At 52.6% G+C, this 288,358-nt stretch overlaps 1 protein-coding gene across 4 annotated transcripts; it reads right to left on the reverse strand.

Annotated features, from left to right (window-relative positions):
- Positions 1-1,550: 1,550 nt before the first annotated feature.
- Positions 1,551-218,345, reverse strand: MYO1B (myosin IB). Of its 4 annotated transcripts, XM_066577257.1 has the most exons (31): positions 218,189-218,345; positions 189,707-189,847; positions 169,283-169,398; positions 139,213-139,307; positions 117,482-117,586; positions 116,151-116,197; positions 113,855-113,918; positions 108,213-108,311; positions 100,482-100,585; positions 99,500-99,647; positions 94,122-94,240; positions 84,829-84,915; positions 79,001-79,066; positions 67,536-67,640; positions 59,498-59,560; positions 58,859-59,059; positions 54,352-54,578; positions 54,071-54,271; positions 48,709-48,802; positions 46,726-46,875; positions 42,492-42,560; positions 39,227-39,313; positions 38,919-39,005; positions 31,840-31,926; positions 28,439-28,513; positions 26,771-26,905; positions 23,070-23,176; positions 22,544-22,676; positions 20,964-21,116; positions 16,048-16,175; positions 1,551-3,895 (listed from the first exon to the last, which is right to left on the reverse strand). In XM_066577257.1, the coding sequence occupies exons 2-31, from the start codon at positions 189,839-189,841 to the stop codon at positions 3,772-3,774; spliced, it is 3,411 nt and encodes a 1,136-aa protein (XP_066433354.1). In that variant the 5' UTR covers positions 189,842-189,847; positions 218,189-218,345; the 3' UTR covers positions 1,551-3,771. The 4 variants fall into 4 exon arrangements, with proteins under 4 accessions (XP_066433354.1, XP_066433355.1, XP_066433356.1 ...); XM_066577258.1 differs by lacking the exon at positions 38,919-39,005; XM_066577259.1 differs by lacking the exons at positions 31,840-31,926; positions 38,919-39,005.
- Between the last annotated feature and the right edge of the window lie 70,013 nt (positions 218,346-288,358).

Here is a 288,358-nt window from a genome sequence, read left to right on the forward strand (position 1 = left end):
GTTCATTCCGGTGTGTAGGAACGGTGGCGTCACCCGTGACAACTCCAACCCCCATTTTCCTGTGTATTGGCATTCTCCATCTTAGGGGTACTTTTGGTAACCTGCAGACATACTCTGGCCTTGGCTAGGTGTGTCCTTCTGGGAAGGAGCCTGATAAGTGCAGCCGTGACAAGCCATCACTATACCCTCCCAGCTCCGCACGTACGTCAGGGGTCTATGGGACGCTGCACTATTAATGGGCGAGAGTCCTGCTAGTGCAATGAACCCACCGAACTGCATGGCTTTGTTTGGTCCCGTTATGCGGCTGTGATTATCCCACCCTAACATGTAGGAGTCGGAGGACAGAGGGGCGCCGACCACCAATCACACTTCACAATACTGTTTGCCGTGCAGGATAAAAAGTGCCTTCAATTTACTGGATACGGTGAAACCAAATATGTACTTTTATTAGCTATTTTGAGGAAAAAAAATTCTAAAGGGAATGTCCACAAAAAGTTTTTTTCTTTTTTTCCACAGATTCTTTTTTATTTCACCTTTTTATGTCTTAAACCTGCAATCTCATGACCGCTCAGACATATGACTATGCCTATGACATGCTCTGGTAAACCCCGAGGCCAATGACATCACAGAAGGAGCTCCTTCTGATAACCCCTTCCCTGCTGTGAGTAGGGAGCCATGGAGGGACTCGGCTCCTAATAGCCTGCAGGAACCCCCCGCCCTCCCGGGATCTACAATACTACAAATAGAAATGCTTGGTATCATTTCAAGAAGTAAGCTGAAATACTACAGAAAAAAGCGGCAGACTGAAGCGTTTCATGTCATAACGCCAGTTAATAAAAGATTAAGGCGGCGCTATAATCTGGAGGAGGGGCATCACTATAGAAAGGACGCCTGTCAACTGATCGCCGTGATCGGGGCAGAAGACACGGCTCCATGTTTGCTGTCAGGATGGATCGATCAGTTTCCAGTGGGTTACCATTCCTGAGAGATCCCTCCTGCAGTGTCATGTGCCGTATGCCATTACCCTGAACCGTCCGATGGGCGCCCACCTCTGTCTGCAGTCCAGGCTCACTCCATCCGCCACTGGGTGTGTCACGCGTTCCACTGGCCAAGAAGCGGTCCCCACGCGTGCACCTGAGCGGCGTACACATTGCAGTGGAAAGCGTGACATGCCCAGTGGGCGGAGCTGGAGACATCACTAAGGACAGTAAGGGGCGGTATTTCAGGCGATGGGACAGGAGTGAGCCCGGACTGCAGACAGAGGTGGGCGCCCATCGCACGGTTCGGGGTAATGGCATACGGCACATGACACTATTCAGGGGGGGATTTCTCGGGAATGGTAATCCACTGGAAACTGGTGAAGGCATCTATGGACTCTCCAGAACTGCAGGCATGCCGCCGTCATCTGCTGGCAGCACTACGATTAGGTGACAGGCGGGATTTAGGAAAACATAGCGGCTGAAAAACAGGTGAAATGAGACACGATAATAATTATAAAAAGAACAGCAGATTTGGTCTCCTGCAGGACATCGATTACACAATCACACCAATTAGGCATCTGGCGTTGCGGTGTATTACAGGTATTTCATTACATCCTATTGTGAAACCTAAATACCGAAGTGAAGGGTTATTGCACATTGAATAGGATTCTTCACAATCCACAGAGATAATCCTCTGACTTCATACCCAAATAGCAGGAATACTGCAGGCAGACGTCACGTATGTGATGGTGCCGTGGGCTGACACGTGGATGACCCATCACTGAAGGAAGCACCAGAACTCAGTTGGAATCATTGAATATCCAAAACCTCAGCAGATTATTTTTAAGCTAATTGATCACCTTGCAGATGACATTGTGGCCGACCTCCCCAATCATCAGGTTCCAGGAACAGCTGCCTGTAGCTTTAGTCGTGGCTCGTCAGTGCAGTGCCTTGTGTAGCGACTCATCGCAGGGCACACAACCGCTACATGAGGTCATGGTTCTTGGGGGACCCTCTGACCACACAGTATGGCCTTAACTATGTGTGACCCATGCGGACCCACAGGGCACCGGCCACTAGGGGGCACCCAGCAGATGTAGGCTGCACTCGATCTCCACCTGGCCAGATGATGATATTCCTCGGTGTGAGCTACATGAATGACCCTCCTCTCCCAGGGCTTAGTTCTGAGGCATCGCTGTCAGCCCAGGGCTTAGTTCTGCAGCTGTACTCATATAGTGAGGCTGGTTCGGGCTGTCTTCATGCTATGAGCTTTGTTCTGGTGCTGCATTTATGTATGGAAGTGGATTCATACTGTGTCATGAGTTTGGTTCTGGTGCTGTATTTATGTTAGGATCTTGGTTCTGGGGCCATCTTGCTGTTTTGAACCTCGTTCTGGTGCTATCCTTACAGACTGGGCTTGTGTCTGTATTTCATGAGCTTTATTCTGGTGCTGTATTTCTATATAGTGAGGTTGGTTCCCATTAATCACGACACTTCCAGGTTCTCCATCCCCCTCGTACTCACCAGTATTTACAGGAATTACATTTTGTCACAAAGGAGGAGACTCTGAAAATGGCACTTACCAAAAGGGTTATCCAAGTTTGTAAAATCGGATAGGCCACTAATATTGATCAGTAGGTATCTAACTCTCGGGGCCCCCATGATCAGCTAATTGAAGGGGCTGCGGCCCTTGTGCGAACACTGCAGCCTGTTCATGGAGACCATGATGCAATACTCAGAACAGCCACTAGTAAAAGTACAGCAGTAAAAGCATCTACCAGACAGATGTAAACAGCCAAGAGGCTGCAGCGCTCATATGATCACCACGGCGCTTTCAATCAGCCGAAGGCCGAGGTTACCAAGAGTTGGACCTCCACCGATCCATTATTATTGCACTATTCTGAAGATAGGCCATCGATTTTAAAATCCCTGATTAGCCCTTTAAAGAAACCCACCGGCCAAATCTCGTAATCTAGTACAGCATACAGTCCGCCACGAGGCACAACGCTATCAGCTTGTCTTCATTCACACTTATTTTTGTTGGTTCCACTAAAAATAATTTTTGGCTTGGTGAAAACACGAAAAAAATAATCCTATCTAATCACGCGTATACTTTTTGGATACTTGCACTTTAAGATGAGGCCTCCGTGGAGTTTGATACAAGAAGTCTAGAATATTCATAAAACTGGCTAAATAATAATGAGCAAATATGTGGCACATGATGGCTGCTTGTAAATGTGTGTCCTCCATGACCATTACATCCTGCTGAGAACGGGAAGGAATGACAGAAACGGGGACTTACATTACGGAATGCCACATGTGGATGAAACCACGCCCACATGCTGTGGGTGGGGCATTCAAACAAAGGGTTAATTGGCTGCATGATTTTATGCAGCACTTGGTCTGCAGAAGAACATGTCCGACATGGTGACTAATATATGACCAGCAAACCGTGGGGGCAATATCTACAGTATGTGGGCACGGTGCGGCCGCTGCTGCAGCCTATAATCCTGGACTGCAGTAGAGCATAAAGGCTCAGCTAGAGAGATGGCGGGCGACGTCGGCCGCAGGTAGGAAACACTCCGGCTTCGATCAACTGGAGGAGATAAACCATCTGCAGACAAACAGTGAAGTACGTAAAGGCTTAAAGCGATTGGGTCTTCTAGACTGAAGGCACGTCGTCATCAAGCTCTCGGCACAATCCAAAATATAAAAACACCGCTCAACCCCTCCCCCTTCTAAAAATTGCACAGTTACAACTGAGAATGTCCACATAGTAACGATGGCGCCCTTATGGTACAGCCACTTCCAGAAGGCGATTGTTTTTCCGTTTGCAGGTGGGGATGTTGCCGTTCTTCTGGGTCCCTTGGATGAACTTCACACAGACTTTGTCCTGCTTGAACTGCACTAAGAACCTAGAAAGCAGACAAAGACTTGTATAAGTGACGACTCGGATGGGAGCTTCCAGTGAGTGTGCTGCACAGCTGCGGTGCTGGAGAGGTTAACAGTAGTAAAACCATTGCCTGCATGTAGATATACCACATTACATGACAGATACAAGTGAAGGTAGAAATAGGAGTGATTGAGGGCAGGAAAGGAGTCCATCTTCACTGGGAGTTCCATCTTGTTTGCTATCGGAGAGGGTGCCAACACAGAGCCACGTGGAAGCACCTTCAGCTTCCTTGCAGTGAAGATGGAGGAGAAAGAGAGATTTCCCGTAGCGGCTGTATTTTAAATGTGAGTGGAGCGAGCCCCAAGCCTAAGAAAGCCTGAAAAGATCCCAGTGCAGAGGTATTACTTCAAAGCCAGGGTCAGGGTTACCGTGTAGAGGTACTCTCCTAAGTCACACCCATGCATCTCCAGTGTGGGGTGCAAATCCTAAAAGTAAATAATACTACCAGTGTGTCTGTGGAGTGACCCCTACCCCTTCCTCCTGTTGTGTGCAACCAGTCCAGGAGTGGTGCCGTACAGATAACGTGGACTGTAGGACCGCTTTCATCCTGTGTATCCTCTCGGAACTTCCTTCCTGCACTGTGAAGTCTGTACCTGACTTGCTGTGGAATAATTGTTTTGTCAAAGTTATTTCAAGTCAAGTTCATACTGGGCCCTAACCGTTCCTGGGGACCCGAGGTACTATAAACCAGTGTCTGTGTTTATTCTGCGACGTCTGATATATTAGTGTGTGAGAACGGTGGCGTCACCTGTGACAACTACAACCCCCATCATCCTGTTTATTGGCATTCCCTATTCTAGGGGTGTCAACTGTGGCCTGCAATCCTGCCCTGGCCTTGGCTATGTGTCATCCCTCTGGGAAAAGAGCCGCCATGACAAGCCAACACTTACCCCTCCCAGCTCCCCACGTCTTTCCAGTGTCTGGGGTACCCCTCAGGGGTGTTGCAGTTATTGTAAAAACCCATCGTTGTTCCTTGTTCCACCAATTCACAGTGTCCCACCTCTTCTGACGCCCCTCTGATGCTCAGCCACCTCCCTTTGTAGTTAATGTCAGTGCCAGAAGCTGTGAAATCCTGCACAGTGTGGCCCTTCACCCCAGCCAGGAGTAGACACATGCAAGGTGGAGGCACTTTTCCATTTCCGGCTGGGGTGGAGGGTCGGACAGCAAAAAAAATGGATTTCACCCCTTCTTGTTCTGACATCAGCTGCAAGGGGAGGTAGCATGAAAGTAGGCTGAATGCTGAGACTTGGGGCTCAGGTAGCCCGCCTCCGTGACTCATGGTGGGCCAATTTGCATACAAGGCACAACAATATGTTACAATAATGATAAATCTTGTGTTCACTAAAGGCCAATTTACACGCAACAATTACCGCTTAAAATTCCTTAAACCGATGGCATATGAGCGATAATCGTGTGTAAATGCTGCCGTCGTGCACTTTTCATTTGAACAATGATTTTTAGATGAGCTTAAAAACCATTGTTCAGACCTCAGGCTGTTATCTCCACGGGAGCAGGACATTACATTGTATTCTCTCTGCAGCCCATGGCTAAACAATGGAGCCAATTGCAGAGCTCAGACCATCTACTGTGCTCTGCAAGCAGCTCCCAGAGGCTCATTTGCATGCAAATGAAGCTGATAAAGTTTTAAAGATCATTTTGCATAAAGTACTAATGGGCAATAATACCCACTAGTACTTTATGCAAAATGATCGCTAAAACTTTGAGTCTTTTGAAAGATTATCTTTGCGTGTAAATGGGCCTTAAGCTAAGTTTAGGTTCTGTAATGTGGCTAAGATCTCTATGGTGACTGCTTAGACTCAACCACGCTGATGACAGAATCCCTTTAAGATGGGTTGGTCATTTTAGATGTCCCCTGCTTAACTTAACCTTTTTATTATAGTAAGTGCTCAGTACAGGAAATACTATCAGTTTATTATATCAGGAACGGCACCTCTGGAAACATACAAAAATGTTTTTGACTCCTTAGTGACATCTGATGCACAAGTCTATTGGATGAGCACAGCGTTTGTATGGAGCAGGCTTGGGAGCCGAGCTCACTCCGTGCACAGCGAGCTTTGGCCACAAGAGCCGTGATCGGAGTGAAGGCAAATCGTGGCTGTTAACCATTTAGACGTCAATGTAAATTCTAGCAGTGGCACTATAATGTACCGGTGCTGATTTACATGTGCTTAGCACCCCACACGCAGTAAGCCTCCAGGCGGCCAAGTATTTCTACCTACCGTATATACCGCCGTATAAGACGACTTTTGAGCCCAGCAAAATCTTTGCAAAAGCCGGGGGTCGTCTTATACAGCGAGTACTAAAACTTCCTGCACTAAAAGCTGCAGTAGAATCAGCGGTCGGCGTACGGCAGAACTTACCATGCTGTACAGAGCCGGCTCGGGCACGAGAATGACAGTCAGCCCCCCCTGATGTTGCCGCGGAGGACTTCTGCTGACTCTTGTGCGCCGGCAGCCTCCTCATCCCCGCCCCTCGTCTGTAGTCTCAGCGCTTGACAGCTGGACTCTCCGCTCTGTGGGGCCCCGCTGAGAGCGAAAACATCGCGGCAAGGAAGCGCAGGCGATGCGGACTAATGGTAAGTCTCCCCGGGGTCTTTGTGGAACTTCCGATGGGCGGGACGGGCGGGACGCTATCGGAGGTTGCTGGGTGACCGGAGTGGAGGGACCGCATATTACCGGCAGCAGTTTCTGCTTAGGTTAAGCAGCGCTGCTGATTAGAGCCACCTGATTGGTGCACACTGTGCAGTCACGTGGTGCCGAAGAGCCAATCAGGTGGCTCTAATCAGCAGCGCTGCTTAACCTAAGCAGAAACTGCTACCGGTAATATGCGGAGGGACCCATGGTGCTCCTGGTGACCCGCGGCGCTATAAGGTACCGTATTTGGACCCATAATGTATTTAGATGCATAGCAATATGGCAATAGTCTTAGAGACAGGGAGGGCTGGGCAGGCAGGGAGCTGAGCAATCCAAGCAGGCTTTGTATACAACAACCAGCCAATCGCCGGTAAGGTAACGTACATCGCTTGCTGTGATTGGCTGGTTGTTGTATACCACATACAGCACCACTATCTCTACCTGTTTATTCAGCATAGCACCATTATCCAGTACATACATACAGTACAGTATACGGTACACATGTCCAACAGTCAAAACCCTGTCATGGCTCCAGCTCCACCAGCAAGAAGAAAGAAGTATGAAGCCAGTTTCAAACTTAAAGTTGTAAAGTTTGCCATGGAACATAATAACTGCGCTGCTGCCAGACAATATGGAGTAACAGAGAAGATGGTTCGGGACTGGAAAGCAAATGAAAAAGCATTAATGAGTATGCCAAGGGGTAAGTGTGCATTAAGAAGAGGCACCCCACATTGGCCAGAACTTGAAAACCATGTAGAAGACATGGTGAATGAGCATCGCCAAAGCGGTTTTGTAGTGACCCGAAATAAAATACGTTTGTTTGCACTTCAGTGGGCCAAATCTAACCCAGATCACAGCAACAGATTTAAGGCCACTGCATCCTGGTGTACTAGATTCATGGGAAGGCATAATCTGGTACTGAGGCAAAAGACAAAAATTGCGCAAAAATTACCGCCAGAGCTTGATAGCAAAGTAAATAGTTTCCATCAATACGTAATAAAGCAGCGCATTAAACATGACTATGCGTTAAGTAATATTGGAAATATGGATGAAACTCCAATGAATTTTGATATGGTTGGAAATACAACTGTCCATCAAAAAGGTGAAAAAACAATTTTAATTAAAACAACAGGCCATGAGAAGTCCAGTTTTACAGTGGTACTAGGATGCACAGCTGATGGCGCCAAACTGAGACCAATGATTATTTTTAAAAGAAAAACAATGCCAAAACTCAAGTTCCCTGTTGGTTGTTTTGTACATGTGCATGAAAAAGGCTGGATGGATGAAGAAGGGGTACAGCTATGGCTTGATAACGTATGGAGCAGGCGACCAGGTGGACTTATTCAAAAACGTAGTCTACTGGTGTGGGATATGTTCAGGGCTCATTTAACTCCCAGCACCAAGCAAAGGCTTGCAAGACTAAACACAGATATGGCAGTTATTCCTGCAGGATTGACATCATTGGTACAGCCACTGGATGTGTGCCTAAACAAGCCATTTAAAGATCGCATTCGAGAACAGTGGAATGAATGGATGGTTAGCGGCGAAAAATCATTCACAAAAGGAGGAAACATGCGTGCGCCACAGTTGGATGTTTTGTGCGAGTTTGTCATAAAAGCCTGGAATGATATTGATGCAGAATCAGTAATCATGTCTTTCAAGAAGTGTGGCATATCAAATTCATTAGATGGTATGGAGGACGACTACTTGTGGCAAGATGAAGAGGAAGCCGAAGCTGAGACCACACCATCTGATACGGAATTCGATCCATACGACGACTGCCTCACAAATGTATCACAAGATGTCATTGATGTACTTATGGTATCAGATGACGAACAGGAGGATTTTGAAAGGTTTTAAAGGGAAACTCACGGCAGCAAAACCTGCAAAAATACCATACCTTGCAGTTATGGTGGGCGTTGCCAGGCACTTTATATTTCTTTGTTATCATCAGTTCCAGTTTGGTTGACAGGTTAGAAAACAAACAGCATGGCGGCTCCCATGGGTTTACTGTCCTATCCTTCCTTTCAGCTTTAGAGTGATTTATGAAAAGTTTACGTTAATCCACTTGCACTGTTTTATGTTTACCGTACATGTTTGATGACAAACAGCCTTATGTTTATAAGTGACAGTTTTCCTGCTAAGTACCTGCATGTCATAAGCATTTGAATTAAAATTACCACATTGAAATCAAATTTGATGTTTTTTGGTGCGCCTGGAAAGAGGGGTAGTCTTATACGGCGAGTATATCTCAAACTCTAGATTTTAACTGCAAAAGTTGGGGGTCGTCTTATACGCCGGTATATACGGTATTAAGATGTGCTTGTGATACAGCTTAATAGGATATCTGCAGAAATACAATATGCTGCAATATTGAAGTATTGCAGTCTATGGTGTAAGCGATCAGATGATCACAAGTACAAGAAAATTAGTAGAAAATGAAAAAGTTTTTTTCGAATAATTACAAAATATAAAACATTTTAAGTTTAAAAACCCTTTTTCTTGTATTTCTAATAAAAAATAAACAAAACGACAAAAAACAAAACATATTTGGCATTGCATGTAACAGTCTGATCTATTCAAATATTGCATTACTAATCGGGCGTGGTGAATGCGGTTACACAAAACATACACAATGCCAGAACAACAAAGAAACAATCAAAAAGTGTGATGGAACCAAAAGAGGTACCAACAGAAACCCCAGGCTGGCCTACAAACTACGAACCCTCACACAGCAGCAATGAAGGCACGGAGGGCCGAAGATGGAGAGAAGCTAAATACATGAACTAGAACAAGAAATATATAGAAATCTGGGATCAGTGTAACCGTAGAACTTATACACAAAGGGAGAACCTCAGACACGTCAGGGGGAAATATAGGAGATTGGAGAGAAAGTGAGGGGGGCAAACAAAAATGACAACAAATGGCTGCGTCCTCAAGGGCTTATTCAGACGGCCGTATATCGGCCGGGCGTGAAAACCTGGCTGATATACGGACATCTGAATAAGAGGGAAAGGGGGGCATGGCTTGATGGGAAAAGGGGGGCGTGGCTTGATGGGAAAAGGGGGCGTGGCTTCATTGGAAAAGGAGGGCGTGACTTCATTGTAAAAGGGGGGCATGGCTTCATGGGAAAAGGAGGGCATGGCTTCATGGGAAAAGGGGGGCGTGGCTTTATGGGAAAAGGAGGGCATGGCTTCACGGGAAAAGGGGGGCATGGCTTCACGGGAAAAGGGGGGCATGGCTTTATGGGAAAAGGGGGGCATGGCTTCATGGGAAAAGGGGGGCATGGCTTCATGGGAAAAGGGGGGCATGGCTTCATGGGAAAAGGGGGGCATGGCTTCATGGGAAAAGGAGGGCATGGCTTCATGGGAAATGGAGGGCAAAGCTTCACGGGAAAAGGGGGGCATGGCTTCACGGGAAAAGGGGGGCATGGCTTCACGGGAAAAGAGGGGCATGGCTTCACGGGAAAAGGGGGGCATGGCTTCATGGGAAAAGGAGGGCATGGCTTCATGGGAAATGGAGGGCAAAGCTTCACGGGAAAAGGGGGGCATGGCTTCACGGGAAAAGAGGGGCATGGCTTCACGGGAAAAGAGGGGCATGGCTTCATGGGAAAAGAGGGGCATGGCTTCATGGGAAAAGAGGGGCATGGCTTCATGGGAAAAGGGGGGCATGGCTTCATTGGAAAGGGGGGCATGGCTTCATTGGAAAGGGGGGCATGGCTTCATTGGAAAGGGGGGCATGGCTTCATGGGGAAAAGGGGGCATGGCTTCATGGGGAAAAGGGGCATGGCTTCATTGGAAAAGGGGGGCATGGCTTCATGGGAAAAGGAGGGCATGGCTTTATGGGAAAAGGGGGGCATGGCTTTATGGGGAAAGGGGGGCATGGCTTCATGGGAAAAGGGGGGCATGGCATCATGGGAAAAGGGGGGCATGGCATCATGGGAAAAGGGGGGCATGGCATCATGGGAAAAGGGGGGCATGGCATCATGGGGAAAGGGGGGCATGGCTTCATGGGAAAAGGGCGGCATGGCTTCATGGGGAAAAGGGGGCGTGGCTTCATGGGGAAAAGGAGGGCATGGCTTTATAGGAAAAGGGGGGCATGGCTTCATGGGGAAAGAGGGACAAGGCTTCATAGGGAAAGAGGGGCGTGGCTTCATGAGGAAAAGCTTCATGGGAAAAAGTGCATGAGTTCATGGGGAATGGTAGGCGTCGGTTCATGGAAACACATGGGCATGGCTTCATGGGAAAAAGGGGGGCATAGCTTTATGGGAAAAGAGGGGCGTGGCTTTATGTGGAAACAGGGGCATAGCTTCATTAGGGAAAGAGGGGCATGGCTTCATGAGGGAAAGAGGGGCATGGCTTCATGAGGAAAAGCGCATGGGTTCATGGGGAATGGGAGGTGTCGGTTCATGAAACACAGGGGCATGGCTTCATGGGAAAAAGGGGGGCATAGCTTTGTGGGAAAAGTGGGGCATTGCTTCATGGGGAAAGGGGAGCATGGCTTCATGGGGAAAGGGGAGCATGGCTTCATGGGGAAAAAGGGCATGGCTTCATGGGGAAAAAGGGCATGGCTTCATTGGAAAAGGGGGGCATAGCTTTATGGTAAAAAGGGGGGCATGGCTTCATGGGGAAAAGGGGCATAGCTTCATTGGAAAAGGGGGCATAGCTTCATTGGAAATGAGGGTTATGGCTTCATGGGGAAAAGGGGCATTGCTTCATTGGAAAAAGGGGGGTATGGCTGCATGGGAAAAGAAAAGAGGGACATGGCTTCACGGGAAAAAGGGGCATGGCTTCACGGGAAAAAGGGGCATGGCTACATGGGGAAAGGGGGCATGGCTTTATGGGAAAAGGGGGGCATGGCTTCATGGGATAAAAGGGCATTGCGTCATGGGGAAATGGGGCGTGGCTGCATATGCATATGCATATATATATATATAACTAATTGTCAGTCATTAGACAGTATTAGTAAATCTGCCCCAGTTTGTTGCCCCCTGAACCCTATTGAAATGATCCTTAGGTCGATCATTAGATTTCATTGGATCACAGAAAATAAGAACAATCTGCTGCCTGAGAACAAGAATTCTCTAATTGTCTACAGAGGCTCGCTGTAATATTTGTCAGCCGACGTGAAAAGCCAAAGTTACTGAACTGCATCAGTTGTTCTTCTTTCTAGACCGCAGCCCGTCACGGAGCAGATACAAGACTGCATCACTACCATTATTACTGATTGAAGCAATTCATGACTTTCCTTCTCCGCCACCCCGGATGCCTGATGACCATTTCTGTGGTCGTACTGCGGCCCACTACTTTTTTCGGTGTTTTTGAACACATTCTATATCGCTCAACAGCATTTTTAACGCATCCCATCATGACAATGGGTGATGACGTCATAAAGTGCTAAAGCGCAATAAAATGGAGCAGACAGTTTTTGGAAATTGCGGTGTTCGGGCGTTTAGGGCAGCGTTTAAAACGGGGCGCTGAGCGCTGCACAAGGCGGTTCATTCCATTCTTGAGGGTGTCACACATGGCCATACATTTGGACTCCCAAATCCTTCTGTGACGCTGCGACTTGAAGTTGCCTTTCAGTATAATAAGTCATCTGCTCTGTGTCCCTGATCACAACAATGTAGTTCAGTCTTTCCCTCTACTTGAATGGCGATGAGGCCTCATCCTGGCTCTCACATGTTGTCCTGTTTCCCCAATATGAAGCCCCCCAACAGGACATGTGCTGCACTGGATCAGGTACTCAACACTAGATGTGGAGCATGTTTCATGCGTGTAATACGTGGTCCTTCATCTCTATTGGGACACTCATACCTGCGCTTTTTTTCATGCATGTAATACACAGGTGAAAAATACCGCAACATGTCCTACTTTGGTTTATATTACACACATAATACGCACAGTGCAGGCTATGGGGATGTAACATGTAAGTGCAGGTTTGCTGTGTCCTGTATATTTTATGCCCTTACCATGTGCTGTTGGGGGCGGCCTCACCGGCCGGACAGACAGCTTACTGAGCTGATCCTCCAGGATACAGGATGCTGGGCAAAATGTAAATAAGGCCAGATTCACATGGGCGTAGCGAACAATGCTTTTTGGCGCATGCATCGGCGTATTTTACTGTACGCTTTGACTACATGTTCACTTGCGTGTGGCAAACCAATACACACCGACAGAAACGGCCAATGAGGTCCAGATGTCTTCTTTTTCCTGCACAATTGCGCATTCACCTCCTTGCCTATTGTGCGCACAGTTGCGCACGCTCCATTGACTTCTATTAGGACCTTTGGTGAGCAAATACACAGAAAATAACCTGTTCTATTGTTGTTTAAATTCACGTGTATGAATTCAGATATGTGAATGAACCCATTGAAATCAGAGCGTGCGCGAATACACGCAAGTGAAGCCAGCCTAAATGTAAAGAGAAAAAACGTATTGTTGTATCTTGTCCGGGGTTCCATGCAGGAACGCCCCTGTCACAGCCCTAGCTCTGGATTGGCTGCATTCTGCAAGGTCCTGGAAGGTGCGTGTCAAGATACAATAATAGCCATACAAGCAGCCAGCGCTGCCAATACTGTCCGGAGCGATGCAGTGGCTCTGTGCGGTCTGCGCAGCCCACCAACAGTGCTGACATGTGTCTCCAGTGGCTTCTGCCACACAGCTTGAGGAGCCACACGGTATGTAGCAGCGCACAGATCTGGCGACCGCCTGCTGTGTGTGCTGCCTTGCATGAAGATGCACAACGCCGACAGTGCCCCACTTACAAGGACAGCAAGTCAGACGTTACTGCCAGCGGGGAAGAAGAAGCTGCAGCGGGGAGCCTGTGGAGGGCGGGAAAGAGGCCAGGAGCCAGTACAGTACATGTACAGTGCCCTAGGGAAGAATCAGCAACAGCGGAGAGCCGGTAGTGCATACCTATAGTGGCATGGCAGCGGGGATGTAGGTGACATACCCTGTTGTCAGCTCTACAGCTGGTAACATCCCCCCCCCCCCCCCGAGACCTCGTTCTCAGCTCTACACCTGGTGACATCCCACCACCAGACCCTGTTGTCAGCTCTACACCTGGTAACATCCCCCCCAAGAGACCTCGTTGTCAGCTCTACACCTAGTGACATCCTATTACCAGACCCCATTGTCAGCTCTACACCTGGTGACATCCCACCACCAGACCCAGTTGTCAGCTCTACACCTGGTAACATCCCCCACACGAGACCTCGTTGTCAGCTCTACACCTAGTGACATCCTACAACAGGACCCTATTGTCAGCTCTACACCTGGTGACATTCTCCCACCAGACCCCATTGTCAGCTCTACACCTGGTGACATTCTCCCACCAGAACCCATTATCAGCTCTACACCTAGTGACATCCTATTACCAAACCCCATTGTCAGCTCTACACCTGGTGACATTCTCCCACCAGACCCCATTGTCAGCCCTACACCTGGTGACATCCCACCACCAGACCCCATTGTCAGCTCTACACCTGGTGACATCCCCCCACCAGACCCAGTTGTCAGCTCTACACCTGGTAACATCCCCCACACGAGACCTCGTTGTCAGCTCTACACCTAGTGACATCCTACAACTGAACCCCATTGTCAGCTCTACACCTGGTGACATCCCACCACCAGACCCTGTTGTCAGCTCTACACCTGGTAACATCCCCCCCAAGAGACCTCGTTGTCAGCTCTACACCTAGTGACATCCTATTACCAGACCCCATTGTCAGCTCTACACCTGGTGACATCCCACCACCAGACCCAGTTATCAGCTCTACACCTGGTAACATCCCCCACACGAGACCTCGTTGTCAGCTCTACACCTAGTGACATCCTACAACTGGACCCCATTGTCAGCTCTACACCTGGTGACATTCTCCCACCAGAACCCATTGTCAGCTCTATACCTGGTGAACCATTTCCACCACCAGACCCCGTTGTCAGCTCTACACCTGGTGACATCCCCCACCAGACCCTGTTGTCAGCTCTACACCTGGTGACATCAAGGCACCAGACCATGTTGTCAGCTCTACACCTGGTGACATCCCCCCACCAGACCCAGTCGTCAGCTCTACACCTGGTGATATCCCACCACCAAACCCCATCAGCAGTTCTATACCTGGTGACATCCCTCTCACCAGACTTCGTTGTCAGCTCTACACCTGGTGACATCCCTCCCAACTGGACCCCGTTGTCAGCTATAAACCTAGTGACATCCCTTCACCAAACCCTGTTGTCCACTCTATACCTGGTGAGCCCCTTCCCCCGCCAAACCCCATTGTCAGCTCTACACCTGATGACATCCCCCCACCAGATCCTGTTGTCAGTTTTACACCTGGTGACATCCTATCACCGGACCCCATTGTCAGCTCTACACCAGGTGACATCCTCCCACCAGACCCCATTGTCAGCCCTACACCTGTTGACCCACTCCCCGCCAGACCCCATTGTCAGGACTACACCTCGTGATATCCTATCACCGGACCCCATTGTCAACTCTACACCTCGTGACATCCTATCACCGGACCCCATTGTCAACTCTACACATCGTGACTCCCTTCCCCCGCCAAACCCCATTGTCAGCTCTACACCTAGTGACATCCCTCCCACCAGAGTTCGTTGTCAGCTCTACACCTGGTGAAATCCCCTAACTGGACACAGTTGTCAGCTCTACACCTGGTGACATCCCCCAACCAAACCCTGCTGTCAGCTCTACACCGGACCCCGTTGTCAGCTCCACACCTGGTGACATTCCCCCCACCAGACTCCATTGTCAGCTCTACACCTGGTGATATCCCCTCACCAGACCCACATTAGGTGCCCTGTGTGCTTTTACACCACAAAGATGGCTTTTGAGCAATTGTTTTGCATAAACTACTACTTGGCACATATGCCTATTAGTACCAATTAGTAGCGTGTGAGCTGCTGGGAGCTGTTTTCAGGGGACAGACAAGCCGCTGTTCACTGATCACATTCCCTTTGATCTGTTGTGGGACTGACAGCTGAGACAATGTAATCATCTGTTCTCAGCACTTCATAGGGTCTTGCTTATCAGCTGTTATCAGAGGTCCCCGGGCAGAGCACAGCGTACGGTCCTGCTTATCAGCTGTTCTGCCTTGACGGTTTTCAAGCAGAACTGAAACTCATCGTTCGGCAGAAAACTGACAGATGGGCAGATTTACACTCAGTGATTATTCGCTTTTGGGCGATACTCGTTGCGTCTAAAGGGGCCTTTATACTATAGACAGAGGTGTAATTGATCTGACATGACTTTCCTCTAATCTTCCAGGGATTGCTCAATCAGACTTACAGGCGCCCTTATGCCAAGATTTCAATGAAGATCAGATGAACCAATGAAGCTTTACACCCCTGAATGTGATGGTTCTCTGAGTTTACGGTCGTTTCCTGCAGACGCGTCCCGTCAGTCTCTGATAAACTAAAGCCATGCATACACTTACTCATCGGCAATCTCTATGATGATCTTTTGCTTCGTCTGCATCAGCGTGGTCCGATACAGTTTGGTAGCCATCTCTATGAGATGATCGTTGCTGAAGAGGAAATCCCCCTTGGAAGCTGCTGCAGAACCCTTGGCATAGAAAGATGGAAAACAGTTAGCGCTTCAGAGATGTTGCTCTCAGGACAATATTACATAAGCTTTCTGAATGTTGGAAGCCTGAGGAGAGCTTCTGCCGCGCCGGCACACAACGGCCTCAGGAATCCCCCCGCCTGCCTGTAACTTCAGAAAGCCACGTTTGGTGTTACATAATGTGACCCACTAACCCGGTTTAGACCAGAAGTAACAGTCTCAGCTCTTTCCATATTAGAGTGCCTTGCATTCACTAATGGAAGAAATGTTCTGGACTATCTGCCCCCGACCACCTAATTGCAGTAAGTTCATATACATACACTACCGTTCAAAAGTTTGGGGTCACATTGAAATGTCCTTATTTTTGAAGGAAAAGCACTGTACTTTTCAATGAAATAACTTTAAACTAGTCCTAACTTTAAACAAATGCACTCTATACATTGCTAATGTGGTAAATGACTATTCTAGCTGCAAATGCCTGTTTTTTTGTGCAATATCTACAAAGGTGAATAGAGGCCCATTTCCAGCAACTATCACTGCAGTGTTCTAATGGTACAATGTGTTTGCTCATTGGCTCAGAAGGCTAATTGATGATTAGAAAACCCTTGTGCAATCATGTTCACACATCTGAAAACAGTCTAGCTCGTTACAGAAGCTACAAAACTGACCTTCCTGTGAGCAGATTGAGTTTCTGGAGCATCACATTTGTGGGGTCAATTAAACGCTCAAAATGGCCAGAAAAAGAGAACTTTCATCTGAAACGCGACAGTCTATTCTTGTTCTTAGAAATGAAGGCTATTCCATGCGAGAAATTGCTAAGAAATTGAAGATTTCCTACAACGGTGTGTACTACTCCCTTCAGAGGACAGCACAAACAGGCTCTAACCAGAGTAGAAAAAGAAGTGGGAGGCCGCGTTGCACAACTAAGCAAGAAGATAAGCACATTAGAGTCTCTAGTTTGAGAAACAGACGCCTCACAGGTACCCAACTGGCATCTTCATTAAATAGTACCCGCAAAACACCAGTGTCAACATCTACAGTGAAGAGGCGGCTGCGGGATTTTGGGCTTCAGGGCAGAGTGGCAAAGAAAAAGCCATATCTGAGACTGGCCAATAAAAGAAAAAGATTAAGATGGGCAAAAGAACACAGACATTGGACAGAGGAAGACTGGAAAAAAGTGTTGTGGACGGATGAATCCAAGTTTGAGGTGTTTGGATCACAAAGAAGAACGTTTGTGAGACGCAGAACAAATGAAAAGATGCTGGAAGAATGCCTGACGCCATCTGTTAAGCATGGTGGAGGTAATGTGATGGTCTGGGGTTGCTTTGGTGCTGGTAAGGTGGGAGATTTGTACAGGGTAAAAGGGATTCTGAATAAGGAAGGCTATCACTCCATTTTGCAACGCCATGCCATACCCAGTGGACAGCGCTTGATTGGAACCAATTTCATCCTACAACAGGACAATGACCCTAAACACACCTCCAAATTGTGCAAGAACTATTTACAGCAGAAGCAGGCAGCTGGTATTCTATGGGTAATGGAGTGGCCAGCGCAGTCACCAGATCTGAACCCCATTGAGCTGTTGTGGGAGCAGCTTGACCGTATGGTACGCCAGAAGTGCCCATCCAACCAATCCAACTTGTGGGAGATGCTTCTAGAAGCGTAGGGTGCAATTTCACAAGCTTACCTCAACAAATTAACAGCTAGAATGTCAAAGGTGTGCAATGCTGGAATTGCTGCAAAAGGAGGATTCTTTGACGAAAGCAAAGTTTGATGTAAAAACAATGTTATTTCAGATACAAATCATTATTTCTAACCTTGTCAATGTCTTGGCTCTATTGTCTATTCATTTCACAACGCATGGTGGTGAATAAGTGGGACTTTTCATGGAAAACACAAAATTGTTTGGGTGACCCCAAACTTTTGAACGGTAGTGTATGTATGTCAACATACAACATCCATAGCAGCCGTCCCAAAGATCACATTTTAGGACTTCATTTCCAAATTATTGAGGAACTAATGCCATGTTGGACCCCCTCAGCAACCTGACATCTATCTATATATATATATGAAAGCCCTCACTGACTCACTCACTGACTGACTCGCCAAAAGTTCTCCAACTTCCTGATGTCGTAGAAACATGAAATTTGGCACAAGCATAGATTATCTCCAACATAGGAAAAGTAATTGGGTCCCAACTCGATTATTCCATTCTAGCGCAAAAGAATTAGCGTCGAAATTTTACGTACATAATCTAAATCTGTCACTTCCCAATGTCATAGAAACTTAAAACTTGGCAGGAGCATTGATTATGTCATAAATAGGAAAAGCTAATGGGTCCCAACTCGATTATTCAATAATATGCGCAAAAGAATTAGCGTGCAAATTTTACGTACGGAATCTAATTTTCTCACTTTCCGGTGTCATAGAAAAGTGAAATTTGGCACGAGCATTGATTATGTCATAAATAGGAAAAGCTAATGGGTCCCAACTCGATTATTCAATTCTAGCGCAAAAGAATTGGCGTCAAAATTTTACGTGCGGAATGTTATTTTTTCACTTTTCGGTGCCATAGAAACGGGAAATTTGGCACGAGCATTGATTATGTCAAAAATAGGAAAAGTTAATGGGTCCCACCTCGATTATTCCACTCTATGCGCAAAAGCATTAGCGTCCAAATTTTACGTGCGGAATGTAATTTCTTCACTTTCCGGTGTCATAGAAATGGGAAATTTGACACAAGCATTAATTATGTCATAAATAGGAAAAACTAACGGGTCCCAACTCGATTATTCAATTCTATGCGCAAAAGAATTAGCGTCCAAATTTTACGTACGGAATGTATTTTTCTCACTTTCCGGTGTCATAGAAACAGGAAATTTGGCACGAGCATTGATTATGTCATAAATAGGAAAAGTTAATGGGTCCCAACTCGATTATTCAATTCTATGTGCAAAAGAATTAGCGTCCAAATTTTACGTACGGAATGTATTTTCTCACTTTCCGGTGTCACAAACGTGAAATTTGGCACGAGCATTGATTATGTCATAAATAGGAAAAGCTAATGGGTCCCAATTAGATTATTCAATTTTATGCGCAAAAGAATTAGCGTCCAAATTTTACGTACGGAATCTAATTCTCTCACTTCTTGGTGTCATAGAAACATGAAATTTGGCACGGGCATTGATTATGTCATAAATAGGAAAAATTAATGGGTCCCACCTCGATTGTTCAATTCTAAGCGTAAAAGAATTAGCGTCCAAATTTTACATACGGAATCTAATTTTCTCACTTTCCGGTGTCATAGAAATGTGAAATTTGGAACGAGCATTGATTATGTCATAAATAGGAAAAGATAATGGGTCCCAACTCGATTATTCAATTCTAAGTGCAAAAGAATTGGCGTCCAAATTTTACGTATGAAATCTAATTCTCTCACTTCCTGATGTCATTTTATATAAAGGAAACGTCACATGGTTACCTCCACGTGGTGTTTCCTGGGTAACGCAGAGAACTATGCAAAATGGTGAACATATGTTTTTCCGGTATCTCTAAAGTAACCACGGCTTCATAAGATTTTCCGTGTGAACACCAGATAAACACCAGTACGAAATTAACTCGGGCGAAGCTGGGTATATCAGCTAGTGGTTACATATAGTAAGAACACCTGTGGCAATGTCTGAGGACTGACAATAATTACATCACCTGTGCAATGCTGAGGAAATCCTAAAAACATGATCTGTTGGCGGTCCCTGAGGACTGGAGTTGGGGAACACTGCTCTAGATAGCTCCTATGCTAAACCTTGCCCTAGATCTGTGCTCCTGTGTTTCCCTGACTGGTTCCCCCTTTTGCATTCCCTAATTAATCTCTCTATAAATGCCCGGCCCCGCCACTCCTGAGAGGGGATGAGAAGGTAAATCACATGCATGGAGGGAGTGTTTGCAGTCATGCATGTTCTGCTTTGGTGTTGCTGCATGCATGAGGTTCTGGGTGGGATTCCCTCGTCCGTTGGTGTCTTGTTCAGCTTGTATGCCGTTTACCATCTATGGCGAGCCGGGCCCCTAAGTTCCAGCGTGTGTCCTATTTGGACGATTGCCCCGCTAGTAGGCAGGACTATTAGGGTTGGAGTTGTCTTGTTAGAGTAGGGACTCACGAGACAACGAGGACCCTTGTCACGGGCTTGTGAGCTTAAGTGTTGTGGCCACAGTATGAACTAAAACCTTGTATTTACTAGTTATTCCTGAGGTAAGTGTTTTGGCATTTGTCAGTCATTGTTGGGTGTCCCATTAACTGTTCAGTCTGTTTCAGTGTCCGTTTGTGTACCTCCCCTTCTAGTCGCGTTCGTCCTGGGCGAGGTGTGAATTATGCTCAGGTTGGATGTGAAACCTACACAGTGGCTTGTTAACAACTGGGGTCCATGGCTTCATGGGGTCTGTGCCAAACACAAACCCCACTGTCCGCACCACATGTACCGCTCCACACAGTTCAGAGAGACATTTAACCCCTTCCAGCCCCAGGAACTAACGTTTACTTCATGGCTGGGAAGGGGTTCTGGTTAATGGACGTAAACTTGCAGGGATACAAGTATATGTATAGTTTTTGTATTGTCACAATCATACGAACCTACAGAAAAAAATGTATCACGCCATTTATGCTGTACGACTAACGCTGTAAAGAAAAAAAGGCCAATAAGGGCAGAAGGTGTATTTTTCTCCCTTTCCTCCATAAAAACAAAAAGAAAGTTCTACAATCCCTTCTACACATTGTATGATGCGAGACGAATCTACCTCTTTGAGATGGAGCGCAAAGAAGCCGTCACTTTGGGAACTCATGCTGACTTTGGTGACGTCTCCCAGAGGGACTTCCAGCTTGATCTGGCCCGACTTGTGGTCCGCAATGATGACATTACCCTTCGTTAACAAGAAGACCCTGGCTGCTCCCTGCGGGGCGAGAGGAATGCTCAGCTGATCAACGTTACGTGACGGACACCGAGAAGATGCCCAACTTGTTGCATGAGATCCAGATGTGGCCACACAAGGCAGGAGCGTTACACCGAGGTTAGACTACCACTTGTAAAGCCTCTGCCCAGCCATAGTGACAGTCAGTCTGATCAGTGGGGGTCCGGGTGTGGAGACTCCTACTGATCACTGAAGCAACGGGGCAGAAGCGCTCACCAAGCAGGGTGCATTACTCCTCAGCCATGGCAGGGGGATACATAGAAGTCAGCGGAGGAGGAGCGAACACAACAGCACTTTTGCCCCTTCATTTCAGCAAGCAGTGGGGTCTCCGCATCCAGATTGTCGCTGCTCAAAACGACTGAACGTTACTAGAACACGCCAAAAGCTTTACAGAAGGGCGGTATTCCCAAAACTGACTGATCACCTGTCCATGTATAAAGGTCTAATCAGTGGAAACCCCCCAACCCCAAGAATGGGATCCCATGCCCCCCTATAGACTGGCGCAATGCACGCCCTGCCACCCGCAGTCATGTGGAGATGGATTGGAGTAGTGGTTGCATATGGGCAGTGCCAGTCCATTCATCTTCAATGGCACTGCCAGACATAGCAGGGGCGCTTGTACTCAGCCATTCCCCTCAGCCCCATGTGCGACCTCCACTCCATTCAATCTCCATATCACTGTGAGGAGAGGGGGCTTCGGTGAGGCGTATGGGCATGGCACCCCCACTCTCAGGATTGATGGGGGTCTCAACAGTGAAACTCCCACCGAGCAGACGTTATCCTATGGGCGAGTGATACAACTCAATCTTGGCACGACCCCTTTCAGGATGGAGACATCTCTGTATCTGATCTCTCCAGAGTCCGGGGTAGTCCAATGTGGACACAGCCACGTCATCTTCTTCATAAGTAGGAAGATGGAACAATGCCTCTACAGCGCCGCCTATTGGAAGGCAGTGTTCCAGCAGGTCAATGTCTGACCTTTTAACAAGCCTGGTCACTGGGAATTGTCATTGCTACAAGGCTTGTTGGAAGATCGGGTATTGACTTGCAGGAACACTGCCCTCCACTAGGTGTGAAAACCATGCTGGTGCGCTGGCGCAACTCTGCATACAAGCCGTGAGGCAACAGGATGACATATCCGACCTCTATGGTGTTCAGTACATTAAAGGTCGGCAGAAGATACACATCTGGGGGTGACCCCTTCATCAGCCATGCTGGGGGGGGGTCCGAAATACAATAAGTACAGTGTCAAAGGAGAACGTAAGGAACAAGCCAAGACACAAAACATAGCCCCTCGGCCTCGTGTAGCGAAGCAGCCGCCCTGCTGGTCATGTGTTATATCTCTATCATCAAGCATGTGACGCCGCGATCCCAGGTGGAATGTTCTAGAATCTAACCCCATGTCTTACCTTTCCATTGGCTCGGTTGATTTTACTCACAATGTCCGCAATTATTATTTTATCTTCAATGGCGTCACTCAGCTTCTTATATTTGGGGGTTTTGCTGATTTCCAAATAATCCCCTTGGAACGGCTGTCCAACACTAAAACAAGACGGTGGGGATTAGTTGGGTGGTTGTATGCAGCAGAGCCGGGAGCCGGCAACAAACCCCCAGCAGATGTAGTCCATTGTCAGATGTGAACACAGACCCCCGCCCTCCCAGACAACGGTGCCAGCTGCAGAACCAGCAAGCTTCTTCCTTCTCTGAGGGGTGAGACAGAGAAGACGGTGGGGAGTAGTTGGGTGGTTGTACGTAGCAGAGCCGGCAGCAAACCCACGGCAGATGTAGTCTATTCTCCGAAGCTGTTGCAGAATATTGCATCCCGCGTGATAAGTCCCCAACATAACTACCTGAGCCTGAACCATCCTGAAGCACTGCAGGTCGGGATTTTGGAAACAATCCGGGAACCCTTGCGTTTGTAACGCGCCGACTTACCTGGCCGGGTACAGGGACTTCCTCTCCTTGAAGAGCTCACTGGCTTCCAGCTTTTCTTCATAAATGAACTTCCTTTGTTCTGTGAACTGGTCCCTGTACTTCTTGCACTAGAAACAGAATGAAATGTGTGATGATGGGCGGAGCCTGCTGAGCCGCCTCCAGCCCCCAGACCCCCATTGTCCCGGGTTCTTCATGCAGTCACCGCAGACCTTCTATGAATGTGAATGTGCTTCCTAAAAAACTGCATGAAGAGGAAACACAGCAGCGAGTCCGAACAACAAGTGGCGGTAAGTCAGCAGTCCGGGACCCGGAACTAGTTGAACGTGGCGAAGACCCTCTACAGTAGGTGCGGGGGTGGCCACTTCTACAGAGACAAAGGCTTAGCCAAAGATGCTGGTAAACCGCGCTGCCGTCCCGGACGGACCGGCTGCTCACTCATACACTGAGCTGATTTTGTTAGGAAGTAGACAGCTCCATTCTTACTGCAGTGGCCAGGCTTGGTATAGCAGGCAAAGTTCTCATTCATGCACAAGCACACCAGTCCAGTGGACAGCTGATTGGCGGAGGTCTTGGGCAACAGACCCCAAAAGATCTACTGTTGACAACCTATCCTGTGGATAGGCCATAAATAGTTTACCTGGACATCCCCTTGAAGCCACATTCTACAGGCTATGATGTATAGGATAGGCACCATCTCCCTTTCCCCAATGTGGCAGTGCCGTTGCTTAGAATATGGGTTGTCCGGCACTTTTCCACAGCGGCCACCAGCTCCACAGCCGGCTACGCTTCCCAGTGGATGGGCTGCCCACATGTTCATCTACATTAGATCATTTTACATCGCCGCTGCCTGGGCGCTGTGCAGCAGTCATGTCATTTAGGCTGGGGACTCCTCCGGGTATGGCAGCAGGTAAAACACCTGTTACTAACAGCTTCATTGGGACCCGATTTGTTCAGGTCCCGATGACGTCATCAGTGACAGCCATTCACAGTGCTCACCACGAAACTTGGCATACTACAAAGGTTCCCTGCACGGGCGTCTGTTCGCTTCCCTCTCCTGTCAGTGTGAGGTGAGTCTAGTATGTAACACACATTAACCCCTTCTCTTACAATCACTTACACCCTTTCCTTACTATAGGTGACTGTACAGTATAGGGGGGGGGGGGGGATCTTTAGTATTTGGCCCTGTAGATTTTGCTGCACATTTTGACACGGAGGAACAGCTGGTTACATCCTTCCAAACGCTATATTTTCTCCTTAGGGAGAGCAACTATACTATAAACTAAGTGAGGAGACTCAAATGGCCACACACGCTCCTCTGGGTAATATGCAAATAAGGGAGATGGAATTAATCCTCCACAGCGCCACCTATTGTAAGGCAGCTTTCCTTCAAGCCAAAAGTCAAACTCTTTATACAAGCATTGTAACAATGACTGGGAATTAAAAGCAAAGCCAGACTCCATGTACAGACAGCTGTTTCAGGGGTTTTGCCCTTCATCAGTGTACAGTAGGAATCTGGCTTTGCTAGCGAGAGGCCTGGGACGGGGGGCAGAAACAAGCGGCAGCCACGGGGCAGTGAAAGGTCTCTTCTAGGACATGCGGCAGCCATGGGGCGGTGAAGGGTTTTCTCTAGGACATGCGGCAGCCATGGGGCGGTGAGGGGTCTCCTCTAGGACATGCGGCATCCATGGGGCGGTGAGGGGTCTCCTCCAGAAGGATAAGCGGCAGACACGGGGCGGTGAAGGGTCTCCTCTAGGACAAGCGGCAGCCATGGGGCAGTGAAGGGTCTCCTCTAGGGCAAATGGCAGCCACGGGGTGGTGAAGGATATCCTCTAGGAGAAGCGACAGCCATAGGGCGGTGAGGAGGTCTCCTCTAGGACAAGCAGCAGCAATGGGGTGGTGAGGGGTCCCCTCTAGGACAAGCAGCAGCCACGGGGTGGTGAAGGCTCTCCTCTAGGACAAGCCGCAGGCACGGGGCAGTGAAGGGTCTCCTCTAGGACAAGCGGCAGCCACGGGGCAGTGAAGGGTCTCTTCCAGGACATGCGGCAGCCATGGGGCGGTGAAGGGTCTCCTCTAGGACATGCGGCAGCCATGGGGCGGTGAAGGGTCTCCTCTACGACAAGCGGCAGCCACGGGGTGGTGAAGGGTCTCCTCTAGGACAAGCGGCAGCCACGGGGTGGTGAAGGGTCTCCTCTACGACAAGCAGCAGCCACAGGGCGGTGAAGGCTCTCCTCTACGACAAGCGGCAGCCACGGGGCGGTGAAGGATCTCCTCTAGGACAAGCGGCAGCCACGGGGCGGTGAAGGGTCTCCAGGCCTTCTCCCAAGGACTCCTTCAGTTACTTCTCTGGGTATCGTTAGAGAAGCTCTGAGTGTCTCTGGGGTTCATAAACGGCATCTTTACTTTTGTAACATTTCCCCTGCGCAACAGAGTCCAGTGACCCATCCGAGAGGTAAGCAGGTATGGCCAATCCCCCTGTGCCTATACCCGATCGCCCTCTTCCTGCACCGAGGGGGCTACAACATTTTCATGGGTGAAGCCTCGCTGCCTCATTCTCTCCAAAGCTTCTACCTGAATTATTATCTGTGAGCACCATGGCTGAACCCCCATACACACAACAAGGCGGTTGGCCGACTGCCCGTCTCGCCTACAGCATTCTACACTCATATGGACTAGAAGCTCCCCCCATCCAACCCCTGGTGTCTCCCACCATCTGCCTCATTGTCGGTGGAGTCCATTGTGTGGGCAGCGTTAGGCCTGTTAGGAGGCTAAAGCCTCATGCACACGGGCGGGTTTGATGCGCGGGAAATTCGCAAATCACGCCGCTCAGAGGGAAGCATGGGCGTCCGCAAATTAATTAAAGCATGCAGATTTGTTTTGCGGACCTTTTGCTCCAGAAAACAAATCGCAGCATGCTCCATTTTTTTGTGCGAATCCCGCACTGATGGCTCCCATTGAAGTCAATGGAAGCCGTCTGACCCGCAGCTCGCCCGCAGCTGACAGTGCAGACGGACCGCGGATCACGCGGGAAAGCAGGAGATTTAAATTAAAAAAACTGGACTGCACACGTCCAACGGCGAGCCGTGAGGACCATGCACAGTACAGCAAACCCGGAAGTGGGGGTGTCCGTGCGGAAACGGAGAACGCAGGAAAGCAAGGGTCACTGGATTCCCTGCACAGAGTCCGACCCACCCGTAGACAGGAGGCCTAATTGTGCCGGTCACCGAGACTCCGAGATATCATGTGATTAAGAGATGAAAGGAGTCACTCTTGTAAATGACTGCAAACCCCTAAAAACACCCAAAAACCTATCATGGTACTTGTGGTTTTCTATCAACTGCTTGCAATGTGCGTACAAACCCGGGATGTGACTTCAGTAGTAACTTCTATGTCGGTCTAACAGTCACTGGGCAACAAGGTAGGTGGCCGCACCGTGACGGGCGCAGCCAGGCCTCATTAAACCTCGGATAGGACTATGGAGGCATTCGCTCTGCATATAAAGAGTGAAGCCCGCCCCCCCGCATGGCCGTCAGCCACATCCTCTTGTGCATCATCATTGGCCTCAGCCAGCCGAAGACCTTTGGCAATCTCTCTATGGCTCGCACACATCTTTCGAGGTCCAATACTGCAAAACCAGCCCTCCCCAAAACCTCCTAAACAAGAGCAGATGGAAAGATTCGAAGCAGATGCTCCCCGCTGCGTACCCGCCACAGATGGAACAGCCTCCGCAGCTCCTTGTGTGTTGCATCCAAGAAGAGGAAGGGCCTTGTTGGCCAGTTGTTGTCTATGGGCGAAGCCGAGGGGACCTTATTCTTCATCTCCAAGAAGTACTTCTGCATCTGTGTAATAAGAGAAGAGGTAGGAAGAATCTGAGAACATTAGACAATTACTACTGCTATCCACAGGATGGGTGAGAAGGGTCTGGTCGGGGGGTCTTCAGTGTCATTCATTGCCCATGGGACTGGCAGAGTTAGTTTGGCTGCCCCACTGACATGAATGGAGTGGCGGCCGGGCATGCTCGGCCATCAATGTGACATGACTGGGAGGAGAATCCCTGCAATGACAGCAAGGGGGGAACACAAGACCCCCCAATCAGACTGATAGGTGATAGGTGATACAAGTGTATCAGCCGGTTCCCCGGGGACTTCCTGATCAGTGGGGTCCGGCAGTCTGACACCAACATATCAGCTCGTTACCCTGCATCCTCCGTAAAATATTTCTGTCCAGATTAATGTGATCACAATTAATGTTTTTGCAGAATTCTGGCTCAATTTGCACAAACGGAGGTCCGTTCCTTGAACCACATTTACTGGCATTTCAGCCCGTTTCTGCACCTCGCTCCGTACGTCAATGTGGCACAGTTGACCATCAGTTGTCACATTCCCTCCACTGGAGCTGACTACCCACCGGGGTGCAAGGCTCGCCCCGTCCTGCAATAATGACCACAGCCTTGCAGTTCTGAATGTGGAGAACACCTTGAAAAGACCCTTTTTCATGGCACGGTGTTCACGGGGTTAACGGGTGACTTCAGGGTGAAGTTAAAAGGCAGCGCCGGCTGTCAGTGCTGGGATACAGCGGGGTCGGAGTGGAAGCCGCTGCTCCGACCTGTGTAGTGGCCGGCGCTTGTAACTGCAGGCTGGGGTCCCATTGGTTTCAATGAGAGCTGCGCCTACAATTACGAGCGCCGGCCACTACACAGGTGGGAGCAGCGGCTTCAACCCCGACCCCGGTCTATCCCAGAACTGAAAACAGCTGCCAACCCCTTTACCCATATTTGCAGTTACATTTGCACTTCGTATTTTCAGCAGGTTCCCCAAGCCCCGCGGTCTGACCACGCCCCCTCTGATCGCATGGGGAGGGGCTGGGTGGGGCCTGGCGGCTGCTGCGGGCACATGGACGACGCTGCGGGGTAAAAACAAATCGCTGCAGGTCCCATTTTTTCGAGTCTCTCTGAACGCATCGCCCGTTGTTTTCAATGGGGCCGTGAAACACATGGCAAACCGCGTGATGTGCGCACGAGTGCGCTGCGATACCGGCGCAACGGGCCCACTGAAATCAATGGACAACGCTTGTCAGCCAATCCCATGAAAAAGCCGGAGGAGCGCAATTTCAGAGAAGTGATGAGACGTTTTGCACATCTGAAGGTAAAACGCACGCCGACCGGCGCGACATCAGGCTGCGTTTCTTGGCCCGATATCACGCTCGCCCGTGTGAATGTAGCCATATGGATTAAATGCAACAAATGGCTGGTAGTTAAAGGGTTAAACAATGCAGACTCCGGTTCTAGAAGCCTGAAGCACAGTAAGATTGCGTATAAACCAGCTGGTGGTCCCGCCCGCGCGCCCACTTGCCCGCCCGCGCTCGCCACTCACTATTCTCTGCACCGTGAACTCATAAATCTTCTTTCCAGCATTGGCGCGGAAAAACTTCCTGTATTCTCTGCGCACCTAAATAGATGGAGATAAGCAGAGTTAATGAGGGTCCCCACCCAATTCAAAAAGACCCCAACAAGACTGCAGCCACCAAAGAGGCTTCTGGGAAAAACCACAAACGGATTAGTTATACCTTCACTGCTCTAGTACAGAAGACACAAAACAAGGACGTCACAAGTCAGGGATGACGAGGGTTATAAGGAGGGGGGGGGGGGAGGAAACATGGACGTTAGACACACAGTAAGTCAGGTAACAGCGGGCGGCGTTCCGTGCGCCGCGGAGCCGGTCAGTTTACTCCCCAATGACAAGTAAAGTTCTAGGAAACTAGAAGTTATGCTGTGGGGAAATAGTGAGATGCTCTCCGGGACAAGGAGCCCCCCCTAGTAATCACAGGGAGGGAATTGGGGGGATTCCTGCGCTTAAGTTCTGGAATCCAGTGACGGGCACCAAAATACGTCGTATTTTATCGTATCGTGCTTCAGAGTATGCCCTACGGCCTCTTAACCCCTTGAGGACACGGACACTTGGGACACAGCATTAAGGCAGCAGAATGCAGCACTAAGCTCTCCCAGAAGGTTGTGTGTTCAATCCCCGTGTGGTTCAGGTAGCTCAAGGTCAACTCAGCCTTCATCCTTCCAAGGTCGGGAAAATGAGCCCCTAGCTTGGAGGGGGTTAATAAATTACCTGCAGAATAAGTTGGCGCCTTACAAATAACAGGGCTTTTGGCTCCGTTTTGCCTGTCTGTAGCTGTCGGCTGCCGCGGCGATTCTACTATTCATGTAACATATAACATTGCAGCGGTCTGTTGGGCGGTGCGGTTCTTCCCGTTATTCCGTGTTTGTTCTCCCAAGAATCGTACAGAGTCCGGTTGGTTTCTCTTGCCCTACAAATATCTGCGCACCTTCTGTTGCCGTCAGCTGAAGACATTTGTTGTATTGCTCCTCCCTCCTTCACCTCCCCTTCGCCGTCGCGGTCCGCGCCTTGGTGTTTGCGGGACGAGTTCTGTTTCTCCATGATACTATTTAATGTTCCATATGAAGAACTCCTAAACAGTTCCACCCTTTTTGGTTGTGTCCGGTTTCTACGGCGCCCTCACCGCTACCAAAATGACCGGGTGACGTTCTTCTGCGGCTCGCTGCGATTACCACACCAGACTTCAGTCACTTTTGGTTGGCTTTATTTTCATGTCCTATGTTATTTTTTTTCAAAGGTATTTCATTATTTTTCTCGTTATTTTCTTCGGGCAGCCGTAACGTTTTTATTTTACCGTAGCCATAGTTGTGCGCAGCTTGTGTTGTGCGCGGCTCGTGATGTGCGCCGTTCACGTTGTGCGCCGCTTGTGATGTGCGCCGCTCACGTTGTGCGCCGCTCACGTTGCGCGCCGCGTCCAGTAGTTTCTATTAGTACTGTTCGGTAGTACATACAACTTTTGATCACTTTTTATTATATTTTTTCTTTGACACAAGGAGATCAAAAACGCACATTCTTGGCTTTACTGTTTTTTCTGACGCCGTTCACTGTACGGGGTAAATAATACTTTGATAGATCAGACTTCTACGGACGCGCCGATGCCAAATATGTGTTTTGTTTTATTATTTCGATTCTTTTATTATAGATATGGCAAAAGTTTTTTTTTTTACTTTTATTACTTTTTTTTTTTATAAGTAGTAAAACTTTTTAAAACTTATTTTTACTTTTTTTTCCCCCAGAGTGGACAACGACTTGTGCTGCTTCGATTGCTCCGGCAGTATGATGTAATGCCACAGCATTACATCATACCGCATTCTATCAGGCCACACCCCAAGCATGGCTTGATAGGCACTCTGCAGCCCTGGAGCCTTTCAGAAGCCCCCGGCTGCCATGGTAACCACACAGCAACCCACGATCTCCCTCCATACACACCCAGAATATGCAGGATGGAACTGTATGTCCTGTGGCGTTAAGGGGTTAAAGTAGTGGAATGTGGTAGAAAAACCAATGTAGAGACTTTCAATAAAAAATAAAAGCATTTGCAAAAACAGGAGAGTGGCCGACTGACGGATGTGCCGAACTCAGAAGTGGAAGATACACCATGCTTATACAGGGGAGCCTCCAAGATGGTAACGGTTTGCTCAGGAGTCTTAAGACCGCCTATAAAAATATATATTAGTGAAGTAACGCCCCGGGTGCGGGCCTTTATTTTAAACCAGCATGAAAAGACGTGTTTCGTGGCAGCGCCCCTTCCTCAGTCATGCCGGGGGTACACCTTGTGTTGGCTGTTGGTGTACCCGGCAGAGAGGCCAGGTACCCTTCCACTATCTGGAAGCTAAGAGATGGGCAGAGCGGCAGCTCCTTACATCATCGTGGCATTTGGTCATTCCCCTTTGACCAGAGTACTCCCTACATACTGCTAGTGTAATTGGCCTCCCATCAATCTGCACTATTGTGTGCCGAGGATAGAGAATTTGGGCGGTGAGCCCTACTAGGGACAAGAACCGATGTGTCCGATGACGGCGCTGATTGGTTCCTGAAGAACACGTAAATACACGGTCCCTGCTGGTCTTCGTAAGACCCCTCGATGCTACGGGCTTTGGCTCGCTGCTGTAGTCTCTCGCTGGTCTTGTCTACAACGGGACGCTCAATGCTTCAGCCTCTGATAGCAGTGAATGTTCACTCGAAAACCACTCCGACGTATTTATGTGCATCCAGTAGACTCGACAACCCATGAGCATTGGGGTGGGGTCGGAATGTAAAATCCACGGCCACCAGAGGAGCGCGCGTCTCCTAGCTAACTGGTGATACCTTGTCCCGACAAATGGTTCTAAGATTGTGGAGCTGAACACTCATGGCCCCAGGTGACGCTCCCAGGCAGCCCTTCATCTGCTTCGTGAAGATTTTGAGCGACTTGTCAGACGATAGTTGTCCCATGCGGAGCCGCCTCAAGGTCTTGTGTAACATGGCAGTCATGGATTTGCCTTTGGTGATTTGACATCACCCGCCTGCAGCATATAACATATTAGTACATGCAGTATGTATCCGTTAATAGCGCTCAACAGGTCAACACGTCAGGGCAGATATGTGACACGGTCTAACAGAGAAGCTGCCTTCGTTACCCGTTTTGCCCAATAGTTTCTGGCCTTCCTTACCTTAAACTAGTGAAACAATTCTTTGTGTCCTCTGAACACTCAACACAACATAAAGGGTCAACATTTTCTTCTAGGGGACATGAAGTTTGTAGAAGGTCTAACAACATCAGCGCACAAGTTTACAAGAACCACAGCAAGCAGCTAGACACGGACAGGAAGCAATCGGTCACAGATTGGGGTTAGTGAAACTTGGTATTACATCAGTAGAGGAAGTACCTTGAGTCCAAGCCAGTAAGCCCAAATGACTGCCACTGCATGCTTACGCCTAGCCTCCTCCTTCAAGCGTTTCAATTCCCTCCGAGCCTAAAATGTTTAGATATTGAGTGGAAACAGAGCTGGAGCAGAAAGTAAAGTCACCAGAAGAGAACGGCCCAAATGAGACAAAGAAAAGTCTGGAGGTCGTAGGAGAAATAACATGGCAGATCGGAGAGGCACCAAGCGGGATGCTATACATGGGAGGAGGTCCTGGGGCAGCACGTCTATACTATGGGACCAACATGGCAGATCGGAGAGGTGCCAAGCTGAACACTATACATGGGAGGAGGTCCTGGGGCAGCACCTCTATACTATGGGACCAACATGGCAGATCGGAGAGGTGCCAAGCTGAACACTATACATGGGAGGAAGTCCTGGGGCAGCACGTCTACTATGGGACCAACATGGCAGATTGGAGAGGTGCCAAGCTGAACACTATACATGGGAGGAAGTCCTGGGGCAGCACGTCTACTATGGGACCAACATGGCAGATTGGAGAGGTGCCAAGCTGAACACTATACATGGGAGGATGTCCTGGGGCAGCACCTCTATACTATGGGACCAACATGGCAGATCGGAGAGGCACCAAGCAGGATGCTATACATGGGAGGAAGTCCTGGGGCAGCAGGTCTATACTATGGGACCAACATGGCAGATTGGAGAGGCACCAAGCGGGATGCTATACATGGGAGGAAGTCCTGGGGCAGAACGTCTATTCTATGGGACCAACATGGCAGATTGGAGAGGCACCAAGTGGGATGCTATACATGGGAGGAGGTCCTGGGGCAGCACATCTATACTATGGGACCAACATGGCAGATCGGAGAGGCACCAAGCGGGATGCTATACATGGGAGGAGGTCCTGGGGCAGCACATCTATACTATGGGACCAACATGGCAGATCGGAGAGGCACCACGCGGGATGCTATACATGGGAGGAAGTCCTGGGGCAGAACGTAAATTCTATGGGACCAACATGGCAGATTGGAGAGGCACCAAGTGGGATGCTATACATGGGAGGAGGTCCTGGGGCAGCACATCTATACTATGGGACCAACATGGCAGATCGGAGAGGTGCCAAGCTGAACACTATACATGGGAGGAAGTCCTGGGGCAGCACATCTACTATGGGACCAACATGGCAGATTGGAGAGGTGCCAAGCTGAACACTATACATGGGGGGAGGTCCTGGGGCAGCACGTGTATACTATGGGACCAACATGGCAGATCGGAGAGGCACCAAGCGGGATGCTATACATGGGAGGAAGTCCTGGGGCAGAACGTCTATTCTATGGGACCAACATGGCAGCTTGGAGAGGCACCAAGCAGGATGATATACATGGGAGGAGGTCCTGGGGCAGCACATCTATACTATGGGACCAACATGGCAGATCGGAGAGGCACCAAGCGGGATGCTATACATGGGAGGAAGTCCTGGGGCAGCACGTCTATACTATGGGACCAACATGGCAGATCGGAGAGGTGCCAAGCTGAACACCATACATGGGAGGAGGTCCTGGGGCAGCACATCTATACTATGGGACCAACATGGCAGATCGGAGAGGTGCCAAGCTGAACACTATACATGGGAGGAGATCCTGGGGCAGCACGCTTATACTATGGGACCAACATGGCAGATCGGGAGAGGTGCCAAGCTGAACACTATACATGGGAGGAGGTCCTGGGGCAGCACGTCTATACTATGGGACCAACATGGCAGATCGGAGAGGTGCCAAGCTGAACACTATACATGGGAGGAGGTCCTGGGGCAGCACCTCTATACTATGGGACCAACATGGCAGATCGGAGAGGTGCCAAGCTGAACACTATACATGGGAGGAAGTCCTGGGGCAGCACGTCTACTATGGGACCAACATGGCAGATTGGAGAGGTGCCAAGCTGAACACTATACATGGGAGGAAGTCCTGGGGCAGCACGTCTACTATGGGACCAACATGGCAGATCGGAGAGGCACCAAGCAGGATGCTATACATGGGAGGAAGTCCTGGGGCAGCAGGTCTATACTATGGGACCAACATGGCAGATTGGAGAGGCACCAAGCGGGATGCTATACATGGGAGGAAGTCCTGGGGCAGAACGTAAATTCTATGGGACCAACATGGCAGATTGGAGAGGCACCAAGTGGGATGCTATACATGGGAGGAGGTCCTGGGGCAGCACATCTATACTATGGGACCAACATGGCAGAACGGAGAGGTGCCAAGCTGAACACTATACATGGGAGGAAGTCCTGGGGCAGCACATCTACTATGGGACCAACATGGCAGATTGGAGAGGTGCCAAGCTGAACACTATACATGGGGGGAGGTCCTGGGGCAGCACGTGTATACTATGGGACCAACATGGCAGATCGGAGAGGCACCAAGCGGGATGCTATACATGGGAGGAAGTCCTGGGGCAGAACGTCTATTCTATGGGACCAACATGGCAGCTTGGAGAGGCACCAAGCAGGATGATATACATGGGAGGAGGTCCTGGGGCAGCACATCTATACTATGGGACCAACATGGCAGATCGGAGAGGCACCAAGCGGGATGCTATACATGGGAGGAAGTCCTGGGGCAGCACGTCTATACTATGGGACCAACATGGCAGATCGGAGAGGTGCCAAGCTGAACACCATACATGGGAGGAGGTCCTGGGGCAGCACATCTATACTATGGGACCAACATGGCAGATCGGAGAGGTGCCAAGCTGAACACTATACATGGGAGGAGATCCTGGGGCAGCACGCTTATACTATGGGACCAACATGGCAGATTGGAGAGGTGCCAAGCTGAACACTATACATGGGAGGAGATCCTGGGGCAGCACGCTTATACTATGGGACCAACATGGCAGATCGGAGAGGCACCAAGCGGGATGCTATACATGGGAGGAGGTCCTGGGGCAGCACATCTATACTATGGGACCAACATGGCAGATCGGAGAGGTGCCAAGCTGAACACTATACATGGGAGGAGGTGCTGGGGCAGCACGCTTATACTATGGAACCAACATGGCAGATCGGAGAGGCACCAAGCGGGATGCTATACATGGGAGGAGGTCCTGGGGCAGCACATCTATACTATGGGACCAACATGGCAGATCGGAGAGGTGCCAAGCTGAACACAATACATGGGAGGAGGTCCTGGGGCAGCACGCCTATACTATGGGACCAACATGGCAGATTGGAGAGGCACCAAGCGGGATGCTATACATGGGAGGAGGTCCTGGGGCAGCACGTCTATACTATGGGACCAACATGGCAGATCGGAGAGGCACGAAGCGGGATGCTATACGTGGGAGGAAGTCCTGGGGCAGCACGTCTATACTATGGGACCAACATGGCAGATCGGAGAGGCACCAAGCGGGATGCTATACATGGGAGGAGGTCCTGGGGCAGCACATCTATACTATGGGACCAACATGGCAGATCGGAGAGGCACCAAGCGGGATGCTATACATGGGAGGAGGTCCTGGGGCAGCACGTCTATACTATGGGACCAACATGGCAGATCGGAGAGGTGCCAAGCTGAACACTATACATGGGAGGAGGTCCTGGGGCAGCACGCTTATACTATGGGACCAACATGGCAGATCGGAGAGGCACCAAGCGGGATGCTATACATGGGAGGAGGTCCTGGGGCAGCACATCTATACTATGGGACCAACATGGCAGATCGGAGAGGTGCCAAGCTGAACACTATACATGGGAGGAGGTCCTGGGGCAGCACGCCTATACTATGGGACCAACATGGCAGATTGGAGAGGCACCAAGCGGGATGCTATACATGGGAGGAGGTCCTGGGGCAGCACATCTATACTATGGGACCAACATGGCAGATCGGAGAGGCACCAAGCGGGATGCTATACATGGGAGGAAGTCCTGGGGCAGCACGTCTACTATGGGACCAACATGGCAGATCGGAGAGGTACCAAGCGGGATGCTATACATGGGAGGAGGTCCTGGGGCAGCACGTCTATACTATGGGACCAACATGGCAGATCGGGGAGGTCAGGAGCTGGATAGATGAGCCACATATTTACCGCTTCAGGCTCCTTAACACACACTACAACTGGAAGTCATCAGAAAAGGTAAAAGAAGGTTTGTGCCGTCTTACTCTACAAGTACTGTAAGACCACAGATATGTTACTCATAGCTGCATTACAAGGAGTCATCCTTCCCAATTAAGCCTTTTCTTTACTGAAAGCTTAGAACGCTATAAAATAACACATAGAGTAATATCCACCTTATCGCCTGCAGCAGGGTTTGGTAGCCTCTGATTCAACACGTAAATCAGGATAATCTCTGTTTTCTGGCTAAACACTTGCGTTAAGCGAACTTTTGAAAAGTTCGGTTTGGCCAGTAAGCTGAACTTCATCAAAAAGTTTGAGTCGGTCCTCATTAGCTTGAAACAGAACTTCACCAATACCACTAAAACTGGGGTATAACACTAAGGGTCACTAAAGGGCCCCTAGGTTCAAAAGGACAACATCAGCACAGAGCTTGATTGGGTTTCTTCTTCATAGTAATAATCCCCACCTTATAGAACACAGAAGAAGAAACACAAATACGGGGATAACATACAAACTCCATACAGATGGTGTCCTTGGTCAGATTTGAACCTAGGAACCCAGTGCTACTAGGCAACTGTCACATCTATCTGCCGAGACCTGTGGTTCTACTGATGCTCTGGGGTTCTCCTGTTCAGGTGTGGGGATAGTGCTGGCTGGGTGTGTGTGTCTCCAGTCAGCCAATCACTCTAGGTCAGTACACATAAGAGCTGTCTCCCCAGGTGTGGGTGTGGCCAGCTGTCTCCCCAGGTGTGGGTGTGGCCAGCTGTCTTCCCAGGTGTGGGTGTGGCCAGCTGTCTTCCCAGGTGTGGGTGTGGCCAGCTGTCTTCCCAGGTGTGGTCAGCTTTCTTTGTTCTCATTCCCTCTCTGTGTGTGTTGGCTGCCAGAAAGGTTTGTGTTTTGTCTGGACTCCTGGTTAGTGTAGGGACTAGCGGTATAGCCCGGAGCCGTAACGTGGCCCGCTAGCTTCCATATTTTGGCCAAGATGTCAACAAATACCTGGCATTTATAGCATTTACATCTGCTACACGTGTTTGTGTATTGGCTGCTGTATGGTGTGATTATGGCTGTGTGTGTCTTACTATCCTGCCCAGTTGTCCCTGTTGGGGGTGGCATATGTATATGTCTGGGTGCGTGGGTTCCTAGGGGCAGCAAGGGCCCAGTTCCATAGACCTATTGGGGGTGATGTCTCCAGCAGCCTGATCACTGGAGCATGAAGGTCAGACACCGGCAGCGGACCGCAGCAGCAGGGGGTTGGTAAGGTGATTATTACTCTCTGTTATTTTATACCAGGGAAGCAGCTTTCACAGGGAAGTCCTTCAGGGTACTTTTACACCGGCCAGCAGTCGCTCCAACAAGCAATTATGGGCAAATCCACTGAGCAAGCAATGGTCCAACCGCTGGGGCGGCTGCCAATCGCCAAAACCCCCAATGGCTGTCTCATGTAAAAGTATCCTTAATGAAGTACAGTAACGGAGTTACAAAACAATTACACTTCATTCCATCTGATTGGAAGAGCTGGAGAGTCAACAATTAGATACAAACGGATTCTTCATTTTTAATTAGTGATCCTTCTATGTTACAGGTTACGAGCACATGCTTCTAGACTCGTCACGCATGCAGAGTTATTCAACATGGGAACTAACACGGACCACTTAAGGGGATGTTCACACACAAAGCCGCCCCAAAATCCACTTACAATCCGCTGCTTTTTCAACAAAACAGATTTTTTTTCTGCTGCAGATTAAAGGGCCGCTCCAGCAAAAATACATCCCCGCCTAGTGGATTGCCGATCACACTCTGGGGGTCTCCCCCCTAGCGGATTGCCGATCACACTCTGGGGGTCTCCCCCCTAGCGGATTGCCGATCACACTCTGGGGGTCTCCCCCCTAGCGGATTGCCGATCACACTCTGGGGGTCTCCCCCCTAGCGGATTGCCGATCACACTCTGGGGGTCTCCCCCCCCTAGCGGATTGCCGGTCACACTCTGGGGGTCTCCCCCCTAGCGGATTGCCGATCACACTCTGGGGGTCTCCCCCCTAGCGGATTGCCGATCACACTCTGGGGGTCTCCCCCCTAGCGGATTGCCGATCACACTCTGGGGGTTTCCCCCTAGCGGATTGCCGATCACACTCTGGGGGTCTCCCCCCTAGCGGATTGCCGATCACACTCTGGGGGTCTCCCCCCTAGCGGATTGCCGATCACACTATGGGGGTCTCCCTCCTAGCGGATTGCCAATCACACTCTGGGGGTCTCCCCCCTAGCGGATTGCGGATCACACTCTGAAGGGTCTGCGCCCCCTATGGGCAGTGGTAGGGATCATACAACAGCCTCACACAAACTGAGAGTCTGACTAGAAAATGAATACATAAACCCAAGTAGATCAGAGCCGGTCAGAAGTGAGATCACATGACCATCCGAGGAGAAAGAGCGTAAACCTCAGAGAGAACTAACCAACCAAGATAACACGAGCTGGCATATACAGGGGGATAATGAATGAATACAAAAAAATCACAGGAGCGCCCCTTTAAAAAAAGTCATGTCACTCCTTAGGGGAGCTTTCACGCAGGATGGAATATTCTACTTTATAGAAAACTCTGCGCCAAATTCCGCGTGTCTAAAGTGCAGATTTCATGCAGAATTAAAAGCTGGAGTTTTCTGCAGTAATTCCTTGGAAAAATCCGCATTCGGATTTCTGCAGCGGAGTGTTCGGCGGTGTCCGGCGGCGCACGCTGCAGACTGTGCCGGAAGAGAATCTCAGCTGCTGTATTAGAGGCCAGAACCGCGTGGACAAAGCAGACACGGCCCGCTGTGTGAACATACCCTTCAGGTACCGGCATGCATCCACAGGCGGTCGGCATTGGGTGAGATGGCTAGAGGAGCGGTCATGGGGTTAATGGGTTTGTTAGTGATGAATCAGATTGGAGGACTGATGGGTGATGGTGGATGTATGCGTGAAATACCTGAAGTCCAAGCCAGTAAGCCCATATTACAGCAATAGCATGTTTATTCCTAGCCTCGGCCTTCAGTTGTCTCAGTTCCCTTCGCGCCTGTAGTGTATTTGAAAATGAGGTTAAAGAGAAGCTTAGAAAGTGGGAAAGGCTGTGGCGGGAGTCCATGAGCCAAGCGAGCTGGAAGTGAAGACCCCCGGGGTGTGGAGAACACTCGCTGCAGAAGGGTTAATGGAGGAGTCCTTCTCTTCGTAGGCTGCTAGGACACCTATCTGTGTTTGGGGTTACAAGCACCATAAGAACCATAGGATGTGCATTACCTGGGTTCCATGCCAATAGGCTGCAATGGTGGTGGCCGCTTCATTGCAGAGCTTCTGGTATTTCAGTTCCCGAAGGATCTTCCGTGCCTACATGAGAACACAGTACAAAGTTGCGCAGATTTCTTTAATAGATTGAAGCTGAACAGACAAGTTTCTTCTGCTACTTTGAGGGCAGCATAGGAGGGAGTGGGGGGGGGGGGCTGCAGGTTATACAGTTTTTCTATGATTTCATTCAATAACGCAGTTTGCATGGTGCTTGGACTTATTTACTGTTATGCTCATCCCTCCCTGGTATTTATCTAAGTGCTACTAGTCCCTACATGTCTGTGCCCCCTTACCCTCTGTCTCTGGTACTTACCTAGTGCACATTAAGTTCCCCCTGTTGGTGCTCTCCATGCGTATGTATTAAATACGTCTTTAGATTTGCTCCATTGTGACTAAAGGCGGCCCCTAAGAGGCCCGGAAGCTGCTGTAACATCCTGTATTTTTGTTAGTCAGTAAAAGGTATCATATCTACAAGATGACTTGGGTTCTCTTACTGGTAGCAATCACACTGGACTCCCAGAAGAACACGGAGAGTCCGTCTTCTTCCACCGCGGCACAGCCTCATCAACAGCTCTCCTGTAACATAGCAAGCTCCATGCCCTGCGGTGCTGTCTTCACGCGGGTCTGTGAACCGTCCCGACGTCTCTTGTGTCATGCTACTCAGCAACACTGAAAATTAACATACTTGGAGGGCTAATTGTCTGCAGCCACTCCTCTGCAGGTTGCTGAAGTTTAAGGGGTATTCCAGAGATTGGTCACACTTTCCAAAATTCACCTTACATTTACAATTATCGTCATTATTCCAAAAATCAGTCTAGACGTCCCACCGATCTCCGGTAGCGTTTTTAGCCGACCTGCGCCACGGCTGCTCTCCAGCCAGCGTCAGATTATTTAAAATGGCGCATTGACAACCGTACAGATTACGTGAAGTCACTGAGCATGTCTGACGGGTAACACAGGGGAGCGTACAGGTCGTAGCCGCTGGATACCAACGGAGAACTAAGGAGGCGGCCGCAGGGAAGGAACCATCTCTGCAAGGTATAACATCACGTCATCGCCACGCTAAGAACGCTCAATAACTTGGAATCGCTGCAATACCCCCTTAAGGTAAAGGGCTTTCCTCACAACTTAAAACTACTTCTCTAGCACTCCTTCCTGCTGCTGACAGGGCATGTGACTGCTGCAGCCAATCACTGGCTATTGGAGGATCAGTGATTGGCTGCAGCAGTCACATGTCCTGTCAGCAGCCACCAGGAAGGAAGGGGTGACAGAGACGCCCTTTTATCCCTACTTCTTTTATGCCTGTGCCGCGGCCTCTACTTGTACTGGCTCATGACTAAGGAAAGGTGGCTTTGCTCAAGAATAGTGTCTCGATCGAGCCGATGTAAGCGATACTCCGTGTAAACACAAGCACCCGACGGGGGATAACCAGCTCACTAGGTCTTCGGGGTATTTGCCCCTCATCAGCGGGCAGCAGTCTCTGTAGACGGGTAGCTTATCTTCTGGGGAGACTCTGGCTTTGGCTTATATTCCCAGTCATTGTTACAAGGCCTGTTAAAAGGTCATACACTGACTTGTAGGAATGCCGCCTTCCAGTAGGTGGTGCTGTAGAGCTAGGGTTCTATCTTTTCATTTGCATATTTCCCAGAGGAGCATGCATGGCTTTAGAAGTCTCCTCACACCTATTAGATGCTCTCCCTAAGGATACCCTTCCTGAGAAGAGGGAGGATATGGGACCCCTCTTCAGATGGGTGGGGGTTCAGTCCCACAGATCACATTTGTATCACCTGTAGATAAGTCAGTTGTGGGACAAGCTCTTTAAAGTTATACTCATGACATCATCAGCATTCCATTATCTCCTTCTCTTTCTGGTACTGCTGCAGTGAATTATGGGACGAGTCCAGAAATCTGAATAGAATTACTGCAGAGAACATTCTTGTCTGTTCCAGGGCAATTCTTGTTAAGCCAACATGTTGCATGTGGTCAAGGCTCCTGACATACAGCAATGGCACATTTCTCCTGCAACCTCAGTTCTCCTTCTGAATGAATGTCACCCTTCTGAGCTCATGCCGACCATTACTGAGGGTGTGCAGACCATACTGGAGTGGGCACATGTGCTGGAATACTCTGAAAAGTGATAAGTTATCTGAAGCTGTCAGCTCCTGGGGACCTCCTGCACTCCAGTCAGTAGCTCTGACTACTGAGCCATCCAGCCCGTGGACAGTTCCTTCGCATGACTCTCAGCCATGTTTCTTGATCCCAGTTACCTACGTCCCGCCTCCATGTCCTGACCCCACCTTGATTGCACTTCCTATAGAAGTCTGGCCCTGCCACTTCCTCAGTGAGTGATTATTCTGCTCCATGGCACTGTTTGATCAGCTCCACTTGCCTGTTCCTCTGCTGTTTCTGCTAGACCTCCACTTACTGACTTCTAACTTCCCTTCTGTCTACGCTACTCACCTTATCCATCTGCACTGCAAACTGAGACCTCCTGTTGCTGACTCCTGGCTCTTCCTTGAATACTCTCCAGTCCTGCGGCTGCTACATCTGAGGCTCGACCCCAATGCCTGAACCGCTACAATAGTGGTGGACAGTGGTGATCTTGCAGTTACTCTGTTTTCTGAGGGAGGCTGGGCGGGATGTTGGGACAGGAAGAGGAAGGAGATACTGAGCAGGAAGTTAGTGATCCACGGCTAAGGACACCTTGCCTCAGTGCTCCTCAGCAGTCTGTGGTTTATGATCAGTAAAGACGTGACCTACACCGTACGGCCAAAGAATCCTCACGAGAGGGATTCCTGCCAGCCCCGCTTAATTGCTGGAGCTTTTCGCCTCCTCGGCCCCACGGCCTACTCAGAGTCACAGACCCAGCAACTGGTGGTCAGTGTGCCGCTTCCATCAGAGGGAGAGAAAAACCTAAAGGCTGACTTTGAAGTGACTCCTGTGTATGGCGGGGTAACACCCCGGCGAGGCCTGACCTGGGACGCGGACTAGAGACACTTTGTTGTCCTCAGTTTGGCAACGTCTAAGCATTTAACACCTCAACTTCTTAGAAGAAGGAGAACAAACCTTCAGCGTTCAATAAAGGTTTGTATAAATTGTATAGTTCCCGGAAGTAAAAGCAGGACAGCAGACCCTGAACAAGCAGGATCATCAGTAGTAATAATGCACACTCAGACCCTCAGGACAGAAGGCTGGTGATCATGGGGACACAGCGACTCACCTTCCACCCTCTGGCATACGACTGCACCACGATGGTAGAACTCTTAATCCGCTTGTACTTATTCTGTTGCTGTAGGAAAGAGTGAAAACAGGTCATGAGAAACAATCAGCAGCCGGAGCCGCAGCCGAAGCAGGGGTTGTGGAGACGCTTGTGGTTAGAAGGACAATGATATATAATACAATGTAAACATGCCCGAACACAACAGCACAATGTGGAGGTGGGGCATGCAGCAGTAGGTGCCAAGTATGTGCCAGCAAAACCCATTCTAAGAATGGAAGAAGCTACAGACGGACGTCATCCCACACTGTAGACATCCAGGAAACTCAACCAGTCCCACCTTAGTGCTGAGGATTCAAGAAAGACCCTTACATTGTCAATCCTAGACTATATGCTGACTGATCGCTGCCTTAGGAAGAGCAGGTACCTGACGTCTTGTGATCAGTGAGGCGGTGCCACGTGATGGCCACGTCATGATCTGCTCTTGGATAATGTGAGCTGGTGCGTGACATCCTGTGATCAGTGAGGCGGTACTACGTGATGGCCACGTCATGATCTGCTCTTGGATAATGTGAGCCGGCGCGTGACATCTTGTGATCAGTGAGGCGGTACCACATGATGGCCACGTCATGATCTGCTCTTGGATAATGTGAGCTGGTACCTGACGTCTTGTGATCAGTGAGGTGGTACCACGTGATGGCCACGTCATGATCTGCTCTCGGATAATGTGAGCTGGTACCTGACGTCTTGTGATCAGTGAGGCGGTACCACATGATGGCCACGTCATGATCTGCTCTTGGATAATGTGAGCTGGTGCGTGACATCTTGTGATCAGTGAGGCGGTACCACATGATGGCCACGTCATGATCTGCTCTCGGATAATGTGAGTTGGCACTGACGTCTTGTGATCAGTGAGGCGGTACTACGTGATGGCCACATCATGATCTGCTCTCAGATAATGTGAGTTGGCACTGACGTCCTGTGATCAGTGAGGCGGTACCACATGATGGCCACGTCATGATCTGCTCTCAGATAATGTGAGTTGGCACTGACGTCTTGTGATCAGTGAGGCGGTGCCACGTGATGGCCACGTCATGATCTGCTCTCGGATAATGTGAGCCGCCGGCACATGACGTCTTGTGATCAGTGAGGCGGTACCACGTGATGGCCACGTCATGATCTGCTCTCGGATAATGTGAGCTGGTACCTGACGTCTTGTGATCAGTGAGGCGGTGCCACGTGATGGCCACGTCATGATCTGCTCTCGGATAATGTGAGTTGGCACTGACGTCTTGTGATCAGTGAGGCGGTACCATGTGATGGCCACGTCATGATCTGCTCTCAGATAATGTGAGCTGGTACCTGACGTCTTGTGATCAGTGAGGCGGTACCATGTGATGGCCACGTCATGATCTGCTCTCAGATAATGTGAGTTGGCACTGATGTCTTGTGATCAGTGAGGCGGTGCCACGTGATGGCCACGTCATGATCTACTCTCGGATAATGTGAGCTGGTACCTGATGTCTTGTGATCAGTGAGGCGGTACTACGTGATGGCCACATCATGATCTGCTCTCAGATAATGTGAGTTGGCACTGACGTCTTGTGATCAGTGAGGCGGTGCCACGTGATGGCCACGTCATGATCTGCTCTCGGATAATGTGAGCCGCTGGCACATGACGTCTTGTGATCAGTGAGGCGTTACCACGTGATGGCCACGTCATGATCTGCTCTCGGATAATGTGAGCTGGTACCTGACGTCTTGTGATCAGTGAGGCGGTGCCACGTGATGGCCACGTCATGATCTGCTCTCGGATAATGTGAGCTGGTACCTGACGTCTTGTGATCAGTGAGGCGGTACCACGTGATGGCCACGTCATGATCTGCTCTCGGATAATGTGAGCTGGTACCTGACGTCTTGTGATCAGTGAGGCGGTGCCACGTGATGGCCACGTCATGATCTGCTCTCGGATAATGTGAGCTGGTACCTGACGTCTTGTGATCAGTGAGGCGGTACCACGTGATGGCCACGTCATGATCTGCTCTCAGATAATGTGAGCCGGTGCGTGACGTCTTGTGATCAGTGAGGCGGTACCATGTGATGGCCACGTCATTTACATGGAACCAACCCCTGTGAATCCAGACTTACAGTACGCATTATGTTCGGCTCTCAGGCCCGCTGCAGGGTCAGGGAGTGACACCATCAGGATCCGCTCACACAGCAGGTCCTGCGCCCACATCCCACGGCCCATCCGCTGTTACGTTCCACAGGAGTCGTGCCGCAGTCTACAGGCACGGATTCTTTTGGAATGTGGATTTCATATATTCGTGCGGAGATAAAAGTACATTTCACTTCTTGATACCAACGCCACGCCGTTTACTCATCGGGAATGCCACACATTATTGAAAGAGGCCTAATCTGCGTGCGTACCCGTGGGCGGTTATCTGCGTGCGTACCCGTGGGCGGTTATCTGCGTGCGTACCCGTGGGCGGTTATCTGCGTGCGTACCCGTGGGCGGTTATCTGCGTGCGTACCCGTGGCTGATTTGCGTGCGTACCCGTGGGCGGTTATATGTGTGCGTACCCGTGGATGATTATATGCGTGCGTACCCGGTTATCTGCCTGCGTACATGTGGCCGGTTATCTGCGTGCGTACCCGTGGGCGGTTATCTGCGTGCGTACCTGTGGCCGGTTATTTGTGTGCGTACCCGTGGCCGGTTATTTGCGTGCGTACTTGTGGGCGATTATATACGTGCGTACCCGTGGGCGATTGTATATGTGCGTACCCGTGGGTGATTATATGCGTGCGTACCTGTGGCCGGTTATATGCGTGCGTACCGGTGGACAGTTATTTGCGTGCGTACCCGTGGGCGGTTATCTGCGTGCGTACCTGTGGCCGGTTATTTGCGTGCGCACCCGTGGCCGGTTACTTGTGTGCGTACCCGTGGCCGGTTATTTGCGTGCGTACTTGTGGGCGATTATATACGTGCGCACCCGTGGGCGATTGTATATGTGCGTACCCGTGGGTGATTATATGCGTGCGTACCTGTGGCCGGTTATATGCGTGCGTACCCGTGGCCGATTATATGCGTGCGTACCGGTGGACGGTTATTTGCGTGCGTACCCGTGGCCGGTTATCTGCGTGCGTAGATAAAAGTACATTTCACTTCTTGACACCAACGCCACGCAGTTTACTCATGAGGAATGTCACACATTATTGAAAGAGGCCTAATCTGCGTGTGTACCCGTGGACGATTATTTGCTTGCGGACCCGTGGCCGGTTATGTGCATGTGTACCTGTGAATATGGAACACCACAAGTGGTAACCACGCCCTGAGGAGAAGGCAGAAGTGGTTTATAATGGCCCCCAGTGAGTGCTGGGGAGTGAATAGAGGAACGGGCAGCACAATTTCCTCAGTTGCAGCTGCCAATCACTTACAGCCCCTAGAATGGTAGATTCTGCCAGGGACTGTTAATGCTGTGCTCCGCACCAAAATATGCTGTGTGTGAATGTAGCCCAACGGTGCTCCCCTGTGCCCCAACGGTGCTCCCCTGTGCCCCAACGGTGCTCCCCTGTGCCCCAACGGTGCTCTCCTGTGCCCCAACGGTGCTCTCCTGTGCCCCAACGGTGCTCCCCTGTGCCCCAACGGTGCTCCCCTGTGCCCCAACGGTGCTCCCCTGTGCCCCTGGTCTCACCTTCTCCCCAAGCAATGATGGCCCATTTTTGGCCAAATATTTTTTTATTTAGCGGCTTCCTCGCTGGACTTCCTAGCTAAACTACTAGTGGAGCAGGGGGCGCCCACGGCTGCACTGACAGCACACCGTGCTGTACCTTCTAAGCACCGCTCCTGTGATCTGCACGCCGCTGCTGCGCCATGCTGGCCGGCAGTGTGTGCACCAGGACTCCTCTACTCCCGCACACATCCGAGTATCAGAGGAACCGAGGTCAGGGGAGATGGAATCGAGGTGCCGCCCAGGCATCCCATGGCCAGCTCATCACATAAGTGGCGCTTAGGTGTTCAACGTACCGGATGGTGAGCTGTCTGTGCGGTCGTGGGCCCCTTCCCCCCCCCCCCCGCTAGTTTTGCTAAGAAGTCTGGTGGGGAGGGGGTTAAATCAACATTTTCATTAGCAATAATAGATTGTAAAGCTGAGTTTGGGCGCCGCCGCATGCCAGATGGGAGCCGCTGCACTGAGGGGTTAAAAGGAACATGTGCAGCACGGTACAGAAAACTTACCAGATAGCGCCTGACCCAGGCCGCCACCACCACCTGACTCCTCTTCATCAGCAGGAACCGTGTGCGGCACTTCCAGCCCCTATAGATCTTCTGGATGAGGGTGGCCAGGTCTTCTAGTCGTTCCTTCCTCAGTTCTTCAAGTCTGAAGAGCTGCAGGGAGACAAGAGGCCTGAATACCGCAGGGACTACAAACGGCTGAGGAACCGGCGAGGAGCTTCTTATGACTAAAGCACTGAGTGGTCCGCTGCGAGTACAATGGGCTCCTGTGCCGGCCGTCCTCAGGTACAGCGATGGGTGCGACGCAGACCCCACTGTCCGTGCAGCGGCCACATGAGACACAGTCAGGCCCCTTCACTCCGGGACGCTTTCATTTGTACTTTTTGATACGCTCCTAACATTTGTGATTTGTCTGCGGCCGCCGTCTGAGGCGTATATTTTGAAGGAGAAGTATTTTTCTAAGCAGGCTGAAATAGAAAAAAAGTACAATTTGGCCATTTTTGGGGCAGGGGCTTCTATTTTCAGCGCACATGGTGAGTTTATTCTGTGGGTCAGAACAATTACGGCAATATCACATTAATTTGAAATAAATATATTTAAAGCCGCAGTGCCATACATTGGCGCTGCTTCGGACCCGAGCAGGGCGGTGCCAGGTTTTATTTTAAGTTGTGTATCTAGTGAGCACCTGTCATCGGCTCCAGACGTCAAAACATTGGATTGGGGACAAAGATACCGTGACACGCCGGCCAGGACGGAAGGTGGCGGTGGGATATCCCTATCCAGGGTTAACCCACCGAGTGCCGGGTGAGTTTATTTCCTCACTAAATTCATAAGGTGGATATCTCATTGTACATCCTGCTGAACACCACATGTATGTAGCTTTTCCTGTTGTACGAATGTAAAAAAAATGTATATTTTATTACTACTGGGGCCACAATGGGGTGCACTATTAATACGTGGGCCACTATGGGGGCACTATTACTATTAACGCCACTATGGGGTGCACTGTTACTACTGGGGCCATTATTACTACTGGGGCCACTATGGGGTGCACGATTACTACTGGGGCCACTATTAATACGTGGGCCACTATGGGGGCACTATTACTATTGGCGCCACTATGGGGTGCACTGTTACTACTGGGGCCATTATTACTACTGGGGCCACTATGGGGTGCACTATTACTACTGGGGCCACTATTAATACGTGGGCCACTATGGGGGCACTATTACTATTGTGCCATTATGGGGTGCACTGTTACTACTGGGGCCATTATTACTACTGGGGCCACTATGGGGTGCACTGTTACTACTGGGGCCACTATTAATACGTGGGCCACTATGGGGGCACTATTACCGGGGCCACTATGGGGGCACTATTATTGGGACCACTATGGAAGCCACTATTAATACTGGTCTCACGGTTACTACTGGGGCCATAAAGGCAGTTACTGTTACTGTGAGGGGTCCACCGAAGGGCACTCATATGATATATAGAGGGTGTGGATTTGTGTAAATTTGCCACTACAGTTGCCCCCCTTTTTGTTGCTGGGAGGTATGGGTTCCTGCGGGGTCCCCAGTGAAGACCTCCCATAGAGATGAATGAGCGAGCACACAGGGCTGTCTGAGAAGAGTCAAGCTGTGCGGGCTCCTCCGTATGCAGAACCATACCCCCCATACCCCCCGGACTCCCAGCTCTGAGCACTATAGTGCAGTATATGATGCTCCTCGGTGCGGTCAGGGGCCCTTTAAATGCTTCGGGATGGTTCAAATAAAGAGGGTTTGGGAAGCTTGCGGGAATGTTCTTCATTGCATAGTAGCAGCCCACAAAGAAGCGGCACAATGCGGCTCTAGTTCTGCTCTACGGGGAGGTTTGGCGTTACGGCACTGACATTTTATGACACTCCAATGCAGAATAACCAGGAAACAGAGGCAGAGCTCACCCGTGAAGGTTCACAGCACACTGTACGGAGATGCATCAACCTACCGTTCGCGGGTTGCGGATAAAGATCTTTGATCTCCCAAAAGAAAATTCTTCTTTAGGAATTTCCAGGTCATTGAGCAACACCTCTACGCCGGCTCTGAGGACAGACAGACACATTTCATGCTGAACATCAGTGGAGGGCAGGACATGTAGAAGCACTTTAAGAGGGCAGTAACTTCATCTAACAGCCCGAGTCCCACTAATCTTGTCATATATGACTAGCCGGCCACTAGGGGTCTCCCTTCCAGCAGCTCTACAATCCACTGCCTGTCATTAGGCACTTGGCTTCTCTAGTAACATGGACATGGGGACACTGCTAGTTACTACATGCAGCAGAGAGAGGGGCGGGTATTCAGATGCTACCTTGCAGCTGATTGAAGCAGGGCACACAGGAGAGCATTGGAAGTGTGGGGGAGGAGATCCTGGTCAGTACAGCAGGGGCAGAATGGCTGCTTAGGACATCCCCACGTGTAAGTAGATGCAGACAGCAATGAGACGTCAGCCGCAGAAGAGCCGAGCAGCGAAGTCCGGCCTGCGCCAGCGGGACAAGGCGAGTCCGTCTGTGAACATCGTTGTAGGTTGGCCTTCACCCAAATCCAGCCACTCATTTACATCAGACTTTCATGATAAGATGCCATTCTGATCCGATGAAGCAGGGAAATGTAAGCCATGCAAGAATGCCCAGCGGGCAGATATGGCGCCAGACTGCTCAGCACTTGATCAAACTAGACGACCGCTTGGAGTGGTCAGCGGTAAAAGATGATCCGGCAACCAAAGAACGTGCCAGCCGAACAGCGCTGAGCGTCTGAATGGAAGGGTCACATGACGTAACCGAACAGCGCTGAGCGTCTGAATGGGACGGTCACATGACGTAACCGAACAGCGCTGAGCGTCTGAATGGGAGGGTCACATGACGTAACCGAACAGCGCTGAGCGTCTGAATGGGAGGGTCACATGACGTAACCGAACAGCGCTGAGCGTCAGAATGGGACGGTCACATGACGTAACCAAACAGCGCTGAGTGTCTGAATGGGACGGTCACATGATGTAACCGAACAGCGCTGAGCGTCTGGATGGGACGGTCACATGATGTAACCGAACAGCGCTGAGCGTCTGAATGGAAGGGTCACATGACGTAACCGAACAGCGCTGAGCGTCTGAATGGGACGGTCACATGACGTAACCGAACAGCGCTGAGCGTCTGAATGGGAGAGTCACATGACGTAACCGAACAGCGCTGAGCGTCTGAATGGAAGGGTCACATGACGTAACCGAACAGCGCTGAGCGTCTGAATGGGACGGTCACATGACGTAACCAAACAGCGCTGAGTGTCTGAATGGGAGGGTCACATGACGCAACTCAACAGCGCTGAGCGTCTGAATGGGAGGGTCACATGACGTAACCGAACAGCGCTGAGCGTCTGAATGGGACGGTCACATGACGTAACCGAACAGCGCTGAGCGTCTGAATGGGACGGTCACATGACGTAACCGAACAGAGCTGAGCGTCTGAATGGAACGGTCACATGACGTAACCGAACAGCGCTGAGCGCCTGAATGGAACGGTCACATGACGTAACCGAACAGCGCTGAGCGTCTGAATGGGACGGTCACATGACGTAACCAAACAGCGCTGAGTGTCTGAATGGGAGGGTCACATGACGCAACTCAACAGCGCTGAGCGTCTGAATGGGAGGGTCACATGACGTAACCGAACAGCGCTGAGCGTCTGAATGGGACGGTCACATGACGTAACCGAACAGCGCTGAGCGTCTGAATGGGACGGTCACATGACGTAACCAAACAGCGCTGAGTGTCTGAATGGGAGGGTCACATGACGCAACTCAACAGCGCTGAGCGTCTGAATGGGAGGGTCACATGACGTAACCGAACAGCGCTGAGCGTCTGAATGGGACGGTCACATGACGTAACCGAACAGCGCTGAGCGTCTGAATGGGACGGTCACATGACGTAACCGAACAGCGCTGAGCGTCTGAATGGGACGGTCACATGACGTAACCGAACAGAGCTGAGCGTCTGAATGGAACGGTCACATGACGTAACCGAACAGCGCTGAGCGCCTGAATGGAACGGTCACATGACGTAACCGAACAGCGCTGAGCGTCTGAATGGGACGGTCACATGACGTAACCAAACAGCGCTGAGCGTCTGAATGGGAGGGTCACATGACGCAACTCAACAGCGCTGAGCGTCTGAATGGGAGGGTCACATGACGTAACCGAACAGCGGTGAGCGTCTGAATGGGACGGTCACATGACGTAACCGAACAGCGCTGAGCGTCTGAATGGGACGGTCACATGACGTAACCGAACAGCGCTGAGTGTCTGAATGGGAGGGTCACATGACGTAACCGAACAGCGCTGAGCGTCTGAATGGAAGGGTCACATGACGTAACCGAACAGCGCTGAGCGTCTGAATGGGAGGGTCACATGACGTAACCGAACAGCGCTGAGCGTCTGAATGGGACGGTCACATGACGTAACCGAACAGCGCTGAGCGTCTGAATGGGAGGGTCACATGACGTAACCGAACAGCGCTGAGCGTCTGAATGGGACGGTCACATGACGTAGCCGAACAGCGCTGAGCGTCTGAATGGGACGGTCACATGACGTAACCCAACAGCGCTGAGCGTCTGAATGGGAGGGTCACATGACGTAACCGAACAGCGCTGAGCGTCTGAATGGGAGGGTCACATGACGTAACCGAACAGCGCTGAGCGTCTGAATGGAAGGGTCACATGACGTAACCGAACAGCGCTGAGCGTCTGAATGGGAGGGTCACATGACGTAACCGAACAGCGCTGAGCGTCTGAATGGGAGGGTCACATGACGTAACACAACAGCGCTGAGAGTCTGAATGGGAGGGTCACATGACGTAACCCAACAGCGCTGAGCATCTGAATGGAACGGTCACATGACGTAACCGAACAGCGCTGAGCGTCTGAATGGGACGGTCACATGACGTAACCGAACAGCGCTGAGCGTCTGAATGGGACGGTCACATGACGTAACCGAACAGCGCTGAGCGTCTGAATGGGAGGGTCACATGACGTAACCGAACAGCGCTGAGCGTCTGAATGGAAGGGTCACATGACGTAACCGAACAGCGCTGAGCGTCTGAATGGGAGGGTCACATGACGTAACCGAACAGCGCTGAGCGTCTGAATGGGAGGGTCACATGACGTAACACAACAGCGCTGAGAGTCTGAATGGGAGGGTCACATGACGTAACCCAACAGCGCTGAGCATCTGAATGGAACGGTCACATGACGTAACCGAACAGCGCTGAGCGTCTGAATGGGACGGTCACATGACGTAACCGAACAGCGCTGAGCGTCTGAATGGGACGGTCACATGACGTAACCGAACAGCGCTGAGCGTCTGAATGGAACGGTCACATGACGTAACCGAACAGCGCCGAGCGTCTGAATGGAACGGTCACATGACGTAACCGAACAGCGCTGAGCGTCTGAATGGAACGGTCACATGACGTAACCAAACAGCGCTGAGCGTCTGAATGGGACGGTCACATGACGTAGCCGAACAGCGCTGAGCGTCTGAATGGGACGGTCACATGACGTAACTGAACAGCGCTGAGCGTCTGAATGGAACGGTCACATGACGTAACCGAACAGCGCTGAGCGGATGCTGCGCAATTTCATCCTGTTCTTTTTGTGGAATTCAAAGACCGAGGTTGCAGGCCGACCCTCCGACTCTGATGTGATCAACGCCTAAAGGGCCTTTTACATGCAGCAATCGTCGCACAAAATTCATTCATTCGAACGCACATGCGCGGTAATTGCTATGTCCAGACGCCGCGCCGCCGTGCGCTATTCGCTTACTTTCTGTTTGTCACTCAGTTTCAACCAGAATAAAATTCACGATCGATAAAATGCGAAGTGGGTCATTAAAGGAAAAACCAAACCCGGGGACCCCGCCTAACGGAGAGACAACAGTGTATGGCAGAGGGCTTCTTGGGTATGCCGATGTCCTTGTCACCCCCCTCCGGCCCACCGGCAGCATCCAGGCCATAGAAAGTGGCTTTACAAAGTTTAGAGAAAGTAAGATGTGAACCAAGTGTCAGTGAGGCGTGTCTACAGCGAAGAGCCACTGGATAGAGAGCTCCGTGTAAACATGGCCACCAACTGGGTGACGAGCAAAAACATGTAGACTACTTGTTTCAGCTCACCTAAGAATAGTCGCTGGTTATCATAAGCAGATTTGCACTTGTTCTGCATGCGCCTCTCACTAAATGCTGATTGGCTCTGCTATTTCTGAGCATTTCGCCCTTCTTAATTCTCATTGGTTCCTGAAAACACATACGTGACCCTCCCCTGAGCCGTCCCTGCTGGTCTGTTGAAGAACATTCACTGTGTTGGCAAGCGATGCCCACCAATTAAGCTCATGCCCCCTATTAGACAGGCGGTACTTCAGCCCGTGTAAAAGTCCCCAACAGTTTGTCCAACAATCACAAAACTGAGCAACGAATTAATAACAGCAGAGGAACAAACTGGGGCTCGTCCATTTAGCAAGTATGTCAAGCAAGTGTTCAGACTTGTCCTGTGTGAAGCCATCCGTGGGGTGCGTTCACATGCAGCGGGTTTTGGTGCAGATATTAAGGTGGATTAGTGATCCGGATTGGAGCCGGTCTCACTTACAGTTTGTCGCTGAAGAGTACAAGTGTCTCTGTTCCGGTATTCCATTAACCAGTTTCCAATGACACAAGCCGTAGCACATGGGCCTTGCAAAAGCAGCTCCAGCAATTGATCTCCCACTCTGCACATTGTGGCTCTGTTGTCTCCGTGGTGTCGCTCCTTCCAGATGCTGTGCTCCCCTCACACTCAGGGGTGGGTCTTACAACATCCTAAAGTCCTAGCAGCGACTTCTCTTCTTAGGCCTCCACCCTCAGACTGTCTCTAGCCCCCACACTCACTATAGCCCTTGCACCACTCCCTGCAGAGCTCCAGTGACTTAGGACATGTGGAGGTGGTGGGCTCAACGTTCCCTTTTCACTATCCCGTATGCTTAGGGTCGGACTCTGGCCTTGTGCCATCGTAGAAGCTGTGTTAACTAGCTCTGTCCCTAACAGAGCCATTGAAAATGTCTGGAGCAACACTGCGCATGTGCAACAGCTACTCTGCTGCTCACTGTGGGGGGAGCAGAGACCCCAGTTCTCGAGATCGGTGAGGCCCACCCATCATACTTCTCACCTATCCTAGGGTTAAGTGATAGAAGTTGATTCTGGTAGAGCCCCTATAGGTGACACTATGGCAGCTTTCTAGCTCTTGAGCATTACAGTAACTTGTAGAATACATAACATACAGTACATATCACAACACGCCTACCTTGCTGGCCCTTTCCAGTGTGGCCATGTCTGTTGGCACAACATCTTGTATCTTTCCAGACAAGGCTCATATGGTTGCCTGAAGGCATAACCAGCCCTTCTGACTCTGACATTTTCTAGCAGGCCAAGGTATCTCACTTGGTGGCGCACCAGGGCATCATTGAAGATATGGGCGGCCTTCTTATCATTAGGTTTGATGCAGCTGAAAGTATCCACAAAACCCACCAATTAGAAGAAGCAGTGTAAGAGAAAAAAGTAGATGCATAATAGTGCAGTCTTTACCGGATGTAATTCGGGTTCTTTGTAAGAAGGTTCTTCATCAGGGTCGACACCGAAGCTTTGAACTGGGAGCCCGCAGTCGGTGGCCTCTTGAGGTTAATCTTGGCTGGGTTGCCCTCTGGGAACATATCTTTGATAAGTCCATGGTTTGCTTTCCACATAGCTTGAGAAAGGTCTCGATAAAGCAAGTCATTGTTCTTATCGACGAACCCTTCCACTTCGTACATGACCTGAAAACACAGAGGTAATGTGATGAGAACTGGATTTGGGACTGAGAGTATTCGGAATTCCAGAGAAGACAATTCTGAATCCAGAATGGAAACTTCATTAGATTGTGATTAAGACATGTCTTGATAAAGTTCTTCGACAGACCACTGCTATGGGGTTAGTCACGATGTTCTTCATGACTAGGGTATGGTCAGCTTGTTACCTCTTATATACACCACTTACCCCAATCATGAAATAAAACATCTACGAGTGGATTACATCGGCCACAGCAGCCGTTTTACTAAACAGACAACATAACATTAAATGACAATCGATATAACCAGGCCTCCACCAATGACTGCGGCCCACCACCCCAAACCCACAGTGACAGCTGGGACAGAGCAATATAGAGTTTAAGTTGGGGCGTCCCTGGAGCCACAAATAGGTCTGCACATCAGCACCATGATTTTACCTCAGGCGGTCCAGGTCGGCCACAAGGTGCTCCCCATCTTCATCTGATGAGTCCTCGGGCATGTTGGGGACGTCTGGTGGTACCAAGCGCAGACGTAGAAGGCAGGAGCCTCAGACTTCCTCCAGGGCTCCCAGACTGACAACTACTAGATCTCTTCCACCGGGTTCATCCATGATTCAGGTCTCATGGACTACGATTCCTGTGTATGCTGAGGAGTTTCACTATACTGGGGCTTGGGAAGGGGCAGCAGGTCAGGATTTAGCTTCAGCGATGCAGACGTTATTGGAATCATTTTCCCCGACCCTGCAGGGAGCCTGTGGTTACCCACAAAGCCTGCCCGAGGACTGCTGGCGAGTATTTATAAGGACTCTATTTATTGTAGGGTCTGCCGGCTGGGTGCTCAGAACCATGCTAAATATTTGGGATAATGCTTACGTTGATATATGGTCACTTGAAGCAGTGAAGCAACACATGGTAGATCGGGAGCGCAGACTCAAGATGGATAGGCCTTTTGAACATAAGCCAAAAGTGGCCCGGATGAATAACTAGCTGCAGCCATTTTTGGTTTGGGGCTACAACATGGGTCAAAATCATCCAGAGAGTAGCTCCAAACGGTTAATCTATATGGACTTGATATACAATCCTTACAAGTTGTATGGTGATTCTGCCTGGCGGCAGTACGGTGAGGAGTTTTGGCAGCATTTAACTTCATGGACCAAGCTTGGTTCTGACTGATGGTTTCTCAGAAAATCCCACCCATGTAGCCCATGGCCGCTGCCCCAGACTCCCTGAAAATTTTTTGGCCTCTGCAAATTTAATCACGAGTGCTTTGCCTGTGGTGGTCCTCATGCAGCAGCCGGATGTCCCCAGTCGGTTGTTAAAGCAGGTCATAAGGCATCAGGATCACATGAGCCTAAGAACCCCAATGAGTGTAGCCATGATGGGGCCGTCTGTTGACCGCTATCCCAATAGAGAGGCGGTGGAGCAACGTCATTCAGGTTTTAGTTGTGGTTTCTTTATCCCATGTTTTGTTAGTTGTAGCCTGGAGACAGCATGGTACGGCTTGGGCAGAGCGGGTGGCCGACATATATGGATGAATAACGGTATTCGGGAAGACACTTAAGAATATATGTAACACTTGTGGGAACTTGCGGTATTAGATTCAGTGGCTCGGCGGTGTTCGCAGGGTTAGCCTTCTATTTTCAATTACTGGGTTGGGCTGATGTCACAAAAAGATTCCGTGTCACACAAAAGTTAATGGGGTGGAAGAAGGAACAAGGATTGAAGGAGGCCCGTCGCCCAGTATCATACCCTTTGTTATGCCACCTGGTTTTGGTCTTTTGGAGGTTTGCGTTTCCCCCTTTAAGGTGCCCCTATTTGCTGCCAGTTTTGGTCTTGCCCTTCTTGGTGCACTTTGCGTGAGCGAACTATTTCCCCCTTACGCCTCGCGTCCCGGTGGCTTGTGCTTCAATGACGTGCGGTGTGTTAATGAGGTGGTGCGGTTACACATCCAGCGGTCCAAGACTGATGTTTTTGGGAAGGGAAGATTGATACTGCTTTATGCGGTTTGTGGGCCAGTCTGTCCTGTGCGACTTACCTCTGTTCTCTTATCCCTGCAGCAATTGGGGTCTCATAGAATGGTAGAGTTGGAAGGGACCCCCAGGAACATCGGGCCCGACCCCCTGCTCAGTGCAGGATTCACTAAATCATCCCAGACAGATGTCTGTCCGCCTCTGAAGACTTCCATTGAAGGAGAACTCCCCACCTCCCGTGGTAACCTGTTCCACTCATTGATCCCCTCACTGTCTAATATCTAATCTGTGTCTCTCCTCCCTTTCAGTTTCATCCCATTGCTTCTGGTCTTTCCTTGCACAGATGAGAATAGGGCTGATCCCTCTGCACTGTGACAGCCCTTCAGATATTTGTAGACAGCTATTAAGTCTCCTCTCAGCCTTCTCTTCTGCTAAACATTCCCAGATCCTTTACCCGTTCCTCATAGGACATGATTTGCAGACCGCTCACCATCTTGGTGACTCTTCTCTGAACTTGCTCCAGTTTGTCGATGTCTCATTTCCTGGGACATGAAAACAGGTCTCTTCTGACAAACTTTCAGTTCTAAGCATTTTTTCAGCCGTGGCTTTGATGGGAGTGAATTTGTGACCCCCTCCTGTAGTATATGTGCAGCCATGGAGGCGGCTTGTGCAGGTCTTCCGGTGATGAAGATTGGTTTGTGGTGCTCTGAATGCTTGGCGGGTTATGTTCGCCCAGATCTGTTGCTTTGAGTTTGTTCTATTTCACCCCTTTTTTTCAGGTTCAGCCCGCCCATCAGTTTGGCTTTAGGACACCCTTATGGTTTTTGAGCCGCTCAAGAAGCTGAATGCTGTGGGGGAGGCAGAAGCCTTGGGGTCCGTGATGTTAATGTGTCCTGGAGAGGCATTCAGGGCCTCCGCTGGCCTCGAGCTCTGCCAGGAGTGGTATATATTAGCCGGGGAACACAAGGTCCAGCCATTTGGTAACTCACACGGGTGGTTATGACTTACAATTGGCCAAGTTTCTAACCCTTGTGCACTCCGATTTTGACGGCTTCCCTAGTTTCTTCCAGGAATTAATAGCTGTTTGGTTGAAGATTATTCCCTGTGTTCTATGGCAATGCGGCCAAGACTCGATGCCCGGAGAGAAGACCAGGCGCACTATGAACCCTCGCCTGTTCGGATCAATCTGTTCAAGAATGGTTGTAGCCACCCCAATACTCATCAGTTTACATCATCTTTGGTTTTGTTGTTAATTTTACAGGGTTTTTGGTGGGTTTCTAAGTTGGTGCATTCCATTGGTCCTGGAGAAACCTACCTTTTATCAGTAGCTGGCTAACCACACCCACCCCGTCCTCCAGCCAATGATTAGCAGCTCTCTCTATGCACAGTAATAGGCAGGCAGCTGTCAATCATTGGCCGGGGGGCGAGGTGGGTGGAGCTAGCCTGCAGATCATGAACATCCAGGACCACTTTAGGTAGTCGTCTCTGCGTATGCTGCTACTGATAAAGGGAAAGTTTCACCAAAACTACTGCCCAGATGCACACAGCAGGCATGTGACTGTCCCCCATGTGACAGGCGCTATATTATGCTGCCGGCAGTCTCTTTATTACCAAATATATTAACATGAGAAATAAATTTAAAATCTGCAATAAAAACAAACAAAAAAATAATCGGAGGCTTTTCCAATGTTAATGTGACTGTAAAGAGGTTAAAGGGGACCAGCGAGTGCCGCCTCCCACTGCGACAGTGGCAATGATCAAACGAATGCATTTTTAAAAAATTCGCAGGCCCCTTTTTCTATCCTGTAGTTCATAATAAATTGTGAAATAAAGAAGCGCCATCTCCTCCCCGCCCGCTGCCCAGACTCTGCCCCCCCTGGCCGCTGCCCGGACTCTAAGTCCCCCCTCCCCCCGCCCGCTGCCCAGACTCTGCCTCCCCCCGCCGCTGCCCGGACTCTAAGTCCCCCCTCCCCCCGCCCGCTGGCCGGACTCTAAATCCCCCCTCCCGCTGCCCGGACTCTGCCCTGAACCCCACCCCCCCGCACTCTGCCCTGAAACACCCCCCCCCCCCCGCCGCCCAGACTCTGCCCCCCCGCCCGCTGCCCGGACTCTGCCCTGAACCTCCCCCCCCCCCCCCGCTTGCTGTAGCGGACTCTGCCGAACCGTCAGTCGACCAGAGACATTCACTGCACCTTTATTTCTTGATTGGGTGACATTTTGGTTTAATGGTCAGCTGCCCTATATCACATGACCATAGCACTGTATACGGTAATAGGGATGTGACCGTGCGCCAATCTACCTTGCCGGCATAATGCTGGATCCTGAAGCAGCTGTGCGGGAGAGACGTGTCATTCAGGAAGCGCGACGACTTGCACATCCGGCTCTCAAAATGCTGATGGGTGGCACAAACTTGATTGAGCTTGTCCAGGAAGGTGTCGTCGGTGACGGTGCCCGGCCGCAGGCACTCCTCGTCCAGCATGGCCAGGATGCCATTTTGGTTCTGAAGTTTTATGAAGAAAGTAAGGAAAAACGTTTTGAGCAAATTACAGAGTTAAGCGTCAACCTCAAAACCAGTGCGGCCCCCGCATGAGTGCCACGAGCGGCGACGCTGCGGAATCCTCAGCATCTACGGTACAAGCTACGCGGATGAGAGTTACGAATAGAGCCGGTCACTCAGACTCGGTGGAGGAGTTGGAATAAGCTGGGAACCCTAAATCCCCAGCAGGCCAATTTATGCTGCGGGTTTGACCAGGGATTTAACCCTTGAAATCCAAATCCACAATAAAATCCACCGTGGAAAGTTGTGAGCGAACGCACCTTGTGTGAAGGCGGCCCTGCGCTCCTCCCCTGTGAGGGGGCAACTCTGTTATAGAGGGGGTCTAACTGGTAATAAGGCCCTTCCCAAATTACCAAGGCCCGATCCAAACCAAGTACTTACGTTCTCAATCAGATCACATATAATGGCGTTGTTGAAGTACTCGATGTGCGTCCACTCAATGCCCTAAAGAAGAAACAAAGCACATAAACCATCAGTTAGATGGCCGCCGCCGGCAGGAAGTACACTGCGTGTCAGATATCTGACCCCCGGCCCCGGGGCCACTCCGGAGACATTCACTACACTGCCACATAAATCTCCAGTCAGCCAGTTTCTCAGCCGGTTGTGGGGGTCCTCCGGCTCGCCGCACTCCCCTCGTACACAGGATGCGATCAGTAAGCCCGTCTCCCTCCATCACTCCACCAAACTGGGTGTCCTGGAACTCCTTCAGACTCGCTCTCCATCCCTGATCGGTGTCACATTCCCATGCACTCCCATGGAAGCCAGCCAGAAGGGAAGGCCTCCAGGTCAGCCCCGCTATGCGGACACTTCTGTTCCCCGGTCTGCAGTCACACGGAGCCTTAAAACATGAAAAGTCTCAAAAGTAACAAGGGAAAGTGGTTTCATCTGTAGAAAAGCTGAAGCGGGAAGCCATGCAAATGGAAATACACCCTCAGTCCTGCGCGTCAGCTGGGGGGCTCCACTGCCCACTCCATGCCAAGGCATTGTGCTGAGATGTAATACCAGATGCAGCCACTTGGGGTCGGCCACATTTGCACCCCAGTGTAAAATCTGCCTGCTGGCCCCGAAGCAATTGCCAAACATTATCAATTCCGATGTCATTTGGGACAATTAAATACTGTGAGGAATCTTATACCAGGGAGACCCTCATAACAACTGGCGTCTTTGGTTACAGGAGACATGGGTGGAGCATCCCACCAGTAAAGATGGTGTAGTGGCCCAGTATATGCTTTCCTGGCCCCCTCCATAATTCTCATACATGTATGTCTTATGTAGATGCTCTGTGCAAAACGGTCTTGTCATTCTGTTATGTGCGTTGCACAGCTCAGCAAATGATGGGTTAAATGTCTGCAAACCCTGGAGACTGGGTATTATTGTATATTGACACCACCAGGAAGTCTTGGTAGAGCCAAGACTGAAGGGAGGTGACGCCCCCTGTACGTGATTGGCTGCACAGGGTGTTAGGCAGCAGGTCCTGCAAGGCCACAAAAGAGGAACAGGCATGCAATGTAGTGTCCAGCGGCGCTGCAGCCGTGCACCCCTAGCAGCAAGTGCCTTCCCCAGTGGCGGCGTCGGTGGCAGCCGTCCACAAGACAGAACATTCCATCGCTATTCAACCGCTGCGTGACATCGGGAGCAGGGAGGCCAAACACTACTCACGGTCGTTACCTGGGAGCGGCCAGCACAGAGCAGTGATAAGGCCGGGCACGACGGAGAGGTGACCGGCCGGGCGGGAGCATAGCACGCATGGCTGAAATGCCGGGCGGGATGGAGCACTGAGGCTACAGCGTCTGCATAATTTTGTCCCAGCGCTGCAGCCTTAGGCTGATGGTTACTATACATATGCTTACATTATGACCTGTACATGGTGGCATCTTACACCAATGACATGGCAGCATTTACAGATAATTATGTAAGGCCAAGAACTATAGTAACCCTCCGCCTAAGGCTGCAGTGCTGGGACAATCTATCCACACTCCGATGCTAGGACCTTCGTGCCTTCACCCTATCGGGAGCTGGGGGTGAGAGAGGGGCGTTCCTCCTGTCACAGCCCTAGCTTCCGGTGGCGTCATGATACACCAATACCTGGAGACTGTCTGCAAATGTAACAATTCTGTCCTGTTACATGGGGTGCATGAGAGGGGGAAGCAGGTTCCATGTTTTCAGGAGTGGTAGTTGGGAGGTCCAGCTACATGGGGACAACTTCAGCCTTCATGTAGTGAAACATGGAAAAGGAGCAGAGGTTTCCCAAGCGCAAGGATCAGCATGCGAAGTGAGTGAGCCCAGAAAGAGAGAGAGCAAGTCCAGTCTGTCAAGGCCTAGTGCAGAGGTACTCAGTGGTTTGTCACGCGCGGCCTGAAGACTCGGTCTGCTGTGTGGAGGTAGTCTAGTTTTCTCTAATTCCTGCACTATTCAAACCTGTCGCTTGTGCCTTGTATCGCTAAAGTTAAAGTTTCAAGTAAAAGTTATTCCAGGCCCTGACCGTTCCCCGGGACCCGAGGTACTCTATCACTGTCTGTGGCTCAGTTATTTCCCCCGCCGATGTTCGTATTGGTGGGTGCCGGGATGGTGGCGTAACCCGTGTCAAACTCTGCACCTGTTGTAATGTTTATTGGGCATCCCCATGCCGGGGTTGTCCAGAAGAGGCCCAGTGCTGCCCTGTCCTTGGCTGCGTATGTTCCTCTTGGAGGGAGCGTATTAAGTGCCGCTGTGACAAGCCAGCATCTTGCCCTCCCCGCTCCTCAGCGTATGTCATGGATCAGGGCAGGGCTGGTCAGGAGGGGCTTGACTGCCCAGACCGACACGTTTATGTACAATGATGCCAGGGATGCCTCTTCATGTAGTATGCGGAAGTTATAATAAGATCCGCAGTGGTAAGGTGACCAGACGGCCGACATGTCCAGGCTAAGGGGAGGTGGCCACAATTATAAAATAACAGATCTTGCGGGGCTCCAATGTATGCATGCTTATTGCTCAAAGAAGGGAATGGGAGCTCTGAAAGCATCTGCGATGATACTTCCGTAGGTCCCATCGCCTTCTAAGGCATCTCCAGACACAACACCCTGCTGCTCCCGTAATTCACCTCTCCATTGAACCGCCGCCTACTGTGACGAAGAGCAGTGCCTCCGCATGGCGGATGGGGTTGGGGGACCTCAGTCTTGGGATAGGTGCAGATCCTAGAGGTCGGATGGGAGTACCCCTTTACTTGACCAATAATCCAGAAAATCTGATAATCTGACGATTATAAGTCCCACTGATGCTGGATAAAGGGAATTCTAGCGTATGACAAACAGAAGGAAACTGGTTACAAGTACCTGTTTATAGGTATACTGCCGCCCTCCTTTTACAGCCCTCTCTGGGGTTAATGATAGGCTGATTACAGTGATGTGCCTGCAGGATGTATGTGCAGTGCTTAAAGTAGTCCTGGATACTTCTGAGCTGCAGTGAGCCCCTTCCACTCCGTCCTCCCGCTAATGCTTGGCTGCTGTTTCTCTATGCACATTAATAGGGAGAAAGCTGTCAATCAGTGCTGGATCCAGGGGCGTAACTATAGGGGATGCAGTTGCACCCGGGCCCAGGAGCCTTAGGGGGCCCATAAGGCCTCTCTTCTCCATATAGGGAGCCCAGTGCTATGAATAAAGCATTAAAGTTTGGGGCCCTGTTACAGGTTTTGCATTTGGACCCCGAAGCTTCACGTTACGCCTCTGGGTGGAGGGCAAGCCTAACTGCAGCTCATGACCATTGAGGACTACTTCCTGTAGACCTCTGTGCCTGGCTGCTATTAACCCTTTGCGATCCAATTTTGGATCCAGGGTTTCCTAGGGGGTTTTGTCTTTCTGCCATTATACAATAGTGCCATCTGCTGGCTAGAGCCAGTACTGCGGTATTGGACATGCTGGAGAGGCCCCCCGACAACAGAGCGGCCAGTAATATACAGTAAGAATACCCTGCCGGACGTCTTCCAACATCGTAGCTGTACAGCCTTCAATCAGAATGTCTGAAGACGTCAGGCAGTGGATTGGAAAGGGTTAAGATTCCAAGTTTCTCCCAGACTCCTGCACAGATCCAGACAGCAGACATATCGCTGTAAGTGGTGTGCTTGTCACTACCTTGTAGTGCCTTCAGAGAGGGTGCAAACAAATAGTCACACACCGCCTCCAACCATCCACAACGGCCCGTTGGACTCCGGCCAGTCATCAGCACCCCGGGACGATTTCTGCACATTTCAAGAACAATTTAGCAGTATAAGTACTGCAGTGTATTGTATAGGCGGCAGCTGAAGGACCCTATGGGGATTCAGAGATGGTAACGATACATTGTTTAGAATTATTACAAATAAATAAAATACAAGTTAAGAAAATAGATCTTCCCATTGTTAACACAAATGATAATAAAAAGTAACCATATTTCATCTCGCCACATCCGTAGACATCGTATCTATTACAATGCTAAGCCACTACAACAACATATCATTCATCCTACGCCGTGAAGACCATCAGGGGAGGAGCAGCGCCAGAACCGCACCGCGGAGACCATCGGGGGAGCACAGCGCCAGAACCGCACCGTGGAGACCATCGGGGGAGGAGTAGCGCCAGAACCGCACCGTGGAGACCATCGGGGGAGGAGTAGCGCCAGAACCGCACCGTGGAGACCATCGGGGGAGGAGTAGCGCCAGAACCGCACCGTGGAGACCATCGGGGGAGGAGCAGCGCCAGAACCGCACTGTGGAGACCATTGGGGGAGGAGCAGCGCCAGAACCGCACCGTGGAGACCATTGGGGGAGGAGCAGCGCCAGAACCGCACCGCGGAGACCATCGGGGGAGCACAGCGCCAGAACCGCACCGTGGAGACCATCGGGGGAGGAGTAGCGCCAGAACCGCACCGTGGAGACCATCGGGGGAGGAGTAGCGCCAGAACCGCACCGTGGAGACCATCGGGGGAGGAGTAGCGCCAGAACCGCACCGTGGAGACCATCGGGGGAGGAGCAGCGCCAGAACCGCACTGTGGAGACCATTGGGGGAGGAGCAGCGCCAGAACCGCACCGTGGAGACCATTGGGGGAGGAGCAGCGCCAGAACCGCACCGTGAAGACCATCGGGGGAGGAGCAGCGCCAGAACCGCACCGTGGAGACCATCGGGGGAGGAGCAGCGCCAGAACCGCACCGTGGAGACCATCGGGGGAGGAGCAGCGCCAGAACTACACCATGAAGACCGTTAGGGGAGGAGCAGCACCAGTACCGCACTGTGAAGACCATCGGGAGAGGAGCAGTGCCAGAACCGCATCGTGAAGCCCATCAGGGGAGGAGCAGCGCCAAAACCGCACCATGAAGCCCATCAGGGGAGGAGCAGCGCCAAAACCGCACCATGAAGCCCATCAGGGGAGGAGCAGCGCCAAAACCACACCATGAAGCCCGTCGGGGGAGGAGCAGTGCCAGAACCGCACCATGAAGCCCATCAGGGGAGGAGCAGCGCCAAAACCGCACCGTGAAGCCCGTCGGGGGAGGAGCAGTGCCAGAAACGCACCGTGAAGCCCATCGGGGGAGGAGCAGTGCCAGAAACGCACCGTGAAGCCCATCGGGGGAGGAGCAGTGCCAGAACCACACAGTGGAGACCATCGGGGGAGGAGCAGCGCCAGAACTGCACCGTTTAGGTCACCTGGTCTCCAAAATGTTTTTATAAAAAGTGATCAACAAGTCGTATGTTACCAACAGAAACTACATGTCGCCGTGAAACAAGCAAGCCGCGCACACCCCCGCTGACAGACACATGGAAGTAGTACAACAAGAAAGCAGCTTGTCCCACACGAGTCCTGATGGAGCCAAGTCACCGCAGAAGCACAAATCAATGGCTCAGGAGTGGCGGCGTTGGGGCTCTGGCACCCAGAACAGAAGAATCTGGGGTCTTCCACTCCCTCTCCAGGACCCTTAAGACATTTCCCAACCCCCTCATTCATTTTGCAAGGCCCCCCAGATTTACTGCACCCCACAGCAGAAGACTAGTTGTGTAGATGTCATGTCTCCAAGGTCTAGGTGGCACAGTTGTATCTGGTCTTTGTATGGGTGCAGACCTGGTGAGGTGGCACTTGTTGGCACAGCAGCAGCCCAACACAGCCATGCAAATAGAATTTGATTAAGCAAAGTTATTCAAAAGCATGGCCGTCTTCCATCGCAGCGCGGACAATGGAGGGTTGGTGAGTCAGTAGAACGCACAGTAACCCATTTACTTCAATTCTAGAACATTCTGCAGACACTTTTTGCATATATTTATATCCTCGGCCTGACAATGATGTAAATGTGCCAGCGATCAGCTGATCAACGAGTAAAGGCTTCCTCATTGGCTGATACAAGCATAATAATGTTTCTGGTCAGTGGCACATCTCCCCTGAGGGCCCGCTATGAGGCGGCCCGAGACGGCAGCAGTCTGCAGGATTGCCACCTGGCAGCAACCCAACAAGCATGCACTCACCCAGCCTGCAGCTCCAGTCCACCGGCGGCCGCCCCTACTGTAACTCATGACCTCTGCGTGCAGAAACACAGATGTTGGCGGACTGGAACTGCAGGCTGGGTGAGAGCCTGACTTGTTGGGCTGCTGTCAGGCCAGAGGCCAATACTGGGACACTATTGTAGTGGCCCGCAGTTACGGGGCCCCTCCATAATGTATGCATGCATTTGTCCTGTGCCTAGGTGTTGTCAGTGTCTTCTACGTTGCATGGATATGATGTGTATTTCATAGCTGCAGCACTGAATGGGTTAACTGCCTGGTATGTGAGATGTTTGGAAAATGTATCGTGTTGTTTGTCACAGCATTTATATATAGGTTTCTGCAAGGAGTCTGAGTTCCACAGGACTACAGCGGATTACAAACCGAGCAGAAGTAGCACAGCACGTCGCCCATCGGCTGTGAGACGGACGACACTTGCAGTTCCTGGTTACTGCCGGGCCAAAGGCCAATTAGGGGGATGCTATTACTGCTGGGGCCACTATTACTACTGCATTGGTTGTCGGGTTGCTGCTGAGCCAGAGGCCAATTAGGGGGATGCTATTACTACTGGGGCCACTAAGGGGGGCATTATTACTACTGCATTGCTTGTCAGGTTGCTGTTGGGCCATAGGCCAATAAGGGGGACATTATTACTACTGGAGCCCTATGGTGTAACCATTACTACTGGGACCACTATGGGGATTACTATTACTACTGGGGCCACTAAGGGGGGCATTATTACTACTGGAGCCCTATGGTGTAACCATTACTACTGGGACCACTATGGGGATCACTATTACTACTGGGGCCACTAAGGGGGGCATTATTACTGGAGAACTATGGTGTAACCATTACTACTGGGACCACTATGGGGATTACTATTACTATTGGTGCCACTAAGGGTGGCACTTATTACTGGAGAACTATGGTGTAACCATTACTACTGGGACCACTATTACTGCTGAGCCACAATGGAGGTCCCTATTACTATTGGGGCCCCTAAGGGGGGCTCTTACTATAGGACATGTATGGGATATCTTGTGTATTGGTGCTTTCAATGCCTGTAAAATTGGTGAGGGTGCTATTTCGCACTTCGCATTGGGCAGCATTAAGGTTTGGGGCCCCCAGAATTTCACCATGGAAAAGGGAACCAAAAGCACTGGTACTAGATAATTGCCTAATAATTACTAGTCAAAATACTAAAGACCACTTGTCCATCCGTGAGTGAGTGACTTACATGCTCCACCCCTGATCACGACTGCTGTCTGGCTAGGTGTTCATTAGTAGTCCATAGCAGCTGAGGCCGCGGGGTTTGTAGGGGATGGGATACTAATGAACACCTACAGCAACCGTGTGCTTACATGACCTGTGATGAGGAGTCCAGGGTCACATGACCGGGGGGGGGGGGGGGGGTGATCAGTGTGCGCATACTTATGGTCTGTAGCTTATTTAGGTGAATGTATAAACTAATAATAAACTGCCCCCCCAACAGGCAGAAATGGAAAAGCCTCCGTTAATGCTATGCTGATGCATCATGGGATTGATGTGAAGCTGAAAGTAAGAAATCTCACCATCAAGATAGTGCCTGATGAGCATCAGACAGGGGGCTGCACTGCAGGCATGTGGCTGGACTATACAGACAGGAGATCAGGTGTGATTTTGTTGCAGTGGCCCTTTGATTATAATGTAACGTGTTCTTTTGTTAGTGCCTTGTTCCCCCTGAGGTTAAGTTACACAGCACTCTCCCACCCCCCTGCTGGCTGATGTGTGGGGTGACGGCTGTGGCACTGGGGTACAAGTTGTGACTGTTGTACAGTTTGTCGCACACATTGCAGCGACTCTATGCACTTCTTTGGGCTGCGGGCTGTGAACATGACAAGCTCTGATACGGCGATGAAGCGCTACATACATGAAAGGTAGGACTCCGTGGAGCCACTTACCTCGCGGATATACTCCTCCTGCTCCTCCTTTAGGGTCAGTTCAATGAAGATCTGTTGCAGTTTTTCGTTGCAGTAATTGATAATAAATTGCTCAAAACTGTTCTCCTGTAAGACAAGGACAGCGCGTTACACGGAGCCGGGCGCGGGACTAGCGGTCAAACACGTGCAAAGCAGCGGGAGAGAACGATGATCCTTCGGTCTGAACACAAGCCAAGGACTGGATGTAGAACGCTTCTCATTGGTGGTTCAGCTTCTGAAGGAATACAAGTCATCGGTTCCAACAGCGCCCGCCCGGCCGGCCCTTCGCTTACACGGGGGCCGAATGATTCTCGTTTGAGCGAACCAACAATGAGAGCCAATAGTAATAAAGGAGCCATGGATGAAGCATTTATGGGCCTCCCACACTATCAATGAGCCTACGTTGGAGGTGACAATGTTACTGAAGTAATCCTGTAAGTTATTTTGAATCTCCAGTTTGGTCACTGGATCTTGTATAGGAGACTCATTGGAATGCCAACGCCAGGACTTGTGGTACATTGTAGGAGAGCAGAGTGAAAGAATAATGAGAGCGTGATCGGAAAGTAGATGCTGACAATGGTCACTGCAGTGAAGCGAGGAGACTCGAATGTTGGAGCAGAAGGAAGTCTATCCTAGAGTAAAAACTGTGAGGAAGACGAGGTGTGATGTTTAGTGGAAGGACGGAGGATTCTCCAAGCGTCTATCAGAGGATGTTCACGTCTTACCAAACCTAAGGTATGTGGCTCAGTCGAGCTGCTGGTCCCATGAGAGGGGTCTATGGATCGGTTAAGGCCAACACTCAGATCGGCTCCATTCATTTTCAATGGGGAGATCGCCGAGCGCTTGTACTCTGCTATTTCCATCAGCCCCTCGGAATGAGGTGAGCAGCACCGTACATGTATGACCGCCACTGCATTTAATCTGATGTCACTGTGGGTGAGTGGGCTGATAGTAACGAGAAGAGGGGGTCATGGGACAGCCGCTCTCTGCGTCGGTCTCTCTTTTTAGAGTGGGCAGTTTGCAGCTGCTGCCCCTCCCCCGCCTTCCCTGCATATTACGCCCGGAGCACATGCCCCGCCTGCCCTACCTTAGCTTCACCCCTGCAGAAGCCATTAAACACAAATGCACTGAACACATGGGTGAGGGCGCTTCCCCTATCCTGCAAAAACACCTGTAAGCCATAGAGGGATTTTATAAAACATCTCAATTAATGTCAGAAAAAAGGGCAATCCCATGTCGAAGATGCTGGAAGGACCCCACAGCAAACGGCAGAAGACAGAAGACGGCAAGACATCAAACGCGGGTGAGCGGCGCCATACTGGCACACTAAAGGCGGCTTCACACGGGGAGAATATCTGTGGGACTTGTGGTCCTGCGGGGAGTTCGGCAGCAGAATCTACATGACTAATGTCACCATCTTTAATGCTAAGCTTGAAAATAGTGGAATTCTGCCAGTAATTTAGCGTCAGGGTCCGCATAGAGACCTTCGGACTGTGGTGCAGGTTTCCACAATAGCACATTGTGCTGCGTCCTGTGGAAATATTGGCATCCGTGTGAAACCACCATAAAGCCACGCGGTTCATCCGATCCCACTAGGCGGTTAGTGGACACTGAGCATGCAGCCAACAGCGCACTGCAAGATAGCGGGTACTTACCAAAGTCTGCAAGGAAAGAGTGAGAAATGACAGAAAGTGTTATCAGATGGAAGTGAAGCGGCTTCATCACACGCGGCGCCTTCTGCCATAAACGTATAAGAAGTGACAATCAAACCGCTTGAGGATACGTGGGATACTTTATAAGTGGAGCGATGCCCCCCGATCGCTCCTTCACACTCCAGAAATAGGGGGCTAGACTAAGGCAAGAGCAACTGGGGGGCGGGGGTCCGCACTGCGGGGTGAAGGGGGCTCAGCTGCCACATTCTTGGTGAAGCAACATAGTATAAAGCACATTGACTTCCATGCGTCTTATTAGGGAAGGCGATGCCTGAAGACGGCCGCCCACTAGAAGCAGAAGTCTCACTTAACCCTTTCCCACCGCTGAGGTTTGTTTTTTCATTTTTGCCATCCCACATTTTGACTCCCATAACTTTATTTTTCCATCACTGGTGCTTTGCGAGTTCCCATTTTTTTAATGGGGTGGGTTGTAGTTTTCCTTGCTGCCACGCTGGGGCGCTGGCAGCTCTTTCATCACTTTTATTCCAGTTTTTTCTTGGAGGTGAAGCGACCAAAAACAGCCCAGTTCTGTCTCTGCAGATGTTCTTCATGATGGCGCTCACTGTGCGGGATACAGGAGGTGTAATAAAATGGCTACAGAGGCAAATATCACATGGCTTCACGCTTTACATGTACTTGGGTGGAGGTTTTATGGTAATACTTCATTTACAAATGGAACAATACACAGTCCAACCTAACCGCAACCCATAATCCTGTTGTGGACGGGCCACTCGGGTGCCTGAGGGAGTCCGCTCCTCCTCTAGGGCTGAGAGAAGAAGAACATCCGGCTCATCCAATGGGAAATCAATGAAAAGCAATGAACTATAATTAAATACACTTCCTTAAGGTTATAATGTATGTGCCAAAAAATGACCACACTGCAACATAAGCAATACATTAAAGGGGTCTCCAGGGAGAATGTCCTCAGGATCAGTCAGCAATAGTTGATCGGCTGGGGTCCGTCGCTCAGGACCTCGCCAATCGGGGGATTGTGCACCCGCTGACAGCACATACACAGGGGCTGGCTCTCATTGAAACCAACACCAGCCGTGCCTGCAGTTACAAGAGAGTTCTGCTGCTTCCACTCAGACCCCTGCGTATTGGGGCGCTGTCAGCGGGCGCACAATCAGCTGATCGGTCAGGGTTCCGTAAAATCACCAATGCCTATATGGATAGTCGGCTGGAGAACAGCGCCCCAACGCAGCGCACATGCAACAGAGTAAGACCGTTGCGCTGAGCCTTGCAGCACTACTGTAACACTAAGGGTTCATTCACACCTCCACTCTGGATTCCACTTTCTTGCTCCATTTGGGGAGCGGCCAAATGGAAAGACAAAAAGTTCATGGGACACAAAAAACACAATTTTGCCTTACTGATCACAAGATGTCACGTGCCGGCTCACATTATCTGAGAGCAGATCATGACGTGGCCATCACGTAGTACCGCCTCACTGATCACAAGATCTCAGGTACCAGCTCACATTATCTGAGAGCAGATCATGATGTGGCCATCACATGGCACCGCCTCACTGATCACAAGATCTCAGGTACCAGCTCACATTATCTGAGAGCAGATCATGACGTGGCCATCACATGGTACCGCCTCACTGATCACAAGATCTCAGGTACCAGCTCACATTATCTGAGAGCAGATCATGACGTGGCCATCACATGGTACCGCCTCACTGATCACAAGATGTCACGCGCCGGCTCACATTATATGAGAGCAGATCATGACGTGGCCATTATGTGGCACCGCCTCACTGATCACAAGACGTCATGCACCGGCTCACATTATCCAAGAGCAGATCATGACGTGGCCATCACGTGGTACCACCTCACTGAACACAAGACGTCACGCACCGGCTCACATTATCTGAGAGCAGATCATGACGTGGCCATCATGTGGTACCGCTTCACTGATCACAAGACGTCAGGTACCAACTCACATTATCTGAGAGCAGATCATGACGTGACCATCATGTGGTACCGCCTCACTGATCACAAGATCTCAGGTACCAGCTCACATTATCTGAGAGCAGATCATGACGTGGCCATCACATGGTACCGCCTCACTGATCACAAGATGTCACGCGCCGGCTCACATTATATGAGAGCAGATCATGACGTGGCCATTATGTGGCACCGCCTCACTGATCACAAGACGTCATGCACCGGCTCACATTATCCAAGAGCAGATCATGACGTGGCCATCACGTGGTACCACCTCACTGAACACAAGACGTCACGCACCGGCTCACATTATCTGAGAGCAGATCATGACGTGGCCATCATGTGGTACCGCTTCACTGATCACAAGACGTCAGGTACCAACTCACATTATCTGAGAGCAGATCATGACGTGACCATCATGTGGTACCGCCTCACTGATCACAAGACGTCATGCACCGGCTCACATTATCCAAGAGCAGATCATGACGTGGCCATCACGTGGTACCGCCTCACTGATCACAAGATGTCAGGTACCAGCTCACATTATATGAGAGCAGATCATGACGTGGCCATCAGGTGGTACCACCTCACTGATCACAAGATGTCACGCACCGCCTCACATTATCCAAGAGCAGATCATGACGTGGCCATCATGTGGTACTGCCTCACTGAACACAAGACGTCAGGTACCAGCTCACATTATCTGAGATTAGATAATGATGTGGCCATCACGTGGTACCGCCTCACTGATCACAAGACGTCAGGTACCGGCTCACATTATCTGAGAGCAGATCATGACATGGCCATCATGTGGTACCACCTCACTGATCACAAGATGTCAGGTACCAGCTCACATTATCCAAGAGCAGATCATGACATGGCCATCATGTGGTACCGCCTCACTGATCACAAGACGTCAGGTACCAGCTCACATTATCTGAGAGCAGATCATGACGTGGCCATCATGTGGTACCGCCTCACTGATCACAAGACGTCAGGTACCAGCTCACATTATCTGAGAGCAGATCATGACGTGGCCATCACGTAGTACCGCCTCACTGATCACAAGATGTCACGCGCCGGCTCACATTATATGAGAGCAGATCATGACATGGCCATCACGTGGCACCGCCTCACTGATCACAAGACGTCACGCAACGGCTCACATTATGCAAGAGCAGATCATGACATGGCCATCACGTGGTACCGCCTCACTGATCACAAGACGTCACGCAACGGCTCACATTATGCAAGAGCAGATCATGACGTGGCCATCACGTGGTACCGCCTCACTGATCACAAGATGTCAGGTACCAGCTCACATTATATGAGAGCAGATCATGACGTGGCCATCATTTGGTACCGCTTCACTGATCACAAGACGTCAGGTACCAGCTCACATTATCTGAGAGCAGATCATGACGTGGCCATCATGTGGTACCGCCTCACTGATCACAAGACGTCACATTATCCAAAAGCAGATCATGACGTGGCCATCAAGTGGTACCACCGCATCACTGATTACAAGAAGTCACGCACCAGCTCACATTATCTGAGAGCAGATCATGACGTGGCCATCACGTGGCACCGCCTGACTGATCACAAGATGTCACTCACCGGCTCACATTATCCGAGAGCAGATCATGACGTGGCCATCACGTGGCACCGCCTCACTGATCACAAGACGTCAGGTACCAGCTCACATTATCTGAGAGCAGATCATGACGTGGCCATCACGTGGTACTGCCTCACTGATCACAAGACGTCAGGTACCAGCTCACATTATCCGAGAGCAGATCATGACGTGGCCATCATGTGGCACCGCCTCACTGATCACAAGACGTCACGCAGCGGCTCACATTATCCAAGAGCAGATCATGACGTGGCCATCACGTGGTACCGCCTCACTGATCACAAGACGTCACGCACCGGCTCACATTATAGGAGAGCAGATCATGACGTGGCCATCACGTGGTACCACCTCACTGATCACAAGACGTCACGCACCGGCTCACATTATCCAAGAGCAGATCATGACGTGGCCATCATGTGGTACCGCCTCACTGATCACAAGACGTCACGCACCGGCTCACATTATAGGAGAGCAGATCATGACGTGGCCATCACGTGGTACCACCTCACTGATCACAGTCAGGTACCAGCTCTTCCTAAGGCAGTGATTGGTCAGTGTAATAAATCTTTAGTAGAGGGACATAAATGATGACCAGAAAGCATTTTGTATCTTTGGGATGGGGTACATAAGGGTCTATGTGTATCCTATGGTATAGACTATATATTGTTCCATAAGCGAGTCCACAGTCCCAAGCAAATAACATCATAGGAATGTTTTAATTAAAAGTCAAACCAAGGAGGAGCCGGCAGGAAAGAAAAATGTTGACGTTCAAAAATAATCCTAGAAGCTCCACTTCCTAACCGAAGCGATTGTGGGAAAATTAGTAAAATATGTGAAGCATCCGAGAGCCGCCGACCCCGACCCTTGGAAACCCTTGTTTCCATGATGTGTCGCCGGCTCTAATGTTAGAGACATCTGTTCAGGAGGCACGGAGGGGAGCGAGCGTCGGGCCCGGACTGTAGCATGGCTCTAGGATGGAGCCATCACCCAGCCTCTGACCTAATCGTAACATCAGCACCGCGTTCTGGCAGATGAAGCTCCCAGCTGAGAGAAACGTTGGCAACACGTCGACCAGTAAAATATCGCTCCGCGGTCTGTGAAGAGGTGGAGGAAGACATGGCAGCACATATGGAACCGGAGCATACAGATACGATGACAGGGTGTGTGTCATCAAGAAATAGCCTACGGTGTAAACTACGTTCATAGGTTAAAAGGGGCGGTCCGAAATAAAACAGGAGATCACGGAGGACCAATGGGTTGTCATGGCAACATGACGCCATCAATGGGTGTGATCGCTATTATGAGGACTAAGGCACTGCAGTACAGAAGAGGCACTATCCTAGCAGTCATAGTTGTTATGGTTCCAGTGCCCTACAGGGACATAAAACATAAAAGAAACCCAATACAAATAAAAACACATCTGTATAAAAAAAAAAGAATGATTTCCCACAATCCCACATGTTTAGTATCATTGTATCTGTGACAGCCGCACAATACATCGGACACACTATTTATCCTGCAAGCCAAAAACTGTAAAAAACTACAACATGGAGGCAAAACGCTTATTTTGCTCATTGTGCCTCCCAAAAACACAATAAAGGTGATCAAATCGCTGTATGTAACCCAAGATGCTACCACTAAAAACTACACGCACAAACAGGCCCTCACAGAGCTCCGCCCACGGGAAGATAAAAGGGCCTGGGGCAGTCAAGAAAAAGGTAATCCAAAAAAAAAGGTTCCTATTGTGCAAAAGTCAAAAACACTTTTCGTGGCGTTCATACTGCATGACTGACGCTGGAAGAAAACTATGGCAGAATTGAGGTTTTTTTCTCACCTGGATGTGGCAGATGGGCCCACATCTTTTGATCAAAGTATGTGCGGAGCGCCTGTTTCTGCTATCAGCCTTCCAGCAACCAATGCCTACCATGTTTACAAAAAAAAAGGGGGGGGGGGGGGTGTTCTACCGGACTGTGCAGGAATGTTGTGAATTGGCACCATAACAGGTTATGCAACTAAAAAAAAAAGGTAACGTGACACTAACTGCTCATCTGACAGCCGCTGGGAATCATCAATCTGGTTACTTGCATTAAAAATGTTCTTGTTTTACCACTGGAAATCAAGTTGAAAGTGTCGGCCACTAGGGGTCTCCCTTACAGCACTTTTACAATCCGCTGCCTATCATTAGGCTTCTCTAGTAACAGGGGCATGGGGACACTGCTAGTTACTACATACAACAAAGGGGCGGGCATTCAGATGCTGCCTTGTAGCTGATTGGGGCAGGGCAACATGGCAAGTGTGGGAGAGGAGGTCCCAACCAGTACAGCACTGGCAAACTGTCTGCTTCAGACGTCCTGCATGGAAGCGGACGCAAACAGTAAAGCGGCAGAAAAATAGGAAAATCTACACGGAAAACCGAATTGTTAGAGCTCAAACTGGGTGCAAACAGCAGCGAAACAGCCGGGTCAGATTCCGCGTGCGGCCGAGGACTGTGCGTACCTGTCCAGGTGTTCTTTTTTTTTTACTGCGGGTGTGTGCGGAGGCGCCGTCTGGTGCGCAGTAGAGTGGTTTGTTTTTTAACTCCTGCTTTTCTGCGGACGGGTTGCGGATCAGACGGCTTCCATTGACTTCAATGAAGCCGCGCCTGCAGGAAATGCAGCAAAATGGAGCATGCTGCAATTTGATTTCCGCATCCAAATTAATTGAGCTGCGGACGTCCATGTTTGCCTATGGGTGTAATATACAGACTGTGCCCCAGCCTTATGGCAATGGGAGTGCTGCTTCTGTGCATATACTTGTCCTAATACACAGCCCAATGAGGTGCCATTTGTTTAAACTGTTGAGTGTATATGTGTTTGTGTGATTCTGGTCAGCAGCCCCTGCAATGGGAATGTGATGCTGGAGGGACTCACCCCTGTGAGGTCAGCCTGCCTGTCTGCAGACCCAGTATGAGAAGGAAGCAGGATGTGATGCTGGAGGGACACACCCCTATGGGGTCAGCCTGTCTGTCTGCAGACACAGTATGAGAAGGAAGCAGGATGTGATGCTGGAGGGACACACCCCTATGGGGTCAGCCTGCCAGTATGAGAAGGAAGCAGGATGTGACGACACACAGAGAGCAGCAGCCATCTTTGCAGAGAGAGAACCAAGTGTCTGTGCTGCATGGAGAGTGTGTGGAGATCTTAGAGGACTTTCTGTGCAGCTAACCTGTGTGTCAGTCTAGAGGCAGACAGAGTGTAAAGAGACAGAATGTTCAGTGGAGCCATGCTGAAAGGACTGTGCCCAGTGGCTAACCAGTAATACTGACATTGTGGCTGTGGACATTGCCACCAAAGTTATAGACTGGCAGTGCTGTTGAGTACCGGACGGTACCTGCACAACCCCTGGCTTATCTCCCACCGCGGTGTATGGATTCTGCAGGACTGTCAGGGTGCTGAGCTACTTGCTGTTGGATCCCATTTCATCCATTTGGTTTTCCTGCCTGCTGAGAAGAATCTTATTGCCTCGGATGTTGTGATAACCGTGAGGAGAGGACGCTTCGCTATACTAGAAAGGGACGACATCGGGCCCCAACGCGTGCTTCTACAAACTGTAAGCAGTCCACCCGGACCACTGGTAAGAGGGGTGCACACCCAAATGTGAAGTTAGGGTCAGTTAGGGATAGTTTTGGGACTATTGTTCTTTTAGTGTCCGTGCTGTGGAGGTGGACATAGTAACCGTGGAATATATTGTGAAATCTAACGTGAATTGTTCCAACTATACTGTGTATTGTGCTTGTCCTTATTCCTGCTCTGTTACCATTAACTTGCCTTTATTAACCTGTAGTAAATACATCTTTCTTAACTTGACCACCCCGTGTGCGTCCTTTCTGGTTGCGGAGACCAAACCACCTGCCTTGCTCTCGGTTCACATGGGTGGCTTGAACTGCGGATCGTCGGCGTGTTTGCTCTGTGCATATTCTGCAATTCAGATCGGCCCGTAGACATCGGGCCTGAAGGGGAGCACATCTGTAGCTAGTACTGTTTGGGATGAGAGGCGGCGGGGCCTTCCATCAGTCTGCCGTCATGTCCCTTGCTCAGCACAGCTAAAGAATGTGTTCTGCTGACATCAGCCTGCTGCCTCCACACATTCACGGCATGAAGTACTCTGGGCATACACAGCTAAAGCAGGACGCCTGCCAGACCACCAGCACAGCGCCCTCATGAGGGGAAACAGCTGCTAACGGAAGACATTGATAACCACAAAACAAGATGAAAGGAACCTCACCACAAAGTATATCCTGACAACTCTTAAAGAGTGGATGGAAGAAAAGGGAAGATAAAGCAATGCACTCTAGAATCTTAGAGTGGTAGAGTTGGAAGAGACTTCCGGGGTCATCGGGACCTCCAGAGTCTTGGAGATCTCTAGAGTCATCGGGTCCGACCCCCTGCTCAGTGCAGGATCACCAAATCATCCCAGACAGATGTCTGTCCAGCCTTTGTTTGAACACTTCCATTGAAGGAGAACTCCCCACCTCCCGTGGCAACCTGTTCCACTCATTGATCCCCCTCACTGTCTAATATCTAATTTGTGTCTCCTCCCTTTCAGTTTCATCCCATTGCTTCTAGTCTTTCCTTGTGCAGATGAGAATAGGGCTGATCCCTCTGCACTGTGACAGCCCTTCAGATACTTGTAGACAGCTATTAAGTCTCCTCTCAGCCTTCTCTTCTGCTAAACATTCCCAGATCCTTTAACCGTTCCTCATAGGACATGATTTGCAGACCGCTCACCATCTTGGTAACTCTTCTCTGAACTTGCTCCAGTTTGTCTATGTCTTTTTTAAAGTGGGGTGCCTAAAACTGGACCCAGTATTCCAGATGAGGTCTGACTAAGAGTAGAGGGGGATAATGACCTCCCGTGATCTAGACTCTATGCTTCTCTTAATACATCCCAGAATTGTGTTTGCCTTTTTGGCTGCTGCATCACATTGTTGACTCATGTTCAGTCTATGATCTATTAGTATACCCAAGTCTTTTTCACATGTGCTGCTCCTTAGCCCAATTCCTCCCATTCTGTATGTGCTTTTTTCATTTTTCTTGCCCAGATGTAGGACTTTGCATTTCTCCTTCTTAAATACCATTCTGTTAGTCGCCGCCCACTGTGCAAGCTTTTCTAGATCTCTTTGAATCTGCTCTCTCTCTTCCCTAGTGTTAGCTATCCCTCCTAGCTTTGTTTCGTTGGCAAATTTGATCAGTTTCCCACAATTCCCCCTTCTCCAGAAAATTTATAACAATGTTGACCAACACTGGGCCTAGGACAGAGCCTTGTGGTCCCCACTTGATACATTCTTCCACTTGGAAGTGCAGCCATTTATGACCACTCTTTGAGTACGAACACTCAGTTTGTGAATCCACCTAACAGTTGCCTTGTCAATCTTAGATTTGGTCATTTTTTCAATAAGGCTGGTATGAGATACTTTGTCAAATGCTTTAATAAAGTCAAGAAAAACTATATCCACCGCATTTCCCTGATCAACCCAATCGGTGATTCTGTCATAGAAGGAAATTATATTAGTCTGACATGACTTGTTTGTTACAAACCCATGCTGGCTCTGGTTAATTTCTCCATTCTCATCCAAGTACTTGCATATATGCAGTTTAATAAAGATCTTTCCCGGTATAGAAGTCAGGCTCACAGGCCTGTAGTTTACTGGATCCACCTTCTTCCCTTTTTGAAGATGGGGACAACATTTGCCCTTCTCTAATTTTCTGGGACTTCTCCTGTTCTCCAGGAATTTTCAAAGATTACAGCTGTTGAGGTCTATCAAACAAGTAGAATGGCCGCCTCTGACCATGAGCAGTAGGGACTGCCCACTTGATACATTCAGCGTTGGGAGCTGATACTGGGGTGAGTATGAATAAGATAAAACAATGTTGGAGTCAATAAAGCTGCTGCACAAAGCTATACAGTTGGCCCCACTGGCATGAGGATATCATAGGTCTGTGGGATTTGTTTTCTTTGGCTTTTCCAGTGAATCACCATCAAAGTCTCTGCAGTTACTTTTTGCAGAGACTGAATATTGCTGTGGAAAATCTGTTGACGTTACCATAAGATTTCATGAATCATCGCTAGCACTCAGCAGATTACCCTAGCCAAGCAGAAAAAATGCCTTACCTCAAAAATCTCAAAGCCGTAGATGTCCAGGACTCCCATGACCTTCTTCCGTACTTTACTTTGTGCCTGTAACAGAATGATAAAATATGAACGTTATAACATATTTCCTGCACGCAACAAACCTGCGGTGGATGAGCTGAAGCCGCGCAACATAGCCGCGCTACGACTAGAGGGTCAGACCGTCTGTTCCGCTGGGGGAAAACTACATTGCATGCAGACATTCTTAGTCTCTGCTCAGCTGAAGTTAAGAAGTTTGTCATAAAGAAGATATGATTGGGGATGGTCATGCATATGTATTGCGTTCACCCGATCCATATTCACCTGTTCTATCTATTGGAACAACCATACCTCCCAACTATTGCTGCACATAGACTTTTACACAAAGCTACACCCTCTGTATCCCATAATAGTGCCTTCAGTGACCCCCTCAGGGTGATAGTGTCCCTAAGCAACCCTGTCACGGTATTAGTAACCCCATTAGTGGCCCCAGTAGAAATAGTATCCCCCATAGTGGCCTCAATAGAAATAGTGATCCCCATAGTGGCCTAAATAGAAATAGTGATCCTCATAGTGGCCCCAGTAGAAATAGTGATCCACATAGTGGCCCCAGTAGAAATATTGATCCCCATTAGTGGCCCCAGTAGAAAAAGTCATCCCCATAGTGGTCCCAGTAGAAATCATGATCCCCATAGTGGCCCCAGTAGAAATAGTGATCCCCATAGGGGCCCCTAGTAGAAATAGTGATCCCCATAGGGGCCCCTAGTAGAAATAGTGATCCCCATAGGGGCCCCTAGTAGAAATAGTGACCCCCATTAGTGGCTCCAGTAGAAATAGTGATCCCCATAGTGGCCTCAGTAGAAATAGTGATCCCCATAGTGGTCTCAGTAGAAATAGTGATCCCCATAGTGGCCTCAGTAGAAATAGTGATCCCCATAGTGGCCTCAATAGAAATAGTGATCCCCATAGTGGCCTAAATAGAAACAGTTATGCCCATAGTGGCCTAAATAGAAATAGTGATCCCCATAGTGGCCTCAGTAGAAATAGTGACCCCCATTAGTGGCTCCAGTAGAAATAGTAATCCACATAGTGGCCCCAGTAGAAATATTGATCCCCATTAGTGGCACCAGTAGAAAACGTCATCCCCATTAGTGGCCCCATTAGAAATCGTGATCCCCATAGAGGCCCCAGTAGAAATAGTGATCCAGATAGTGGCCCCAGTAGAAATAGTGACCCCCATTAGTGGCCCCAGTAGAAATAGTGATCCACATAGTGGCCCCAGTAGAAATATTGATCCCCATTAGTGGCCCCAGTAGAAAAAGTCATCCCCATAGTGGTCCCAGTAGAAATCGTGATCCCCATAGTGGCCCCAGTAGAATTAGTGATCCCCATAGAGGCCCCTAGTAGAAATAGTGATCACCATAGTGGCCCCAGTAGAAATAGTGACCCCCATTAGTGGCCCCAGTAGAAATAGTGATCCCCATAGTGGCCTCAGTAGAAATAGTGATCCCCATAGTGGCCTCAGTAGAAATAGTGATCCCCATAGTGGCCCCAGTAGAAATAGTGATCCATATAGTGGCTCCAGTAGAAATAGTGTCCCCCATAGTGGCTCCAGCAGAAATAGTGTCCCCCATAGTGGCTCCAGTAGAAATAGTGATCCCCATAGTGGCCTCAGTAGAAATAGTGATCCCCATAGTGACCTCAGTAGAAATAGTGATCCCCATAGTGGCCTCAGTAGAAATAGTGATCCCCATAGTGGCCTCAGTAGAAATAGTGATCCCCATAGTGGCCTCAATAGAAATAGTGATCCCCATAGTGGCCTCAATAGAAATAGTGATCCCCATAGTGGCCTAAATAGAAATAGTTATCCCCATAGTGGCCTAAATAGAAATAGTGATCCCCATAGTGGCCTCAGTAGAAATAGTGACCTCCATTATTGGCCCCAGTAGAAATATTGATCCCCATTAGTGGCACCAGTAGAAAAAGTCATCCCCATAGTGGCCCCATTAGAAATCGTGAACCCTATAGAGGCCCCAGTAGAAATAGTGATCCAGATAGTGGCCCCAGTATAAATAGTGATCCCCATTAGTGGCACCAGTAGAAAAAGTTATCCCCATAGTGGCCCCAGTAAAAATTGTGATCCCCATAGAGGCCCCTAGTAGAAATAGTGATCCCGATAGTGGCCCCAGTAGAAATAGTGTTCCCCATAGTGGCCCCGGTAGAAAAAGTTATCCCCATAGTGGCCCCAGTGGAAATAGTGATCCCCCATAGTGGCCCCAGTGGAAATAGTGATCCATATAGTGGCTCCAGTAGAAATAGTGTCCCCCATAGTGGCTCCAGCAGAAATAGTGTCCCGCATAGTGGCCCCAGTAGAAACAGTGATCCCCATAGTGGCCTAAATAGAAACAGTGATCCACATGGTGGCCCCAGTAGTAATAGTGCCCCGCATAGTGAACCTCCAGCCACCCTCCGAGCATTTAACACATTTGTAGTCTTGGTCTGGTGGCAGTGGTGCTGCTGCTGTAATAAATGCAATCTGTCTGCCGGCATCTGTGGAGATGGGGTGACCAAAAAAATGTAATTCTGTGTGTATTTTTTCTTCTGACATGTTCACCACACGGCATATACACTGCATTATTTTGACAGATGGGACTGTTACCGATGCGGTGATATCAAGTATGCTTTTGGGTGTTTTTTTGTTTGATTTTTTTAAAATTATGAATATGATGGGGGGATTGGGGGGTGGGGGGTGGGGGGTAAACTTTAATACCTTTGAGCTGTTGTAAACTAGTTAGCAGCACCACTCAATCCACTGCAGCATTGGCTTCCACCGTTGACCATATTGATAATGTAACAGGGCTATACATGTTCAGGTCTCCCGAGGTCTCGGTGTGCGCAGCTTTCCTTTTGGTTTAGTGTTGATGACTTACCCTGTACTAATATTTGTGGTTTGCTCTCCCGCTACTAACACAGGCGTAGCTATGCTAAACTAGAGTCTAAGGATGAGTGGTGCTTAAAGGGGTTGTTCCAAAATCTAAAGTTATGTCCTGTCCACCAGACGGGGAGAACGTTATGCTTGTAGGCATCCGACCACTGAGACCGGCACCACTCTTGGGGGTCATTACGGCCCCCGAAGGACTGAAGCTCCATATGCAGCCACTCTATTCATTTCAATGACAGCGCTGCAGATTACCAGTGCTTGTACTCAGAGATGTCTAGCGCGGTCGTTGTAATGAGCCGAGCCGTGGCATGAGTGCGCATCCTTAACGCCAATCATGGGGGGATCTATCCGGTGATCAGGACATTAATTGATCTCTGCTACATTTGTATGTGCAATGCATAAGTATAATATGGATGTACACATCTATCATACACCATGTCGATAGAAGTATTGGGCACATGGACGATAAGGACATTGGATTTTCTTCCAATTTTTCCACCCAGCATCCCCCAAACAGACCCCGTTGTCAGTTCTACACCTGGTGACACCCCCCACCAGATCCCGTTATCAGCTCTACACCTGGTGACATCCCCCCACCAGACCCCAATATCAGGTCTACAACTGGTGACATCCCCACACCAGACCCCGTTGTCAGCTGTACACCTGGTGAAATCCCACCACCAGACCCCGTTGTCAGCTCTACACCTGGTGACATCCCCCCACCAGACCCCATTGTGAGCTCTACACCTGGTGACACCCCCCACTAGACCCCATTATCAGCTCTACACCTGGTGACATCCCCCCACCAGATCCCGTTATCAGCTCTACACCTGGTGACATCCCCCCACCAGACCCCATTGTCAGCTCTACACCTGGTGACATCCCCCCCACCAGACCCCATTGTCACCTCTACACCTGGTGACATCCCCCCCCACCAGACCCCATTGTCACCTCTACACCTGGTAACATTCCCCCCCCACCAGACCCCATTGTTACCTCTACACCTGGTGACATCCCCCCACCAGACCCCGTTGTCAGCTCTACACCTGGTGACATCCCCCCACCAGACCCCATTGTCAGCTCTACACCTGGTGACATCCCCCCACCAGACCCCATTGTCAGCTCTACACCTGGTGACATCCCCCCACCCGACCCCATTGTCAGCTCTACACCTGGTGACATCCCCCCACCAGACCCCATTGTCAGCTCTACACCTGGTGACATCCCCCCACCCGACCCCGTTGTCAGCTCTACACCTGGTGACATCCCCCCCCACCAGACCCCAATTGTCAGCTCTACACCTGGTGACATCCCCCCACCAGACCACGTTGTCAGCTCTACACCTGGTGACATACCCCCCACCAGACCCCAATTGTCAGCTCTACACCTGGTGACATCCCCCCCACCAAACCCCGCTGTAAGCTCTACACCTGGTGACATCCCCCCCCACCAGACCCCATTGTCAGCTCTACACCTGGTGACATCCCCTCCACCAGACCCCGTTGTCAGCTCTACACCTGGTGACATCCCCTCCACCAGACCCTGTTGTCAGCTCTACACCTGGTGACATCCCCCCACCAGACCCCGTTGTCAGCTCTACACCTGGCGACATCCCCACCACCAAACCCCGCTGTAAGCTCTACACCTGGTGACATCCCCCCACCAGACCCCCTTGTCAGCTCTACACCTGGTGACATCCCCTCCACCAGACCCCGTTGTCAGCTCTACACCTGGTGACATCCCCTCCACCAGACCCCGTTGTCAGCTCTACACCGGGTGACATCCCCCCCACCAGACCCCGTTGTCAGCTCTACACCTGGCGACATGCCCACCACCAGACCCCGCTGTCAGCTCTACACCTGGTGACATCCCCCCACCAGACCCCATTGTCAGTTCTACACCTGATGACATCCCACCCCCAGACCATGTTGTCAGCTCTACACCTGATGACAACCCCCCACCAGACCACGTTGTCAGCTCTACACCTGGTGACATCCCCCCAGCAGACCCCGTTGTCAGCTCTACACCTGGTGACATCCCCCCACCAGACCACGTTGTCAGCTCTACACCAGATGACATCCCCCCCACCAGACCCCATTGTCAGCTCTACACCTGGTGACATCCCCCCACCAGACCACGTTGTCAGCTCTACACCTGACATCCCCCCACCAGACCATGTTGTCGGCTCTACTCCTGGCGACATCCCCCCACCAGACCCCGTTGTCAGCTCTACACCTGGTGACATCCCCCCACCAGATCCCGTTGTCAACTCTACACCTGGTGACATCCCCCCACCGGACCCCGTTGTCAGCGCTACACCTGGTGACATCCCCCTACCAGATCCCGTTGTCAGCTCTACACCTGGTGGCATCCCCCCACCGGACCCAGTTGTCAGCTCTACACCTGGTGACATCCCCTTACCAGATCCCATTGTCAGCTCTACACCTGGTGACATCCCCCCACCAGATCCCATTGTCAGCTCTACACCTGGTGACATCCCCCCACCAGATCCCGTTGTCAGCTCTACACCTGGGGTCATCGGATGGTTTCTGCACTGGGATCTCCTCTGTGATCCTCTCCTTTATATCTAATGCTCACACTTCCAATTTGCAGATCCCCCTTCGCCTCACACACAGGATTGGTGGAGGGCCCAATACTTTTGCCCACATAGTGTTGTTGAAATGCGCATGTACACATTGGGGTATATTTACTTAGCCCGTCGCGCCATAACTCTGCTTCCACCGCGTGAGACATATGATGTGGGATGATCTGGATCATGAGCCCTTGCTCTCTGTCCAAGCTGGACATGAACTTTTTATCTCATGTGGAGAAGTCGTGATGGTGCAGTGGTAAAGGAAAATAGAAAGTCCATCTGTATAACACGCCGTACCTTGATGCTCTCGTTTATGCGGTTGACGAGCCAGGAGAACAGTCTGCTGTACAGGTTTTTAGCCAGTGCGTCCCGTGCGTAGTAGGCCTGGTGTGGGAGAGAAGGAGAAGTCAGAAACTGAAGACCGCGGCTCGAAATCACCGCAAATTAAGCGGTTGTTCGGTTACTGTAACATTTTTAGCGGCAGGTGTACAGATAGTAGTGGGGGGGCAGTATATTATATACACCCCCTGCCCTCCAGTCACATGGTGTATGTTGTCTGCAGTGCCCACATGTTTATGACTGTCAATAGGGGCTCTGTGACATCCTGTAGACCTGCCATGCCATGTTTATGGAGCGTCACATGACTGGAAGACCCGTCACGGATAGCATACTGTGGAGCTGAAGAGCCGAGGCAGCGTTCCGGCACAACACGGGGTACATGCAACGTCCTTTGGGGGAGGAGCTCACTAGTTAAAAATAGTCAGCAGCTTTAATAAAAGCAGTGGCCCTTACCCCAATGCTGCAGCCCCCTGTCCCGGCTGGTTTTGGGTCGGACACTATGTGACTACTGCAGCCAAGCAGATGCCCCAGCGGTGCCGTACTCTTGGCATCATGGCCCTCCGTATCTGATGCCAGGAGAATTGCAGGTAACCGCTGTGGCTTTTGATTGGCTGCAGCGGGCAGGGGTATCCGTTCCAAAACAAAGACTGGAGGACTGCGGGGCTGGATTACCGGGGCGAACGGGGTGTAAGCACCGCTGGTTTCATTACTATAAGCCTTCTGCAGATATTGTAAGTGGACACCCCTTTAGTTCGTAGAGTAGATCTGGAGGTCCACATATGCATATATGCCCACGGCGGGGATAGTAAACCCATGGGCACTTGTTAAAGGCACAGGCCCGTGACACAAGCCGTCTGACTGGTCCGGCCCAGAGCCTTTTCTTGCCTAAAGGCCCAGGAGATGTTCTGATTTTTAGGCCCCCTCCTTTGGTTCCATCCGGTCTCGATGACTTGGAGAATCTCCGAGCGACTGAATAAATAGTAGAGACACGACGATAGCGGTAAAGGATCTGCACACCGACACTGCGGGGGCGCACATACCCGGTGGGCGAGGGCACTCGATGCTTACATACAATAAGGCCGTATACCCACGGGTAATGCAAACCAAGATGTGTGTGTGCTTGCTGGGATATCAGGAGATAAGGACTATTTATTGCTTCAGCGTTAGTTAATAATGAACTCATTCATTTCATGGGATACATTTATCCTTAAGGACTACCATAGGTGTTCCCCATCGATCGATCCCTGGATCTAGTTTATATTCTCTACCCCTCTTATGAATACTCAATCGAGGGTTTTATTATTACGCATCAGTCGCCTTTATATGTCCCCATCGATAACAGCCCTTGTATCAGCTCTGTATACATCAATGGGACATGATGACGTCACCACGTTGGGGTGTTGGACGCACGTTAGCGTTCCACCAGCCACTGATCTAACATTACTAGATTCCAATAACGCTCTTATCCATTTCCCATACATTAGGCGATCTCTATCATAGAAGACTCAGCATTTTGTATATAATGTCCTCAATGTGCACCATTTATAAAGTTTATTCCATGTCATTCCATAGGTACCACATGATGAGGTCATCACGCTAAGCTGCGGCGTACGTCCACCATAATCACGTCATCAGCGGGCGCAGGAATGGCTGAGGGGGAGTTTCTGTAGGTGTTTGCTATTTCTACTCTCTGTATTAACGATTGTATTATGCATGAGGCGCTCCGTCTACTGAACCACTAACCATTGAAATACAAATCACTCCTTCCTTAGGAGCCCTACATCCTAGGATATAAAGGGAGCTGATATGCCCCATATTTGGGCATCCAGGGGACTCCCCCCTCCAGAGTAAGTGCTGGCAATTCTTCTCCCTTACACCTCTTTATTAGCACACACGCTATATTCTAATTGTTTTTACCCCGTTCCTCTTGAAGGGTCTCCTCCTTTCCACACGGCGGTGGATTATATGAGGGTCTGAGAAGTAGCTGGGATGGGGCACTCCTTTGGGGATCTGTACTGGATACCTTCCAAGGCGCGGCCCTATTACAGAAGTAATAAACTAAGAACACAACTCACTGATGCGGCCTCGCTGAAGTTTACACAGAGGATGGACAGTGTACCCTAAACATCATAGAACTAGAAACCTTCGGATCACGTCATCGGTCTAGGACATAAAAGAAGAAACCAGAGATATAGAAGGGCGATCAGCAGGACGCTGGCATGTCACAGAAGACTTCCCAAGTTTTCATGGATTTTCTTTTTCCGTTTTATGCACAGAAATGTATATATTCCAACCCGCCGTTATTGGCGGCCCTAAATATATCTGAAGGAATAGAGTTACCATTCCAAGATCAGGCGAAAGATATTCTGGTAGCTGTCAGAACATGGAAAAAAAGGGGTCCCGAACATTGTGGGGATGTGGATCAGAACCTAAGTTTAGGTTCTGATCAACATCAGGGCCATAGCTTGGGGGGTGGGGAGGAGTGGAGGGGCTAGCTGTATACCACAAAGAGTCCACAACCCTGAGATATACGGACAGCATCATCCACAGGTGTATCAAAGTAGGGCCATAGCCCCAAGGTCAGCTCCACCACAGGTGTATCATAGTAGGGCCATAGCCCTACAGACAGCTCCTCCGCAGGCGTATCAGAGTAGGGCCATAACCCTACAGACAGCTCCTCCACAGGTGTATCATAGTAGGGCCATAGCCCCATGGTACGCTCCACCACAGGTGTATCATAGTAGGGCCATAGCCCTACAGACAGCTCCTCCACAGGCGTATCAGAGTAGGGCCATAACCCTACAGACAGCTCCACCACAGGTGTATCATAGTAGGGCCATAGCCCTACAGACAGCTCCACCACAGGTGTATCATAGTAGGGCCATAACCCTACAGACAGCTCCACCACAGGTGTATCATAGTAGGGCCATAGCCCTACAGACAGCTCCACCACAGGTGTATCATAGTAGGGCCATAGGCCTACAGACAGCTCCACCACAGGTGTATCATAGTAGGGCCATAGCCCTACAGACAGCTGCTCCACAGCTGGATCATAGTAGGGCCATATGCCTATGGACAGCTCCACCACAGGTGTATCATAGTAGGGCCATAGCCCCACAGGTAGCTCCACCACAGGTGTATCATAGTAGGGCCATAGCCCCATGGACAGCTCCACCACAGGTGTATCATAGTAGGGCCATAGCCCTACGAACAGCTCCATCACAGGTGTATCATAGTAGGGCCATAGCCCTACAGACAGCTGCTCCACAGCTGTATCATAGTAGGGCCATATCCCTATGGACAGCTCCACCACAGGTGTATCATAGTAGGGCCATAGCCCCATGGACAGCTCCACCACAGGTGTATCATAGTAGGGCCATAGCCCCATGGACAGCTCCACCACAGGTGTATCATAGTAGGGTCATAGCCCCATGGACAGCTCCACCACAGGTGTATCATAGTAGGGCCATAGCCCCATGGACAGCTCCTCCACAGGTGTATCATAGTAGGGCCACAGCTTTACAGGCAGCTCCCCCACAGGTGTATCATAGTAGGGCCATAGCCCCACAGGCAGCTCCCCCACAGGTGTATCATAGTAGGGCCATAGCCCTACCGACAGCTCCTCCACAGGTGTATCATAGTAGGGCCATAACCCTATGGACAGCTCCTCCACAGGTGTATCATAGTGGGGCCATAGCCCCATGGACAGCTCCTCCATAGGTGTATCATAGTAGGGCCATAGCCCCATGGACAGCTCCACCACAGATGTATCATAGTAGGGCCATAGCCCTACAGACAGCTCCTCCACAGGTGTATCATAGTAGGGCCATAGCCCTACAGACAGCTCCTCCACAGGTGTATCATAGTAGGGCCACATCCCTATGGACAGCTCCTCCACAGGTGTATCATAGTAGGGCCATAGCCCTACAGACGCTCCTCCACAGGTGTATCATAGTAGGGCCATATCCCTACAGACAGCTCCTCCACAGGTGTATCATATTATGGCCATAACCCTATGGACAGCTCCTCCACAGGTGTATCATAGTAGGGCCATAACCCTACAGACAGCTCCACCACAGGTGTATCATAGTAGAGCCATAGCCCTACAGACGCTCCTCCACAGGTGTATCATTGTAGGGCCACAGCCCTTCAGACACTCCTCCACAGGTGTATCATAGTAGGGCCATAGCCCTATAGACGCTCCTCCACAGGTGTATCCTAGTAGGGCCATAGCCCTACAGACGCTCCTCCACAGGTGTATCATAGTAGCGCCATAGCCCTACAGACACTCCTCCACAGGTGTATCATAGTAGGGCCATAGCCCCACGAACAGCTCCACCACAGGTGTATCATAGTAGGGCCATAGCCCCATGGACAGCTCCTCCACAGGTGTATCATAGTAGGGCCATAACCCTACAGACAGCTACTACACAGGTGTATCATAGTAGGGCCATAGCCCTACAGACAGCTCCACCACAGGTGTATCATAGTAGGGCCATAGCCCCATGGACAGCTCCTCCACAGGTGTATCATAGTAGGGCCATAGCCCTACAGACAGCTCCACCACAGTTGTATCATAGTAGGGCCATAGCCCTACAGACGCTCCTCCACAGGTGTATCATAGTAGGGCCACAGCCCTACAGACGCTCCTCCACAGGTGTATCATAGTAGGGCCATAGCCCTATGGACAGCTCCACCACAGGTGTATCATAGTAGGGCCATAGCCCTACAGATAGCTCCTCCACAGGTGTATCATAGTAGGGCCATAGCCCCATGGACAGCTCCTCCACAGGTGTATCATAGTAGGGCCATAACCCTACAGACAGCTACTACACAGGTGTATCATAGTAGGGCCATAGCCCTACAGACAGCTCCTCCACAGGTGTATCATAGTAGGGCCATAGCCCCACGGGCAGCTCCACCACAGGTGTATCATAGTAGGGCCATAGCCCTACAGACGCTCCTCCACAGGTGTATCAGAGTAGGACCATAGCCCCACGGGCAGCTCCATCACAAGTGTATCATAGTAGGGCCATAGCCCTACAGACGCTCCTCCACAGGTGTATCATAGTAGGGCCATAGCCCCATGGGCAGCTCCACCAAAGGTGTATCATAGTAGGACCATAGCCCTACAGACAGCTCCACCACAGGTGTATCATAGTAGGGCCATAGCCCTACAGACAGCTCCACAACAGGTGTATCATAGTAGGGCCATATCCCTATGCACAGCTCCACCACAGGTGTATCATAGTAGGGCCATAGCCCCACAGGTAGCTCCACCACAGGTGTATCAGAGTAGGACCATAGCCCCACGGGCAGCTCCACCACAGGTGTATCATAGTAGGGCCATAGCCCTACAGACGCTCCACCACAGGTGTATCAGAGTAGGACCATAGCCCCACGGGCAGCTCCACCACAGGTGTATCATAGTAGGGCCATAGCCCTACAGACAGCTCCACCACAGTTGTATCATAGTAGGGCCATAGCCCTACAGACGCTCCTCCACAGGTGTATCATAGTAGGGCCACAGCCCTACAGACGCTCCTCCACAGGTGTATCATAGTAGGGCCATAGCCCTATGGACAGCTCCACCACAGGTGTATCATAGTAGGGCCATAGCCCTACAGATAGCTCCTCCACAGGTGTATCATAGTAGGGCCATAGCCCCATGGACAGCTCCTCCACAGGTGTATCATAGTAGGGCCATAACCCTACAGACAGCTACTACACAGGTGTATCATAGTAGGGCCATAGCCCTACAGACAGCTCCTCCACAGGTGTATCATAGTAGGGCCATAGCCCCACGGGCAGCTCCACCACAGGTGTATCATAGTAGGGCCATAGCCCTACAGACGCTCCTCCACAGGTGTATCATAGTAGGGCCATAGCCCCATGGGCAGCTCCACCAAAGGTGTATCATAGTAGGACCATAGCCCTACAGACAGCTCCACCACAGGTGTATCATAGTAGGGCCATAGCCCTACAGACAGCTCCACAACAGGTGTATCATAGTAGGGCCATATCCCTATGCACAGCTCCACCACAGGTGTATCATAGTAGGGCCATAGCCCCACAGGTAGCTCCACCACAGGTGTATCAGAGTAGGACCATAGCCCCACGGGCAGCTCCACCACAGGTGTATCATAGTAGGGCCATAGCCCTACAGACGCTCCACCACAGGTGTATCAGAGTAGGACCATAGCCCCACGGGCAGCTCCACCACAGGTGTATCATAGTAGGGCCATAGCCCTACAGACGCTCCACCACAGGTGTATCATAGTAGGGCCATAGCCCTACAGACGCTCCACCACAGGTGTATCAGAGTAGGACCATAGCCCCACGGGCAGCTCCACCACAGGTGTATCATAGTAGGGCCATAACCCTACAGACAGCTACTACACAGGTGTATCATAGTAGGGCCATAGCCCTACAGACAGCTCCACCACAGGTGTATCATAGTAGGGCCATAGCCCCATGGACAGCTCCTCCACAGGTGTATCATAGTAGGGCCATAGCCCTACAAACAGCTCCACCACAGTTGTATCATAGTAGGGCCATAGCCCTACAGACGCTCCTCCACAGGTGTATCATAGTAGGGCCACAGCCCTACAGACGCTCCTCCACAGGTGTATCATAGTAGGGCCATAGCCCTATGGACAGCTCCACCACAGGTGTATCATAGTAGGGCCATAGCCCTACAGATAGCTCCTCCACAGGTGTATCATAGTAGGGCCATAGCCCCATGGACAGCTCCTCCACAGGTGTATCATAGTAGGGCCATAACCCTACAGACAGCTACTACACAGGTGTATCATAGTAGGGCCATAGCCCTACAGACAGCTCCTCCACAGGTGTATCATAGTAGGGCTATGGCCCCACGGGCAGCTCCACCACAGGTGTATCATAGTAGGGCCATAGCCCTACAGACGCTCCTCCACAGGTGTATCAGAGTAGGACCATAGCCCCACGGGCAGCTCCATCACAAGTGTATCATAGTAGGGCCATAGCCCTACAGACGCTCCTCCACAGGTGTATCATAGTAGGGCCATAGCCCCATGGGCAGCTCCACCAAAGGTGTATCATAGTAGGACCATAGCCCTACAGACAGCTCCACCACAGGTGTATCATAGTAGGGCCATAGCCCTACAGACAGCTCCACAACAGGTGTATCATAGTAGGGCCATATCCCTATGCACAGCTCCACCACAGGTGTATCATAGTAGGGCCATAGCCCCACAGGTAGCTCCACCACAGGTGTATCAGAGTAGGACCATAGCCCCACGGGCAGCTCCACCACAGGTGTATCATAGTAGGGCCATAGCCCTACAGACGCTCCACCACAGGTGTATCATAGTAGGGCCATAGCCCTACAGACGCTCCACCACAGGTGTATCAGAGTAGGACCATAGCCCCACGGGCAGCTCCACCACAGGTGTATCATAGTAGGACCATAGCCCTACAGACGCTCCTCCACAGGTGTATCATAGTAGGGCCATAGCCCTACAGACAGCTCCACCACAGGTGTATCATAGTAGGGCCATAGCCCTACAGACGCTCCTCCACAGGTGTATCATAGTAGGAGGTGTATCATAGTAGGGCCATAGCCCCATGGGCAGCTCCACCACAGGTGTATCATAGTAGGACCATAGCCCTACAGACAGCTCCACCACAGGTGTATCATAGTAGGGCCATAGCCCTACAGACACTCCTCCACAGGTGTATCATAGTAGGGCCATAGCCCCATGGGCAGCTCCACCACAGGTGTATCATAGTAGGGCCATAGCCCCATGGGCAGCTCCACCACAGGTGTATCATAGTAGGACCATAGCCCTACAGACAGCTCCACCACAGGTGTATCATAGTAGGGCCATAGCCAAGTACTGAGCTGTCAAATCCATTTCATGCAGATATTGCACTGTATAACAAAAGAGCCGGTCAGAATAGGGAAGTAGCGTACAGTCATAGACGGCAGCGGCAGTCAAATCACTGTCCTAAGCTGTGGTTAACAACTCATCACAAACAAGGCCGTCGCCAAAGCTGCCCATTGTCCCAGTGCCATAAACAATAGAATCACATCATACGCATCAGTGGGAGTCCTCGCTCGATCACAAGTCTATGCGCCCACAACGGATGCAACAGATGGGGACATTGAAGAGTTCTATGCCGATCTCCACAAGCAATCAGGAGATCACTCCTACAAGGAGATCACTGTTATAACAGGGGATTTCAATGCAAAAGTCGGCTCTGGAGAAGACCCACCAGTTGTTGGTAAATTCAGATTGGGTAAGTGGAACTATGCAGGCGATTGGATGCTCCAATGTTGCACGGAAAACTGCCCATTGATCATGAACACATGGTTTGAGCAGCCGAAACGCTGTTTGTACACATGGATGGCCCTGAATGGTGTGCGCCGAAGCCAAATCGACCAATTCCTCTCAACTGCAGTGGAAAAGCTCAATTCTGGTGGTGAGAACACTCCCGGGTGCGGACGGCGGAGAGTGAAAGAGACCTGGAATACCTTATCCAACCAGTGCAGAAGGACAGCGAATGCATGGGACTGTACCTCAACAGCAAGAAAACGAAAGTGATGACCGCGGTTGGCAACGGTACAGGGAACATGAACATCAACAATAGAGAAGTTGAGACGGTCCGAGATTTCATCTTCCATGGATCCAAAATCAATTGCATCGGGCAATCTGGACCCGAGATCAAGAGGCAGATCACACTGGGTAGGACTGCAATGCAAGGAATGGGAAAGATCTGGAAAAGCAAGGATATTAGCACTGCAACAAACCCCAGACTGGTCGATGCATCGTCTTTACCATAACAACATTCAGTTGAGAAAGTCAGGCGCTCAGGAAATAGACAGAAGTAAAACTGATATGTTTGAGCTCTGGTGCTGGAGGAGAATGTTACGGATATCAGACCGCCACGACAACCAACAAGGTAGTGTTAGATCGCACCAAACCGAAAATATCACTAGAGGGCAAAATCATCAAACAGCGGAGCTCTTTATGGCCATGTGATGCACAGACTCACTGGAAACAGGACTGATGCTCGGCAAGGTCAGTGGGAAGAGAAGATCAGGAAGACAAAGAACAAGATGGCCAGATACAACCAAGGCCACCACCAACATGTCAATCACCGAACTGAAAGAAGCCGTGAAAGACAGGAATGCGGGCAGAACATTGATCCATGGAGTGACCGAAGGTCGGATGCCACTGAATGGATAATCATCATCATTTACTCACCTGAGCCACGTTGAGGGTTGTGGAGACCTTCTCTTGTTTGGCTTCCACGGTTCGGAAACTGAAGGCTCGCTCTAGCACACTCTGGTCGATGCCCGTCAGCTCACAGATCTCCTTCAACTCTGCAAGGTATTAAGACGAAAACATAAATACATAACAAGTGACTGGAAGAAAACTATTCCTAAAGCGCCCAAAGGGCTAAGGTATCTGACCCAAAACGAAGTGCCGGAGGCCGGTCAGTTGTCCCCCAGGGCCGGCACCAACAAGGGGAGTTACTACAACAGGGAGTTCTGCAACTAGAACGGGTGGGATTAATTTTGGACGCCACAAAATTCATATTATCCTATAAATATTGGATAAAAAAGAAAAAAAGGCCTCAGCGCTCGCACCATAGAAAGTGGAAAGTGTGCATATGGAAATGTAGGTCATGTCACTTACTTCGAGGAGGCGCCTTTGGCATAGGCGCCTCCTAATCCACGTTGGCGTGTCAAGGGATGGCACAAACCAGCAGTGATGAAAGGGTTCCACGGTTTAATGTATAAGATAAAATGCTATGCGATACACAGCGCGTTTCGGCCGCACGGCCTTTGTCAGGTGTATAGAATACAGACATGCAGTCAAACATTTATAGTAAAAATCATTAAAATACCTCATAATTGATAATCTGTAGCAGATGAAGTTGGTAGGACATGTGCAGGGGTCGCGTTTGCCTGGCGTCCGATGTGTCGGCACTGAATGACGTGGCTGCGTGCTGCGAGGAGGTCACTGATGACGTAGTTACAGTGCGTCACATGACGCGACTATGGGCGTATAGTGGTAGCTACGCGTCACATGACGCGACTATGGGCCTGTAAGTAACGTCTGACGTTGTGGCGCAAGGTCATGTGACTGGACGTCATAGAGAAATTACTAATAGTTGGAGTTGGGGGCGTCCCTAATAGCGTGATTACTATGAACACGCCGACAGCGTCAGACGTTGCGATGCAAGGTCATGTGACTAAGCATCATAAGGAAATCAATGATAGTTTGGACTGTGGGCGTATCAATAAACAGCCATATGATCGCACCATATAGTGATGCGGCGACCACGGGAGGACAGCGGGGGATATGGTTATACATAATACACAGATAAAGACATGTTCAACAATAATATAGGTCTAAAACATAATAAACATGATAGAGGTATTACATGGTCAGAAATAGGAGGAATATAAGAAGGGCATGGAAACCATTACTGACCATTATTGTAGGTAAATTCCTCACGATTTTTGTATATACCTACTATAGACCAAAAAAACCTTTTATTTGGTGGGGAATATGTAATATAATGATAGTTAATTGAAGTTAATGGAATCATTTAAAAAAAGAGTAGAATATATGGGCTAAATCCATATGTGAAATCTATAAATCAATTGGTTAGACTATATAAGATACCAATCCACTATTAGATCAATTAGAGCAAAAAGTTATATATATAATGGAAATAAGATAAGAAATATATTAATGTTAGGGCTTTATGAAAATAAAATATTTAAAAGTAGATTTTTTATTTTTGTTTGTACTATTTTTATTATTGTTTTTATTATAAAAATGTTAAAATTTCTCTAAGGTCTCATTTAAGCCGTACGGAACGAGGGTGTTGGAGTGGAAGATATGGAACATCTCCTTAGTTCTCAACTTTGAACAAATCCCTAGTGGTGAATTTTCAAAGTTGAGAACTAAGGAGAAATAAAAAATCTACTTTTAAATCTTTTATTTTCATAAAGTCCTAACATTAATATATTTCTTATCTTATTTCCATTATATATATATATATATATAACTTTTTGCTCTAATTGATCTAATAGTGGATTGGTATCTTATATAGTCTAACCAATTGATTTATAGATTTCACATATGGATTTAGCCCATATATTCTACTCTTTTTTTAAATGATTCCATTAACTTCAATTAACTATCATTATATTACATATTCCCCACCAAATATAAGGTTTTTTTGGTCTATAGTAGGTATATACAAAAATCGTGAGGAATCTACCTACAATAATGGTCAGTAATGGTTTCCATGCCCTTCTTATATTCCTCCTATTTCTGACCATGTAATACCTCTATCATGTTTATTATATTCGGTGTCAGACATATATTATTGTTGAACATGTATGTATCTTTGTATTATGTATAACCATATCCCCCGCTGTTGTCACGCGGTCGCCGCATCACTATATGGTGCGATCATGGCTGTTTATTGATACGCCCACAGTCTAAACTATCATTGATTTCCTTATGATGCTTAGTCACATGACCTTGCATCGCAACGTCAGACGCTGTCGGCGTGTTCAAAGTAATCACGCTATTAGGGACGCCCCCAACTCCAACTATTAGTCATTTCTCTATGACGTCCAGTCACATAACCTTGCGCCACAACGTCAGACGTTACTTACAGGCCCATAGTCGCGTCATGTGACGCGTAGCTACCACTATACGCCCATAGTCGCGTCATGTGACGCACTGTAACTACGTCATCAGTGACCTCCTCGCAGCACGCAGCCACGTCATTCAGTGCCGACACATCGGATGCCAGGCAAACGCGACCCCTGCACATGTCCTACCAACGTCATCTGCTACAGATTATCAATTAGGAGGTATTTTAATGATTTTTACTATAAATGTTTGACTGCATGTCTGTATTCTATACACCTGACAAAGGCCGTGCGGCCGAAACGCGCTGTGTATTGCACAGCATTTTATCTTATACATTAAACCGTGGAACCCTTTCATCACTGCTGGTTTGTACCATCCCTTGACACGCCAACTTGGATTAGGAGGCGCCTATGCCAAAGGCGCCTCCTCGAAGTAAGTGACATGACCTACATTTCCATATGCACACTTTCCATTTTCTATGGTGTGAGCGCTGAGGCCTTTTCTTCTTTTTTATCCATTTCTCCTCCTTCATGTTATGATCGGAGTGTTCCTCTAGCTGCTCTCATATTCATATGAGATTGCTTCCAGCACCTACGAACGTCCGTCTCCCTCCAGAAATTGGGATCATCTATCAACTATATTTCCCAGTATCCTTCGAGTGAGCGCTTTTCCTTCATCTTTCATCCTATAAATATTGTTATTATGGATCACAATTTTACCAAAAGAAGTCGGGGGCCAGCACGGGGGGCCGGCACGGGGGCCGGCACGGGGGGCCAGCACGGGGGGCCAGCACGGGGGGCCAGCACGGGGGCCGGCACGGGGGCAGCACGGGGGCCAGCACGGGGGGCCAGCACGGGGGCCAGCACGGGGGGCCAGCACGGGGGGTCAGCACGGGGGGCCAGCACGGGGGGCCAGCACGGGGGGCCAGCACGGGGGGCCAGCACGGGGGGCCAGCACGGGGGCCAGCACGGGCAGCAGGTTTCCCCCAGCTATGCAAATTTACTGTCCAGTGCGAGCAACTTGAAAGGAACCTGTCGCCAGGCTCATGCTGTCCAAACCAGGGGCTTAATTAGGAAATAGAAGTTTTTAGTTTTGTTTAGGGAAACTATTTGCTATTATGCAATGTTCCTCATCTTGGCGTATCGGGGCTGTTGAGTTACCAGCGCACCTACATATCCCAGGTATACCAGTGCCATCACTCTTATCTGAGTGCTTCCTTCCATGTTTTGACTTCAGAATTGAAGGATTTGGGGTTTTGCATTAACTGGTTCACGTTTTCAAGGTAACATGATAGTATATTGTAAAGAAGAAAAAAGGGGTCCGTTACATAGGCCTGCAGGCCATGCATGAAGGTCCACATGACAGGGTTAACAGGGGGATGGGAGGAGTTACAAAAGTGTGTTGGGCGGAGGCATTTGGAGACATCAGAGGAGCAGCAGGAGAACAAGGAAGTTTCACCCTTCTGCTCTATGAATGGTTTTATTAAATGGGGGGGGGGGGGGGGGGTAAGAATAATAGTAAATGTTGAAGAATGTGGGGTGGGGGAAGCGTTGTTGTTCGGAGGTTATTGACATTGTCATGGCAACGAAAGGCGGGTGTCCTTGGTGTCCATTATAAAATTGGTGGGGGGGAAAGCGAGGTGTGGATAGCTACCTCCCCCCTTTCATTGGATGGTTGGCATTGGGTCTGTCCCCTCTGGGTCTGACAGGGGGATTCCTTGCCGAGATGGCAGAGTGTCTAGCCTTGGAAAGGCTAGTGGGTCTCCGAGTCAGTTGGAGTGAGGCTGGAGGCAATTGGGATATTTGCCTTTAAATCGTGTGGTAATAGATTTGGGGGTCCAAGGACCTCCCCTCTTTTGGTGAAAGGTGACGTTAATGAGTTTTCCGGTTAAATTTGGTTAATTTATGTTAAACTGCTAGTAATATGGCTGTGGCCAAACGATCTAAAAGGAGTGTTTGCCATGAAGTGGGTTTGGTAATGGGGCTACAGCTGGTAACGACTCTGGTTACCCGGGTCATGTCCCAGTGGGCGAGAGACACTGAAGCAGCGGCCATCACCAGGTCTTCACTTTTGTTCTATTAGTATGCGGCATATCGGCCACCGGCTTCAGTGACTTGGTTTGTCATCTCAGGGGCTTCGTGTGCTGCAGAGTGTTAAGGCAGCAGTATGCAGTCCTTAGCTCACGACTTGAACGTTGCGAGTTTAATCCCCGCATGGTTCAGGTAGCCGGCTCAAGGTTGATTCAGGTTTCATCCTTCCGAATAGCAAGATAGATGGGAGAATTCTTCAAGTTTTTAATGCACTTTTCAGATGTTCCATGCAGGCGCCGTTGGTGACCAGGTAGGTGGTAGTCCGGCATATGCCGTATTATGTCTTCCACTGCAGCGGAGAAATGTTTTAGGCCATCCAGTGCCGCCGGCATGGAACGTCTGTAAGGTCATTAAAACCAGAAGAGTTCTTCTACCCTTCTATGCTGTTCACGTAGGACGGCATCGGCTTTCCTTCTGCTCCCTCCCTCGTATCGTACGGGGGGCCAGCTTGGTCCGGCGTGGTAATAGAAGTCCTCTCCGAGACCTAACGCCGCAGTAAGCGCCCGCAGGGACGGCTGTTCTAGTCTTTTTAAAATTAAAATGGCACAAATTGAGGCTTTAGAAGACCTTTCATGTGGCTCGTCCTCGTTTGTGGCCATGACGTCATTTAGTAAGGACCACTCCCGTACATTCTAAATCCCTGGAAAGCCACTAATTCCGGAGACAGAAGACATGAAGGTCCCAGCGCCAGACGTCTTGTTAGGAGGGATGATTAGCAGCGCCCCTCTTTAGCCTCCAGGAAGCCCCTCGGCCATCATTATCATCTACCGGATCACTTAGTAGCAACACAACCCCTTGGTTACCAGATCACATCTTTGGTTCCAGGCATTAAAGGGTGTAATTGCTCCCCCGCTCAGGCGGCCACCTTACCGTTTTTATCTTTAATTTTGCTTTCATCCTGGCCGTTAACACGAGATTCTGGTTTGAACTCGATGTTCCCCAGTTTGAGCACCGCGGCTACAACCTCCAGGACCGAGTGGGTCTCGTGCTCCATGAAGCCGACGATCTGCATCGCATTCTGCCAGGAGAAAACATCACAATCGTTCGGGGCAAACGGCAAGATTTCTGCAAAAACCAGCTGAGCTTGCGGATCATGTGGTGGTAGGAATAAGGCTCCGCAGCGCCACCCAGTGCATTTGTCATCACACGCATGTGGATCTGCCTGGTCACACACCAGTTTGACTTTGGGCTAGTTCTGGGAGTACCCCAACATTCACCCTGTCGCCTCCAACTGGGATCTGCTCTTCGCTGAGGGATCCCCGGCTGCTGCTTGCAGAAGAAGTCTCAGTTGTGTGGCAGCTGGTGCTACACCAGCCCAGGGCAACATGCCCGAGGGTGTGAACAGAGACCCAACGAGAAGACTTCGGTCAAGGCAGGCAGCATAAACGTCAGTATGGGAGTCTGGCAGGAGGTCAGGGCTGGCAGGTCAGGTGCAATACAATACATAGCCAGTTGGCGGAGAGGAGAGTCCAATGAATGTAGCCGAGGGATGGAGAAGTCAGAAAGCCAGAAGAGCAAACAAACCCCGGATTAGGCAGAAGCAAACTCCTTACACTTACTATAACCAGAGACAACAAGGACTAGCTTGGGGACAGCTTAGCATAACATAGCACTGGCCCTTTAAGGATATGTACGGGGGCGGTAGAAGGGAGTGTTCATCAGGAGGGGCATGGCATCTGCTGTGGGATGGTGAATACCGACCGACCACAGCAGCGGGTATGCCAAGATGGCAGCAGTCGTGTCTTCTCTTCAGATGTCTATGTCCATTATATATAACCTAAATCAGCCCTCCTAGCGGCCGCCCCTCTCCACCTCTAGGACTGTCTCTGCAGTCACACGCACCCCATCTTACCCGGACAGTCCTGAAGTTCGATGCATCATCCACACCATTGACTTTTGCAGAATCCAGGCTGAGATAGTTGTACTTGCTGAAGTCCTGATCCAGCTTTAGTTTATCTGAAAAGACATCACAGCATTACAAACCAGAACAAGCAGCGGAGGACGGCCGACGCAGAGCGCCAGGCGGGCTACCAGGAGGACGGCCGACGCAGAGCGCCAGGCGGGCTACCAGGAGGACGGCCGACGCAGAGCGCCAGGCGGGCTACCAGGAGGACGGCCGACGCAGAGCGCCAGGCGGGCTATCAGGAGGACGGCCGACGCAGAGCGCCAGGCGGGCTACCAGGAGGACGGCCGACGCAGAGCGCCAGGCGGGCTACCAGGAGAACGGCAGACGCAGAGCGCCAGGCGGGCTATCAGGAGGACGGCCGACGCAGAGCGCCAGGCGGGCTATCAGGACGGCCGGCCGACGCAGAGCGCCAGGCGGGCTACCAGGAGGACGGCCGACGCAGAGCGCCAGGCGGGCTATCAGGAGGACGGCCGACGCAGGGCGCCAGGCGGGCTATCAGGACGGCCGGCCGATGCAGAGCGCCAGGCGGGCTACCAGGAGAACGGCAGACGCAGAGCGCCAGGCGGGCTATCAGGAGGACGGCCGACGCAGAGCGCCAGGCGGGCTATCAGGACGGCCGGCCGACGCAGAGCGCCAGGCGGGCTATCAGGACGGCCGGCCGACGCAGAGCGCCAGGCGGGCTACCAGGAGGACGGCCGACGCAGAGCGCCAGGCGGGCTATCAGGAGGATGGCCGACGCAGAGCGCCAGGCGGGCTATCAGGAGGACGGCCAACGCCTATTAGGAGGACGGCCCACGCAGAACGCCAGGCGGGCTATCAGGACGGCCGGCCGACGCAGAGCGCCAGGCGGGCTACCAGGAGGACGGCCGACGCAGAGCGCCAGGCGGGCTACCAGGAGGACGGCCGACGCAGAGCGCCAGGCGGGCTACCAGGAGGACGGCCGACGCAGAGCGCCAGGCGGGCTACCAGGAGGACGGCCGACGCAGAGCGCCAGGCGGGCTACCAGGAGGACGGCAGACGCAGAGCGCCAGGCGGGCTACCAGGAGGACGGCAGACGCAGAGCGCCAGGCGGGCTACCAGGAGGACGGCCGACGCAGAGCGCCAGGCGGGCTACCAGGAGGACGGCCGACGCAGAGCGCCAGGCGGGCTACCAGGAGGACGGCCGACGCAGAGCGCCAGGCGGGCCACCAGGAGGACGGCCGACGCAGAGCGCCAGGCGGGCCACCAGGAGGACGGCCGACGCAGAGCGCCAGGCGGGCCACCAGGAGGACGGCCGACGCAGAGCGCCAGGCGGGCCACCAGGAGGACGGCCGACGCAGAGCGCCAGGCGGGCCACCAGGAGGACGGCCGACGCAGAGCGCCAGGCGGGCTATCAGGAGGACGGCCGACGCAGAGCGCCAGGCGGGCTATTAGGAGGACGGCCGACGCCTATCAGGAGGACGGCCGACGCAGGGCGCCAGGGGGGCTATCAGGAGGACGGCCGACGCAGAGCGCCAGGCGGGCTATCAGGAGGACGGCCGACGCAGGGCGCCAGGCGGCCTATCAGGAGGACGGCCGACGCCTATCAGGAAGACGGCCGACGCCTATCAGGAGGACGGCCGACGCCTATCAGGAGGACAGCCGACGCAGAGCGCCAGGCGGGCTACCAGGAGGACGGCCGACGCAGAGCGCCAGTCGGGCCACCAGGACGACGGCCGATGCAGAGCGCCAGGCGGGCCACCAGGAGGACGGCCGACGCAGAGCGCCAGGCGGGCTATCAGGAGGACGGCCGACGCAGAGCGCCAGGCGGGCTATTAGGAGGACGGCCGACGCCTATCAGGAGGACGGCCGACGCAGAGCGCCAGGCGGGCTATCAGGAGGACGGCCGACGCAGGGCGCCAGGCGGCCTATCAGGAGGACGGCCGACGCCTATCAGGAAGACGGCTGACGCCTATCAGGAGGACGGCCGACGCCTATCAGGAGGACGGCCGACGCAGAGCGCCAGGCGGGCTACCAGGAGGACGGCCGACGCAGAGCGCCAGGCGGGCTACCAGGACGCCGGCCGACGCAGAGCGCCAGGCGGGCTACCAGGACGCCGGCCGACGCAGAGCGCCACGCGGGCTACCAGGACGCCGGCCGACGCAGAGCGCCACGCGGGCTACCAGGACGCCGGCCGACGCAGAGCGCCACGCGGGCTACCAGGACGCTGGCCGACGCAGAGCGCCACGCGGGCTACCAGGGCGCCGGCCGACGCAGAGCGCCAGGCGGGCTACCAGGGCGCCGGCCGACGCAGAGCGCCAGGCGGGCTATCAGGAGGACGGCCGACGCAGAGCGCCAGGCGGGCTATCAGGAGGACGGCCGACGCAGAGCGCCAGGCGGGCTATCAGGAGGACGGCCGACGCCTATCAGGAGGACGGCCGACGCCTATCAGGAGGACGGCCGACGCCTATCAGGAGGACGGCCGACGCAGAGCGCCAGGCGGGCTACCAGGACGACGGCCGACGCAGAGCGCCAGGCGGGCTACCAGGACGCCGGCCGACGCAGAGCGCCAGGCGGGCTACCAGGACGCCAGCCGACGCAGAGCGCCACGCGGGCTACCAGGACGCCGGCCGACGCAGAGCGCCACGCGGGCTACCAGGACGCCGGCCGACGCAGAGCGCCAGGCGGGCTATCAAGGAGGACGGCCGACGCAGAGCGCCAGGCGGACTATCAAGGAGGACGGCCGACGCAGAGCGCCAGGCGGGCTATCAGGAGGACAGCCGACGCAGAGCGCCAGGCGGGCTATTAGGACGACGGCCGACGCCTATCAGGAGGACGGCCGACGCAGAGCGCCAGGCGGGCTATCAGGAGGACGGCCGACGCAGAGCGCCAGGCGGGCTATCAGGAGGACGGCCGACGCAGAGCGCCAGGCGGCCTATCAGGAGGACGGCCGACGCAGAGCGCCAGGCGGCCTATCAGGAGGACGGCCGACGCCTATCAGGAAGACGGCCGACGCCTATCAGGAGGACGGCCGACGCCTATCAGGAGGACGGCCGACGCAGAGCGCCAGGCGGGCTATCAGGAGGACGGCCGACGCAGGGCGCCAGGCGGGCTATCAGGACGGCCGGCCGATGCAGAGCGCCAGGCGGGCTACCAGGAGAACGGCAGACGCAGAGCGCCAGGCGGGCTATCAGGAGGACGGCCGACGCAGAGCGCCAGGCGGGCTATCAGGACGGCCGGCCGACGCAGAGCGCCAGGCGGGCTATCAGGACGGCCGGCCGACGCAGAGCGCCAGGCGGGCTACCAGGAGGACGGCCGACGCAGAGCGCCAGGCGGGCTATCAGGAGGATGGCCGACGCAGAGCGCCAGGCGGGCTATCAGGAGGACGGCCAACGCCTATTAGGAGGACGGCCCACGCAGAACGCCAGGCGGGCTATCAGGACGGCCGGCCGACGCAGAGCGCCAGGCGGGCTACCAGGAGGACGGCCGACGCAGAGCGCCAGGCGGGCTACCAGGAGGACGGCCGACGCAGAGCGCCAGGCGGGCTACCAGGAGGACGGCCGACGCAGAGCGCCAGGCGGGCTACCAGGAGGACGGCCGACGCAGAGCGCCAGGCGGGCTACCAGGAGGACGGCAGACGCAGAGCGCCAGGCGGGCTACCAGGAGGACGGCCGACGCAGAGCGCCAGGCGGGCTACCAGGAGGACGGCCGACGCAGAGCGCCAGGCGGGCTACCAGGAGGACGGCCGACGCAGAGCGCCAGGCGGGCCACCAGGAGGACGGCCGACGCAGAGCGCCAGGCGGGCCACCAGGAGGACGGCCGACGCAGAGCGCCAGGCGGGCCACCAGGAGGACGGCCGACGCAGAGCGCCAGGCGGGCCACCAGGAGGACGGCCGACGCAGAGCGCCAGGCGGGCCACCAGGAGGACGGCCGACGCAGAGCGCCAGGCGGGCTATCAGGAGGACGGCCGACGCAGAGCGCCAGGCGGGCTATTAGGAGGACGGCCGACGCCTATCAGGAGGACGGCCGACGCAGGGCGCCAGGGGGGCTATCAGGAGGACGGCCGACGCAGAGCGCCAGGCGGGCTATCAGGAGGACGGCCGACGCAGGGCGCCAGGCGGCCTATCAGGAGGACGGCCGACGCCTATCAGGAAGACGGCCGACGCCTATCAGGAGGACGGCCGACGCCTATCAGGAGGACAGCCGACGCAGAGCGCCAGGCGGGCTACCAGGAGGACGGCCGACGCAGAGCGCCAGTCGGGCCACCAGGACGACGGCCGATGCAGAGCGCCAGGCGGGCCACCAGGAGGACGGCCGACGCAGAGCGCCAGGCGGGCTATCAGGAGGACGGCTGACGCAGAGCGCCAGGCGGGCTATTAGGAGGACGGCCGACGCCTATCAGGAGGACGGCCGACGCAGAGCGCCAGGCGGGCTATCAGGAGGACGGCCGACGCAGGGCGCCAGGCGGCCTATCAGGAGGACGGCCGACGCCTATCAGGAAGACGGCTGACGCCTATCAGGAGGACGGCCGACGCCTATCAGGAGGATGGCCGACGCAGAGCGCCAGGCGGGCTACCAGGAGGACGGCCGACGCAGAGCGCCAGGCGGGCTACCAGGACGCCGGCCGACGCAGAGCGCCAGGCGGGCTACCAGGACGCCAGCCGACGCAGAGCGCCACGCGGGCTACCAGGACGCCGGCCGACGCAGAGCGCCACGCGGGCTACCAGGACGCCGGCCGACGCAGAGCGCCACGCGGGCTACCAGGACGCTGGCCGACGCAGAGCGCCACGCGGGCTACCAGGGCGCCGGCCGACGCAGAGCGCCAGGCGGGCTACCAGGGCGCCGGCCGACGCAGAGCGCCAGGCGGGCTATCAGGAGGACGGCCGACGCAGAGCGCCAGGCGGGCTATCAGGAGGACGGCCGACGCAGAGCGCCAGGCGGGCTATCAGGAGGACGGCCGACGCCTATCAGGAGGACGGCCGACGCCTATCAGGAGGACGGCCGACGCCTATCAGGAGGACGGCCGACGCAGAGCGCCAGGCGGGCTACCAGGACGACGGCCGACGCAGAGCGCCAGGCGGGCTACCAGGACGCCGGCCGACGCAGAGCGCCAGGCGGGCTACCAGGACGCCAGCCGACGCAGAGCGCCACGCGGGCTACCAGGACGCCGGCCGACGCAGAGCGCCACGCGGGCTACCAGGACGCCGGCCGACGCAGAGCGCCAGGCGGGCTATCAAGGAGGACGGCCGACGCAGAGCGCCAGGCGGACTATCAAGGAGGACGGCCGACGCAGAGCGCCAGGCGGGCTATCAGGAGGACGGCCGACGCCTATCAGGAAGACGGCCGACGCCTATCAGGAGGACGGCCGACGCCTATCAGGAGGACGGCCGACGCAGAGCGCCAGGCGGGTTATCAGGAGGACGGCCGACGCAGAGCGCCAGGCGGCCTATCAGGGGGACGGCCGACGCAGAGCGCCAGGCGGCCTATCAGGAGGACGGCCGACGCCTATCAGGAGGACGGCCGACGCCTATCAGGAGGACGGCCGACGCCTATCAGGAGGACGGCCGACGCAGAGCGCCAGGCGGGCTACCAGGACGCCGGCCGACGCAGAGCGCCACGCGGGCTACCAGGACGCCGGCCGACGCAGAGCGCCACGCGGGCTACCAGGACGCCGGCCGACGCAGAGCGCCAGGCGGGCTATCAGGAGGACGGCTGACGCAGAGCGCCAGGCGGGCTATCAGGAGGACGGCCGACGCAGAGCGCCAGGCGGGCTATCAGGAGGACGGCCGACGCCTATCAGGAGGACGGCCGACGCAGAGCGCCAGGCGGGCTACCAGGACGCCGGCCGACGCAGAGTACCAGGCGGGCTACCAGGACGACGGCCGACGCCTATCAGGAGGACGGCCGACGCAGAGCGCCAGGCGGGCTATCAGGAGGATGGCCGACGCTGAGCGCCAGGCGGCCTATCAGGAGGACGGCCGACGCTGAGCGCCAGGCGGGCTATCAGGAGGACGGCCGACGGTGAGCAAACTGCAATAAGGTGGGGTCTAGTAGGTGGGTCAGGAAGGGCATCCTTCTGGAGAGCACCCAGAATGTGTGGGAGACCTAGAGGACCACGCATGCTCCTCTGGGAAATTCAGTATGCAAATTGGAGATGGGACAATACCTCTAGAGCGCCCCCTGTTGTAAGGCTGCATTGCTGCGAGTCAGACCTGTTAACAAGCCTTGTAACAATGAGCAGGAATATGAGCCAGGGTTGTCCCCAGGATGAGATCCCCGGCTACAGACAGCTTCGGGGGGTTCCCCACATGAGGGAAGGTAGAACAAAGATACATATATGAGAAAAGGGAAGCCAAAACCCCAGAGGGCCCCGCACGTCTCACAGAACAAATATACATATATGAGAAAAGGGAAGCCAAAACCCCCGAGGGCCCCGCACGTCTCACAGAACAAAGATACATATATGAGAAAAGGGAAGCCTAAACCCCAGAGGGCCCCGCACGACTCACAGAACAAAGATACATATATGAGAAAAGGGAAGCCTAAACCCCAGAGGGCCCTGCACGACTCACAGAACAAAGATACATATATGAGAAAAGGGAAGCCTAAACCCCAGAGGGCCCCGCACGTCTCACAGAACAAAGATACATATATGAGAAAAGGGAAGCCAAAACCCCAGAGGGCCCCGCACGACTCACAGAACAAATATACATATATGAGAAAAGGGAAGCCAAAACCCCAGAGGGCCCCGCACGTCTCACAGAACAAAGATACATATATGAGAAAAGGGAAGCCTAAACCCCAGAGGGCCCCGCACGTCTCACAGAACAAATATACATATATGAGAAAAGGGAAGCCTAAACCCCAGAGGGCCCCGCACGTCTCACAGAACAAAGATACATATATGAGAAAAGGGAAGCCTAAACCCCAGAGGGCCCCGCACGTCTCACAGAACAAAGATACATATATGAGAAAAGGGAAGCCAAAACCCCAGAGGGCCCCGCACGACTCACAGAACAAATATACATATATGAGAAAAGGGAAGCCAAAACCCCAGAGGGCCCCGCACGTCTCACAGAACAAAGATACATATATGAGAAAAGGGAAGCCAAAACCCCAGAGGGCCCCGCACGTCTCACAGAACAAATATACATATATGAGAAAAGGGAAGCCAAAACCCCAGAGGGCCCCGCACGACTCACAGAACAAATATACATATATGAGAAAAGGGAAGCCAAAACCCCAGAGGGCCCCGCACGTCTCACAGAACAAAGATACATATATGAGAAAAGGGAAGCCTAAACCCCAGAGGGCCCCGCACGTCTCACAGAACAAATATACATATATGAGAAAAGGGAAGCCAAAACCCCAGAGGGCCCCGCACGACTCACAGAACAAATATACATATATGAGAAAAGGGAAGCCAAAACCCCAGAGGGCCCCGCACGTCTCACAGAACAAAGATACATATATGAGAAAAGGGAAGCCTAAACCCCAGAGGGCCCCGCACGTCTCACAGAACAAATATACATATATGAGAAAAGGGAAGCCTAAACCCCAGAGGGCCCCGCACGACTCACAGAACAAATATACATATATGAGAAAAGGGAAGCCTAAACCCCAGAGGGCCCCGCACGACTCACAGAACAAAGATACATATATGAGAAAAGGGAAGCCTAAACCCCAGAGGGCCCCGCACGTCTCACAGTTCACACTTACTTAGTAGGTCCTCAGAAGCGCCAGACAACAACTGATAGAAGACGTGGAAGTTTCGTTCTCCCCTTGGCTGTTTGACAACTCTTGACTTCTCCAGTAGATCTAGAAACAAGGTAACATTACCGGAGTGCCCAGGGAGTGACCGCCTGAGATGGCCCTCAGAGTGGTCAGCCTTTATAACTTCCATTCACTGACATGCCTCGGAACACGGATATATGCTGGCCATGCAATAAACCGAGAATCTCCTGAGAGATCATATTATTGTGTCCGTCCCCCAAGTCTACCATCACTTTGGCGCCTGCAGTTGACACATTCGCCCTGAAGGCTGTGGCGCTCTTTGGGGGTTGGCGGCACCGAGCCTTATTTCCCATCCTTGCCCACAGATATGGCCCCCTCACACTTCTTATTCGGGTTGCTCCCCCTTTTCCCACTATCGCCTATCCTGAGGTAATGCCAGCCATCGATTATTAAGCCCGGATCCCCATTCCGTTCCCCTAACCCTCTCTAGTAGGTTATACTTGGTGATCGATCGCTACATTAGAGCTACACAAACGTCTGCAGAGGATCACAAGGGATCGGGTGACGGCCGTACAGGACAGGGTTAACACCCCGCATCTGGCAGCGCAGGAATGTTCCACAACAATCACAGGACTGTTTCCAGGGACGCCAATGTCCAGCATGGGGCAGCTGCAGTAGGTCCTGTAACTCCATCTACGGTCCGCGTCATGGGGGGAGAGGAAGTTAGGGAGCAGGGTGCTGGGATGAGGAGTCCCCACTAGTCCTGCTTCAGGATCACAGGATGAGGAGGCCAATGGGCTAACATAGTAGTAATGGAGGCGTTGTCCCGGCTTACCTGCTCTGCCCTCCAAACAGCGCCGCCCTTGTCCAGGAGGCAGTACTGCAGAGGATTCCTTCTTGGGAATGAAGCGTAACTGCGATATTGGGAAACGCTAAACAAGAGCGGCGCGACTCGCGAACAATCCTCGGCCTGAAACCATTATTACATAACTGAGAGATGCAACTTGTAGCCCCCCAAGCCTTCCACACGGCCGTGAAAACCGTGCGACATGAATTTGAAGCCCATGCTTGTGAATGCCGTCAATCACGAGCGCCGCGCCCTTTATTTCTGCGCTCTTCAGAACGCATCATCCATTGTTTTCAACGGGACAGGAAAACAATGGGAAACACTTGCCGATCCTCTGACGCTGCTAACCAAAACCCCCCGATCCGCGGGTGAATCACATGTGGGCGACTGCCATTTCAGGCCAACTTTCCAGTCCTGGTATTGCACCTCACAACTTCCACAGGTGAGGGCGCTGCTCTCACCTGAGCTAACGCACTTCATCATCATTTTATATATGGCTATCCCGTTACTTTTGGCACGTCAGCGTACAAAGTCATCAAGGAGATTCTAGTGATCACTTCCTTTGGGAAAACAATGGTTTCCTATAGAAGCGTTTACAATCGTAGCTGCGCTAAATGCCTGCACGTCACAAAGATAGGACAAGCGAGTGCTACAGAAGCATCGGGCTAGTATTAGGCTCTGTGGTCAGTGTGCAGGGAGGAGGAGGAGGTGAGCTGTGACTATTGTAAATGGTGGCTCCTGTGTTATCTACATATAGGAGTCACCTCTCAGTGTAATCCTGCCTGTGATATCAGTGAGATCACTGCTGTAAAGCTTCCTCTACAGATCAGTAAGGATCAGACTAGTATTAGGCTCTGTGGTCAGTGTGCAGGGAAGGGGAGGAGGAGAGCTGTGACTATTGTAAATGGTGGGTCCTGTGTTATCTACATATAGGTGTCACCTCTCAGTGTAATCCTGCCTGTGATGTCAGTGTGCAGGGAGAGGGAGGAGGAGAGCTGTGACTATTGTAAATGGTGGGTCCTGTGTTATCTACATATAGGTGTCACCTCTCAGTGTAATCCTGTGTGTACAGGGAGGGGGGGGGGTGAGCTGTGACTATTGTAAATGGTGGGTCATGTGTTATCTACATATAGGTGTCACCTCTCAGTGTAATCCTGCCTGTGATGTCAGTGTGCAGGGAGGGGAGGAGGTGAGCTGTGACTATTGTGAATGGTGGATGCTGTGTTATCTATATATAGATGTCTCCTCTCAGTGTAATCCTGTCTGTACAGGGAGGGGGGGGGGGAGGAGGTGAGCTGTGACTATTGTGAATGGTGGCTGCTGTGTTATCTATATATCGGTGTCTCCTCTCAGTTTAATCCTGTCTGTACAGGGAGGGGAGGAGGTGAGCTGTGACTATTGTGAATGGTGGATGCTGTGTTATCTATATATAGGTGTCTCCTATCAGTGTAATCCTCCCTGTGATGTCAGTGTGCATGGAGGGGAGGAGGAGAGCTGTGACTATTGTGAATGGTGGACCCTGTGCTATCTACATACAGGTGTCCCCTCTCAGTGTAATCCTGCCTGTGATGTCAGTGAGATGACTGCTGTAAAGCTGCCTCTACAGATCAGGAAGCATCAGACTAGTATTAGGCTCTGTGGTCAGTGTGCAGGGAGAGGGAGGAGGTGAGCTGTGGCTATTGTGAATGATGGGTCCTGTGTTATCTACATATAGGTGTCCCCTCTCAGTGTAATCCTGCCTGTGATATCAGTGAGATGTCTGCTGTAAAGCTTCCTCTACAGATCAGGAAGCATCAGACTAGTATTAGGCTCTGTGGTCAGTGTGCAGGGAGAGGGAGGAGGTGAGCTGTGACTATTGTGAATGATGGATCCTGCGTCATCTACATATAGGTGTCCCCTCTCAGTGTAATCCTGCCTGTGATATCAGTGAGATGACTGCTGTAAAGCTGCCTCTACAGATCAGTAAGGAAGGGCTCGTATTAGTCTCAGTGGTCAGTGTGAAAAACCCCGTATTTAAGTTTTTTTTTTTTTATTGTGACGACAAATGAAAAATAAAAAAAGTTACCAAAAATTCGTAAAGAGTATGTTTTGCCCAAAAATGTGATTTATGTAACAGGCGATTTTCTCTTTAAGGTCGTGCATGAAATATATTCATGAGATATGGTGGGCTGGAATTACTAGCATCTAGCAGACATCCAGGTCTCCACCGGCGACCGAGGACGGATGGTACCTAGAAGTGCGCATTGTATCTACGAGGAGAAGAATCCACGGCGTCCTTCACATCTCTGCAGGACGTCCCTGACTCTTTCTGCTCTGTTTCTTTACAGCTGAGGGCTTCTAGTTGTGCCCCTGCCCCATCAGTAATCTGTTCCACGCAGAGAGCGGTGCCGGCGGTCGCTGGATCCGACCGTGCAGTGGACACAGTGACTGACTGTGACTGATGTGAGCGGTAAACAGGGGAATTCAGCTGACCAAGTAGAGCTGGCTGGGCGACGGGCGGTTGGCTGGCTGGGCGACGGGCGGTTGGCTGGCTGGGCGACGGGCGGTTGGCTGGCTGGGCGACGGGCGGCTGGCTGGCTGGGCGACGGGCGGCTGGCTGGCTGGGCGACGGGCGGCTGGCTGGGCGACGGGCAGCCGGCTGGCTGGCTGGGCGACGGGCAGCCGGCTGGCTGGCTGGGCGACGGGCGGCTGGCCGGCTGGCTGGGCGACGGGTGGCTGGCTGGCTGGGTGACAGGCGGCTGCCAGGCGATGGACCGGGGCTGCTTGTTCTCCATATTTATCATCATCACTTGTGTTAGCAGATCATAAGCAGCACAAAATGTGCAATAAGGCTGCAGAGCCGGTCATCGTGTAACGCGGCAGCAGGAAGGAGGCGGAGAGCAGCCATTATCCTGATTTATAGTCACTCCCTGCAGCCTGCAGCCACCCCACAGCGATTCTGTGTATTGTATTATGTGTAACCCCTTATGGTCCAAGTCATCTTGTAGATACGATACCTTTTAATGGCTAACACAAATACATGATGTTACAGTGAGCTTTCAGGATATTGCCACCTCCGTCAGCTTGCATCTATCCCGAAAGCTGGCATTAAAGGGGTTGTCCCGCGCCGAAACGTTTTTTTTTTTTTTTTTAACCCCCCCCCCCCCCCCCCGTTCGGCGCGAGACAACCCCGATGCAGGGGTTAAAAAAACCACCCGCACAGCGCTTACCTGAATCCCGGCGGTCCGGCGTCTTCATACTCACCTGCTGAAGATGGCCGCCGGGATCCTCTGTCTTCATGGACCGCAGGGCTTCTGTGCGGTCCATTGCCGATTCCAGCCTCCTGATTGGCTGGAATCGGCACGTGACGGGGCGGAGCTACACGGAGCTACACGGAGCCCCATAGAGAAGAGGAGAAGACCCGGACTGCGCAAGCGCGGCTAATTTGGCCATCGGAGGGCGAAAATTAGTCGGCACCATGGAGACGAGGACGCCAGCAACGGAGCAGGTAAGTATAAAACTTTTTATAACTTCTGTATGGCTCATAATTAATGCACAATGTACATTACAAAGTGCATTATTATGGCCATGCAGAAGTGTATAGACCCACTTGCTGCCTCGGGACAACCCCTTTAACCCTTTCCAATCCACTGTCTGATATCTAAAGACATTCTGATTGAGGGCTGTACAGCTTCGATGTTGGAAGCCGTCCGACAGGGTATTCTTACTGTATATTACTGGCCGCTCTGTTGTCAGGGGCCTCTCCAGCATGTCCAATACCGCAGTACTGGCTCTAGCCAGCAGATGGAGCCATTGTAAAATGGCAGAAAGAGAACGCCCCCTGGGAAACCCTGAATCCAAAATTGGATTGCAAAGGGTTAACATCATGTATTTTTGTCAGATCTTTTCTTCATTAACTTTACCTTAAAAACAACCCAAAAGTATCGTGGTGATCTAAGAGTCTTATATGGGGCTTTAGGGCTCGTAGACAGTGCTGTGCACCAGTTTTAGGGGTATTGGTAAACTTCAAGGACGGTTCGAACCAAAATTTGGCAAACTGGTGAAACTGAACTTTTGAAAAGTCACAGCGGAGGGCGTGACGGGCCGCGGCGGGCGGCGGGACGGGCCGCGGCGGGACGGGCCGCGGCAGGGAGAGCGACAGGCTGTGGCTTGTATTTGACTTTGTTCTTTTTTTTAAAGCTGAGCATTCTCCCATGGGTGCCCAGGGGGCTCATGCGAGTATTTAACACTAGAATACTGATGCCAGCCTGCGTGTGAGGAGTCGCCCCATCGTGTTTGTACACAAGCTCATCTGGACACTTTCTGCAGTTACACTAACCTGACATCAGTGGACACTAGACAAGTTAAGGGGCTGCCTCATAGCTGGTTGAAGTCTGAGACCCCCAGCGATCCTGAGAATGGGGGTGTTGGGACCTCCTCTCCTCCCCACAGCACCCCCTGCAGACTGAATGCTCTTCCTTCATGTCAATGGGTCTGCTGGATGTCGCCCCGTACAAGTGCTCAGCTATCTCCGGCAGTCCCACATGCGTGACCGCCGTTCCATTCAGTCTCATCAAGCCCGCAGTCAGAGGGACACCGGACCGCCGTTCTCGGGATTGGTGGGGGTTTCAGGGAGTAGGTGATAAAAGTGAATTTTGGGAATACCCCTTTAAGTGTGCGATATTCTATTTTATTCTTGGAGCACTGATATCGGATAGTAAATAAGCGCCGGCGTGTCCAGAAGCCGGTCTGCACCGGATGGCGCCCCACCCAACCCTCGCTCATCACGGTACATACTTACAGTTGCTGATGACTCCACCAAGTGGGTCTCCCTTGAAATCGAATTCGATATCCATGTATTTGCCCTGAAATAAACATTTGCACGGACAACCGTGAGCCGCGTGAACGTAGAAACATTCCACTGTAGCACAAACACCCACGGATCAAACAGAAGTGAAGCCGATGTCTTCATACATGAACCGCCATCCAACAGCCAGAATGACGGGCAGAGATAAAAGAACTGTGACAACCCTACAGATGAGGGTGCCGCTGCTGAGGCGGCAGCTGTCAGGGGAGGGGCCTAGTCTGCCCAGGCGGGTCTACATATATGGCATTACCGATCCCACTGCAGCGAGGATGCACGGTTTTAAGTCACTAGTGTCACCACCTTCTGACAACACCCCCTTCTTGTCCAGCTTGTCAGATCCCTTTATGTGGACCAAGAAGCCCCACTGACAACTACATATGGAGAAGCAATACCAGAATACATCAACATTGGAGGTAAGATTGGCGGCAGACCAACAATCAGATATGGCGACGATGCGACCCCACTGGATGAAAGATCTGGAGCAACGCATCCTGAAAGCTCAAAGAGAAGAGCTTCCAGAATGGAAGATGCACATAAAGATCCACCATGAGGACACTGAAATGGTCCACCACTCCATTTCCCTTGGTTCCAAAATTAACAGAAATGGGGACACAACGTCTGGAATCAAGAGACTATCAGCCCTCGGATGGAAAGCAACGGGCGGCAGGAATGGCATCTAGTACAGTGAGGATATCAGCACTGCATCTAAAGCCAAGCAGTCCGTGCGATCGCCTCCCCCATAGCTGCTCTGTGGATGGCTGCCGGGCCCTGGATAATCGCGACAGACAGAAGGAAGACCAACGCCATGGAGGTGTGACATAGGAGGAGACTGCTGTGCATCCCGTGGACAGCGAGAATCACAAAGTCCTCCTAGATTTTATCAAGCCAAGATCCCCAAGAAGCAGCTTCCCTAACTGTCATGTGCAGCTAATCACCTGAGGAGGCGCTCTTGCTGGGACTGGTCAGTGGAGAGAGGAGCCCAAGAACTCGTTGGCTCAATTGAAGAGACAATCGAATTGCATTAAAAACCGCCCTCAACGGCCCCCGAGGGCCATCTGTAAGGCGCGGGAACAAGAGTTCTTCTATCCTTCCACGCCATTCTGGTTGTGGGATGTCATTTCATGAGATCAGCGTTACTTCCGTCCCTCCGTTATGAATCCCCAGCCGCGTCATTTCACAAAGGGGAAACTCGATCGTCGGGCCCCAAGCCCTCGTGAATGACCCTAAAATGTATGATTTGTATGAAGTTGCGAGCACTTGGGGCGGCGTCCAAAGGGCCACATTCCAAACTGTGCGGCTTCTAAGACGCAAAGGGAATGTATCGCCCAATTGTGTTTATTAATAATCACAACAACATAATTAAACGTTCTCCATTCAGTGGCTTTTATTTACTAATTGTAGTTTATATTTACTTTATCTGGGCGTGGCTATGGTGGTGGCCATCTTGCCTGTGCTGCAGATAACAGCATTTAGAGATATGCTGTACAGCAGCCACATTGGCCAGTCACACAATGGCAAGGATATTGACCTCTATGGTACAGTGTTGTGGGCATGCTCAGTGACCTGTGCAGGGAGGAGGAGGAGGAGAGCTGTGATATCACCTATAAAGTTCTAGAGAAGAGTGTTGTTGGCATGCTCTGTGCAAGGAGTGGGAGGAGGTGAGCTGTGACAACACCTATTGGTAATGATGGATCCTGAGCTATGTACATACAGGTGTCACACTTCATTGTAATCCTGCCTGTGATGTCAGTGAGATGACTGTTAAACAGGAGGTGTCAGACTATATTTTGCTCCGTGGTCAGTGTGAAAACTGCAGGATTTTAGGATTGTTTTAAACATATTATTGTAACTTTGTAGATTATTTTAAAAAATAATAAAAATAAAAATGTCTTTACAAAATATGTTGAGCCTCCGAGTCTCCAATCTGCTTCAGTCAGCAGTCTGACGGCCGGCTGCAATAGCGATAAAATGACCGTCATCAGAGATTCGATCCCCGGCTGTTCCCTGCATAGGACCTTAGAATATGGCGGCCTAGTGACCGCTGTAAAGAACATGCCGGTCACCAAGGGGTTAAATACATGTAATAACAATTCAGACACTGTCACTGAGGGTCACTTTATATCACATTGTATCATTATGACCCCTCGGCTATAGGGCGCTTCTGGAATGGCGCACACCATCCCCAGAAGACTCCAAGTACAAGCATGAAGACGCAGCGCCAGACACTTACGAATCTGGAAGAGTTGTCGTTCCGCACGGTTTTTGCGTTTCCAAATGCTGGTAATGAAGAACAAATACAGATTGTGTGAAACGGCATTGCTATAATCGTCCGGTAAGCGTATGCTTTAGCTACAAGCAAGGACAAGCATCAATCTACCACGCACATACATGCAGCAGGCGAGGCGTGTCGAGACGGCCGCGGCTTCCCATCCTCACCCGATGAAAGTTCTATATGTGTAACTCCGCCCTTGTGACGCTCTGGCCTGATCCAATGCGGAATTCTTACATTCTGCAGATTTGAAAGACCATGGGATGGAGTCTGCAGCAGATTCCTCCATAGACGTCCTCGGCAACGGTGCAGACATGAGGTGACCGGCACCCCTCGTACTCCGCGGCCAACAACTGGCGGCTTCAGAATCCATATCAACCATCCATGATGGATTCTGGAAGACCAGTGAAGTTCTTTGACCATTTTCAGAGAAAGAGTTAGGTGCCTAATTCCTGATCATCCGGACATGAGGAAGGCGTCTGCCAAGCGAGTCCCGGACGGTTTGTCAGCAGATCAAAAGCATGCCCAAGTGCTAGCCTCCCAGGAAATCATGCAGCGTTCTAGGCAGGATGCCAATGCTTTCTTCTCCCAACTGCTGACGGTTGAGGAGATGTGGATTGTTATGTATGATCCGGAACCAACAGAATGGAGACACAGAGGATCTCCGCGTCCACAGACGTTCAAAATGTAGAAGTCGTCATCCAAGGTGATGGTTTTTGTCTTTTGGGAAACAGGTGAAATACGGTGGGGTGGATGACCTTCCACAGGGGTGTACACTGTGTTAAGCTTGTCCCACACAGCGGCCATCACCCAGGGCAAACTGGCCGACCCCAGTTTGGAGGTGCTGGATCACCTTCCATATAGGCCTGATCTCGCCCCCTTGGACCATCATCTCCTTTCTAATTTGAAGATACATCTCAAGGCAGCCAAATTTGCCTCAATTTTTTGACGCAATTGCTGACAAACCAATGGAATTTTATCTGGACGGGTTGAAGAAGCTGCGACAACACAGTCCGAAGTGCATTGATATGTGAGGGACGGTGTAGAATATCTGTGAAATGTCATTGTTCTATGCCACGGTTTGGTGGTCAAAGCCAAAGATCACCCGCACCCCCTCGTATGCGAACTGCGCAGTTTACAAGCACTTTATCTTGCCTATGCGGCGATCTATACTGACTGCACGTTATACTTTGCCGTAGGACCTCATGATGCAAACCTCAGCTACACGAAGCTTCACAATGCAGATACAGTATCAGTGGGGATAGGGCCATAAACTAAATGTCTCGTCTTACCTTCTAAAACCGGATTCGACTGCAGGAGTTGTTCCTTCACCTGATTGACTTCAGCCCCTTTCCCACATACAGCTGCTACATAAGACATGACCAGCTTGCTTGCCTCTGGAAGACACAATATACAGAGACATATGTTGGATGTAATAATCATACAGACAGATGGAAGTAACCATGAAGGTTATACTGGAAGTAGAACATTACGACTTCATATTGTATAGGTCTCACTCATGTGGCCAAAACAGCTGTGGTCCATTGAGGCGTCATAAGACCTCCAACGGTGTCCGGTGGGTCTGACACCAAGACATCAGCGGCAGATCCCCTATGTAAATGGGGAGTCGGGACGCCATGTATGGGATTGATCAGATTGAGATCTGGGGAGTTCGGAGACCAAGTCAACACTTTGAACTCCTTATCATGTTCCTCAAACCATTCCTGAGCATTTCTGCATTGTGGCCAGTTGCATTATCTTGGGAATTGACTGCCGTGAAGGGGTGGCACTTGATCTGCAAGAATGTTTAGGCAGGAGATACAAGTAACATCCTCCGGGATTGCAGAATTCATGGATTCCCAGAAAGACGTTGCTGAGGACATCCCACTCCTCCACTAGCTGGGTGACGTACCATTGTGCAGGCTGGCGCCATTTCTTCCACAAGTACCCAATCAGTGGCACACATGGAAAAGATGGAGCCCCACAGCACTTTAAATGGTACCCTATTAAGGTTTCCAGTGCTGCCTCTCAGGACAGGGGAGGACGGGTCTTTTTTTCCCCCATTCCACACCCTTTAAAGCCAATTCTCCATTTCCATGTTTGCTAACAGTTGCAGTGTGGAGGAAGGTCCCGCAGGAGTTATAACTACCCAATAGCAAAAAGGACCATGACTCTGAAGACCAGGCCACCTTCTTCCGTTGCCCAATGGTGTGCCCACCGGCGCACTGCCGTCAGGCCTCAAAATGATGCTGGTTACATTTGGAACAGATGGTGCTTTAGATCTGACGCGGTCTGCCAGGACCTTGGAGGTAACTTAGTTCTAACTACCGTGGAAAAACAGCTCGGCAGAGTGCAGGTTTGTGGCAGTCAGAGACGGAGACAAGTATGTAAAGTCCAAGTGCAGGCGCCACCTGTGTTTATTACAGTCCGGCATTAGGAATAATAGGCAGTCCCCGCCTGGACAGGTCCCGTTCAGCATTAGGATAATAGGCAGTCCCCGCCTGGACAGGTCCCGTTCAGCATTAGGATAATAGGCAGTCCCCGCCTGTACAGGTCCCATTCAGCATTAGGATAATAGGCGGCCCCTGCCTGTACAGGTCCCGTCCAGCATTAGGATAATAGGCGGTCCCTGCCTGTACAGGTCCCGTTCAGCATTAGGATAATAGGCAGTCCCCGCCTGTACAGGTCCCATTCAGCATTATGATAATAGGCAGTCCCCACCTGTACAGGTACCATTCAGCATTAGGATTATAGGCAGTCCCCGCCTGTACAGGTCCCATTCAGCATTATGATAATAGGCAGTCCCCACCTGTACAGGTCCCGTCCAGCATTAGGATAATAGGCAGTCCCTGCCTGTACAGGTCCCGCTCAGCATTAGGATAATAGGCAGTCCCTGCCTGTACAGGTCCCGTCCAGCATTAGGATAATAGGCAGTCCCTGCCTGTACAGGTCCCGTCCAGCATTAGGATAATAGGCAGTCCCTGCCTGTACAGGTCCCGTCCAGCATTGGGATAATAGGCAGTCCCTGCCTGTACAGGTCCCGTCCAGCATTAGGATAATAGGCAGTCCCTGCCTGTACAGGTCCCGTTCAGCATTAGGATAATAGGCAGTCCTCGCCTGTACAGGTCCCGGTCAGCATTAGGATAATAGGCAGTCCCTGCCTGTACAGGTCCCGTTCAGCATTAGGATTATAGGCAGTCCCCGCCTGTACAGGTCCCATTCAGCATTATGATAATAGGCAGTCCCTGCCTGTACAGGTCCCGTCCAGCATTAGGATAATAGGCAGTCCCTGCCTGTACAGGTCCCGTCCAGCATTAGGATAATAGGCAGTCCCAGCCTGTACAGGTCCCGTCCAGCATTAGGATAATAGGCAGTCCCTGCCTGTACAGGTCCCGTCCAGCATTATGATAATAGGCAGTCCCCGCCTGTACAGGTCCCGTCCAGCATTAGGATAATAGGCGGTCCCTGCCTGTACAGGTCCCGTTCAGCATTAGGATAATAGGCGGTCCCCGCCTGTACAGGTCCCGTCCAGCATTAGGATAATAGGCGGTCCCTGCCTGTACAGGTCCCGTTTAGCATTAGGATAATAGGCGGTCCCTGCCTGTACAGGTCCCGTTCAGCATTAGGATAATAGGCAGTCCCCGCCTGTACAGGTCCCATTCAGCATTATGATAATAGGCAGTCCCCACCTGTACAGGTACCATTCAGCATTAGGATTATAGGCAGTCCCCGCCTGTACAGGTCCCGTTCAGCATTAGGATAATAGGCAGTCCCCGCCTGTACAGGTCCCGTTCAGCATTAGGATAATAGGCGGTCCCCGCCTGTACAGGTCCCATTCAGCATTAGGATAATAGGCAGTCCCCGCCTGTACAGGTCCCGTTCAGCATTAGGATAATAGGCGGTCCCTGCATGTACAGGTCCCATTCAGCATTGGGATAATAGGCAGTCCCCGCCTGTACAGGTCCCGTTCAGCAGGTGCACCACACAGCAGGGCTCTTACCTCTAGCAGGTATCACAGGCTGCCTGGGTCCAGTCTCCCTGTGTCAGTGCACACTGCTATTTGTATACCCCTCTTCCTGGCCCACCCCTAGCACCTGTGCTGATTGACCTCTCACATAACCCGGAGTGGAGGAAGTGGAATGGATGGCCCCACTACCAACCTGCCATCCATTCCAAAAATCCAGGCCCAAAGACCTTTAAAGAAAAGACCCCAGCAACTACTGTCTGGAGATTACATTGCACTCCTGGGCTTTCATGTCTCTAACAGCGGGACATGAACTTCCTCCAGCCCCACTAGGCATAATAACGGAACCTAGGGGCCACGTAGCGACCGTCCACTATCACGCCCCGCAGTACGTCACACCATGTATAACAGTCTAATGTAAGACAGAACATTGAAAAATGTAAGGGGGGTGCAAAGAAAAAGACTGCGCTCTCAATGGGACCTTAAAACGCCCGCCGCTCACTTTCCCCACAGATCCGGGCGGTTTTACATGACTTGGATGCAAGCAGGAAAAAAATTCTTTTCACCTGCAAAATCCGCACAGGACAATTTGCAGTAAAAGCACACGGCGGCCTGACTTGGTCTCCTCGCGGGTCTTTGACCTGGGAGCGGATTCCTTCTTTAACGGGCTCATAAGAGTTTTTTTTTTTTTTGTTAAAACTGCCCCAAAATAAGTAACCCGCTCATACTCACCTGTTCCCACTACCTACAGGTTCCTTGCCAGCAGCTCTGAATCCCCAGATTGATGTAATATTAACAGGCTGCAGCAACCTGTGTATGGAACGTCACAGGCTGCTGCAGCCCATGACAGAGCTCAGTTATCAAGTAACATCCCGTAGACAAGCTGCTGCAGCCAATGCCAGAGCTCAGCCATCAAGTAACATCCCGTAAACAAGCTGCTGCAGCCAATGACAGAGCTCAGCCATCAAGTAACATCCCGTACACAGGCTGCTGCAGCCAATGACAGAGCTCAGCCATCAACTAATATCCCGTGCACAGGCTGCTGCAGCCAATGACAGAGCTCAGCCATCAACTAATATCCCGTGCACAAGCTGCTGCAGCCAATGACAGGGCTCAGTGATCAGCTGCTAACATCCCGTACACAGGCTGCTGCAGCCAATGACAGAGCTCAGCCATCAACTGACATCCCGTACACAGGCTGCTGCAGCCAATGACAGAGCTCAGCCATCAACTGCTAACATCTCGTACACAAGCTGCTCAGTGATCAACTGCTAGCATCCCGTACACAAGCTGCTGCAGCCAATGACAGAGCTCAGCCATCAACTGACATCCCGTACACAGGCTGCTGCAGCCAATGACAGAGCTCAGCCATCAACTGCTAACATCTCGTACACAAGCTGCTGCAGCCAATGACAGAACTCAGCCATCAACTAAAATCCCGTACACAGGCTGCTGCAGCCAATGACAGAGCTCAGCCATCGACTAGCATCCCGTATACAGGCTGCTGCAGCCAATGACGGAGCTCAGCCATCAACTGCTAACATCCCATATACAGGCTGCTGCAGTGAATGACAGAGCTCAGCGATCGAATGCTTACATCCTATACACAGGCTGCTGCAGCCAAGGGCAGAGCTCAGCCATCAACTGCTAACATCCCGTACACAAGTTGCTGCAGCCAATAACAGGGCTCAGCCATCAAGTAACATCCCGTACACAGGCTGCTCAGTGATCAACTGCTAGCATCCCGTACACAAGCTGCTGCAGCCAATGACAGAGCTCAGCCATCAACTGACATCCCATACACAGGCTGCTGCAGCCAATGACAGAGCTCAGCCATCAACTGCTAACATCCCGTACACAAGCTGCTGCAGCCAATGACAGAACTCAGCCATCAACTAAAATCCCATACACAGGCTGCTGCAGCCAATGACAGAACTCAGCCATCAACTAAAATCCCGTACACAAGCTGCTGCAGCCAATGACAGAGCTCAGCCATCAACTGACATCCCATACACAGGCTGCTGCAGTCAATGACAGAGCTCAGCCATCAACTGCTAACATCCCGTACACAAGCTGCTGCAGCCAATGACAGAGCTCAGCCATCGACTAACATACCGTATACAGGCTGCTGCAGCCAATGACGGAGCTCAGCGATCAAATGCTAACATCCCATACACAGGCTGCTGCAGCCAATGACAGAACTCAGCCATCAACTAAAATCCCGTACACAAGCTGCTGCAGCCAATGACAGAGCTCAGCCATCAACTGACATCCCATACACAGGCTGCTGCAGTCAATGACAGAGCTCAGCCATCAACTGCTAACATCCCGTACACAAGCTGCTGCAGCCAATGACAGAGCTCAGCCATCGACTAACATACCGTATACAGGCTGCTGCAGCCAATGACGGAGCTCAGCGATCAAATGCTAACATCCCATACACAGGCTGCTGCAGCCAATGACAGAGCTCAGCGATCAAATGCTATTAATCCAATGAAATCAGTTTTAGTTTATTATAATAATCACATAATTAATCCGGACGGTGAACACTGAAAATAAAACACAACGCCAGAATCGGGCTTCTTTGGCGTCCCCATCTCCAAAAAACGCTGAATTAAAAGCGATCAAAAAGTCATACATATCACAAAACAGTTGGTCCAGGGATCAGTCTGACTGCCATTAGGGGGGCGGGGAGGGCTAATTGGCTTCTGCCTCGTTGGGGTTTATTTCCTTCCTCTGGATCAACAAGGAGGATAAACAGGCTGACCTAGATGGACATTGTCTTCATTCGACCTTACATACTATGTTACTATGAGGCCCCCGGGTCGCGAGCGCTCAGACTACCGGTAACAGTATGGCGTGAACCATGGATGGAGAACACATCCGGCGGCTGCCGGCACTTTGTACAAGGAGATGGCGATCAGCTGCTCCACCGCTGGGATGAAACTGCAGGTCACAGACATCTTATTTGGATATATGAGGCTGTATATACTGGGTTATTACAGGCGATCTCCCCAATGTGAGACCCCCAAACTCCATGTAATAACCCTCGGATACAAAAATTTGATACCGATGGAAACTCAAGAAGTTCAATTTATTAAAACGGTCTCTCAGTAAGATGTCCTTGTTATCAACAGCAACCCATCACAGTGCAGCGTTCATTTCTTAAGATTCTGAGGTAAGATGCAAGCTGCACTGTGATTGGTTGGGAAACAAGGACATCTCACTGGTAGACAGTTTTGCTAAATAAGGAGCAAAAAGTTTTATGCTGCTGTAGTCATCGCTGGGGGGATAGGAGACAAAGCGGCTGCCAAGAAAGACAGCAGAGCATTTCGTGTCCTTAATCTCCGGTCCAGCAGACTATTAGTGTATGCCGTCATTTTTGAAAGTTTTGTGTAGCTTCGCCCAACAAGTGCACAATTTGTAAGCGGCGCTTGTTAACGTTGGCCAAGCCGTCGAGCCGCAAGCACACCTGTTGACGTTGGCCAAGCCGTCGAGCCGCAAGCACACCTGTTGACGTTGGCCAAGCCGTCGGGCCGCAAGCACACCTGTTGACGTTGGCCAAGCCGTCGGGCCGCAAGCACACCTCTTGACGTTGGCCAAGCCGTCGGGCCGCTAGCCAACCTGTTGACGTTGGCCAAGCCGTCGGGCCGCTAGCCAACCTGTTGACGTTGGCCAAGCCGTCGGGCCGCAAGCCAACCTGTTGACGTTGGCCAAGCCGTCGGGCCGCTAGCCAACCTGTTGACGTTGGCCAAGCCGTCGGGCCGCTAGCCAACCTGTTGACGTTGGCCAAGCCGTCGGGCCGCTAGCCAACCTGTTGACGTTGGCCAAGCCGTCGGGCCGCTAGCCAACCTGTTGACGTTGGCCAAGCCGTCGGGCCGCTAGCCAACCTGTTGACGTTGGCCAAGCCGTCGGGCCGCTAGCCAACCTGTTGACGTTGGCCAAGCCGTCGGGCCGCTAGCCAACCTGTTGACGTTGGGCAAGCCGTCGGGCCGCTAGCCAACCTGTTGACGTTGGGCAAGCCGTCGGGCCGCTAGCCAACCTGTTGACATTGGGCAAGCCGTCGGGCCGCTAGCCAACCTGTTGACGTTGGGCAAGCCGTCGGGCCGCTAGCCAACCTGTTGACGTTGGGCAAGCCGTCGGGCCGCTAGCCAACCTGTTGACGTTGGGCAAGCCGTCGGGCCGCTAGCCAACCTGTTGACGTTGGGCAAGCCGTCGGGCCGCTAGCCAACCTCTTGACGTTGGGCAAGCCGTCGGGCCGCTAGCCAACCTCTTGACGTTGGGCAAGCCGTCGGGCCGCTAGCCAACCTCTTGACGTTGGGCAAGCCGTCGGGCCGCAAGCCAACCTGTTGACGTTGGCCAAGCCGTCGGGCCGCAAGCCAACCTGTTGACGTTGGCCAAGCCGTCGGGCCGCTAGCCAACCTGTTGACGTTGGCCAAACCGTCGGGCCGCAAGCACACCTGTTGACGTTGGCCAAGCCGTCGGGCCGCAAGCCAACCTGTTGACGTTGGGCAAGCCATCGGGCCGCTAGCCAACCTGTTGACGTTGGGCAAGCCGTCGGGCCGCTAGCCAACCTGTTGACGTTGGGCAAGCCGTCGGGCCGCTAGCCAACCTCTTGACGTTGGGCAAGCCGTCGGGCCGCAAGCCAACCTGTTGACGTTGGCCAAGCCGTCGGGCCGCAAGCCAACCTGTTGACGTTGGCCAAGCCGTCGGGCCGCTAGCCAACCTGTTGACATTGGCCAAACCGTCGGGCCGCAAGCACACCTGTTGACGTTGGCCAAGCCGTCGGGCCGCAAGCCAACCTGTTGACGTTGGCCAAGCCGTCGGGCCGCTAGCCAACCTGTTGACGTTGGCCAAGCCTTCGAGCCGCTAGCCAAGCCTTCGAGCCGCTAGCCAACCTGTTGACGTTGGCCAAGCCATCGAGCCGGTAGCCAACCTGCTGACGTTGGGCAAGCCATCGAGCCGGTAGCCAACCTGCTGACGTTGGGCAAGCCATCGAGCCGGTAGCCAACCTGCTGACGTTGGGCAAGCCATCGAGCCGGTAGCCAACCTGCTGACGTTGGGCAAGCCATCGAGCCGGTAGCCAACCTGCTGACGTTGGGCAAGCCATCGAGCCGGTAGCCAACCTGCTGACGTTGGGCAAGCCATCGAGCCGGTAGCCAACCTGCTGACGTTGGGCAAGCCATCGAGCCGGTAGCCAACCTGCTGACGTTGGGCAAGCCATCGAGCCGGTAGCCAACCTGCTGACGTTGGGCAAGCCATCGAGCCGGTAGCCAACCTGCTGACGTTGGGCAAGCCATCGAGCCGGTAGCCAACCTGCTGACGTTGGGCAAGCCATCGAGCCGGTAGCCAACCTGCTGACGTTGGGCAAGCCATCGAGCCGGTAGCCAACCTGCTGACGTTGGGCAAGCCATCGAGCCGGTAGCCAACCTGTTGACGTTGGCCAAGCCATGGAGCCGGTAGTCAACCTGTTGACGTTGGCCAAGCCATGGAGCCGGTAGTCAACCTGCTGACGTTGGGCCAAGCCATCACACTACTTGTCCACCGTTGTGTTTAGAAGGCTCAGATATCGGATGCTATAAGGTCCTATCAATGGAGAGAAGACCAAGGAGCCACGTCAGATATTTAAAGCGAAGTCCCTGCGGTGTTGTGCTGGTCGCAGTAAGAAGCAGTCTCTGCGCGGCGCTCTACATTGCGCCGGTTCCACTCTCCATCCCGGATAAACAAAGCCTCATCGGCCATAAGATGTGCTGAAGGAGCCATGGCTTGTGTGCAACATCACTTAAATGGTTGTGTGGTGTCCGCTGGAGAAGGACAAGGACCACCCGGTCTGTGACCGCGGCCCATCCTGCACACAGAAGCGTCAGATGTACCTGTCTATGGGCGCACCTCTCGCCTCGTCCTGCTTCCCCAGAAGGAATTACCATTGCACAGTATTGTCCGTTTGTATGTCGCCGTACTCAGAGGCTGCCGGGGATTGTACGGCACGGGACCAAGTGTCTAGATTGCCTTGATGTTACAAAAACGTACCGATTGCCAATGACTTACCATGAGATGCTCACAGTGCCCTCTAGTGGACCGATCAGTGGTTACATTCATGCATCTGTGGCATTTCTAACTCATAACCAATGAATACATTCTTTGTTGTGCCAATTTGTTTTAAACAGATTTCCTCTGGTTATTTTAGTGCTGGACCAAGCAGCCCCAACACACATCCCCTGGTGCCACCCCCGAAGAGGTACAAGAGTGTTCACCTATGAAGGGCTTTTCAAGTTGTGAAATACTGATGGCCTAGCTCCAGTTGGCGTCTGCTGCCTGGGATCCCCACAGCCAGAGTGCTGGTGCAGGAAGTACACAGCTCCGTTATCTCTGCAGTGGCCAGGCTGGGTATTACAGGCAAAGTTCCCAATGAAGTGAAGGGTAATTTTACATGTAATACCAAGGCCAGCCAGTGCAGTGGGAATGGAGCTGTCTGCTATCTGCAGAAATCAGCTCAGTGCATGACAGCACTTTCCAGGTGAACAGCTGATCAGTGGGAATCCTAAGTGGCAGACCGTGCTGATCTATCCTAAGGATAGACCATTTAGTTCATAAGTGGACAACCCCTTAACGGGCATCTTGAAGTTATCTTTTAATTTCTGACCTATAAAACCAACCAACCAACATGCAAATACTGCACTTTATGAACACGGCCTAATGAATAAGCTCTGCTAGAGAGCGTAGAGCTTCCCAGCAGGGCCAGCTCTGGCAGCAGAGTATATGAGCCCCCACGCCTGTCACAAGAATGGTGCTGTACGCCCACTGCCCTACATAAGGACAGGCAGCGGGCCGCATCTCATAAGCTAATATTTGCATGTGCCGGTTCAGCGGTCCCCCAGAATAAATATTGGCGCGAGGCCCTGTGCAGCCCGTCCAACACTGCCGATACATGCGTGATGGAGCTCAGACTACTGCGTTGCAACAAGCCATACATGGGTGGGGATGGATGGACCGCAACCCTCTTGTGGAGTCGTACGTTACAGAAGTGGGCATTGCTAACACAAGTAGCTCCTCCAAGTTATTGTCTGCCCCCCTGCATTCTACGAGGCTCTACAGCGCCGGCGCCACCTGCAGTCTGCGAAGTACTACGGCGATGGCGCCGCCTGCAGTCTGCGAAGTACTACGGCGATGGCGCCGCCTGCAGTCTGCGAAGTACTACGGCGATGGCGCCGCCTGCAGTCTGCGAAGTACTACGGCGATGGCGCCGCCTGCAGTCTGCGATGCTCTACGGCGATGGCGTCGCCTGCAGTATACGAGGCTCTACGGCGATGGCGTCGCCTGGAGTCTACGAGGCTCTACGGCGATGGCGCCGCCTGCAGTCTACGAGGCTCTACGGCGATGGCGTCGCCTGCAGTCTGCGAGGCTCTACGGCGATGGCGTCGCCTGCAGTCTGCGAGGCTCTACGGCGATGGCGTCGCCTGCAGTCTACGAGGCTCTACGGCGATGGCGTCGCCTGCAGTCTACGAGGCTCTACGGCGATGGCGCCGCCTGCAGTCTACGAGGCTCTACGGCGATGGCGTCGCCTGCAGTCTGCGAGGCTCTACGGCGATGGCGTCGCCTGCAGTCTGCGAGGCTCTACGGCGATGGCGTCGCCTGCAGTCTGCGAGGCTCTACGGCGATGGCGTCGCCTGCAGTCTGCGAGGCTCTACGGCGATGGCGTCGCCTGCAGTCTACGAGGCTCTACGGCGATGGCGTCGCCTGCAGTCTACGAGGCTCTACGGCGATGGCGCCGCCTGCAGTCTACGAGGCTCTACGGCGATGGCGTCGCCTGCAGTCTACGAGGCTCTACGGCGATGGCGTCGCCTGCAGTCTACGAGGCTCTACGGCGATGGCGTCGCCTGCAGTCTGCGAGGCTCTACGGCGATGGCGCCCGCCTGCAGTCTGCGAGGCTCTACGGCGATGGCGCCCGCCTGCAGTCTGCGAGGCTCTACGGCGATGGCGCCCGCCTGCAGTCTGCGAGGCTCTACGGAGATGGCGCCGCCTGCAGTCTACGAGGCTCTACGGCGATGGCGTCGCCTGCAGTCTGCGAGGCTCTACGGCGATGGCGCCGCCTGCAGTCTACGAGGCTCTACGGCGATGGCGCCGCCTGCAGGTGCTGCATTACTGGCTTCCTTTTCAGCAGATAATGTCCTCATCTTGTCTCTCACGGCTGTGATGGGAGCGCCAACACACAGTCAGCCTTCTACCCTCGGACTACTACTTATGAGGAATATGGCCACCAGCCCCCGATGCTGAGCAAGATTGTTGGCTATGGAAGCCGGCGGAGAAGCCAAATGGCAAAATAAATATAATCGTGCAATGAGGCTCCAACCTGGTTTTTGCACAACGGCGGCGGGCTGAAGGCTTCGTGTGAGATACTAGCCTACAAGTGATGGCCACGACCACTGCATGTGCTTCATGTGACCCGGAGCCGCTCATGCGGAGGACAGAACATGCATTGTGTGAACATCTGGGTAGTAAGAACTTCATGCAAGGAAGTCTAGTAGCCGGTTCTGTTAGGAAGCAACTGCAGACTGAAGTGAACCTCGCTTGACCCCATTAAATACTTGTCTGTGTTGGTAACGATAGCAGCGTCAGCCGTGCGAATGGAAGGGAATCCCATCATTCCTCTGGTAGAAAACACGGTGTATGCTGAAGGGGGGTCTGGGCTGTTTTATTGGAGGATCTATCCACAGAATATGTCATGTGAAGTACTTGATTGGGGTCCAACCGACCCCCACCCCGCCGGTGACGAGAACTGTGCGCAGTATTCCATGTGGGGCCTGACAAGTGCCTTATATAGTGGGAGGATAATGTCCTCGTCCCTCGCCCCTATACTGTTACCATGCAGCGCGCCGCTCCAGCTTCTCCCGGCGACGTGGGGCGGCCGGTGTGCAGCGGCGTGGCCGGGCCTGGGCGGGCCCGCCCGTAGGGCGCCGCCCACACCACTTCCTCTCTCTTGTATTCTGAGTGGGGGTTGGCTCCTCCCACTCTCCCCCATGGGCGGAGTTTTCAATTATAAGGCTGGCAGTGACCTGAGCTCACTGCCAGTTATTGGTTCTGTCAGCTCCTAGTTAGTTCTGTCTGCAGTTCCCTCCAGTCAGTCTGCTGGTCTGCTCGCCAGCTTCCTTTCCCTAGCTCTGTCTAGTGCTCAGCATTTTCCTGTTTGGTATTCCATTTGCCTTCCTTGTTGGCACTCTGTCCCCCAGTAGTTAGTTCCATCTAGGTAGTCGCCAGGTCGCTAGCCAGAGTAGGGACCGCCGCCCAGTTGTCCACCTGGGGTTAGCCAGGTCGAGGCAAGTAGGCAGGCACAGTGGGGTGCGGTAAGCTCAGGGCACCCCATCTGCCGCTCGGGGGTCAGAGTGCCGTAACATATACCTCTTTTAATGCACCCCAAGACTATTAGCTTTTGCAGCAGCTGCCTGGCATTGGTTGCTCCAGTTACGTCTACAGCCCACTAGTACCCCCAAGTCTTTTCCCTAGCTGTATCCCATGTAGTGTATATTGGTGACCTCCGTTTCTCCTGCCCATGTGCAGAACCTTACATTTATACACATTGCACTTCATTCACCCCCCCCCCCCCACCACCACCACCACCATCACCCCCCCCCCCAAGCCCCTGACTTATCTAGAAACCCCTTGAATATTTTTCTTCACTCCCTTGTTTTAATAATGTAAGTGTTTTCTTTTTTCCGCTTATTGCTTTTATTGTTTTTGAAAGCGCTGCGGAATAAGTTGGCGCTATACAAATAAAGATTATTATTATTATTATTGTTAAAGGGTATGGACTGCTCCCATGAGGTCATTGGGGTGTTTTTAAACTCCTCCCATTTGCCGCCTGTACTGATGTTTATGGGGATGTCGTCCCAATTAGTGTTACCGATAGTAGCTCTGAGCTGATCACATTTCGCTTTCCTAAAGTTTTGTTGTCGCCCCGATGGGGCTTCCGCTGGAACGGCAGCTGGAGATTAATTATACGGTGGCCACTATTTCCGGAGCGCCCCTCACCTGCGCCCCGTGATCCTGCCCGCGCCCTCTGACCACCTATCTCACTTCATAGTGGAGCGCTGCTCTGGAAGGCAGTCTGGTTATTGTAGCGATAGCATGCTTCATCCGGCAGACGCTGGTGAGTGCGGTCGGGTCCTGACATGTCGCTGCAGTGGACCTTCCAAAGCATGCAGGTAATACAGATCTATTAGAGAAGCAGTTCCTCACACGTCTGGGGGCGCCGCCAGTCCCTAACCTACCTAGATCAACTGAAGAATGTGTGGCATTTCACCACTAAGCACTCTGGCATTACTTCCCAGCAATATACATCGGCCGCGAGCTGGAAGAGGGGGGCGCCAAAGTTATGTCCAGGCATGAGAATAACGGATCATCAGACAAACAGATGGGAAATGCACTGCGATTACAAGTAAACATATGTAAATTGTGCATCAATTAGTTAAGTCTGAAGAGATACAACATGTGCGAACAGCGGCACGTGGGTGAGGTCGCTGCGCAGTTGGATAAGCCCTGGAGGAGCCGGCCTGCCATGCCTGTGTATGAGGAGGGCTGGGATGTTGTTGCTGTACTTGTCAGTTATGTACAAGCCATCTGGATACTGGCCAGTGTTATTCTGCATCCGCCCTTGGATGAGGGGGTGACAGAGACCGGTCCCTCACCGCTCAGCGACATAAGTGCACAATCAGTGCCATACGGTACATTTCACAGCCGTCTCTCACCACACGTTGGGTTTATGTTGGAGCTCTTACTGCCCGTCCCATATTGTTACATCGGATTGGGGCCCGCGCTCTCGCCTGTATTAGGTGGACGTCTGCTTGACAGCGAGCTCAGAGCTGCACATTGGTTTATCAGTGTATGCTGGGATCAGACGTGTACAGGGGGTCCAGACGTGTACAGGGGGTCCAGACGTGTACAGGGGGTCCAGACGTGTACAGGGGGTTCAGACGTGTACAGGGGGTCCAGGCGTGTACAGGGGGTCCAGACGTGTACAGGGGGTCCAGACGTGTACAGGGGGTCCAGACGTGTACAGGGGGTTCAGACCTGTACAGGGGGTTCAGACGTGTGAGTCCCGGATGCACGCAGTATTTCCATCACCACCTACGCTCGTTCTGCTCTCCTCATCTTTCATTGGATCGCTGCCCCATTTTTGATAGTTTTGTTTATTATTTTTTAGCCATAAGGGAATACAATTAGCCTTATAAAAAACTTTTTGAATGAATCCCCAGGAATAGGGTGAATCTGGCCGTATGATGAAGACCCTCACATATCAGGCACCGCAGGCCATAGTGAGAGGGCCGAGCACCATAATTGCGGCGAGGGAAGTGGGAGTAATGGTACCTGGAGTACCGAGAGGTCTCCAGAGGACCGCGCACACAGACAGAAGGGTCAGGGGTCTCCAGAGGACCGCGCACACAGACAGAAGGGCCCGGGGTCTCCAGAGGACCGCGCACACAGACACAAGGGTCCGGGGTCCCCAGGGGACCGCGCACACAGACACAAGGGTCCGGGGTCTCCAGAGGACCGCACTGACAGACAGAAGCTTCCGGGGTCCCCAGGGGACCGCGCACACAAACAGATGGGTCCGGGGTCCCCAGAAGACCCCAACACACAGACAAAAGGGTCCGGGGTCTCCAGAGGACCGCACACGCAGACAGAAGGGTCCGGGGTCCCCAGAGGACCGCGCACACAGACAGAAGGGCCCGGGGTGTGGTGAAGTGTCATTATTCTGCTACGCCCCCCACCGCTTGGCAAGCAGCTTTTGAAGTGTGTTTTGCCCATTAACGGCCAGGAGCAGGTGGCCTCAGGCACTTCGCAGCATCCTGGATCTCCGTTCCTGTCAGCTCCTATACAGAACAACTGTGGGGCGCTATACTACATGACAGCCGCCCCAGCGACCATCGCTCCAGCGCTTCCACGGATCATGAGTGAATGCAGACGCAGCGACCAACGGCGATTTGGTGGTCCGCATCAAAGATCCCGCCAGCGATTAATTGCCGATCGGTCTTCACTGCATAAATAAATTGTTCAGACTGCACCATCCAGCGGGAAACGGAAGGGTTATCCTCAGATGTAAAGGCACGCCCCGACTGAATGGCAAAGCAGAACTGGTTGACTGGCAGCAGCGTGTTTGGTTGGCACATGATGTGCGCCTGTATGTGGTAAATACATCACGGTTCGCTGTTCCACCTGTGGATATTCATTGCACATAATACGCAGCATCTTCTATATCACCGCGCCGTTTTCTACGGCTGCGCACTAAAGCGCTGCACATTCGCCATTCTACACAACATTGGTAAAAGACAATAGAAGAAAGGTAGAAAAAATGTAGCAGGAAGCCGCTGCAGGAGAGCGTGCAGGAAATGCGAAAATCGCAACGCTATGCGGAAATACGCCATTCCACACCCCAGTGAATCGCTATGGTTACCATATGTTGGTGTGACTATGGCCTCTGCAGGGAGAATATGGTGGGCCGCGTATCACTGATGACTGACTGCTGACCGTGGAGGCGGCTGGCACGATCCGCGGCCGCTGCGTCTCCATTCACCCATCAATGCTCCCCGCTGTGTAGGAGTACGAGCTGTCCGGCATCGGCATCCAACAGGTGGCCCCGTGTATGAGGGCCCCGAGGCCTCAGAGAGGCCACCGCCTCCGGGCACCTGCGCAGCTACTAGTATATAAATCAGTTCCAATGGAAGGAGTCACCTTATATAGAAGAGACATAAAGGTATCATCCAGACGATCACCGGGGAGCAAACCGTCTTGGATCCTTCTTGCTTTCTGTTTGCAGTTTCTTAGTCCGGGCGTCATGGTGGGGCGGCCGTCCTGCCGTTGTGCAGAGGTAAGATATACAGCAAGATTCATGGGTCATTCAGACTTTGTAGAACAGCTGACTCAATCATCTAGAGTAGATTGTTTGACTTCAGGGCAGGTCATGGTGCAGGGAGGAGGAGGAGGTGAGCTGTGACTATTGTGAATGGTGGATGCTGTGTTATCTATATATAGGTGTCACCTCTCAGTGTAATCCTGTCTGTGCAGGGAGGAGAAGGAGGTGAGCTGTGACTATTGTGAATGATGGGTCCTGTGTTATCTACATATAGGTGTCACCTCTCAATGTAATCCTGCCTTTACAGGGAGGGGAGGAGGGGAGATGTGACTATTGTGAATGGTGGCCCCTGTGTTATCTACATATAGGTGTCCCCTCTCAGTGTAATCCTGCCTGTGATGTCAGTGAGATGTTTGCTGTAAAGCTGCCTCTACAGCTCAGGAAGCATCAAACTACTATTAGGCTCCTGTCTACTTGTAGTCTGTAGGGGGCGTCCTGAGCCCGATCACCTTGTGTGCCCCCATCCACTGGTCCCAACTCCCCCTAACAGTCTGGTCAGATGCTCCTCTCTACTGGTGGTCTGTAGGGGGTCCTGAGCCCGGTCACCTTGTGTGCCCCCATCCACTGGTCCCAACACCCCCAACAGTCTGGTCAGACGCTCCTCTCTACTGGTGGTCTGTAGGGGGCGTCCTGAGCCCGGTCACCTTGTATGCCCTCACACATCCACTGGTCCCAACACCCCCAACAGTCTGGTCAGACGCTCCTCTCTACTGGTGGTCTGTAGGGGGCGTCCTGAGCCCGGTCACCTTGTATGCCCTCACACATCCACTGGTCCCAACACCCCCAATAGTCTGGTCAGACGCTCCTCTCTACTGGTGGTCTGTAGGGGGCGTCCTGAGCCCCGTCACCTTGTGTGCCCCCATCCACTCGTCCCAACTCCCCCTAACAGTCCGGTCAGACGCTTCTCTCTACTGTTGGTCTGTAGGGGGTCCTGAGCCTGGTAAACTTGTGTGCCCCCATCCACTGGTCCCATCACCCCCTAACAGTCTTGTTAGATGGTCCTCTCTACTGGTGGTCTGTAGGGAGCGTCCTGAGCCCCATCACCTTGTGTGCCCCCGTCCACTGGTCCCATCACCCCCTAACAGTCTGGTCAGATGGTCCTCTCTACTGGTGGTCTGTAGGGAGCGTCCTGAGCCCCGTCACCTTGTGTGCCCCCGTCCACTGGTCCCATCACCCCCTAACAGTCTGGTCAGATGGTCCTCTCTACTGGTGGTCTGTAGGGAGCGTCCTGAGCCCCGTCACCTTGTGTGTCCCCATCCACTGGTCCCAACACCCCCTAACAGTCTGGTCATGTGGTCCTCTCTACTGGTGCACTGTAGGGGGCGTCCTAAGCCCGGTCACCTTGTATGCCCCCATCCACTGGTCCCAACACCCCCTAACAGTCTGGTCAGATGCTCCTCTCTACTGGTGCTCCGTAGGGGGCGTCCTGAGCCCGGTCACCTTGTGTGCCCCCATCCACTCGTCCCAACACCCCCTAACAGTCTGGTCAGATGCTCCTCTCTACTGGTTGTCTGTAGGGGGCATCCTGAGCCCGGTCGCCTTGTGTGCCCCCATCCACTGGTCCCAACACCTCCTAACAGTCCGGTCAGATGCTCCTCTCTACTGGTGGTCTGTAGGGGGGTCCTGAGCTCGGTCACCTTGTGTGCCCCCATCCACTGGTCCCAACACCTCCTAACAGTCTGGTCAGATGCTCCTCTCTACTGGTGGTCTGCAGGGGGCGTCCTGAGCCCAGTCACCTTGTGTGCCCCCATCCACTGGTCCCAACACCTCCTAACAGTCTGGTCAGATGCTCCTCTCTACTGGTGGTCTGTAGGGGTGTCCTGAGCCCAGTCACCTTGTGTGCCCCCATCCACTCGTCCCAACACCTCCTAACAGTCTGGTCAGATGCTCCTCTCTACTAGTGGCCTGTAGGGGGCATCCTGAGCGCGGTCACCTTGTGTGCCATATCCACTGGTCCCAACACCTCCTAACAGTCTGGTCAGACGCTCCTCTCTACTGGTGGTCTGTAGGGGGCGTCCTGAGCCCGGTCACCTTGTGTGCCCCCATCCACTGGTATACAGAGCTGAGTGAGATGTCATCAGCAAACAGAGAATGGACAGTGAATGGGCTTACCAGGGGTTTAAGGCCCATTTACACATAATGCTTGCCGCTCAAAATTCGCTCAAATGAATGAAAGTGCATGATAATCGTTATGTCTAAATGCGAGCCGTTATGCACTGTTTTCGCTTTTCGCTTTGTCTTCTAGCGACACCCGCCACTGCTGTCTACTAGATTGTGACACCCGCTGCTGCCATCTACTAGTGACAGCCGCTACCATCTACTAGATTTAGCGACACCTGCCGCTGCCATCTACTAGTGACAGCCGCTACCATCTACTAGAATTAGTGACACCCGCTGCTGCCGTCTACTAGTGACAGCCGCTACCATCTACTAGATTGTGACACCTGCCGCTGCCGTCTACTAGTGACAGCCGCTACCATGTACTAGATTTAGCGACACCCGCCGCTGCCGTCTACTAGTGACAGCCGCTACCATCTACTAAATTTAGCGACACCCGCCGCTGCCGTCTACTAGTGACAGCCGCTACCATCTACTAGATTTAGCGACACCCGCCGCTGCCGTCTACTAGTGACAGCCGCTACCATCTACTAGATTTAGTGACACCTGCCGCTGCCGTCTACTCGTGACAGCCGCTACCATCTACTAGATTTAGTGACACCTGCCGCTGCTGTCTAACTCTGGCCACTATGTCTGCAGCCAATCAGAAGGGACGGCAGGTCACCCCGGACGTGTCCTGAGGACAGCCTGTGATACAACCTCATACATTGTATACACATATCCCAGCACAGGATGGCATACAGATGTTACTCATTGCATAGCGTGAAGGCGCGGGCCGGTGAGAACGGACAGAATTACCCCCCATTGGGTGTAAATGCGGTGCTCATGTGATGGGTGGCGTCATACAGGGGATCCTCAATCGGGACACCTGAACCACGGACGGATTCCACAAACATCTGCATGTCTAACAACTTCAGGGCACCGCTGAAGCTCCTTTTTCCACAGCGGCAGGAAGTGGGCGTCGCCTCCACGTCCCGGCATGGCTTCAATTAGGCTAATGAGATAAAGATGCTGCTAACAGAACTGCTGCGGCTTCTTCCTTACAAGGAAAAGGCAGATTATTCCTGCAGACCAATTATCACTCCGTCCCTGCATAATATGAATTACCAACCACAGATATTCCTCATCCTCAGAGACCCGTGGTGCCCACCTTGGCATTTACATGCCCGTCTCCAATGCCCCTGTACATGTACCAACTAGGAAACACAAATGCATACATTGTAACCGATTTGCCGAATCTAACGTACGTCATCCTCTATAGATTACCGTACAGGGTAAGGGCTCCTCCACGGGGGCGTACGCGCTTAGAGCCCCCCCTTGTGGAATCACATAAACTAACGCATTGGCATCGAGTGCCTCACATGGGCACCATCTTCAGCCAGCATGAAAACCGCTCATGTGAATGAAGTCTAAGGCTGCTGTATTTATGGATGGAGGCTGGTTGTTCCAAGGTTGGCTCGGAGGGCTTATTTACAGGAGTGTCTATCGGCCAGCGTCTTCACACCTGGCCATTATACGCTTCTATATAAGCAGTTCCCCTCCTTCCCTCCGCCTCACCAGCTCTCTGCCTCTCTCCAGCGTTTGCAATGGGAGGGGTGGGGGCGGAGCAAAGCTCTGATCTGCCCACTCCCATTGCTGGCTATGGACAGAGGGCGGGGCTTAGCTCCACCCCCATCCCGCCCACACCCATTGCAAACCGCTCGGAGGGGAGGAGAGAGGCAGAGAGCCGGGGGGGGGGGGGGGGACTGCTTAGATAGTCCTTGTTGTAGCTCCGCCTGTTCCCGATTAGGACTTCTATAAAAGCCCGGGCCTGACACTCCTGCATTGCACCATTATTGTACTCTTTGCCTTCATTAAGCGTCACTTCCTAAACCTGTTCCTCTCCTGCAAACATGACTACCCGATAATGAGTCCTGGCTTCCATCTGACTACACTTCCTGCCTCATCCATTGTACTACAAACATGACTACTAGAGACGAGCAAAAGTACTCGTTTAGGACGATTTCGCAATCGAGGAGCGCTTTTTTTTCGAGTAACCCACTACTCGAGCGAAAAGTTTCGGGCGGCGCCGGGGGTGAGCGGGGGGTTGCAGAGGGGAGGGGGAGCTCCCCCCCGTTCCCCACTGCTACCCCCCGCTCCACCACGCCACCCCCCGAATTTTCTCGCTCGAGTAGTCAGTTACTCGAAAAAAGCGGTGCTCGATTGCGAAATCGCCCTTATCGAGTACGTTCACTCATCTCTAATGACTACCTGCTAATGACCTCCAGCCTCCTCCTGACTACTCTCCGGTCCCGCACGGCTCCTGCGGGTACTTACATTCTTGGTTTGGGCTCTGCACTCTGCATCTATGCTCCAATAGTTAACCTCTATGATTGTATTCTATAATGTAGCTGCTCCTACAATGTAACAGCTAGATGGAAACGAAGCCACAGATGTGAAATTGTCCTTAAAGCTCCATGACATACAACTACATCCTGGAGGTCCAGAGTTTGTATGGTGGGGGGTGGGGAGGCGATCTTGCTCCATACTATGTAGGTGCTCCGGGCCACAACAGCTCAGATCAGTACTTCCGCTGATTGCTTCTGTTAACCCTTTAAATACCCTTACTGAAGTTCAGGGGTCCGAAATGGCTTCCTGCAATGAGATCAGCAGACTGGGCTCTCTCCCTGCATATTCTAATAAAAAAGGGGGTCTTGTGTGCTAAAGTCCCCCCGACTCCCCCTTGTCGTCAGCTCGCATAGGCTGGAGCGGAGAGGACGAGGGACTAGCTCTGTTAAGCTCCCGCCCGCTCCCCTTGTTGTAAGCTGGGAAGGGGGTGGGAGTTTAGCAGAGCTAAGCTGCCACCCCCTGGCCAATGGTATCCTAGGGCTGTGGTGTATATGCTCCGTAGCCTCGGCCGTCTGAACGGGCGTTAAAACGGGAGGTGCAGCAGTGACTTGGTCATGGCTGCCGATCGTCTACACCAGTTGTGGCGCCCCTATGAATGAAGCCTTATTGAGACACATTGCCATGGCCCAGAAATGCTGCGGCAGCTTGGAACGCATCAGTTGGTCGCACCATTGTGTGTCCTTCCTGGTGGAATTGTAGTATGTCAATAAGGCGGTGATTGTACGGATGCCGGATCCTTCTCCAACTGATTCCAGCCAGGTCCGTGCATCCTCTCCCGGGGCTGCTCCATATTCTCTGTATACACTGTGCTAGTAGGCCATATATCAGCTGACACCGTTACACGGTATCTCCAGGCTGGCCTCTGTGATCCACTGCAACAAATGTAGCAAGCTTCCAGATGTGACAAGATGCGGTCTGCATGGGGTTCCATCTTTCGTTTGCAATAAGGCCGCCTGCAGACGGCCGGGTCGCATCCCGCTGCGAGAATTCTTGGAGCGGGACCCGAGCCCCTGCAGGGACCAGCACGGCTCTCACCTGCTCCCGCTGCTCCAGGTCTGATGTGCTGGCTGCCACCCAGCCGACGCACGTGCAGAGCGGAGCCGGCGGCCGGGGAGTGACATTTCTGTGCGGGGCTTGCTGAGCCCCGCACAGAAACAGAGCATGCCGCGGTTCGTTTTCCACGCGAGCTTTCGTGCGGACAAAGTCACTAACGCAATCCTATGGCAGCTTCCACGGGCGGAAATTCTGCGGGAAATCCCGCCCATCTGCAGGCGGCCGAAGGCTCCCAATTCAGTGATGGAAACAGATCTTGAAAATAGCAAGGAATTAAAACCCAAAGTATAATGGAAAGTAGAAAAACTTCTCATTATACAAGGATTAACCTTTATCTCCTAGAAACGGGATTACGCTGTTAAAGACTTAGAAGACTATATTATTAAAGACCGTAAACAGCCAATGGCCGCCGTGCGAGCCTGCTGCTACATGCTAACCATCCGACAGGTTAGCTAGGGTTTCTTATTGTGCTACTTGGGATGAGGTTCCGGGGTTTTCAGAAGCATCTCAGCCGATTCCAGAGTGCACCCGGGTCAGAGGCCCCACCAAGGTCTTCAGACCAGTCATATTATAAGAATTGGAGGCTTCAGTACCTGTTTTTCCAGCTCCACTTTCGCCTGTGATGAGAATGCACTGATCCTTCTCCTGGTCCCTTAAGGAACGATATGCTTCATCAGAAATAGCATAACTGCAACATAGAAGCAGAAATACTGTGAAAACCAAAGGCATAAGAAAAAATACAAAGTGGCGTCCTGAAACATGAAGTGGATCTATGGAGCCCACGCTGTGGGGGGCACGGCCGGCTGCACACATGGTTACGGCTGCTGTAGAGCACCTCAAACCTCCAAGCGACGGACATTCTTACTGACAGCTTTCATATGTTTTTACATAAAATACATTTCAATCTGCAGGTTATTCCAAGTTTTCAGCCTTTTTTTCCGCTACACTTGCAGTGTGCTGTACTACACTGCAAGCTGGAGGACTGATGAACTCTGAAACCAATGACAAGAGGGGGGGGAGCTCTATTACATATGAGGGGCGGGGGTGCTATATTCCGGTTACAGTGGGGGAGGGGTATGCAATAAAACATCATTAGTTAAAGGGAGTTTTACTAAGTGCTAAACGTCTGATCATGGGAGGAGTTCTTCGCTGATGCTCCCACAAATCCTGAATACAAAGGTCCCATGCCCCTCTCTTCTCATAACTGTGGGCTTGCTGCACCCCCCACAGTGAGGAAGAGATTGAATGGAGCAATTGTCTGGAATCGGCACACGTGACGAGGCGGAGCTACGCGGTGACGCGTAGAAGGGGGCGGAGCCAGAACGCTGCTGCTGCCGAACAGACCCGAAGGCAGAAGACCCTTCTGCGCAAGCGAGTCTAATCGGGCGATTAGACGCTGAAGTTAGACGGAGCCATGGAGACGGGGACGCCAGCGCAGGGAACGTAAGTGTATACCTTCTGTATGGCTCATATTTAATGCACGATGTATATTACAAAGTGCATTAATATGGCCATACAGAAGTGCTGAACCCCACTTGCTGCCGCGGGACAACCCCTTTAACCCCTTCCCGCTCCAGGACGTACCGTTACGTCCTGGAGATAGCACGGAATCACATAAGATCCCGCGCTATCCCGCAGCGGGAGCCGGCTGTCAGTCACAGCCGGCGTCCCGCTCCAACAGCGGGGGGACATCGGAGATGTGCCCGCCGCTGTTAACCCCTTCCCTGCCGCGATCTAAGTAGATTGCGGCAGGGAAAGAGTTTACAGAGGGATCGCGATCCCTGTGTGTCTCCGGCCGGCTCTCGCGATGTCATCGCGAGAGCCCGGCCTGTCACCATGGCAACAGGACGCCAGACACTGGCGTCCTGTATTGCCTGTGCCTATAAACGCTGTACAAGCGATAAGGCATGGCAGAGCAGTAGCTCTGCCATGCCTTATACCAGCGATCATCAGGGCAGTGATGTAAGTCCCTCAGAGGGACTCAAACAGTATAAAAAAAAGAAAAGAAAAGTGTAAAAAAAAGAAAAATGTAAAAAAAAAAAAGTAAAAAAACCCCTTCTTTATGCTTTTTCTAATATTAGCATAAAAAAAGGGAAAAAAAACTAAAACCCCACATATTGGATATTGACGCGTCCGTAACGACGTGTAAAAAAAGTTGAACATGCTTTTTATTTTGTACGACAAAAAGCGTAAAAAAAAACGCTAAAAAACAGGCAAAATGCTAATTTTTAGCATTTTGCCTCACAAAAAATGCAATAAAAGTGATCAAAAAAGCCGTACATTTCCCAAAATGGTACCAATAAAAACTACAGCTCGTCTCGCAAAAAATAAGCCCTTAAAGAGCTCCGTACATAGAAAAATAAAAAAGTTACATGACTTTGAATGCAGCTATAGAGAAAAAAAAAAAGATTTCCAAAAAAAAGGGGGTTTTATTGCAAAAAAGTGTAAAAACCTAAAAAAAATATAACAATTTTGGTATCGTAACTGTACCGACCCGCAGAAAAAATTTAGTGTGTCATTTATGCTGCATGATTAACGCTGTAAAAAAAAAAAAATCTATGGCAGAATTGATGCGTTTTCTCTCCCTGCTATCATTAAAAAAAAAAAAGAAAAAAAAATTTACGATATTGTCTATATACCCAAAAGTGGCACCGATAAAAACTACAGATCGCCACGCAAAAAACAAGCCCTTACACGGCCGCGTCCACGGAAAAATAAAAAAGTTATGGCTTTTGAAAAATGGAGATGGAAAAATACCAAAAAAATCGCTTGGTCCTCAATGCCAAAATAGGCCATGTCATTAAGGGGTTAAAGGATCGGGGAATGTTTAGCAGAAGAGAAGGCTGAGAGGAGACTTAATAGCTGCCTACAAATATCTGAAGGGCTGTCACAGTGCAGAGGGATCAGCCCTATTCTCATCTGTACAAGGAAAGACTAGAAGCAATGGGATGAAACTCAAGCACCTCCACTTCTACTATATATATGTATATATATATTAGAAACTGTATAAGATTTTCAATAAACCTCACCATCATAGTAACATAGTATGTTAGGCTGAATGCAGGCAATGCCCATCTAGTTCAGCCTGTCCCCCCAGAGGAAGGCAAAAAGAAAAAAAAAACAAAAAACCAAGAGGCAGAAGCCAATTTAGCCCATTTGGGGGGAAATTCCTTCCCAACGGTCAGAATAATCCCTGGATCAACCTCTGATAGTTCCTCCCTGACTGTAAGACCGGATCACCAACCCCGCGGGTCACCTAATATCTATATCCTGTAATATCCTTCCGCTCTAGAAAGACATCTAGTCCCTCTTAAACTCCTCTGCGGATCCTGCCATCACCACGTCCTCAGGCAGAGAGTTCCACAGTCTCACTGCTCTTACAGTAAAGAACCCCCTTCTGTGTTGCTGATGAAACCTGCTTTCTTCTAGACGTAGCGGATGCCCTCTTGTTACCGTCACGGTCCTGGGTATAAACAGGTCATGGCAGAGATCCTTGTATCGTCCCCTCATGGATTTATACATAGTTATTTGGTCGCCCCTCAGCCGTCTTTTTCCGGGGTGAATAATTCCAGTTTTGGTGCCTCTCTGGGTATTCCAGTCCCGTCATTCCATGTATTAGTTTAGTTGCCCTTCTTTGAACCCCCTTCAGTACTGTAACATCTTTCCTGAGCACCGGTGACCAGAACTGTACGCAGTATTCCATGTGAGGCCTGACAAGTGCCTTATATAGTGGGAGGATAATGTTCTCGTCCTTCGCCCCTATACCTCTTTTACTGCACCCCAAGACTTTATTAGCCTTTGCAGCCAGCTTCTTGCTTGCTCCCCCTGCTCTTCCAACCTACTGTCCACCCCCGCCTCTACCCCAGCAAATGCCTGCTTATCCTGCACCATCATACTACCATCTACCCCAGCGAGTGCCTGCTCAGTGAGCACCAAACTCCTTTCCATGATGCCAATGGCTCTCAGTGTTGCCAGTTGCCCATTTAGATCCAGGATTTGGGCTTCTAAATGTGCCACGTGCACGCATCTTGTACAACAGTCTGCACCCTCGATCGGCTGATCAAGGACCGCATACATTGCACAAGTAGCACATTGGATGACATTGCCAGGCATGGAGCTCATCCTAATGGGGATCTACAATTTACTTGTGGAAGTAGTGAAAATCAACTAGGTCACACTCCTCGCGTGCTCGTGCCCGTCCGCAACCACTCGCGTGCTCGTGCCCGTCCGCAACCACTCGCGTGCTCGTGCCCGTCCGCAACCACTCGCGTGCTCGTGCCCGTCCGTAACCACTCGCGTGCTCGTGCCCGTCCGCAACCACTCGCGTGCTCGTGCCCGTCCGCAACCACTCGCGTGCTCGCTCCTCTTCTCCCGGCTGGGTGGATACTTCAGCGGCTCCGATGCTCCACAGATTCCTGCCGGTCACATCCATTATGTCACACGCTCCTCACACGCTCTCCATTCATTCCGTTATTTACACCCACGATGTGATCTTTGGTTTACTCAGTATAGCAAAGAATTATTCCATGCGGGTCTAAAACTGCAAAGCACTCTATTGGGCGGTGCTGAAGCCTCATCTAATAGTCGTACAGTTGTGGCATGCCCGGGGGGCCCTTCCTCAGGCGCTGTCTACCATGGTTACCCATCATCATTCCATGATTGTATTTGTGGGGGGCAAGTGGGGACAGAGGGAGCTCCTCCCTTTGACTAACCACCTTGGTGCCGTGGTTGCTATTGACCGTGGCATCTGAGGAGTTAAGAGACAGGGATCAGAGTCTTTCTGATCCCGGCCACTACAGCGAGAGCTCGGCTTCTAGTTAGCAGAGGGATCATGGGGATACAGGACACGTGACAAACGTGTCATAGAAGCTAACCACACGTACATACAATGCCACAATTGCTCCTATTCGCCTCGTCTCCCGGCAACATTTTTTATATTAAGCGACCACAAAGTTGTACATACTCCATAATGGTACCAATAGAAACCACAGGTCCCACAGCCAAAAACAAGCGCTCAGCCGCCCTGATGGAAACAGAACGTTTTACCAGTCAGAAGAAGGTAAAATATAGTAATAATCATATTTACTTGTATAGCGCCAACATATTGCACAGTGCTTAGAAGACGGGGGATACAGAAAGACAAAAGTACTAAAATACTAAAACCCTGGTTCCATGTAGTAATCAGCTGATGGAGACAGTAGGGGTGAGGGTCCTGCTCCAACCAGCTTACGTACTACAGATAATAGGGGGATACAGAAGGTGAAGGGGCTGCAGATGTGCCCAGTATGGCAGGGTGGAGAGTGTGGGATACAATGGGCAGACTTAATCCATCTAGTGTCAAAATCGGTGTGACTGTAGGGGGCGGATGATGGTGGCTAGCAGGGATTGCAGTCAGTAGGTCAGGAAGCATGTTATCAGGGGAATACAGAGGGGTTTGGTTTACGGTATGCCTCCCTGAAGAGGTGCGGTCAGTAGGTCAGGAAGCATGTTATCAGGGGAATACAGAGGGGTTTGGTTTACGGTATGCCTCCCTGAAGAGATGCGGTTTTAACCCCTTCATGACATGGCCTATTTTGGCGTTGAGGACCAAGCGATTTTTTGGTATTTTTCCATCTCCATTTTTCAAAAGCCATAACTTTTTTATTTTTCCGTGGACGCGGCCGTATAAGGGCTTGTTTTTTGCGTGGCGAACTGTAGTTTTTATCGATGCCAATTTTGGGTACATAGACTATATTGTAAAATTTTTTTATTTTTTTTAATGATAGCAGAGAGAGAAAACGCATCAATTCTGCCATAGATTTTTTTATTTTTTTTTTACACCGTTAATCATGCATCATAAATGAGACTTTCCATTTTTTCTGCAGACCAGTACGGTTACAACGATACCAAAATTCTAACATTTTTTTTAGGTTTTCCCACTTTTCTGCAATAAAAACCCTTTTTTTTGGAAATCTTTTTTCTATTCTAAATTGCTGCATTCAAAGTCACGTAACTTTTTTATTTTTTGATGTACGGTGCTCTATGAGGGCTTATTTTTTGCGAGACAAGCTGTAGATTTTATTGGTACCATTTTGGCGTACATACGACTTTTTTGATCACTTTTATTGCGTTTTTAGTGAGGCAAAATGCTAAAAATGAGCATTTTGCCTCAGTTTTTTAGCTTTTTTTTTAGCGTTTTTTTCGGTGCACAGTCAAAAGCATATGCAACTTATTGTACGCATCGTTACGGACGCGACAATACCAAATATGTGGGGTTTTATTTTTTTTTTACCTTTTTTTATGCTAATCTGAGAAAAAGCATAAAAAATGGGTTTTTTACTCTTTTTTTTTACATTTATTTTAATTCATTTTTTAAATCTTTTTTTTTTTTTACACTGTTTGTGTCCCTCTGAGGGACTTTAATCACTGCCCTGATGATCGCTGTCATAAGGCATGGCAGAGCTACTGCTCTCCCATGCCTTATCGCTCATACAGCGATCTCAGTCATAGGCAATACAGGACGCCAGTGTCTGGCGTCCTGTTGCCATGGTGACAGGCCGGGCTCTCGCGATGACATCGCGAGTTCCGGCCGGAGACACAGAGGGAGCCGCGCTCCCGCTGTGAACTCTTCCCCTGCCGCGATCTACTTAGATCGCGGCAGGGAAGGGGTTAAAAGTGGCGGGCGCATCTCCGATGTCCCCCCGCTGCTGCAGCGAGACGCCGGCTGTGACTGACAGCCGGCTCCCGCTGCGGGATAGCGCTGGATCATATGTGATCCAGCGCTATCTCCAGGACGTAAGTTTACGCCCTGTTGCGGGAAGTGCCCCGCTCCCAGGACGTAAACTTACGCCCTGCAGCGGGAATGGGTTAAAGCACGCCTGACGTTTATTGCGTCAGTGATTTCCCAGATAGTTTGGGGTAGCGCGTTCCAGAGGACAGGTGCTGCTCTGGAGAAGTCTTGGAGGCAGGAATGAGAGCTTCGGGCTAAAGGGGCGCTTAGTCTGATTTTGTTAGTGGAGTGGAGGGCATTGGCTGGGTGGTGAATTGAGCTGAGGGAAGAATTGTAGGGCAGAGCGGTGCTGTGGAGGCTTTATGGATGAGGGATACAATATAGGGGGGCGCTGCGCTGTGGATGAGGGAGGCGATATAGGAGGGAGCTGCGCTGTGGATGAGGGATACAATGTAGGGGGGCGCTGCGCTGTGGATGAGGGATACAATGTAGGGGGGCGCTGCGCTGTGGATGAGGGATACAATATAGGGGGGAGCTGCGCTGTGGATGAGGGATACAATGTAAGGAGGAGCTGCGCTGTGGGGGGCTTTATGGATGAGGGTGGTGAGTGTGAATTGTATTCTGTATTTAACGGGCAGCCAGTGCAGTAACTGGCACAGGGCAGAGGCATCCAAGTAACGGCTGGACAGGAAGATGAGCCTGGCTGCCGCATTCAGGATGGATTGGAGAGGGTAGAGTCTGGTGCAGGGGAGGCCAATCAGCCGGGAGTGGATGAGGGCAACAGTAAGTGGTTTTTAAAAAAATATATATATTTTTAAAATAAATTCTTAAAAAGTAGTGTGGGCGGGGCGGGGGGGGGGGGGTGACCCGAGGATAGTTTTTAATCTGTACATGGGTGCATACAGGTAATTATGGGCATGTCTGAGAGCAGTTCCCCGGGCCGGTTACTGCCTGCAGCACCATGTGAATATATACAGGTCTGGGATTTCAAAAGTAAAAGTACAGAACCTCCTAAAGTCGGAATTCCTGCCGCCACAAATGCCACGTTACACAGGCCTTCCTGTAATTACAGCTTATTATAGGGCTCTCAGATCCCAGGGCTATTAAACTAACTAGTCCAAATGACAATGCCCGGGTCCAGGACGCCAGCTGCTGCTGTGAACACCCACGGATGGGTACTGAAAGCAGGAACGTCCTTCCATGTGTTACTATACAGGCACAGCGCTGTGTACATCCCAGCACAGCAAACCATACAACCTGGATGTGTTGGGAATGCCACTCACTCGTCCAACATATGCATATTGTAACATAAGAGGGGTGTTGCCTCTCCTTAAGGAGAGCATCCAAAAAATGTGTGGATACACCTAATAGGCGAGTGTGTCAGGGGGCAGGAATAGTCACTCCCCAAGGAGAGTGCCCAGAAGGGCTGTGAGAAGACCCACCTCTTCTAGAAGAGACTTCTACAGCCATGCAAGCTCCTCTGGGTAATTTATGCAAATAAGGCAGATGGAACAATACCTCTGCAGCGCCACCTATTGGATGGCAGCATTCCTTCAAATCAATGTACTACTTTTTAACAAGTCTGTAAAACAATGTTTGTGAATAGGTAACTAAGCCAGACTCCATCCACAGACGGCTGTTTCGGGTTTTCGCCCCTCATCGGTGTGCAGCAGGTTTCTGGTTTGGCTGCTGAGAGGCTTATGATGTGGGTCAGGAGGAGTGCCCTGCCTGCTTAAGAAGAGAACCCAAAAAGTTTGTGGAGACACCTAGGGGGGCATCGTCTCTCCCCAATAAGAGCACCCAGAAGGGGTGTGGGGACACCTGAGGTCTCGTCTTAATGGGACCGCATTCTTATACCATGAAATGTTGGTATCAGATAAGGAAAAACTCCGACGATGTCAGCAACAATTAGAGCATTCCATCAAAAGGATGGCTAGATCTGGCTGTATGGATATCCCCTCGTTAGCCAGGAAGACCCCAAATACAAGTTTAATACCTTGCTGACCCTTTCCCGTGTGTATAGAAATGAGGAGGAGAGTCATATCTGTGGGAGACGGGTCATGGGGGAGTCCAGCGCCGGCACACCTCCCTGACTGCTGCGGGGGATGAGCCTCTTCGGCTTAGGCATGCTCCCTATTGTTATTCTGTTTCTCTAGAGCGCCACCTCATGGGGATCCCATCATGTCGTATGTAGAAGGGATCACAGAGTTATTATGCATGTGCTCTACATTTTACCCAGACCCCGTCCTCTAACAATGGAGTGGGTGTGCATTATGCCAATGGGCGGGGCTGGTTTTCATTTCAGGAGCCGATTTACATAATCAGCAGGGAAATTATTTTAAAAGATTGCGGCGTGGAGTGCGAATGAAAAAAATGTATCGGGGCGATTTACAATCTGTGACCGGGAGGGGAGCGGCACCCCACAGAAAAAGGGAGGGCGGTTCCCTTATTTATAAGATCTTGCAGTAAGGTATTCCCCATCCACAGAATGACGCCTCCTTCACACGGGGACCGATGTGCACAAAACGGACATGCGTAAAAAAGGGTGACTATTAGAACCAATGAATTCTTATGGTAACACTTAGGACAAAAAACTTCAGGCGTGAAAAAAGAAAGAAAACCTAATCACACCTGAACTGATAGGAGATGCGCGACTGAAATGCTCTGCTGCGTGAATGGACAGGCCCCGACCGACCGGTGGTGTGCGATGCACAGGAGTTTCCATAGACTCCTATGAGAGCTGGGCAACAAGGGGGGAGATGCGCTGCTAAACACAGAAGCAGGTTTTCAATGTCCCGCTGTAAGCTCCTGTTAGCCCCCGTGGGGATGAGGAGACTCCCCGGGGCTCTCCCTCTTCCCTCTTCCCACTGTCCCCGAAACCTGAACAGCAGCAGCACTGCAGAGAAGGACTTCCCCTGCAGGGAAGAATGAGGGAATCCCCGTACCGGGATATAGAGTGGGTGGGGCTACAGGGCTTCCCCGAGAGCAGGGCTAGAGGGAAGCGCTCTCTAACTCTGCCCTCTCCCTCTTCTTGCTATAGGGGAATCACTAGGGGAACCCATGTAGCCCCGCCCTTTCCCCTCCCCCTGCTAGAGGAGAATTCCCCCATAGCGGGGAGATAGGCGAGCTGAAGGAAACCCCTTCTCTGTGGGGCTTCCTTTAATGTCTGCAGGGCTGGCGAGATGTTCCCAGCAGGTGAGGAATCCTTTGTTCACCCCTGCAGGCAAACCATGGTCTTGCTGCTGCTGGGGATATCCCTCCAGCACCCCAGGGCTTTCCTTCACCTCTCTCTCTCCTCCAGCAGCAACAGTGCCTTTTTAAAGCAACATGCAGCTCCCAATAGTGGGTATAGGTAATTTCACCGCTAATTAAGCTGATGGCTTAATTACAGGAAATCACCCATTCACGCTATTTTTCACGCAGTTAGCCGCAATTTTTTGCGTGGGTAACTTTGTTGTCGTGTGAATGAGGCCTAAGGGATAAGTTGCTGATTGGTGGGGTCTGACCGCTGGGACCCTCAGCGATCCAGAGAAATCCCCCCAGGCACATCCTGAAGTATTGATGGCAGTGGTCACATATATGTACCACCGAAGGTAGCCAAGCCCGCGGGCCCAGCCATCTCCGGCGGCAACCACTGCAATGGAAACAAATGGATCTGTTTGTTTCCCAACTGATTTCAATGAGTTTCCAAAAAGAACCGAAGACAGACGGAAAGACGCAACAAGACGGAAGTCCCCGACGAGCGCCAACGCCGGTGTGAGCGGGTCAGGATTTACAAGGCGTGCTACAGAGCACAGGGATGCCCCTGCAGGTGAGCACATGCGGGTATTGATGGGGCCGGTTTTTCTCCTATATGCAGTGTTGGTAGCGGATATATCTTCTCCTGACAAAGGCCGCCTGAGCTGCAGAACCCACAGTCATCACCAACAATGATGTAGTAAACTATGCTGTAAGCTGGAACTGTTACCGTACCTATATAGTAGTCCCAGCTCTGGTACCGTATCTATGTAACAGGCTCGGTTCTATATTGTATCTATATAACAGGCTCGGTTCTATATTGTATCTATGTAATAGGCTCGGTTCTATATTGTATCTATATAACAGGCTCGGTTCTATATTGTATGTATGTAATAGGCTCGGTTCTATATTGTATCTATGTAATAGGCTCGGTTCTATATTGTATCTATGTAATAGGCTCGGTTCTATATTGTATCTATGTAATAGGCTCGGTTCTATACTGTATCTATGTAATAAGCTCGGTTCTATATTGTATCTATGTAATAGGCTCGGTTCTATATTGTATCTATGTAATAAGCTCGGTTCTATATTGTATCTATGTAATAGGCTCGGTTCTATATTGTATCTATGTAATAGGCTCGGTTCTATATTGTATCTATGTAATAGGCTCGGTTCTATACTGTATCTATGTAATAAGCTCGGTTCTATATTGTATCTATGTAATAGGCTCGGTTCTATATTGTATCTATGTAATAAGCTCGGTTCTATATTGTATCTATGTAATAAGCTCGGTTCTATATTGTATCTATGTAATAGGCTCGGTTCTATATTGTATCTGTGTAATAAGCTCAGTTCTATATTGTATCTATGTAATAAGCTCGGTTCTATATTGTATCTATGTAATAAGCTCGGTTCTATATTGTATCTATGTAATAAGCTCGGTTCTATATTGTATCTATGTAATAGGCTCGGTTCTATATTGTATCTGTGTAATAAGCTTGGTTCTATATTGTATCTATGTAATAAGCTCGGTTCTATATTGTATCTATGTAATAAGCTCGGTTCTATATTGTATCTATGTAATAGGCTCGGTTCTATATTGTATCTGTGTAATAGGCTCGGTTCTATATTGTATCTGTGTAATAGGCTCGGTTCTATATTGTATCTATGTAATAGGCTCGGTTCTATATTGTATCTATGTAATAGGCTCGGTTCTATACTGTATCTATGTAATAAGCTCGGTTCTATATTGTATCTATGTAATAGGCTCGGTTCTATATTGTATCTATGTAATAAGCTCGGTTCTATATTGTATCTATGTAATAAGCTCGGTTCTATATTGTATCTATGTAATAGGCTCGGTTCTATATTGTATCTGTGTAATAAGCTCAGTTCTATATTGTATCTGTGTAATAGGCTCGGTTCTATATTGTATCTGTGTAATAGGCTCGGTTCTATATTGTATCTATGTAATAGGCTCGGTTCTATATTGTATCTATGTAATAGGCTCGGTTCTATATTGTATCTATGTAATAGGCTCGGTTCTATATTGTATCTGTTTAATAGGCTCGGTTCTATATTGTATCTATGTAATAGGCTCGGTTCTATATTGTATCTATGTAATAGGCTCGGTTCTATATTGTATCTATGTAATAGGCTCGGTTCTATATTGTATCTATGTAATAGGCTCGGTTCTATATTGAATCTATGTAATAGGCTCGGTTCTATATTGTATCTATGTAATAGGCTCGGTTCTATATTGTATCTATGTAATAGGCTCGGTTCTATATTGTATCTGTGTAATAAGCTTGGTTCTATATTGCATCTGTGTAATAAGCTTTGTTCTATATTGCATATGTGTAATAAACTCGGTTCTATATTGTATCTATGTAATAGGCTCGGTTCTATATTGTATCTATGTAATAGGCTCGGTTCTATATTGTATCTATGTAATAGGCTCGGTTCTATATTGTATCTATGTAATAGGCTCGGTTCTATATTGTATCTGTGTAATAAGCTTGGTTCTATATTGCATCTGTGTAATAAGCTTGGTTCTATATTGTATCTATGTAATAAGCTTGGTTCTATATTGTATCTATGTCATAGGCTTGGTTCTATATAGTATCTATGTAATAAGCTTGGTTCTATATTGTATCTATGTAATAAGCTTGGTTCTATATTGTATCTATGTAATAAGCTTGGTTCTATATTGTATGTATGTAATAAGCTTGGTTCTATATTGTATCTATGTAATAGGCTTGGTTCTATATTGTATCTATGTAATAGGCTTGGTTCTATATTGTATCTATGTAATAGGCTTGGTTCTATATTGTATCTATGTAATAGGCTTGGTTCTATATTGTATCTATGTAATAGGCTTGGTTCTATATTGTATCTATGTAATAGGCTTGGTTCTATATTGTATCTATGTAATAGGCTTGGTTCTATATTGTATCTATGTAATAGGCTTGGTTCTATATTGTATCTATGTAATAAGCTTGGTTCTATATTGTATCTGTGTAATAAGCTTGGTTCTATATTGTATCTATGTAATAAGCTTGGTTCTATATTGTATCTATGTAATAAGCTTGGTTGTATATTGTATCTATGTAATAGGCTTGGTTCTATATTGTATCTATGTAATAAGCTTGGTTCTATATTGTATCTATGTAATAAGCTTGGTTCTATATTGTATCTATGTAATAAGCTTGGTTCTATATTGTATCTATGGAATAAGCTTGGTTCTATATTGTATCTATGTAATAAGCTTGGTTGTATATTGTATCTATGTAATAAGCTTGGTTCTATATTGTATCCATGTAATAGGCTAGGTTCTATATTGTATCCATGTAATAGGCTTGGTTTTATATTGTATCTATGTAATAGGCTCGGTTCTATATTGTATCCATGTAATAGGCTAGGTTCTATATTGTATCTATGTAATAGGCTCGGTTCTATATTGTATCTATGTAATAGGCTTGGTTGTATATTGTATCTATGTAATAGGCTTGGTTTTATATTGTATTTATGTAATAAGCTCGGTTCTATATTGTATCTATGTAATAAGCTTGGTTCTATATTGTATCTATGTAATAAGCTTGGTTCTATATTGTATCTATGTAATAGGCTTGGTTCTATATTGTATCTATGTAACAGGCTTGGTTCTATATTGTATCTATGTAACAGGCTTGGTTCTATATTGTATCTGTGTAATAAGCTTGGTTCTATATTGTATCTATGTAATAAGCTTGGTTCTATATTGTATCTATGTAATAAGCTTGGTTCTATATTGTATCTATGTATTAGGCTTGGTTCTGTTACCGTATCCGTGACATATATTTGTGTATGAAATATCTGAGTAACGTGGAAGAGAACCTGCGCTCCAGGATATCGCCAACGGTTTAACTTAGTAAAGCTGAACGTGACTTGTAACTGTATACATGGAAGGTGGCCCTATGTACCCCAGCCCCACACGGGCCACACATGGGGAACTCTGCTGGAATAGCTTAGGCTACGTTCACACGGACGAGCATGATATCTGCCCAACATGGTACTTGCCGGCGCACGCTTTACCTGCAAATGCTTTACTTTACCACAAACGCCTCGCAGAGCTTCTGTGAGATTGCGATCCTGCGGCGTGTGTAAACAGGCAGCCGCTCACTTATGGACGACCGCCTGTTCACTGTGAATGGAGGCGGAGCGGGGTGTTCACTAGTAAGGATGGTTGTAACAGCCCGCCCGGAGGTCGTGTACACAGAGGGCAGACACTCCGGGACGGTCTGCTGCAATCTGATGGACTTATATCAGCTCCGTACTACGGTCCACGAAACACAGGGTTAAAATGCAAGCGTCTGAAAGAGGCTTTACCTGTGCCCCCGCCAGTGGACTGCAAGCAAAGCACCCTGCGGCCCGGCGTGTAACCGGGAGAATTAGGCAGTCCATCGGACCGCAGATGCAGATTATACGGTTTGTGCTGCACGAAATCAGCAGGAACATGGCCGGCAGTCCCACATCATCAGAGATACGCCGCGCGTCCGAGGAACGCAGGTGGGCGCAAGTCTTTTCTCCTACATGGGTGGTAACAACTCCACGCTTTCTGCTGTCACCTCTTGTAGACGTTTAGGGAGAAACTACTCTGAAAGAAATTGGCGCACGGCTTGAAGTACTCGCCAAAAAGGCCGTCGGATTTAAGAAAGGGGATAAAACGTGCAAAGATATAACCTGGGCTGTGTGAATAGCGTCACAAGCCACCGCAGGGCCGTCACACTCAGCTGTACACAGACCGCAACACCACCCAAAATGTGGCCGTCCGAAGGGGCCACAATGCAGGCTTTTAAAACATTTTTTAAAGCCGGTCACCTTGTGCCACTTATCTTGGCAAACCTAGAAGCGGGTGAAAAGTTCCGGAAGGACCCGTCTGCAGCCCCACCGGACTCGGGCCACATCATATCAGGATCTGCAGCTGGAAGCCATGCTGGGTCCATGAATTATTGCCATGTGCCATCTTAAAATAGACATCAAATCCACCGCCCGGATTACGCCAACGAATGGGCAGAGCCAGAGAGATCGCTGGCCAAGTGCCAGGCCTCCGCGGGGATTGCAGGACGCTTCTTACCAAAAGGAAAGGGAACATGTAAGAAAGCAACAGTGTAACGAGACGGATCTAGATACCCAGCGGCGCCGCCCCCCCCTCCCCCAGAGATTCCTCAGTGTTTCTGCCCCGTCCCCCAAGAGCCATAACTTGTGTTCTCCCATTGATGTTCGGCAGCCGGACTCATTAGCGTCACGACTTGTAATTGTACCATTTAATGTGCCAAAACATTTTTAAATGGTGTGAAATGAAAACGACCATGAGCCGGGTATAACGGAGGTCCTTCTGTAGCCCCACAGCGTACCGCCTTCACCAGCTTACCCCCAATAACATGTTGGATAAGTTGGCCACAGCAGCCGTTTTAGTGAAAACACACATTTACAGAAATTAATCCTTTCCACCCCAGGAAAGAGGGAGGTCCTTGGAGCCCCAAACAATTCTGTCGCCTCACCAACCAAGGAAATATAGCATAATGTACACCACCTGACCCGGGAGACCCAATATCACTACTTGCCTCCCGCCACACAGCACCTGACCCAGGAGACCCAATATCACCACTTGCTTCCCTCCGCACACCACCTGACTCAGGAGACCCAATATTAACACTTGCCTCCCGCCACACACCACCTGACTCAGGAGACCCAATATCACCACTTGCCTCCCTCCGCACACCACCTGACCCAGGAGACCCAATATCACCACTTGCCTCCCGCCGCACACCACCTGACCCGGGAGTCCCAATATCACCACTTGCCTCCCGCCGCACACCACCTGACCCGGGAGACCAAATATCACCACTTGCCTCCCTCCGCACAGCACCTGACTCAGGAGACCCAATATCACCACTTGCTTCCCTCCGCACACCACCTGACCCTGGAGACCCAATATCACCACTTGCCTCCCGCCACACACCACCTGACCCAGGAGACCCAATATCACCACTTGCTTCCCTCCGCACACCACCTGACTCAGGAGACCCAATATTACCACTTGCCTCCCTCCGCACACCACCTGACTCAGGAGACCCAATATCACCACTTGCCTCCCTCCGCACACCACCTGACCCGGGAGTCCCAATATCACCACTTGCCTCCTGCCACACACCACCTGACCCAGGAGACCCAATATCACTACTTGCCTCCCGCCACACAGCACCTGACCCAGGAGACCCAATATCACCACTCGCTTCCCTCCGCACACCACCTGACTCAGGAGACCCAATATCACCACTTGCCTCCCGCCGCACACCACCTGACTCAGGAGACCCAATATCACCACTTGCCTCCCGCCACACAGCACCTGACTCAGGAGTCCCAATATTACCACTTGCCTCCCTCCGCACACCACCTGACCCGGGAGACCCAATATCACCACTTGCCTCCCTCCGCACACCACCTGACCCGGGAGACCCAATATTACCACTTGCCTCCTGCCACACACCACCTGACTCAGGAGACCCAATATCACCACTTGGCTCCCTCCGCACACCACCTAACTCAGGAGACCCAATATCACCACTTGCCTCCCTCCGCACACCACCTGACCCAGGAGACCCAATATCACCACTTGCCTCCCTCCGCACATCACCTGACCCAGGAGACCCAATATCACCACTTGCCTCCCTCCGCACATCACCTGACTCAGGAGACCCACTATCACCACTTGCCTCCCGCCGCACACCACCTGACCCGGGAGTCCCAATATCACCACTTGCCTCCTGCCACACAGCACCTGACTCAGGAGACCCAATATCACCACTTGCCTCCCTCCACACACCACCTGACCCGGGAGACCCAATATCACCACTTGCCTCCCTCCGCACACCACCTGACCCGGGAGACCCAATATCACCACTTGCCTCCCTCCGCACACCACCTGACCCGGGAGTCCCAATATCACCACTTGGCTCCCTCCGCACACCACCTGACTCAGGAGACCCAATATCACCACTTGCCTCCCGCCGCACACCACCTGACTCAGGAGACCCAATATCACCACTTGCCTCCCTCCGCACACCACCTGACCCGGGAGACCCAATATCACCACTTGCCTCCCTCTGCACACCACCTGACTCAGGAGACCCACTATCACCACTTGCCTCCCGCCGCACACCACCTGACCCGGGAGACCAAATATCACCACTTGCCTCCCTCCGCACACCACCTGACCCGGGAGACCCAATATCACCACTTGCCTCCCTCCGCACACCACCTGACCCGGGAGTCCCAATATCACCACTTGCCTCCCGCCGCACACCACCTGACCCGGGAGTCCCAATATCACCACTTGCCTCCCGCCGCACACCACCTGACTCAGGAGACCCAATATCACCACTTGGCTCCCTCCGCACACCACCTGACCCGGGAGTCCCAATATCACCACTTGCCTCCCGCCGCACACCACCTGACTCAGGAGACCCAATATCACCACTTGCCTACCGCCACACACCACCTGACTGAGGAGACCCAATATCACCACTGGCCTCCCGCCGCACACCACCTGACCCGGGAGTCCCAATATCACGACTTGGCTCCCTCCGCACACCACCTGACTCAGGAGACCCAATATCACCACTTGCCTCCCGCCGCACACCACCTGACTCAGGAGACCCAATATCACCACTTGCCTCCCTCCGCACACCACCTGACTCAGGAGACCCAATATCACCACTTGCCTCCCTCCGCACACCACCTGACTCAAGAGACCCAATATCACCACTTGCCTCCCGCCGCACACCACCTGACTCAGGAGACCCAATATCACCACTTGCCTCCCTCCGCACACCACCTGACTCAGGAGACCCAATATCACCACTTGCCTCCCTCCGCACACCACCTGACTCAGGAGACCCAATATCACCACTTGCCTCCTGCCGCACACCACCTGACTCCCGCCGCACACCACCTGACTCAGGAGACCCAATATCACCACTTGCCTCCCTCCGCACACCACCTGACCCGGGAGACCCAATATCAGCACTTGCCTCCCTCCGCACACCACCTGACTCAGGAGACCCAATATCACCACTTGCCTCCCTCCGCACACCACCTGACTCAGGAGACCCAATATCACCACTTGCCTCCCTCTGCACACCACCTGACCCGGGAGACCCAATATCAGCACTTGCCTCCCTCCGCACACCACCTGACTCAGGAGACCCAATATCACCACTTGCCTCCCGCCGCACACCACCTGACTCAGGAGACCCAATATCACCACTTGCCTCCCGCCGCACACCACCTGACTCAGGAGACCCAATATCACCACTTGCCTCCCGCCGCACACCACCTGACCCAGGAGACCCAATATCACCACTTGCCTCCCGCCGCACACCACCTGACTCAGGAGACCCAATATCACCACTTGCCTCCCGCCGCACACCACCTGACCCAGGAGACCCAATATCACCACTTGCCTCCCGCCGCACACCACCTGACTCAGGAGACCCAATATCACCACTTGCCTCCCTCCACACACCACCTGACTCAGGAGACCCAATATCACCACTTGCCTCCCTCCGCACACCACGGATTACAATAAACTCCTGTGTTGCACTTGACGGCGTTCAGGTTCCAGCAGTGAAGCGGGCGCAGAGATCCTCATCGTCACGGAGCCGGCTCATCACTGCACAGGATGACGTACCATAAACTGAGGCGGCGCAGCTCATGGTACGGAGTCACCGCCATACGTGGCACACATGGACCGCGCACTACTGCATCCGGCCGGCCACACTGCGTTGGGGCTTATTGCAGATTCCACCAGCTTAGCATGCAGCACAAGGCTCATCGCCAGACGAGGGGCACTTCTGGGGGCTCTAATGGACCCCAATAACCCTCCCAGAGGATTCTGGAAGGAGGCCATCATGCAGATGTTAGGAAGCGCTAAATGCTGCGCCCCCGCTTGTACTGGGGGACATTCTATCACTTTGTACCCATTTCAGGTAACCAGAATCTTATAGCGTAACTCATTACCTGGCGGCGCGGTCACATGACGTCTCACCTTCTCATAATCCCATTGTGATCACCTATTCAAGATACAAAGCAGGAGGCCTGACAGACTGGAGTCCAGCGGGTTTGTAACCACTATGAGTGCCCCCAGGTGAGCGGGTATAGTGCTCTACGGCGCCCTCCAGTGCTGCTCGCACAACGCCTACGTTGAGCGGGTCAGGTGCTCTATGGCGCCACCAAGTGCTGCTCGCACAACGCCCCCAGCATGAGCGGGTAAAGTGCTCTATGGGGCCCCCCAGTGCTGCTCGCACAACGCCTCAGGTGAGCGGGTTAGGTGCTCTACGGCGCCACCCAGTGCTGCTCGCACAACGACTCAGGTGAGCGGGTAAAGTGCTCTACGGCGCCCCCCAGTGCTGCTCGCACAACGCCTCAAGTGAGCGGGTTAGGTGCTCTATGGCGCCCCCCCCCCCCAGTGCTGCTCGCACAACGCCTCAGGTGAGAGGGTTAAGTGCTCTACGGGGCCCCCCAGTGCTGCTCGCACAACGTCTCAGGTGAGCGGGTACAGTGCTCTACGGGGCCCCCCAGTGCTGCTCGCACAACGTCTCAGGTGAGCGGGTACAGTGCTCTACGGGGCCACCCAGTGCTGCTCGCACAACTTCTCAGGTGAGCGGGTTAGGTGCTCTACGGGCCCCCCCAGTGCTGCTCGCACAACGCCTCAGGTGAGCGGGAACAGTGCTCTATGGGGCCCCCCAGTGCTGCTCACACAACGCCTCAGGTGAGAGGGTTAGGTGCTCTACGAGACCCCCAGTGCTGCTCGCACAACGCCTCAGGTGAGCGGGTTAGGTGCTCTACGGCGCCCCCCAGTGCTGCTCGCACAACGGCTCAGGTGAGCGGGTAAAGTGCTCTACGGCGCCTGCCAGGGCTGCTCGCACAACGCCTCAGGTGAGCGGGTACAGTGCTCTACGGCGCCCCCCAGCGCTGCTCGCACAACGCCTCAGGTGAGCGGGTTAGGTGCTCTACGGCGCCCCCCAGCGCTGCTCGCACAACGCCTCAGGTGAGAGGGTTAGGTGCTCTACGGCGCCCCCCAGCGCTGCTCGCACAACGCCTCAGGTGAGCGGGTTAGGTGCTCTACGGCGCCCCCCAGCGCTGCTCGCACAACGCCTCAGGTGAGCGGGTTAGGTGCTCTACGGCGCCCCCCAGCGCTGCTCGCACAACGCCTCAGGTGAGCGGGTTAGGTGCTCTACGGGGCCCCCCAGTGCTGCTCGCACAACGTCTCAGGTGATCGGGTTAGGTGCTCTACGGGGCCCCCCAGTGCTGCTCGCACAACGCCTCAGGTGAGCGGGTACAGTGCTCTACGGCGCCCCCCAGTGCTGCTTGCACAACGCCTCAGGTGAGCGGGTTAGGTGCTCTACGGGGCCCCCCAGTGCTGCTCGCACAACGTCTCAGGTGAGCGGGTACAGTGCTCTACGGCGCCCCCCAGCACTGCTCGCACAACGCCTCAGGTGAGCGGGAACAGTGCTCTACGGGGCCCCCCAGTGCTGCTCGCACAACGCCTCAGGTGAGAGGGTTAGGTGCTCTACGGGGCCCCCCAGAGCTGCTCGCACAATGCCTCAGGTGAGCGGGTTGGGTTCTCTACGAGACCCCCAGTGCTGCTCGCACAACGCCTCAGGTGAGCGGGTTAGGTGCTCTACGGGGCCCCCCAGTGCTGCTCGCACAACGTCTCAGGTGATCGGGTTAGGTGCTCTACGGGGCCCCCCAGTGCTGCTCGCACAACGCCTCAGGTGAGCGGGTACAGTGCTCTACGGCGCCCCCCAGTGCTGCTTGCACAACGCCTCAGGTGAGCGGGTTAGGTGCTCTACGGGGCCCCCCAGTGCTGCTCGCACAACGTCTCAGGTGAGCGGGTACAGTGCTCTACGGCGTCCCCCAGCACTGCTCGCACAACGCCTCAGGTGAGCGGGAACAGTGCTCTACGGGGCCCCCCAGTGCTGCTCGCACAACGCCTCAGGTGAGAGGGTTAGGTGCTCTACGGGGCCCCCCAGAGCTGCTCGCACAATGCCTCAGGTGAGAGGGTTAGGTGCTCTACGGCGCCCCCCAGTGCTGCTCGCACAACGCCTCAGGTGAGCGGGTTAGGTGCTCTACGGCGCCCCCCAGTGCTGCTCGCACAACGCCTCAGGTGAGTGGGTAAAGTGCTCTATGGCGCCCCCCCAGCGCTGCTCGCACAACGCCTCAGGTGAGTGGGTAAAGTGCTCTATGGCGCCCTCTACTGCGCCCCCCATTGCTGCTCCCACAACGCCTCAGGTGAGCGGGTTAGGTGCTCTACGGCGCCCCTCAGCACTGCTCGCACAACGCCTCAGGTGAGCGGGTACAGTGCTCTACGGCGCCCCTCAGCGCTGCTCGCACAACGCCTCAGGTGAGTGGGTAAAGTGCTCTACGGCGCCCCCCAGTGCTGCTCGCACAACGCCTCAGGTGAGAGGGTTAGGTGCTCTACGGCGCCCCCCAGCGCTGCTCGCACAACGCCTCAGGTGAGAGGGTTAGGTGCTCTACGGCGCCCCCCAGTGCTGCTCGCACAACGCCTCAGGTGAGCGGGTTAGGTGCTCTACGGCGCCCCCCAGTGCTGCTCGCACAACGGCTCAGGTGAGCGGGTAAAGTGCTCTACGGCGCCTGCCAGGGCTGCTCGCACAACGCCTCAGGTGAGAGGGTTAGGTGCTCTACGGCGCCCCCCAGTGCTGCTCGCACAACGCCTCAGGTGAGAGGGTTAGGTGCTCTACGGCGCCCCCAGTGCTGCTCGCACAATGTCTCAGGTGAGCGGGTACAGTGCTCTACGGGGCCCCCCAGTGCTGCTCGCATAACGCCTCAGGTGAGAGGGTTAGGTGCTCTACGGCGCCCCCCAGTGCTGCTCGCTCAACGACTCAGGTGAGCGGGTAAAGTGCTCTACTGCGCCCCCCAGTGCTGCTCGCACAACGCCTCAGGTGAGCGGGTAAAGTGCTCTACTGCGCCCCCCAGTGCTGCTCGCACAACGCCTCAGGTGAGCGGGTTAGGTGCTCTATGGCGCCCCCCAGTGCTGCTCGCACAACGCCTCAGGTGAGAGGGTTAGGTGCTCTATGGCGCCCCCCAGTGCTGCTCGCACAACGCCTCAGGTGAGCGGGTAAAGTGCTCTACCCCCCCCCCCCCCCCAGCGCTGCTCGCACAACGCCTCAGGTGAGTGGGTAAAGTGCTCTATGGCGCCCCCCCCCCCCCAGCGCTGCTCGCACAACGCCTCAGGTGAGTGGGTAAAGTGCTCTATGGCGCCCTCTACTGCGCCCCCCATTGCTGCTCCCACAACGCCTCAGGTGAGCGGGTTAGGTGCTCTACGGCGCCCCTCAGCACTGCTCGCACAACGCCTCAGGTGAGCGGGTACAGTGCTCTACGGCGCCCCTCAGCGCTGCTCGCACAACGCCTCAGGTGAGTGGGTAAAGTGCTCTACGGCGCCCCCCAGTGCTGCTCGCACAACGCCTCAGGTGAGTGGGTAAAGTGCTCTACGGCGCCCCCCAGTGCTGCTCGCACAACGCCTCAGGTGAGAGGGTTAGGTGCTCTACGGCGCCCCCCAGTGCTGCTCGCACAACGCCTCAGGTGAGAGGGTTAGGTGCTCTACGGCGCCCCCCAGTGCTGCTCGCACAACGCCTCAGGTGAGCGGGTTAGGTGCTCTACGGCGCCCCCCAGAGCTGCTCGCATAACGCCTCAGGTGAGCGGGTTAGGTGCTCTACGGCGCCCCCCAGTGCTGCTCGCACAACGCCTCAGGTGAGCGGGTTAGGAGCTCATATATTGCGGTTCCCTGCTAGTAACCTACGATCCAGATTTAGGGCCGCCTTCACGCGGTCGAGACGCTGAGAAGCTCCGCCCGACATCGCGTCCACCAACTATTTTTTAACGCCAGTCCGCACGCTCCGTGAGATGTGCAATATGGGGCATGCACAAGTGTTCAATCCCAGACAGCGGGTCCGAGTGAAAAGTAAATGAACCCATTCAAATGTCCGTCCGTGTGAGACAGGACGAAGCTCCGCCAAGATTACCGCACGTGCGAATACGGGAACAACGGACAGCCATCCCGCCATCACTCTGCAAGCTACACGGTGCGGTTAGGAGGCGGGCGGGGGGGCGGTGCGGTTAGGAGGCGGGCGGGGCGGCGGCACGGTTAGGATGCGGGGCGGCGGCGCGGATTACGTGTTACTGCTTTTAGGACATCGTAGATCATAAATAAATAGATCTCATTGTGAAGAATTAAGTTTGGCGCCCCCTTCGGCGGTCATTAACCCCTTCCTGCGCAGGCACATACCATAAAACCAGCATTACCGCATTCTTCCATGCTTTCATGTCGGTGGGAACGAGAGCAGGGTCTATTTCAGGCTCCGATTCTCAAGGGCTTTATGAAAACTCAAGCCAGATGTTCCAACTCCGAGGAAAAAGAAAAGACCAAGTCCATGAAACGGCATCTGTCAGTAGAAGGCAGAGGGCGAAGGAGACGCGCGCAAAACCTGTAGAGGGTCACGGAGGGTCTCACGCAGAACCCCTGCACTTCGGGGGCACCAAGTCCCCCAATGTTCTGTTCCGTAAGATGGCCCTTGACTCCCACTGGGCGGCTTTCCATCGGTCGGCTTCTGGGAGAACAAAAGCTGCAGGACTTTTATCCCGGTCCAAAATAATAAAAAATGAGGCACAAATCGGACGGACTCCCCCCCCCCCCTCCTCCGGAGCGGGCAGAGGCGAGTATACACCGCCTGTGGTTTTAGTGTAAAACATAGAACTCGGAGCGCCCCTCTAACAGATTGTTTAATACCACGGGCAGCAGCAGTGTTCTTGGGCAAGCCAGTTGCTCCTCTTGCGGGTGCGATGTTATGGTGGGGGGCGCTGTGAGATGCTGCGTCCAAAGAGGTCAGTATGAAGTACTAGTGGGCTTCTACAATGTAACAGATGTGTATAAATGCTGCTGAGCGATATACAATATATAGAGAGGTCAGTGGGGTCTTCTCAGGTCTGGTGACGGCCGGGGACGATGCTGAACCTCATCTTCCCGCTCCGGTAACCGTGCCTGGCCACAGCGAGCTGCATGGAGGACACAATGGCTGCACCATCAGGAGGACCTGATGGCCAAGTGGTCAGCACATTCCTTGGTAGTCACTCTCTTTTTAAGGTCCTGCAGACAACCATGAGATGGTGCCCAAACCATGATGGATCCTGGCGATCACTTCGGCTGCATCTGTCGTCCTATTAGAGATAGAAGGGTGTTGAGGCGGATCGCGGTCTCCGAGTTGACACTTTTAGCCACTGTTGCGTTTAGCAGACGACGTTTTGCTGCCAAGTCCGCACATTATTGGCTTTTATACCTCTGGGAACCCGAGTAAGCTGGCGGTCACGCGGACAGAAGCTCCAAGTAGACGGCACCAACAACAGGTCTGTAAGGTCGGACATCCCGCACCATCCAGAGGAACTGCTGCTGTGCTATTGTTGATGAGGCCAAGCGGGGGTCTCAGGGCCCACCGTGTATTGTGACTGCATGCACTGCCAAGAGCATCACCATTGCTAGGAGCCTCCATTATTTTGATAGGCCTCTGTTACACCCAGAATTAATGGATCTCGACACTATTTAAGTATAAAGGGGTTTTCTGCATCAGACCCTTAACTCATTAGAGCAGGCATGCGCCAATATATGCAAGGCCGGGACAGCAGCAGGGAGGAAGAAGATTGCAAGCGCAGCAGCGGAGTGCCTGAGAACCAATCTGGTGGAGTTACCATGGTTGTACGTGGAACTACAGAGAGCCGCTGGAGCCAAGTGAACTTAGTGTTTGAGCGGGAACCAGCACCTGAGAGAACATGAGAACCCAAAATATGTAATACCGGCCCATTCACTGGGAAGACTGCACTACTTGGACTACTACATCGTAAGTGAGGGAGGCCTCAGAAAACACCAGACAGGGTGCGCAGCCACTTCCTACTTAGACTTTGCAAGGTTGCTATTCAGGATGCAGTACAAACCATCTTGCAATGGGACTAATTATTGGGCAGCAAGTGAGGGCAGTAAGTGCCAGGCGGAACTAGCTTGGGACCCTAGCCTTGGGAATTTGCTGTTACAATGTCTTCTGCTGGTTGCAGAGAGTGACTTCTTGTCTATGGGCTGTGTGCAACGTGCTCCAATAGCAATCAGTGATAGCGTTTGTATAGCTGGTGTGATCAGAGCAGCTCCCCCTACTGGGTGCTTACCATATCTACAGTAACGGTCCCCATCCTCGTTACATAGTTAGACATTGGTTTTATAATGGATACAATGTATCATTATGTATCCATATTCCTTTGAAGGTGAAGAGATGTGATATGTCAGTTCTTGATGCGGATTGATGTTGACATGTTGTCCGCAGGTCAACTTCTCTTTGCCTGCCAGACCATGCAGCCATTAATGACCAGATCCTTGATGGCCGCACGATTAGCAGGTTAACCACATTTGGCTCACAAACCTGAACCAATCTATCAGGGACTGCTCAACAGTATGTCACCGTTGGCCACGTGTGTCATCTCAGCCTAACAGAGGGGTCGTACCAGAATTACAAGGTATCCTCTATCCACGGGATGGGCATAGAGTACTGATCAGTGGGGGTCTCACTGCTGAGACTGGGGGTCTCATGTCCTCCTCCTCTGGTCAAAGCTGGAATGCTTCTCCCACCCACAGTGATCCAGAGCAATGGGCAAGCATGCGTGGTCAGCTCTCCATTCATTTCAATGGGGCGGAGGGAAGTGCTTGCACCCGGCTATTTCCGGCAGTCCCATTGAGAATGAATGGAGTGGCAACGCTCTTGTGAAACCATCGCTCCGGTTACATATGACCCCACCAGGGTCAGTGGGGGTCTCAGCAAGTGATGGGGGATAACGTGTCATTCTGGTCCAACCCCTTTAGTCTAGAAGGGCGCACTTGTATCTCCTAAAATGGACAAAGAAGAAAAAGCAGAAAACAAAAGAGACAAGAGGGAAATGATTACCGGCGGTGCAGCGGGATCCTCGTCACGTCTGCCAGCCTTTACAACATGTGCTGCGGGATCCTCGTCGCGTCTGCCAGCCTTTACAACATGTGCTGCGGGATCCTCGTCGCGTCTGCCAGCCTTTACAACATGTGCTGCGGGATCCTCGTCGCGTCTACCAGCCTTTACAACATGTGCAGCGGGATCCTCGTCGCGTCTGCCAGCCTTTACAACATGTGCTGCGGGATCCTCGTCGCGTCTGCCAGCCTTTACAACATGTGCAGCAGGATCCTCAGCGCGTCTGCCAGCCTTTACAACATGTGCAGCAGGATCCTCGTCGCGTCTGCCAGCCTTTACAACATGTGCTGCGGGATCCTCGTCACGTCTGCCAGCCTTTACAACATGTGCAGCGGAATCCTCGTCACGTCTGCCAGCCTTTACAACATGTGCAGCGGGATCCTCGTCACGTCTGCCAGCCTTTACAACATGTGCAGCGGAATCCTCGCCGCGTCTGCCAGCCTTTACAACATGTGCAGCAGGATCCTCGTCGCGTCTGCCAGCCTTTACAACATGTGCTGCGGGATCCTCGTCATGTCTGCCAGCCTTTACAACATGTGCAGCGGGATCCTCGTCACGTCTGCCAGCCTTTACAACATGTGCAGCGGAATCCTCGTCACGTCTGCCAGCCTTTACAACGTGTGCTGCGGGATCCTCGTCACGTCTACCAGCCTTTACAACATGTGCAGCGGGATCCTCGTCACGTCTGCCAGCCTTTACAACATGTGCTGCGGGATCCTCGTCGCGTCTGCCAGCCTTTACAACATGTGCTGCGGGATCCTCGTCACGTCTGCCAGCCTTTACAACATGTGCAGCGGAATCCTCGTCACGTCTGCCAGCCTTTACAACATGTGCAGCGGGATCCTCGTCACGTCTGCCAGCCTTTACAACATGTGCTGCGGGATCCTCGTCACGTCTGCCAGCCTTTACAACATGTGCAGCGGGATCCTCGTCACGTCTGCCAGCCTTTACAACATGTGCAGCGGAATCCTCGTCACGTCTGCCAGCCTTTACAACGTGTGCTGCGGGATCCTCGTCACGTCTACCAGCCTTTACAACATGTGCAGCGGGATCCTCGTCACGTCTGCCAGCCTTTACAACATGTGCTGCGGGATCCTCGTCGCGTCTGCCAGCCTTTACAACATGTGCTGCGGGATCCTCGTCACGTCTGCCAGCCTTTACAACATGTGCAGCGGAATCCTCGTTACGTCTGCCAGCCTTTACAACATGTGCAGCGGGATCCTCGTCACGTCTGCCAGCCTTTACAACATGTGCTGCGGGATCCTCGTCACGTCTGCCAGCCTTTACAACATGTGCAGCGGGATCCTCGTCACGTCTGCCAGCCTTTACAACATGTGCAGCGGAATCCTCGTCACGTCTGCCAGCCTTTACAACGTGTGCTGCGGGATCCTCGTCACGTCTGCCAGCCTTTACAACATGTGCAGCGGGATCCTCGTCACGTCTGCCAGCCTTTACAACATGTGCTGCGGGATCCTCGTCGCGTCTGCCAGCCTTTACAACATGTGCTGCGGGATCCTCGTCACGTCTGCCAGCCTTTACAACGTGTGCTGCGGGATCCCAGCTGCTTCTCAGACAAGCCGTGCCTACAGACGCCGCACCCACCACTGCAGATATAGTGATGGTTTATGCATAACACTAAAAATCTGCCAGTAGTGCCACCCAGAGCCCCCTGCCCACCACGTGTCACTTACAATACTGGTGTCTTATGTGGTAGAGGGGCTTCTGGGCCTAGCAACGACCGCGGCCTCTGCCCACTATAGCTACGCCCCCTGGTCCACCGATCCGGACGATCTGTAGCGACTCATCTCCTAAATCCCCCAAACATGTTACAACCACTGATAGAAATCAGAGTAAGAGGCGGCGATAGCGGGCAGAGCGCCCTCCAGGGGACGACAGCCAGGCTCACACTACCGGATGTGTTTTTACGTTCGCCCATGCGCACCATTTAATCACATGACGACTTGCCGCGATCGAGTCACGATCATTGTGTACTCCATGCCATTCGCACGGGCCGCTGCTGTGTATGGGCAGAACTACAGGCAGAAGCGATGAGAACCAGCGGTCGCTGTAAGAGGCTCGGAATGACTGATAATGCGTACATGGGGCGAGCGGTCGTCTTCTCCCAACGTTGTACCCCGGGTCACTCCCCCCCCCCCCCCCCCCCGCCCTTTCTTTATTCCAGCTGCCATTGAAGTCTACAGGAGTTTGCTGTGTTTCACGTCAAATGTTGGGCCAAGATCTTCACGGGCAAACCGGCGCCCGAAAACGGTCGTGTGTGCCATTATCTTATGCAGCAAAAAATGGTTTATCTGAATGAACCCTCCAGAATCCAATGCTTGGCACGGTCGTGTGAATAAACCCTACGGCGTCGGTCTAGGAGACGTGTGGTAGAAGGTGCTGCCGGCCAAGATGCCGCTCAACCAAAGGTCATGTTAGCGCCGCATGCTGTTGTGAACGAGGGTGAAAAATATGGAGGCCGCGGCGCAACCATCAACTCAAGGGAGGGCAAAGCCGATTAAAAAGAGCTTTGTTCCCAACCAGCAGGTGAGACGCTTCAAGGTCCACAGACCTCTTCATCAGTGGCTGGAGAAGTAGGAGATGTACGAGATCCAGCAAAAGGTTTTGGAAACCCTAAGTTCTCCAGTTATATTTGGCATCAACACAGCTCAGGTCCAACAACCAACATGGAAGGCTTCAAAAGGAAGTGAACCACCAAAATGAGGCAAACCTTCCCCCTGCCGTCCGGGAGGCGCGGTGCACTCGCCTCTTCTCTGCATGCCCTTGGAGTTGTGGCCTTCCCGCTTCTAGTGAGGATATGCAGATCCGTAAAGGTAGACATCGGCCTAAAGGGCATCTATGCACATGTCGGCCCGATACTTTTGGAAGGCATCGGGCATCTGATTTTCGGTTTGGGTCGCACTTCAAGCCACCAATATCAATTATTTCTTATGCTAAATCCACTGACACCGAGTTGCATGAAGGCGCCTGGGTGCATTCTGACTGCTATCTGGCTGTGGGGGAATTACTAGGGTTTTTTCAGATTGTCTCATCAGTGTGAACACCAACTGCCAGAGGCGAAAATGTGCCCAAGCCCCCAGAAGCTAAAAGGGTTAATGAGTGGGTACACAGACCTCCACCCCGGGGTGTAAATACGCAGGGTGTCACTATTTCATATAAAAGTAATACAAGTATTCCAACAGTAACCATACTTTTAAAAAAACTTTTGGTATGTCAAAGCAACTTGTGAGATATTTGATGAGTGGGGGTCCGGGTGCTGGGTCTAGGCTGATATAGAGGGTCTGCAGTGCCCGTCTCCACTCCAACTTGGCATCTGAAGACGGATGCATAGACTTCTAGAAACAACTTGGCATCAGTCTTCATCTGCCAAGACAAGCCCACAGGCAGAGAATACGAGGAGGCAGAGAATACGAGGAGGCAGAGAATAGGAGGAGGCGGAGCTGCAGCCCCTTCACATCCGCAGCGGACCCCACTGAGCACAGCTCTTCACCACTCAAGTCTTTAAATGCAGCTACTCTTTAGAGGTGATTAACAGACGCCGCCGGGCCGTCACCGTAGTCCATGGCCAGAACCTGCTTGTATCCCTGGGGACAATGCCTCCTTGTGTCGCTCTAGTCACAGTCTAGATTTCGGTGCATGGGGGATTGTAATGACCCACCAAAAGGGAAACTGAATGTGCTGAATGAGTAGAATCTGGGAGCCGCGTGTCACATCGTGTCAGCAGTTCTACAATCATGTGTGTGGCACCGCGCCATTGTCCGAAAGGCCAGCGCTCTACCAAGACGCTGCAATACTGAATGTCAAGCGCCTACATTCCAGAAGTGTATCGCCTCAGACATCCACATTCTTCATAGAATAGCAGCCGGCAACCATCCTGTCACTACGGTTTACATTCAGACCATCCAAGTAGAAGGTTATGGGGGAATCAGGAGAGCAGAAGACAACATTATGTATGTGCGCCCCCAGCGGCACCCATCAGCGGTGAGCAGGACCAAGACAACATTATGTATGTGCACCCCCAGCCGTACCCATCAGCGGTGAGCAGGACCAAGACAGCATTATGTATGTGCGCCCCCAGCCGCACCCATCAGCAGTGAGCAGGACCAAGACAACATTATGTATGTGCGCCCCCAGCCGGACCCATCAGCGGTGAACAGGACCAAGACAACATTATGTATGTGCGCCCCCAGCCGGACCCATCAGCGGTGAACAGGACCAAGACAACATTATGTATGTGCGCCACCAGCTGGCCCCATCAGTGGTGAGCAGGACCAAGACAACATTATGTATGTGGCCCCCAGCCGCACCCATCAGCGGTGAGCAGGACCAAGACAACATTATGTATGTGCGCCCCCAGCCGTACCCATCAGCGATGAGCAGGACCAAGACAACATAATGTATGTGCGCCCCCAGCCGAACCCATCAGCGGTGAGCAGGACCAAGACAACATTATGTATGTGCGCCCCCAGCCGGACCCATCAGCCGTGAGCAAGACCAAGACAGCATTATGTATGTGCGCCCCCAGCCGCACCCATCAGCGATGAACCAAGACCTCCCCTTCTTCTGCAGAACGATGAATGGCATTGACACAATACTCACATATGTGGACTGAGTTCATAAAAGTTGCGGTTCCTGTATTCCTCCACTTTGTCCGGCGTGTAAATGGGCAGCGCCCTGTAGGGGTTGACAGATACCACCACGCTTCCTATGTAGGTCTGTGGGTAAAGAGACACAGTGGTGTTACAGATACAGAAGGATGAAGCACTGGTCCGTTATACGGGGCTGAAGATGGCAGTAGGAGGCTCATCCATCGGCAGGTTCATCAGTCGTCACGCATTTCCCGCTAAATACGGCTTTGATTCAGTTCTCTCTTTCGCTAACAAGGACGGTCTATGAAGAGAACTTCACATGGGGCTATTATCTACACAATTCTCGCAGAAACCTTGAATTTGGGCGATAATCATCCCATGTACAAGCGTCCGGCGCGCTGAGCCACAAACCTCTCACTTGTTGAAGTCACTTGGTTTTTAGCAGAACTGAAGACCAAGCAACTGTCGGGCCGAGTAAACAGCAACCGCTCAGTAATGGAGCGACTCCTGTGTGCAGTGAATGGAGTTGGGTGGAACGATGTCTGGCCGCCGCGCCTCCATTCGCTCCCAGGAGTCGTCCGTGGGATGGCTGTTAGCACCCGGCAGTCCCCCATGTAGAGGGACCTTTAGGGTTGTCCCAGGAATTATCATTTCTGGGGTCGAAACAGGAAGTCTAATTGATTTCACTGCACACAAAGCTGCCTACCAGACTTCCTTCTTTGACCCCACGGCACTGACAGAAGGCCCGGTGATCAGCTATTGATGACCTATCCCGAGGACAGGAACATGGTATACTTGTAATGGTTCTGTATGTGTGCCTATCTGTAGATGATAACGGGTCACATCCGCTACCGCTTGCAAGATCGGACATTGATAGAAGCTTTATAGGCTGTTCTCTTAATTAAGAGACCTCAGCATATAAGTTCCATTCCTCAGCTTCGTTATGTGTTGGCATCTTCCCTCCCACAAGTTAATATCTGCTTGGCATCCATCCCAAGTCCATTACATTGTTTACAAGTATACGTATTTCCCAGATTAAGGTGCTAATTAAATCCCTCTCACTTTTGTAGTGACCCGGCCCATCATCCTGGTCCCCTCCATAAATGTCATACATGTATGTCCTGTGTTGATGCAAACCTGTCTTGTTATTTCCAGTATGTGTGTTGCATAGCTGCGGCGCTTGAAGGGTTAACCTTTAATAAAATCCAAAGCCTGCATGTAAATGTATCAGTTATGTCCTGTCATGTGGTGTGAGAGAGTTTATAAATGTGGGTGATTGAGAGCGAGACAGGGTCCATGTCCTCAGGAGTGTTGCTGTGCAGGCGGTCCAGACATATGGAGGCACCTTCAGTCCTCACGTGCTGAAGAGGGAAGAGGAGGAGAGATTTCCTGTACTTCTTGTAAGCTGGATGCAAGAAGAGTGAGCTTGGGGAGAGAAAGCATCTGAGTTCTACTCTGTGTTTCTTGAAGGCCAGTGCAGAGTCTGTCTGAGGTTTGGATCACCGCGTAGAGGTACACCCTTTATTTGTCACAGCCACGCATCGCCAAGGCTGGGTGGAGGTACTACAAGTCAATCTCTGTTCACACACGTGTGTCTCTGAGTCTAGAATAGCCGTGTGGAGATGCTGCAAGTCAATAATCTCTGTTCATCTACCTGCACTGTGAAGTCTTCTATTGAACTGCCTTGTATTGTTTCACTTACTATTATTCCATCAAGTTTATGCTGGCTCTGACCGTTCCCAGAGACCCGTGGTACTAAAGAACTGTTTGTGGCTTCATTGCTTATCCGCTGAGGGTCATACCAACATATGCAGAAACGGTGGTGTCACCCATGACAACTCCTGTTATCCAGTATACTGGGCATTCCCTATCCTAGGGGTGCCCAAGGTGGCCTGCAGTGATACTCTGGCCTTGGCCACGTGTGTCCCTCCGGGATGGAGCCTGGTAAGTGCCAGCATGACACATCAGCACTATAGCCCCAGCTCCCCACGTATGCCAGGTGGCCGGGGTCTCCCCATGGAATGCTGCACTTGTAGATTTAGAGAGGTAGATTACCCACCTTGGTGCATCCATACAGTGTGACGGGGGTGCCCTCAACCAAGGAGCCATTCAGAGGCAAATACTGTTTATTCTTTATACAATATTCCCGCCCATGCCTTTTCTTCTCTTAAGATATGGAAAGCCCCTCTAAGAAACTTAATTTGAAACAAACAATGGAATACCACAATACCTGCCAGGGTCATTTTAATACCCAAGTGGGCCCAGTGCCCCTGCCTCCTTGTACTATTACTCTGCCCCCTCCACTTTAACCCCACCCCTTTGCCCCCAAACTAAGGGTACTCCAGTAGTTGGAGGGGACCAGCCACTTGGGATCCTTGTCCATTATCGTCTGGCCTGTTGTCAGTGCCGCAGGCCAGAGGTCGCCAGGAGGGCTCCGGGCAGGAGATGGGACGCCGGCTTCACTCTCATTGAAATCAATGACTATAAAGAAGAGCAGGAAGTGTATTCGAAGCGCGGTGCTCTCACTTCCTGCCCTGACCACCAATGACGATGCCCATCACGCTAAGCTGTAATCGGACCAAACAATCAACTGATGAAAGGGGATTCTGAGAGGCAGGTCCTGTCAATTAACTACTGATGCCCCTTCCTGAGGACATTGAAAATACGCAGAATACCCCTTAAACATTCATAATCCTCTAACCCAAGACCAGCAGACTACAGGCACTCCCTCGCCCCCCACTCCCCATCCAGCAGGTAAGTGGCTGCAGCGGTCACATGCTTCAACAGGTACATGACCTCCTGGAAGTGAGCGGAGCAAGTGTTAGAAAGTTGGCCAATGGCCAGTCGTCTGACTGACAGAGAATTAGACGGCGTGCAAAGTGCATGGTAGTCAGTTACGTGGCAGCATTCACAACACCCCAGTTATTCTGAAAGAGACTACGGAGCAAGAAGAGCCGTGGCACCATTTCTGATCCGTGCCGCCGGCCTGTAACCCGGTCCATCTGATCAGTTCTGCTCCCTGCAGTAAAAGCATGCAGTTCATAAAAGTCTAGTTCCTTGCTGCTGAGTATTACCGCTCGCCGACCCTGCCATCGCCTCTTCTACAGCCATCTGGGGCTAATAGTTGTTGGAGGGACCAGACACTGAGTTTTGAACCCCTTATAAGTCCTTGGATGTACCCAAATGACAAGACCACCCAACAACATGCCATCACTTTATGAAATGGGAGTAACCCATTAAACATGAAGCACAAATAGACACTCTCCTACAAAAAGTAATTGGACCCCTGAGCAGGAACCCAAGGTAGCATTTATTTCCATATGTTACTCCCTAGTGGGGCTGCTTTGCTCTGATGACATCAGATATACTTCAGCTGGTATTCCCCTCCATTCCTCCTGCAAACATCTGGCGAGTTCTCTCAACGATGGATGATGGTCATACTTCCTGACCATACATTGCAGCTTGCCCCAAAGATGTTGAGTAGGTTCAGGTCGGGACTCTATGCATACTGTGGATGCATAGCGTCCCAACCATCCATATCTTCTATTCATGAAGTCTAGAATGTCAGGGTTCACCTCCGTGTTCATGGTTCTCAACAGACCGAGACCACGCCACGTAAAATATCCCCAGAACATACCGGAACCTCTGCCATACCAGACTGTTGACACAACATGCTGAAGGCATCCCCCAGGCTCATTTGGTTTTTTTTCTGCACAAGTGGGCACTGGGGCCGGGTATCTATCCAGTTGTGCCCTGAAGTCCAACGGGTGCCCCCTTCATTACAGGCCGAGCCGTGGGACCTGTAAGCAGATTAGGGCCACAATGGGGGTCTTGCTGAACACAGAACTAGTGCTATAATATTTATGATTCGTCTCCCCAGTTTTTCCTGCTTGAAACAAAGGAAACGGTCATGAGAGGGACGTTTATGAAAAAAATGACATCTTATGTATTTCTCACATGTGAGGTCGGAATGCTCAGCGCACCCCTAGAAGAGTGGGGTGAGGGGTCTAGATTTTACAATGGGGCCATCTGTTGGGGTTCTCCATCGTTTGGCCGCTCGAGGGCTCTACAAGTGGACAATGGGGTCTAAATGACCTTCAAGCTTCTGTTCGGAGAGCCTCCAGCTGCTCCTCTCAGTTTGGGCCCCGTAGTGCATACAGACATAATATTAGGGCCACAACAGGTATGTTTCTGAACACAGGACAAACAGGGGGATTCATTTTGGGTGTGAATCCCAAAAAATCCTGTCTTTATAATGACATATTTGCAATTATATGAAATTTTATTTTTTCTCCTATAAATTGCAAAAACTCCTAAAAATAAACTGTGGGGTCCAAATCCCCCGGCCCCCTCAGTGAGTACATTCAGGGGTGTAGTTTATAGAGTGGGGTCATTGGTGGGGTCTCTATCACTCGGACACCCATGAGCCTCTGTAATCTTGGCCCGATGCAGGAAAACAAAGGGTTCATCAGAATGTTGGTAATTAATGTTAGATTGGTGCGTCTCCTAAATGGTTAAAAAGCCAGGGAGTTTTTCACTCGCACATTTGTTGCTTCCTCTGCTGCTTTCGGTAAAATGAAAGTCGAGGCTTTTCCCTGGATGAGGCGCTGCGGGTATTCCTGGCGGGATGTCCGAGTTGTCCTGGAGCCAATCCCCCCACGCTGTATGTTATATACCTGTATATACCTGCATACGGCACCCTGAGGATACCACTACATATCAGCTGCAGATGAGGCTTCATGGGACAACCTACCCGTTCAGTCAGTAGCAGGATAAAGCTCCTGGCTGTATTTGGGGGGCCACGCCGCACGCACCGACAGTCCGCCCAGCGCCTGTACATGAGATAAGGGGAATCCAAAGCCTTGTGCCACCGGCCAGAAGCACTAGAAACGAAGTCATGGCGCTGATAGGACAGGCTCTGCTACATGACATGCGCGGCACAGACACGGCTCTGCTGCATGACATGCGCGGCACAGACACGGCTCTGCTACATGACATGCGCGGCACAGACACGGCTCTGCTACATGACATGCGCGGCACAGACACGGCTCTGCTACATGACATGCGCGGCACAGACACGGCTCTGCTACATGACATGCGCGGCACAGACACGGCTCTGCTACATGACATGCGCGGCACAGACACGGCTCTGCTACATGACATGCGCGGCACAGACACGGCTCTGCTACATGACATGCGCGGCACAGACACGGCTCTGCTACATGACATGCGCGGCACAGACACGGCTCTGCTACATGACATGCGCGGCACAGACACGGCTCTGCTACATGACATGCGCGGCACAGACACGGCTCTGCTACATGACATGCGCGGCACAGACACGGCTCTGCTACATGACATGCGCGGCACAGACACGGCTCTGCTACATGACATACATCCATGCTGACTATACACATTACACACACACAGCTATACTACATCCATCTTGATCCTCACATAGGACAAACACAACTTAGCTCCTCCCACACCAGTGACATCAGCAGAGGTTCTTTAGCCTGCCGGATCTCTGAGGTGACGGTAGGTCGGTGTCTTCTGTCAGGACCACTGAGTTGCGTCTGAGATAATAATGGCTGAGTTGTATTCTCATTGTGTTATTTTTGTACTCCCCTTCCAAGAGCCCTCACTGTGTTGTTCTTCCGTCGGTCAGGCTCTGTGTTTCATATATCATATAGGACCTGCGATGATGTCACACAGGGGGCGGAGCAGGAGAAGAACCCACACATAGTACTTTATACAAACTGCAGAATAGCTCCTCCCACAGCAGTGACGTCACCACAGGTCATTTAGCTCACCAGGTCTCTGTGGCGGCAGTAGGTCAGTGTCTCCTGGCAGGACCGCCGAGTTGTGTCTTCTGAGATAAGACAGGCTCATTTATATTAACATGGAATGTGAGGCTGAAGGGAGACAATGTCCATCTAGTTACCCCTACCCCCACCCCCCCCACCCCGCCTTGTTTATCCAGAGGAAGGCAAAAAAAACCAAGGGGCCAAAGCCAACTAGCCCTTCCAGGGGGAAAATTCCTCCCAGACTCCCTAATGGCAGTCAGAATAATCCGTGGGCCAACCTCTGATAGTTCCTCCCTGCCTGTAGACCCCGATCACCAACCCTCCGGTCAACTAATGTCTATATCCTGTAATATCATAGAAAGACATCTAGTCCCTCTTACACTCCTCTATGGATCCTGCCCTCACCACTTCCTCCGGCAGAGAGTTCCACAGTCTCACTGCTCTTACAGTAAAGAACCCCCTTCTGTGTTGGTGATGAAACCTGCTTTCCTCTAGACGTAGCGGATGCCCTCTTGTTACCGTCGCAGTCCTGGGTGTAAACAGATCCTGGCAGAGATCCTTGTATTGTCCCCTCATGGATTTATACAGAGTTATTTGGTCGCCCCTTAGCCGTCTGTTTTCCGGGGTGAATAATCCCCGTTTTGGTGCCTCTCTGGGTATTCCAGTCCCGTCATTCCATGTATTAGTTTAGTTGCCCTTCTTTGTACCCCTCAAGCACTGTGACATCTTTCCTGAGCACCGGTGTCCAGAACTGTACGCAGTATTCCATGTGAGGCCTGATAAGTGCCTGATATAGTGGGAGGATAATGTTCTCGCCCCTCGCCCCTATACCTCTTTTACTGCACTCCAAGACTTTATTAGCTTTTGCAGCAGCTGACTGGCATTGGTTGCCCCAGTTTAGTCTACAGCCCACTAGTAACCCCAGGTCTTTTCCCTAGCAGTACCCCATTTAGTGTATATTGGTGACATCCGTTTCTCCTGCCCATGTGCAGAACCTTACATTTATCAACATTGAACTTCATTTGCCATTCTCTCCCCCAGCCCCCGGCTTATCCAGGTCCGTTTGTAGCCGCACATTGTCCTCCGTTGCATTAATTATATTGTATAATTTTGTATCATCTGGAGATACTGATATTTTGCTGTGCAGCCCCTCTATCAGGTCGTTGATAAATATGTTGTACAGAGTGGGGCCTAATACTGAACCCTGTGGCCCCCACTAGTGACAGGGGCCCAATCAGAGTATGAGCCATTTATTACCCCCTCTGCTTTCTATCTCTGAGCCAGTTCTTTACCCAATTACACACGTTTTCACCCAATCCGAGCTGTCTCATTTTATATATTAGCCTATTATGTGGCACGGTGTCAAAGGCTTTAGTCCAGATATACGAGATCAATAGATTCTCCCTGGTCCAGCTTAGAGCTTACTTCATCGTAGAAACTGATCAGATTGGTCTGACATGAGCGACCCTTCATGAACCCACGCTGGTGAGGAGTTATTCCGTTGTTCTCCTTGAGGTACTCATCGATGGCGTCTCTCAGAATCCCCTCGAGTATATTTCCAGTTACTAAAGTGAGACTTACCGGCCTGTAGTTACCAGGCTCACTTTTGGTCCCCTTTTTGTATATTGTAACCACATTGGCAATGCGCCAATCCAATAGTACAACCCAGGTCTCTGTGGTGTGCCTAAATATAAGAAATAGCGGCCTAGCTATCACATCATTTAGTTCCCTTAGAACGTTTGGGTGTATTCCATCTGGGTCCGGTGATTTGTCCATTTTAATCCTCTTAAAGGGGTTGTCCCGCGCCGAAACGGGTTTGTTTTTTTTTTTAAACCCCCCCCCGTTCGGCGCGAGACAACCCCGATGCAGGAGTTAAAAAAACAAACCGGGTAGTACTTACCCGAATCCCGGCGGTCCGGCGTCTTCATACTCACCTGCTGAAGATGGCCGCCGGGATCCTCTCTCTCTGTGGACCGCAGGGCTTCTGTGCGGTCCATTGCCGATTCCAGCCTCCTGATTGGTTGGAATCGGCACGTGACGGGGCGGAGCTACACGGAGCCGGCATTCTGCACGAGCGGCCCCATTGAAGACAGCAGAAGACCCGGACTGCGCAAGCGCGGCTAATTTGGCCATTAGAGGCCGAAAATTAGTCGGCACCATGGAGACGAGGACGCCAGCAACGGAGCAGGTAAGTGAATAACTTTTGATAACTTCTGTATGGCTCATAATTAATGCACAATGTACATTACAAAGTGCATTAATATGGCCATACAGAAGTGTATAGACCCACTTGCTGCCGCGGGACAACCCCTTTAAGGGCGCCTACCCACTGGTGTTGCCGATTTTCGTGCGTGAAAAACGCAGCGTTTTTCGCGCCTTTTTCACGGCGTTTTTCGTTAATTTCCATTGACAATCATGGGTGCATTAAGAGAAAAATAAGGAGACATATGCAACTGACAGTTCCTATGTGAAAAATTGCAACGAAACGAAAAAAAAAAACCCAAATGGACAAGAACACATTCTATGCTAATTGCTCTTCAGAAAAAACGCAAAACTCAATTTAGCATCGCAGGGAAAAAAAAAAAAAAAAAAACGCCAGTGGGTAGGCACCCTTAACCGATTCTGCACTATATGTAGATAACACAGGACCAACCATTTAAAATAGTCACAGCTCACCTCCTCCTCCTCCCTGCACACTGACCACAAAGCCTAATACTAGTCTGACGTTTCCTGATCTGTAGAGGAAGCTTTACAGCAGTCATCTCACTGACATCACAGGCAGGATTACACTGAGTGGTGACACCTATATATAGATAACACAGTGTAAAGGCACCCTATAGAGCAGTGATGGAAAACCTTTTAGAGACCGAGTGCCCAAACTGCAACCCTAAACCCACCTTTTTGTCGCAAAGCGCCAACACGCCAGTGGGCGGGGCTTATCACCACGTATGATTTTACTTCTGTCGTTCTAAAAACGACAGGGCCGCCTCAAAATAGAAAGTGTGCAGATTTTGGCTGCTTTTGGATGCGGAAATCGCTGTGGAATTGGACTAGAAAATTTCTACTAAGGACATTCTGCAGCATCTCCGCCTCGTGTAAACATATCCCAGCAGTCATAGTGACCTCCCCCAGAGCGGCCCCAGCAGTAATAGTGCCCCCACCCCCCCAGAGCAGCCCCAGCAGTAAGGGTGACCCCCCAGAGCTGCTTCAGCAGTAATACTGACATCCCACAGCGGCCCCCAGTATAATAGTGACACCCCACAGCGGCCCCCAGTATAATAGTGACATCCCACAGCGGCCCCCAGGATAATAGTGACATCCCACAGCGGCCCCCGGTATAATATTGACATCCCACAGCGGCCCCCGGTATAATAGTGACATCCCACAGCGGCCCCCGGTATAATAGTGACATCCCACAGCGGCCCCCGGTATAATAGTGACATCCCACAGCGGCCCCCGGTATAATATTGACATCCCACAGCGGCCCCCGGTATAATATTGACATCCCACAGCGGCCCCCGGTATAATATTGACATCCCACAGCGGCCCGCGGTATAATAGTGACACCCCACAGCGGCCCCCAGTATAATAGTGACACCCACAGCGGCCCCCGGTATAATAGTGACATCCCACAGCGGCCCCCGGTATAATAGTGACATCCCACAGCGGCCCGCGGTATAATAGTGACACCCCACAGCGGCCCCCAGTATAATAGTGACATCCCACAGCGGCCCCCAGTATAATAGTGACACCCCACAGCAGCCCCCAGTATAATAGTGACATCCCACAGCGGCCCCCAGTATAATAGTGACACCCCACAGCGGCCCCCAGTATAATAGTGACACCCCACAGCGGCCCCCAGTATAATAGTGACATCCCACAGCGGCCCCCAGTATAATAGTGACACCCCACAGCGGCCCCCAGTATAATAGTGACATCCCACAGCGGCCCCCAGTATAATAGTGACCTCCTACAGCGGTCCCCAGTATAATAGTGACATCCCACAGCGACCCCCAGTATAATAGTGACATCCCACAGCGGCCCCCAGTATAATAGTGACACCCCACAGCGGCCCCCAGTATAATAGTGACACCCCACAGCGGCCCCCAGTATAATAGTGACATCCCACAGCGGCCCCCAGTATAATAGTGACCTCCTACAGCGGTCCCCAGTATAATAGTGACATCCCACAGCGGCCCCCAGTATAATAGTGACATCCCACAGCGGCCCCCAGTATAATAGTGACCTCCTACAGCGGCCCCCAGTATAATAGTGACATCCCACAGCGACCCCCAGTATAATAGTGACATCCCACAGCGGCCCCCAGTATAATAGTGACACCCCACAGCGGCCCCCAGTATAATAGTGACATCCCACAGCGGCCCCCAGTATAATAGTGACATCCCACAGCAGCCCCCAGTATAATAGTGACATCCCACAGCAGCCCCCAGTATAATAGTGACATCCCACAGCGGCCCCCAGTATAAGGGCGCCCACCCACTGGCGTTTTTTTTCCCTGCGAAATTCGCAGCATTTTTCTCTCTGCAGGGGTCTACGATTTTGCGCAATCGCGATTTTAACATTACAAGTCCCATAGACCCCTGCAGAGAAAAAACAGGGGCCCAATCAGAGTATGAGCCATTTATTACCCCCTCTGCTTTCTATCTCTGAGCCAGTTCTTTACCCAATTACACACGTTTTCACCCAATCCGAGCTGTCTCATTTTATATATTAGCCTATTATGTGGCACGGTGTCAAAGGCTTTAGTCCAGATATACGAGATCAATAGATTCTCCCTGGTCCAGCTTAGAGCTTACTTCATCGTAGAAACTGATCAGATTGGTCTGACATGATCGCCCCCTCATGAACCCACGCTGGTGAGGAGTTATTCCGTTGTTCTCCTTGAGGTACTCATCGATGGCGTCTCTCAGAATCCCCTCGAGTATATTTCCAGTTACTAAAGTGAGACTTACCGGCCTGTAGTTACCAGGCTCACTTTTGGTCCCCTTTTTGTATATTGTAACCACATTGGCAATGCGCCAATCCAATAGTACAACCCAGGTCTCTGTGGTGTGCCTAAATATAAGAAATAGCGGCCTAGCTATCACATCATTTAGTTCCCTTAGAACGTTTGGGTGTATTCCATCTGGGTCCGGTGATTTGTCCATTTTAATCCTCTTAAAGGGGTTGTCCCGCGCCGAAACGGGTTTGTTTTTTTTTTTAAACCCCCCCCCGTTCGGCGCGAGACAACCCCGATGCAGGAGTTAAAAAAACAAACCGGGTAGTACTTACCCGAATCCCGGCGGTCCGGCGTCTTCATACTCACCTGCTGAAGATGGCCGCCGGGATCCTCTCTCTCTGTGGACCGCAGGGCTTCTGTGCGGTCCATTGCCGATTCCAGCCTCCTGATTGGCTGGAATCGGCACGTGACGGGGCGGAGCTACACGGAGCCGGCATTCTGCACGAGCGGCCCCATTGAAGACAGCAGAAGACCCGGACTGCGCAAGCGCGGCTAATTTGGCCATTAGAGGCCGAAAATTAGTCGGCACCATGGAGACGAGGACGCCAGCAACGGAGCAGGTAAGTGAATAACTTTTGAGAACTTCTGTATGGCTCATAATTAATGCACAATGTACATTACAAAGTGCATTAATATGGCCATACAGAAGTGTATAGACCCACTTGCTGCCGCGGGACAACCCCTTTAAGGGCGCCTACCCACTGGTGTTGCCGATTTTCGTGCGTGAAAAACGCAGCGTTTTTCGCGCCTTTTTCACGGCGTTTTTCGTTAATTTCCATTGACAATCATGGGTGCATTAAGAGAAAAATAAGGAGACATATGCAACTGACAGTTCCTATGTGAAAAATTGCAACGAAACGAAAAAAAAAAACCCAAATGGACAAGAACACATTCTATGCTAATTGCTCTTCAGAAAAAACGCAAAACTCAATTTAGCATCGCAGGGAAAAAAAAAAACGCCAGTGGGTAGGCACCCTTAACCGATTCTGCACTATATGTAGATAACACAGGACCAACCATTTAAAATAGTCACAGCTCACCTCCTCCTCCTCCCTGCACACTGACCACAAAGCCTAATACTAGTCTGACGTTTCCTGATCTGTAGAGGAAGCTTTACAGCAGTCATCTCACTGACATCACAGGCAGGATTACACTGAGTGGTGACACCTATATATAGATAACACAGTGTAAAGGCACCCTATAGAGCAGTGATGGAAAACCTTTTAGAGACCGAGTGCCCAAACTGCAACCCTAAACCCACCTTTTTGTCGCAAAGCGCCAACACGCCAGTGGGCGGGGCTTATCACCACGTATGATTTTACTTCTGTCGTTCTAAAAACGACAGGGCCGCCTCAAAATAGATAGTGTGCAGATTTTGGCTGCTTTTGGATGCGGAAATCGCTGTGGAATTGGACTAGAAAATTTCTACTAAGGACATTCTGCAGCATCTCCGCCTCGTGTAAACATATCCCAGCAGTCATAGTGACCTCCCCCAGAGCGGCCCCAGCAGTAATAGTGCCCCCACCCCCCCAGAGCAGCCCCAGCAGTAAGGGTGACCCCCCAGAGCTGCTTCAGCAGTAATACTGACATCCCACAGCGGCCCCCAGTATAATAGTGACACCCCACAGCGGCCCCCAGTATAATAGTGACATCCCACAGCGGCCCCCAGGATAATAGTGACATCCCACAGCGGCCCCCGGTATAATATTGACATCCCACAGCGGCCCCCGGTATAATAGTGACATCCCACAGCGGCCCCCGGTATAATAGTGACATCCCACAGCGGCCCCCGGTATAATAGTGACATCCCACAGCGGCCCCCGGTATAATAGTGACATCCCACAGCGGCCCCCGGTATAATATTGACATCCCACAGCGGCCCCCGGTATAATATTGACATCCCACAGCGGCCCGCGGTATAATAGTGACACCCCACAGCGGCCCCCAGTATAATAGTGACACCCACAGCGGCCCCCGGTATAATAGTGACATCCCACAGCGGCCCCCGGTATAATAGTGACATCCCACAGCGGCCCGCGGTATAATAGTGACACCCCACAGCGGCCCCCAGTATAATAGTGACATCCCACAGCGGCCCCCAGTATAATAGTGACACCCCACAGCAGCCCCCAGTATAATAGTGACATCCCACAGCGGCCCCCAGTATAATAGTGACACCCCACAGCGGCCCCCAGTATAATAGTGACACCCCACAGCGGCCCCCAGTATAATAGTGACATCCCACAGCGGCCCCCAGTATAATAGTGACACCCCACAGCGGCCCCCAGTATAATAGTGACATCCCACAGCGGCCCCCAGTATAATAGTGACCTCCTACAGCGGTCCCCAGTATAATAGTGACATCCCACAGCGACCCCCAGTATAATAGTGACATCCCACAGCGGCCCCCAGTATAATAGTGACACCCCACAGCGGCCCCCAGTATAATAGTGACACCCCACAGCGGCCCCCAGTATAATAGTGACATCCCACAGCGGCCCCCAGTATAATAGTGACCTCCTACAGCGGTCGCCAGTATAATAGTGACATCCCACAGCGACCCCCAGTATAATAGTGACATCCCACAGCGGCCCCCAGTATAATAGTGACACCCCACAGCGGCCCCCAGTATAATAGTGACATCCCACAGCGGCCCCCAGTATAATAGTGACATCCCACAGCAGCCCCCAGTATAATAGTGACATCCCACAGCAGCCCCCAGTATAATAGTGACATCCCACAGCGGCCCCCAGTATAAGGGCGCCCACCCACTGGCGTTTTTTTTCCCTGCGAAATTCGCAGCATTTTTCTCTCTGCAGGGGTCTACGATTTTGCGCAATCGCGATTTTAACATTACAAGTCCCATAGACCCCTGCAGAGAAAAAACAGGGGCCCAATCAGAGTATGAGCCATTTATTACCCCCTCTGCTTTCTATCTCTGAGCCAGTTCTTTACCCAATTACACACGTTTTCACCCAATCCGAGCTGTCTCATTTTATATATTAGCCTATTATGTGGCACGGTGTCAAAGGCTTTAGTCCAGATATACGAGATCAATAGATTCTCCCTGGTCCAGCTTAGAGCTTACTTCATCGTAGAAACTGATCAGATTGGTCTGACATGATCGCCCCCTCATGAACCCACGCTGGTGAGGAGTTATTCCGTTGTTCTCCTTGAGGTACTCATCGATGGCGTCTCTCAGAATCCCCTCGAGTATATTTCCAGTTACTAAAGTGAGACTTACCGGCCTGTAGTTACCAGGCTCACTTTTGGTCCCCTTTTTGTATATTGTAACCACATTGGCAATGCGCCAATCCAATAGTACAACCCAGGTCTCTGTGGTGTGCCTAAATATAAGAAATAGCGGCCTAGCTATCACATCATTTAGTTCCCTTAGAACGTTTGGGTGTATTCCATCTGGGTCCGGTGATTTGTCCATTTTAATCCTCTTAAAGGGGTTGTCCCGCGCCGAAACGGGTTTGTTTTTTTTTTTAAACCCCCCCCCGTTCGGCGCGAGACAACCCCGATGCAGGAGTTAAAAAAACAAACCGGGTAGTACTTACCCGAATCCCGGCGGTCCGGCGTCTTCATACTCACCTGCTGAAGATGGCCGCCGGGATCCTCTCTCTCTGTGGACCGCAGGGCTTCTGTGCGGTCCATTGCCGATTCCAGCCTCCTGATTGGTTGGAATCGGCACGTGACGGGGCGGAGCTACACGGAGCCGGCATTCTGCACGAGCGGCCCCATTGAAGACAGCAGAAGACCCGGACTGCGCAAGCGCGGCTAATTTGGCCATTAGAGGCCGAAAATTAGTCGGCACCATGGAGACGAGGACGCCAGCAACGGAGCAGGTAAGTGAATAACTTTTGATAACTTCTGTATGGCTCATAATTAATGCACAATGTACATTACAAAGTGCATTAATATGGCCATACAGAAGTGTATAGACCCACTTGCTGCCGCGGGACAACCCCTTTAAGGGCGCCTACCCACTGGTGTTGCCGATTTTCGTGCGTGAAAAACGCAGCGTTTTTCGCGCCTTTTTCACGGCGTTTTTCGTTAATTTCCATTGACAATCATGGGTGCATTAAGAGAAAAATAAGGAGACATATGCAACTGACAGTTCCTATGTGAAAAATTGCAACGAAACGAAAAAAAAAAACCCAAATGGACAAGAACACATTCTATGCTAATTGCTCTTCAGAAAAAACGCAAAACTCAATTTAGCATCGCAGGGAAAAAAAAAAAAAAAAAAACGCCAGTGGGTAGGCACCCTTAACCGATTCTGCACTATATGTAGATAACACAGGACCAACCATTTAAAATAGTCACAGCTCACCTCCTCCTCCTCCCTGCACACTGACCACAAAGCCTAATACTAGTCTGACGTTTCCTGATCTGTAGAGGAAGCTTTACAGCAGTCATCTCACTGACATCACAGGCAGGATTACACTGAGTGGTGACACCTATATATAGATAACACAGTGTAAAGGCACCCTATAGAGCAGTGATGGAAAACCTTTTAGAGACCGAGTGCCCAAACTGCAACCCTAAACCCACCTTTTTGTCGCAAAGCGCCAACACGCCAGTGGGCGGGGCTTATCACCACGTATGATTTTACTTCTGTCGTTCTAAAAACGACAGGGCCGCCTCAAAATAGAAAGTGTGCAGATTTTGGCTGCTTTTGGATGCGGAAATCGCTGTGGAATTGGACTAGAAAATTTCTACTAAGGACATTCTGCAGCATCTCCGCCTCGTGTAAACATATCCCAGCAGTCATAGTGACCTCCCCCAGAGCGGCCCCAGCAGTAATAGTGCCCCCACCCCCCCAGAGCAGCCCCAGCAGTAAGGGTGACCCCCCAGAGCTGCTTCAGCAGTAATACTGACATCCCACAGCGGCCCCCAGTATAATAGTGACACCCCACAGCGGCCCCCAGTATAATAGTGACATCCCACAGCGGCCCCCAGGATAATAGTGACATCCCACAGCGGCCCCCGGTATAATATTGACATCCCACAGCGGCCCCCGGTATAATAGTGACATCCCACAGCGGCCCCCGGTATAATAGTGACATCCCACAGCGGCCCCCGGTATAATAGTGACATCCCACAGCGGCCCCCGGTATAATATTGACATCCCACAGCGGCCCCCGGTATAATATTGACATCCCACAGCGGCCCCCGGTATAATATTGACATCCCACAGCGGCCCGCGGTATAATAGTGACACCCCACAGCGGCCCCCAGTATAATAGTGACACCCACAGCGGCCCCCGGTATAATAGTGACATCCCACAGCGGCCCCCGGTATAATAGTGACATCCCACAGCGGCCCGCGGTATAATAGTGACACCCCACAGCGGCCCCCAGTATAATAGTGACATCCCACAGCGGCCCCCAGTATAATAGTGACACCCCACAGCAGCCCCCAGTATAATAGTGACATCCCACAGCGGCCCCCAGTATAATAGTGACACCCCACAGCGGCCCCCAGTATAATAGTGACACCCCACAGCGGCCCCCAGTATAATAGTGACATCCCACAGCGGCCCCCAGTATAATAGTGACACCCCACAGCGGCCCCCAGTATAATAGTGACATCCCACAGCGGCCCCCAGTATAATAGTGACCTCCTACAGCGGTCCCCAGTATAATAGTGACATCCCACAGCGACCCCCAGTATAATAGTGACATCCCACAGCGGCCCCCAGTATAATAGTGACACCCCACAGCGGCCCCCAGTATAATAGTGACACCCCACAGCGGCCCCCAGTATAATAGTGACATCCCACAGCGGCCCCCAGTATAATAGTGACCTCCTACAGCGGTCCCCAGTATAATAGTGACATCCCACAGCGGCCCCCAGTATAATAGTGACATCCCACAGCGGCCCCCAGTATAATAGTGACCTCCTACAGCGGCCCCCAGTATAATAGTGACATCCCACAGCGACCCCCAGTATAATAGTGACATCCCACAGCGGCCCCCAGTATAATAGTGACACCCCACAGCGGCCCCCAGTATAATAGTGACATCCCACAGCGGCCCCCAGTATAATAGTGACATCCCACAGCAGCCCCCAGTATAATAGTGACATCCCACAGCAGCCCCCAGTATAATAGTGACATCCCACAGCGGCCCCCAGTATAAGGGCGCCCACCCACTGGCGTTTTTTTTCCCTGCGAAATTCGCAGCATTTTTCTCTCTGCAGGGGTCTACGATTTTGCGCAATCGCGATTTTAACATTACAAGTCCCATAGACCCCTGCAGAGAAAAAAATGCTGCGAATTTCGCAGGGAAAAAAAACGCCAGTGGGTGGGCGCCCTAATAGTGACATCCCACAGCGGCCCCCAGTGTAATAGTGACACCCCACAGCGGCCCTCAGTGTAATAGTGACACCCCACAGCGGCCCCCAGTGGTAATAGTCACATCCCACAGCGGCCCCCAGTATAATAGTGACATCCCACAGCGGCCCCCAGTATAATAGTCACATCCCACAGCGGCCCCCAGTATAATAGTGACATCCCACAGCGGCTCCCAGTGGTAATAGTGACATCCCACAGCGGCCCCCATTATAATAGTGACATCCCACAGCGGCCCCCAGGATAATAGTGACATCCCACAGCGGCCCCCAGTATAATAGTGACATCCCACAGCGGCCCCCAGTATAATAGTCACATCCCACAGCGGCCCCCAGTATAATAGTCACATCCCACAGCGGCCCCCAGTATAATAGTGACATCCCACAGCGGCTCCCAGTGGTAATAGTCACATCCCACAGCGGCCCCCATTATAATAGTGACATCCCACAGCGGCCCCCAGGATAATAGTGACATCCCACAGCGGCCCCCAGGATAATAGTGACATCCCACAGCGGCCCCCAGGATAATAGTGACATCCCACAGCAGCCCCCAGTATAATAGTGACATCCCACAGTGGCCTCCAGTATAAGTGACATCCCACAGCGGCCCCCAGTATAATAGTGACATCCCACAGCGGCCCCCAGTATAATAGTGACATCCCACAGCGGCCCCCAGTATAATAGTGACATCCCACAGCGGCCCCCAGTATAATAGTGACATCCCACAGCGGCCCCCAGTTTAATAGTGACATCCCACAGCGGCCCCCAGTTTAATAGTGACATCCCACAGTGGCCCCAGTATAATAGTGACATCCCACAGCGGCCCCCAGTATAATAGTGACATCCCACAGCGGCCCCCAGTATAATAGTGACATCCCACAGCAGGCCCCAGTATAATAGTGACATCCCACAGCAGCCCCCAGTATAATAGTGACATCCCACAGCCTCAGTACTAACAGTGACCCCGTATATTGGCCTCAGTACTAACAGTGACCCCCTATATTGGCCTCAGTACTAACAGTGACCCCCTATATTGGCCTCAGTACTAACAGTGACCCCCTATATTGGCCTCAGTACTAACAGTGACCCCCTATATTGGCCTCAGTACTAACAGTGACCCCCTATATTGGCCTCAGTACTAACAGTGACCCCCTATATTGGCCTCAGTACTAACAGTGACCCCCTATATTGGCCTCAGTACTAACAGTGACCCCCTATATTGGCCTCAGTACTAACAGTGACCCCCTATATTGGCCTCAGTACTAACAGTGACCCCCTATATTGGCCTCAGTACTAACAGTGACCCCCTATATTGGCCTCAGTACTAACAGTGACCCCCTATATTGGCCTCAGTACTAACAGTGACCCCCTATATTGGCCTCAGTACTAACAGTGACCCCCTATATTGGCCTCAGTACTAACAGTGACCCCCTATATTGGCCTCAGTACTAACAGTGACCCCCTATATTGGCCTCAGTACTAACAGTGACCCCCTATATTGGCCTCAGTACTAATAGTGACCCCCTATATTGGCCTCAGTACTAATAGTGACCTCGTATATTGGCCTTAATTTTAAGTTAGCAATACATAGTTATTAGAGTGCCCCCTTGTTACAATCTCGGGTGTAAATAGGGAATGGAAGAGATCTCTGTACTGACCCCTGATATATTATACATAGTTATTAGAGCGCCCCCTTGTTACAGTCCTGGGTATAATAGATGATGGGGGAGATCTCTTTACTGGTCCTTGATATATCTATACATAGTTATTAGAGCGCCCCCTTGTTACAGCCCTGGGTGTAATAGATGATGGGAGAGATCTCTGTACTGACCTCGGATATATTATACATAGTTATTAGAGCGCCCCCCGGTTACAGTCCTGGGTATAATAGATGATGGGAGAGATCTCTGTACTGACCCCTGATATATCTATACATAGTTATTAGAGCGCCCCCTTGTTACAGTCGTGGGTATAATAGATGATGGAAGAGATCTCTGTACTGACCCCTGATATATTATACATAGTTATTAGAGCGCCCCCTTGTTACAGCCCTGGGTGTAATAGATGATGGGAGAGATCTCTGTACTGACCTCGGATATATCTATACATAGTTATTAGAGCTCCCCCTTGTTACACTCCTGGGTATAATAGATGATGGCAGAGATCTCTGTACTGACCCCTGATATATTATACATAGTTATTAGAGCTCCCCCTTGTTACACTCCTGGGTATAATAGATGATGGCAGAGATCTCTGTACTGACCCCTGATATATTATACATAGTTATTAGAGCGCCCCCTTGTTACAGCCCTGGGTGAAATAGATGATGGGAGAGATCTCTGTACTGACCTCGGATATATCTATACATAGTTATTAGAGCTCCCCCTTGTTACACTCCTGGGTATAATAGATGATGGCAGAGATCTCTGTACTGACCCCTGATATATTATACATAGTTATTAGAGCTCCCCCTTGTTACACTCCTGGGTATAAGAGATGATGGCAGAGATCTCTGTACTGATCCCTGATATATTATACATAGTTATTAGAGCGCCCCCTTGTTACAGTGCTGGGTATAATAGATGATGGGAGAGATCTCTGTACTGATCCCTGATATATTATACATAGTTATTAGAGCGCCCCCTTGTTACAGTCCTGGGTATAATAGATGATGGGAGAGATCTCTGTACTGACCTCGGATATATCTATACATAGTTATTAGAGCGCCCCCTTGTTACAGTCCTGGGTATAATAGATGATGGGAGAGATCTCTGTACTGACCGATGATATATCTATACATAGTTATTAGAGCGCCCCCTTGTTACTGTCCTGTGTATAATAGATGATGGGAGAGATCTCTGTACTGACCCCTGATAGATCTATACATAGTTATTAGAGCGCCCCCTTGTTACAGTCCCAGGTATAATAGATGATGGGAGAGATCTCTGTACTGACCTCGGATATATCTATACATAGTTATTAGAGCGCCCCCTTGTTACAGTCCTGGGTATAATAGATGATGTGAGAGATCTCTGTACTGACACCTGATATCGATACATAGTTATTAGAGCGCCCCCTTGTTGCAGTCCTGGGTATAATAGATGATGGGAGAGATCTCTGTACTGACCCCTGATATATCTATACATAGTTATTAGAGCGCCCCCTTGTTACAGATGATGGGGTTTGATAACCTCTCTGGGTATTGTAGTCCGCCCTTTCCATTTATGACTTTAATAATGTACTTACATAAATTTCACTGTGATCAAACCGTTTCTGGAGATTATTGATGAAGGTTTCCTCATTAAGTGGCTCCAGCAGCACCATATCCCCCACACCGATCATGTTGTCCAGCAGTGAGGTCTTACCCTCCATTTTGGACATGGTGCCCTACAAAAAGAAACAAAAACAGAGTTTCACAATTACACACAACAACTCGACTTCTTACTATTGTGGCGACCGAAAATAGACAAGTAGCGAGTCAGCAGATTACGGTGGCATATGTGGAATGTGTCTGCTAGCTCATCTAACGTGTCCTGCTCTGAGGGCCACCTTGCTATACTGAACCACCTCTACGCACCGCAAGGGGGTTCCCATCTGACACATATATGATCTGTCCCACCTATGTGCCATAATGAATTGTTCCACTTCCAGGACTCCCACCTACTTGCCAATCAGCACTCCAGAGGGGAAGATGATGCATGGGACTCTCCATTGTAGATGAAGGAGGTCAAGGTGACCATTTCATAACTCATAGGATGCCTCTCAACTCGTATAATCATTTCTGGGGTGCCAAACAGGTCAAGAGACTTTATTCTATTATATAGGAGGCAAAACATGACTACACAGGGCACCCGTAGTACTTGTCCTAATATATAGGGTCCAGACATGACTACACAGGACACCCTTAGTACTTGTCCTAATATATAGACCAGACATGACTACACAGGACACCCTTAGTACTTGTCCTAATATATAGACCAGACATGGCTACACAGGACACCCTTAGTACTTGTCCTAATATATAGGGACCAGACATGACTACACAGGGCACCCTTAGTACTTGTCCTAATATATAGACCAGACATGGCTACACAGGACACCCTTAGTACTTGTCCTAATATATAGGGACCAGACATGACTACACAAGGCACCCTTAGTACTTGTCCTAATATATAGGGGACCGGACATGACTACACAGGACACCCGTAGTACTTGTCCTAATATATAGGGACCAGACATGATTACACAGGACACCCTTAGTACTTGTCCTAATATATAGGGGACCAGACATGACTACACAGGACACCCTTAGTACTTGTCCTAATATATAGGGACCAGACATGACTAGACAGGACACCCTTAGTACTTGTCCTAATATATAGGGACAAGACATCACTACAGAGGACACCCTTAGTACTTGTCCTAATATATAGGTACCAGACATGACTACACAGGACACCCTTAGTACTTGTCCTAATATATAGGAGACCAGACATGACTACACAGGACACCCTTAGTACTTGTCCTAATATATCGACCAGACATGACTACACAGGGCACCCTTAGTACTTGTCCTAATATATAGACCAGACATGACTACACAGGACACCCTTAGTACTTGTCCTAATATATAGGGGACCAGACATGACTACACAGGACACCCTTAGTACTTGTCCTAATATATAGGGGACCCAGACATGACTACACAGGACACCCTTAGTACTTGTCCTAATATATAGGGGACCAGACATGACTACACAGGACACCCTTAGTACTTGTCCTAATATATAGGGGACCCAGACATGACTACACAGGACACCCTTAGTACTTGTCCTAATATATAGACCAGACATGACTACACAGGGCACCCTTAGTACTTGTCCTAATATATAGACCAGACATGACTACACAGGACACCCTTAGTACTTGTCCTAATATATAGACCAGACATGACAACACAGGACACCCGTAGTACTTGTCCTAATATATAGACCAGACATGACTACACAGGACACCCTTAGTACTTGTCCTAATATATAGACCAGACATGACTACACAGGGCACCCTTAGTACTTGTCCTAATATATAGGGACCAGACATGACTACGCAGGACACCCTTAGTACTTGTCCTAATATATAGGAGACCAGACATGACTACACAGGGCACCCTTAGTACTTGTCCTAATATATAGACCAGACATGACTACACAGGACACCCTTAGTACTTGTCCTAATATATAGGGAAGAGACATGGCTACACAGTGCGCTCTTAGTACTTGTCCTAATATATAGGAGACCAGATATGAGTACACAGGACACCCTTAGTACTTGTCCTAATATATAGACCAGACATGACTACACAGGGCACCTTTAGTACTTGTCCTAATATATAGGGAACAGATATGACTACACAGGACACCCTTAGTACTTGTCCTAATATATAGTTCAGACATGACTACACAGGGCACCCTTAGTACTTGTCCTAATATATAGGAGACCAGACAAGACTACACAGGACACCCTTAGTACTTGTCCTAATATATAGACCAGACATGACTACACAGGGCACCCTTAGTACTTGTCCTAATATATAGGAGACCAGACATGACTACACAGGACACCCTTAGTACTTGTCCTAATATATAGGGACCAGACATGACTACACAGGGCACCCTTAGTACTTGTCCTAATATATAGGAGACCAGACAAGACTACACAGGACACCCTTAGTACTTGTCCTAATATATAGACCAGACATGACTACACAGGGCACCCTTAGTACTTGTCCTAATATATAGGGAACAGATATGACTACACAGGACACCCTTAGTACTTGTCCTAATATATAGTTCAGACATGACTACACAGGGCACCCTTAGTACTTGTCCTAATATATATAGACCAGACATGACTACACAGGGCACCCTTAGTACTTGTCCTAATATATAGGGACCAGACATGACTACACAGGACACCCTTAGTACTTGTCCTAATATATAGACCAGACATGACTACACAGGGCACCCTTAGTACTTGTCCTAATATATAGGGACCGGACATGACTACACAGGGCACCCTTAGTACTTGTCCTAATATATAGACCAGACATGACTACACAGGGCACCCTTAGTACTTGTCCTAATATATAGACCAGACATGACTACACAGGGCACCCTTAGTACTTGTCCTAATATATATAGACCAGACATGACTACACAGGACACCCTTCGTACTTGTCCTAATATATAGACCAGACATGACTACACAGGACACCCTTAGTACTTGTCCTAATATATAGACCAGACATGACTACACAGGGCACCCTTAGTACTTGTCCTAATATACAGACCAGACATGACTACACAGGACACCCTTAGTACTTGTCCTAATATATAGGGACCAGACATGGCTACACAGGACACCCTTATTACTTGTCCTAATATATAGGGACCAGACATGGCTACACAGGACACCCTTATTACTTGTCCTAATATATAGGGACCAGACATGACTACACAGGACACCCTTAGTACTTGTCCTAATATATAGGGACCAGACATGACTACACAGGGCACCCTTAGTACTTGTCCTAATATATAGGAGACCAGACATGACTACACAGGGCACCCTTATTACTTGTCCTAATATATAGACCAGACATGACTACACAGGGCACCCTTAGTACTTGTCCTAATATATAGACCAGACATGACTACACAGGACACCCTTAGTACTTGTCCTAATATATATAGACCAGACATGACTACACAGGGCACCCTTAGTACTTGTCCTAATATATAGACCAGACATGACTACACAGGGCACCCTTAGTACTTGTCCTAATATATAGGGACCAGACATGACTACACAGGGCACCCTTAGTACTTGTCCTAATATATAGGAGACCAGACATGACTACACCGGACACCCTTAGTACATGTCCTAATATATAGGAGACCACACATGACTACACAGGACACCCTTAGTACTTGTCCTAATATATAGACCAGACATGACTACACAGGTCACCCTTAGTACTTGTCCTAATATATAGACCAGACATGACTACACAGGGCACCCTTAGTACTTGTCCTAATATATAGACCAGATATGACTACACAGGACACCCTTAGTACTTGTCCTAATATATAGACCAGATATGACTACACAGGACACCATTAGTACTAGTCCTAATATATAGGAGACCAGACATGATTACACAGGGCACCTTTAGTACTTGTCTTAATATATAGGGACCAGACATGACTACACAGGGCACCCTTAGTACTTGTGCTAATATATATAGACCAGACATGACTACACAGGACACCCTTAGTACTTGTCCTAATATATAGGGACCAGACATGACTGCACAGGACACCCTTAGTACTGGTCCTAATATATAGGGACCAGACATGACTACACAGGACACCCTTAGTACTTGTCCTAATATATAGGGACCAGACATGACTACACAGGACACCCTTAGTACTTGTCCTAATATATATAGACCAGACATGACTACACAGGACACCCTTCGTACTTGTCCTAATATATAGACCAGACATGACTACACAGGACACCCTTAGTACTTGTCCTAATATATAGACCAGACATGACTACACAGGGCACCCTTAGTACTTGTCCTAATATACAGACCAGACATGACTACACAGGACACCCTTAGTACTTGTCCTAATATATAGGGACCAGACATGGCTACACAGGACACCCTTATTACTTGTCCTAATATATAGGGACCAGACATGGCTACACAGGACACCCTTAGTACTTGTCCTAATATATAGGGACCAGACATGACTACACAGGGCACCCTTAGTACTTGTCCTAATATATAGGAGACCAGACATGACTACACCGGACACCCTTAGTACTTGTCCTAATATATAGGAGACCAGACATGACTACACAGGACACCCTTAGTACTTGTCCTAATATATAGACCAGACATGACTACACAGGTCACCCTTAGTACTTGTCCTAATATATAGACCAGACATGACTACACAGGGCACCCTTAGTACTTGTCCTAATATATAGACCAGATATGACTACACAGGACACCCTTAGTACTTGTCCTAATATATAGACCAGATATGACTACACAGGACACCCTTAGTACTAGTCCTAATATATAGGAGACCAGACATGATTACACAGGGCACCTTTAGTACTTGTCTTAATATATAGGGACCAGACATGACTACACAGGGCACCCTTAGTACTTGTGCTAATATATATATAGACCAGACATGACTACACAGGACACCCTTAGTACTTGTCCTAATATATAGGGACCAGACATGACTGCACAGGACACCCTTAGTACTGGTCCTAATATATAGGGACCAGACATGACTACACAGGACACCCTTAGTACTTGTCCTAATATATAGGGACCAGACATGACTACACAGGACACCCTTAGTACTTGTCCTAATATATAGACCAGACATGACTACACAGGGCACCCTTAGTACTTGTCCTAATATATAGACCAGACATGACTACACAGGACACCCTTAGTACTTGTCCTAATATATAGACCAGACATGACTACACAGGGCCCCCATAGTACTTGTCTTAATATATAGACCAGACATGACTACACAGGACACCCTTAGTACTTGTCCTAATATATAGGGACCAGACATGACTACACAGGACACCCTTAGTACTTGTCCTAATATATATAGACCAGACATGACTACACAGGGGCACCCTTAGTACTTGTCCTAATATATATAGACCAGACATGACTACACAGGACACCCTTCGTACTTGTCCTAATATATAGACCAGACATGACTACACAGGGCACCCTTAGTACTTGTCCTAATATATAGACCAGACATGACTACACAGGGCACCCTTAGTACTTGTCCAAATATAAAGACCAGACACGACTACACAGGGCACCCTTCGTACTTGTCCTAATATATAGACCAGACATGACTACACAGGGCACCCTTAGTACTTGTCCTAATATATAGGAGACCAGACATGACTACACAGGGCACCCTTAGTACTTGTCCTAATATATAGACCAGACATGACTACACAGGACACCCTTAGTACTTGTCCTAATATATAGACCAGACATGACTACACAGGGCACCCTTAGTACTTGTCCTAATATATAGACCAGACATGACTACACAGGGCACCCTTAGTACTTGTCCTAATATATAGTGACCAGACATGACTACACAGGGCACCCTTAGTACTTGTCCTAATATATAGACCAGACATGACTACACAGGGCACCCTTAGTACTTGTCCTAATATATAGGAGACCAGCCATGACTACACAGGACACCCTTAGTACTTGTCCTAATATATAGGGACCAGACATGACTACACAGGACACCCTTAGTACTTGTCCTAATATATAGACCAGACATGACTACACAGGGCACCCTTAGTACTTGTCCTAATATATATAGACCAGACATGACTACACAGGGCACCCTTAGTACTTGTCCTAATATATAGGGGACCGGACATGACTACACAGGGCACCCTTAGTACTTGTCCTAATATATAGGGAGCAGACATGACTACACAGGACACCCTTAGTACTTGTCCTAATATATAGGGGACCAGACATGACTACACAGGACACCCTTAGTACTTGCCCTAATATATAGGGACCAGACATGACTACACAGGACACCCTTAGTACTTGTCCTAATATATAGGGACCAGACATCACTACACAGGGCACCCTTAGTACTTGTCCTAATATATAGACCAGACATGACTACACAGGACACCCTTAGTACTTGTCCTAATATATATAGACCAGACATGACTACACAGGACACCATTGGTACTTGTCCTAATATATAGCGACCAGACATGACTACACAGAACACCCATAGTACTTGTCCTAATATATAGACCAGACATGACTACACAGGACACCCTTAGTACTTGTCCTAATATATAGACCAGACATGACTACACAGGGCACCCTTCGTACTTGTCCTAATATATATAGACCAGACATGACTACACAGGACACCATTGGTACTTGTCCTAATATATAGCGACCAGACATGACTACACAGAACACCCATAGTACTTGTCCTAATATATAGACCAGACATGACTACACAGGACACCCTTAGTACTTGTCCTAATATATAGACCAGACATGACTACACAGGGCACCCTTAGTACTTGTCCTAATATATAGACCAGACACGACTACACAGGGCACCCTTCGTACTTGTCCTAATATATAGACCAGACATGACTACACAGGACACCCTTAGTACTTGTCCTAATATATAGGGACCAGACATGACTACACAGGACACCCTTAGTACTTGTCCTAATATATAGGGACCAGACATGACTACACAGGGCACCCTTAGTACTTGTCCTAATATATAGGAGACCAGACATGACTACACAGGGCACCCTTAGTACTTGTCCTAATATATAGGAGACCAGACATGACTACACAGGGCACCCTTAGTACTTGTCCTAATATATAGACCAGACATGACTACACAGGGCACCCTTAGTACTTGTCCTAATATATAGACCAGACATGACTACACAGGACACCCTTAGTACTTGTCCTAATATATATAGACCAGACATGACTACACAGGGCACCCTTAGTACTTGTCCTAATATATAGGGACCAGACATGACTACACAGGACACCTTTAGTACTTGTCCTAATATATAGGGACCAGACATGACTACACAGGACACCCTTAGTACTTGTCCTAATATATAGAGACCAGACATGACTACACAGGACACCCTTAGTACTTGTCCTAATATATAGACCAGACATGACCACACAGGGCACCCTTAGTACTTGTCCTAATATATAAGAGACCAGACATGACTACACAGGACACCCTTAGTATTTGTCCTAATATATAGGGACCAGACATGACTACACAGGGCACCCTTAGTACTTGTCCTAATATATATATAGACCAGACATGACTACACAGGACACCCTTAGTACTTGTCCTAATATATAGACCAGACACGACTACACAGGGCACCCTTCGTACTTGTCCTAATATATAGACCAGACATGACTACACAGGACACCCTTAGTACTTGTCCTAATATATAGACCAGACATGACTACACAGGGCACCCTTAGTACTTGTCCCAATATATAGGGACCAGACATGACTACACAGGACACCCTTAGTACTTGTCCTAATATATAGACCAGACATGACTACACAAGGCCCCCATAGTACTTGTCTTAATATATAGACCAGACATGACTACACAGGGCACCCTTAGTACTTGTCCTAATATATAGGGACCAGACATGTCTAATGTTATCACAACTGGTCAGTCAGGGAGTTGTGCACATTGTGCTTTAGGTAGTAAGAAAATTGCTGCACCAACTTGACAACTGAAAACAGGACCTGAAATCAGGCGCAGCAGTGAAGGACAACTGCAGGTAGTTTAGCTTCTCCTCTCTTGGGACAGGATTCTGTCTGGACACCGGAGTGCTGCTTTAACTGGACCCGCCTGCAGCCCGTATGTTTACTCAATCTTTTATCTGCTTGCATTTAAATTTTCTTTAGTTTTACCATTGAAAATCAAGTTTGAAGCAGCTGCCACTAGGGGTCACCCTTTAGCACTTTTGCATCCACTGCCTGTCGTTAGAATTTTGGCTTCTCCAACAGCGACATGAGGATTCTGCAAGTGCAGCCCAGGGACAGGCATTCAAATGCTACCTTTCGGCTGATTGGAGCCCCGTTCTGCAAAGCAGCATGGCAAGTCCCAACCCATAAAATGCTGCCAGAATGGTTGCTTAGGATGTCACGACTAAGTGGAGGCAAACGGCAGGGAAAACTGGAAAGTCTACATTGAAAACTAAATTGATGGAACTAAAACCAAGTGAAGCAGCAGCAAAGCAGCTGTTAATGAAGATCCGGGCTGTTTTTGAAACTTTTTGGAAAATTCAAGTACACTTTAAAAGGTATTATTGTATCTTGATGCCACCAGCACAATGGGTGGAGACAAGATACATGCCCCCAACCAACGTCCCCAGCAGGATTGGCTGCCCAGGACAATGGGTGTGCATCATCTCCAGAGGCCACTATCTCCCCTGTTGGCTCCACTGAAACCCCCCTCCGCCGCTCGCCGTTGTTCCCTTGCCAGCTCCTGCACTGTCACTCTCCGCTGTGGCATAATTGGAGGTCACCGAGGAAACCGTGGCGGAGCATGGAGGAGGGAAAACAGAGCGGTGACCCCACTGACAGCTGAGGGCATGGATGTGGCGCAGAGGGACGCAGCGCCGGTGAGCGTCAGCAGCGGCACCAGCACAAGGTCCAGCAGAGGAGGAGTCACTGGGCAGCGGCAGGGAGCATCAGCAGCGGCACCAGCACAGGAGTAACTGACCTGAGCTCCTCTGCCCAATCTGAGAGCAGCGGGACACAGTGGTGTGGAGCGTCTGCAGCGACACCGCTACAAGGCCCAGCGAGAGGAGTGACTGGCAGGAGCTCTGGCGGCCAGTCAGACAGCGGCGGAAGGGTGAAACTGGCAGGAGGGCAGCACAGCGTCGGGGACACTAAGCAGCCAGGAGCAGCGGTGTAAACAAGGGGGAAACTGCAACGGAGACAGTAATCTGACAGCAGCGGTATTATTGAGCCAATCGGAAGCTAGGAGTGTGACAGGGGGTGTTCCTCCATGAAAGCCCTGTCAAACCCCTAGCTTCCGGTGGTGTCAAGTTACAATAATACACGCTATAAATACACTCGAGTAATAAAGAAATCCAGCGGCAGACAAACTGTAGCAAAAGTGTGGAATTACTTGTTTTAATCTCCGCTGGATGCCCCTCACCCCCCACCGCGGACATTTCTAGCAGTCGTTACACACAGTAAGGCCTCATCCACACTTGCCTATCTTGGTTAGCATTTAAAACCAAACACAAAGGACATGCAAATCTTTCCATTACTGTCTCTAGTACTAACGTTAGCTGACAACCACTGATGCAAAATACTGACGTAGGTATAAAAGTGCCTTAAATGTACAGCAGAGCCAGAGAGTAGACGGAGAGGCGGCACCAACAACTGGTCGGCCCAGTAAAACGTATCAAAGATCATGCTCATCCGTCCGTTTGCTCCTCACATACCACAGTCCATCGGTACATCTTCATTTGGGTAAAGATCCTGCATCAGGTCGCGATGCCACCATTACCACGCCGGTACTCTATGCGGAGGAGTAATAAACACCGGACAAGTGCATCGCACCGCAGGTCCTCAGGAACGGCCGAGGCCTGGTAAAACCTTACTTGAATAGACGAGAAACAATAGGCAATTACAGGTATCATTCATTTGCATAAAGTTACAGGCAGAATCTCAGAGGTTGGGAGGAAAACACAGAACAATGCGGCCCTATAGTCCACGTTATCTATAGGTCACCAGTCCTGGAAATTGGGTATACTCCAGAGGAGGTAAAAGGTAGGGGTCTCTCCACTGGTACTGCTGTATTATGTCACCACCAGAAGTTAGGGGTGGTGACATAATACAGCAGTCTTAACAAATATTAACGCCCCCAGCTTGTGGTCAGCTGGGGGCGTGTTTAGTCCCCCAAGTGCTGTCCTCAGAACAGCGGCAAAAGTCAGCGGAGCACCTGACCAGCCTGGTAGCGGCAGGGGGTCGGGATGCAGGGAGCTGCGGAACTTTCAGCGGGGCACCTGTTCCGTGACGCAGATGGCAGCAACAACAGGCATCCATTCATGCTGCTACCGGGACCCTGTACTGCGGCGCTTTGCCGGCTCAGAAGCAGGAGGAATAATAACCACAGTGCCGGCGACACTGCCAATGCAGGAGCAACGAGCTCCGACGGCAGTAGGCAGAGGGCCGGGGGTGAGTGACAGCTGTGGGGCAGCTGGGGACATTATGCCACAAGGTCCTCAGGAGCGGCACCTTCACAATCCAGCAGCGGCTATCAGCGTGAGGAGCACCCAAGTCAAAGAGCCTGTATTACTTTTTCGCTGCTGCTAACCAATTGGAAGCAAGGGGCGTGGCAGGGGATTTCTTCCATGCTAACCTTATCAAACCCCTAGCTTCCGGTGGTGTCAAGGTACAACAGTACCCTCTCCACATACACTCTGGCAGACAATTACTGAAGAAAGGCTTAGCCTAGATGCACCCCGCACATCATCTGCGTGGGGGTCACAATTACGTACCTCTGTGTGGTGATCCCAATGCGAATGGCCAAAGGAAAAATGCCTGTAGTGTGAACAGGTACCTGATTTAGTGGACTGGGGAAATGTGCTCTCTCTCTGGAAGGGACTCACTCCTCTCGCATCCACTCTCTGTGTGCTATGGGTAGTCACTCTTCTTCCTCCATCTTTACCAACATGGAAGCTAAAGGTGCTTCCATGCGGCTCCGTGTTAGTCCCTGCTGCAGGTAAGATGGAACCATACTCTAACACAGATTCAGCAGCAGAGCTGACAGGCAATGATTTTGGGGGAGTTAACCCTTCAGATGCTGCAGCTGTGCAGCACACATACAGAAAATAGACAGGACAGATTTGCACAGTGCATCCAAATAAGACAGACATGTATGACAATTATGGAGGGGTGCAGGTGCTATTCCGGGACACTATATATCACACACATACATAGACCTCTTTGGATCGAGTTTCATTATGCATCATCACACATTACAGCCAACTCAGACAGGAGAGTGGAGTATTACAGTCCAGCCTCAGTGCTGACAAATATACTAATTCTTCTTAATACTTGACTATTACCATGTTCATTCTTTATTAACCCCTCGAGTCATACCGTCACTTCATCGGGGCTAAACCCAACACCAAGACGGATGAGGACGCGTCAAGGTGACACCCTGTGCATGAAGCTAGAGGGAAGATCCCATGACATCCACCGTTAGAAATGGCATGAAATGGGTCATTCTGTCAATTCTTAGTTTTAGCCCTCTTTATGAAGCTCTAAGGCTTTGCTCACCGTTCATGTTGGATCCTGCGGGCCCCTGTGGTGTGAGGGCCGGGGTGGCAGGTACACAGGTAAAGCTCAGAGGTTAGTTCAGGGTTCTGACATGTATTTACAAAGGTTACACAACGTCTACCTGGACTTTTACACGCAGTTTGCGTCATCACAAACGGCCTCTTATAACTCACAGTTTTGTATCTACATATAAATAAAAATCATTTACTGTTTCTCTATCAGGTTTTAATTAATAATAAATGCTGATTTAATCCCTTTGCAGCCGTCAGAGTACTGTGAGGTAGCGACAGTCACGCCGATTACACGGTATCTGCGGTATGGAAATGTGGCCGGTGGTGGTATTGTGACGCAGATTCAGGATACAACGCAGCGGAGGGAGTTACAAAGCAGCACAGTATTTACTTATGAACCAAGGAACTAAAATGGGTAATCATCTATATATCTGTTAATGTCTGTCTGTTGCAGCCTCGCGCACAAGCTGGACCACCGGTGGACATGACAGGACACTGGGTGCAAAGTCTCCACCTGGAGAAGCTTATAGGCTAAACAATTCCTGAAATGTGGTTGTCTCGGCGACTTGATTTGCATTTTTTGCCTTGCCTGAATTTTAATGCAGCACCCCCAAATTAGCTTTCACCAATGGATTCTACGTCCAACAAGTAACTCCCACTGGAAGAGTCAGACTGAGCGCTGGGCATTTGTGTTTCAGGACTGCTTATTAGCCCCAATCTAAAGGCCCATTTAGACGGGACGAGTGCAGTGCCCCCGACCGTCATCCTGGACCCCTCCATAATTGTCCTACAGGTCTCTCTTATGTGGATGCACTGTGAGAACTTCCAGGTCTATTTTCTGTATGTGTGTTGCACAGCTGCAGCGTCTGAAGGGTTAACTCCATTAAAATCAGTGCCTGTGATCTTGGCTGCAGGTTGAATGTATCCATCTTTCAGGGTCATGTGACCTGGTGTGCATGAACCTATAAGTAGGAGTGATTGGGTTCCAGGAGGGAGTTCAGTGATCCATCTTCCCGGCTGAGGAGCACCCATCTACCATCTGAGGGTTTGCAACCATAGAGGGCATGAGGGCACCATCAGCTCTTGTGCAGCTGAAGATGGAGGAGAAGGAGAGACCGCCGGACCGGATGTGAAGCACATGGGAGTGAGTGAGCCTAAATGTTTCTTCCACAAAAAGTCCCATCACAAGAGAGCCCATGTAAGTAACTACCCCGGCTGGTGAGCCCATGTAAGTAACTACCCCGGCTGGTGACAACAGGATGGGTGTAGAAGTCTACCGCACCTCTGAAGAGAATTCCAAGTATGCTTGATGATTCCTATGCGATCATTGTATGGTGGTACACCAGTAACTGACACCCACGCCTGCTGAAGTCTATGACAGCGGGGTGATCATTACTGCCATCCTGTGGCGACTGACGCTCATGCCGAGTATTGCTGAATATGTACGAGGTCCTGCTCCCTGCTGAAGTCCGTTGCATCATGTTTAACAGTCACTAGTGAAGTTTAGCGGGCCTCCACCATTGGAGGACCCGAGGTAAGATACACTTGTCCGGGCTGATTCATCTGCCGTGTATGATAGCCGGTGTGTGGACAACTACCACCCCCCTCATCCTGAGTATTACTGGCCCTGTCCTCTGCTGCGGTTACAGTTGGTAGTCACAAACAGGATTTATGTGTAACAAGTTGGCCTAACGCTAGCCTGTTATAAAGATGGCGTCTCTCACAGGACATGACACGAAGGTCGGGCAAACGATGCCCGCCCCTTGTCACTGCACATACCCGCTGTGGTGCTGCTGCAGGGGAGCTGGAATCGCTGGCTCACAGCAGGACGGCTGCAGGAGATGTCTCTCCTCGCTCCCACCCTCCCTTCTCCATTGACTTAACATAATAGCCGTTCAGTACTGACAGACTGCTGTTTACACCAATCACAGCGCAGATTCCATGTTACCTCAGTATAATATACAACAACCAATCATAGCACAGCTTTCATGTTACCTCAGCGGTATAATATATAACAACCAATCACAGCGCAGCTTTCATGTTACCTCAGTATAATATATAACAACCAATCACAGCGCAGCTTTCATGTTACCTCAGCGGTATAATATATAACAACCAATCACAGCGCAGCTTTCATGTTACCTCAGCAGTATAATATATAACAACCAATCACAGCGCAGCTTTCATGTTACCTCAGTATAATATATAACTACCAATCACAGCGCAGTTTTCATGTTACCTCAGTATAATATATAACAACCAATCACAGCGCAGCTTTCATGTTACCTCAGCGGTATAATATATAACAACCAATTACAGTGCAGCTTTCATGTTACCTCAGCAGTATAATATACAACAACCAATCACAGCGCAGCTTTCATGTTACCTCAGCAGTATAATATACAACAACCAATCACAGCGCAGCTTTCATGTTACCTCAGCGGTATAATATATAACAACCAATCACAGCGCAGCTTTCCTGTTACCTCAGTATAATATATAACAACCAATCACAGTACAGCTTTCAGGTTACCTCAGTATAATATATAACAACCAATCACAGCGCAGCTTTCATGTTACGTCAGTATAATCTATAACAACCAATCACAGCGCAGCTTTCCTGTTACCTCAGTATAATATAGAACCACCAATCACAGCGCAGCTTTCATGTTACCTCAGCAGTATAATATATAACAACCAATCACAGCGCAGCTTTCATGTTACCTCAGTATAATATATAACAACCAATCAAAGCACAACTTTCATGTTACCTCAGCAGTATAATATATAACAACCAATCAGAGTGCAGCTTTCATGTTACGTCAGCAGTATAATATATAACAACCAATCACAGCGCAGCTTTCATGTTACCTCAGCAGTATAATATAACAACCAATCACAGAGCAGCTTTCATGTTACCTCAGCAGTATAATATATAACAACCAATCACAGCACAGCTTTCATGTTACCTCAGTATAATATATAACAACCAATCACAGCGCAGCTTTCATGTTACGTCAGTATAATATATAACAACCAATCACAGCACAGCTTTCATGTTACCTTAGTATAATATATAACAACCAATCACAGCGCAGCTTTTCTGTTACCTCAGTATAATATATAACAACCAATCACAGCACAGCTTTCATGTTACCTCAGCAGTATAATATATAGCAACCAATCACAGCGCAGCTTTCATGTTACCTCAGCGGTATAATATATAACAACCAATCACAGCACAGCTTTCATGTTACCTCAGTATTATAACAACCAATCACAGCACAGCTTTCATGTTACCTCAGTATAATATATAACAACCAATAACAGCACAGCTTTCATGTTACCTCAGCAGTATAATATATAACAACCAATCACAGCACAGTTTTCATGTTACCTCAGTATAATATATAACAACCAATCACAGAGCAGCTTTCATGTTACCTCAGTATAATATATAACAACCAATCACAGTGCAGCTTTCATGTTACCTCAGTATAATATATAACAACCAATCACAGCGCAGCTTTCATGTTACCTCAGTATTATAACAACCAATCACAGCACAGCTTTCATGTTACCTCATTATAATATATAGCAACCAATCACAGCACAGCTTTCATGTTACCTCAGCGGTATAATATATAACAACCAATCACAGCACAGCTTTCATGTTACCTCAGCGGTATAATATATAACAACCAATCACAGTGCAGCTTTCATGTTACCTCAGTATAATATATAACAACCAATCACAGCGCAGCTTTCATGTTACCTCAGCAGTATAATATATAACAACCAATCACAGCGCAGCTTTCATGTTACCTCAGTATAATATATAACAACCAATCACAGAGCAGCTTTCATGTTACCTCAGTATAATATATAACAACCAATCACAGAGCAGCTTTCATGTTACCTCAGTATAATATATAACAACCAATCACAGCGCAGCTTTCATGTTACCTCAGCAGTATAATATATAACAACCAATCACAGCGCAGCTTTCATGTTACCTCAGTATAATATATAACAACCAATCACAGAGCAGCTTTCATGTTACCTCAGTATAATATATAACAACCAATCACAGCACAGCTTTCATGTTACCTCAGTATAATATATAACAACCAATCACAGCACAGCTTTCATGTTACCTCAGCGGTATAATATATAACAACCAATCACAGCGCAGCTTTCATGTTACCTCAGTATAATACATAACAACCAATCACAGAGCAGCTTTCATGTTACCTCAGCGGTATAATACATAACAACCAATCACAGCGCAGCTTGATTGTCGTATAATATATACCAACCAATGTGACAAACGGCTGCTCGACTAGCTGAGCGGGGAGCGTTTACACGGAGTCTCGCCACCGGCTGCTCGTCCGCTTCTCCTCCTACGGGAAGCACTAAAAGGGGAGCATTTACACGGAGTCTCGCCACTAGCTGCTCGTCCGCTTCTCCTCCTACGGGAAGCGCTGAGCAGGGAGCGTTTACACGGAGTCTCGCCACTGGCTGCTCGTCCGCTTCTTCTCCTACGGGAAGCACTAAAAGGGGAGCATTTACACGGAGTCTCGCCACTAGCTGCTCGTCCGCTTCTCCTCCTACGGGAAGCGCTGAGCAGGGAGCGTTTACACGGAGTCTCGCCACTGGCTGCCCGTCCGCTACTCTTCCTACGGGAAGCGCTGAGCAGGGAGCGTTTACACGGAGTCTCGCCACTTGCTGCACGTCTGCTTCTCCTCCTACGGGAAGCACTGAGCGGGGAGCGTTTACACGGAGTCCGCCACTGGCTGCTCGTCCCCTTCTCCTCCCATGGGAAGCACTAAAATCGGAGCGTTTACACGGAGTCTCGCCACTGGCTGCATGTCCGCTTCTCCTCCTAGAGCAAGTGCTGAGCAGGGAGCGTTTACACGGAGTCTCGCCACTGGCTGCTCGTCCGCTTCTTCTCCTACGGGAAGCGCTGAGCAGGCAGCGTTTACACGTAGTCTCGCCACTGGCTGCACGTCTGCTTCTCCTCCTACGGGAAGCGATGAGCAGGGTGTGTTTACATGGAGTCTCGCCACTGGCTGCTCGTCCCCTTCTCCTCCTACGGGAAGCACTAAAAGTGGAGTGTTTACACGGAGTCTCGCCACTGGCTGCTCGTCCGCTTCTCCTCCTACGGGAAGCGCTGAGCAGGGAGCGTTTAGACGGAGTCTCGCCATTGGCTGCACGTCCGCTTCTCCTCCTACCGAAAGCGCTGAGCGGGGAGCATTTACACGGAGTCTCGCCACTGGCTGCACGTCCGCTTCTCCTCCTACAGCAAGTGCTGAGCAGGGAGCGTTTACACGGAGTCTCGCCACTGGCTGCACGTCCGCTTCTCCTCCTACAGCAAGTGCTGAGCAGGGAGCGTTTACACGGAGTCTCGCCACTAGCTGCTCGTCTGCTTCTCCTCCTACGGGAAGCGCTGTGCGGTAAGCGTTTACAAGGAGTCTCGCCACTGGCTGCTCGTCCCCTTCTCCTCCTACGGGAAGCACTAAAAGGGGAGCGTTTACACGGAGTCTCGCCACTAGCTGCACGTCCGCTTCTCCTCCTACGGAAAGCGCTGAGCAGGGAGCGTTTACACGGAGTCTCGCCACTGGCTGCACGTCTGCTTCTCCTCCTACGGGAAGCGCTGAGCGGGGAGCGTTTACACGGAGTCTCGCCACTGGCTGCACGTCCGCTTCTCCTCCTACAGGAGGTGCTGAGCAGGGAGCGTTTACACGGAGTCTCGCCACTGGCTGCACGTCTGCTTCTCCTCCTACGGGAAGCGCTGAGCGGGGAGCGTTTACACGGAGTCTCGCCACTGGCTGCACGTCCGCTTCTCCTCCTACAGGAGGTGCTGAGCAGGGAGCGTTTACACGGAGTCTCGCCACTGGCTGCTCGTCTGCTTCTCCTCCTACGGGAAGCGATGAGCAGGGAGCGTTTACATGGAGTCTCGCCACTGGCTGCTCGTCCCCTTCTCCTCCTACGGGAAGCACTAAAAGTGGAGCGTTTACACGGAGTCTCACCACTGGCTGCCCCTCCCCTTCTCCTCCTACAGGAAGCGCTGAGCGGGGAGCGTTTACACGGAGTCTCGCCACTTGCTGCTCGTCCCATTCTACTCCTACGGGAAGCACTAAAAGTGGAGCGTTTACACAGAGTCTCACCACTGGCTGCCCCTCCCCTTCTCCTCCTACGGGAAGCACTAAAAGTGTAGTGTTTACACGGAGTCTCGCCACTGGCTGCTCCTCCGCTTCTGCTCCTACAGGAAGCGCTGAGCAGGGAGCGTTTACACGGAGTCTCGCCACTGGCTGCTCGTCCGCTTCTCCTCCTACGGGAAGCGCTGAGCAGGGAGCGTTTACACGTAGTCTCGCCACTGGCTGCACGTCTGCTTCTCCTCCTACGGGAAGCGCTGAGCAGGGAGCGTTTAAACGGAGTCTCGCCACTGGCTGCTCGTCCGCTTCTCCTCCTACAGGAAGTGCTGAGCGGGAAACGTTTACACGGATTCTAGCCACTGGCTGCACATCCGCTTCTCCTCCTACGGGAAGCGCTGAGCAGGGAGTGTTTACACGGAGTCTCGCCACTGGCTGCTCGTCCCCTTCTCCTCCTACGGGAAGCACTAAAAGTGGAGCGTTTACACGGAGTCTCGCCACAGGCTGCACATCCGCTTCTCCTCCTACGGGAAGCGCTGAGCAGGGAGTGTTTACACGGAGTCTCGCAACTGGCTGCTCGTCCCCTTCTCTTCCTACGGGAAGCACTAAAAGTGGAGCGTTTACACAGAGTCTCGCCACTGGCTGCCGTCTGCTTCTCCTCCTACAGGAAGCGCTGAGCGGGGAACGTTTACACGGATTCTCGCCACTGGCTGCTCGTCCGCTTCTCCTCCTACGGGAAGCACTAAAAGTGGAAAGTTTACACGGAGTCTCGCCACTTGCTGCTCGTCCCCTACTCCTCCTACCGTGAGCACTAAAAGTGGAGCGTTTACACGGAGTCTCGCCACTGGCTGCTCGTCCGCTTTTCCTCCTACGGGAAGCGCTGAGCAGGGAGCGTTTACACGGAGTCTCGCCACTGGCTGCACGTCCGCTTCTCCTCCTACGGGAAGCGCTGAGCAGGGAGCGTTTACACGGAGTCTCGCCACTGGCTGCTCGTCCCCTTCTCCTCCTACGGGAAGCACTAAAAGTGGAGCGTTTACACGGAGTCTCGCCACTGGCTGCTCGTCTGCTTCTCCTCCTATTGGAAGCGCTGAGCAGGGAGCGTTTACACGGAGTCTCGCCACTGGCTGCACGTCCGCTTCTCCTCCTACGGGAAGCGCTGAGCAGGGAGCGTTTACACGGAGTCTCGCCACTGGCTGCTCGTCCCCTTCTCCTCCTACGGGAAGCACTAAAAGTGGAGCGTTTACACGGAGTCTCGCCACTGGCTGCTCGTCTGCTTCTCCTCCTATTGGAAGCGCTGAGCAGGGAGCGTTTACACGGAGTCTCGCCATTGGCTGCACATCCGCTTCTCCTCCTACGGGAAGCGCTGAGCGGGGAGCGTTTACACGGAGTCTCGCCACTGGCTGCTCGTCCCCTTCTCCTCCTACGGGAAGCACTAAAAGTGGAGCGTTTACACGGAGTCTCGCCACTGGCTGCCGTCCGCTTCTCCTCCTACAGGAAGTGCTGAGCGGGGAACGTTTACGCGGATTCTCGCCACTGGCTGCTCGTCCGCTTCTCCTCTTACGGGAAGCACTAAAAGTGGAGCGTTTACACGGAGTCTCACCACTTGCTGCTCGTCCGCTTCTCCTCTTACGGGAAGCACTAAAAGTGGAGCGTTTACACGGAGTTTCGCCACTGGCTGCTTGTCCACTTCTCCTACGGGAAGCACTGAGCAGGGAGCGTTTACACGGAACGATAAGCCAGCGATTTGTGCACATTTACACTTAACACTAATTGTTCCGTGTAAATGGCCCAACGTGTAGGGAAGGTCAGTAGGAGCGGGGCTGCCTGCAGGTAGGTCATCTGTGGGGGAGGGGGACAAGCAGCTCCCATTGTTTCCCTGGAGCTCGTTAATCTCTGGCTGTAAAGATCTCTTGTGTAAAGATGGAAATTTGGTGTCACCTTTAAACAAAGACTTTTCTTAATGAGGGAAACAATGGAGGGCGTTCCGGCTGTGTGATAACGACCAGCAGTACTGGGGGGGGGAGTACCCTGCTGACCAGAGTGGGGGTCTCTCCAGCCAGCATTTACAGGCCTCCTGCCCACGGCGCGCAGACTCCACTCCTGCTGCAGCCATGGACATCTTTTTACCTGTCGGGCTGCCGAGCGGGTCTCCTCCGTCCCGCCGGACGTTCTTTCTTCTGTATGGCGAATGCGCGCAGGGCTTATTTTTTTTAATTATATGCTTTCCCTCGAATGCGCAGCACATCCGCAATGTCAGCTGCATCTCTGCCGCGGATCGGACGGCTTCCATTGACTTCAATGGAAGAAAAAGGACCATACTGATTTTTATACTGCGCCTGCGATCCGCAAATCAGGAAAAATGGCGTCCGTAGGGATTTAATTACCTGCGAATGCCCAATGACTGTCTATGGGCTGACTGAACTGCGAATCGCCCACGAGAGCGACACGCACAGATTCCACAATTCCATTATGCCCCACAGGACTATATGCTGCAGCTTGCTGCACTATTTTATCCTGTTTCCAAGTAGGGATCAGCGACGGAGGCGCCGAACGACCCTCGCTGATGCGAACGGACCCACAAGTCCGCACAGAAAGCTTACTTTAAGCATGTTTACCGGCAGAGATGAGCGAGCATCGCTCCTCTCGAGTAACTGCTGTATCCGAGCGCGCTCGCTCATCTCTATTTACCGGCTCGATGCGTTTTACCAAGAAAAGTTGAGCCAAGATGTCGGAAGCGTAAAAGAAATGGCGATTAATAAGTATTTTAACACCTAGAAGATAATTAGAAGATGGCGACCCACCGAGAACAGAAAGCAGCAGGAAAAGCAAGACGGGCATGGGAACGAGACGCGTAACGAGTCCTCCTTTACAGTTGTAGTGACCCCTCCATAATTGTCACACGTGCCATGCCTTCCATGTGGAGGCGCTGTGCAAAGTGTCTTGTCTTCTGTTATGTGTATTGCACAGCTGCAGCATGCGAGAGGTTAATGTCTGAAAGTGTCTGGGAAAGTATCAAGTCTGTCTAGTCACGTGATGTCGGATGAATATATATATATGATTGAGAGCTAGGCGTGGTCTTCTGTCTTGGGTCCTTCTCCTTCAACAGTTAGGAGTGGCGTGCCGGCCATGTGGGGGTACCTTCAACCCTCATGTGGTGAAGTGATGGGAGAGGAGGAAAGGTATCCCAGGGCCTTCCATGCCAGGAACCACCTCTGAGAGAGAGAAGAAACGGAGTCTGCCGTGCAGCCATCAATTCTCGAGTGTCTGCAGAGTGCTGTGTCCCACGCGGCGTTATCCTGCAGCCCAGAGGGTGTGTGTCCAGGAGGGGAGCCCTGCAGAGAGCAGCTGTAGGCCCAGTGTCATCCTGGGCCCTTCCTTCCTGACCGTCAGTACAAACGGTCTCTACCTGTACGGGCGAGTAAGCCGTATTCTGCAAAGATTCAAGGAGAGTTCACCGGTCACTGCCTGTTCCCAGTGATCGAGTTTCTCCAAGTACAATTGTGTGTGGACTCTTTATTTCTACCTCCGAAGAGATCATCGGTGAGAAGGAACGGTGGCGTCACGAGTGACAATGTCTACAGTCGACTACACACCTATACAGGTAATGGCTGTCCCAGCGTTGCCTGGAAGAGGCCTAGCGGTACTTTCATGCGTCCCGAGGAGGAGTCTGGTAGAGCCACCATGACAAGTTCTACCATGCCAGCTCCTCAGCGTGAGCCTTGTACCTCAGTCATTTGGGAAGGTGCGCAAATTCGAGCATCGCTCCAGATCCTGATCAACATTGTGTTCCCGGAGGAGAGCGTGGCACGACCACCTACTGCTGCTCCTCTCTACCAACCTACCTCTCATCCGCTGCTTCCAAAACTGATTTTTGGCTATCCAAGATGTTTGACACAATCTTCAGACTACATAGTCAGCACAGTGCATTGGTAGTGCTAGACCTGCTCACCGATTGGCCAGCACAGCTCACATGATCCAAGCTGACCAATCAGAGAACAGTCTGTGCATTAGGTAGTTATATTACAGCGGCCTTTCTGGACTGTTGGAGGGTCAATAACAATGGCAGGTAATAAACTCTCCCGTCTTGCAGGTTGTCCAGGTCTGACCTATGGATGAGCTGGCCTTAGGATAGGATGTGTGGGTCAGCCAGTATCTGTCCCACTGCCAGGTTGTGGAGCTGGAGGCAAACAGCGCTGTACATGTTGCAGTGGCCTGTTTTGGTACTGCATTGAATTTAATGGAAGCTGTGGCGGCATTATCAACCCGGGCGGCCAGCGGTCAGCTTTCAGCGCTGTACACACAAGTGTATACTCAATGAGGTTGAGGAGGTAGATGTGCACGTGTCTGCGCACAGTACTGTACTTTTTGTGCACCCAAGGCCAGTTCGCGGGCCACACCACTTCCGCGGATTAAACGGGTAATTAATAGAGATGAGCGAGCATACTCGGAAAGGACAATTACTCCATCGAACATTGTCCTTAGCGAGTACCTGCCCACTCGGAAGAAACTTTCGGCTGCTGGCGCGGGTGAGCGATGAGTTGCGGCAGTGAGCAGGGGGGAGTGGGGGGGGGGGGGGAGGGGGACAGAGGGAGAGAGAGATCTCCCCTCTGTTCCTCCCCGCTCTCCCCCGCTGCTCCCTGCCAGCCGCCTAACCTTTTTTTCCGAGCGGGCAGGTACTCGCTAAGGGCAATGCTCGATCACGTAATTGTCCTTAGCGAGTATGCTCGCTCATCTCTACTAATGAAGCTCAGGTTTGTTCTGAACGGAGAAGCATACAAACTCCTTGCAGATGTCGCCTGTGGGTGGATCTGAGCCCCGAACCGTCGCTGCAGAGCAACAGGAGGAATGTTATCAGCGGCTGCGCGGAGCAGAAGATAAGACCAGCGCATGCTCTCCCACCTTCTGCCTCCTCGTGTCAATAACGTACAGAACGTCCATTCGCAGAGCAAAGGCGAAGGTCAGTGTGGGAAGGAGCAGCTCGCTAGACAGACAGAAGGAGACAGGAAGGGGCTTCGGGGAAACATCTAGCTAGCGGAATTCAAAAGCACTCACTTATCAACCCCAACAACCTCATTAGCACTCCGTGCTCGTTAAGGCCCAGTTAGACACAAGGATTATCTTGTGTGCATTTACAGGGCAAGGTGATCGCTCAAATGTTAAGTAATCACCTTGCGCTCCGAGCGGGACTGCTCACTGGACTGTACCCATGCGGAAGATGGTCAACCACTGCCAGCTCCGCCCACTGGACTGTACCCATGCGGAGGATGGTCAACCACTGCCAGCTCCACCCACTGGACTGTACCCATGCGGAAGATGGTCAACCACTGCCAGCTCCGCCCACTGGACTGTACCCATGCGGAAGATTGTCAACCACTGCCAGCTCCGCCCACTGGACTGTACCCATGCGGAAGATTGGTCAACCACTGCCAGCTCCGCCCACTGGACTGTACCCATGCGGAAGATTGTCAACCACTCAACTCCGCCCATTGGACTGTACCCATGCGGAAGACACTGCCAGCTCCGCGCCCTGGACTGTACACACAGGGAAGACTGAAAGTCACTGCCAGCTCCGCCCACTGGACTGTACACACAGGGAAGACTGAAAGTCACTGCCAGCTCCGCCCACTGGACTGTACATACAGAGAAGACTGAAAGTCACTGCCAGCTCCGCCTACTGGACTGTACATACAGAGAAGACTGTGAGTCACGGCCAGCTCCGCCTACTGGACTGTACATACAGAGAAGACTGTGAGTCACTGCCAGCTCCGCCTACTGGACTGTACATACAGAGAAGACTGTGTCACTGCCAGCTCCGCCTACTGGACTGTACATACAGAGAAGACTGTGAGTCACGGCCAGCTCCGCCTACTGGACTGTACATACAGAGAAGACTGTGAGTCACGGCCAGCTCCGCCTACTGGACTGTACATACAGAGAAGACTGTCAATCACTGCCAGCTCCGCCCACTGGACTGTACAGACAGGGAAGACTGCTAGTCACTGCCAGCTCCGCCCACTGGACTGTACATACAGAGAAGATTGCCCATCCCTGCTAGCTCCGCCCACTGGACTGTACATACAGAGAAGACTGAGTCACTGCCAGCTCCGCCTACTGGACTGTACATACAGAGAAGACTGACAGTCACTGCCAGCTCCGCTCATTGGACTGTACCGACAGGGAAGACTGTCAATCACTGCCAGCTCCGCCCACTGAACTGTACACACAGGGAAGACTGACAGTCACTGTCAGCTCCGCCCACTGGACTGTACACACAGGGAAGACTGCCAGTCACTGTCAGCTCCGCCCACTGGACTGTACACAGAGAAGACTGTCAATCACTGCCAGCTCCGCCCACTGGACTATACACACAGGGAAGACTGACAGTCACTGCCAGCTCCGCCCACTGGACTGTAAACACAGGGAAGACTGAAAGTCACTGCCAGCTCCGCCCACTGGACTGCACACACAGGGAAGACTGAAAGTCACTGCCAGCTCCGCCCACTGGACTGTAAATACAGGGAAGACTGAAAGTCACTGCCAGCTCCGCCCACTGGACTGCACACAAAGGGAAGACTGAAAGTCACTGCCAGCTCCGCCCGCTGGACTGTAAACACAGGGAAGACTGACAGTCACTGCCAGCTCCGCCCACTGGACTGCACACACAGGGAAGACTGAAAGTCACTGCCAGCTCCGCTCACTGGACTGCACACACAGGGAAGACTGAAAGTCACTGCCAGCTCTGCCCACTGGACTGCACACACAGGGAAGACTGAAAGTCACTGCCAGCTCTGCCCACTGGACTGTACATACAGAGAAGACTGTGAGTCAGTGCCAGCTCCGCCTACTGGACTGTACATACAGAGAAGACTGTCAATCACTGCCAGCTCCGCCCACTGGACTGTACATACAGGGAAGACTGCTAGTCACTGCCAGCTCCGCCCACTGGACTGTACATACAGAGAAGATTGCCCATCACTGCTAGCTCTGCCCACTGGACTGTACATACAGAGAAGACTGTGAGTCACTGCCAGCTCCGCCTACTGGACTGTACATACAGAGAAGACTGTGAGTCACTGCCAGCTCCGCCCACTGGACTGTACACACAGGGAAGACTGACAGTCACTGTCAGCTCCGCCCACTGGACTGTACACACAGGGAAGACTGCCAGTCACTGCCAGCTCCGCCCACTGGACTGTACACACAGGGAAGACTGCCAGTCACTGCCAGCTCCGCCCACTGGACTGTACACACAGGGAAGACTGTCAATCACTGCCAGCTCCGTCCACTGGACTGTACACACAGGGAAGACTGACAGTCACTGCCAGCTCCGCCTACTGGACTGTAAACACAGGGAAGACCGACAGTCACTGCCAGCTCCGCCTACTGGACTGTAAACACAGGGAAGACCGACAGTCACTGCCAGCTCCGCCTACTGGACTGTAAACACAGGGAAGACTGACAGTCGCTGCCAGCTCCGCCCACTGGACTGTAAACACAGGGAAGACTGTCAATCAGTGCCAGCTCCGCCCACTGGACTAAACACAGGGAAGACTGCCAGTCAGTGCCAGCTCCGCCCACTGGACTGTAAACACAGGGAAGACTGACAGTCAGTGCCAGCTCCGCCCACTGGACTGTACACACAGGGAAGACTGACAGTCAGTGCCAGCTCCGCCCACTGGACTGTACACACAGGGAAGACTGCCAGTCAGTGCCAGCTCCGCCCACTGGACTGTACACACAGGGAATACTGCCAGTCAGTGCCAGCTCCGCCCACTGGACTGTTCAGCTTAGAATGTGCAGACATATAAATGAGTACAAGTACAGGTTCTACAGAATCTTCCCCATATATATTTGCCCGCTCGGCTCCTCTGGCTCTACAACATACTGCTTACAGACAGAATAGTTACAAAAGAGCTTGCACCCCTCTCTCAGCTGCTGCAGTCACCCCACTAACATCCAAATTGCACGGTTACCTCATGTGATTGTTGTGGCCAATCCAGCCTCAGTGCTGGATGAGGCCAGGGATTGGTCGCAGTGATCACATGACATGAGGTGGTCACCTGTGATTACTGGATACAACTACAGTCTGGAGAGGGCCCGTGTAGAGCGGCTATAGACGGCTAGATGCCGATAGCATTGGGGTTTGTATATGCGCTCACAGAATTGTTTGGCCCTTGTACAGCGTTATTATCGGTATTATGTGGCGGTAGAATGTGGCCACGGGGCGTCCCTGTTGGCATCATCTAGTAGTTGGGCGGTAGGTGTCCGCTGCAATGTGCTCGCCGTATAGGGGTGACATCTCTCGACGTGTATCTGCCCCGCCTACAACATGGGGCCACGTTGGCTTACAATCCGCCCCTGCCTTTAAACCTGTACAAGACCCCCTCTATGGACCAGAGGGGCGCAGTGTGCACCAATGAGTTAGAAGTGGAAGGACCCTGTTCTCCCAGCATCTACAGACAACTAGAAGACGCTAAAGGCGGACGGGGCCCGGACGACGCTAAAGGCGGACGGGGCCCGGACGACGCTAAAGGCGGACGGGGCCCGGACGACGCTAAAGGCGGACGGGGCCCGGACGACGCTAAAGGCGGACGGGGCCCGGACGACGCTAAAGGCGGACGGGGCCCGAAGACGCTAAAGGCGGACGGGACTGAGTTTTATCACTGTGATCAGAAGAAAGCAAAACAAGATCTACAGTGAACAATGTCAGCCGCTTCCAAAACCCTTCCCCTCCAGCAAACTGTCTGCGGCGCGGCCCCCCTCTGCCAGAGCCACACAATACAGCGACTGCCAAGCCCTCCTGGCAGCGGCTCCCTCGGCCAACGCTACAAAGCCACGCAAAACTAAAACTGCATTGTGTTGGTTCTGTCCGGGATACAAGATCTGTCAGACCTTCACAGACCTGATATCCCATGTGAACGTGCCCAACGGGAGACAAAACTGAGCAGACGGCACAACTGAAGGCTGCTCCCAGCAAACAGTTCTGTCATGGGGGACAGATAAGAACAGACAGCATCATCAGCGACCTTCAGACACCCGCTGACCGCCGTCGCCCTCGCTCTATAAAGCTGACTCCACGCAGGACATTCATAGAGCCAATGTAAGAGGCAGCCGTGTGTAAACGGGCCGGCCAACCGGGCGATCGGCGAGAATTCCTGCACCAGTCGCTTTGTTTCGGCTCACCTAAAAATAGTCGTTGGTTAATTATCATCTGGTCTAAACAGGTAATTATCTTTCAACGACTAGTCAACAACTTTGCCGGGAGCTGCGCATTGATTTGGCGTTCGCCAACGCTGATGGGCTGTGTCTTTTTTGAACATGTTGCCCTCCGTTGGTTCCGGAATACATCCGCTCCACAACAGGCCCTGCTGATCTTTGCTCTCCGGCTGGTTTGTAGATACGTTTAGTCAGTCGCCGCAGCGAGCGTTCACTCAAATGGTGTCGCACCGGTTTATGTCAACGGTTGCCAAGTTTCGCCAAATCAGTTCTGTGTTGGACCTGCCAATAAGTGGACGTAACAAACTGCCACAAACAAAGCAACCACAATGGCCGTCCTGGCACCCTTCTACGGGCCGACATTGTAGCCCCCGGTGTCTGAGGCCCACCACCACTGGGCAGATACTGACTCCCCACCATCACACATGTAAGAGGTCCCAACCACTCGCAGGATGCAGGCACTGTCCGCTCTCCGGCGTGTTCTGCGGTCAGTGATACGCAGCCATGTACAGCCACGTATCGGGTCCCGTGGCCCGCTTTTTCATGCTGCGTGTGTAAGCGTGCGGCGCGCCATTTCTCTGCTGGGTATTACTTTCTATCCAAACACAGATCACTATTACTTAGAAAATAAATGTGGAGATGAAAACACAAAGTTGTCACAACGCCGCGGCGTCACGAGTCACGGATGGGTACGACGCGCTCGTCTGACAGCGGCCTATCGTGTCCGTCAGCGGAGCCCGCGTGCGCACAGATTTCCTGACACAACTCATATGCCTGTGTTCGCCCGCGAAGCACACACAGACCATCCGCACGCATGATTCTGCCGGCGGCGCGCAGACGTGTTGTGTCAGACGCTTCCTACAATCTCTACGGATCACATCGTGCGGCGAGGAGCGTTACGGCTGCTCGCACGCAGCGGGCGGAAAACAGACAAAAAAACTGGGAATGTCTGAAAACTCCGGATGTCCCTCAGCTGAAACCAAAGAGCGAGGAATACCGCCAACATGTGGGTACGGGGTCGTCCGACAAGTCGTAGCGCAGTGGTGTCTGGCGACGGTCGCGGACAGAAGAGTCGGCACATCCTGGAACTCACCCGCTACATTCACGGCTCTGCACTGAAAACAAAGGCTCGTATATAAAGCGTCCGCCCCGGGGTCTGGAGGGGTAATGCCCCCCTGTCTGCGGACCTCCCTTGTGCCCTCCATGCCCAGCAGACAGGTTTAAATGTCCATCCCAGCCCCGAGGCACGTGGAGCGCACAATAGAAGCAGCCGGCTACTCCACGTCAGATGGCTACCGCACAGCCCAGTCCGAGAACTTCTACAAGTCACCGCAGTACCCAATGCCGTACCTTACAGAGACGGATCCGAACCTTCTAACAGGAGAGCTTGTATCCAGCCAGTCCCAGCAGGCTGGGCCACAGAGCTTACAGTCTGTCTCCGCCAGCAGCCTGGGAATGAATGGAGCAGCAGAACTTCCTCCGGCTGTGCCACTATCCTGCAGGGAGAGGCCAGGATTGGGAGAGGAGCGCCTCTACATCCCCACTCCCCCGGCCCATGCAGCTAGTGTGTGTGCAGAGCCATCTACTGGACACAGAGAGATCTGGGAAGCCAGGAGTGGAACCGTAGCTCTACAGCGCCATCTATTGGAAGGCAGCATTCCTGCAAGTCAATGTTAGACTCTTTATACACAAATTCCCAGTCGTTACTACAAGGCTTGTATAAAGAGTCTAACATTGCTGGGGAGCCCCGTGCAGGGCACAGCATTAGGGCAGCAGTATGCAGCACTAAACCCTTACCTATGACCTGAAGGTTGTGAGCTCAATCCCCACAAGGTTCAGGTAGCCGTCTCAAGGTCAACTCATCCCTGTGAGGTCGGCATAATAAGCAATGATACATAAATATCAATACATAAATTACCTGAAAATGCTGTGGAATAAGTTGGCGCTGTACAAATAACAAGAGTTATTGTATTTACTTCTATTTGTAGCTAGCTGTAAGCGTAACTGTGGCACCCAGTGTCAGGCAGCTGCTGCCAAGGCAAGTAGGGTCATGGGGGGGCATCAGAACAGCTCTAGGGGCGTGTGACGAGAACTATGTTGGCTGAACTAGTTGGGCCTTCGTCTTTCCATGAGTTTGTAGGTAATCCCCCCTCACCAGTGACCCTTGTCTCTCGGGGCCGTGGCGGCCCGGGTGACCCTTGTCTCTCGGAGCCGTGGCGGCCCGGGTGACCCTTTTCACTCGGGGGCCGTGAAGGGCCGGGTGACCCTTGTCTCTCGGGGCCGTGAAGGGCTGGGTGACCTTGTCTCTCCGGGCCGTGAAGGGCCGGGTGACCCTTGTCTCTCAGGGCCGGGTGACCCTTGTCTCTTGGGGCCGTGGGGGCCCGGGTGACCCTTGTTTCTCAGGGCCGTGGAGGCCCAGGTGACCCTTGTCTCTCGGAGCGGTAGAGCCCCGGGTGACCCATGACTCTTGGGGCCGCGGAGGCCTGGGTGACCCATGACTCTTGGGGCCGCGGAGGCCCGGGTGACCCTTGTCTCTCAGGCCCGTGGAGGACCGGGTGACCCTTGTCTCTCAGGGCCATTGAGGCCCGGGTGACCCTTGTCTCTCGGGGCGTTGAGGCCCGGGTGACCCTTGTCTCTCGGGGCCTTTGAGGCCCGGGTGACCCTTGTCTCTCGGGGCCGTGGCAGCCCGGGTGACCCTTGTCTCTCGGGGCCGTGGAGGCCCGGGTGACCCTTGCCTCTCGGGCACGAGGAGGCCCGGGTGACCCTTGTCTCTCGGGCCAGCGGAGGCCCGGTTGACCCTTGTCTCTCAGGCCAGCGGAGGCCTGGGTGATCCTTGTCTCTCGGGGCTGTGAAGGGCCAGGTGACCCTTGTCTCTCGGGCCCGTGGAGGCCCAGGTGACCCTTGTGTCTCGGGGCCGTGGAGGCCCGGTTGACCCTTGTCCCTCGGGCCCGTGGAGGCCCGGGTGACCCTTGTCCCTCGGGCCCGTGGAGGCCCGGGTGACCCTTGTCTCTCGGGCCCGTGGAGGCCCGGGTGACCCTTGTCTCTGAGGACCGTGAAGGGTCGGGTGACCCTTGTCTCTCAGGGCAGTGAAGGGTCGGGTGACCCTTGTCTCTCAGGGCCGTGAAGGGTCGGGTGACGCTTGTCTCTCAGGGCAGTGAAGGGTCGGGTGACCCTTGTTTCTCGGGGCCATGGAGGCCCGCTTGATCCTAGTCTCTCAGGACCATGGAGGACTGGGTGACCCTTGTCTCTCAGGGCCATGGAGGACCAGGTGGCGCTTGTCTCTCGGGGCCGTGGGGGCCCGGGTGACCCTTGCCTCTCGGGCCCGTGGAGGCCCGGGTGACCCCCTTCTCTCGGGCCCGTGGAGGCCCGGGTGACCCTCGTCTCTCGGGCCCGTGGAGGCGCGGGTGATCCTCGTCTCTCGGGGTCGTGGAGGCCTGGGTGACCCTTGTCTCTAGGGGTCGTGAAAGCCCGGGTGACCCTTGTCTCTCGGGGTCATGGAGGCCCAGGTGACCCTTGTCTCTCGGGGTCGTGGAGGCCCAGGTGACCCTTGTCTCTTGGGGCCACGGAGGGCCAGGTGACCCTTGTCTCTCCGGGCCGTGAAGGGCCGGGTGACTCTTGTCTCTCAGGGTCGGGTGACCCCTGTCTCTTGGAGCCGTGGGGGCCCGGGTGACCCTTGTCCCTCGGGGCCGTGGGGGCCCGGGTGACCCTTGTTTCCCAGGGCCGTGGAGGCCCGGGTGAGCCTCCTCTCTCGGAGCCGTAGAGGCCAGGGTGACCCTTGTCTCTTGGGGCCGTGGAGGCATGGGTGACCCTTGTCTCTCAGGGCTGTGAAGGGTCGGGTGACGCTTGTCTTTCGGGCCCGTGGAGGCCCGGGTGACCCTTGTCTCTCGGGGCCGTGGCGGCCCGGGTGACCTTTGTCTCTCGGGGACGTGGCGGCCCCGGTGACCCTTGTCTCTCGGGGCCATGGCGGCCCGGGTGACCCTTGTCTCTCAGGGCCGTGAAGGACCGGGTGACCCTTGTCTCTCAGGGCCGTAGAGGGCCAGGTGACCCTTGTCTCTCCAGGCCGTGAAGGGGCGGTTGACACTTGTCTCTCAGTGCCGGGTGACCCTTGTCTCTTGGGGCCGTGGAGGCATGGGTGACCCTTGTCTCTCAGGGCCGTGAAGGGTCGGGTGACGCTTGTCTTTCGGGCCCGTGGAGGCCCGGGTGACCCTTGGCTCTCGGGGCCGTGGCGGCCCGGGTGACCTTTGTCTCTCGGGGACGTGGCGGCCCCGGTGACCCTTGTCTCTCGGGGCCGTGGCGGCCCGGGTGACCCTTGTCTCTCAGGGCCGTGAAGGACCGGGTGACCCTTGTCTCTCAGGGCCGTAGAGGGCCAGGTGACCCTTGTCTCGGGGCCGTGGAGGGCCAGGTGACCCTTGTCTCTCGGGGCCGTGGAGGGCCAGGTGACCCTTGTCTCTCCGGGCCGTGGGGGGCCGGTTGACACTTGTCTCTCAGGGTCGGGTGACCCTTGTCTCTTGGAGCCGTGGGGGCCCGGGTGACCCTTGTCCCTCGCGGCCGTGGGGGCCCGGGTGACCCTTGTTTCTCGGGGCCATGGAGGCCCGGGTGACCCTCGTCTCTCGGAGCTGTAGAAGCCAGGGTGACCCTTGTCTCTTGGGCCGTGGAGGCCTGGGTGACCCTTGACTTTCAGGGCCGTGAAGGCCCGGGTGACCCTTGTCTTTCGGGGCCGTGGAGGCCCGGGTGACCCTTGTCTCTTGGGGCCACGGAGGCCCGGGTGACCCTTGCCTCTTGGGCACAAGGAGGCCCGGGTGACCCTTGTCTCTCGGGCCAGCAGAGGCCCGGTTGACCCTTGTCTCTCAGGCCAGCGGAGGCCTGGGTGATCCTTGTCTCTCGGGGCCGTGGAGGGCCAGGTGACCCTTGTCTCTCGGGCCCATGGAGGCCCAAGTGACCCTTGTCTCTGAGGGCCGTGAAGGGTGGGGTGACCCTTGTCTCTCAGGGCAGTGAAGGGTCGGGTGACCCTTGTCTCTCAGGGCAGTGAAGGGTCGGGTGACCCTTGTCTCTCAGGGCCGTGAAGGGTCGGGTGACGCTTGTCTTTCGGGCCCGTGGAGGCCCGGGTGACCCTTGTCTCTCAGGGCCGGGTGACCCTTGTCTCTTGAGGCCGTGGGGGCCCAAGTGACCCTTGCTTCTCAGGGCCGTGGAGGCCCAGGTGACCCTTGTCTTTCGGAGCGGTAGAGGCCCGGGTGACCCTTGTCTCTCGGGCCCGTGGAGGCCCGGGTGACCTCCTTGTCTCAGGCTCGTGGAGGCCCGGGTGACCCTTTTTTCTCAGGGCCGTGGACGCCCAGGTGACCCTTGTCTCTCGGAGCGGTAGAGGCCCAGGTGACTCTTGACTCTCCGGGCCGTGGAGGCCTGGGTGACCCTTGTCTCTCGGGGCCATTGAGGCCCGGGTAACCCTTCTCTCTCAGGGCCATTGAGGCCTGGGTGACCCTTGTCTCTCGGGCCCGTGGAGGTCCGGGTGACCCTTGTCTCCCGGGCCCGTGGAGGCCCGGGTGACCCTTGTCTCTCAAGGCCGTAGAGGGCCAGGTGACCCTTGTCTCTCGGGGCCGTGGAGGGCCAGGTGACCTTTGTCTCTCGGGGCCGTGGAGGGCCAGGTGACCTTTGTCTCTCGGGGCCGTGGAGGGCCAGGTGACCTTTGTCTCTCGGGGCCATGGAGGGCCGGGTGACCCTTGTCTCTCAGGGCCGGGTGACCCTTGTCCCTCGGGGCCGGGTGACCATTGTCTCTCAGGGCCGTGGAGGCCCGGGTGACCCTTGTTTCTCGGGGCCGTGGAGGCCCGCTTGATCCTTGTCGCTCAGGACCATGGAGGACTGGGTGACCCTTGTCTCTCGGGCCATGGAGGACCAGGTGGCGCTTGTCTCTGGGGGCCGTAGGGGCCCGGGTGACCCTTGTCTCTCGGGCCCGTGGAGGCCCGGGTGACCTTCTTCTTTCAGGAACGTGGAGGCCCGGGTGACCCTCGTCTCTCGTGCCCGTGGAGGCGCGGGTGATCCTCGTCTCTCGGGGTCGTGGAGGCCTGGGTGACCCTTGTCTCTCGGGGTCGTGAAGGCCCGGGTGACCCTTGTCTCTCGGGGTCATGGAGGCCCAGGTGACCCTTGTCTCTCGGGGCCGTGGAGGCCCAGGTGATCCTTGTCTCTCGGGGCCATGGAGGACCAGGTGACGCTTGTCTCTAAGGCCCGTGAAGTGCCGGGTGATGCTTGTCTCTCGGGACCGTGAAGGGCCAGGTGACGCTTGTCTCTTGGGGCAGGGTGACCTTTGCCTTACGGAGCCGTGGCGGCCCGGGTGACCCTTGTCTCTCGGGGCCGTGAAGGGCCGGGTGACCCTTGTCTCTCAGGGCCGGGTGACCCTTGTCTCTTCGGGCCGTGGGGGCCCGGGTGACCCTTTTTTCTCAGGGCCGTGGAGGCCCAGGTGACCCTTGTCTCTCGGAGCGGTAGAGGCTCGGGTGACTCTTGACTCTCCGGGCCGTGGAGGCCTCGGTGACCCTTGACTCTTGGGGCCGTGAAGGCCCGGGTGACCCTTGTCTCTCGGGGCCATTGAGGCCCGGGTGACCCTTCTCTCTCAGGGCCATTGAGGCCTGGGTGACCCTTGTCTCTCGGGCCCGTGGAGGTCCGGGTGACCCTTGTCTCCCGGGCCCGTGGAGGCCCGGGTGACCCTTGTCTCTCGGGGCCGTAGAGGGCCAGGTGACCCTTGTCTCTTGGGGCCGTGGAGGGCCAGGAGACCCTTGTCTCTCAGGGCCGTGGAGGGCCAGGTGACCTTTGTCTCTCGGGCCGTGGAGGGCCAGGTGACCTTTGTCTCTCGGGGCCATGGAGGGCCGGGTGACCCTTGTCTCTCAGGGCCGTGGAGGCCCGGGTGACCCTTGTTTCTCGGGGCCGTGGAGGCCCGGGTGACCCTCGTCTCTCGGAGCGGTAGAGGCCCGGGTGTACCTTGTCTCTCGGGGTCATGGAGGCCCGGGTGACCCTTGACTCTCGGGGCCGTAGAGGGCCAGGTGACCCTTTACTCTCGGGGCCATGGAGGGCCAGGTGACCCTTGTCTCTCGGGCCCGTGGAGGCCCGGGTGACCCCCTTGTCTCGGGCCCGTGGAGGCCCGGGTGTACCTTGTCTCTCGGGGTCATGGAGGCCCGGGTGACCCTTGACTCTCGGGGCCGTAGAGGGCCAGGTGACCCTTTACTCTCGGGGCCATGGAGGGCCAGGTGACCCTTGTCTCTCGGGCCCGTGGAGGCCCGGGTGACCCCCTTGTCTCGGGCCCGTGGAGGCCCGGGTGACCCTCGTCTCTCGGGCCCGTGGAGGCGCGGGTGATCCTCGTCTCTCGGGGTCGTGGAGGCCTGGGTGACCCTTGTCTCTCGGGGTCGTGAAGGCCCGGGTGACCCTTGTCTCTCGGGGTCATGGAGGCCCAGGTGACCCTTGTCTCGGGGTCGTGGAGGCCCAGGTGACCCTTGTCTCTTGGGGCCGTGGAGGGCCAGGTGACCCTTGTCTCTCGGGGCCGTGGAGGCCCGGGTGACCCCTGTCTCTCGGGGCCGTGGAGGGCCGGGTGACCCTTGTCCCTCGGGGCCGGGTGACCCTTGTCTCTCAGGGCCGTGGAGGCCCAGGTGACCCTTGTTACTCGGGGCCGTGGAGGCCCGGGTGACCCTCGTCTCTCAGAACGGTAGAGGCCCGGGTGACCCTTGTCTCTCGGGGTCATGGAGGCCCGGGTGACCCTTCACTCTCGGGGCCGTAGAGGGCCAGGTGACCCTTGTCTCTCGGGGCCATGGAGGGCCAGGTGACCCTTGTCTCTCGGGGCCGTGGAGGGCCAGGAGACCCTTGTCTCTCGGGGCCGTGGAGGGCCAGGAGACCCTTGGCTCTCGGTGCCGTGGAGGGCCAGGTGACCCTTGTCTCTCGGGGCAGTGGAGGGCCGGGTAACCCTTGTCTCTCAGGGCCGGGTGACCCTTGTCCCTCGGGGCCGGGTGACCCTTGTCTCTCAGGGCTGTGGAGGCCCAGGTGACCCTTCTTTCTCGGGGCCGTGGAGGCCCGGGTGACCCTCGTCTCTCGGAGCGGTAGAGGCCCGGGTGACCCTTGTCTCTCGGAGTCGTGGAGGCCCGGGTGACCCTTGACTCTCGGGGCCGTAGAGGGCCAGGTGACCCTTGTCTCTCGGGGCCGTGGAGGGCCACGTGACCCTTGTCTCTCAGGGCCGTGGAGGGCCAGGTGACCCTTGTCTCTCGGGGCCGTGGAGGGCCAGGTGATCCTTATCTCTCCGGGCCGTGAAGGGCCGGGAGACTCTTGTCTCTCAGGGTCGGGTGACCCCTGTCTCTTGGAGCGGTGGGGGACCGGGTGACCCTTGTCCCTCGGGGCCGTGGGGGCCCGGGTGACCCTTGTTTCCCAGGGCCGTGGAGGCGCGGGTGACCCTCCTCTCTCGGAGCCGTAGAGGCCAGGGTGACCCTTGTCTCTTGGGGCCGTGGAGGCATGGGTGACCCTTGTCTCTCAGGGCCGTGAAGGGTCGGGTGACGCTTGTCTTTCGGGCCCGTGGAGGCCCGGGTGACCCTTGTCTCTCGGGGCCGTGGCGGCCCGGGTGACCTTTGTCTCTCGGGGACGTGGCGGCCCTGGTGACCCTTGTCTCTCGGGGCCGTGGCGGCCCGGGTGACCCTTGTCTCTCAGGGCCGTGAAGGACCGGGTGACCCTTGTCTCTCAGGGCCGTAGAGGGCCAGGTGACCCTTGTCTCGGGGCCGTGGAGGGCCAGGTGACCCTTGTCTCTCGGGGCCGTGGAGGGCCAGGTGACCCTTGTCTCTCCGGGCCGTGAAGGGCCGGTTGACACTTGTCTCTCAGGGCCGGGTGACCCTTGTCTCTTGGGGCCGTGGAGGCATGGGTGACCCTTGTCTCTCAGGGCCGTGAAGGGTCGGGTGACGCTTGTCTTTCGGGCCGTGGAGGCCCGGGTGACCCTTGTCTCTCGGGGCCGTGGCGGCCCGGGTGACCTTTGTATCTCGGGGACGTGGCGGCCCTGGTGACCCTAGTCTCTCAGGGCCGTAGAGGACCAGGTGACCCTTGTCTCGGGGCCGTGGAGGGCCAGGTGACCCTTGTCTCTCGGGGCCGTGGAGGGCCAGGTGACTCTTGTCTCTCCGGGCCATGAAGGGCCGGTTGACACTTGTCTCTCAGGGCCGGGTGACCATTGTCTCTTGGAGCTGTGGGGGCCCGGGTGACCCTTTTCCCTCGGGGCCGTGGGGGCCTGGGTGACCCTTGTTTCTCGGGGCCATGGAGGCCCGGGTGACCCTCGTCTCTCCGAGCTGTAGAAGCCAGGGTGACCCTTGTCTCTCGGGCCGTGGAGGCCTGGGTGACCCTTGACTTTCAGGGCCGTGGAGGCCTGGGTGACCCTTGACTTTCAGGGCCGTGGAGGCCCGGGTGACCCTTGTCTCTCGGGGCCGTGGAGGCCCGGGTGACCCTTGTCTCTCGGGGCCGTGGAGGCCCGGGTGACCCTTGCCTCTCGTGCACGAGGAGGCCCGGGTGACCCTTGTCTCTCGGGCCAGCGGAGGCCCGGTTGACCCTTGTCTCTCAGGCCAGCGGAGGCCTGGGTGATCCTTGTCTCTCGGGGCCGTGGAGGGCCAGGTGACCCTTGTCTCTCGGGCCCATGGAGGCCCGGGTGACCCTTGTCTCTGAGGGCCGTGAAGGGTCGGGTGACCCTTGTCTCTGAGGGCCGTGAAGGGTCGGGTGACCCTTATCTCTCAGGGCAGTGAAGGGTCGGGTGACCCTTGTCTCTCAGGGCCGTGAAGGGTCGGGTGACGCTTGTCTTTCGTGCCCGTGGAGGCCCGGGTGACCCTTGTTTCTCGTGGCCGTGGAGGCCCGCTTGATCCTTGTCGCTCAGGACCATGGAGGACTGGGTGACCCTTGTCTCTCGGGCCATGGAGGACCAGGTGGCGCTTGTCTCTGGGGGCCGTAGGGGCCCGGGTGACCCTTGTCTCTCGGGCCCGTGGAGGCCCGGGTGACCTTCTTCTTTCAGGAACGTGGAGGCCCGGGTGACCCTCGTCTCTCGTGCCCGTGGAGGCGCGGGTGATCCTCGTCTCTCGGGGTCGTGGAGGCCTGGGTGACCCTTCTCTCTCGGGGTCGTGAAGGCCCGGGTGACCCTTGTCTCTCGGGGTCATGGAGGCCCAGGTGACCCTTGTCTCTCGGGGCCGTGGAGGCCCAGGTGATCCTTGTCTCTCGGGGCCATGGAGGACCAGGTGACGCTTGTCTCTAAGGCCCGTGAAGTGCCGGGTGATGCTTGTCTCTCGGGACCGTGAAGGGCCAGGTGACGCTTGTCTCTTGGGGCCGGGTGACCTTTGCCTTACGGAGCCGTGGCGGCCCGGGTGACCCTTGTCTCTCGGGGCCGTGAATGGCCGGGTGACCGTTGTCTCTCAGGGCCGGGTGACCCTTGTCTCTTTGGGCCGTGGGGGCCCGGGTGACCCTTTTTTCTCAGGGCCGTGGAGGCCCAGGTGACCCTTGTCTCTCGGAGCGGTAGAGGCCCGGGTGACTCTTGACTCTCCGGGCCGTGGAGGCCTCGGTGACCCTTGACTCTTGGGGCCGTGAAGGCCCGGGTGACCCTTGTCTCTCGGGGCCATTGAGGCCCGGGTGACCCTTCTCTCTCAGGGCCATTGAGGCCTGGGTGACCCTTGTCTCTCGGGCCCGTGGAGGTCCGGGTGACCCTTGTCTCCCGGGCCCGTGGAGGCCCGGGTGACCCTTGTCTCTCGGGGCCGTAGAGGGCCAGGTGACACTTGTCTCTTGGGGCCGTGGAGGGCCAGGAGACCCTTGTCTGTCGGGGCCGTGGAGGGCCAGGTGACCTTTGTCTCTCGGGGCCGTGGAGGGCCTGGTGACCTTTGTCTCTCGGGGCCGTGGAGGGCCGGGTGACCCTTGTCTCTCAGGGCCGGGTGACCCTTGTCCCTCGGGGCCGGGTGACCCTTGTCTCTCAGGGCCGTGGAGGCCCGGGTGACCCTTGTTCCTCGGGGCCGTGGAGGCCCGGGTGACCCTCGTCTCTCGGAGCGGCAGAGGCCCGGGTGACCCTTGTCTCTCGGGGTCATGGAGGCCCGGGTGACCCTTGACTCTCAGGGCCGTGGAGGGCCAGGTGACCCTTGTCTCTCGGGGCCATGGAGGGCCAGGTGACCTTTGTCTCTCGGGCCCGTGGAGGCCCGGGTGACCCTCGTCTCTCGGGCCCGTGGAGGCGCGGGTGATCCTCATCTCTCGGGGTCGTGGAGGCCTGGGTGACCCTTGTCTCTCGGGGTCATGGAGGCCCAGGTGACCCTTGTCTCTCGGGGTCGTGGAGGCCCAGGTGACCCTTGTCTCTTGGGGCCGTGGAGGCCCAGGTGACCCTTGTCTCTTGGGGCCGTGGAGGGCCAGGTGACCCTTGTCTCTTGGGGCCGTGGAGGGCCAGGTGACCCTTGTCTCTCGGGGCCGTGGAGGCCCGGGTGACCCTTGTCTCTCGGGGCAGTGGAGGGCCGTGTGACCCTTGTCTCTCAGGGCCGGGTGACCCTTGTACCTCGGGGCCGGGTGACCCTTGTCTCTCAGGCCTGTGGAGGCCCAGGTGTCCCTTGTTTCTCGGGGCCGTGGAGGCCCGGGTGACCCTCGTCTCTCGGAGCGGTAGAGGCCCGGGTGACCCTTGTCTCTCGGGGTCATGGAGGCCCGGGTGACCCTTGACTCTCGGGACCGTAGAGGGCCAGGTGACCCTTGTCTCTCGGGGCCATGGAGGGCCAGGTGACCTTTGTCTCTCGGGCCCGTGGATGCCCGGGTGACCCTCATCTCTCGGGCCCGTGGAGGCGCGGGTGATCCTCGTCTCTCGGGGTCGTGGAGGCCTGGGTGACCCTTGTCTCTCGGGGTCATGGAGGCCCAGGTGACCCTTGTCTCTCGGGGTCGTGGAGGCCCAGGTGACCCTTGTCTCTTGGGGCCGTGGAGGCCAGGTGACCCTTGTCTCTTGGGGCCGTGGAGGGCCAGGTGACCCTTGTCTCTCGGGGCCGTGGAGGCCCGGGTGACCCTTGTCTCTCGGGGCAGTGGAGGGCCGTGTGACCCTTGTCTCTCAGGGCCAGGTGACCCTTGTACCTCGGGGCCGGGTGACCCTTGTCTCTCAGGGCCGTGGAGGCCCAGGTGACCCTTGTTTCTCGGGGCCGTGGAGGCCCGGGTGACCCTCGTCTCTCGGAGCGGTAGAGGCCCGGGTGACCCTTGTCTCTCGGGGTCATGGAGGCCCGGGTGACCCTTGACTCTTGGGGCCGTAGAGGGCCAGGTGACCCTTGTCTCTCGGGGCCATGGAGGGCCAGGTGACCCTTGTCTCTCTGGGCCGTGGAGGGCCAGGAGACCTTTGTCTCTCGGGGCCGTGGAGGGCCAGGTGACCCTTGTCTCTCGGGGCCGTGGAGGGCCGGGTGACCCATGTCTCTCAGGGCCGGGTGACCCTTGTCCCTCGGGGCCGGGTGACCCTTGTCTCTCGGAGCGGTAGAGGCCCGGGTGACTCTTGTCTCTCGGGGTCGTGGAGGCCCGGGTGACCCTTGACTCTCGGGGCCGTAGAGGGCCAGGTGATCCTTGTCTCTCTGGGCCATGGAGGGCCTGGTGACCCTTGTCTCTCGGGGCCGTGGAGGGCCACGTGACCCTTGTCTCTCAGGGCCGTGGAGGGCCAGGTGACCCTTGTCTCTCGGGGCCGTGGAGGGCCAGGTGACCCTTGTCTCTCGGGGCCGTGAAGGGCCGGGTGACTCTTGTCTCTCAGGGTCGGGTGACCCCTGTCTCTTGGAGCGGTGGGGGCCCGGGTGACCCTTGTCCCTCGGGGCCGTGGGGGCCCGGGTGAATTTTGTTTCCCAGGGCCGTGGAGGCGCGGGTGACCCTCCTCTCTCGGAGCCGTAGAGGCCAGGGTGCCCCTTGTCTCTTGGGGCCGTGGAGGCATGGGTGACCCTTGTCTCTCAGGGCCGTGAAGGGTCGGGTGACGCTTGTCTTTCGGGCCCGTGGAGGCCCGGTTGATCCTTGTCTCTCAGGACCATGGAGGACTGGGTGACCCTTGTCCCTCAGGGCCATGAAGGACCAGGTGGCGCTTGTCTCTCAGGGCCGTGGGGGCCCGGGTGACCCTTGTCTCTCGGGCCCGTGGAGGCCCGGGTGACCCCCTTGTCTCAGGATCGTGGAGGCCCGGGTGACCCTCGTCTCTCGGGCACGTGGAGGCGCGGGTGATCCTCGTCTCTCGGAGTCGAGGAGGCCCGGGTGACCCTTGTCTCTCGGGGTCATGGAGGCCCAGTTGACCCTTGTCTCTTGGGGCCGTGGAGGGCCAGGTGACACTTGTCTCTCGGGGCCGTGGAGGCCCGGGTGACCCTTGTCTCTCGGGGCCGTGGAGGGCCGTGTGACCCTTGTCTCTCGTGGCCCTGGGGGGTCGGGTGACCCTTGTCTCTCGGGGCCGTGGAAGGCCAGGTGACCCTTGTCCCTCGGGCCCGTGGAGGCCCGGGAGACCTTTGTCTCTCGGGCCCGTGGAGGCCCGGGTGACTTTTGTCTCTGAGGGCCGTGAAGGGTCGGGTGACCCTTGTCTCCCAGGGCCGTGAAGCGTCGGGTGACGCTTGTCTTTCGGGCCCGTGGAGGCCCGGGTGACCCTTGTTTCTTGGGGCCGTGGAGGCCCGGTTGATCCTCGTCTTTCAGGACCATGGAGGACTGGGTGACCCTTGTCTCTCAGGGCCATGGAGGACCAGGTGGCGCTTGTCTCTCGGGGCCGGGTGACCCTTGTCTCTCGGGGCCGTGGCGGCCCGGGTGACCCTTGTCTCTCGGAGCCGTGGCGGCCCAAGTGACCCTTGTCTCTCGGGGCCGTGGCGGCCCAGGTGACCCTTGTCTCTCGGGGCCGTGTCGGCCCGGGTGACCCTTGTCTCTCGGGGCCGTGGCGGCCCAGGTGACCCTTGTCTCTCAGGGCCATGAAGGGCCGGGTGACCCTTGTCTCTCAGGGCCGGGTGACCCTTGTCTCTTGGGGCCGTGGGGGCCCAGGTGACCCTTGCTTGTCAGGGCCGTGGAGGCCCAGGTGACCCTTGTCTTTCGGAGCGGTAGAGGCCCGGGTGACCCTTGTCTCTCGGGCCCGTGGAGGCCCGGGTGACCCCCTTGTCTCGGGCTCGTGGAGGCCCGGGTGACCCTCGTCTCTCGGGCCCGTGAAGGCGCGGGTGATCCTCGTCTCTCGGGGTCGTGGAGGCCCTGGTGACCCTTGTCTCTCGGGGTCGTGGAGGCCCAGGTGACCCTTGTCTCTCGGGGTCGTGGAGGCCCAGGTGACCCTTGACTCTTGGGGCCGTGGCAGCCCGGGTGACCCTTGTCTCTCGGGGCCGTGGCAGCCCGGGTGACCCTTGTCTCTCGGGGCCGTGGCGGCCCGGGTGACCCTTGTCTCTCGCAGCCGTGGCGGCCCGGGTGACCCTTGTCTCTCGGGGCCGTGGCGGCCCGGGTGACCCTTGTCTCTCGGGGCTGTGGCGGCCCGGGTGACCCTTGTCTCTCGGGGCCGTGGCGGCCCGGGTGACCCTTGTCTCTCGGGGCCGTGGCGGCCCGGGTGACCCTTGTCTCTCGGGGCCGTGTCGGCCCGGGTGACCCTTGTCTCTCAGGGCCATGAAGGGCCGGGTGACCCTTGTCTCTCAGGGCCGGGTGACCCTTGTCTCTTGGGGCCGTGGGGGCCCAAGTGACCCTTGCTTCTCAGGGCCGTGGAGGCCCACGTGACCCTTGTCTTTCGGAGCGGTAGAGGCCCGGGTGACCCTTGTCTCTCGGGCCCGTGGAGGCCCGGGTGACCTCCTTGTCTCAGGCTCGTGGAGGCCCGGCTGACCCTCGTCTCTCGGGCCCGTGGAGGCTCGGGTGATCCTCGTCTCTTAGGGTCGTGGAGGCCCGGGTGACCCTTGTCTCTCGGGGTCATGGAGGCCCAGGTGACCCTTGTCTCTCGTGGTCGTGGAGGCCCAGGTGACCCTTGTCTCTCGGGGCCGTGGCAGCCCGGGTGACCCTTGTCTCTCGGGGCCATGGTAGCCCGGGTGACCCTTGTCTCTCGAGCCCGTGGCGGCCCGGGTGACCCTTGTCTCTCGGAGCCGTGGCGGCCCGGGTGACCCTTGTCTCTCGTGGTCGTGGAGGCCCAGGTGACCCTTGTCTCTCGGGGCCGTGGCAGCCCGGGTGACCCTTGTCTCTCGGGGCCGTGGCGGCCCGGGTGACCCTTGTCTCTCGGAGCCGTGGCGGCCCGGGTGACCCTTGTCTCTCGGGCCCGTGGAGGCTCGGGTGACCTCCTTGTCTCAGGCTCGTGGAGGCCCGGCTGACCCTCGTCTCTCGGGCCCGTGGAGGCCCGGGTGACCCTTGTCTCTCGGAGCCGTGGCGGCCCGGGTGACCCTTGTCTCTCGTGGTCGTGGAGGCCCAGGTGACCCTTGTCTCTCGGGGCCGTGGCAGCCCGGGTGACCCTTGTCTCTCGGGGCCGTGGCGGCCCGGGTGACCCTTGTCTCTCAGGGCCGTGGCGGCCCGGGTGACCCTTGTCTCTCAGGGCCGTGGCGGCCCGGGTGACCCTTGTCTCTCGGGGCCGTGTCGGCCCTGGTGACCCTTGTCTCTCGGGGCCGTGGCGGCCCGGGTGACCCTTGTCTCTCAGGGCCATGAAGGGCCGGGTGACCCTTGCCTCTAAGGGCCGGGTGACCCTTGCCTCTAAGGGCCGGGTGACCCTTGTCTCTTGGGGCCGTGGGGGCCCAGGTGACCCTTGCTTCTCAGGGCCGTGGAGGCCCAGGTGACCCTTGTTTTTCGGAGCGGTAGAGGCCCGGGTGACCCTTGTCTCTCGGGCCCGTGGAGGCCCGGGTGACCCCCTTGTCTCGGGCTCGTGGAGGCCCGGGTGACCCTCGTCTCTCAGGCCCGTGGAAGGCCGGGTGATCCTTGTCTCTCGGGGCCGTGGAAGGCCGGGTTACCCTTGTCCCTCGGGCCCGTGGAGGCCCGGGTGACCCTTGTCTCTCGGGCCCGTGGAGGCCCGGGTGACCCTTGTCTCTCGGGCCCGTGGAGGCCCGGGTGACCCTTGTCTCTCAGGGCCATGAAGGGCCGGGTGACCCTTGCCTCTAAGGGCCGGGTGACCCTTGTCTCTTGGGGCCGTGGGGGCCCAGGTGACCCTTGCTTCTCAGGGCCGTGGAGGCCCAGGTGACCCTTGTCTTTCGGAGCGGTAGAGGCCCGGGTGACCCTTGTCTCTCAGGGCCGCGGCTGCCCGGGTGACCCTTGTCTCTCGGGGCCGTGTCGGCCCGGGTGACCCTTGTCTCTCGGGGCCGTGTCGGCCCGGGTGACCCTTGTCTCTCGGGGCCGTGTCGGCCCGGGTGACCCTTGTCTCTCGGGGCCGTGGCGGCCCGGGTGACCCTTGTCTCTCAGGGCCATGAAGGGCCGGGTGACCCTTGCCTCTTGGGGCCGTGGGGGCCCAGGTGACCCTTGCTTCTCAGGGCTGTGGAGGCCCAGGTGACCCTTGTCTTTCGGAGCGGTAGAGGCCCGGGTGACCCTTGTCTCTCGGGCCCGTGGAGGCCCGGGTGAGCCCCTTGTCTCGGGCTCGTGGAGGCCCGGGTGACCCTCGTCTCTCAGGCCCGTGGAAGGCCGGGTGACCCTTGTCTCTCGGGGCCGTGGAAGGCCGGGTTACCCTTGTCCCTCGGGCCCGTGGAGGCCCGGGTGACCCTTGTCTCTCGGGCCCGTGGAGGCCCGGGTGACTTTTGTCTCTGAGGGCCGTGAAGGGTCGGGTGACCCTTGTCTCCCAGGGCCGTGAAGGGTCGGGTGACGCTTGTCTATCGGGCCCGTGGAGGCCCGGGTGACCCTTGTTTCTTGGGGCCGTGGAGGCCCGGTTGATCCTTGCCTTTCAGGACCATGGAGGACTGGGTGACCCTTGTCTCTCAGGGCCATGGAGGACCAGGTGGCGCTTGTCTCTCGGGGCCGGGTGACCCTTGTCTCTCGGGGCCGTGAAGGCCCGGGTGACCCTTGTCTCTCAGGGCCGTGAAGGCCCGGGTGACCCTTGTCTCGGGGCTGTGGCGGCCCGGGTGATCCTTGTCTCTCGGGGGCCGTGGCGGCCCGAGTGACCCTTGTCTCTCGGGGCCGCGGCAGCCCGGGTGACCCTTGTCTCTCGGGGCCGCGGCAGCCCGGGTGACCCTTGTCTCTCGGGGCCGTGGAGGTCCGGGTGACCCTTGTCTCCCGGGCCCGTGGAGGCCCGGGTGACCCTTGTCTCTCGGGGCCGTAGAGGGCCAGGTGACACTTGTCTCTTGGGGCCGTGGAGGGCCAGGAGACCCTTGTCTCTCGGGGCCATTAATACCCACGTGACCCTTGTCTCTCGGGCCCGTGGAGGTCCGGGTGACCCTTGTCTCCCGGGCCCGTGGAGGCCCGGGTGACCCTTGTCTCTTGGGCCCATGGAGGCCCGGATGACCCTTGTCTCTCATGGCCGTGAAGGGTCGGGTGACCCTTGTCTCTCGGGGTCATAGAGGGCCGGGTGACCCTTGTCTCTCGGGGCCGTGGAGGGCCAGGTGACCCTTGTCTCTCGGGGGCATGGAGCGCCAGGTGAACCTTGTCTCTCGTGGCCGTGGAGGGCCAGGTGACCCTTGTCTCTTGGGGCCGTGGAGGGCTGGGTGACCCTTGTCTCTCGGGCCGTGGAGGGCCGGGTGACCCTTGTCTCTCGGGGCCTGGTGACCCTTGTTTCTCAGGGCCGTGGAGGCCCGGGTGACCCTTGTTTCTTGGGGCCGTGGAGGCCCGGGTGACCTTCGTCTCTCGGAACGGTAGAGGCCCGGGTGACCCTTGTCTCTCGGGGCCGTGGAGGCCCAGGTGACCCTTGTCTCTCGGGGCCGTAGAGGGCAAGGTGACCCTTGTCTCTCGGGGCCGTAAAGGCCCAGGTGACCCTTGTCTCTCGGGGCCGTGGAGGCCCGGGTGACCCTTGTCTCTCAGGGTCGGTTGACCGTTGTCTCTTGGGTCCGTGGGGGCCCGGGTGACCCTTGTTTCTCTGGGCCGTGGAGGCCCAAGTGACCCTTGTCTCTCGGAGCGGTAGAGGCCCGGGTGGAGGCCGTGGAGGCCCGGGTGACCCTTGACTCTTGGGGCCGTGAAGGCCCGGGTGACCCTTGTCTCTCGGGGCCATTGAGGCCTGGATGACCCTTGTCTCTCGGCGCCGTTGAGGCCTGAGTGACCCTTCTCTCTCGGGGCCATTGAGGCCCGCGTGACCCTTGTCTCTCGGGCCCGTGGAGGTCCGGGTGACTCTTGTCTCCCGGGCCCGTGGAGGCCCGGGTGACCCTTGTCTATTGGGCCCATGGAGGCCCGGATGACCCTTGTCTCTCAGGGCCGTGAAGGGTCGGGTGACCTTTGTCTCTCGGGGTCATAGAGGGCCAGGTGACCCTTGTCTCTCGGAGGCGTGGAGGGCCAGGTGACCCTTGTCTCTCGGGGGCGTGGATGGCCAGGTTACCCTTTTCTCTCGGGGCCCGGTGACCCTTGTCTCTCAGGGCCATGGAGGCCCGGGTGACCCTTGTTTCTCGGAGCCGTGGAGGCCCGGGTGACCCATGTCTCTCGGGGCCGTGTTGACCCAGGTGACCCTTGTCTCTCGGGGCCGTGGCAGCCCGGGTGACCCTTTTCTCTCGGGGCCGTGGCGGCCCGGGTGACCCTTGTCTCTCGGGGCCGTGGCGGCCCGGGTGACCCTTGTCTCTCGGGGCCGTGGCGGCCCGGGTGACCCTTGTCTCTCGGGGCCGTGTCGGCCCGGGTGGCCCTTGTCTCTCGGGGCCGTGTCGGCCCGGGTGACCCTTGTCTCTCAGGGCCATGAAGGGCCGGGTGACCCTTGCCTCTTGGGGCCGTGGGGGCCCAGGTGACCCTTGCTTCTCAGGGCTGTGGCGGCCCGGGTGACCCTTGTCTCTCGGGGCCGTGTCGGCCCGGGTGGCCCTTGTCTCTCGGGGCCGTGTCGGCCCGGGTGACCCTTGTCTCTCAGGGCCATGAAGGGCCGGGTGACCCTTGCCTCTTGGGGCCGTGGGGGCCCAGGTGACCCTTGCTTCTCAGGGCTGTGGAGGCCCAGGTGACCCTTGTCTTTCGGAGCGGTAGAGGCCCAGGTGACCCTTGTCTCTCAGGGCCGCGGCTGCCCGGGTGACCCTTGTCTCTCGGGGCCGTGTCGGCCCGGGTGACCCTTGTCTCTCGGGGCCGTGTCGGCCCGGGTGACCCTTGTCTCTCGGGGCCGTGTCGGCCCGGGTGACCCTTGTCTCTCGGGGCCGTGGCGGCCCGGGTGACCCTTGTCTCTCAGGGCCATGAAGGGCCGGGTGACCCTTGCCTCTTGGGGCCGTGGGGGCCCAGGTGACCCTTGCTTCTCAGGGCTGTGGAGGCCCAGGTGACCCTTGTCTTTCGGAGCGGTAGAGGCCCGGGTGACCCTTGTCTCTCGGGCCCGTGGAGGCCCGGGTGAGCCCCTTGTCTCGGGCTCGTGGAGGCCCGGGTGACCCTCGTCTCTCAGGCCCGTGGAAGGCCGGGTGACCCTTGTCTCTCGGGGCCGTGGAAGGCCGGGTTACCCTTGTCCCTCGGGCCCGTGGAGGCCCGGGTGACCCTTGTCTCTCGGGCCCGTGGAGGCCCGGGTGACTTTTGTCTCTGAGGGCCGTGAAGGGTCGGGTGACCCTTGTCTCCCAGGGCCGTGAAGGGTCGGGTGACGCTTGTCTATCGGGCCCGTGGAGGCCCGGGTGACCCTTGTTTCTTGGGGCCGTGGAGGCCCGGTTGATCCTTGCCTTTCAGGACCATGGAGGACTGGGTGACCCTTGTCTCTCAGGGCCATGGAGGACCAGGTGGCGCTTGTCTCTCGGGGCCGGGTGACCCTTGTCTCTCGGGGCCGTGAAGGCCCGGGTGACCCTTGTCTCTCAGGGCCGTGAAGGCCCGGGTGACCCTTGTCTCGGGGCTGTGGCGGCCCGGGTGATCCTTGTCTCTCGGGGGCCGTGGCGGCCCGAGTGACCCTTGTCTCTCGGGGCCGCGGCAGCCCGGGTGACCCTTGTCTCTCGGGGCCGCGGCAGCCCGGGTGACCCTTGTCTCTCGGGGCCGTGGAGGTCCGGGTGACCCTTGTCTCCCGGGCCCGTGGAGGCCCGGGTGACCCTTGTCTCTCGGGGCCGTAGAGGGCCAGGTGACACTTGTCTCTTGGGGCCGTGGAGGGCCAGGAGACCCTTGTCTCTCGGGGCCGTGGAGGGCCAGGTGACCTTTGTCTCTCGGGGCCGTGGAAGGCCAGGTGACCTTTGTCTCTCGGGGCCGTGGAGGGCTGGGTGACCCTTGTCTCTCAGGGCCGGGTGACGCTTGTCCCTCGGGGCCGGGTGACCCTTGTCCCTCAGGGCCGTGGAGGCCCGGGTGACCCTTGTTTCTCGGGGCCGTGGAGGCCCTGGTGACCCTCGTCTCTCGGAGCGGTAGAGGCCCGGGTGACCCTTGTCTCTCGGGGTCATGGAGGCCCGGGTGACCCTTGACTCTCAGGGCCGTGGAGGGCCAGGTGACCCTTGTCTCTCGGGGCCATGGAGGGCCAGGTGACCTTTGTCTCTCGGGGCCGTGGCGGCCAGGGTGACCCTTGTCTCTCGGGGCCGTGGCGGCCCGGGTGACCCTTGTCTCTCAGTGCCGTGAAGGGCCGGGTGACCCTTGTCTCTCAGGGCCGGGTGACCCTTGTCGCTTGGGGCCGTGGGGCCCGGGTGACCCTTGCTTCTCAGGGCCGTGGGGGCCCGTGTGACCCTTGCTTCTCAGGGCCGTGGAAGCCCAGGTGACCCTTGTCTTTCGGAGCGTTAGAGGCCCGGGTGACCCTTGTCTCTCGGGGCCGTGGCAGCCCGGGTGACCCTTGTCTCTCAGGGCCGTGACGGCCCGGGTGACCCTTGTCTCTCGGGGCCCTGTCGGCCCGGGTGACCCTTGTATCTCGGGGCCGTGAAGGGCCGGGTGACCCTTGTCTCTTATGGCCGGGTGACCCTTGTCTCTTGGGTCCGTGAGGGCCCGGGTGACCCTTGTTTCTCAGGGCTGTGGAGGCCCAGGTGACCCTTGTCTCTCGGAGCGGTAGAGGCCCGGGTGACCCTTGACTCTCGGGGCCGTGGAGGCCTGGGTGACCCTTGACTCTTGGGGCCCTGAAGGCCCGGGTGACCCTTGTCTCTCGGGGCCATTGAGGCCCGGGTGACCCTTCTCTCTCAGGGCCATTGAGGCCCGTGTGACCCTTGTCTCTCGGGCCCGTGGAGGTCCGGGTGACCCTTGTCTCCCGGGCCCGTGGAGGCTCGGGTGACCCTTGTCTCTCGGGGCCGTCGAGGGCCAGGTGACCCTTGTCTTTTGGGGCCGTGGAGGGCCAGGAGACCCTTGTCTCTCGGGGCCGTGGAGGGCCAGGAGACCCTTGTCTCTCGGGGCTGTGGAGGGCCAGGTGACCTTTGTCTCTCGGGGCCGTGGAGGGCCAGGTGACCTTTGTCTCTCGGGGCCGTGGAGGGCCAGGTGACGCTTGTCGCTCAGGGCTGGGTGACCCTTGTCCCTCGGGGCCGGGTGACCCTTGTCTCTCAGGGCCGTGGAGGCCCGGGTTACCCTTGTTTCTCGGGGCTGTGGAGGCCCAGGTGACCCTCGTCTCTCGGAGTGGTAGAGGCCCGGGTGACCCTTGTCTCTCGGGGTCATGGAGGCCCGGGTGACCCTTGACTCTCGGGTCCGTAGAGGGCCAGGTGACCCTTGTCTCTCGGGGCCATGGAGGGCCAGGTGACCCTTGTCTCTCGGGGCCGTGGAGGGCCAGGAGACCCTTGTCTCTCGGGGCCGTGGAGGGCCGGGTGACCCTTGTCTCTCAGAGCCGGGTGACCCTTGTCCCTCGGGGCCGGGTGACCCTGTCTCTCAGGGCCGTGGAGGCCCGGGTGACCCTTGTCTCTCGGGGTCGTGGAGGCCCGGGTGACCCTTGACTCTCGGGGCCGTAGAGGCCCAGGTGACCCTTGTCTCTCGGAGCGGTAGAGGCCCGGGTGACCCTTGTCTCTCGGGGCCGTGGCAGCCCGGGTGACACTTGTCTCTCGGGGCCGTGGCGGCCCGGGTGACCCTTGTCTCTCGGGGCCGTGGCGGCCCGGGTGACCCTTGTCTCTTGGGGCCGTGGCGGCCCGGGTGACCCTTGTCCCTCTGGGCAGTGGGGGCCCGGGTGACCCTTGTTTCTCTGGGCCGTGGAGGCCCAGGTGACCCTTGTCTCTCGGAGCGGTAGAGGCCCGGGTGACCCTTGACTCTCGGGGCCGTGGAGGCCCGGGTGACCCTTGACTGTTGGGGCCGTGAAGGCCCGGGTGACCCTTGTCTCTCGGGGCCATTGAGGCCTGGATGACCCTTGTCTCTCGGCGCCGTTGAGGCCCAAGTGACCCTTCTCTCTCTGGGCCATTAATACCCACGTGACCCTTGTCTCTCGGGCCCGTGGAGGTCCGGGTGACCCTTGTCTCCCGGGCCCGTGGAGGCCCGGGTGACCCTTGTCTCTTGGGCCCATGGAGGCCCGGATGACCCTTGTCTCTCATGGCCGTGAAGGGTCGGGTGACCCTTGTCTCTCGGGGTCATAGAGGGCCGGGTGACCCTTGTCTCTCGGGGCCGTGGAGGGCCAGGTGACCCTTGTCTCTCGGGGGCATGGAGCGCCAGGTGAACCTTGTCTCTCGTGGCCGTGGAGGGCCAGGTGACCCTTGTCTCTTGGGGCCGTGGAGGGCTGGGTGACCCTTGTCTCTCGGGGCCGTGGAGGGCCGGGTGACCCTTGTCTCTCGGGGCCTGGTGACCCTTGTTTCTCAGGGCCGTGGAGGCCCGGGTGACCCTTGTTTCTTGGGGCCGTGGAGGCCCGGGTGACCTTCGTCTCTCGGAACGGTAGAGGCCCGGGTGACCCTTGTCTCTCGGGGCCGTGGAGGCCCAGGTGACCCTTGTCTCTCGGGGCCGTAGAGGGCAAGGTGACCCTTGTCTCTCGGGGCCGTAAAGGCCCAGGTGACCCTTGTCTCTCGGGGCCGTGGAGGCCCGGGTGACCCTTGTCTCTCAGGGTCGGTTGACCGTTGTCTCTTGGGTCCGTGGGGGCCCGGGTGACCCTTGTTTCTCTGGGCCGTGGAGGCCCAAGTGACCCTTGTCTCTCGGAGCGGTAGAGGCCCGGGTGGAGGCCGTGGAGGCCCGGGTGACCCTTGACTCTTGGGGCCGTGAAGGCCCGGGTGACCCTTGTCTCTCGGGGCCATTGAGGCCTGGATGACCCTTGTCTCTCGGCGCCGTTGAGGCCTGAGTGACCCTTCTCTCTCGGGGCCATTGAGGCCCGCGTGACCCTTGTCTCTCGGGCCCGTGGAGGTCCGGGTGACTCTTGTCTCCCGGGCCCGTGGAGGCCCGGGTGACCCTTGTCTATTGGGCCCATGGAGGCCCGGATGACCCTTGTCTCTCAGGGCCGTGAAGGGTCGGGTGACCTTTGTCTCTCGGGGTCATAGAGGGCCAGGTGACCCTTGTCTCTCGGAGGCGTGGAGGGCCAGGTGACCCTTGTCTCTCGGGGGCGTGGATGGCCAGGTTACCCTTTTCTCTCGGGGCCCGGTGACCCTTGTCTCTCAGGGCCATGGAGGCCCGGGTGACCCTTGTTTCTCGGAGCCGTGGAGGCCCGGGTGACCCATGTCTCTCGGGGCCGTGTTGACCCAGGTGACCCTTGTCTCTCGGGGCCGTGGCAGCCCGGGTGACCCTTTTCTCTCGGGGCCGTGGCGGCCCGGGTGACCCTTGTCTCTCGGGGCCGTGGCGGCCCGGGTGACCCTTGTCTCTCGGGGCCGTGGCGGCCCGGGTGACCCTTGTCTCTCGGGGCCGTGTCGGCCCGGGTGGCCCTTGTCTCTCGGGGCCGTGTCGGCCCGGGTGACCCTTGACTCTCGGGGCCGTGGAGGCCTGGGTGACCCTTGACTCTTGAGGCCGTGAAGGCCCGGGTGTCCCTTGTCTCTCGGGGCCATTGAGGCCTGGATGACCCTTGTCTCTCGGCGCCGTTGAGGCCCAAGTGACCCTTCTCTCTCGGGGGCCATTGATACCTACGTGACCCTTGTCTCTCGGGCCAGTGGAGGTCCGGGCGACCCTTGTCTCCCGGGCCCGTGGAGGCCCGGGTGACCCTTGTCTCTTGGGCCCATGGAGGCCCGGATGACCCTTGTCTCTCAGGGCCGTGAAGGGTCGGGTGACCCTTGTCTCTCGGGGTCATAGAGGGCCGGGTGACCCTTGTCTCTCGGGGCCGTGGAGGGCCAGGTGACCCTTGTCTCTCGGGGGCATGGAGGGCCAGGTGACCCTTGTCTCTCGGGGCCGTGGAGGGCCAGGTGACCCTTGTCTCTTGGGGCCGTGGAGGGCCGGGTGACCCTTGTCTCTCGGGGCCGTGGAGGGCCGGTTGACCCTTGTCTCTCGGGGCCTGGTGACCCTTGTTTCTCAGGTCCGTGGAGGCCCAGGTGACCCTTGTTTCTTGGGGCCGTGGAGGCCTGGGTGACCTTCATCTCTCGGAACCGTAGAGGCCCGGGTGACCCTTGTCTCTCGGGGCAGTGGAGGCCCAGGTGACCCTTGTCTCTCAGGGCCGTAGAGGGCCAGGTGACCCTTGTCTCTCGGGGCCGTGGAGGCCCAGGTGACCCTTGTCTCTCGGGGCCGTGGAGGGCCACGTGACCTTTGTCTCTCGGGGCCGTGGAGGGCCAGGGGACCTTTGTCTCTCGGGGCCGTGGAGGGCCAGGTGACCCTTGTCTCTCCGGGCCGTGAAGGGTCGGGTGACCCTTGTCTCTCAGGGCGGGTGACCCTTGTCTCTTGGAGCCGTGGGGGCCCGTGTGACCCTTGTCCCTCGGGGCCGTGGGGGCCCGGGTGACCCTTGTTTCTCGGGGCCGTGGAGGCCCGGGTGACCCTCGTCTCTCGAAGCGGTAGAGGCCCGGGTGACCCTTGACTTTCAGGGCCGTGGAGGCCCGGGTGACCCTTGACTCTCAGGGCCGTGGAGGCCCGGGTGACCGTTGACTCTCGGGCCCGTGGAGGCCCGGGTGACCCTTGTCTCTCGGGCCCGTGGAGGCCCGGGTGACCCTTGTCTCTCTGGCCCGTGGAGGCCCGGGTGACCCTTGTCTCTGAGGGCCGTGAAGGGTCGGGTGACCCTTGTCTCTCAGGGCCGTGAAGGGTCGGGTGACGCTTGTCTTTCAGGCCCGTGGCGGCCCGGGTGACCCTTGTTTCTCGGGGCCGTGGAGGCCCGGTTGATCCTTGTCTCTCAGGACCATGGAGGACTGGGTGACCCTTGTCTTTCAGGGCCATGGAGGACCAGGTGGCGCTTGTCTCTCGGGGCCGAGTGACCCTTGTCTCTCGGGGCCGTGGGGGCCCGGGTGACCCTTGTCTTTCGGGCCCATGGAGGCCCGGGTGACACCCTTCTCTCGGGCCCGTGGAGGCCCGGTTGACCCTCGTCTCTCGGGCCCGTGGAGGCGCGGGTGATCCTCGTCTCTCGGGGTCGTGGAGGCCTGGGTGACCCTTGTCTCTTGGGGTCGTGAAGGCCCGGGTGACCCTTGTCTCTCGGGCTCGTGGAGGCCCAGGTGACGCTAGTCTCTGGGGGCCGTGGAGGGCCAGGTGACCCTTGTCTCTTGGGGCCGTGGAAGCCCGGGTGACCCTTGTCTCTCAGGGCCGTGGATGGCCGGGTGACCCTTGTCCCTCGGGCCCGTGGAGGCCCGGGTGACCCTTGTCCCTCGGGCCCGTGGAGTCCCGGGTGACCCTTGTCTCACGGGACCATGGGGGCCAGGGTGACCCTTCTCTCTCGGGGCCGTGGGGGCCAGGGTGACCCTTGTTTCTCGGGGCCATGGAGGACCGGGTGACCTTTGTCTCTTGGGCCCGTGAAGGGCCGGGTGACGCTGGTTTCTCGAGCCTGTGAAGGGCCGGCTGATGCTTATCTCTCGGGGCCGGGTGACCCTTGTCTCTCGGGACCATGAAGGGCGAGGTGACGCTTGTCTCTCGGGGTTGGGTGACCTTTGTCTCTCGGGGCCGTGAAGGGCCGTGTGACCTTTGTCTCTCGGGGCTGTGAAGGGCCGGGTGACCCTTGTCTATCAGGGCCGTGAAGGGCAGGGTGACGCTTGTCTATCGGGACCGTGGAGGACTGGGTGACCCCTTGTCTCTCAGGGCCATGGAGGACCAGGTGACGCTTGTCTCTTGGGGCTGGGTGACCCTTGTCTCTCGGGGCTGTGGGAGGCAGGGTGACCCTTGTCTCTCGGGCTTGTGGAGGCCCCGGTGACCCTCGTCTCTCTGTCCCGTGGAGGCCGGGGTGACCCTTGTCTCTCGGTCCCGTGGAGGCCCGGGTGACCCTTGTCTCTCGGGGTCGTGGAGGCCCAGGTGACCCTTGTCTCTCGGGGTCGTGGAGGCCCAGGTGACCCTTGTCTCTCGCGGTCGTGGAGGCCCAGGTAACCCTTGTCTCTCGCGGTCGTGGAGGCCCAGGTGACCCTTGTCTCTCGGGGTCGTCGAGGCCCAGGTGACCCTTGTCTCTCGGGGCCGTGGAGGCCCAGGTGGCCCTTGTCTCTCGGGGCCATGGAGGCCCAGGTGACCCTTGTCTCTTTGGGCCGTGGAGGGTCGGGTGACCCTTGTCTCTCGGGGCCATGGAGGGCCGGGTGACCCTTGTCTCTCGAGGCCAGGTGACCCTTGTCTCTCGGGGCTGTGGAGGGCCAGGTGACCCTTGTCTCTCGGGGCCGTGGCCGCCCAGGTGACCCTTGTCTCTCGGGGCCGTGGCGGCCCAGGTGACCCTTGTCTCTCGGGGCCGTGGCAGCCCGGGTGACCCTTGTCCCTCTGGGCCGTGAAGGCCCAGGTGACCCTTGTCTCTCGGAGCGGTAGAGGCCCGGGTGACCCTTGTCTCTCGGGGCCGTGGCAGCCCGGGTGACACTTGTCTCTCGGGGCCGTGGCGGCCCGGGTGACCCTTGTCTCTCGGGGCCGTGGCGGCCCGGGTGACCCTTGTCTCTTGGGGCCATGGCGGCCCAGGTGACCCTTGTCCCTCTGGGCAGTGGGGGCCCGGGTGACCCTTGTTTCTCTGGGCCGTGGAGGCCCAGGTGACCCTTGTCTCTCGGAGCGGTAGAGGCCCGGGTGACCCTTGACTCTCGGGGCCGTGGAGGCCCGGGTGACCCTTGACTCTTGGGGCCGTGAAGGCCCGGGTGACCCTTGTCTCTCGGGGCCATTGAGGCCTGGATGACACTTGTCTCTCGGGGCCATTGAGGCCCGCGTGACCCTTGTCTCTCGGGCCCGTGGAGGTCCGGGTGACTCTTGTCTCCCGGGCCCGTGGAGGCCCGGGTGACTCTTGTCTATTGGGCCCATGGAGGCCCGGATGACCCTTGTCTCTCAGGGCCGTGAAGGGTCGGGTGACCCATGTCTCTCGGGGCCGTGGAGGCCCAGGTGACCCTTGTCTCTCGTGGCTGTTGCGGCCCGGGTGACCCTTGTCTCTCGGGGCCGTGGCGGCCCGGGTGACCCTTGTCTCTCGGGGCCGTGGCGGCCCGGGTGACCCTTGTCTCTCAGGGCCGTGTCGGCCCGGGTGACCCTTGACTCTCGGGGCTGTGGAGGCCTGGGTGAGCCTTGACTCTTGGGGCCGTGAATGCCCGGGTGTCCCTTGTCTCTCGGGGCCATTGAGGCCTGGATGACCCTTGTCTCTCGGCGCCGTTGAGGCCCAAGTGACCCTTCTCTCTCGGGGCCATTGATACCTACGTGACCCTTGTCTCTCGGGCCCGTGGAGGTCCGGTGACCCTTGTCTCCCGGGCCCGTGGAGGCCCGGGTGACCCTTGTCTCTTGGGCCCATGGAGGCCCGGATGACCCTTGTCTCTCAGGGCCGTGAAGGGTCGGGTGACCCTTGTCTCTCGGGGTCATAGAGGGCCGGGTGACCCTTGTCTCTCGGGGCCGTGGAGGGCCAGGTGACCCTTGTCTCTCGGGGGCATGGAGGGCCAGGTGACCCTTGTCTCTCGGGGCCGTGGAGGGCCAGGTGACCCTTGTCTCTTGGGGCCGTGGAGGGCCGGGTGACCCTTGTCTCTCGGGGCCGTGGAGGGCCGGGTGACCCTTGTCTCTCGGGGCCTGGTGACCCTTGTTTCTCAGGGCCGTGGAGGCCCAGGTGACCCTTGTTTCTCGGGGCCGTGGAGGCCCGGGTGACCTTCATCTCTCGGAACGGTAGAGGCCCGGGTGACCCTTGTCTCTCGGGGCAGTGGAGGCCCAGGTGACCCTTGTCTCTCAGGGCCGTAGAGGGCCAGGTGACCCTTGTCTCTCGGGGCCGTGGAGGCCCAGGTGACCCTTGTCTCTCGGGGCCGTGGAGGGCCACGTGACCTTTGTCTCTCGGGGCCGTGGAGGGCCACGTGACCCTTGTCTCTCAGGGCCGTGGAGGGCCAGGGGACCTTTGTCTCTCGGGGCCGTGGAGGGCCAGGTGACCCTTGTCTCTCCAGGCCGTGAAGGGCCGGGTGACCCTTGTCTCTCAGGGCCGGGTGACCCTTGTCTCTTGGAGCCGTGGGGGCCCGTGTGACCCTTGTCCCTCGGGGCCGTGGGGGCCCGGGTGACCCTTGTTTCTCGGGGCCGTGGAGGCCCGGGTGACCCTCGTCTCTCGAAGCGGTAGAGGCCCGGGTGACCCTTGACTTTCAGGGCCGTGGAGGCCCGGGTGACCCTTGACTCTCAGGGCCGTGGAGGCCCGGGTGACCGTTGACTCTCGGGCCCGTGGAGGCCCGGGTGACCCTTATCTCTCGGACCCGTGGAGGCCCGGGTGACCCTTGTCTCTCGGGCCCGTGGAGGCCCGGGTGACCCTTGTCTCTGAGGGCCGTGAAGGGTCGGGTGACCCTTGTCTCTCACGGCCGTGAAGGGTCGGGTGACGCTTGTCTTTCAGGCCCGTGGCGGCCCGGGTGACCCTTGTTTCTCGGGGCCGTGGAGGCCCGGTTGATCCTTGTCTCTCAGGACCATGGAGGACTGGGTGACCCTTGTCTTTCAGGGCCATGGAGGACCAGGTGGCGTTTGTCTCTCGGGGCCGAGTGACCCTTGTCTCTCGGGGCCGTGGGGGCCCGGGTGACCCTTGTCTTTCGGGCCCATGGAGGCCCGGGTGACACCCTTCTCTCGGGCCCGTGGAGGCCCGGTTGACCCTCGTCTCTCGGGCCCGTGGAGGCGCGGGTGATCCTCGTCTCTCGGGGTCGTGGAGGCCTGGGTGACCCTTGTCTCTCGGGGTCGTGAAGGCCCGGGTGACCCTTGTCTCTCGGGGCCGTGGGGGCCGGGTGACCCTTGTCTCTCGGGCTCGTGGAGGCCCAGGTGACGCTTGTCTCTGGGGGCCGTGGAGGGCCAGGTGACCCTTGTCTCTTGGGGCCGTGGAGGCCCGGGTGACCCTTGTCTCTCAGGGCCGTGGACGGCCGGGTGACCCTTGTCCCTCGGGCCCGTGGAGGCCCGGGTGACCCTTGTCCCTCGGGCCCGTGGAGGCCCGGGTGACCCTTGTCTCACGGGACCATGGGGGCCAGGGTGACCCTTCTCTCTCGGGGCCGTGGGGGCCAGGGTGACCCTTGTTTCTCGGGGCCATGGAGGACCGGGTGACCTTTGTCTTTTGGGCCCGTGAAGGGCCGGGTGACGCTGGTTTCTCGAGCCTGTGAAGGGCCGGCTGATGCTTATCTCTCGGGGCCGGGTGACCCTTGTCTCTCGGGACCATGAAGGCGAGGTGACGCTTGTCTCTCGGGGCTGGGTGACCTTTGTCTCTCGGGGCCGTGAAGGGCCGTGTGACCTTTGTCTCTCGGGGCTGTGAAGGGCCGGGTGACCCTTGTCTATCAGGGCCGTGAAGGGCAGGGTGACGCTTGTCTATCGGGACCGTGGAGGACTGGGTGACCCCTTGTCTCTCAGGGCCATGGAGGACCAGGTGACGCTTGTCTCTTGGGGCTGGGTGACCCTTGTCTCTCGGGGCTGTGGGAGGCAGGGTGACCCTTGTCTCTCGGGCTTGTGGAGGCCCCGGTGACCCTCGTCTCTCTGTCCCGTGGAGGCCCGGGTGACCCTTGTCTCTCGGTCCCATGGAGGCCCGGGTGACCCTTGTCTCTCGGGGTCGTGGAGGCCCAGGTGACCCTTGTCTCTCGGGGTCGTGGAGGCCCAGGTGACCCTTGTCTCTCGGGGGCGTGGAGGCCCAGGTGACCCTTGTCTCTCGCGGTCGTGGAGGCCCAGGTGACCCTTGTCTCTCGGGGTCGTCGAGGCCCAGGTGACCCTTGTCTCTCGGGGCCGTGGAGGCCCAGGTGACCCTTGTCTCTCGGGGCCGTGGAGGCCCAGGTGACCCTTGTCTCTCGGGGCCATGGAGGCCCAGGTGACCCTTGTCTCTTTGGGCCGTGGAGGGTCGGGTGACCCTTGTCTCTCGGGGCCATGGAGGGCCGGGTGACCCTTGTCTCTCGAGGCCGGGTGACCCTTGTCTCTCAGGGCCGTGGGGGCCCGGGTACGTCTTGTCTCTAGGGGCAGTGGAGGCCCAGGTGACCCTTGTCTCTCGGGGCCGTGGAAGCCCGGGTGACCCTTGTTTCTCGGGGCCGTGGAGGCCCGGGTGATCCTTGTCTCTCAGGGCCATGGAGGAGCGGGTGACCATTGTCTCTCATGGCCATGGAGGGCCGGGTGACCCTTGTCTCTCGGGGCCGTGGGGGCCAGGGTGACCCTTGTCTCTCGGGGCCGTGGGGGCCAGGGTGACCCTTGTCTCTCGGGGCTGTGGAGGCCCAGGTGATCCTTGTCTCTCGGGGCCATGGATGACCAGGTGACGCTTGTCTCTCCGGCCCGTGAAGGGCCGGGTGACGCTTGTCTCTGATCGTGAAGGGCCGGGTGACGTTTATCTCTCGGGGCCGGGTGACCTTTGTCTTACGTGGCTGTGAAAGGCCGGGGTGACCCTTGTCTATCGGGGCCGTGAAGGGCCGGGTGACCCTTGTCTATCGAGACCGTGGAGGCCCGGGAGACCCTTGGCTCTCGGGACCGTGAAGGGCCAGGTGACCCTTGTCTCTCGGGGCCGTGGAGGCCCAGGTGACCCTTGTCTCTTGGGGCCGTGAAGGGCCAGGTGACACTTTGCTCACAAATCACACTTTTACAGGATTTTTGCTCTATTTATTATGGCAGGAAAATATAAGGCCGCCTGCATTGTGGATTGCGCTGGCAGCACCGCCCGTAGCACGCAATGGATAAGCACTTTTTCCTGCCCATGATTGGAAACTATTTGCGATTTTCTGCTCACAGGGAAATATTGCAGCACGCTCTATTATCTATTCCATTCAGGCGGCTTCCACTGATGTAAATGGAAGCCGTCCGAACCGCGCCCCGACCGCAATCATCACTGCGGAGACGTTGCGGGATCCGTGTGATCGCCCAGCAACAGCGCGGCATTGTCTGTACTGCGCATGTGCGGGGGTCACCGGCCGGGCACAGGGTCGGATTCTGCTGCGGGATCCCATATGCGGAATCTCACTCGGCCGTGTGCAGGCGGCCTTAGAGCAGATTGGCGCTACATGTACAAGCCCAGCAGAATTACAGCAGACAAGCTCAGCGTTTTTCTCCTGGGAGGCAGACGTTTTTCCCTGATGCTTTTTGCTACAAGGTGCCTGCAGTCATGCGTTAGAAGGACTAGAGACGGCGCCATACACGCTGAATGAACTGCTGGAGCCACAAGTGAACTGCCACTAGTGGCCGGCAGGCATCCAGGTGTGCTGCTACAGCTGAACCGCTGTTAGTGGCCGGCCGGCACCCAGACGTGCTGCTACAGCTGAACCGCCGCTAGTGGCCGGCAGGCACCCAGACATGCTGCTACAGCTGAACCGCCGCTAGTGGCCGGCAGGCACCCAGACGTGCTGCTACAGCTGAACCGCCGCTAGTGGCCGGCAGGCACCCAGACCTACTGCTACAGTCGGACCGCCGCTAGTGGCCGGCAGGCATCCAGGTGTGCTGCTACAGCTGTTCACCGCTAGTGGCCGGCAGGTACCCAGACGTGCTGCTACAACTGTTCCCCAGTGGCCGGCAGGCACCCAGACCTGCTGCTACAGCTGAACCGCCGCTAGTGGCCGGCAGGCACCCAGACTTGCTGCTACAGCTGAACCGCCGCTAGTGGCCGGAAGGCACCCAGACCTGCTGCTACAGCTGAACCGCCGCTAGTGGCCGGCGGGCACCCAGACCTGCTGCTACAGCTGGACCACCGCTAGTGGCCAGCAGGCATTCAGGTGTGCTGCTACAGCTGTGCGCTGCTAGTGGCCGGCAGGCACCCAGACCTGCTGCTACAGCTGTGCGCCGCTAGTGGCCGGCAGGCACCCAGACGTGTTGCTACAGCTGAACCGCAACTAGTGGCCAGTAGGCACCCAGGTTAGCTGCTACAGCTGCTTGCCGCTAGTGGCCGAAAGGCACCCAGACGTGCTGCTACTGCTGAACCACTGCTAGTGGCCAGCAGGCGTCCAGATGTGCTGCTACAGCTGTTCGCCACTAGTTGCCGGCCGGCACCCAGACCTGCTGCTACAGCTGAACCGCCACTAGTGGCCGGCAGGCACCCAGACCTGCTGCTACAGCTGAACCGCCGCTAGTGGCCGGCAGGCACCCAGACCTGCTGCTACAGCTGAACCGCCGCTAGTGGCCGGCCGGCACCCAGACCTGCTGCTACAGCTGTTCGCCACTAGTGGCCGGCAGGCACCCAGGCCTGCTGCTACAGCTGAACCGCCGCTAGTGGCCGGCAGGCACCCAGACCTGCTGCTACAGCTGAACCGCCGCTAGTGGCCGGCAGGCACCCAGACCTGCTGCTACAGCTGAACCGCCGCTAGTGGCCGGCAGGCACCCAGACCTGCTGCTACAGCTGAACATCAGACTCTATACAGAGCGCCGGAGGGCCACAACTGAAACACAGAATTCTACCATGTTTTGTGGCCATGAAAATCCTGGCTGCATAACGGGACGAGACAAAGCCATGATTTAGCTTTAGCTATCGGGATTCTGGTGTGTTAATTCCGCGCACAAGATGAGATTGGACACGACCTTCTTCCGGCGGTTCTCTGGCGGTAATAGTCGGTGTGAGAAATGCGTGGCGGGACGATCGACCTGCTCTTTTTATTTTCAAACTTGCGTGCAATAGTGCGGAGCTTGGATAGTCAGACGGCTGCCGCGCTCCGCAGACGCCAGTATATTGGCGCACGCGCCCGTCTCTTTAGTCCCTCACATTAACACCGCACATTTTGGTATAGATGTTTTCCACTGTGGAGAATCCAAAGCGAATCGGCTGCGATCACACGGGCGAGCGCTACGTCAGCCAACGGACGGTTTCCACGGCAATGCAACGTGTTTTTGATTAATAATCACATTACGTCGTTTTTGTGGAACTGTCATCCTCACGGGTGAGATGGACGCAAATGTTTACCATAGACTTCAATGGGGAAAATAGCATTGCACTTGGCAGCACATGGGGGGCCGCGTACCGTGTACCACATTGTGAAGAAATCCATTCACAAGATTCCATATGGCGTGAGCATTGTGTGCGACGCACTGCGCAACAAGTACGCAATATATACTGTCACCCCAGAACATATACACCGTACAATATAGTGTCACCCCTGTACTATATACACCGTACTATATATACTGTCACCCCTGTACAATATACATCGTACTATAAATACTGTCACCCCTGTACTGTATACACCGTACTATATATACTGTCACCCCTGTACTGTATACACTGTACTATATATATTGTGCAATATACTGCCCCCTGTACTATATACACCATATTATATACTGTCACCTCTGTACAATATACACCGTACTATATATACTGTCACCCCTGTACTGTATACACTGTACTATATATATTGTACAATATACTGCCCCCTGTACTATATACACCATGCTATATACTGTCACCGCTGTACAATATACACTGTACCATATATACTGTCACCCCTGTACTGTATACACTGTACTATATATATTGTGCAATATACTGCCCCCTGTACTATATACACCATATTATATACTGTCACCTCTGTACAATATACACCGTACTATATATACTGTCACCCCTGTACTGTATACACCGTACTATATATATTGTACAATATACTGCCCCCTGTACTATATACACCATGCTATATACTGTCACCACTGTACAATATACACTGTACCATATATACTGTCACCCCTGTACTGTATACACTGTACTATATATATTGTACAATATACTGCCACCTGTACAATATACACCATGCTATATACTGTCACCGCTGTACAATATACACCGTACTATATATACCGTCACCCCTGTACTGTATACACTGTACTATATATATTGCACAATATACTGCCCCTCCTGTACAATATACACCATGCTATATACTGTCACCGCTGTACAATATACACCGTACTATATATACTGTCACCCCTGTACTGTATACACTGTACTATATATACTGTCACCTCTGTACAATATACACCGTACTATATATACTGTCACCCCTGTACTGTATACACTGTACTATATATATTGCACAATATACTGCCCCTCCTGTACTATATACACCATGCTATATACTGTCACCTCTGTACAATATACACTGTACTATATATACTGTCACCCCTGTACTGTATACACTGTACTATTTATATTGTACAATATACTGCCCCTCCTGTACTATATACACCATATTATATACTGTCACCTCTGTACAATATACACCGTACTATATATACTGTCACCCCTGTACTGTATACACCGTACTATATATATTGTACAATCTACTGCCCCTCCTGTACTATATACACCATGCTATATACTGTCACCTCTGTACAATATACACTGTACTATATATACTGTCACCCCTGTACTGTATACACCGTACTATATATATTGTCACCCCTGTACCGTATACACTGTAATTATATATGTGTGTGTGTGTACAATATACTGCCCCCTGTACTATATACATCATGCTGTATACTATCACCCCATATGATATACTGTGACATCCGCACTATACACACATCATACAATATAGTGTCACCCCTGTACCATATACACCATATTATATACCGTCACCCCTGTACAATATACATCGTACTATATATACTGTCACCCCCATACTGTATACACTGTACTGTATATATTGTACAATAAACTGCCCCCCTGTACTATACACCATGCTATATACTGTCACCCCATATGATATACTATGGGTAGGCCGCTATACCTAATATTTCTAGACACTATTAAGACCGGAGTAGTACCATTGGACTGGCGCATTGCCAACGTGGTTCCAATTTACAAAAAAGGGAGCAAAAGTGAGCCTGGTAACTACAGGCCAGTAAGTCTCACTTCAGTAACGGGAAAAATTTTCGAGGGGATTCTGAGAGGCGCCATCGATGAGTACCTCAAGGAGATTAAGGGAATAACTCCTCACCAGCATGGATTCATGAAGGGTCGCTCATGTCAAACAAATCTGATCAGTTTCTACGATGAAGTAAGCTCTAAGCTGGACCTGGGAGAGTCTATTGATCTCGTATATCTGGACTTCTCTAAAGCCTTTGACACCGTGCCACATAATAGGCTAATATACAAAATGAGGCAGCTCGGACTGGGCGAAAACGTGTGTAAGTGGGTAAAGAATTGGCTCAACGATAGAAAGCAGAGGGTGGTAATAAATGGTTCGTACTCTGATTGGACCACAGTCGCTAGCGGGTGCCACAGGGTTCAGTATTAGGCCCCACTCTGTACAATATATTTATCAACGACCTGATAGAGGGGCTGCACAGCAAAATATCAATATCTGCAGATGACACAAAATTATACAATATAATTAATGCAACGGAGGACAATGTGCGGCTACAAACGGACCGAGATAAGACGGGGGCTTGGGCAGAAAAATGGCAAATGAAGTTCAATGTTGAAAAATGTAAGACTATGCACATGGGCAGGAGGAACGGATGTCCCCAATATTCACTTATTGGGGTACCACTAGGGAAAAGTGATATGGAAAAGGATCTGGGGGTATTAGTGGATAATAGACTAAACTGGAGTAACCAATGCCAGTCAGCTGCTGCAAAAGCAAATAAAGTCTTGGGGTGCATTAAAAGAGGTATAGGGGCGAAGGACGAGAACATTATCCTTCCATTATATAAGGCACTTGTCAGGCCTCACATGGAATACTGCGTACAGTTCTGGTCACCGGTGCTCAGGAAAGATGTCACAGTGCTTGAGGGGGTTCAAAGAAGGGCAACTAAACTAATACATGGAATGACGGGACTGGAATACCCAGAGAGGCTATCAAAATTGGGACTATTTACTCTAGAAAAAAAGAAGGTTAAAGGGGTTGTCCCGCGGCAGCAAGTGGGTCTATACACTTCTGCATGGCCATAATAATGCACTTTGTAATGTACATTGTGCATTAATTATGAGCCATACAGAAGTTATAAAAAGTTTTTCACTTACCTGCTCCGTTGCTGGCGTCCTCGTCTCCATGGTGCCGACTAATTTTCGCCCTCCGATGGCCAAATTAGCCGCGCTTGCGCAGTCCGGGTCTTCTTCTTTTCTGAATGGGGCTCCGTGTAGCTCCGCCCCGTCACGTGCCGATTCCAGCCAATCAGGAGGCTGGAATCGGCAATGGACCGCACAGAAGCCCTGCGGTCCATGAAGACAGAGGATCCCGGCGGCCATCTTCAGCAGGTGAGTATGAAGACGCCGGACCGCCGGGATTCAGGTAAGCGCTGTGCGGGTGGTTTTTTTAACCCCTGCATCGGGGTTGTCTCGCGCCGAACGGGGGGGGGGGGGGGGGGGGGGGGTTAAAAAAAAAAAAAACCCGTTTCGGCGCGGGACAACCCCTTTAAGAGGCGACCAAATAACCATGTATAAATACATGAGGGGACAATACAAGGATCTCTCCCGCGATCTGTTTACACCCAGGACCATGACGGTAACAAGAGGACATCCGCTACGATTAGAGGAAAGTAGGTTTCATCACCAACATAGAAGGGGATTCTTTTCTGTAAGAGCAGTTAGACTGTGGAACTCTCTACCGGAGGAAGTGCTGATGGCAAAATCCATAGAGGAGTTTAAGAGGGGACTTGATGTCTTTCTGGAGAGGAAGGACATTATAGGATATAAATATTAGGTTAAGTGTCAATCCTGGTATATAGGCAGGTAGGAACTATTAGGGGTTGATCCAGGGAACAGTCTGATTGCCATTAGGGAGTCGGGAAGGAATTTTTCCCCCAAAAGGGCTAATTGGCTTCTGGCCTTGGGGTTTTTTGCCTTCCTCTGGATCAACACAGTAGGATAGACAGGCTGGACTAGATGGACATTGTCTTCATTCGGCCTTACATACTATGTTACTATGTTACTATACTGTGACATCAGCACTATACACACACCGTACAATATACTGTCGCCCCTGTACCATATATACCATATTATATACTGTCACATCTGTACTATATACACCATACAACATACTGTCACCCCTGTACTATATACACCATGCTATATACTGTCACCTCATATAATATACTGTGACCTCCGCACTATACACACATCCTACAATATAGTGTTACCCCTGTGTGATATACATGATGATTAGTCAGTGTAAAATGTCTATTGATTTGTATAAACCAAATGTATTATGCTATTGTAATGACTTCAGCCTAATGTGGAACTCTGCTGCATAAGGAAAGAGTTAAATCACAAGGTTATATGTTATTGCTTGTGTTCATCTTGGATGTTTCCCCAGCCCTGCCCCCACACAGAAAATTCTTAAATAACACAGAGACCTCTCAAACAATGACTTGTCACGTACACAGAAATTCCTTCAGCTAGGACAAAGTCCAAGCTACATTGGACTTGAGAGAGGTGTGGAGAGAGGGAGGCGGCGGTTCTATATTATCCGACAAATGAGAATCTTATATGTTACTGATGTAATCTGTTGCACGCCCATTAAAGGGCAGGTGTCATGTGTTATAATAAAAGCCTGAGACTCTACACATTTGGGTAGAGACTCTCCCGGTTTAGACCAGCATTTGTGTCTGATCAGGTTGATGATGTGTGCACACTACAGATGAGCGAGCACCAAAATGCTCGGGTGCTCGTTACTCGAGACGAATTTTTCGCGATGCTCGAGGGTTCGTTTCGAGTAACGAACCCCATTGAAGTCAATGGGCGACCCAAGCATTTTTGTATATCGCCGATGCTCGCTAAGGTTTTCATTTGTGAAAATCGGAGCAATTCAAGAAAGTGATGGGAACGACACAGAAACGGATAGGGCAGGCGAGGGGCTACATGTTGGGCTGCATCTCAAGTTCCCAGGTCCCACTATTAAGCCACAATAGCGGCAAGAGTGCCCCCCCTCCAAACAATTTTTACTTCTGAAAAGCCCTCATTAGCAATGCATACCTTAGCTAAGCACCACACTACCTCCAACAAAGCACAATCACTGCCTGCATGACACTCCACTGCCACTTCTCCTGGGTTACATGCTGCCAATTCCCCCCCCCCCCCACGACCCAGTGTCCTCAGCGCACACCAAACTGGCCCTGCCCAGCCTTCAGCTGGCCTCATGCCACGCCACCCTCATGTCTATTTATAAGTGCGTCTGCCACAGGAAAAGCAGGCACACACTGCAGAGGGTTGGCACGGCTAGGCAGCGACCCTCTTTAAAAGGGGCGGGGCGATAGCCCACAATGCTGTACAGAAGCAATGAGGAATCCAATCCTGTGCCACCTCCATCTGGAGCTGCACATATGGGCATAGCAATGGGGAACCTATGTGCCACACACTATTCATTCTGTCAAGGTGTCTGCACGCCCCAGTCAGACCGCGGTTTTTTATAAATAGTCACAGGCAGGTACAACTCCGCAATGGGAATTCCGTGTGCACCCACAGCATAGGTGGCTCCCTGGAACCCACCGGCGGTACATAAAAATATCGCATTGCAGTGCCCATCACAGCTGAGGTAGTAATGTCATGTTTAATGCAGGTGGGCTTCGGCCCACACTGCATGCCCCAGTCAGACTGGGGTTCTTTAGAAGTGGAAACAGATGCATTTACAACTCCCTGTGGACCCACAGCATGCGTGGGTGCCAGGAAGCCACCGGCGGTACATAAATACATCCCATTGCATTGCCCAACACAGCTGAGGTAGTAATGTCATGTTTAATGCAGGTGGGCTTCGGCCCACACTGCATGCCCCAGTCAGACTGGGGTTCTTTAGAAGTGGAAACAGATGCATTTACAACTCCCTGTGGACCCACAGCATGGGTGGGTGCCAGGAAGCCACCGGCGGTACATAAATATATCCCATTGCAGTGCCCAACACAGCTGATGTAACGTCAGCTGTAATGCAGGTGGGCTAAAAATTAATTTGATTACACTGTAGGCGAGGGCCCACAAAAATTGCTGTATCAACAGTACTAATGTACATCAGAAAAATTGGCCATGGCCAGCCAAGAGGGCAGGTGAAACCCATTAATCGCTTTGGTTAATGTGGCTTAATTGGTAACTAGGCCTGGAGGCAGCCCAGTTTAACTAAAAATTGGTTCAAGTTAAAGTTTCAACGCTTTTAAGCGCATTGAAACATATAAAAATTGTTTAGAAAAATTATATGAGTGAGCCTTGTGGCCCTAAGAAAAATTGCCCGTTCGGCGTGATTACGTGAGGTTTCAGGAGGAGGAGCAGGAGGAGGAGGAGGAATATTATACACAGATTGATGAAGCGAAAAGGTCCCCGTTTTTGATGGGGATACAGAACGATGCTTCCATCCGCGGGTGCAGCCTACGTATTGTTTAGGTATCGCTGCTGTCCGCTGGTGGAGAAGAGAAGTCTGGGGAAATCCAGGCTTTGTTCATCTTGATGAGTGTAAGCCTGTAGGCAATGTCGGTTGACAAGCGGCTACGCTTATCTGTGATGATTCCCCCAGCCGCACTAAACACCCTCTCTGACAAGACGCTAGCCGCAGGACAAGCAAGCATCTCCAGGGCATACAGCGCGAGTTCAGGCCACGTGTCCAGCTTCGACACCCAGTAGTTGTAGGGGGCAGAGGCGTCACGGAGGATGGTCGTGTGATCGGCTACGTACTCCCTCACCATCCTTTTACAGTGCTCCCGCCGACTCAGCCATGACTGGGGAGCGGTGACACAGTCTTGCTGGGGAGCCATAAAGCTGTCAATGGCCTTAAAGAGTGTTGGCCTGCCTGTGCTGTACATGCTGCCTGATCTCTGCGCCTCCCCTGCTACCTGGCCCTCGGAACTGCGCCTTCGGCCACTAGCGCTGTCGTATGGGAATTTTACCATCAGTTTGTCCGCCAGGGTCCTGTGGTAAAAGCAGTGTGTACACCCAGTAATACATAGTGGCCAGAATGCGTGTAACGCGAGGGTCACGAGAAAGGCATCCTAACATGAAGTCAGCCATGTGTGCCAGGGTACCTGTACGCAACACATGGCTGTCCTCACTAGGAAGATCACTTTCAGGATCCTCCTCCTCCTCCTCCTCCTCCTCCTCCTCAGGCCATACACGCTGAAAGGATGACAGGCCAGCAGCATGTGTACCCTCACCAGTGGGCCAAGCTGTGTCTTCCCCCTCCTCCTCATCTTCCTCCTCCTCCTCCTCCTCACCGCGCTGAGATATAGACAGGAGGGTGCTCTGACTATCCAGCGACATACTGTCTTCCCCCGGCTCTGTTTCCGAGTGCAAAGCGTCTGCCTTTATGCTTTGCAGGGAACTTCTCAAGAGGCATAGCAGAGGAATGGTGACGCTAATGATTGCAGCATCGCCGCTCACCACCTGGGTAGACTCCTCAAAGTTTCGAAGGACCTGGCAGATGTCTGCCAACCAGGCCCACTCTTCTGAAAATAATTGAGGAGGCTGACTCCCACTACGCCGCCCATGTTGGAGTTGGTATTCCACTATAGCTCTACGCTGCTCATAGAGCCTGGCCAACATGTGGAGCGTAGAGTTCCACCGTGTGGGCACGTCGCACAGCAGTCGGTGCACTGGCAGATTAAACCGATGTTGCAGGGTGGCAGCGTCCGTGTGGGACTTGCGGAAATGTGCGCTGAGTCGGCGCACCTTTCCGAGCAGGTCTGACAAGCGTGGGTAGCTTTTCAGAAAGCGCTGAACCACCAAATTAAAGACGTGGGCCAGGCATGGCACGTGCGTGAGGCTGCCGAGCTGCAGAGCCGCCACCAGGTTACGGCCGTTGTCACACACGACCATGCCCGGTTGGAGGCTCAGCGGCGCAAGCCAGCGGTCGGTCTGCTCTGTCAGACCCTGCAGCAGTTCGTGGGCCGTGTGCCTCCTATCTCCTAAGCTGAGTAGTTTCAGCACGGCCTGCTGACGCTTGCCCACCGCTGTGCTGCCACGACGCGCGACACCGACTGCTGCCGACGTGCTGCTGCTGCTGACACATCTTGTTTGCGAGACAGAGGTTGCGTTGGAGGAGGAGGAGGAGGAGGAGGAGGGTGGTTTAGTGGAGGAAGCATACACCGCCGCAGATATCACCACCGAGCTGTGGCCCGCAATTCTGGGGGTGGGTAGGACGTGAGCGGTCCCAGGCTCTGACTCTGTCCCACCCTCCACTAAATTCACCCAATGTGCCGTCAGGGAGATATGGTGGCCCTGCCCGCCTGTGCTTCTCCACGTGTCCGTTGTTAAGTGAACCTTGGCAGTAACCGCGTTGGTGAGGGAGCGTACAATGTTGCGGGAGACGTGGTCGTGCAGGGCTGGGACGGCACATCGGGAAAAGTAGTGGCGACTGGGAACCGCCGCCGCCATCATACTTTTGAAGGACTCCGTTTCCACAACCCTATACGGCAGCATCTCCAGGCTGATAAATTTGGCTACGTGCACGTGTAACGCTTGAGCGTGCGGGTGCGTGGCGGCGTACTTGCGCTTGCGCTCAAACACTTGCGCTAGCGACGGCTGGACGGTGCGCTGACAGACATTGCTGGATGGGGCCGAGGACAGCGGAGGTGAGGGTGTGGGTGCAGGCCAGGAGACGGTAGTGCCTGTGTCCTCAGAGGGGGGTTGGATCTCAGTGGCAGGTTGGGGCACAGGGGGAGAGGCAGCGGTGCAAACCGGAGGCGGTGAACAGCCTTCGTCCCACCTTGTGGGGTGCTTGGCCATCATATGTCTGCGCATGCTGGTGGTGGTGAGGCTGCTGGTGGTGGCTCCCCGGCTGATCTTGGCGCAACAAAGGTGGCACACCACTGTTCGTCGGTCGTTTGCACTCTCAGCGAAAAACTGCCAGACCTTTGAGCACCTCGGCCTCTGCAGGGTGGCATGGCGCGAGGGGGCGCTTTGGGAAACAGTTGGTGGATTATTCGGTCTGGCCCTGCCTCTACCCCTGGACACCGCACTGCCTCTTGCAACCTGCCCTGCTGCTGCCCTTGCCTCCCCCTCTGAAGACCTGTCCTCAGTAGGCATAGCAAACCTGGTGGGGTCAGTCACCTCATCGTCCAGCTGCTCTTCCTCAGAATCCTCGGTGCGCTCCTCCCTCGGACTTAATGCCCTTACTACTACCTCACTGATAGACAACTGTGTCTCATCGTCATCGGCCTCCTCACCCACTGAAAGGTCTTGAGACAGTTGCCGGAAGTCCCCAGCCTCATCCCCCGGACCCCGGGAACTTTCGAATGGTTGGGCATCAGTCACGATAAACTCCTCTGGTGGGAGAGGAACCACTGCTGCCCAATCTGAGCAGGGGCCCGAGAACAGTTCCTGGGAGTCTGCTCGCTCCTCAGAATGTCTCATTTTCATGGAGTGAGGAGGCTGGGAGGAAGGAGGAGCAGCAGCCAGAGGATTCTGAGTTGCAGCAGTGGACGGCGCAGAACTCTGGGTGGACGATAGGTTGCTGGAAGCACTTTCTGCCATCCACGACAGGACCTGCTCACACTGCTCATTTTCTAATAAAGGTCTACCGCGTGGACCCATTAAATGTGCTATGAATGTGGGGACGCCAGAAACGTGCCTCTCTCCTAATCCCGCAGCAGTCGGCTGCGATACACCTGGATCAGGAGCTTGGCCTGTGCCCACACCCGGACTAGGGCCTCCGCTTCCTCGGCCGCGCCCACGTCCTCTAGGCCTACCCCTACCCCTCAGCATGCTGTATTACCAGGAATGCAGAAACACAGCGCTGTAATTAAATGTGCCGCTTATTGGCCTGTGGTTGGAGGCTGAGTTCGCTTACGGAATGCCAGGAAATAATTTGGCGCAAGCCTGCTGTAACACTTAGCTGGCTGCGTATTTATTTGGAGAAATACTACCCCCAGCAGACACGGACCCAGAACACTGAGCAGAGTGACAGGCAGGCCAAATAGATTTTTTCCAAATATTTTTTTCTAAAGGACCACTGCGTATATTCAATCTATAATATGTCTTCTGGCCCTGCCTACACAATTCTATCCCTGGAGTATTACTGCAGGGCGCAATGCTCTGCACGGCCGATATACCAAAAAAAAAAAAATGTGCAACACTGCTAAAAGCAGCCTCCACAGTACTGCACACGGTTAGATGTGGCCCTAAGAAGGACCGTTGGGGTTCTTGAAGCCTACACTAACTCCTAACACTCTCCCTACAGCAGCTCCAACACGATACCACTGTCCCTCAGCTATCTCACAACGTATCTGTGGCGAGCCGCGGGAGGGGCCGATTTTTATACTCGGGTGACACCTGATCTCCCCAGCCACTCACTGCAGGGGGGTGGTATAGGGCTTGAACGTCGCAGGGGGAAGTTGTAATGCCTTCCCTGTCTTTCAATTGGCCAGAAAAGCGCGCTAACATCTCAGAGAGGAAAGTGAAAGTAACCCGAACATCATGTGGTACTCGTTACGAGTAACGAGCATCTCGAACACGCTAATACTCGAACGAGTATCAAGCTCGGACGAGTACGTTCGCTCATCTCTAGTGCACACTATACAATTTGGAAGCTACAGAAATACCCCGAAGCCTGCTGGAGAAAATATGATCTAGCACAAATTGGCGTCCCTCTGTAGGCCGAGTAGAGATTTTTGATTTCTTTCATTCTGGAAAAATACAGAGATCGGCAGATGGCACACAGAACTCAGGGGCCCGAAAATCTACAGGACACAGTAAGATTGCTTTATGTAAATCTACCGATGTGAGCGGATTTCTAACCGCTAATCTGCCTGTTTCTGATCCAGAATGATAAATCAATGAAAGGCAGGTAATATAGTTCTTTCTACTCGGGAAAAACCACCGTTTTAACCTGCCTAAGGGGTATTCTGTATGCTGGGTATGATATGTCTGAGACGGTTAAAGATTGTGTATACAAGACCAAGAGATAAATTCTGTGAGGGTTAATGTGTCAGAAGGGCGGAGTTGGCTGTTTAAGTCTGAGGGAACACGCCAGAGAGAGACACTTACTCCTAGGTAACTAGTCTGAGGTTAGGAAAATTTATGATACGCGTATGCACCTGTATGATTGAGCGTGTTATGTTCTCATATGTGGAAAGGTATATACGCGGGAATTATAGCCGTGGTGTGACGGCAGAAGTCTCCGGATATTGTTGAGGTCTTGGTCATTAAAAATAATCGTCAGTCTCTGTGTATAGCTAAATGTCCTGTCCAGATTGTGTGCAGGGAGTGCTGTTGGGGATTACTAGTAGAGGGTGGGTTGTTGCAAAGGTAGGTGAGATATATACCTTGAGCCGTTGTGGGTATTCTCCAGTAATCCTGTCTGTTCGGTATTATAGAATTAATGTGCAGTGTTTATTATTGGGGGAGGGTTACTGATAAGAGAGTGGGCTGTAGTTAAGCCACTGAAAGCGTTTCCCAATTAACCCTTCTGTTCCCTTTGTCTTGTGTTTTGTAGTGTTAATGTGCATTGTGATATACGAGGGATATAAGAGGTGGAATTTAGTAAAGGAGTTTTACTGTGTCTAGAAAGTTCAAATAGGATAGAATAAGCAGGCAGAATAGAATGAGGGATCAGTACAGGATGTTTTGGAATATGCAAAACATGTAGAAATGTTATACAAAGAAAAGGATCAGGAAAAGTTGCAGAAATAAGTATGGTAAGATAGACTAGCCCAGCAGAAAGAAAGGTGTTTTAGCTAGTTTTTGCTAGGATGTGGTATAATGTAGGAAAGAGATTCAAGAGGGGAAAGCGTGTAGTGGGGGATGTGTATTGCTTATGAACAATGTAATGCCTTTGTGTTGACTACAGCCCCTCCCTGTAGTGGCAGCCGCACTTGCAATATTTAAAACCCCACATAGTGTGACTGCGCAAATGTGGTGAGCCCTGCCCCCACCCTGAAGTTACTTCCCCCCATGTGCTCACTTTCAGGGTGTGTGATGTTACTTCCGGCCATTCCAATCCGGGATAGGACTAAGCCCTGCCCCTTCCTCCTCCAGCAGCCATCTTGCCTCACCTGGGAAACTTGTAGCCCCGCCCCTTTCTGCCTCTGGCGGCCATTTTGCTGCACTTGGGAGGCCTATATTCCCCAATGCCACTGTATCCAGTGCTAACCTCATGATTGTCTGAAGTAAGGTTTTGTTTGACCGGACTTTGTTGCACTCCAAGATGTGGCCACTTTGGATGTGTGATAAGTTCAGGGAAACAAACCTTTGTGAAGATGCAGCTTGGGACATAGTAGATGACTAAGCTGGTTTATAGTGTATGGAAGATTGGAGTTGATGCATGGGGGACAGAGGCCAGGGATCCATGACAGGGGACGCCTTCTCATGGTGTGTTCCCAGGTGCTCTGTTTTCCACTGCCTGTTTCTCCAATGGATGTTCAGACAGATGATGTTACGGAAGGCTCCTACAGATGGAATAATTTCCCTATAGTCACCCAGCAAACTTTTTCACGCAATTTGATGAAGTAATTTTAGTTATGTGAGAAAGAGGGACTAAATTGCCCAGAGTAGGATGTTAATTCATCCGTATTCTTTAGTTTTTCCTTAAGTCTTTTGTATATTCTAGTGTCAGTCTACACTGAAGCTATAATTATATTCCGACAGGAGAGTGAAAGTTAAATGCTGGACGTTCCCTGAAATACTATTACACTGGGTGACGTAAAATTTTACTTGTGTTGCGCCCCCTTGTGTTAAAAAATGCTAACTGCAACCTGAAGGAAAAAAAAAAATCTAAAGGATATTTTCGCTCAGACTTCGCTGCATACAATGTCACCTTGACCTACAAAGTGCTTGTTTTTGTGCCTCTTGGTTTCCTTTTTCAACTTGTACTAGTTTGAACGCAATTACTCTTTTTTCCATTGAGTATTCCGGTTCAAAAGGGGGAAGGCATAGGTGATCTGGGTCATAGATGATCTAGGTGTTGTAGATCAGCTATTGGGTTTAAAAAAAATAAATAAATGAAGTAAGATAAAAAGGAAATAAATGATTTTGTGCTACAAGATTCCGAGCCATGTGAAATAGAACATCAGCACGATTATTTAGTAATAATACAGTAAGAAACTGCAGGTATGCAAACAGTTACCGGAACCTCTGTTGACGATGCATATGTTGAGCTTTTTGCAGCTGGTACCAGGGTGAGGATTGATGACTCCACATCGGATATGCAGTGGTCGCACAGCAAGATGTCCTAGAAGCAGAAGCTCTGCCTCCGCATGTCTCAGCATAAGAAGCGGAATTGAAGGCCCTCACTGAGGCGAGTAGAGTGGCGAGAGGTAAGACGGCAATCCTTTACACTGACTCCTGGTATGCATTTGGCATAGCTCATGATTACGGCCCAATATGGAAGGCCAGACAGTTTTTATCTTAGCAGGACAACCAATTGAGAATGGTGCAGCGATGCAAAGTCTCATGGAGGCCCTACTTCTACCTGACAAAGCTGAGAGTTCGCACAGATTCCTACACTGGAGAAGCGAGAGACGACACCCTCGCCAACAGCGCAGCAAAGGCAGCGGCCCTCAAGCCGTGGAAGAAAGAAGAAAGGTACTGACAGCATGAGTCAGTAGTAAAAACTTTGGACATTGACAAAAACGTGGACTTTAATATGCTAAAGACTTTTACAGTTACAAGCCAGCAAGGAAGGAAAGAATAAATGGACTAATATGGGAGCAGCAGAAACAGGACCGTGTATGGTGAACAGTCAACAGCACTTGCCCACCACAGTTCCTGTATCCCATGATGGCCTAGCTGATGGACGCAAAGACCCACCTAGTAAAGCAGCACTGACGACGACGCTTGAAAGAGGATGGGCGACTTCTGGGTTCTCTGTAGCTGCTGCATCATTTGTCCAGTTTAGCATAATCTATGCCATAGGTGAGTCAGGGCAGAAGTAAATTTGCCACATCACACTTGCCGGGACCACTCTACCCATTTCAGGGATTGCAAATTGACTACGTTCAGCTCCCAATTGTTGGGAAGTATGAATATGTGCTTGTTGTTGTTGATGTCTTTGCAGGTTGGAGGCCGACCCTGTTACCAAGGCAAACAAGTAGGTAACCGCAAAGAAGCTCATGAACGAGGTAAACTGTGAATATGGGGTACCAGAAGTGATTCAGAGTCAGACAGAGGTATAAACTTCGCAGGTGAATGTAACATGTCATGTCTGCTCTGGGTGTATCCCAGGCCTTTTACATACTCTACCATCTTTAGAGTAGTGGAAGGGTGGAGAGACGTAGTGGCACGCTAAAAAGTAAGATACTTAAAAATGACGCCACTTTGGAAAGACTGTCATCCAATAGCCTTATACAGTGTTAGATATGAACCCAGGGGGGATTATACATTATCTCCCTACGAGATTGTTTGGGCTAGCCCCAAGGCTAGGTCGTTACTATCCTCAGTAGTTACAATTACAATCTGATGTGTTGACTGAGTATGTGATTTCCGTTGTTAAAGAACTAACCAAAGCCTATGCACAGGTGTTCTCTTCCAGACTCAGAGGCAGACACTGGGACACATATCTTGCAGCCTGGGGGTTGGGTGTGTGTCAAGAAGTTCCCCAGGAAGCACCCTCCTGAGCCCCGATTTGATGGCCCCTACCAGGTGCTTCTGACTACTGCCACAGCTGTGAAACTAGCCGAAAGACTTACATGGATCCATGCTTCATACTGTGAGAAAGCTTCAGATCCGGGAGACCAGTCTTAGTTGTTCCGAAGACATTACTCTGGTTAGGGCTAGTGAGAGAGGAGGGTGGCAACTGGAATCCTTAGTCTGAAGAATATGAGGGTATGGTTACCTTCTGGTATAACTCGTCCAATGCTCAAGTAGCCGCATATTCCTTCGACTATTGTACTGTGGTCCCGTGTCTAGGCGCAAGATCCCACCGCAGGCCAGATTTAGCTCAGTCCAGCTGGTTATATGACTCATATACCCGGGGAATACAATATGTTTGCGCCACTGATAATGTCTGGGGAGAAGACTGCCGTTATTGGGGATCAGTGGGATGGAATGCAGGAACAGACTAGTCCTATAAACCGCGAAGTGCCTTAAATAAGAAAGATAAGAGCGGGAAATCCCTAATTAGTCGTATAACCCTCCTTGAGAATAATGACAGCAGGTATTGGATGTTGCTTGGTTTTAATGCGGGTTTTACACTAACCATGGGAGATCCAAGCCCGGGGGATGGGGGGGGGGGGTACTTACAGTCTGGGGACATACTGATACGGGAGGACAGATCCCTTAGGGAAGTTTAAAACAAGGGATATGGTAGATGCACCCGAATGGCAGCGTTCACTTAGTCCCGTGCCCATAATTAACCCCCTCGACCGTAAGATAAAGACCTTGACGAACATGATGATCATAGCCGACCCTACCCTTTGAGGACACCTTGACAGTAGCGACTGGCTACTCTGACCAGAATCTCTGGTTGGGGTTGATGAGGTACAATGCTAACAGGAGCAACAAGTCTAACTGTTGCGTGTGCGGTAGTGCCTGACCATACTCGGGGATGGTCCCCCTAAGTCTCCCGGTAGATGCTGAAGAGTGGTTTATTAGTCTCTTCACGAACATTTCCGCTAATTACACTGTCCGTGAGAAATGGAAGAAGGAATACTCTATAACTACTTAAGTGTTTTGCACCGGAGAGAGTATTACTGACTAGAGATGAGCGAACGTACTCGTCCGAGCTTGATACTCGTTCGAGTATTAGCGTGTTCGAGATGCTCGTTACTCGTAACGAGTACCACGCGATGTTCGAGTTACTTTCACTTTCATCTCTGAGACGTTAGTGCGCTTTTCTGGCCAATAGAAAGACAGGGAAGGCATTACAACTTCCCCCTGCGACGTTCCAGCCCTATACCACCCCCCTGCAGTGAGTGGCTGGCGAGATCAGGTGTCACCCGAGTATTAAAATCGGCCCCGCCCGCGGCTCGCCACAGATTTGTTCTGACATAGAGGAGGGAAAGTGCTGCTGATGCCGGAGCTGCTATAGGGAGAGTGTTAGGAGTATTTTAGGCTTCAAGAACCCCAACGGTCCTTCTTAGGGCCACATCTAACCGTGTGCAGTAGTGTGGAGGCTGCTTTTTGCAGTGTTGCACATTTTTTGTTTTTTGTATATCGGCCGTGCAGAGCATTGCGCCCTGCAGTAATTATACATACGCCAGGGCCAGTAGTGGTGGTGAGGCAGGGACAGAAGACATATATTGTGAGGCAGGGACAGAAGACATATATTTACTGAATATAGGCAGTGGGCCTTTGCAAAAACATTTGGGGAAAAAAATCAATTTGGGCTGCCTGTGACTGTCCTCAGTGTTCTGGGTCTGTGCTGGGTGTAGTTGTCCTCCTAATTCATACGCAGCCAGCTAAGTGTTACAGCAGGCTTGCGCAAAATTATTTCCTGGCTCTGTGTTGGCTGTTACATCACATTCCAGTCCACAGTGCAACAGTCTGCAGTTATTTTACATACTCCAGGGCCAGTAGTGGTGACGCAGAGAGAGAAGACATATACAGTGTATATAGGCAGTGGGCCCTTGCAAAAACATTTGGGGAAAAAAATCTATTTGGGCTGCCTGTGACTGTCCTCAGTGTACTGGGTCTGTGCTGGGTGTAGTTGTCCTCCTAATTCATACGCAGCCAGCTAAGTGTTACAGCAGGCTTGCGCAAAATTATTTCCTGGCGTTCCGTAAGCGAAGTCAGCCTCCAACCACAGGCCAATTACCGGCACATTTAATTACAGCGTTCTGTTTCTGCGCTACTGGTAATACAGCATGCTGAGGGTTAGGGGTAGGCCTAGAGGACGTGGACGCGGGCAAGGACGCGGAGGCCCAAGTCAGGGTGTGGGCACAGGCCGAGCCAGTGCGGTGGCCAGGAGTAGAGGCAGGGCCAGACCGAATAATCCACCAACTGTTTCCCAAAGCGCCCCCTTGCGCCATGCCACCCTGCAGAGGTCAAGGTGCTCTATGGTGTGGCAGTTTTTCACAGAGACGCCTGACGACCGACGAACAGTGGTGTGCAACCTTTGTCGCGTCAAGATCAGCTGGGGAGCCACCACCACCAGCATGCGCAGACATATGATGGCCAAGCACCCCACAAGGTGGACGAAGGCAGTTCACTGCCTCCGGTTTGCACCACTGCCTCTCCCCCTGTGCCCCAACCTGCCACTGAGATCCAACCCCCCTCTCAGGACACAGGCATGACCGTCTGCCGGCCTGCACCCACACCCTCACCTCCGCTGTCCTCGGCCCCATCCAGCAATGTCTCTCAGCGCACCGTCCAGCCTTCGCTAGCGCAAGTGTTTGAGCGCAAGCGCAAGTACGCTCAAGCGCTAAACGTGCACATAGCCAAATTGATCAGCCTGGAGATGCTGCCGTATAGGCTTGTGGAAACGGAGGCTACTATATCTCCCTGACGGCACATTGGGTGAATTTAGTGGAGGCTGGGACCGAGTCAGAGCCTGGGACCGCTCACGTCCTACCCACCCCCAGAATTGCGGGCCCCAGCTCGGTGCTGGTATCTGCGGTGGTGTATGCTTCCTCCACTAAACCACCCTCCTCCTCCTACGCAACCTCTGTCTCGCAATCAAGATGTGTCAGCAGCACGTCGCCAGCAGTCGGTGTCGCGCGGTGTGGCAGCACAGCGGTGGGCAAGCGTCAGCAGGCCGTGCTGAAACTACTCAGCTTGGGAGAGAAGAGGCACACGGCCCACGAACTGCTGCAGGGTCTGACAGAGCAGACCGACCGCTGGCTTTCGCCGCTGAGCCTCCAACCGGGCATGGTCGTGTGTGACAACGGCCGTAACCTGGTGGCGGCTCGGCAGCCTCACGCACGTGCCATGCCTGGCCCACGTCTTTAATTTGGTGGTTCAGCGCTTTCTGAATAGCTACCCATGCTTGTCAGACCTGCTCAGAAAGGTGTGCCGGGTCAGCGCACATTTCCGCAAGTCCAACACGGACGCTGCCACCCTGCGCACCCTGCAACATCGGTTTAATCTGCCAGTGCACAGACTGCTGTGCGACGTGCCCACACGGTGGAACTCTACGCTCCACATGTTGGCCAGGCTGTATGAGCAGCGTAGAGCTATAGTGGAATACCAACTCCAACATGGGCGGCGTAGTGGGAGTCAGCCTCCTCAATTCTTTACAGAAGAGTGGGCCTGGTTGGCAGACATTTGCCAGGTCCTTGGAAACTTTGAGGAGTCTACCCAGATGGTGAGCGGGGATGCTGCAATCATTAGCGTCACCATTCCTCTGCTATGCCTCTTGAGAAGTTCCCTGCAAAGCATAAAGGCAGACGCTTTGCGCTCGGAAACGGAGGCGGAGGAAGACAGTATGTCGCTGGATAGTCAGAGCACCCTCCTGTCTATATCTCAGTGCGTTGAGGAGGAGAAGGAGGAGGGGGAGGAGCATGAGGAGGAGGGGGAAGAGACAGCTTGGCCCACTGCTGAGGGTACCCATGCTGCTTGCCTGTCATCCTTTCAGCGTGTATGGCCTGAGGAGGAGGAGGAGGAGGAGGATCCTGAAAGTGATCTTCCTAGTGAGGACAGCCATGTGTTGCGTACAGGTACCCTGGCACACATGGCTGACTTCATGTTAGGATGCCTTTCTCGTGACCCTCGCATTACATGCATTCTGGCCACTACGGATTACTGGGTGTACACACTGCTCGACCCACGGTATAAGGAGAACCTTTCCACTCTCATACCCGAACAGGAAAGGGGTTCGAGAGGGATGCTATACCACAGGACCCTGGCGGACAAACTGATGGTAAAATTCCCATCCGACAGCGCTAGTGGCAGAAGGTGCAGTTCCGAGGGCCAGGTAGCAGGGGTAGTTCGGAGATCAGGCAGCATGTACAGCGCAGGCAGGGGAACACTCTCCAAGGCCTTTGACAGCTTTATGGCTCCCCAGCAAGACTGTGTCACCGCTCCCCAGTCAAGGCTGAGTCGGCGGGAGCACTGTAAAAGGATGGTGAGGGAGTACATAGCCGATCGCACGACCGTCCTCCATGACGCCTCTGCTCCGTACAACTACTGGGTGTCGAAGCTGGACACGTGACCTGAACTCGCGCTGTATGACCTGGAGGTGCTTGCTTGTCCTGCGGCTAGCGTCCTGTCAGAGAGGGTGTTTAGTGTGGCTGGGGGAATCATCACGGATAAGCGTACCCGCCCATCAACCAACAGTGCCGACAGGCTTACACTCATAAAGATGAACAAAGCCTGGATTTCCCCAGACTTCTCTTCTCCACCAGCGGAAAGCAGCGGTACCTAAACAATACGTAGGCTGCACCCGCGGATGGAAGCATCGTTCTCTATCACTATCAAAAACGTGGACCTTTTAGCTTCATCAATCTGTCTATTATATTCCTCCTCCTCCTCCTGCTCCTCCTCCTGAAACCTCACGTAATCACGCCGAACGGGCAATTTTTCTTAGGCCCACAAGGCTCAGTCATATTACTTTTGTAAACAATGTTTATGCGTTTCAATTCTCATTAAAGCGTTGAAACTTTCACCTGAACCAATTTTTATTTTAACTGGGCTGCCTCCAGGCCTAGTTACCAATTAAGCCACATTAACCAAAGCGATTAATGGGTTTCACCTGCCCTCTTGGTTGGGCATGGGCAATTTTTCTGAAGTACATTTGTACTGTTGGTACACCAATTTTTTGGGGCCCTCGCCTACATTGTATTCCTAGTAATTTTTAGCCCACCTGCATTAAAGCTGACGTTACCTCAGCTGTGCTGGGCACTGCAATGGGATATATTTATGTACCGCCGGTGGGTTCCAGGGAGCCACCCATGCTGTCGGTCCACACGGAGTTGTAACTGCATGTGTCCACTTCTAAAGAACCCCAGTCTGACTGGGGCATGCAGTGTGGGCCGAAGCCCACCTGCATTAAACCTGACATTACCTCAGCTGTGATGGGCACTGCAATGGGATATATTTATGTACCGCCGGTGGGTTCCAGGGAGCCACCCATGCTGTGGGTCCACAGGGACTTCACATTTGGGATTTGTACCTGCCAATGTCTATGTATTAAAAACCCTAGTCAGACTGGGGCATGCAGTGTGGGCCGAAGACCACCTGCATTGAATCGGACGTTACCTCAGCTGTGCTGGGCACTGCAATGGGATATATTTATGTACCGCCGGTGGCTTACTGGGACCCACCCATGCTGTCGGTCCACACGGAGTTGTATCTCCATGTGTCCACTTCTAAAGAACCCCAGTCTGACTGGGGCATGCAGTGTGGGCCGAAGCCCACCTGCATTAAACCTGACGTTACCTCAGCTGTGCTGGGCACTGCAATGGGATACATTTATGTACAGCTGGTGGGTTCCAGGGAGCCACCCATGCTGTGGGTGCACACGGAATTCCCATTGCGGAGTTGTACCTGCCTGTGACTATTTATAAAAAACCCCGGTCTGACTGGGGCATGCAGACACCTTGACAGAATGAATACTGTGTGACACATGGGTTCCCCATTGCTATGCCCACGTTTGCAGCTCCTGATGGAGGTGGCACAGGATTGGAGTTCTCATTGCTTCTGTACAGCATTGTGGGCTATCGCCCCGCCCCTTTTAAAGAGGGTCGCTGCCTGGCCGTGCCAACCCTCTGCAGTGTGTGCCTGCGGTTTCTCCTCATGGCAGACGCACTTATAAATAGACATGAGGATGGTGTGGCTATGAGGCCAGCGTGTGGCATAAGGGCAGCTGAAGGCTGTGCAGGGACACTTTGGTGTGCGCTGTGGACACTGGGTCGTGCGGGGGGGGGGGGGGGGGGGGGGTTGCAGCATGTAACCCAGGAGAAGTGGCAGCGGAGTGTCATGCAGACAGTGATTGTGCTTTGTTGGAGGTAGTGTGGTGCTTAGCTAAGGTATGCCTTGCTAATGAGGGTTTGTCCTAAGTAAAAATTGTCGGGAGGGGGGGGGGGACTCTTGCCGCTATTGTGGCTTAATAGTGGGACCTGGGAACTTGAGATGCAGCCCAACATGTAGCCCCTCGCCTGCCCTATCCGGTGCTGTGTTGTTCCCATCACTTTCTTGAATTGCCCCGATTTTCACAAATGGAAACCTTAGCGAGCATCGGCGAAATACAAAAATGCTCGAGTCGCCCATTGACTTCAATGGGGTTCGTTACTCGAAACGAACCCTCGAGCATCGCGAAAAGTTTGTCTCGAGTAACGAGCACCCGAGCATTTTGGTGCTCGCTCATCTCTAGTATTTATATATTTATTTGGACTTATCCATTAATTAATTATAGATATTTATTTTTATATGTGAAACACTAAACTAGGGGAATTTGGGATCTATAAATTTAGGATTGCCAGTATGGGTCTTACGAAAAAACTTTTCCACAAGTTTGATAAAGTTGGTTGAATGCAAAAAATGTCATGCCCCCGTGTGTACTATATACGAGCCACATGGGTGATGTGGACGTTGACGCGTCTCTTTGTGGGACGCATGCGTTCCACGAGGATCTGCGCATGTCATCACGCTTCTGTTGGATACGTTCCATATGTTTACCACACGTGAGTCACGTGTGTGACGTCACCACGTAGCATGAGCATAGTTGCGCTCTGTGTGGAGCGCTGTGCGTTCCACATGGAGCCGTGTACGTCATCATGCCGCCCATTATGTTTATTTATTGATTTTATTGGGCTAGTTGGATCAGATTTCAATAAATATATACTATTTGGAATATAACTATTGTGGAAGCTGATTCAAGGGATCTCCTTTGTAGCGCAGCACAGGAAACTCCTCGGCCATCCTCTTACCCTGACGCAGGCTCAATAATTTAGAAACCGCATACCCTGCACAATCAGGCTCATCGTATATCTGACCTAAGGCGGAGAAAAAGGCATCCACCGACTGACGAGAAGGGGAGTCTGATGGTAATGAAAAAGCCCAATTCTGTGGGTCCCCTCTTAGTCTGGAAATCAGTATTCCAACCTTCTGATGTTCTGACCCAGAGGAATGTGGGCGTAAACTAAGATATAGTTTACAACCCTCTCGGAGCGCAAAAAATGCCTTACGGTCACAGAAAAAGTCAGGTAAAGTCGCCTTAGGTGCACAAATGGGTATGGGCCCTCGTGATACCATTGCTGAAGACCTTGCCACCGTCTGTTCCTGGTGCGAGAGACGAACCGACAAGTTCTGTACCACCTCAGTCAAATTCTGTATGCTTTTAGCTGCCCTACGGATGCTATGGGCAGCAAGACGCATGGATCTCCTGTGTGCGGGCCATAAATAAAATCTGCACGTTGACATTGGGCCTCAGTGGCCGGGCCTGTTTGCGCCTTAATGACGGAGCCAAATTTTGGAAAATGTGACATGTGTCACTTCAATATAGAATAACTCAGTAAGGCGTATTGTACACGGCAGGATTTCCGTCGTGTAAAACGTGGTTGAAATCCGCGGTGTTTCACTGCAGCTGTTAGGTTCTATTGAACCTAATAGCTCAATGTACATGCTGCGGAATTCCACACACGGGCGGCTTTCATTGTAGTCAATGAAAGCCGCCCATCACGCTATACTTCCGCTATAGCACAGCGCAAGTATAGCGTGAATACGCGCCCCGCCCACCGCCGGCCACGTCATATGACACTACTGGCGCGTCATGCGGGACTTCAAGCAGTGGATACGGAGGTGAGTATGTGGTCTTCGGGGGGGGCGCCGTGACGGACTCCGCTGTGGTATTCCGCTTGTGGAGCCCATCACGACCGTGTGCAGAAGGCCTAAAGGTTCTGCTAATCTCAGTGATTCTGACAATGTTTTTCCGCCACATGTTGTACTTCATTGAGGTGGTAAAAATAGACCGATAGAATTTGTGGATATTTCATAAAAAAGTGCCAAAATTGGGAATTTTTTTTTTAATTGTGATTTTTTTACATTTTCAACTGCAATATGTCAAATATGTGCAAACATACTGTACAAATTTTGATAAGATATATTTCCATCTGTTTCCTTTATTCTGGAAGCACATTGGAAAAACTTCAGGTTTTTTGTTTTCTTTTACCATTTAGGAGACTCACAAGTTTAACAATTATAAAACTTTTAAGATACATTTTGTTTTCCTGCACCAAGCCAAGATTGCAAAGCCTCATGGGTGACAGAATGACAGATCCCCCCACAAATGACCCCATTTTGATAACTGGACCCGTTAACGCATTCATCTAGGGGGGCACTGCGGGTTTTGATCCCACAGTTTTTGAATGAATCTAAGCAAAGCAAAGTAGCCCCAATCTACTTACAGGACCCATGACTCGGCCTGTAATGGAGGGACACCTGTTGGACTTCATGGCACAACTGAATACATTCCAGGCCCCATTCACTCCCTAAAAAGAACCCCTGGTTGGGATGGGCACATGGGGCAATAAACCAAGGTATCACTCCTCCTTCTCCGTTTTTGGGAGGAGGGGTATTTCGTGACCTCGGCGGCAGGTATGGGCTGTATAAAGTGGCGCTCTGTGAGTCTCCGTAAGCTTGCTGAGGTGCGGCGGTCTCGCATAGAAGGCACTCAACAAGCTGCTCCTGAAACTGCAGGAAGGCGAGCGTTCCCGGGGCTTCTTGTAAAATACGTATTACAGGTAGCGGTCTGAATAACGCCGGGCTCACACGGCCGTAGGTGGACTCCGCTTGTGGAGGCCCGCAGCAGATCCCAGCTGTGACCCTGCGTACGGCCGCGTAATGTACTGCGCATAACTGCCTACTCACACAGGCTTTTTTGTTTATATTACCCGCGCTGTTCCTTAGCGATGATACGGGGAACCGCAGGCCGTACACAATGTAATTATGTATGGGCTGTGGGTATATCCACGACCATGGAGGACAATGGGCTCTATGTCACGGATATCTGCGGTAAAATAGAACCTGCTGCGTGCGGTTTTCTTAGAGTGGATTACATAATTCCGACCCGCTAATGTGAGTGGAATTGTGTAATCAATGCGATTGATCTGCATATTACCGCGGATCAGACGCATGCGGAATCCGCAATTCCTATCCGGTCGCATGAGACCGGGCTAAGGCAGACTGCTAGGGTATTATTGTATCTTGATGCCACCAGGAAGTCCTGGTGGAGCCAAGATTGACAGGGGGGTGACGCCCCCTGTAGCTGATTGGCTGGACAGCAGGCTGCCAAATGGTTCTTGGAAGGCCAGTAAAAGTTGTGGGAAAATACAGACAGCGGGCCTGCTGCAAACGCCCAGCCACAGCTGCAACAGGCTTCCTCCCAAACGATGCACAAGGCGAGCCCCGGCTCAGTGTTGTAGCACTGAGGGAAAAGCGCCGTGAAGCCGCTTTACCTGCGCTGCCGTCGGCGCCTCAGCAAGGGCACCCCAACCCCCACCAGTTGTAAGTTTGAGATTCCAGCGGCTGCAGGGCCTGGGGAGACAGAGTGGTATGTGGCGCCCCCACTGTGCAGGAGCACATGGCGGCGGACTTCCTCCAGCTGATGTGGCTTTTCGGGCGCCAGGGCACAAGCGCTGATGGTGGCAGCTGTCATTGTAGGAGCGGCCAGCACCAATATGACAGTCCCGTGGCCGAAGCATAAGCCATAAGGGCGGCATCTGTCAGCAAAGGAGTGCTGTGCACAGAACTGACAGTCCTGGCCATGGAGCACAACCACTGACAGCAGCAGCTGTGAGCGGGGAGCGGGCAACACAGAGGTGACTCACGAGCCGGCGGACCAAAAGTCGTGAGGGCGGCAGCTGTGAGCGGGAGAGCAGCCAACACGGAACTGACTGACCAGCCGGCGGACCACACGCCATGAGGGTGGTAGCTGTGAGCGGGGGACCTTAGGGTGAGGGTAACATTTATTCTTAGCCTTACATTATTAAATGTTCATGCTGCCATCTTACAGCAGTAACATGACAGCATTTACAGCTAATAATGTAAGCGTACTAGGACCTTGCAGCCTTCACCCTATCGGGAGCTGGGGGTGTGAGAGGGGCATTCCTCCCAAACCCAAAGCTTCCGGTGGTGTCAAGATACACTAATACCGATCACTACCTTATTATACTATTTGCTCGGTCTCTGCTCCAGACTCTCATCTTCCTCTGGTTGCCAGGATCAAGGAGATTTTAACTTTCCCGGGCCCTCTCCAACTGCTCTTGCATCCGCCATTTTGCCAACGGGCCCAAGCGCTCGTTGGCAAAGTCGGGAACGGTCCGTAGATAAAGATCCCATTGGGGGACAAATCCGGGGGCCTTGGTTAAGTGAATTAATCACCGCTCACGAATACGATCCGTGACGGGAGATGAAACTTTAATTTTACATGATCACTGTCATCCAGTTGTCCGCAGAAGGCGGAGTCAGGTCCTTGTAGGATATTGGAGGCCGGAGGTGAGCAGTTTCAGCTCTCCTAATGAATCCGTGAAAGGAGATGAAACTTTAACTTTACATAGCTGTTATCTATTGGATAACAGCGATCACATGAATGGGGGAGCTCATTGCGGCTCCCCATGACAGCTCCACCCTATCAGCAGCCATTGGCAGAGAGCTGTCACACTGACAGACACAGGGGCTTTACTCCACAGGGCTGGCGTGTTTTTATGGCCCTGTATATTAAAGCCTGCATCCCAGGATGTGAAAATGCATATGGGTGGTCACTAATGGGTTAAATTGCAGAGTTTGAATGAAATCATCGACATGACGTGATGCGAATCACAGTTTATAAACGGTTTTATACGAAATATGTAAGAATTATCACTGGAAGAAAAACCCACGACTTCTGTCTGCATAAATACAGATCTTGCAATATGCACGTCCGGTACAGGCAGCCAGTCAGGACGCACACAGGGGAGGGGGTTTGTGGATTGCAGACATATTGTTCATGCACATAACACACGCAGTACACAGTACATATTTATGTATATGCTTGTTTACTGCGTATCTTATTTCCCCACAGCCTATATCGGTGTCCATTACACGCATAACACATCAAAATAGGACACACTGCAATTATTTCTAAGCGCGAAACACGCGTTTAAGAAAAACACAGGTGTGAGTGGCCCAATAGAAGTCAATGAATCACAGACTGATAGATTTGGAAGGGACCTCTGGGGTCATTGGGTCCAAAATCTTGCTCATCCCAGACAGATTTCTGTCCAGCCTTTGAAGACTTCCATTGAAGGATTACTTGCCCACCTCCCGTGTCAACCTGTTCCACTCATTGATCCCCCTCACTGTCTAATATCTAATCTGTGTCTCCTCCCTTTCAGTTTCATCCCATTGCTTCTAGTCTTCCCTTGTACAGATGAGAATAGGGTTGATCCCTCTGCACTGTGACAGCCCTTCAGACAAACTAGAGCAAGTTCAATGTCTGAAAGAGTAGAGGGGGATAATTACCTCACATGATCTAGACTCTATACTTCTCTTAATACATCCGATAATTGTGTTTGCCTTTTTGGCTGCTGCATCACATTGTTGACTCATGTTCAGTCTATGATCTATTAGTATACCCAAGTCTTTTTCACATGTGCTGCTGCTTAGCCCAATTCCTCCCATTCTGTATGTGCTTTCTTCATTTTTCTTGCCCAGATGTAGGACTTTGCATTTCTGCTTGTTAAATACCATTCTGTTAGTCACTGCCCACTGTAGAAGTGTCTTTGTAGATCTTTTTGAATCCTCTCTCTCTTCCCTAGTGTTAGCTGTCCTTCCTAGCTTTGTTGTAGTTTGCAAATGTGATCAGTTTTCCCTCAATTCACTCATCTAGTTCATTTATAACAATGTTGACTTGTGGTCCCACTTGATACATTCTTCCACTTCGATGTGCAGCCATTTATGACCACTGTTACGGTACTAGTGGGGTGCTTAGGTACGCACGGCGCGGGACTCCCTCATCTTCACCCACGCCACGCCTTCCTGGAGATAGCCCTAATGGTGGACTCGTCCAGGCTGCCAACTCTGACCCTACGCTTCCTAGGGGAGGACAGGCAGGGACCGCCGTACCTATGCAAGAGCATACTACACACTAGCACCGACAGGAAAGGCAGATGACAAAACCAACACGAACAGTACAAACAGGACAGAGGCAGATGGTAAAGCCCTAGCTGATAACAGTGAGGTCTAGCGGACAAGCTGACAGAAGCGGGATACCAAACAAGGCAGACAAGCTAGCAGACTGTGGGAATGGCACAAAGTACCAGGGCCAGAGTACCAGCAGGTCAGAGTAGCTGGACTACTCAGCAGACACTAAACACTGAACACAAAGTACATGACACAGAAAACACCACAAAGTACAAGCAACTGAACAATAATCCCAAAGTAGCAATGCCAGACTACCGCAGGTGAGAGCATCAGGACTACTCAGCAGACTGGCTAGCAAACTGAAGACTGAACAATAATCCAGGACTGACAGCCGGCAGGTGAGAGCAGGTGGACTACTCTGATGTCACTGAAAAACTGAACAATAATCGGCGACTCCCAGGCAGCCAGAGCTGGATATTATAGGAAGGCGGGAGGAACCGATAGGTAGATAGACCTGTCAATCACCAGCACACTACTCAGACACCTAGCAGGGTAATTAACCTGACTGAAAGCCACAGGAGATGTTAACCCTGGATCGCGTGGACAGAACAAGGTGTGCTGGCAAGGTTAACTATGAGCTGACAGGCGTAACAACCACTCTTTGAGTACGATCACTCAGCCACTTGTAAATCCACCTAACAGTTGCCTTGTCCATCCCATATTTGGTCATTTTTTTCAATAATTATGGTATGAAATACTTTTACAAATGCTTTATTAAAGTCAATGTACATTATATCCAACGCATTTTCCTGATAAACCCAGTCAGTAATTCTGTCATAGGAAATTAGATTAATCTGGCAAGACTTCTTGTTCCCGGTATAGAATAATTATAATAATCTTTATTTGTATATCACCAACTTATTCCACAGCGCTGTGAAGTCAGGCTCACAGGCCTGTAGTTTCCTGCATCCTCCTTCTTCCCTTTTTTGATAGGGACAATATTTGCCCTTTTCCAATCTTCTGGGACTTCTCTTGTGGTTCAGGAATTTTAAAAGATGATGGTGAGTGGCTCAGCAATTACCTCTGTTGCTTGCTTTAGTATCCTAGGATGTAATTCATCTGGACCTTGAAACATGAATTCATGTAAGTTAGCTAAGTGTTCCCTCACCATCTCTCTGCTTACAGATAGCCTGCATTCTTTTAGGCCGCATGTCCACGGACTTTGCGAAGGCCCGCAGCAGATCTCTGCTGCGGGAGCCACCGCCCGGGAGCAGGAGCCGCACACGTTTCTCCGCCGGTCAACCTAATCTAATAGATAGGCTGACCACGGAGAATCGGGGAAATTCGCAGTATGCTGCGAATTGCCCGCCGTGAGCGGAGAATCGCAATGATTCTCCGCTCGTGGACATGGGGCCGGCGCTTTCCATAGCAACACTATGGAAAGCTTCAGCCTGCTCCAGCCTGCGAGATTCGCCGGTTATTTACCGCCGGCGAATTCACGGTCGTGGACAAGGGGCCTTATTCCCCCAATAGCGCAGGGAAGATTAGCTGATGTTCCATTTACTTTCTGAGAGAAAATAGATACAAAATAGGAATCTACAAGTTTGGCCTTGTCAACATCATTCTGAACCAATTCACCATTTTCACCCTGTAAGCATCCAGTAGCATCTTTGACTTTGCTTTTGACCCACAAAATCCTTTTTATTGCTTTTGGCCTCTCTTACAAGCCTCAATTCATTATCAGCTTTAGCTTTTCTGACACTTGCCCTACAGTTTCTGCAGACCCCATTATATTCTTCTTTAGATATTTCCCCTTCTTTCTATTTGATAAACAGATTTTCCTTTGTTTAACATGTGTACAAGTCCTGTGTTCATCCATCCGGGTCTCTTTAAATGCTTCCCATTCTTCCTTCTTTTAGGGATTGGTAACGATTGTGCTTTGAGAATCTCATTTCACAATATTTCCCAACCTTACATAGTAACATATTATGTTAGGCTGAAGGGAGACAACATTATTCATCTAGTGCAGCCTGTTCCCCACCCCTTGTTGATCCAGAGGAAGGCAAAAGCCAATTAGCCCCCTTTGGGGAAAAACATCCTTCCCGACTCCATAATGGCAGCCAGAATAATCCCTGGATTAACCTCTGATAGTTCCTCCCTGACTGTAAGACTGGATCACCAATCCTGCGGGTCACCTAATATCTATATCCTGTAATATAGTGCTCTAGAAAGACATCTAGTCCCTCTTAAACTCCTTTATGGATCCTGCCATCACCACGTCCTCAGGCAGAGAGTTCCACAGTCTCACTGCTCTTACAGTAAAGAACCCCCTTCTGTGTTGGTGATGAAACCTGCTTTCCTCTAGACATAGCGGATGCCCTCTTGTTACCGTCGCAGTCCTGGGTATAGACAGATCATGGCAGAGATCCTTGTATCGTCCCCTCATGGATTTATACATAGTTATTTGGTCGCCCCTTAGCCATCTGTTTTCCGGGGTGAATAATCCCAGTTTTGGTGCCTCTCTGGGTATTCCAGTCCCTTGATTCCATGTATTAGTTTAGTTGCCCTTCTTTGGACCCCTCCAGCACTGTAACATCCTTCCTGAGCACCGGTGTGCAGAACTGTACACAGTATTCCATGTGGGGCCTAACAAGTGCCTTATATAGTGGGAGGATGATGTTCTCGTCCTTCGCCCCTATACCTCTTTTACTGCACCCCAAGACTTTATTAGCTTTTGCAGCAGCTGACTGGCATTGGTTGCTCCAGTTAAGTCTACAGCCCACTAGTACCCCCAGGTCTTTTCCCTAGCAGTACCCCATTTAGTGTATATTGGTGACATCCGTTTCTCCTGCCCATGTGCAGAACCTTACATTTATCAACAATGAACTTCATTTGCCATTTTTTCTCCCTGTGCAGTCCCTCTATCAGGTCATTGGTAAATATATTGAACAGAATGGGGCCTAGTACTGAAGTCTGTGGCCCCCACTAGCAACGGGGACCCAATCAGAGTACAAACCATTTATTTCCCCCCTCTGCTTTCAATCTCTGAGCCAGTTCTTTACCCATATACACATGTTTTCACCCAATCCGAGCTGCCTCATTTTATATATCAGCCTATTATACGGTACAGTGTCAAATCCACCTCTGCAGCCAATCAGCATCAGGGGGCATCACCCCCTAATTAACTTGACTCCACCAGTACTTCCTGGTGGCATCAAGATACACCAGTACCACATAAGGCACCAAAATAACCAGCAATCTCTCCCCTAAGAGTTTGCTGGCCTTTATCTGCTGTAGTCCAGGGGGATTGGCTGCTGGAGAATACCACACCCAGTCAGCTCAACTAACCCCTACCTGTGAAGGTGTGCACAAGGAAGCTGGAGAACCACAGGTCCCAGATACACAACCTTAACATTCCTCTTTTTGAAAGATCATTTATTCCATAAAATCTATTGCTTGAAAAAGGCTCCCTTAAGAGGCGAAACGCGTCGCAGCATTGATCTCATGGAATAATTTAGCATACAAAAAGAGGAATATCGGTCTAATGATCCGTGGATTGGGAATCCCTGATCTGTGGGAATGATTGCCTTCCTGGATTAGGGGTGCACTCTGTTAGACACCCCTGTGAAGGAAGTGCTTCCAAGTATTTACCGCTGTGTACTATACGCTGGGGCTTTCTTTAGTTTGGTTGACCTACTCTACCTCCGCTTTGTTTCCGGTTATATGTGTATATGCCTGGACCCCCACTGACGCCCTCCACCGTCGGATGTCCAGAGGACCAGGTTGTGCATACATTTATCCCCTCCACTGACCAGGATTTCAGACGGGTGATTCACCAATTTACACCGTGTCACCTCTACCTGTGGTATTTTACGATAACTAGATACTCTCCTACCTTATCTCTGGAGTGCTGCCTCTATTGATAAATATATTTTAAAAAAGCGGCCTAGCTATCACGTCACTTCGTTCCCTCTGAACCCTTGGGTGTGTTCCATCTGGGCCTGGAGATTAGTCAGTTTTAATCTTCCTTAACCGGCTCTGCACTTCCTCCTGCGTTAGGTAGGTGATATTCTGTGGGTGGGTTGTTTTATTGCCCTGCATCTCATGTGACATGAATACACTTGAGAAAAGGCAAATAGATTTCCCCCCCCCTTATCTTCTATGATTTCTCCTGCATTGTTTGTTAAAGGGCCAGCGCTCTCAATATAAACCCCTTTACCGTTTATATAATTGAAAAATAGTTTTGGGTTGTTTTTGCTCTCTTTGACGATCAGTCTTTCTGCCTCCTCCTTGGCAGTTCTTATCTTTTCCTTACATATTTTGTTTTTTTCCCTGTATGATTTTAGCGCTTCTTCGCTGCCTTCTTGCTTTAGTAGTTTGAACGCTCTTTTTTTCGTTTATTGCCCCCCTTACAGTCTTGTCGAGCCACATTGGTTTCCTTCTACTTGTGATTCTTTTATTTTTAAAGGGAATGAACTGCTCACATGAGGCGATTAGGATCCTTTTAAACTCCTCCCATTTGTCCTCTGTACTGATATTTTTGAGGATGTTGTCCCAATTAATATTACCGATAGTTCTAAGCTGATCACATTTTGCTTTACCAAAGTTTAGTTTGTTTGTCGCCCCCTGATAAGGCTTCCTATTGATTGACAGCTGGAAGTTGATTATATTGTGGTCACTGTTCCCCAAGTGCCCCTCAACCTGTACCCCCTTTATTCGGTCCGGTTTGTTAGTACTAAGTCCAGAGTGTCCCTCCCGCTTGTTGGTTCCTGCACAAGTTGGGTAAGGTAGTTATCTTTAATTACGGTCAAGAACTTATCACCCCTGTGAGATTTGCAGGTTTCGTTCTCCCATGTTATATATGGATAATTAAAGTCCCCCATGATAATTACTTCGTTTCGTTTTGACACCTCTTCTATCTGCCTTAGTAGTAAGTTCTCAGTTTCTTCTGTTGCTTTTGGTGGTCTATAGAAGACCCCTATCAGGATTTTGTTATTTTTTCTCCCTGTATTTCTACTCATAGAGATTCCACATGTTCATCTCCTGCCCCTATATCCTCCAGTAGCCTCGGCATTATGTAGGATTTAACGTACAGACATACCCCTCCCCCTTCCTGTTCACCACGGTCTGAAGAGATTGTAACCCTGTAAACTCACCACCCATTTGCATATATCATCAAGCCATGTTATTCCTACTTTGTCATAATTCCCTTCAGTCATTCTCGCTTTAAGCTCACCCACTTTACTGATCAGACTTCTTGCATTTGTTGCCATACAATTTATATGGTTGTTGTTATTCTTTGTATTCATTATGCTACTTACGGTCCTATTAGCTGTTCTTTCAGTTCTTACTGCTCTAAACCGTTCCCCTGCTCGACCATCATTCCCAATACTTGGTCTAAGGTCACTGTCTAGACTGTCTTCCCCCCCCTAGTACTCTTTTTACCTAACCCCCAACCCTAGTTTAAACACTCCTCCAGCCTTCTAGCCATCTTCTCCCCCAGCACAGCTGCACCCTCCCCATTAAGATGCAGCCCATCCCTACGGTAGAACATGTAGCCAACAACAAAGTCAGCCCAGTTCTCCAGGAGCCAGAAGCCCTCCTTCTTACACCAACTCCAGGGCCACTTGTTTACCTCCTCGAGCACTTGCTGCCTTTCTGGTGTGACTCGTGGTGCAGGTGGGTTTTCTGAGAAAACTACCTTGGAGGTCCTCCTTCTTGGACATTTCTGTCCTTAAGAACATCCAGCCGTTGGATTCTTCCCTCTTTCTGAGTTCAGTAAAATCTGCCTTTCTGAAATCCAACCTTGAGGTCTGAGTCTTCTCAGGTCTTCCTCCCCTTGTTATCCAAGATCCAAGGATAGCATGATCACTGCCTCCTAAGGTCCCAGCCACCCTTACTTCCTCAGCCATTCCCTCCCCGCTGGTAAGAATTAGGTCCAAGATAGAAGATCCCCTTGTTTTCTCTTCTACCTTCTGGAAGATAAAATTGTCAGCAAGAGCGGATAAGAATCTGTTGGATCCATTACTTTTACCTGAGAGATTCCCAACAAATGTCTGGATGGGTAAAATCTCCCATGATCACTATGTTGGGCTTCTTTGAGAGCTTGGCCATCTGATGTAGAAAGAGTTCCTCCATATTTTCTGCTTGTCCTATAGTAAATGCCTACAATGGTGTCCTTTCTGTTGTTCTCTCCTTGTATTTTTACCCAAACAGTTCCTACAGAACTCCCAGCTCTGAAGCTTGAATCTCGATGGAGATGAATGTTTTCCTAACATACAACACCTCCTCCCCTTTTATTAGGTCTGTTTCTTATAAATACATTGTATCGTTCAAGCCTTGTATCCAATCATGTGTATCATCCCACCAAGTTTCCGTGATGCCGATGACATCATATTTCTCTTCCCATGTTAGTAGCTCCAATTCTCCTTGTTTGTTTCTCATACATAAAAACATGTTAGTTTGTGATCAGGGTCTCTTGCTCCTCTACTTTCCTGATTAATTTTTCCCGATATGTTTTCTTGTGATGCGAGAGCGAGTGAAAACGAATGATTATGAAACCAATGATTTTCGATGGTTTCTTACTCATTTGCAATGTTTTCACTGAAGCCTCGTAGCGCTAAGAAAAATCTGCACTATCGTCCGTTGTTTTCAATGGGGCCAGCGGCAGCAGCGCTCGACCCATTTAAAACATAGGGAGTACATTGTGCTCCCCTGACACAGCTGTGACAGCTATGGCAGGGGCTTCCTTTACTCCCGTGGAGACCACAGAGCTCCGTGATGCTACCCCATTGCTTTCAACAGGGCTGGTGCTGCTGCCAGCCATTAAAAAGCTAAGGGTTGCAGGCAACCCCCACAGCGATGATTTTCTGGGAAGGGATTGAAATATAAGCCCTTCTCTGAAAATCCTCCACAGCTGGCAGAAAAAATAAAAATGTACTCCCCTAGAAGAGCTGTTTATTGAATTAAATGAGTGCTGCCTGTGATTGGCTGAGCACTGTGACCAATCATAGGCAGCACTCAGCTGTCATTCAATGACAGCTGGGTGCTGACTCTGATTAGTCACAGCACTCAGCCAATCAGAGATATCACTTTCTGGAGGCGAGGATTTTTCAATCCCCGGCCTCCAGAAGACAGAAGATGACCGCCGGCGCTAGAGAGATGACCGGATTATTCTTAGCGCTGTGAGGCTTCAGTAAAAACATTGCAAATGAGAATGAAACCATTGAAAATCATTGGTTTTATAATCATTCGTTTTTACTCACTCTTGCACCACAAGAAAACCTATTGCCAGTGGGTAGGAGCCCTAATAGCGAGGTTCTCAATTGTGTTCATTAGCTGTATACTTTTACCTGGCCTTTCACTTCCCTTCCCATATTGTTCTAGCGTAAAGCTCTCCTAATGAATGAAGCAAGGCGCCCACCAAATATAAGCTTACCTGTCTGTAAGGTGCAACTTACAGACAAGGCTGTATGCTTGATAAAGGCTGTTTGTATAGCCGAAACGCGTTGCATATTAAGAAATAATATCGCTACTTTGGAATCTTAAAGACAACAACTCCATCATCTGCTTTGTTATACACGAACCAGGCTTGAGGGTGTCGTGGAACAGGCACCACTACGGAGTAAGTTTGCTTTCAACTCTTCTATTATCCACACCACTGGAGCATCAGGGGCTTTTTTCCTGCCCAGTACTGTTCTTTGTTCTCTGGTATATTATGCCTAGAGCTACCCCACGACGCTCTCCCTCAGGGATGTTACCAAGACCAGTGGATTGGACCTTCATTACGATTTGACGTTACCAGCCTGCTAGGATTATTAGACGTACCGGGATCCCCTACAAAGGGTCCTGTTATGCCTGGGGTGAGTCCACTTTGTTTTTTCATCCTCTTACCATTTCCTCCCTCTACCATTGGAGCGCTACTAATCTGACCTTTTTGTTACATTTCTGGGAGGTGAAGTTTGGCTTCTCCTCTGGTCGGTCTGTAAACATATAGCACACGTTCACCCCACCACATGGCTCCTTCTCCATGTTGTCAGTTGATGTAATTTCCAAGCTTCTAAACTCCAGAATTCTCATAATGATATATATTCTATAAGTGTAACAATTTACATGGCGTCACACAATATCCCCCGAGCAGCTAGACCCGGCTAAAGCCAGCAATCGTCCTTTTGTACATATACTATAGACACCTCTCCCAGGACGGTCCTACAACCATGTTTATTGCCATAGGGAGAGCAATCTATGTGTTACTTACCTCCCAGGAAAATGGATCAGTCCTGATCCAAAGAGCAGCCATCAGGGGACAACTGGGCTTAGGCGAAGAGATAGTACGAGTGGACCAGATAGGAGAAGGCACTAAGTCTATTGCATAGAACCGAACTTTCTCCCAGATTGTTCCCGACTTTATTTCCTCCTCCATCTCATATTTCATATATACTACGACTTTTGCCATCTATTACTTTCTACTAGAGGGATTATTGTGCCATGACATTGTGTTATGCCAGAACCTTTCTCTAGCAGATGCCGTGATAAAATACTGTACCTACATTTCAGGTTGCCTGGTGTGACTATAACCCGCATGTAAGTAGAGTAATATGGGGTTTACAAGGCACCAGATGTTCAACACAAAGTCTGATTTGATTTCCTATTGACCAATCGCTGCGCACCGCAGCACTCTGCCCTCGGGCCGTGGCTTCATACTGTTCTCAGTCAAACATATGGGTTAAACGGTGTAGATTTTATATATATCACATGAGATGGCAAAGATCACTAGTATTGTACCATGGTTAGAATTAGTATTTACACAGGTACATATGCCAAGTATCCACTATCATTAGATTAGAACTTGCTTATGTTCTGTTCCCCTGTGTCCTTTGCTGCATTTCATGTAGCGTACAAGCTACAGTATAAGAAAATACACTGAACTCCTGATCCAAAATTGTGCTGAAAGCAGTGGTCAGTAGCCCTCCCTTCATATAAGACTCATGGATCCAACTTCAGAGTCAGCATGGAGTATCATCAGGCAGGCTGTCAATATGTAAGAGGATGTGTGCATGATGAACAAGCATACAGCAAGACAAGGGTGTGATAAAGGGTCTGCCTACTGAGGGACACTCCCAACAAATACATGGTGCAACTGGCACATATGCAGTATATATACATACACACATACACGTATCTACATTGTGCGCAAGTTGGGTTCAATTGCCTACAGGATCGCTGTCCTTTCTGTCCAGAATGGGCACCACACATATAGAAATGGCACGGGAGACTGGGATTCTCTTCAAACCTGCCAACATTTATTTCATATACAGTGAAGTTCATTACATTAATAAAGTCCATTTGTCCGTACCCCACTAGGGTGACAGTCTATTGGGCGTCCTCCCTGTCAGACTCTAGGCCTTTACTGGACCTCAGGCTTGCAGCCCTTCCAGCTGCGCTGTCAACTTCCCCTTGAGTGTAGCAGGAACTGATACTTTAATGTTACCTCTAATCTCTATCCTGTGTACTGGAGCACCACCATATACAGGACCATAGCTAAAGGCTCAGGGGCCTAAGTGTAAAAGTTCAGTTCAGTTTATGTGCCCCCCCCCCTTCCCCTCCTTATACCTGTACTCATGATATAGTGCAGCGTCCACAGCTGAGGAGATGGTGGGGTAGATAAGGATTTCTGTCACGGTGGCTCTACCATGTCCTCCCCTAGGCGTAGCTCCGGACCCATCCAAATCACTGCTAGGTGAGGTCACAGGGGAAAAGTAACCAGGAGTTACCTTAAAGTTCTTTGTCACTCATGATGCCACTGTTCCATCCTCTGTGGTGAATCTTGGAGAAGCAAATAACTTAGTCCACACACAGGGAAACTTTCTGGACAAACCGGGAACGGTCGGTATTATCAGTTTACTGTAACTTCAGCAAGTTCCAATTTACAACAGTAGTTTGGCACAGTTACTACAAGTCAAGGTTGTGCGACATGGTGCACTCTCCGGGTAATCCAGACAATCCACAGTCCTAGTTATCTATGTGATCCCACTCCCAGCGACTCTTTCACTCTCCTATTCTCCACCGGTCAACACTCACGCTTCTTGCGTCTTCCTTCTGGTCAAGCAGCAGTCCTTCTCTTACTCAGCATTCAGTGATAGTACTGTCATATCCTAGGTAGACTGGTCCCAGGCCAAGCAGAAGAGACTCGATAAGCCTCTTCCATTCTGTACACGCACAGACCAATATATGTCTGTGGGGTTCACTCATTTCTTGCAGGCTTAGATTAGCACCAACTAGACTCTTGCAACACTCTCTCAAACTCTCTAGCATAGACTAGCCTAGCTTAGACTGCCTAGCCTAGCATCCTTGCAAATACATATATGACATAGTCACATGACATACAACATGATATATTTTCAGGCATAACCCAGACAATAACCCATTCAGTGTTGCAGAGGTGCGATAAACATAACTTAAATGCACTCCACAATTAAGACACTGACAAGACAATGTCACGAGACAGACATACAGCATTATGGAGGGTCCCACTAACTCTGAGCCACTACAGGAACCCTTTGGCATAAGCTTTCAAAACATGATTAATTCCCTGCACTATGTGAAAATGTGTTTGAGCCCCCAGGCTGTCCTCATGTTCTTAGTTGCATTTATGAACCTGATTAAAAACCACATGAACACAGATGTTTTTAAGAAATTGCAAACACGATTAAAAACCATGTGGATGGAAATAATACATCAGGTCTTTCACAAACTACATGCAGGTTTTAGATGCATATATTAATTGTGTGTAACGTGTGCAATCATATACAGGAGATCCCAGGTTATACCCGCATGCTCCATATCACTGTATACAGGGGATGTATAACGTATACCAGCTGTACATATATAATTATATACAGGAGATGCCCAGGTTATACCAGCATGCTCCATATCACTGTATGCAGGGGTTGTATAACTTATACCAGCTGTACATATATAATTATATACAGGAGATACCCATGTTATACCGGCATGCTCCATATCACTATATACAGGAGATGTGTATCTTATACCAGCTGGACATATATAATTATATACAGGAGATGCCTAGGTTATACCAGCATGCTTCATATCACTATATACAGGGGATGTATAACTTACACCAGCTGTACTTATATAATTATATACAGGAGATACCTTGGTTATACCAGCATGCTCCATATCACCATATACAGGAGATGTATAACTTATACCAGCTGTATATATATAATTATATACAGGAGATACCCAGGTTATACCAGCATGGTCCATATCACTATATACAGGATGTATAACTTATACCAGCTGTACATATATAATTATATATAGGAGATACCTTGGTTATACCAGCATGCTCCATATCACTATATACA

This window comes from Eleutherodactylus coqui, chromosome 8 (assembly GCF_035609145.1).
Source record: "Eleutherodactylus coqui strain aEleCoq1 chromosome 8, aEleCoq1.hap1, whole genome shotgun sequence".
In the NCBI taxonomy this organism is placed as follows: Eukaryota; Metazoa; Chordata; class Amphibia; order Anura; family Eleutherodactylidae; genus Eleutherodactylus; species Eleutherodactylus coqui.

Excerpts from the sequence above, each read along its gene's own strand:
- MYO1B (XM_066577257.1), bottom strand. The coding sequence starts at position 189,841 with ATGTCCAAAATGGAGGGTAAGACCTCACTGCTGGACAACATGATCGGT. Across the intron at positions 59,060-59,497 it reads TATGTGATCTGATTGAGAAC|AACCAAAATGGCATCCTGGC; the intron begins GTAAGTACTTGG and ends ATAAAACTTCAG. Across the intron at positions 23,177-26,770 it reads GGCTGTTCCATCTGTGGCGG|TGCAAGAAGTACAGGGACCA; the intron begins GTACGCAGCGGG and ends TTCTGTTTCTAG.